The sequence below is a fragment of the Onychomys torridus genome, chromosome 13, assembly GCF_903995425.1.
Source record: "Onychomys torridus chromosome 13, mOncTor1.1, whole genome shotgun sequence".
In the NCBI taxonomy this organism is placed as follows: Eukaryota; Metazoa; Chordata; class Mammalia; order Rodentia; family Cricetidae; genus Onychomys; species Onychomys torridus.
In genome coordinates, this window is record NC_050455.1 from 43316214 (window position 1) to 43604571 (window position 288358).

General features: G+C 42.7%; 1 protein-coding gene, 1 long non-coding RNA gene and 1 other non-coding gene across 6 annotated transcripts; 1 reads left to right on the forward strand and 2 right to left on the reverse strand.

Moving 5' to 3' along the window:
- Window positions 1-23813: 23813 nt before the first annotated feature.
- On the reverse strand, window positions 23814-136133 carry Znf608 (zinc finger protein 608). Of its 3 annotated transcripts, none has more exons than XM_036204459.1 (10): window positions 135822-136130; window positions 131145-132245; window positions 85689-85944; window positions 35935-36022; window positions 33021-35475; window positions 31051-31468; window positions 30308-30480; window positions 27724-27877; window positions 25802-25883; window positions 23814-24831 (listed from the first exon to the last, which is right to left on the reverse strand). In XM_036204459.1, the coding sequence occupies exons 2-10, from the start codon at window positions 132057-132059 to the stop codon at window positions 24825-24827; spliced, it is 4548 nt and encodes a 1515-aa protein (XP_036060352.1). In that variant the 5' UTR covers window positions 132060-132245; window positions 135822-136130; the 3' UTR covers window positions 23814-24824. The 3 variants fall into 3 exon arrangements, with proteins under 3 accessions (XP_036060352.1, XP_036060353.1, XP_036060354.1); XM_036204460.1 differs by lacking the exon at window positions 135822-136130 and adding an exon at window positions 133282-133659; XM_036204461.1 differs by lacking the exon at window positions 85689-85944 and having other exon boundaries at window positions 135822-136133.
- LOC118595075 lies at window positions 117690-117792 on the reverse strand. Its single transcript, XR_004946450.1, has one exon. It is a non-coding gene; the product is annotated as a U6 spliceosomal RNA (small nuclear RNA).
- LOC118594513 lies at window positions 133729-149321 on the forward strand. 2 transcript variants are annotated; one of them, XR_004946388.1, is made up of 6 exons: window positions 133729-133825; window positions 142520-142616; window positions 142700-142743; window positions 143644-143694; window positions 148138-148213; window positions 149296-149321. It is a non-coding gene; the product is annotated as an uncharacterized LOC118594513 (long non-coding RNA). The 2 variants fall into 2 exon arrangements; XR_004946387.1 differs by having other exon boundaries at window positions 148138-149302.
- The last annotated feature ends 139037 nt before the right edge of the window (window positions 149322-288358 follow it).

Below are 288358 nucleotides of genomic sequence, written 5' to 3' on the forward strand. Positions count from 1 at the left end.
AAGACAGACAGGCATACAAAGAAGTAAATTGCGTCCCTCGGATCCTCTCGGTGTATTGCAATGCACATCAAAATGTGCAGAGGCCATTCTCTGTTCCCACAGATGAGGAAAGTCACATGTGTCCACAGAACAGAAATATCTGGAGAGATTATGCCATTCAAATGACAAGTTCAATTTATGCTCATTTACGCAAACAAAAAAGTGTAGGGCAGGTGTGGTTCCTGTCACTGGAAAACAGCAGGAAGACGCTGTGTTCACTGGGCAACACCACATTCAGAGGCTCAAGAGTAGTGGGTCTTGCCCAGACTCCTCCATTTCTTACTTCTGTTTATTCTTTTTACCTTTACTTTCTCCCCCCCCCCCCCCCCACAATAAAACCTTCAACCACGGAAGTACCCATCAACCCACATTTCTATCAGGTCTGTCCAACAACTGCTCTGAGAAGACAGAGCTTCTTTCCCAAGGTTCCAGCAAATTCTAGACACTAACATGGAAGACCCACAGTGAGTAACTTGCATACTCCTGAACCAGCCACTGAGGTCAGGAGTGCAGAGTGCATTTATTAGCCACATCTGAGTCTGTGCCCCTCCAGGAACACATATAGAGCCCCTTCCCTATCTGATCTGCACTAACCTTGAATGATGGGAGCCCACTCCCCCTTAGGAACACTGTGAAGGAGGGAAGCCTTCATAGCAATACTAGGGTAGACACCAAACGGAGAAATGGGTACCAGGCAGAGGCAATAGCAAATGACTGCCACATTAAAGCTAAGTAGTAAACTATTAAAGTTTTTTAATCTTTTATATTCAATGGGAACTTTGGGATCCAATTGAGTCTAAAGAGCATTTCTTCTAGAATATTGCCCACATGACCACAGCATGGAAAAGACTGCCCACTGTTTCAGAAGGCACCACCCACCCCTAGAGCTCACTCGCTAACACAGAGAGTAGAAAGTCTTTCTGAAGTGAAAGACCATTCTGTGGGGCTGAGGAAATGACTCAGTAGGGGAAGGTGCTGAGGGTAAGCAAGAGGACAAGAGTTCAAATCCCAGGCACCCCAGAACTGAGGGGATCTAGACAGGCAGATCCCAGAGGCTCCCCGAACAGTCAGCCTACCTGAAACCTTAAGCTCTAGGCTCAATGAGAGATCCTGCCTCAAAATACGAGATGGAGAAATAGAGGCAGACACCTGAACTTGCTCTGTGGGTCACACACACGCTTACTCAATCTCATTCTAAGTGCAAAAATTTTAGGTTTACTTTTCATTCCGCCTCCCCCCCTTCTAAGTAATTCTTTTTTTCTTAAATGGAGTTAAGTTGAGGCTTAGTAAATATATTTAATATAAGCGTTAGCATAAGGCTGAAGGGAAAGACAGGCATCCAGAAGAAAGTAAGACACACCCACCTGAAAGCATGGGTGTAGGCTTCTCAAAGAAGCATTCTCTCTCCAAGTAATTCTAAGGATGGGGACGACTTCTTATGTGGTTCTTTGTCATCACTGAGCTCTACAAGCACAAACTGTGCCAATTCCCATTTTGTCCCAATGATAGATGGTCCAGAACCAACTTTTCTACCAAAGGACTAAACAGAGGCCACAAGAGTTCTTTTTTTGGCACGAGAAAATGAGTATTCTGAGCCACATCTTTTTGCGGGGTGTAATTTAAGCCCTCAGATTGAAGATACAGCCAGCAAATATCCAATTTGCTTTGATCTTCTGACTTTATATAGGACTATATGTGATCACCAAGGAGGAAAATTGATGTATAATAAAGCAACTTCTTTTATGGTTAGGATCAGAGGACAAGCTTAGACATTAAAGGGACTGCTCAAGAAAAAGTATTTCGGAACATTTACCTTGGAAATGCTCATTTGAATGTATTTAAATTAAAATTATTCTTGTGATTTGAAAGAAGCTCACTGTGTAAAAAGATAAAAATGCTTTTATAACTCATCTGGTGAGAGGTAAGGGTGCTTGCCAGCAAGACTGGGTATCTGAGTTTGAACCCTAGAACTCAGTGAAAGGAGAGAATTGACTCCTCCTGAAACTGGTCCTCTGACCTCCACATGGCACAGACATTCTGGGATATCTGTATGCATGCATATACAGACACACACACACACACACACACACACACACACACACACACACACACACACTTACACACACACACACATACTTACCATACAATAAGTTAATAAATGCAAAACTTAACTTTTATAAGAGATAGAGAAAGGAAGAAAGAAAAGGTGGAGAGAGAGAGAAAAGACATAACCTTGAATATTAAAAAAAGACAAGATCAAAGGCATGAATTTACATACAGTACAGCTTATACATACATACATAGAGAAATATTTTGCTGTATACCATATATTTTCAATTAAAAAAGTCAGAAAGAAGAGGAGAAAGACATTGCTTCTATTTCAATTAAGTTATACATGACTTCTGCAATGTAAACAAGCTGTGTAATTGAAACAAGATAAGGTATGAGCATAAGGATTTCTGGAAGAAACAAAAGGACAATCTGGTTTGAAATATCACTTGTCTTTTTCTTTTCTTTTTCTTTTTCTTTCTTTCTTTCTTTCTTTCTTTCTTTCTTTCTTTCTTTCTTTCTTTTTTTTTTTTGAGCTGAGGATCGAACCCAGGGCCTTGCACTTGCTAGGCAAGCACTCTACCACTGAGCTAAATCCCTAACCCCCACTTTCCTTTTTATCACAGACTGGGTGACAAAATATGGCCAACCAGTTAGGACTATGAGAAAATAGCCATAAAATTTATATATTAAGAAGTGCTAAGCACCAGTATCTACCCAGGAAGGTCACTCAGCATGGACCCAAATCAGTGCTATTCCTGTGTCTGAGGAAACTATGTCTGTCCCCCACCACAGAAGTAGTTTTCAGAAAACTGGTAACTGATGAAAACATTTCAGAAACCTGGAGGCTGGGCAGTTTGGCTACAGCCACATATGCAGTGGGGGATTCCCCTGACCATCAGTGTCAGGGCTGTGGAAAGGAGAATGGTACTCAGATGAGTCAAGCTGCCTGGCGGGTTTCCAAAGACTTTGTCACGTCTCTTTATATACCATGCCCTGTTGAAAGCAACCTGGGATATCTAAATAGAAAAGTCAATCAAGCTAAAAACTGCAAAGCTAAAATGGAGCTACTCAGGAGCTGTGAGCTACAGAAACAACTCGTTGAAGATTTCTGTTCCAGTGATGACTCCAACTTTGACCTGATGCCGCAGGTGTTGCAAAGCCTCCCTAGGGAAGAAACACTCATTGACCCTGTGGGTCACCACCATCCAGCTACTCCTAAATGCCTCCAAGGTAGCACCGGAAGGACCTTTGAGTGACTTACTAAGCCTACGATTTTACCTTGCCTACTTCCCATTCCTAGCCAAAAGTGGTAATGATTCTTAGTCTTAAGCCCCACCTGTCTTCAGCTGAATTACCATTTATCTTAAAAATGATTGTAGGTGGAAATTAGTTGTGTATGGGAGAGAATAGAAATGTTTGAATCAGACAGCTTGAGGCAGATAAACGTTCTTGGGCTAATTGACCCACTCACTTTGCCCTAATTACATAATAGTGCAATAAGCAAATATGGAACAAAATAAGCATGATAAAGAATGACCTGTGAGCCAAGGTAAGTCTCAGAGCCCAGCAAGACCTGGATAGTTTGGTCTACCTGGAGCAGGCCTCACGAGCACCCAGTGGAGCTCTCTGCATCTTCCCTGTATGTTCTCTGTCCTGGGCTTCATAGTCACAATAACCCTGTCCAGATCAGCCCTCTGCTTTATCCAAGACGACTTTTAGTTCAGACACACTCAGGGTGTACACTTGCATATTTAAAAGATAGGAAAGGCTGAATGTGGTAGTACATGCCTTCAGTCCAAGCACTGGGGAGGGTGAGACAGGAGGATCGTGAGTTCCAGACCAGCCTGGGCTACTAAGGAAGAATCTACCTTAAAAAAAAAAAAAAAAAAAAAAAAAGTAATAAAAGATAGGAGCCACCAATTAAAGAAATTAATATTTCTGCTCTTCATTTTTTTTTCCAGTTTTCTTAGTTTATTTATACTTGAGATACATCAATTCTAAAAGTGTGTTGATCTCAGCCAGGTGGTGGTGGCACACACCTTTAATCCCAGCACTTGGGAGGCAGAGTCAGGCAGATCTCTGTGAGTTCAAGGCCAGCCTAGTCTACAGAGTGAGTTCCAGGGAAGGTGCAAAGCTACACAGAGAAACCCTGTCTCAAAAACCAAACCAAACAAACAAACAAATAAATAACAAAATAAAATAAAAATGTGTTGATCTCCAGAAAGGACACTTGCATGTAGTCTAACTGTGATCAGTAGAGGAATGTTTGTTTACATGGACATGTCTTAAATTGGCTTTGGAATAAAAAGGGGTAGAACCACAAAGGAATGCTGTTGGCTGCCTTGCTCCCCAAGGCTCATTCAGCCTACTTTCTGATACAACTTCAGGCCTGTCTCCCCAGGGATGTCACTGTCCTCAGTAGGATGGGGCCTCCCACATCCATCACTAATCAAGAAAACACCCAGCAGACACACCCAGAGGTCAGAACCTTTGATGGAGTCAGTCCCTCAGCTGAGGTTTTCTCTTCAAGCCAGGTGACTTTAGTTTGCATCAAGTAGACAAAAAATAACTAACCAGCACAGAACAAGGTATCTCAAATGGCCAGTCATAAACTTTCCTGAGGTGAAGGAGACTTGTCAGCAGCATATGCAAGGGCTGGGCTTGTGGCTCAATCAGAGAGGTCTTGCCTAGCCTGTGGGGGAGTGGGACATTCTGGGTTACCTTCTCTGCCAACACATACACCCAACTGGATCAAGGTGCCAGGGAAAATTAAGTAGAACAATCTTCACTAAAACATACTCTAATAAGTTTATGGAGATTACCTTAGGAAGTAATTAAGTAAAGACCAAAGTGTGGGGGCTGTATTCATTTCCTGATTTATCCTGTTTGGCTTGGCTTTGTGAAATCAGTTCTCACTATGTAGCTCTGCCCGGCCTTGCGCTTACTACATAGAGCAGGCTGGCTTCGAACTCACAGAGACTCATCTGCCTCTGGCTCCTGAGGGCTGGGATTGAAAGCATGTATGTTACTACACCTGGGAGGGCCTGAATTTGGACTCCAGCATTCATGTAAAAGCTAGATATGCCGGGCATGATGCTGCAGACCCAGGCAGATCTCTATTGCTTTGAGGCTATGCTAGTCCATGTACTAAGTTTCAAGACAGCCAGGGCTACATAGAGAGACTGTCTCGACTAAACAAAACAGAAGAGCTAGGTGTGGCCACATGCACTGGTGATCCCATCTCCAGCGGGGCCAAGGGAGGCAGTGACAGGAGAGTCACTGCAGCTTGCTGGCCACCAGCCTACCAGAAATATGTTCTGAACACTGGGTCAAGGGGGACCCTGTCTAATGACAATAAGGCATTAGATGGATGAAGGAGATACCCGATGGCCCAGTCCCTCCTAAGTCTGCATACAGAAATGGGCACATGCAATACACACAGACACACATTGTATGCACATATATATTTAGTTTAATTTGTATCTAGATGTTATGTATATGTACATAATTTTTAAAAATTGTAATAAGAAAGAAAATAGAAGATAAATGCATGTTCTTTACACTGATAAAGCAAGTAGGTGATAAAAGTGTAATTGGCACCATAAAGGTGACAAGAAAGAGCTGACATTAAGCATGGAGGAAGGAACAAACACAGAGAAGGAAGATCATATAAAGTCATTTATCCCGGCAAACAGCATGGGACAGAGAAGACTGGCAGCCTTTCTGTGACGTGACCTTTGTAGGAAGTAGATTTGGCTTGAAGTCATTCTGTTTTTCTTTTGTAGTGCCGGGTGTTGAGCCAGGGTCTCGTATGTGCTAAGCATTCTCTCTACCGCTGAACAGAAGCCCCTCTTGAAGTAATGTATCTTCAGCACAAGCAAAAGAATCATGTAAAACATCTACCTAAAAATATGAAGTGTTTGTACAAAGTAGGAGTCATTGCAACTATCAGAGGATTATGTTTCTGAAGACAAGTAAAAAAAAATCACAACAAAACAGTAAAACAGAAATAAACTATCTTTCAGAGCCAGAAACAAAAATGGACTAAATTTTATTCAGAGAAATCAATGTGCAGATAGGAGTTCTAAGAAACTTAACTCTCTAGCCTGCATAAAGGCAACATTCAGACAAAGATGGACAAAGGTACTCCAGGCCAACACAAAATGTCAGAAATCCACCTAGCTTCCATTGCCACAGAAAAATGGATGAGTGTCTAAGATGGGAAAATCGAGCATTTTTTTTTGCAAGAGCTTGCTTAAGAATGCTTCTGACTCCTGTTCTAGTCAGTTACTATAGGCTTGGAGAGACAAAGCAGGAAGAAGGGAAGAAAACCCTGTGTACCACTGTGGACTCTACAGAACTCCCTCTTCCATGTGTTACTAAACATCTGAGGCAGCCCTGCGTGTTTTCTGACCCCAGAGCACCCGAGTTATCCTTTTGCATCATACCCCATGATGCTGATGGGGACACTGGGTCCCACTGGGTCCTAGTCCCCAGTGTAAGTGAGGCTTTCTCTCCATCATTTCAAAGTCAAATAAGACACATATTAAAAGAGCTTGACGTAGACATCTCCACAGCACGCTGTTTTTAATTGTTGGATATTAAGTACTATATGAAAGAACTTACTCTGTTATTAATGAAGTCATCTGTTCCTTTGTGCCCCTCCAACACTTGATTACTTTTGATTGGAGTCATTTGCTCATAAAGTTTGTAAAATCATGCACATCATGTTATCCCCTCCCCCAAATAAAATGCCATCCATTAATGGGAAGGAAGGAACTTTGTAGAGTGTATTTTGAATTGATATCACTGTGAAAAGTTCTTGAACCAATAGACATTCTCCCTTCATTGAAGACATGCTAGATTAATTAAGTGAAGATTAATTAGGTAGATAGAATTCAAGAGAAAGAAGATGAAGTTACAACATGCCACATATTATTGGTGGGGAAAATGTCAGTTTATTTTTAAAGTGATTCATACCTATCAAATTAAAAGAACCAAATGGTTCACAATTATATTCATTAACAAGAGAAAGTTTATTCCCTTTCTGAGCACTTTCCCCACTTTTTTACTCATCATAAATAGTTATCATGAATAATCTGAGACATTTACCTTCTAGATTTTTCTATCAAATACAAATATACTGCATGAAATATGGTGATATTTTATTTGTGCTGAAATGTGATTTTTTTTGTATGTTAATAAATAAAGTTGCCTGGGGGTCAGAGCTAAGAGCAAGCCATTTAGCTGAAGTCTGGTGGTGGTAGCATACGTCTTTAATATGATCACATGACAAGCAGAGTCTCTGAGTTCAAGGACACAGCCAGCTTGTTGACCACGCCTTTAATCCAAGTGCCAACCATAGAGACCTGGAGGTTGGTATAGACAGGCAGTGACAAAGAAGTCATATGGTTGAGTTTAGAACTAATGAGAAAGCAGAACAGAAAGTCAATAAAAAATACAGACACACAGGAAGTAGGTCTCTTTTCTCAGGGGAAGGATGGCAGCGGCTAGTAAGCTAAAGGCTATTCACTAGTGCTCTGACCTCTTGGGCTTTTAACTCTTTATTTGGCTCTGTGTTTCTTATTTAATGAGACTGTTTAGAATTACATCTACCATGAAACATGTGTCCACTTATAAATTCAAATATGTGACACTTTGACAAACATATAAGTATGCATTTATCTATTTAGAGAATGAGATTTTATTCTTGTACCCTAGACACAGAATCCAGAAGACTCAGTTAGTGACAATATATTGTGACTGTCATGGCGTGTGAATTCATGGAGACTCCTTTTATTTTTTTCAACACAACATATTGTGCTATACGTAGCTAGGCCACACTGCTGAATATTTGAGTAGCTTTCCACTGTTTAAAATGAGTATTTCTGTACAATGTCATTATGCATTGAGAATCGTTGTCCAAAAAGGAAATTACTATGTGCACTTATATTTCCAAGGATTTGTTTTATTTTTAACTACACACACACACACACACACACACACACACACACACACACACACACATAGTTATTATAATTCCTTTTCTGTTTGCTAATCATTCATATATATATATATGTGTGTATATATATACATAAATATATGTGTACACACACACACACACACACACACACACACACACACACACATATATATATATATATATATCAGTTCATTTTTATATATTGGTATGTGTGTGTGAATGCAGGTACCCAAAGAAGCCAGAAAGGGTGTTGGAGTTCCTGAACCTGGAGTTACAGGCAGTTGTGAGCCATCTGACCTGGGTGTTGAACTCAGTACCCTGCAAAATGCTCTTGACAGATGAGCCATTTTTCTAGCCACTACACTTACTTTTTTTTTGACATGGTACAAAATGTGTCTCTAAAATATTTCTCACTAACAGTATAAGAATCTTGACCCACGTGGTCACCAACACTTAGCCTTTGTCATATTGCTGTATGAGAAATAACCTATTGTCCTCTTGACTACTCTCTGGCCACCACTGTCTTTTATATTTTCTTCAGTTATTATAGTTCCTTTTCTGTTTGCTAATTATCATACCTTTAGACTGTGAGGGTTTTGGTTTAGTACTTTTATTCTTTTTAGACAGTCATTGTAGCCTTGTCTGGTCTGGAACTTGTTATACACACAAAGCTGGTCTGGAACTCACAGAGATCCATCTGCCTCTGTCTCCAGAGTGCTGGATTAAAGCCATGAACCACCACTCTTAGCGAGTTTACAACTTTTAACAAATAACTTGAGTATAAAATTTGGTTCTTTACCTAAGAAACAACTTACAAATATTTTCTTCATTTTTTTGTTTGCTTGTTTGCTATTGGATTTTCTTTATGACATTATTTCCCAATTGCAACTTAAATTTCTTTTAACAATGTGATTAAATCATCCATTTTTAACGGCTTCCGAATCTCATGCCTTGCATGGAAGTACCACTTCAATAGAAACATAAACAAACACACCCATGTTTGCTTCTATTACTTTGATATTTCACTAAAAGCTTGGTCCATCTGGAACTCGTTTTGTTGTAGAAAATTAAATAGAATTCTAGACTAGTTTACTTGGTATAGCTCCCCAGTGTGTGAAGACATACTTAATAACATAACAAATTTGCTGGTCCAACACTTTGTTTAATGATTTATATATATATATATATATATATATATATATATATATATATATATATATATATATATATATAGTGTGTGTGTGTGTGTGTGTGTGTATGTGTGTGTTTGTGTGTTTGTGTGTGTTATAAGGATCAACTCCTTAACCCACTGAGCCATCTTGCTGGCCCCACAAAAACATTTTGAAATTAATTTTTTCAGAAGCATGTAAACAAGCTTTCAGAGTTGTCCTGCTTCATAAATGAAACTGCAGTACTTTTACAAAGTAGAAAATACTGCAGTATTCTGTCCTCGCTCACTGAAATTGTAGGAAAGTATTTGTTTGCATGCCATTCAAAATCTACTCAAATGGGTCCAAAAACACTTACAAGCAATAACTAGACAGAGGGATAGGTCAGGCTAATTGCAAAGATTGGTAAGTTAATAAAATCAATATTGTCTCTTGATCTTAAAGGTATTAATTTATCTCCTGCACCTCCAACTTCCTTGTTACAATTTCCAGGCTGGATGTCTCTGTTTCTGAAATTGGTGGATGATGCTTTTGCCCACACAGTCTCTAGCCCCGTTCTTCCCGTCTTGGGAAGGCCACTTTATCTCATACTTGTTGGTTGTTGCTATTCTTTTACCAGCTTGGCAAAATAACAATGGCTGGTAGACAGACAAGTAAAATTTAATAGCCATCAACCACACTCTGCTGCACCTAGGCCAAGCCACATTCCGGTCACCTTTCCACGGGACACCACTCTACAAAGGCCCTTCCTTCTGTCCTGGGTCCTGCTTCCTGCCTTTCCTCAGCTCTTGCACAGGTGTGAAGAAGACTCGTCCACAGAGACAGCAGAAGCAACATTCAGAGCAAACATGGAGCCCTTCTATGAAATTAGGAGATTCTAGTTAATATATCACCCTCCTACCCACCTCTCCACCCAATTCTTGGGCGTCAGACGATGGATGTTTCTGAATGGAGAATATTCCATTCTTCTGTGAAAGACAACAAAATTAAATGGGATTGATGGCTGTACATTGAATGTATTAAGCAGAGATAATTAAATTATTCATTTGGGAAATATGTCAGAGGCACAAAATATGTAGAGCATAGGTAAATAAACCTAGATGGAAAGGGATAGAAAAAAGTCCAAGCCAACACTAAATATTCATGATACACTAAATATACATGACATGCATGAAGGACTGAATATTCATCAATCCTAAATATACATGAGGGCATAAAATACTCCGTATCCATGAGGTCTTACTTTAACCGCTCACTGGTGACAGCTGTGTGCACATACATCTGCCTCCTACCCTGAAGATGTAAATAAACCCGAACTGCTCATCGGTCCAACACTCCAGCCCTTGACCAGGCGGTTCAGTAGAGCAAGAGGGTGCCGATTGAGGGTTCTTGAGCCTTCCTCACACTCCATCTGGCCCTGGTAACTCCACTGTCAGTAAGAACGACTGTGCTACACAAAAGAACACTGTGCACTGCAGAACTTGTGCTAATCTGCTCCATTTCTTTGCACTCTGTGTCAGCCAAAATCACTTCAGTAAACTGGATAAGCCCCTCATTTGATCTATGAGTCCTCTGATTATGGGATGGCTTGCCTAGCTGTATGCATGAAAGGCACCAGCAAGTCAGTTCTGTGCCACACAGCATCTCATCCATCTCTGTCTTCTCCCTGGAGCCCAGCCATGCTGGTCTCTTTGCTTTCTTTGAAACACTTCCTGCACATTCTTCCCTCAGGGTCTCTATACTTACTCTTTCCTCCACTGGAGATATTTTCTCCTCGCATCTACATGCATATTCTCTTCTTTCCTCCCAGTATCACCTCCCTAAAGCCCTCTGTAAAATTCCATGATGTTGTGAAGATTATTTATTTATGATTTTTATGTGCATGTGTGTGTGCACCTGTGTGAATTTATGTACAGCACATGAGAGCAGGAGCCTACAAAGACCAGAGGAGAGCATGGCTCCCTGGAAATAGACTTACAAACAGATTTGGGCTGCCATGTAGATGGTTGGAAAATGAACCCATGGCCTCTGTAAGAGCAATAAGTGCTCTTCACTGATGAACCATCTCTCCAGTCCCTAAATTTCATCATTTTCTAACAATTCTGTAATAATCCATTGCCAAGTCATGCCTTAAAATATAGCTCTGACACTTCTCCGCTGCTAAGACAGGCCCACCAGGCTAAGCATTCAGTCCTACAAGACTGAGCCACTTTCAGAAGTCAACCACAGATGAGGTCCTCAAACTACTTCTGTACTTGCCCCAACACCTGCAAGTCTGGGTTTCCATAATGCTTCACTCTCAGGCTTGCCTCTGGCTCAATAATTTGCTAAAATGACTCACAGAATTCAAGAACATGACACTTATAACTATGATTTTATCATAAACGATACATCCCAGGAACAGAGAAAGAGATATATAAGCAGCATGGGCGTTGGGAAACAGGAGACAGAGCTTCCAGGCCAATGGTATGGAACCAACCTTCAAGTTCGTTGAAGTCTGTCATTGAAGTTTATATTGGAATCCCATTCTTCAGACAGAACTGAAAATCATCAGCCATTGGTAACTCAAGTCAATACCCAGTCTTCCTCCTCAAATTGCTAACCCATCGATCATGTGACTGATTCCTCTACTGACTAATCTCCAGTCTGAGGCTCAATTCTTTAGCATGAGTCCAAGTATGGCTAGAAGTATGGTTCATTACAAACGACAAATTTGAGTCAGGAGGTTGAGAGAAGCATATTCCAAAAACAGGAGTTGAGGGGGAGCTCCCATTTTTCACTCATCTGAATTCATTCATGAAGTGAGCACCCAATATAGAAGAACAATGTTGTAGGCCCTAGAGATAAGAACAGTAAAGTGATTGAGTCCATGCCTTCCTTCATAGAGTCTTATTTGAATGGGAGGAGAAAACCATAAACAACTCTATGAACAAATATAGACCATGTCAAGTCATGGGAAATAACAGACCAGTAAAGTAGGGCAGAGTAGTGCAGGAGAACCGGGACGTTTCTAGTCTGGATCTGTCATTTAAAAACCGACATAGTTGGCTCTCTTCCCTACACCACTCCCTTCCTGTCACAGGACTCCCGAAGCCCTTGGAATGTCCTAAATCACAGGCATGCTGACTGGGCTTGGCTAGACAATGCTGCCAACATTTCTCATGCCTGTTCCAGCCACGTTTGGTTATTCCAATGACAGAAACCCATTACACCTGGCATGGGATTTTTGGAGTGCGCACAGAAAGCCGGGCCAGTTAGATGATGGTGAGAAGTGAGCCAAAGTGAGCTTCAGAGCTACCCCAAGGCTCTTCCAATCACAGAAGCAGGGAAGCTGAAAGCCTGAAGCAGGAGCTGTGGGAAGGCCAGTGTCTCCAGAGAATCAGAAGTTTGTGAGAGTGTGACACTCCAAGATTTAAGGGTTTTGAGACGCCATAATTGGCCTGCCAATTCCCTTCTTGCCCTTTAATACTATGAGATCCTCTTGTGGCCTTTCAGTAAGCCTGATTTGTAAGTAAGCCAGTTTGAAAGGGCTTCTGCTTCTGGCCATGAATGTTGTTTGGACAAAGGACTTAGACCCCAGGACTATATAGGTCTGATCCAAAGAAGCCCCAACCAGGAGCTGACCAAGCAGCCTAATGATGTTTCTTGTCATTCACTGTGCCCCTCCAGCAAGCAGGCTCATCCCATCCTATCGGCCTGGAAGACTCATCAGATCCCAGCAGGCTATGGTCCTGCCCACTTTGAACTTGAACACACTTTCTACTCCTGATCGCTCGACAACCCCTCTGCCCTTGGGAGAAATCTATTTTGCGTGTGTTCCTAAGGCTCTGCTACTTACACCTGCAAAGACTTGCCTAAGGTGTGGAGGCAGTGGGGAGCCAGAAATAAACAAGGAGCCCTGCCAAGCATGCAGAAGGAACAACTGTTCCCATTGAGTCCGATGAGATTCGATACTTAGCTTTCCAGGAGAATGCCACATTCATACTTGCTACCAATCCATCCATGTCCACCCCTGCATGATACAAAGTAAGTTCTTCTAGTCAGCCTTGGTGTGTAGCTTCACATTCTCCAGAACACCCCACTCACTGGAGTCAGAGGACTGTCCTTTGCTCCATTGGTTGCCAGCTTATTGCTGCAGTCGGGAGGCTGGAGCTGAAACCATATTGGTTTCTGGGGAGGATGTGGATGACTTGCCTCTGAGCCTAAGCCTCATTCAGAAGGAAACAAGAATGGATAACAGACTCCACCAAGGTATAAGAATCAGCCTCCATATCTTTGTACCTCTGGGCACATCTGCCACTCCCCTGTGGCCAGTAACAACTGAGCTCATAGTGACATCAGGTCAGGGGCCTGGTGTATTCCATTTTAGCCTGACCAGAAAACAAGACAGCTTGTCACAAATCAGTTGCCAAAATCCATCTTTTATTTGCATACTCTATATCATCCTCTCTCCTTCCTTTCCCAGGGTGTCCTATAGCCCATGCTGGCCTTGAACTCAATATGTATCCGAAGATGTCTCTGATCCTCCTGTAGCTACCTCTTCAGGGTTATAGCTCCAGGCATGCACTGCCATACTCAGTTTATATGGTGGTAGGGACTAAACCTAGGGCTTTAAGCATGCTAGGCAAGCCCTCTACCAACGAGGCTCCATTTCCAGATCCTTATTTGACATCTGTGTGTCTTATCATTGAAAGAACTGTACAGGTTTGAGAATATCTGGTGCACAGGCATTTGAGAATTTCTGAGGCTCCAGAGTTAAGTTTCCACTAGAGTTACAAAGTAGATACTTGTCTACACAGTAGGTCTTCAGATTTGGCTTTGCTTGACTCTTCAGAAACATCCAGATTCCCCCAGAGGCGAGGGCTGCCTATGGCTGTCTATGAAAGTCAATAGGATAATGTCTAGACTTTCTGTCTCTAGAACTCCATGGACCATAGGAAACATGTCCTGGATAGAATCTGTCTCATGTCATGGACCATTTCCAAAGTTCCACGTTAGGTCATTGTCAACTTTGATACAAGTTGGAGTGATTTAAGAAGAGGGAACCTCAGTTGAGAAAATGCCTCCATCTGATTGGTCTGTAGCAAAGCATATCCTTGATTACTGATGGTGTGGGAGGGCCCAGCTGTCGTAGAATAATATTTTAAGGTATGTTACTTTTGTTTATGTTACATTTGTTTAACTCTGTGAAGCTGTGTCACTGTGCCTATCTAAAACATCTGATGGTCTAATAAAGAACTGAATGGCCAATAGCAAGGCAGGAGAAAGGTTAGGCAGGGCTGGTAGGCAGAGAGAATAGATAGAAGGAGAAATCTGAAAGGAGAAAAGGGAGAAATATGGGAGGAGAAAAAGGAGTAGTCAGAGAAGGAGGAGGACTCCAGGGGCCAGCCACCTGGCTACACAGTAAGCCCTAGAGTAAGAGTAAGATTTGCAGAAGTAAGAGAACAGGAATTTTTTAAGTTAAGGAAAGCTGGCAAGAAACAAGCCAAGCTCAGACTGGACAATCATAACTAAGAACAAGCCTCTGTATGTGATTTATTTGGGAGCTGGGTGGCCAGTCCCTAAAAAGTGCAAAACCAATCAACACCAAGCTCAGTGTGGATAGTGCCATCCCTGGGCAGGTGGTCCTAGGCTGTATATGAAAACACACTGAGAAAATGGAGCAAACCAGTTTTGTGGCCTCTGCCTCAGCTCCTGCCTCCAGGCTCATACCTTGAGTTCTTGCCCTGGCTTCCCTTAATGGACTGTGATATATAACCCAAGTAAACTCTTTCTCCCCACCCCCTTTTGGATTGGGGCCTTTATCACATCAGAGAAAGCAAGCTAGGCCATCCTTCTTATAAGTTTTTCCCACCCAAAGATTCTGAGTACTGGATGTGCTAGGTGGGCCCTAGACCATCAGTCCAGGTAAGAGACCCTCCAATTGGTGATCATTCAGTCTTCCTTCCTCTTGTAAGAGTGTTAGTCCGTTGTGTAGGAACTCCAGACAAGATTAGAGAAAGGTAGGAAACAGTAGCTGCTTCTCAGTCTTCTCTACTTGAGAGGCTCCACTATGCTGTCTATAAGCTGACTGGACCCAGTGTGAAGGCAGAGGTGACAGGTCCCTTTTGCAACTCAACCTCCCTAGGACTTCCTCTTCACAGGTCATTGCTTTCTGAGATCTAGGCAAGGATCTTCCTTCGCCTAAAGCCTTCAGTTGCTCCAAGTCTATGACTCTAAATCTAAAGCTCGTCCTCTCAAGGAATCTTCCTCCTTCCTGATAAAGTGTGATTCTTTCCCTGCTAGTGACTAATGTGTCCTCGCTCTTCTCATTTGTGGTGTGCTCCAACACATGCCTTGTCTAACATCCATCCAACTCCTCCCCTCCTGTCTTTGTTTTTGTAGTTCTTTTTTAAAAAGTCTCTGGAGTGAAGCCTGATTGATTTGGAGAGAAGGGATGTCCCTCTTCTTTCCTATAGACTATAGTTCTGAGGCATCTCTATATGCAGGAGGTAGGTCTATGTGTAGAATCCTGTGTGTATGTGTGTGAGCACATGTGTGTGTGGGGGGGGGCTGTGTGTGGTGTGTGTGTGTATGAGAGAGAGAGAGGAGAGAGAGAAAGAGAGAGGTGGTAGTGAGTGGTGGTAGGGAACAGGCTATCATCTCTGTTGTCACAAATAGAGCCCTAATTAACTTTGTCATGAAATAAAATGAAAACCAAATGTAGCAGGTTTGTGAATTACTCCTTCCTTTCCATTTGGGAGCTCAGCTCCTGTATATAAAGGCAAACCAACTACAACTGAGGCTCTCTGTGATCTCACTTGAGCACTATCAACTGTCTGCTAACCTGCCCCATCCCCCACAGATTCATACCTGTGGGAACTGGGTTGCAGCAGAATCAGTTAATCCCTTTGGTCTCCAGGCAAGATGTAGGTAAAGCAGCAAAACATTGACTACTACTTTCTCCCATTCTAACGTAACCTTAGTTATGGGCTAAAAAACCATCCTACAAGTATCCAGGGCAACGTCACTTCCTCCTTAGCCAAGCAGGCCTTAACAGTCATTCTCATTAGTGATGGTTTAGCGATGGGCATGTGACCTTGTTGGAGTTAAGGAATGATCAGGAAAAGTTTCTTCTTCATTCCTAAGAGACAGACAGGATGTTGATGCTTCAGAGGGTGTGTTCCCAAACTTCTTTCAGTATAAACCAGAGTCTTTCAGAGGAGTAGAGTTAGTGTATGAAGAACATGCTGGAGCTCACCAAGCTTCTGACTTCACACTTGGAGAGAAGAGCTTTTGTAGAAGAAGGTAGGTTGTTATAGTGTCTGCTACGTGCAGCCCAAAGCATCCAATTGTCCAGCCGCTTTGCCAGACTCAAGCTCCATCTCCATGATGGTCAGGGTGAACACCATCCTTGTTACAAGGGTGACCCTAGTCACCCCCTCTGTGGAGAGTTGTGGAAGGGACCACCTTTTGCTTCTGACCTACAGTCTGTAGTGACTGAATGGAGACAGGACAAATCCAGTCCCTGACACCATTATTAGAAAGAATTTAAAAAAGAAATCAATTAGCATATTGTGGCTCCAGAACATTTCATTTGAAACAGGGACTTTTCATTGATCAAGAAAGTGGTTAGAGAGATCACTCAGTTGTTAAAGGGCCAGTCAAACAAGAATTTAGATATCCAGGACCCACAAAAATGCCAGGTGGACCTGGTGACCTGCATACAAATCCAGCCTTCAGAGACAGAGACAGGGAATTCCCAGAACAAACTGGTCATCCAGACAGCGCTTGGAGACCTGTCTTAAGAGAACATGTGAGGAAAATTAAAGTGGGAGATTCCAGATGTCCACCTCGGGCCTCACATGCATGTGCACACATGTGCACATAAACTGTCACATGCACGTAGAACCATGCACTTACAGAGATGCAGGGAAAGAGAGAGGGATAGGGAGCCAGAGAGAAGAAAAAGGGAAAAGAGGAGGAGAAACGTCTTTGGCCAGTTTTTGTTGATTTTTTTTTTTTCCTTTGAGGCTTTTGTCTTAATAAAAGCAGTTCTAATTCAAGGTTAGGAAATTCCAGTTTAAACATTTACATTGTACAAATCAGTGTTTCACATTGCTTACTTCCCTCGGTACATACAGAATGTACTGGAGGAGAGATCCAGTTACAGGAAATAAGTTTAAAGTTGTGGTTTAAATCTCCTCCTCTTCTAACTTACTCATAAGTCCCCTGGGACCAGAAGAATGACATCATTTGGAAATCATTAAGCACAAGGTTGAGATCCTCTGTCAACACATAGCAATGACCTGGCTTGGACCCTGGGGCAGTCTACTAGAATCAAACCTTTCAGCTTCCCCTCTCAGCCTCTGAGCCCTAAGCCCAACTTTGGCATTATAGGCTTTTAGTTACCAGGGGCACATCACAGAATACCCAACGCCATGAAAATGAGGACAGACACAAATCTCCCAATACCAACCGCAGCAATGCCTCGAGCACTCTCCTGTCCCCAAGCTCCCGAGGAGGCCTGGGCCTGAGTTTAGAGTTTAACAGGGGTCAAGGCTTGGCTCTGACAGACGTTGCCACATTTTCTCCTGACTGGAGAAACAGATTGAGCTTCCTCCATTGTACTCTCTGAAAGAAAAGCGTGAGCAAAAGCAAGCTGGTTTGCCCCTAATTCCCTAGGGAGTTTATGATGTGTTTTCTGAAGCACCACAGTGCAAATGTTATGAGCTCTGTCCGTTACATAGCAAGGACCTGAACAAATGACCTTTGTGTTGTGGCTTGAATGTATCCAAAAGTTAAATCCCATCAAAGTGTTGAGAGGTGGACCTTAAATGGATTGTGGCCTAGAGGATGTGGTTAATGGCCATGGCGATGGGTTTCTTCAGGGATGGATTCATGATATAAGGATGAGTCTGGTCCCTTTCCTCTCTCTCACCAGGGGATGTTTGCCATCATGTAACAATGCAGCAGGAAGGTTCTCACATGATACACTCCTACTGTGGGGGACTTCCCCCAACTCAATAAGAATAAGCCAACTAATCTTGTTTAGAAACTACCTTAGCTTATGACATTACGTTAGCAATATAAAACAGACAAAGGTACTTTTGGGGTTTTACTTTAATCTATAATGGAAACATTTCATAATCTAAAATGCTTATGAGGTTTAAAAAAGCAGTTATATCTGAAAGGCTTAGAATGGTATCCAGTGCATAGTAAACACTATCTACATATTATAATGTTATCTACCAATTAGGGCATTCTATAAGACATGTAGTTTTACTGCTAAGCAAAAGGAAAATCCTGTCAGGTATTGTGGTAGACACAACAATGGCCTATCAATGTCTGAGCCCTGGAATCTATTGGCATGTCAGGTAACATGGTAAAGGGGAATTGAGCTTGTAGATGAGAGCCAGCAAGATGGCTCAGCCAGTAAGGGATTTATTGTCAAGACAGTCAACCTCAGTTTGTTCCCAGAGACCCATGGTGGAAGCAGAAAACTGACTCCCCAAAAGTTGTCCTCTGACCTCCACACATGGCACTGTGACATGATTCTGGTTCCTTCACTTTTCTGACTGGAAGAATTATTGGGCAACGCTGGTGGCAGGGTTGGAGGGGGGTGTCCTTGAAAACTAGAGGGTGGCGAAGCCATCTGTTCTTCCAGAGCACAGTCTCTTGCAGAGGCAGCAGGCAGGCTCCAAGTTGCATGTCAAGTTCAGCTCCGAGTTGCATGTCAAGTTCAGTCTGTTCCCAGGGGCTGTCTACAGGGCTGCACTGAGGGCTCCCTAACCCTTATGTAAACAGACAGTGTTGCCTGGATTGGCCATGTCTGCTGTGAACTCAGGTGACAACTTCTGCACCACCTTACAACATGCCGTCCCATGTGAAAAGTGTTCCCGCTTCAGTCCATAGTCAGAGTGGACCTCCTCCTAGGCCTGGCACTGGCATAGGTATGGGTGGTACCCACGCCTTGTGCTCAGCACCATCTGGAAGACCTCAACTTCCCCCTTTCTCAGTTAGCATCTAAGCCAGGGGAGCCTCACCAAAATGTAGGCTGTGTTTGAAAAATCTCTTAAAGCTTGTTTCTGTAGATGAAATGAATGTCTCCATGGGAAGGAAATTCAAGTTCAAATCCAGCAAATCACTTAAGAATTGCCCATTTTCCCAACTTATCAACTTCATGCTAGGATACAATGTATTGGAGGGCCAACACAAAATAATATTGCAAGTTGATGGGGTGCAAACTGAATTCAGCCTCAGGCATGTTTTTAAAATTGCACTGATTTTCAACCTGTAAGAACAGTACTAACGGTTGTGTACAAGTGTAGAACAGGGTCTTCAGGATGGCTCAGTGAGTAAAGACACTTGCCACCAAGCCTGACAACCTGAGTTCAATCCCTGAGACTCACATGGTAAAGGAGAAAACCAACTTCCATGCAAGCTGTTCTCTGATCTCCACATGTACTGTGCTCTGTGTGTGTGTGTGTGTGTCTGTAAACAATAAATAAATAAAAAATAATCTCCACACATGTACTGTGTGTCTGCACATAATAAACAAATAAATAAAATGTAAAGTGCTTTAACCAAATCTGAAGTGTCTAATTCTCTTAAAAAAATACAGCCAGGACAAAAACCTTTACAGTATGGGCTACAGAGTAAACTCTCTAAAGAGCAAAACAAGCCATAGATTTGACACAATTTTATACACCAGCACAATGACAATTGTGTTTCTACGGTGTTACCCGGAGCCATAGACAGTTTTCTTATTTCTGTGTCCATGTACGCTCATATGTACATGTGTCTGAGTGTGGGTGTGCATGTGCCACAGTTCACGTGAGGAGCCAAGAGAATCGTCTCAGGTATTGGTCCACCCCTTTGACTTGGAGAGGTTTCTTTCTTATTCGAAGCAGTTGTGTCTGTGGCTAGCTGGTCCATGAGCTCCTGTGGGTTCTCCTTTCTTTGTTTCTGACTTTGCAGTTAAGAATTCTAGGATTACAAGTCAGTGCCACTGAGTGCCCGGTTTTGCGTGGACTCTGGGGGTCCTCACCATTGTGAACCAAACACTTTACTCACTGACCCTCCTTCACACACACACACACACACACACACACACACACACACACACACAGAGAGAGAGAGAGAGAGAGAGAGAGAGAGAGAGAGAGAGAGAGAAGGAAGAGAAGGAAGAAAAGAAAGAAAGAAAGAAAAAAGAAAGAAAGAAAGAAGAAAGAAAGAAAGAAAGAAAGAAAGAAAGAAAGAAAGAAAGAAAGAAAGAAAGAAAGAAAGAAAGAAAGAAGAAAGAAAGAAAGAGTTTTCTTGTTTTCTGGAGTAACAACGGACAAAGAACTTGGGACTCTCCTGCGCAGCTGGGCCTGGGCAGGAATTTGAAATCCCCTGTGCCAGTTGGTGATGATAGCATGTTGGGGAGGTTGTTTCTGCCTCATCCTGGGCGGTGTTGAACACCCCAGAGCACGCAGGCCAGTTTCCCAAACAAAGCTCTACCTAGTCTGAAATGTCCGCAGTGCTGAGGCTGAGAACCATTTCCAGATTTGCATATGATTTGTTTACAAAGCTGAAAGAGGCCCTAGGGTGGAGGCCTGGCTAATGGTCAGCTTGCAGGGGTAGGGGTGGGGGGGGGGGGTGGTGGAGGCTTCACTTCGTTTTCTCTCCCCTAAGTTAACTGAAAGAAAACAGCCTTTATGACTCAAAGGGCTGCAGGAAGGAGGGATAAAATGACTGTGGTTAGTGGCACAAACAATCATAAATGGCTTTGCCTGTCCTGTTTCTTTTTCAGAGTCGGAGAGGGACTGGACTGACCAGCAATTATCATTAAACGGCTGTTTCATCCTGTCTCAATCAGCTCTATTCATTCAGGTCATTCAGGGAGCCTTTGGGCTGCAACCACGTTAAGTCAGGGTCAGAGCCAGTGTGAATGGAAAAGGCCAGCCTTTCACTCTGCATGTGTTAATGACCTGGGCTGAACATCAATGGCAACTTTCCATGAAAAAGCCATCTGAGAATCTAACCTAGAAATAAATGGTTCCATATAGAGCCCATTTGCCTTGTTTTTAATATTCAGCATTCAATGGGACCGCAGCTGTAAACAGCTCTTCATTCGCCTTTCTCCCCGAAGTTAATTTGCACTCTGCCAGCACTGAGGGCTTTTTGCATATGTTCAGGACAAGCTGATATGAGCAGGCCTGGAATGACTAATGTTTAGTAAAATCAATAAACCCTATTATTAGTCACTAAGGGGACTGATTTTATGTCTATAAAAGTAAAACAATTAGAAGCGTATTAATGGCAGATTCATCATAGTAATATAATGGAGCCAAGTATGCTTGTCTTTGGGGAATCTTTAATTTACCATTCGGTGCTGAAGATAGACTCAGCCAGAGAAATGGCACACCATGTCAAGGAGCTCTGGCCTTTGGCAATTCATGACTTAAGTAAAGACACCAAGGGTAGCCATAAGGAGGGACAGAACAATTTCATTTTGTGGTCATTGTAAACTGGTCATGAATAACATTCCAGTAAAAGCTCAGGGCAGAGGAAGGCTATTCAAATGGCCTTGTGCTTTGGGCCATGTATCTCTCCATATTTGTCAGCATTCCCGTGCACTGCAAAAGTTGACTTAAGCATGGTCTAATGCACCCGTTTATAATGCATTCAGCCACCTGGACAGGAGTGATCAGAAGCCTGATAAATGTACAGGCAGGATTTTACAACTGAAAGAGAAGACTGGCTTCATGCACAGCATTTGAAAAATGCAGAGCACTGGACGCTGGAACTCTTCAGGAATACACAGTATCTCCCAGCCCTCTACAGGAATATGCTGCTTTAGCTGGGGAGGATGAAAGCCGACCTGTGTTTTGTTCCAGCGTTTTGGCAGTTACAAGGTTGGTCAGGAACTGGAGTCACAGGAAAGCCACCAACAGACAGACTAGAAAGCAACTGTTTGAACAGAGGAGACATCCGTGCTTTCAACTGAAGAAGCTGGCACCAAGTCTTTAAGGAATTAAAAAAAAGATCTGGTGGCTTGGAGACGCGACAAAAAACCATGTGAATGAAAGTCCAAAGAAAAATAATCTGAAAATGAAGTGAATGATCTCTTTCTCAACATGTGTTAGACCTGAGAATGACACACCTGGTCGCTTTGCCAAAGCAGTGACAGAAATCGATGTGTGAAAAAGGCTTGTTCTGCAGTGACAAAAATCCATTTGTGGAGCAAATGGTAGTCAAGCTACACAAATAGACCCAGACAAGTTCTGTCCATTCAAGCTCGTCTTAGAGAACCAGTTGGTAGAACTGTTATTAGTGATTAGAAGAAAGTCATAGAAACTGGGGATGGCAACCAGCCAGGCCACGCTCAAGGGCTGGGGTACATAGCTCACTGACAGAGTGCTTGCCTAGCGTGCATGGTGTCCTGGGTTTGAGCCCCAGCACCAGAAAAAAACCCCAAGCAGTCCAAAGACAAAGGAAATCCCCAATGGCAGACTTCTGCACTGGATTTTCCATCTCACCCAGTGCCTCTTGCCCACAAGTTTACATGAACTGCCTTCTCATTGATTTCATGACATCTTCCCAGACTAATCAGCCTTGCAAACTCCCACACATACGCAGCATCCTTCACTTTCTCATAGTGTTTATCAGACAACCTATTATGTACATATATTTTATTGTATGTTTGCGCCATTTTCTAGGAAATGCAAGCTCTAGGGGTAGAGGTCTTGTCTGTTTTGTTCACTGCAATCTATCCCAGCTTTGGATGGTGTAGGTGGCTCAGCAGATGAACCAAAGAGGTGAGGAGGGAAGGTAAAAATTTGATATGAAATACCTCGTATGTCACTGCAGTGACAACTGGTTGACTTCTTATATGTTCTACTGTCCACATGTCATAACACTGACATGTTTAGGGTGGGCATGGTGGTACATGCCTTTAACATGAGCATTTGGGAGGAGGCAGAGACAGGACATGCCTTTTAATCCCATTACTCGGGAGGCAGGGGCAGGCAGATGGATCTCTGTAAGTTTGAAGCCAGCCTGGTCTACAGAGCGAGTTCCACGACAGCCAAGGCTATGCAGAGAAACTCTGTCTCACAAAACAAAAACAACCAGGCGGTGGTGGCGCACGCCTTTAATCCCAGCACTTGGGAGGCAGAGGCAGGCGGATCTTTGTGAGTTCGAGGCCAGCCTGGTCTACAGAGCAAGATCAGGAAAGATGCAAAGCTGCACAGAGAAACCCTGCTTCGAAAAACCAAAACAAACAAACAAACAAACAAAAAACAGAGAAAACAAAAACAAACAAACACATACACACACAAAAAGATTTACATATTTAGCATACTATTCCACCTGTGTCTACCAATTTGGGGTGCTATGTGTCCATGTCTAGACTAAATGCCCCGCAAGTATGAACATATTCATAGAATTAAACATGGTGTTGGATTGTTATACTTGTGTATTATGTATGAAGAATTGGTGTCTGTGTACTGTTTCCTTACATATTCATAGTATAAAGAGCATCTTCTCTGAAAGGTAGACTCGCTCCCACCAACGAGAAGTAACATCAGACACACAAGAAACCATTATTTAAAAAAAAAAACCAAAACAAAACCTTTTTAATTCTGATTGCCAAATTATTTAAGGCAGGTATAAAAAAGGAAAGCATTCAATATACATTTTACATAAAATAAACTAGATTACAGCATAAAACAAGTAACCAGGCAATGGCGTTAAAGTCCTTCTCTTCTAAAACTGGATAATTGTAAACATTAAAGAAAAGAAAAGAAAAAAAAAAAAAAGACTGCAGGGCTATTCAAGTAATAGAGCGATCACAGATGTCTCTGGTATGCAGGCTATTGGGTTATCTGCCATTCAAGATTATCAAAAAGTGACTCCTCATTATTCACAGATGCTCACTATTTCCCCATCTCAATTTTTACATTATATATACAACACAGTTTTTGTGGTTCTGGCAACCCCATGCCTTCCAAAAGTATTTATTTCCACAATAAACAAACAGTGACTACGGGAACATTTTACACTGATGCTTCTTGAACAGGAGCCACCAATTGGACATCTACATTGTACCAAGTGTTATCATCACAGTTTGCCTTTCTGAGGGGCTTTATGGGAGAGAGATGAAGGAGATGCAAGGTTCAGGCACACTGATACAGAACATTATTTATTTACAATTTAAAAGGAAAAGAATGTAAGCAGCCTGCTGTGGCTAACACTTTCAACATGACAAACACATTTTTGTAGTTCCTTTACTGAGTGGTTTGCAACTTGGCAGCAGACCCTGCGGGTGCGAGCCTGGTTACTGTTACAAAAAAGTAAAGAATATATATATATATATATATGTATATATATATATATGTATATATACAGATATGTATACGTATATATATATATAAAACAGAAGTTTAATTACAGCAACATTTGTTACTCTGTGATAAAATCTGTAATTTACAAAATGAAATGACTGGTTTTTGCCTGCCATTAAGGCATTTCAAATTAACACCATGGAACTGATGTCTATATAAAGCGCTTCCCCATGTGATCCAGTCACATGGCACCGGACACTTCCGATTCTGTTATTCTCTGCAAAAGAAGAGCACACCTTAGCATCAAGTTCTGTCAACATCAGACAGGAAAACCTAAAGACAGTAAGACTGAAAGGCTTCCTGTATATTTAGCTCTATTTCGTTTCTGGAACTCCCAGGGGAACGAAGAAACACAAAGTAGTGAGCTACATTTTGAGAGAGTGTTCATTTATATCGATAATCTTCTTTCAAATTTATTTTTCCATCTTAGGAGAACTTGTAGGGTAACTTAAAACACGGGGGGGGGGGGGGGGGAATGGATGTCACCTTCAGCATTATAACAACTCATTTCTCCATTTGCAACTTAATTAATTAATTAATTAATTAATTTATTTATTTATTTTTGGTTTTTCGAGACAGGGTTTCTCTGTGTAGTTTTGTGCCTTTCCTGGAACTCACTTGGTAGCCCAGGCTGGCCTCGAACTCACAGAGATCTGCCTGGCTCTGCCTCCTGAGTGCTGGGATTAAAGGCGTGAGCCACCACCGCACAGCTGCAACTTTATTTTTAAGTACAATGAAATGAAAGGATTTGTGTCTTGGTATTTTATCATATAATGCTGAGGCTAGAACCTAGGACTTTGGGCATGCTAGTCAAGCACTAACACACTGAGCTACAACACTAGCCCCATGAATACTGTTAGCAAAATTGTAGGGATAACCTTTCCTTAACCTAAAGGTGTCACTCTCATCTTAAGATTTAAAATAATAATAATAATAATAATAATAATAGTGATAATAATAATAATAATAATAGTGTAATTTCCTTACTGATGTACATCACATATATAGAATGAGGCTCATGGAACCTAAGTCCCATGTGAAGCATATTGTCATAATATGTTCATTCATGACAATAAAATCAACCCAAGGCATCAAGTGTTTCATTTTCAAAGCCCGTCTCCCCTCTTTCTTGCAAGTATTAGCACATGTTTGCCAGAACATTAATTTCAGGTGTTGAGGATATTTACCTTCTCTGTGCAGGAAACATTCCTGATGCAGATGCCTGGGCAGCAACCTGCTGAGAGGCAACAAGGGCGGCAGAAGTCAAGCCTAGTGGGAAGAAAGCACAGGGTTTCCATGACGTCGGAAAAGGGCGATCAAGGCACAGAACCAGTAGTGGTGATTTGTCCTTTCCTAAACGTTCACTTGAAATGTTTCACGTGGCTAGGGCAGACTACAAACTACTCAGTGTAGCCAATATCTGTGCCTTTACTGAATACTTGGTGATTTTCTTAATAGCTGTTGAGAGGATGTAGCCATCCATCCCACTGGCTCTGCATGGTGCTAAGTGGTTTTGCATGTATTCCTGAATAAGAAACTCAAGACAAATAATAGGTGCAAACTAACAACAGGAAGCAGAGGCCAGTGAACTACAGAAGCAACACGCTAGTTTGCTTAGAAAACTTTTAGAACAACTGCTGTCACTGTTACACTTTCCCCAATGACTTAAACGTGATGCATCCCATAAAGTACATGGGTGAGTCAAACAAATTCAGAAAGAGCTGCACTTTCCTGAGTCTAAAGCAACTTAAGAAAAAACTAGTCCTAATGTATATGATGAAGGAAGCAGAGATCTGACCAGCTGCAAACAAAGGAACATTTGAATTTCTTAGAAAATGCTCCCCGGGGAAATAGGCATGGTAGAGCATGCCGCTAATTCCCAAAGCCAAGTTCAAGGCTAGCCTCAGGCCTTCCTGGACTAATGCTACACAAGGAAAAACAAAATCCTGAGGAAAACACAGTAAACAAAGCAAACAGGACGATTTTTCTCTCCTTCTATTGTTTTTATTTGGATATGTTTTCTTTTCCCAAGGACAATTTGAGACATTACAACAACATACAAAAATGATGAGATACTTATTCTGCTCACATGTACGGCTCTCCATCTGTGTAGTGTTATAGAATTCATTTCCCTTCCGAGTTCTCCTTACACTTGGTGATTTGGGAGATCGACCTATCTGTCTGTCAGTCTGTCAGTCTATCTATCATATCATCTATCTATGCACTTTCTTTTAACCCCAAGTAACAACCCCAAGGTAGAATAAAGAAGCCCAATTCCTTTACACTCCCTGCATTTTGGAACCATATTCCAATATCATCTTGCTAAGTATTTGGCCTTTGCTATCACTGAATTGCCCCCTGTCCTGCAAAGATCCCATGTTGAGGCCCAGATTCCCAGTTTGATTGCATTTGGACTCAATATTTACACGGAAGTAATTAAAATGGGGTCCTAAGGGCCACATACTGATCTGATGGCTTAAATGGTCTTGTAGGAACAGACATCAAGAGCCTTGCATCCCTGCAAGCCCTGTGAAAAAAGAGTAGGAAGCTCCTCCCCCACACTACTAAGAAAGGCCTCGCCAGGCTCTCCCGCTACAACTTCCAGAACTGTGGCAAAATAGAGACAGCGATGACACCTAATGAGGTGACAGAGATAGGGCAGGTAAGATGTGATCACCTCACGGATCATGAATGTGCTCTCTCTCTTTCATGTTAGTCCCATCAGTGAAGGGACATGAAGCACCCTTCAGTTGGGTAATGAAATGTTAGTCCTGGTCACGCTGGTTGCTTGTATGGGAAATGGGCAATTTAAAAGGACTGGAGATATCAGAAGAAACCGATTTCACCAAAGCCACCTACCGTGGCCCTGTTTTCTCTACAATGTCCCCGAAGGAACTATCTGATTTTTTTTTTTATTGTTTTATTTGGTGCCCCAACACTGGCTTGCCACCCTCAGTCGGCGAGATAACATCTTTCAGCGACAATTATGAAGCGGTAGCCACTTCAAGTCTCAATAGAATATAAACAGCCTGAGGTGTGTCTCTTACGAATACTCAGAAATAAGTGTTAGGAATCGTCCCCACAGCTAGCGTTAGTATGAGCTGCTGACCTTGGAAAGGGTCATATTGACCCGGGATGAGAGGGTAGCCCATGCCAACATGGGTGTGGTGGTGAGTGTGCAGGTGCCGCTGGCCAAAGGGAGAGTGGCGATCCCGGTCCCGCTCTGCCTCTCGTTCCCGCTCCGTGGAAGCTTTTTCTACAGGCTGAGAAGAGAAACGCCCTCCTTTAATTCCTGTACATAGAGACTCATCAGAAGCACGGAAGCACCTCTCCCCCTACAACCCTGACACTTCATTCAGGTCATTGAGTCGCTACAGACTTAAAGCCCTATACCAGTGGAAGACAGCTTCAAAGGATACGTGTTTGTTTTTAATAGAACTGAGTTAGCAATAGAGAACCAACCAAAGTAAGCTAAATGGCACCAGTGTTTTCTGCAAATATTTCCTAAAAGTAATCTCAAGATTAACTTCTCAAAACTGCTCTTTAGAATCCACTTGGTGTCTTTCAGGAACAATTTTTATACATAAATTTTTTTAAAGGAGTTTTTGAGACCATTCTTAATGGTTAAGTTTTCTAATGATATTTTTATTTATATTTTCTGGAGGGAATTTATCTGATAATTTTTTTTAAAAAAGATAATTAAAAAAAAAATTATAGTTGGGCATGGTGGCACACACCTCCACAACTCTGGAGGCAGAGGCAGGTGCATCTCTGAGTTCGAGGCCAGCATGATGTACAAAGTGAATTCCAGGACAGTTAGGCTACACAGAGAAATCCTGTCTCAAAAAAAAAGTATCCATTGTGTTCCTACAAAAATACATACCCAAATTCAAGTTCACACAATAATACACACTACTTGTTCACACAGCACACAAAATTTAATCATTTTATACTTCTCCTTTCTGACTGTATTCATGAACTCCACTTCTGTGATTTGGCTAGCTTGGATCAAAAATGTAGTGAAGGAAATTGGCAAACTAAAAATATTAAGATTTGTTTAGTCAGCATTATTCCCTAAACAGTGCAGTAAGAGAACTCTAATGTAGCGCTTTCCTTGTATTAGACACTTGGAGGGAATCGGTAAATAACTGAAAATACAAGGATGATGGTAGGTTTATAGTCAAATACTGTGTCATTGTTTTAGAAAGGAGAATGGGGTATCTCCAGATTTGGTACTTCCAGAGAGGCTCAGGAACCATTCCCCTGCACATTCCGGGTCAGGCAGACTGGACAGGAAACCCCTGTCCCGCCCACATTCCAGATTCTTCATTTCTGAGAAGGCATCAGAAATGTCAGCTCTGGCACATGAGAGCAGGCTAAGGACTGCGTCTCCGACACATTCCTCCCTTTAGACCCTGCTCTAGGCCCTCTCACCAGAACAAAGTCTGTAGATACCAAAAGGGGGAATTGCAAAAACAGGACCATGCATGGATCACCTTTTTTAGTTTCTGTGTAGTGGTTGTGTTCAAATTGTAAACACTATTTTAACCATTCCATCCCTTGGCTTTCCTAACTAGGAACCATCGCTTTTCTCTGGTCTCTTTATGCATAGTATTTAGGACCAGCAGTCGTCATTTGGCTGGGGAAGCCTCTTTCACAAAGACAGGTTTTGTATTCCTTCTGTGGAATGACAAGGACTGGAGAATGCATCAAGGCCAATAGGCAGCAGATGCAGCCTCGTTCCCCAGCCAAGTGACTCAGGCTTGCACAAGACTCCAATTAATGACTGAATAAAACTAATTGTCATTGTGTGTCATGGACCCTCAGTGTTGCTCCACATGAGCAGAATTCTGACTATGAGTATGGACCATGTGAATACCCAGGTCCACAGAAGGATCTGAAACTTCAGGTCTACTGAGGTTAGGCTAGCCCAGGGGACATGGGTGACGTCTGTCTGGTCACCTTTATTTATGTACATACTTACACACATGAGGAGCTAGACAGACTGTCTAGATTGGCTTTCTTTTCCCATCAGTCATTGTCATGTAAGCTACGTTTGCTACTGTCTTAACAGGAAGCAAGTCTTTTAAGTTTTACAGAAAACTATTGATTTTTGAAAGTTGTTTCTGAGAAAAGCATTTGTTTGTTTGTTTTTACTTTGTATTTTTGTTGTTGTTTGTTGTTCAGGCTAGGGATGTCACCCAGGCACATGATAGGTAAGTAAGTGCTCGACCACTGAGCTGCAAGCCCCATCCTTAAGAAAACATTTTGCAAAAGCTCAAGTGGTCTAATAGGTCAACAGTTAGTAGCTTCTGAACCACTTTGTTAACAGGGATGGTATAAAATAGTCCTCTGGTACTTCCTTTCCTAATGTTTTAACAACAAACATTTTACACAAGAAGTCACTATAAATTTAAATTTCCCCCTTGTACACCTCCTCCCGGGTAAGCAAAGAACAGCATCCTTTTGCAACAGAAAGGCTCCCCACTCCCACAAAGGCTTCAATGACATTTTTCCCTCCTGTGTGACCACATCTGATATTTCAACATTCCATTCTTTGTGTATCGGAATAGAAGAGCATCCTGAAATCCCAGCTGGGTTCCTAAACCATTTCTCTTTCAAGACAGTTCTGTTGCTTGTCCCCCTGTCCCCCCCAAACATGGCCTTTTAACTACTAACAAAAGGAGGCTTACAGCAGGGGACTTGCTGCGGTATTGGTTGGCGTGATGTTGGAGCAGGTCCAGGGCTTTGGCTTCACTGACTGTTTTTGTGTTGATGCTGGGGCTGGTATTGACTTTCTCTGCCTCTTCTCTCCCAGACATCTTCCCATAAACAGGATAATGAAATCCTGGAGAGAGATAGGCCCCTGCAGATAAACAAGAAATGTCACATCGTGTTGCAGGCTACATCTTAAAAACAAAAATCAGCTGGATTACGTGAGTTTTGGGTATGAGTCAGACATCTTAAAATAAGGGGTTACATTAAGAACGGGATACATCATTGTTTATCTGTGTCTAGATGCCCTGATCTTCTTCTCTGGTTAATTCATCCTGATGAACGGAGGATATAAACAGAATTGAGCTTACAGCTACTTCATCCATTTATGTGTCCGCTTAAGTGAAAGAAACAGTAACTATAATGATTATGACAGTAAGTGCTTAGAATATTTCCACAGGCAATAAAGTATCTGTCAGTCTAAACGTCTACAGTAAGCCATCAGGAACTATGGAAGCTAGAGCCTGAGGACTCTTGACATTTCATTACAAAATATAAAAATCTCACATTAAATCAGTTTCGTCTTTGGGACTTTAAGTAGCATTAAAAACAAGCAAAACAAATGTCATTCCCGAAGCTTCTAATTTATCTTCAGTTGTTAATAGCTATCATTTGCACACAGCCTCTTCCCTCCAATGTAGTTAGAACCCATGACACGTACCAGGGTAACTGTGCATTAAGACAGGAGAGACAGCCCGGTATGCAGGGTGGCTGGGGTCATACATCTGTGGGTAAGGATAAGCATGCAAGTACTGTATGTACGATTGATGCTGACTCATGGGTGAGGACACAGCCACTCTTGTTCCCCGAGAGTCCTTCCAGTTCACCGGAGTTTTTCGATCGTCATTCTTCAGCTTGCTCTCCTCCACTGACTGAGGATCAGGGCGCTTGGCCTCTTTGGGCTCTTCTTTGATGTTTGTTAAGGACACAGGAAGGCTGGCCACACTGCTCTCTTTGTTAGGCGTCTTTCTTGGACTGTCCTCTTTTAATTTCTTCTCTCTGTCAAGTTCTTCTGGCTTTTGTTGATCTAGATACTTGGGCTGGTATACATAATGATGCCATGTCCTTGAATCTGGATCCTGATTTCAAAATAAAGATCGGTCTTAAAATTTCGTTGCTTACAAAGCAAACCCATTCATTTACACGACAGCACAGCTGACTATGATTTCTTACTGGGTTAACACGTGCTGCTCCTCCTACTCCAATAAAGTGATAATGCCTGAGGTAGGCTTCATCATCAATCCTGGTACCACAGGCTAAACCAAATGCTTTTAAAGTTCAGCCAACATCAAGGTCACATGGCAGCTGGGTTAAAGAGTTGGGACCTTAAATAATATCAGACCTTAAATACCAGACATATTTAATTCAGTTTTCATTTTCCTTTTACTATCTCACACAGCTAAAGGGAATTACAAAACTGTATCTCAAGATAATAAAAGAAAATTTAAGTAATTACTACAGTTATTAATATCAGTCAGAGGAAAAACAAAAAACGTGTGGTATCCTAACACATTTTCTTCATTGACTACAGTTGAAGCTTGCTATGATTTCATTAATATACTTTCATTAATATGCTAACATCTTAAAGCCAAAAATATAAAATTAATGGCACGTATTATGATTTATTTATTAGAAGACAAACCCAATGATAAGCCCTCCCAAATTGTCTTGTTCTACTAGAACCCTGGGAAACAAGAGCCTGATTTAGAGCTAAGGAGGGCACGGAACTGAAGAGCCAAAGGGCCTTGACGACTCTGCACACTCATGGTGTAAACCCCCTCGGGGTTCAAGTCTTGAATGAGAATTTGAAGTTGGTCCTTGGTCCCAACTTTGGCCGGAAATGTGCATAGTAGTAAGAGCTCTTGTTCTGACTCTCTAGGGGGCAAGCACAGGGAGTTAAGTTGGGGTGTTGGTGCTGGGGAATACCAGAATTAATGCTCACAGGGCAGCAGTGAGTCACGGGAACAGCACTGCACATATATGGTTTCATGGTGACTGCACTTCACGTGTTCTTAGGCTGGCTGGAGGACCTGCTGAGACCTACCACCTGCAGCCCCGGACCCCTTGAAAACCCACAGCCCAAGAGTTCTAATTTGGGTACTAAACCGAACATAAAACAAAAATCTTGGCCTCTGAGACCCTTTGTGAGAGATACCTGCTGCACAAACTTTATTAAATGATGAATGGGAAGTGGGAACTCAGTGACCCTAGTTTAAAAATCTTTGAAGACACTGACAGAAATGTGGTATATAAAAAGAATGAGTGCTTTAGAGGAAGGATATGAAATCTCAGAGTTCCAGAGATTTCAGAGGCCCATTAGTGAAATGCCTTCACCTTGAGCTCATGAAGAAATCAAGAATCCTCATCGGAGTTACCAACTTAGGAACCCCCTCGCAGGGCACATGCCCAGAGTTCCTTCACGCACTAAGACAGGTAAACAGTGGGGGGAATGGACATTTTAGAGTCGTGCAGGAACTCCCAGGGATCTTTGAGGATATTTTTCAACAGCAGAGGAAGAGCCCCTGATGATGGTTTCCTCCCAATGTAAGATGTCTAGCAAGATCAAGCCCAAGACATGTGCACAGCTCAGACTGCTCCCTGGGCTGGTGGGGCCACACTCCACAATCTTACTTGTTTAAATCTCGAGGTTGGGTCTACACCTGTCTGCTTCATAGAGTCCATGACAGACTTCATTTCTACAGCCTCCTTAATAAGCTGGTGGTTTTCCATCTGCTTAGCTTTGAAGCTGTCGGCCTGAAGCTGCTGCTGGTGACTGGAGAGAAGCTGTGATTTACCTGTCTCCTCAGGCTTATTAGGCACTGATGGCCCTAGTTTAGAATGGTTTTTGTTAGGCTCCGGAGTAGAGGGAGCTTTTGAGATTGTGGCTGATGGCACGCTTTTCTGTTTAGGGTCTTCCTTGCCCAGTTCTTTCATGGGGAGTTCGGCCTTTCTTTCACAGTCCCCTCTCCCACTCTGGGCCAGTTTCTGCTCGGCCAGCCTCTGGTCCTCATAGTACTTCTCATACTGCTGTCTGTAGGCGGGGCTGGTGGCCATCAGCGATTTCTGGTCCATATAGAGCCCGTAGGCATACTGGCCGTAATAAAGTGACTGAGCCAGGGCGGGGTGTCTTTGTGTGATGACAGACTGGTGTTGAGGTTGCAGGGAGAGAGAATTGTGGTCCACTTTCTTAGAATCTAACTGCTCGGCCTTGTCTTTCTTCTCTGCATCTTCCTCTGACTCCTTCTTGACCTTCATGCCCTGCGAGCTCCCGCCATTCCCAGCCATGGGGGCACCAACAGGTCCAGGGTGCATGTAACTTGGGGAATAGTAAGGCTCGTAGCCATGGTAATAGGGAGAATGGGACTCTTTCAGCTGAGATGATTGTGCTGGAGTTGAAGAATGCCCTTTCACGACACCGTCTTTATTAGAAATGATATCTGATGGGGAACTGGCCTTTGACCTCATGCCCTCTGACCTGCTGTCAGAACCACCATCCTCGGCAGCATCCGATATGTCCGAGTAGGCTGGGCTGCTGGTCTTGGCCGCTGAACTCTCAGCCCCGTTCTGTGTCAACACATGCAGGGGGACCATGGGTGCCTGCCCGTTCACCAGGGTGTTGCATTCCATCCTCGAGGCACTCCCAATGGAAGGGCTGGGCGCATTGTCCGTGAATGTGTAAACCTTATCAGCCTCGGCTTTGATACTGGCCATGCGGCTCTCCTGAGACTCTGACAATCCATTCGCCAGCCCTTCACTCTTACTGAGATGGTCCTTTAAAAAATGCCCAGACAAATCCTTGCCGGCCGCCTTGGGGTCGTCCAGCTTCCCCAGTTTGGCATCCATTTTGGGACCTGCAGCTTCTTTCCCGTCTTTGTCTTTCAGCTTTCGCTTCTCCTTTTTCTTTTTGTCCTTGAGTGACACCAGAGCGGGGTTCACGGTGATGGGCTCCCCCATAATTGTGGGCTTTGGTTGAATAGGTTTCAATGGAGGGCTCTTTGGTGTAGCCTGGACTACAGTGGTGGTGAGGGAGGGCAGTCCAGGGATGGTCCCCGTGGTGGTGGATGTGAAGGCTGCAGTCGGGATGGCAATCAGTTGCGGGGGCGTCGGGGCTGGGGCAGGGGCGATGGGCCGGGCACTTTTCAGTTTAGAGAGGTTCTTGTCCATTTTGCAATTGTGTGCTTTTTTGCCCTTTTCTTTATCCCCCAAACCTTTTTTGTCAATCAGTCCTTCGGCTTCCAGTTTGGGCATCTCGGCAGCTAAACTGCCATCTGCGGCCGAACAACTGTCTAAGGTGGCTGTCATGTTGGAGATGACCGGCAGGTTGTTCAGTTCATTGTGAAGGCCCTTCTTTTTACCAGAATTCTTCCCAGTTTTCGAACCTATCATAGAACCGGGGCCATTGCTCACGAGCTCTCTCTTCCCCTTGGGTGTCCCAGGGGGGTTCCCAGCCCCAGGGGATGCAGGCGCCTTCACCTGGTCATATGCTGACACGCCTGTGCCTGCCTCAGCGCATTCGAGGGCCACGTTACTCAAGGCTTCCTCGCAGTCCGAGATCTTATCCTCACTATCGGGTTCGAACTCTAGCTTGTTTTCTGGGTCTAAGTGTGCATGCGCCTGGTGGTACCTCAGGCCGTTTATGTGCTTGTACTTTTTGTTGCAGTTTGGGTGGGGGCAATCGATTAACACTGGAGAGGAGCAGCCCTGATCCAAAAATGTAGTCTCTGGTTTCCCTTGAGGGGTGGTAGGGGTGCTTCTGGAATTGGTGCGGACCCGTTTCCCGGGTTTACTGTCCTCAGAGCTGGAGTTCAGATCCAGCTCCATCGGGGGCTTGTTCTTCCTTTTGTTGGTAGCGCAAGGGCTGGCTTTGACGTCTTCTGCAGCACAGTTTGGGGGTGTCCTTCGTCCACTGGCGTTGAGGCTGCCGCGCCTCCCTTTCCCATTGGCCCCCCCTCTGTTCTTGCTCTGCAGCCCTCTGGACTCTGTGAAGCTGACCTCGGAGCCGGGGGCGGCGGCGGCAGACCTCGCTCTCTTCCCTCTGCCCCGGCCCCCTCGCATCTCCAGGTCACTCGTCGGTGATTCGCAAAACCTAGGGAAGCAAGCAATGGGTGTCATAATGAGCATCTCCAAAGGAGCCAGGTGAGATCCCAGGGACCCCGGGTAGCACAAAGAGCAGAGGCCACCTTGGCAGCTTGAGGGCGGGGTGCAGCCAAGGGAAGGACATTCTATTTTTTGCACTGGTACATGGGCTCAAGATCAGGCTACCGAATGGATTATATTTGCCCACGGAGAATCAAAGAGTGGGCTTTCAATCGGTTCAAATTCCCATTTTGAAAAAGAGAAGAAGAAAACAAAGGAGAGAGTAGATTGAGATGACCAGAGCTCAGATAGAAAAGAAAGCCGCCATCCGCACGTCACTGGCTCATCTCTCCTTTGCCTGGTTTTAATTACAGGAAGAGTTTTCTATATTATTCATTTCTTCCTGTAGTTTCTTTGCAGACACGGGAAGGGGGGAGAGCAGAGGAAGGAGGGGGGGAGAGGCACCCACCTAGGAGGGGCCCAGTCGTGCTTCGTGCAGTCTAGTAGGGTCCCCACATACGTTTTGTTCCTCCACGTGACATTGACCACTAGGACACCTGTAGGGGAGAGGGGCGGGGTTACAGGGGAGCACATTTAACACCTATTACTTTATTTCCACTTCATTTATTGTTATTATTTTTACCAGCAGAGTTCTATTCTCACATGGCTTTCAAAAGCTGTGGTTTGCATCCTTCCCCTTTCTGGTTTCAGTGACCTCAAGTTAAAACCCACAGGAAATGTGTGTGTGTGTGTGTGTGTGTGTGTGTGTGTGTGTGTGTGTGTGTGTGTGTGTGTTCGTTCGAGCGCATGCGCATTCACGAATGTGGTGCAAAAGGGTGAGCGTGTGCGAGGGTGTGATCAAGATATTGCTGACAGAAGGAAGTGGTTTTTGCCATGTCCTGCTGTAAAACAGTAACATTCACCTCTTAATTTTTCTATTATTACACATAATTGCTTTCGTTTGGCAGGCTGCCAACGTAAACCAAGCCCGAGTTACCAGTGCTTACGCCAGAGGATGACTGAAAGGAATCTGCTTTCCAATTCAACACTATAAAACAATGGTAACTTTTTTTATTATTATTAAGAAAAAAATCATTTGCAGATATGTAAAAATAGGCACGGCGGAAAAGGCAGGGCCTTGGGGCAGCTGTGATTCCTTCTTTTTGACTCTCCCCAGGTTAACTGTGGGAGACAGCAATCAGCCTCAGAAAGGGCTCTGTTTCACTGTTCTGTCTTGTCTCCGAGGCTCTTAAAATAGCTCTCTTAAGAAAATAAGTGTGCACAACACATTTGCTCTTGGGGTTATCGTCAGTCAACTTTTGGTAAGCATTTGCTACAGAGGATTAGAAGAGAACACTCAAAACCAACACACGTGGTTCCCTCCAACCAGCCTGCTTTTCCTCCGCCGCCCTGCAGACACTTTAATCCAGCACTGCATCTGTCAATTACTAAACTTAAGTGTGCTTAGTATGCCAAATATCACTGAGGAACAACACGTAACACCCTGCTTGTTTCTCTGGAGGACAAGTGTCTCTTTAAAAAAGAAAAAACAAAATCACGTCCTTAAAGCACATGAGTAAAGAAGCTGGATTTTGAGACATCCCCAAGAGTAAGGTAAATAAATGAAACATTTAAGTGAGCCTTTGTTTCTTTTAGTGCCTACCCTTCCACCCCAGACAGAGCCCATTCCTCCAAGTCTTTGCTGGCTGACTTGCTCACTTACACTAGCGACCATCTTGAGAAGCTCACAAAGCAAGACTCTTTTTTACGGGGGAGCCCTTAAACAGCAGGTAAAATATCTGAACTGTTGGGACTGAAGTACTGGGTAAAGGAGGTTTTTCTCTCAAAAGTCTCAAAAGGAGATTTTAAATTTGTTTCCCAGATGGTCCCCCCCCCCCATTAGTTACGTAATAGCTGAATTTACTCACTATAAATTCCACCTCCTATTGTAGAAGTAGTCTAGCTGAGGGGAAGAAAGCTAAAAGGAACTGCAAGCATTGCCTAAAATCAGGCTTGATTCCTTTGGCTCCCCCTCCCCTGACCCCGGGGTAGTTTTTAACCATGGAGTATGAAAAATCCCATTGTGATGAGAATCAATAGTAATTAGGCATTCGGTCAAAAATTGCACAAGACAGAACAATCGGAAAGGCTTCTTTACGAGCACATCCCTTCAGGAAAGAGGGGTGGGTGGGGCGTGGAGGAGAGGGGCAAACTGAGATGGCTTTCTCATCATCTGCTCTCTGGGGCACCGTGTGTGGTGTCAGAGGCCCCTGCAGCTGCTTAAAATTCTTTAGCATGTCAGCTATATTTACAGTGCAGGAATGTATCTGTATTGCCAGAAGGTTACTGCATTTTAGCTTCAGAGGCAATAGGCTGAAATCACTGCGTTCCAGAGTCCCTGATGTAGCACAAATGTATAATTAAAATTGCTTGAAAGGAAACATGAAAGAAACAACAAACCCTCCATTCTTGCAGTAATAAAATTAAAAACAGGAAAAGTCTGCACAGACACTTAACATTTGTCTGCAGTGAAAGGCTTTTGTTACTGCTTCTCCCCTAAGGGTTTCGCGTTTCCAGCAAACGCGGGCCGCCGATTGGCCAGGGCCTGCGGCGAACGCTCGCGTCTGATTGGCTGGCCCGATGCAGAAGGCCAGAGCACACGACGACAAAGCAAGGAGAAAGGCTGGGCAGGAGGAAGGATGCTCCCTGCCGCGGGAGACCTGAAGCCTCGCCAGAGCCCCCACCAAGGCTCTGGAAATTGGAAGCAACCCCCCAAAGCCCCACGATACCCACCACAGGCAGGGCTGCACACAGCCAACAGGCCAGCCCTCACAGTACCCTCACAGCCAAATCTACCGCCTCAAGCCAGGCGAGGGTAACTGGGCCAAAAAGGAGGAAGGGACTCAACACAAGCCATCAATCAGTGGTTATCTTGGGCCACAGGTTGAAACGGTCACAAAGACCGAACTGCAACTTCGCAAGAAAAAACAGTTCGCATCTGCTACTGCTTAGAAGCCGCATACGCCACGTTGTTGTCTGAACTGGAAGGAGGAAAATTCTGTAAAGAAAAGCCCACTTTCAACTTAAGGGAACCTAAATAAGTCACCCTAATTTTTCTAGAAGCACTCTGAATTTAAAATGCTCAAAAGAAATGCTCCACTCCCAGGGAGGCTGTTTTTGGAGGTTTTTATTGTTTTTTTTTGTTTTTTTAAATTCTTTTTTTTTAACCAGTCTCCTCAAGCAGTGCTAATTAGATTCGTGGACCTGCAGTGGTCTATCTTGTGCAAGCCTCTTCTGAGGGCCACAGTAGTTAAATCTGCTTAGAATGGACAAGGAATATAGACATTCAGTTGAGGCTCTGCCTTGGAGGAGAGGTTAAGGCATCTTCCTCCATGAACTGCAACGTACGATTTTTTTGTAGGAGGTCCATGTTTAGAAAACATGCTGCTGTGAGGGGTCAAGTAGGAGTTTAGCTCTGCAGTGTAGATATTGCTGGGAGTGGCAGCACAGGCCTTTATTTCAAGCAGAGGCAGGTGAATCTCTGTGAACTGGAGGCCAGCCTGGTCTACATAGCTGAAGGCTAAACAGTGAGACCCTGTCTCAAGGGATAAACCAAGTCTATCATTTTTAAATTATTTTGATAAAATTATAAATTTCAAGTGTTTTGTACCCCAAGGCCATATAACGCATAACTTTCTACAGGCATAGTGAGTGATGTAAATCAGATGAAAGTTAGTCCTCAGAAAGTACAGATTTGAATTGTATAACCCCAGGCTTAAAGTTATGTTTCTCTCTAAATAAGTTAGACATACACATGCGTTAGTTCCCTGAAGATTTGTCTCTTCAAGCACACTTATTCTCCTGGATCCCTCGCCTGTGAGTTAGGAGCTGGGTCTCTCTCTGCAAGCCCTTTTGATGTTCGTAAGAACAAGGATCTCACTGGGCTTACTCCCTTCCCTTTCCAACAAGGCTAGTTGAGAAATACCTGAGGTCTATTACTGTCAATCCTAAGCAAATAGAAAATATTTACATGGAAGGACTGGGAAGCTCACCCACATGATTTTCTTCTTCATATTGCTGACACTTCACCCTGATATTGGAATACACACACACACACACACACACACACACACACACACACACACACACACGCTTCATAAAGAATCATGCATGATTTCCTACTCAAGCATTGGCTATGCACCTATTTGGCGCCACTGAATCATACTTTGTTGGAAATTCAGTTTTTTACGTAAAGGGTCTACAGTCTTACCACCAGGAAAGACATGAATCACAATCTGGAAGTAGAATTTGCATATTACCAGTACTTACAGAGTGGGCTCTTTGTTACACTAGACCAGTCTCACATTAGATGAGAGACTGGATGTGCTGCTCTTGGTTCCTGCTCTGTCCTCACGCCCTGCTCCTAAACCTGACCCCATATCACTAGATCAGTGATGGTACCTGACCAAGAGGCAACCAGACACATTCATGCTAGAAATCTGGGTTAGTAATGTGGAAACTTAGAAATGATGATACAAAGGCAAGTCTAAAAATCTACGTGTTAACTACGTTAAAGAGGACAAGGATGGGCAAGAGTCTCAAAAATATAATAGCTAAAAGATGAGATAAAGATGCCAAATGCTGGCACAATACCTCAACATGTGTGTGTGTGTGGGGGGTGCGTGTGCATGCACAAGCACATGAGAGAGAGCACGTGAGCATGAACACATGCACAAACATGTGTCCCCTTTTCTTCTAGTCTTATTACAAGCAGAGGACTCTAGCAGGACCCACTCAAGGGCTACCTGGCTACTATCCAGGCATCTTGTTATAAAATCTGTCTATGAGTGCCTGGTTCATGTTTCCGCCTTCTGAAACCCTGAAGAATCATCCTCCCATTCTCCCCCCATCCTCCACCCAAACGCCTTGTTTCCTGGCAGAGCAATACCAAATTGTCACTGTTTCTCCTCCAGCCTACATCCTCTTTTGTCCTTTCAGCCCCAAACAAGTTCCTTCAGCTGTTCTTCATGTCACGCGCTAAAGCAAACATTAATGGCATTTTCTTTGTTTGTGTGTGTGTGTGTGTGTGTGTGTGTGTTTGCGCATGCATGTTCACGTGCTTCCACACCATGACACACATTTGGGGGTCAGGGAAAGACTTCTGAGAGTCAGTTCTCTCCCATGTGGGTCTGGAAGATCAAACTCAAGTCATCAGGTTTGGCTGCAGGCTCCTTAACCCACTAAGCCATCTTGCTGGCCCTCACACCACACTTTTAACTCCCCCAAAGAAGGCTTGAGCGCCTAGGTAGAAATCCTCAGGACAATAACCTGTGGTAGCACCTGTCCGTCCTCAGACACATATCATGTTACCCTCCAAATCCATTCTCTCTGGGGTCACTGACCGGACTCAAAACAGTTTCCCCCGTGATGGTGTTCACCAGCATCTGAGGAATTCCCTCTTTTTCTAGTTGATAGGTGGATTCTCTCTGCCTCCCTCTCTGTCATTGAGATTACATTCTACATTCTATAAAAGGGCACAGCCTGTATGAACTGCTAGGACACATTCTTCTAGTCTGTTCTCCTTTCTGTTGGCTGGAATAGAAAAGTTGAAAGTGGCCTTAAAAGCTATGAGCTTGCCGGGCGGTGGTGGCGCATGCCTTTAATCCCAGCACTTGGGAAACAGAGGCAGACGGATCTCTGTGAGTTCGAGGCTAGCCTGGGCTACCCAGTGAGTTCCAGGAAAGGCACAAAGCTACACAGAGAAACCCTGTCTCGAAAAACAAAAACAAAAACAAACAAACAAAAAGCTACAAGCTCAAGGAGGCAAAGTTTTCCTCATGTGGGACCTTGAGTCACAGGCAGCTTTCTGCTCACTAGGAATGCTCAGTCCAAAGGGGAGAAATGAGTGCCATGTTTGAACATGGCTGAGGATGTGCATCCTATCCTGACAGGATGTTCCTTTAACATTCCCTCCAATCATGTGCAAGTTGAGCTGGTCTTTTCCATCAGTCCCTTGTGTTTGGTACAGTGTCTGCATACACAGTCCCGAGAGGCACTGCACCTCAAGTCAAGTACAAGTTCACTTACCACGTTGGAACCTACACAACTCTCAACTCAGAGCCCTCGCCTTTTCTGGAGGTCTCACAGTTACCATATTTTTTTTTTTTCACTAAGTGTGATCTCCTACTAGCTTATAGATGATAGACTTCCTCTGTAGAGAGACTCTACCCCCAAAGAGACTATACATGTGGCTTATAAGTTACTATTTCTTGTATTTGTGAAGCTGCTTCCTCAAGAACTGGGCAAATGCTGATTCCCAGTGGCTCTGCATAAATCTGTTTATATTACAGTTTAAAGACTGTCTGAGTCTTAAAAGAGCCTCATCCTTGGGACCAAGAGCTTTGCCAAGCATTGCAAGTGCCGAATTTGGAATCATATGGTTTTTCTGAACTCTTCAGACTGCCACATCTGGATGGACTTGGTGTGCACTGGGGCAGAAAACACAAACCTCATTCTAATAAGACCAAACTGTAACCCATTTCTGCTATAATCCCTCCCCTATGTTACACTTTCTTTCCTTTATTGTTTCTTTCTAGAGAAACACCAATGATAATAGAAATGCCACTATTTCAGATACCTCGTTACCCTAGTTGTCCCATGGTGACTTCTGCATGGGGTAGGGTTTATCAGCATTCCTTTGTGTGGAATTCCTCACCAAACAGTTCCCTATTCTTTGGAGTACCATCCTGGTGCTCTTTCCAAAGCTGAGGCTGATCTAGTGTCTTTATTCAAGGGTCTGGCTTCAGACCGCTTTACCTTCAACTGGATTCTCTCTCAGAAGACAAAGTTTATAATTATTTGAGAAATTTTTAAATTTACAACGAAGTTTGTCCATAAAAAAACTGCCAGCCAAAGAGCAAAATGGCTTTCCTATTGTCTACACCAAGGATGTATGGTGTACCAGGGCAAGAAAAGTCAATGTTGTCACATGACCATGAAGCAGAGTTTTGTTTTGTTTTGTTTTGTTTTTTTTAAAGGGAGCCCTGCTGCTGGGCTGAATGTTTGAAGAGTCACTTTAACCACATCCTGTAATCAAACCATCTGGAACACAGTTCTGCGATTAGTCACCCTGAACATTGGGCTTTATCTGAACAAATAATGTATGGCAATGGTGCTTGCGAGATAGGGTAGGGCCGACAAAAGGAAGTATAATGAAATACTTTATGCCCTAGTGTGCTGCCACCCCAGTCGTAAACCCCAGAGACACGCTGGTCTGGCGTTAATGTACTACCTTGTGAAAGCAGAAGGAGCTTAACGATGAAATGACAGAAGGGCTAGCGTTTGCTGGTCTCCATGGATCTCTGTTGGTGGCTGGAATATGTTGGCATCATTGTCCCTTTGTTAATTATAAGCTCTATATGACAATCCAGCATTCCGTTTTGGTGCTATTTCTAGGGCATTAGAAGCAGGGTTCATTCATGGCAGAGTCATTAGGGCTGTTTGCCAGGGGTTAATGTGGCTATCCAGACATTTGTTTGAGCTCCTTCCTCTAAACACCACCATATGTAACAACAACAACAACAACAACAACAACCCAGTCAATACCAAAAAGCAAAGACTGGGCCTTGCTCTGATCTACTTTTTAAAAGATGAAGTAGCACCCTCTGCCTTTCCCCCCCCCCCCCAAATATTTGAGCATCTATATTCAGTCTGTGTAGTTCTTTTTTGTTTTACTTTGGATTTCCCTTCTGCAAATATACCTAATAAGTCTTTAAGACTGCACACACGGGCAGGCACACACACACACACACACACACACACACACACACACACACACACACACACCTTGTTTCCCTGTGGGCCTTATGGTTTAATACACAAAAGAACACAGAAGCACTTCCATCCCTGTCACCTCCCAGCAGCCTTTGTTCTGAGGCCTGATGAGCTGTATTGATCTGGGAAAATCATTGCGCTTCTTGGAAAACTTGACTCGCGCTTATTCACTGCCATCTATTTCTTTCCCGTGAAGACAGGTGGTCAATATCCAGCTGGCTGGTCAGCTAAAGAAAGCCCTGGCTGGTTTTCTTTTCCTCGCTTCCCTGGTAACGGTATCCTCTCTCAGGTCTCTGCAATACAACAGCCTGTTAGGAAGTCTACTGGTGAAGCACAGGGAACAGCCATGAGGCTTTTGTCCGGCCTCCCCAGAAACACTGAAAGGCTGCCCTGCGCATGTGCTGTATGTACGGCACATGAAGAAAGAGACAGAAAACCACCCGTGTGGAGAAGCATGAATGAATATCACAACAACCTAAGATCACACCTTCTCAGAAACAGCATGCCAAGGGTGGCACGTGACTGCAATCCCAGTACCCAGGAGATAGCAGCAGGAGAATCAAGAGTACAAGGCCAGCCTAGGACACAAGACAGTGTCTGAAAACAAAATCATTTCATAACAGGTCGTTACAGATCAATTCCTGTTGATTGCAGAAAGAGATGCTTTACTTCTTTTCAGTGGCCAGGAGGACCTATGTTTGTGCAAGCAAGTTTCCTACTTACAAAATGCCATGGGTTTTCTAATATGCCTCAAATACAATGGAAAGCATCATGAAAGAAAATGTCACATGGAGAGCTTTAAAAAGCAGTTTCAAGCATGATCAGTAGCAAAAGCATTTGCTTTTACAGTAAGCAGACATAGCTAATCTAAAGCAGTACCAACAGCAACATTCACATCACCACACGTACCCTTATTGCTAGCAGGTTCCTCTAACAGTTTCTGCTAAACTGTCCAGAGTCCCTACTTGGGGACAATCTGGAAAACAGGTCTGAGATGCCAGTGCAGGAACAGGAAGGAGGGCATCTCTTGAGGTCACTTCTACAGGGCAGCAAGCCAGAGACACTTCAGTGGGCACGGTGCCAAGCCCTGCAGGCCACAGCCCACCAAGGCTCAGTCAACACCCAGTAGGAAGGAAAGGACAAAGAGGCACAGGGGACATGGGGGTGGAGGGGATCTCCGGAGACAAAAATGTAGAGTCAATGAAACACAAAAAAACAGAACAAGCAAATGCCATTCCATGCATCCAGTGTGTCTCTGTGTATTTGTGCAAAGAGCCTCCACTTCTGACTTTTGAGTGAGCTTTCTGGTAAGCAACTGCTTCCCTGGAGGCTTGACATCATGGAGCCTGATGCCACTCTGACTTCCCATGCCTGATTCTGCACCCCTTGGTTTCCGTGAAATCTGAGTTGCAATGATGACTTCCAATGAAGCCTTGCCTTTGAAGTGTCATTAGAGAAGGAGAGTGACTTCTCACCTCCTCCTCCCTCCCCCACCAGGAAAGCAGGAATCCACCCTCCCTCCTCCCCCTGCCCCCACAGACTTTAACTAGTTCCTTAGGAGATATTTTTCTCCCTTTAAATAAAGGCATTGAAGGGTGTGGGAAAGGCATTTTATAAATGTTTGTTGAATCAGGTTTACTAAGAGCTCTAGTACTGTTACCTCCTAAGAACCGTTCCTTTCTTAAGAGTGTTATTTCAGGACACGGCTATACAAGTGGCCCTGGGCATCCAGCACATGGCCAGGGCTCCCAGAGTGAGCAGTACAGAGCTCCCCTCTATTACTGTCACAACCACCGGAAGTCTGAGGATGCAGCCTATCCAGTCACTGCTCCCATAGCTCTCCACACTTCATCTGACCCCCTTAGCATCAACAGCTCCTCTTTACCCTAGCTCTCCAGGCTGTCCCGGCTGGCTTCGGCTGGCAAACAGGCAAAGCAAACCACCAATGGCGACTCAAGGCAAAAAGGCCCCCTCCAGGTCCTTCCCCATTAAAGGAGAGTCCTCAGCCCTCGAAACAGGAGAGTGCGCAATGCTATGAGTATGGATGGAGTCTTGGGTCAGACAACTTTCCCATTTTTCTGGATCAGGCACGGGGAGGGGAGGCTGTAAGGGAAGACAGCTGGACACAGGAATGAACACAGGAAGTGAGAGGGTAGAATGAAAACCTCATGGTCTGGGGGGGGGGGTAAGGAAAAAGGGAGAAAGAGGTGGTCTCTTAGACACCCATCCTCTCTCCTAAATCAGGACCACGTTAGGTTCTGGTTTTGCAGACTTTTGGGTTTAAATGTTATTGAATGGCTTGTCAAAGTATGTGTGCCACAATTCTACATTATGGGACTGTATTTGAAAGAAAATTTTTACCAGCCACGGTCCTGAGTTATAAGGAAACAGTGGGAACCAATTGACAATTATGCTCCACATCAAAAGGCTGCTACTGATCCGTATATCTCGCTGGGACTGAAGAGCTAGGCTTCCTATAAATGAGGCTGCTTTATTTAAAGTCAGTGCTCTTATTTGCTTTTGTGCCAGCCCTGGGTCCTTTTCATCTGTAGCTCACCAGGCCCAGGAGAGCAGAGATTCCTACAGCTCTGCTGCCCACCAGCTGTGTCCTCTGTAAATCATAAAACCTCCGAAGGAGCCATTCTTTACAAAGGCCAACAACATTTGCTGGAGACGATCACTCAGCTATTATTTCCACTTGCCAAAATTTAAAATAGCAATTTACAGCAACAGCTCAAACTGGGAACTGCCGCTTTGAACGGCGGTGTGTGTGTGTGTGTGTGTGTGTGTGTGTGTGTGTGTGTGTGTGTGTGTGAGTGAGAGAGAGAGAGAGAGAGAGAGAGATTCTGCAAGCATAAGGCATACAAAGAGGTAACTGGTCCACAGCAGAAAAAGCCACCATCTTGGCCAATCTAGATTGGGAGCAAAGGACAGTATATATCAGAAAAACTGGACTCAGCATCCTCTTGAAGGAATGCAGCATGATGGAGGGTTTTGCCCATTCCTGTTCCCTGCTGCAGTGGCCATATCCCACAGGCAGCATGAGAGTGGGTCACTCTGGTAATGGAGTCACACACTATGGCTCAGATTCAGGAAGTAGTCCCAGAAGCTGAAGGTGTGTGCCCCTAGGGTGATGTGCAGTGAACTCTGAAACCTGGGCAGGAAGAAAGAATGCTAACCAGGAGTACCTCGCCCCCACCCCCCAACAAATGCAGAAATACAGACAGCCCCTGCCCATTCTCAGTCCCCTCTGGAGCTCACCTATACTTCACTGAGCCCCAGTTTCATACTTTGTTAACAGACTCGGCAAATCACTGTCACGTGACCACCGTATCTTTTATACTCTCCCTTAACTCAGTCCACAGCTGAAGAACGGGAGATGATAATAAAATAGAAGAGTTTCCCGCTAAGAAGGTAAGTCTTCCTGCATTCCTTCCAGGTGAAGCAACTTTAGAGCCAGGCTTCTGTACCTACTAGCCTACATTCTCCTAACAGGCCACGGATGTGACTTATCTATGTTTCAGAATCTTAAGGGCTGCAAATTCCAACCTTGAGAGCCTTTTATTGCTTCTATATACACACTGCTAATCTTAAGCAATAGGAACTTATCTCTCCTCACAAACACAGCCATTGTTTAAAGCAAATGTTTCCTAGTCTAACTCTCAACTACAACCTGAAATCCCAGAAGCCACTCCTCTGAACTATTATTAAGGTAAGGAACAGCTCATTTCAAGGTCTCAGGAGCACCTCATTTTTTCGAGGTTACAGCAAGGCCAAATTCCCAGTTCAGTGAGAGGCAACAAAGAGACCCCAGGACCTGGTTTTGAGGGTGCAGCCCCTGTTTCTGAGCCAGCAGCACCTTGAATGCCAACTCATCTTTCCAATTCCCATCTGAACAAACCAGTTTTCTCGATAATGGTCTGAGGTCCCTTCGCACCCTCCCCCACCCCACATTCCAAAGTTCTTATCTTTCAGGGAGGGAAGTTTTTTTGTTTTGTTTTGTTTTGTTTTGTTTTTAAAGGCCCTATGGAGTTACAAGGATTTCAATAGCCTGCTTAGAGACCAGCTCTTTTCTGTAAACAAAACTAATGAAGTGTGACTAACTGTGCTCTCCCAGTGCAGGGCTGGAGGTAAAGGGGCCTTTGTTAGCACTTACTGGAGCAAACTGTCATTTTGCTGGAGGAGAACAGAACTTAACTGGTTACTGATTGACCAGCCCTGCTCCGAGTCATTGCCTTACCGTCAATTTCTAGGGGCTGTACGAATACACTCTTGTATGGACATTGAGATGCACCATGCATATGTGTGGCCATACACAACCATCGAGGCTAACTCCAGGTTCTGCTTCTCTGCAAACCAGACAGGACATTCAGGCATCGAGCTAAAGTCTAGTTCCCTTCTGGTACAAGGCTCTGTACCCATGCTTTGTATTGCCTGACTTTTCTCTGTGTTGCCAGTACCCTGAACCTTCAGAACCTGTACCATGAGGACTTTGCCCAGGTTCACTCAGAACTACTTCAAAGTCCTTCTAATTTTAACTGCCATGGTCATTACATTCTAGAGGGTGTCTGGTTTATAATATCTGTAAAATTGCTGACTCTTCCTTTACCCATTCCACTGATGGGTCAAAATCAGACCTTATTGCTGACTGCTAGCTAAACACACCACAATGACTTTTCAAGGTCTCCTTTTTAATTCGTAGTTGTCTTAAGTGTTACCAAACACACCCAACAACGCTGTTGGCAGGAAGACTTGAAGTTCTTTCTCATGTCAGCAGACAGAGGAAGGGATTCAAGTCAAAACCTGCTTTCCTTTCGAATCTAAGCACAAATTTCTGTATAAATTATTGACTGCACTTTGGCCCCATCAGAAACATTAGCCCCACAGGCTGATAAGTTCTGACCCCAGGTGGCACATCAAGCCCTCTCCGAAGAGGCAGAAACATTAGTCCTTTGCACAGAGGACTAGGGCATGTGAGCCAATCAATCAAGATCTCTGACAGTTTTTACAGCCTCTGAGCATTAGGCTCAAGTCAATCCCCAAGACTCCTACGGCTCGCATTTTTCTCGTCTTCTCTGGTCTGATGAAGTTAGGGTTAAGTCCAAGGCTTCAGCAAGAGAGAAAGGCTATTGTTAGTAACTCAGTCTTTATTGACTCTGACCTGCAGGGCAGCCAACTTGAAGCCTTTTCCAGAAAGTAATGCACTGTTAATTGGTGCTCATCACTGGGATGTGTTTTATACACCTCTTCACACTGAAAGACCTGACTAAACATTTCAAATGTCTTCCTAGGTTGTCTTGTATTTCTGTGATAACTGAGCACACACAGACACACACTATGGACACACAGATACATGCATGCATACACACACACACACACACACACACACACACACACACACACATACACACACACACAAATCTGAATTCTATCCCAGGTTGCAAACAGAGGCTGTCTGTCTAGGCAGAGCTAACACTGGATGCAATAGATAAGGTTTTTTTGTTTTGTTTTCATAACAAATAGCTGTGGGGTTAGTGCACAGGACAGGAAAATGCCTGCTGGAGGAATGAGGTGCAGACCTATTATTTCCTTCTGATGTCTTTTGCTTACAATAACTAAAGATGTTTTCAGTAGAAACTGGGAGCTGTATTTATGAGCAGCTAGCAGCAGAGAGATGGCCTCGGGGTGAAGAGAACAAGATGCCACTCGGCTTTGTTTGAAGAATCCAAGCTCTCTAAAGCTGTTGCAGAATTATTGGTCCAAAGGCTTCCTGGCTTTCTTTGGAAGAAAAGGCAAGCAAGCTATTATCTCTTCTGCTCTGGGAGAGGGTGGGAAAGCAAGTGGCTGATGGAAGGTAATCACCAGAGATTTCTCACGGCACCCTGGCCCTGCCAGGCCCTCTTCCTCCTGCATCCTGGCCAGGCCAGGCCTATTTCCCCCTGTTCTTAGGCCCTGCCAGGCTTTTTACAACCCTACCAAACACCTTTTGTTGTTGAAAGTGGTAGGTGACAGGGCAGAATTTGAGGGAAGAAATCATATATTGACATTTTGGAAATCAGTAGTTTTGAATCGGGGATGGCTAACACTTTTAATGGCTAAATCAAGTTTTTGATTGAGAAACTTTTTTTTGCCCAGGGTGGGGAGCGCAAAAGTGGTTGATATTTAGTCAAAAGAGTATTGTGTTTCAGGGTAGTGTATTCCAGGGTATGGATCGGTACACATGAATTCGCATACATTTTTTTCAAGGAAGGAAAGATTTTCCCAGAAAGCCGCTGCTGTGTTAAAGTTTGCCCTGCGTGTGTGCTGGTAACTCATGGACACATAACAGGTTCCTAAACTGAGCTTTCTGAAAAAGGGTTGGAGAACGCTGAGTGCTGGTTTTTTGTCCTGCTTTTCTGCAGGACCACTGAGTCCCACTCAGCTTGAACACTGGAGAGAATGAGATCAAGGAAAACTCAAATTTGCAACAGATCCTTGATCTTCAAATGGCAGTCTTGCACCTGTAGCTTCAATGTGTTTTTATAAATCCTTGTGTATGTTTAGCCACTATCATAGTGGATTAAACCCACAAACAAGGGACCCCCAAAGACCACAATATATTTTTCGAGGAGTTCAAAATAAGAATGCTTGTGGAATCTGTTTTCACACAGGAAGCTTTCCTTTTCTTGTTTGTTTTGTTTTGTTTTTATAGGCCACAAGTAAGTTAGGAAAAGAAGCAGAGAGACACCATGTAGCTGCCTGAAGAAAGCCAGAGTGGACAAGTCATCACTTGGGATCTGGGGGATCGCTTTTAGACAGACCCCTCTTCTACTACAGACATTAAAAGCTTTACATACGGGCTCACAGTAATTGCATAAGAGATTGTAACCCTCTCATATTCTTATAATGCCTAAACAACACACAAAAGGTACATAAGTAGACGTTGTATTATTTAGGTGATGTGATAGCTAATATCTTGGTTATCAAACTTAGCATACCTAAGAAGAGGAAACCTCACTTGAAGAATTACCTCCACCGGATTGGCCTTGTGATCATGTCAGTGGGGGCATTTTCTTGGGTGCTAATTGGCACAGTGGGGACCAGCCCACTGTGGGCGGCCCCATTCCTAGGCAGGTGGGCCTAGGCTGTGTAAGAAAGATAGCTGAATGTAAGCCTGGAGGCAAGCCAGGAAGACGTGTCCCCTCGTTCGTTGTCTCTGCTCCGGCTGCTGCCTCTAGTTTCCTGTGTGTGCCCCTCTCGGCCCCGACTTCCCTCGATGATGGACTGTCATGTAGAGGTAGAAGCAAAATAAGCCCTTTGTCCCGCCATGCTTCTTTGGATCTCGGTGTTTATCAGAGCGATGGAAGCAAAGTAGAAGAGGAGGGGCTAGTGACATTTTTTTATGTAGTTGGTTGGAGCAGAGGATCTGAAACCTGTGAGGCCAGCATTTTACAAAATGACCCATCTCCCCAGCCCCAAGGCCAGGGTCTTGATTTTAGACTTCTATGGACCCAGGATGGTGGGAAAGTAATTTTCTGTGCATTACACAGAATGCCCAATCCCAGGCATTCTGTTGTAGCCGCACACAGCATCCCAGGGTAGACCTAAACATGTCAGTAAAAATGGAAACCCACAGGAAAACTGAATGGGAGATTTTCTTCCTGAATCTTGATAGAGTTGAACCTGGGGTGGAGGTGACCACTGAAGCATCCAAAAGGCAACTTGAAATGAATAAAATGACATTATCTTATGTATTGGGTGGTTAACACCCATATCATAGTTGCCGTGAAGAAAGAGAGGAAACAAATACAAGGAACACTGACAGAGAACTGCCATGAGTGAGTCACAAGAGTCAGTATTTTTACACAGAGCATCTCATATATTTTCGCAGAGCTTATGTGTCAGGTTCCTTAATTATTATCTTACTAATGAGCAAATTAACTCTAAGGATGCTTAACTGGTTAGAAAGTCAGAGACATGAACACAATCTGACTTCTGTTGTCCTGCTCCCGTGGGTATCAGGTTATAGCAACATGGTTTTATAAATAGCACAGTTACGTGAGCATGGATAGAGATACCCAATGGGTAAGCAAGGATGTCTTTATGACGACCAGAGGTGTGCCAGAAACACATGCTGCAGGCACACAAGTCTCAGGTCTAGGTTCGGTGGCCTCACCTTAGAAGCTTGAAAGTGACCACAGTGGTGACATGCACACAGCCCTGAAAGCAACAAACGCAAGAGAGCCGGGCTTTCCCTCTGCAACTCCCATGACAGGGCCACATGGTTGATGCTGACTGTTGCATGCCAGCAGTTCCCACATTCGTCTCTAGCATCATAGTGTTCCTTGTCATAGAAAATGGTGTCTGGAAAAAGCACTGAACCTCACACCCCTTCTAAGTCTACGTTTAACTATGTGGGAGGTCATTTAAACCCTGAGGTATATGGTTAAAGAACTGACAGTGGGCTAGAGTTCTAACATTTTGCAACGTGGGTTGTCTTTCAAAAGAATCCAAATTCACAGTCCAGACATCTCTTCCTGCTGAAGCACTTACATCTCATTGGTCATTTGGGTGAGCTCTTCATCAACTTCTGATACCACTATACTTTATCCACACCGTTGACCACTTCCAGGCTTGGATTTGGTTTCTATGGTTATCTTCCACTGCCTCATACTTCAGGGTGCCTTTCAACTTTTCTGGGACCCAGTTCTTTCAAATTAACCCTTTGTTTCTAGCTTGGGCCTGAAGAACTATGGCCCACCTTGCCTGGCTGATCTTTAGGATTCAGTTTCAGGAGCACTAAGCCCCAGTAAGCTTTTTTCCCCAAATCCCTCACCATTCCTAGCGTACTCCTCCCCAAGCAGTTTCCCTGAGACCCAGGAACTGACACTCACCAGCCAGCGAGCTCCTTCTGGTGTTGACAAAGAGTGAGCACTCCCAAGCAGGTAAAGGGGAGGCTAGATATTAAAGTGAATGAAGGTATCAAAAGTGAAAGCTGTACACCCATAAAGTTCTCAGCCGCTGCTTCTCTGTGTCTCTTTGTAGAGCAGAATCCCACCCCAGGTAATGCTTCCCACTTGCCAAACAATCTTATAACAGACTGAAATCACTTGGCTTCCCCAATCTTTTTTTCTTCTTCTTCTTCTTTTTTTTTAATAGAACTTGTGTGAAATAAGCAATCTTGCAAGTTAAAGAAGTAGGAAACTTCCTCTGGGATTTCAAAAGGCGTTTGCTTTCATTTCTTTTTCTTTTTTAAATATTCCAAAAGCACGATGAGGTACATTTGTCACTCACCTGACATAGAGGCTCTCAATGCATCCCATAACCCATCCAGGCATGGAAGATGCACACTGTTGGCCTCCCAGACTACTTGCAATTTAATGAACAGTCATATCCAACAATTCTGATCCCAACAGCCCGCCAGTGGTTATTCTCCCAGACTCAGAGCCCCAAAGAGAGATCTGTCATTGCTTAAATAAATTTTACAGATGTAATAGATAAAGGCAATAAAGAAACCAGAGCTTTACCTAAAACAAAGTTGACAGAGCGGAAAGCTGTCTCCATAATGGGCATGCGAGTTCTGCCTACTAGGCTGCTTGTGTGTGCCAAAGAGAAAGACACAATGAAGGTTAGGAAGCATGAAATGGCAGCCTTCTTTGCCTTTCAGGGAACGTAAATTTTATTTGCTGGACGTAAATATTCAAAAGCCGTGGCTTCCACCTCCGTGTGTGATCAGCAGAAATTGATTTCAAGGAGACACAGAATTATTCAGCTTGTTGCTCGGCAATGCGAAGTTCAGAGATCACATGGTCACAAACAGCCACATCGAGCAACTCAGGAGGTGCTTTCCTATTGTGACCGATGTTGGCACAGATGGCATTGCGTGCCCTTGGTGAGCGTGCACCTGCCAGGCAGAGGTGAACCCAGCTATAGCTAGTCTGCAACAAGTGCCCGTGACCTGTAGTAGATGCTGCCATTCAGTCTGCTTCTGGGGAACCTTAAACCTTATGCTCCATATAATTCAAACACAGCGGTTTCGTTTTAAATGCCAGGTGGCCAGTCATGTACCTGGCCCCCAATATAAGGCACAGACATGGATATGAATTAGTGTTAATATTCTTCTTCACATGATATATAGTAAAGGAATATTGAGTTAGGTTTGCTCTTTATGTGTGTGAGTGCACTTGTTAGTGTGAGTGTGTTTAATTTGTTTAGCAAATTATGGCCTCTAATACTTAATCAACTAATTCATTAAACTAATCTAATTTTATGTGGATGCATATTGAAAACTAGAAATAGTATGTAGATAGAAACCTGGCCGTCCAGGTGTGTGTTACACAGGACAGAACAGAAAACACTAACAACAAGCGTTTGTTTTAAAAACAAAACCTGTCTTTCTAAAACAACATGGCCGTCCTAACAGCCCAGTGTGGGTGGTGATGTAAGTCTCATCAGTGCTATCCTCTTTCCAGAAGATTACAGAAATGTAAATTCCATTTCCATAGTACAATTCAAGCTCACAATGGACTGCCTGATCACCGGCTATGGGTGGATTTGGGGTCAACCATGTAAAAAAAAAAAATCACCTTTCCTTGGACTGTGTTCGGAACTCCAGGCCTCACATGAAAGGAATAAAGAACCCTTTCCCCGTGCAGTTGGAAGGTGTGACAGCAGGATAAACGGGAGGAGCTGAAGTAATTTTAACCAAGCAATTCACTGTCAAATGTGTCCTCAATCACAGTGTCTTGCAATTTACATTTTACCTTGATCCCGGGACAGTCAGAGGAACTGGGTCCCAGGCACAAGCACTGTTCCCCATATGTCTGCTACTGTCTCCCCCCCCCCCCCCCCCCCCCCGTCCCCCGGCCCCAAGACAGCTTCTCCTCCACATCACTTGTGTTGGATACATACATAGCATTACCACCACTGCTTGTCACTGTAACGAGACCTGAAAATTTGAGGAAATCTGAACATAGGAAATAACATGCTGGCTGTTCTAGAATAAACATTATTATATACAACACTGGTATGCACTTTCTTTTTTTTAAGCTGAGGATTGAACCCAGGGCCCTGTGCTTGCTAGGCAAGCGCTCTACCACTGAGCTAAATCCTCAACCCTGGTATGCACTTTTGCTCATTTAATTTAATGGCGGGCATAAGGTGCTGACTGTGTTAAGTACTTTTCAAAGAACCTCATAAATATTAATTTACTGAATCCTACTAACGATCTAAAAGGGAGAGTCCTCCCAAAATAAATTAACAAACAAAGACCCAACTGATTTTCAAGCACAAAGCATCTTGGGGATCTTTATTGAGAAGGAAACAATCTGAAGGGCCCAGAGAGATGAAACAGTTGGTCTTGGATCCCAAGAGACAGAGCTGAAACCAGGACACTGAGACCACTTGGGAGGGCATCATCTCCCACGTTCTTCCAGACCTTGGTCCTGACATGGCTGTGTGGGTGTAGACACCCATCTAGAGCTCTTGGTGCTTCTTTCTGAGCATGAGGTTTGCTTAAAGCCCAGACATGGCCCCACAGCTAGAGCCCTCAGGAATTCTGTTCTAGTGAGGCTAGAGCACAGTGATAGGAAATTGCTTTGGAGAACAGAAGAATCAAGAGGAGGTTTCTTGGACTGGGGAATGTAGCTCAGTCTGCAGAGTCTAGCATACATGAGGCATTAGACTCCATCTCCAATGGCACATGAGCCAGACAGAGTGGTGCATACCTACAGTCTTAGGTGGTGGAAGTAGGAAAATCAGGAGTTCAAAGTCATACTCAGGTATATATCAAGTTTGGAGTCAGCCAGGCTATACGAGAAACTCTCCTCTCTCTCTCTCTCTCTCTCTCTCTCTCTCTCTCTCTCTCTCTCTCTCTCAAAAAAAAAAAAATCTTTTCAGAAAGAAAGAAAGAGAAGACTGGACAAGGAAATGCACTGGATGGGACTGAAGCCCTATGGTAGGTGACACCACTTCACAAATCCCAAGTTTCTTAGCCCAATTAGTAGAGAAACTAAAACTAAAAAGGTTATGTCCAATGTATGGCATATAAAATGATTAAAAAGATGAGCACAGAGATTATTCATTGCAATGGACACACCACAAAACTCAACTTGTTTAAAGTCATGTTTAGAACTCCAAGAAAACAAGCAAACAAAAACAGAGAAAGCAACTCTGAGAGACGGGACTTCCTGAATGACTGTGACCACAGACACTTCAGGACAGGACTTGAAGAAGACAGCCTGAACCACAACTGTTCTGTCCCTCAAAACCACAGTAGAAAGCAGGGTTTATCTGACTCACACACCAGGAGACACCTGCTTACTTTTGCTTTATTTTATCACAACACCCAGAAAGTAGTTACTGATGGCTGAAAGGTAGGGGCCGCAGCCTCTGGGATGCACTTTGGATGTGTTCCCAAAATGGAAGCAGAGGTGTTCTCAGAATGGTGATAAACCAGCCTGCAACTACTCCAAAGGCCTGGAAGGACAGTGTGGAGCTCATGATGGCCAAGACAGATGAGAGTGTCAGTGCATGGGGACACTGGAGGCTTCAAGGCTCTAGCTTTCTCTACATGATGAGAATCAAAGGTCCAGTTCTATCCTGGACCACATGGACTACAAGGAATGTGAATCCCTTCCCTTGAATGGTGTCTTTGTAGTTTAGCTCTAGGCACATTGCATATTTCCCCCAAACTCTCCAGGTGCTAAACAATCCCCTTGGGTGCTTATTGAAGATGCTAATTGCTAGCTCTACCCACAAGGATCTAAGGTTAGATTCACCAGGCTAACATTCTTTAAAGAAAGATGTATATCACATAAAATAAGATAATCATACCGGACCTGAACATTTCTAGGGAAAATAAAAAATGGGGAGCCATGATTTTGGTGAGTTCCTTTCCCGTACTCAGGGTCGGGGGTGGGCACTTTGTTACTCCTTTGTGGAAAGTCACTAAGGCATTTTAACAGAAGCTAAGGACTGCACTGCCTGGGCCTTTTGACAGGAGCATTAGCAGAACAGCATTACTTGATTTAAGGCAAGAATTACTCCGTCATCAACACTAATCTCTTCTGGCGAGAGGAAGAATATCAACAATGGCTCCTCACAGAAGATGACTGAGCCCCGGCCATCCTTTCCTTCATGGGTGGGAATTTGGAACTCATCAAAATATTAATATAACCTCACTTACAAAAACAAAGTTGCAGAAAGTCTTACATCATAGGAGCTTCCTATTCTACTTCCAATACAATTCTACTCTATACACAATTTTGAATGGACTATAGATGCCTGTTTGCTTCAGACCCCTTACACATACACACACGTTCATGTCAGTGTGTGAGGTGTGGGCATGCGCACCAGCATATGCACAGACCATAGAAGGATGACAGATATCCTGCTCTGTCGCTCTCCACACACTTCCCACGAGAAAGGGTCTCTCACTGAATGTGGAGATAAGTTGGTAGCCAAACAAGCCCCTATGAGCCTTCTGTTTCTAGCCCCACACAGTGCTAGGGTTTCAGGTGAACATGCCCAAATGTAAACAGATTTTTTCCCCTCACTTATTGGTTGATTTGTTTATTGTGTATGAATGTGTATGGGTGGAGTCCTGCCCCAGCATGGGAAGCTCACAGGACAACTTGTGGCAAGAGTTTCTCTCTCTCTACCATGTTGGTTCTAAGGACTGAACTCAGGTCCTCAGCTTTCATGGTAAAGACCTTTATCCACTTGATGACCTCCCTGCCCCCACGCCCAACTTTCTTAGTAGTTGTTAAGGATTTGATCTTGGGCATTGTACTCGTTCAGTAAACATCTAAAGCTATACTCAACCATTTCCCAAGCCCCAACGCCTGAAATACTAATACCTTACCATGCTGTTGCAATTGCAGGCTAGTTTGGCAAAAGTCATACAACTGGACAGGTCCCAGTGTGTGATAAACTGGCCCTGAGATAAAATGAATACCACTGCTTGCTTTCCACATTCACACTGGGCATGACGCCTCTGCCAAATACCTGTGCGGGAAGGTGAATGTACGCCACGGGCACACCTACTCAACCTCCTGAGGACCTGTGAACCAGAACCTTTTCCAGTACATTTACCAAAGCCCTTTCCTTTGAAAAGGAGAGAAGAGAATAGACAAACTTGCCTTTTCTGCCTGGTCTCACCACGAAAACCTCTTGTGAGTGCTTTGGAAATAACGACTCACTCGGAGCAGCCACTGAGTGAGCCGTCCACGTGCTCTCCAGAAAGCAGCATTCAGTGAATGTATGCCCAAGGCTGCCATAGCTACTCTTAAATAGAAAACTTTCTGGCCCTCCCTTACCCCTCTGGAAATTTGGTAGCCATAGATTGTGTCTCCCGCTGAGGCTTGATATGTAGAGCTGTATTCTACCTGCTATTAAGCTGCTGATAGCAGTGTTTCTGTTGCAATTTATGAGCAATGGCAGCTGAAGGCAGAGAGTATTGTACACACTATATTTTCCCAGCTGGAGAGCTCCGTGAATGGAAAGCAAAAACATGAATACACATGCGCTGCAGGCTTGAGGGAATAAAAAGGCAGGGGAAAGCGTCTGCAGGCTAAAATCAGGTGGGTGGTCTTGATTATAAACCAAGTAGATAATAAAATATTCAAAGGAAGTGCCAGCTAAATGGTCAGGAAACACATACATAAAATGTGGGAAGGCCCAGAAAAGCCTTTCTCTATTTGTACCTTGCCAACCTAATTCCTAGATGTGCCAAGATTCACCTTCCTGCTTGGGGCTTTAAATAGCTTACCATAGCCAAAGGTCACTTGCAACCACAAAAACAAAACCCACTCTGTATCAGGTTTCCAAGAGCTACCTCAGCAGGCTGCAATGGCAGGCAGGGCAGCCAATCTCTGCACCTCCACCCACACTCTTCCTCAAAAGGCAAATTGTTTTTAACCAGAAATATTTCACATGGAATTCCATTTGTGGTTAGGACATGGATGCCTCATATTGTCCAACTGTCCATGGGCTCAAAAAAAAAAAAAAAAAAAAAAGAGAGAGAAAGAGAGAGAAAAGAGAAACCACCGGTTCTCAGAAACCTAATTCTACAGAGAAAGGCTCAAATCATGAGTCAAGAAACTGATGGGCAAAATCACTAGAAAGCCATTCTTTCCCTAAAAATTCTACTAAGAAATACAATAGAAAATATCCCCAGGGATCTAGTTAAATAAGCTTCATTTAACTTCTGGCTAAGAAAGTGTAGAATTGCTTTGTCTGTGTAGCTGGTTTCCAATCTGCTGTGTACCATACTTTTGTGGATCACCATACTGTAGCCTGGTCCCTAAATAATGTGGTTCAGTTTATCTGCATTCCAGGTCAGCTCTTAAAAGATGTGAGGCTAATGTGTGGGCAGGGCTCAAATTCACCTGCTTACATTCTTTCTGTGGGAATGATGGATCTCTAAAAAAAAAAAAAAACAACAACAACAAAAAAAAACAAAAACCCACAGAAGCAAATCTGTGTCCTCCAGCATTGCAGTAGGCTGTATTGTCTGTAAAAACTATCTTCCAACACATAATTAAAAAACTCAACGCATAATGAATAATAATAAAAAGCAAAAGTATTATTCACTTTTTCTCTATGGAATATAAATGTTCAACACTGAAACAGATCTTCAGCCGAAGTATTCATCTGTCTTTTAAACCTGAATTTAGGTGGTTTTGATTCAGAAAAATTCATCTCACAGTACCAACAAAATAAATTAAAAATACTGAGCCTAGAAAATTTATCAAGCTCAGAGCTAAACCAGGGAAAAGTAATTACCACTTAAATATAGCAATATGAAATTCTTTGAAGGAATATCCTTTTGATGTTAGGTCTCAAATGCCAAGGGGCACAAATCTCAGATCTTAACATTGTTCAGAGGAAGTCTAGAGAAAACAAATGTGTCTCCTGAAACCTCTCTCTACAAAGAAGTATGAATCCATCTGTAGTCAGTACATCATCTTAACAGTAAGATTTTACTCAATAACTGCAGGGTCTCGAAGAAATACTGGCAAGAAAGGGGTACACGATGGGTAGACGACAGTCAACCTGGAGGAAATGCATAAACTGAAAGACTGAGCACTTGGAATTATTTCTAGAGATCACCATCTACTAAAGGAAATGTTACTGTAATAACTATGACTCCCAGCATCCTCCAGGTTCAGAAGATTATTCATCCTTTTAGATTTAGCATAGAGCTAGGAATCTGAAAGGGTGGCTATTCAAGTTGGATTCTTTCTTCCTTTCCTTCTTGCTTCTTTGTACCCTTCCTTCCTTCCTTCCCTCCCTCCCTTCCTCCCTTCCTCTTTCCCTCTCCCCTCCCTCTCTTCATTTGTTTTTTTGATACAAGGTTTCTCTGTGTAGCTCTGGTTGTCCTGGAACTCTGCTATAGACCAGGCTGGCCTTGAACTCAGAGATCTACCTGCCTCTGCCTCCTGAGTGCTGGGATTAAAGGTGTGCACCACTACCTCCTAAACTTTATTTCTTAACACACACCAAGGGAACTGTCTTTGCAAATGATTGGAGATTTCGTATAAATAATCAGAACTGCAGGACAGCACCATACCTGTAGATGGAGAGAGACAGATTTCCCACTTTTCACATTATGTAACAGTTGGTGGGTTAAAAATGGATTTTCCATTGTACAGGCACTTTTACAGTTTGCCTTCAACCACAAGACATTGGCATACTTCTAATTCCTTTCATAGTTTGGTACACACTGTTACACACATAAAATAATTCAATAAATTCCATTGAATACTCTCAGGTTTTCACAATTGTTTTTTGTTTGCTTGTTTTGTTTCTCTGTGTGTGTGTGTGTGTGTGTGTGTGTGTGTGTGTGTGAGAGAGAGAGAGAGAGAGACAGAGACAGAGACAGAGACAGAGAGAGACAGAGACACACGGACACCCAAAGTTGACATCCAGTGTCTTCCTCAATCCTCCATCTCATTCTTTCAACTGTATTTATTGAGGCAGAGTTTCACCAAAACTGAATCTCACCAATTCTGAAGAGCTATCCAGCTTGACCTGAGGTTCCCTTTCTCTGCCTCCCAAGTGCTGGAATTACAGGGACCCTCTATGCCTGCTAGGGATGAAAGCCACAGGCCTCACACTGGCATGGCAAATACTCTATGCACTGACCCATCTCCTCACATGTGTGTCAAGAGCGCGCACGCACGCACACGCACACACAAAATATCTCTGAGTGTCTCTACAAAAGTCATGAAAAGGAAATAGAGCAAAATAGAAACCAGACAAAACCATTTAAAAAAAAAACAAAAACAAAAACAAAACAAAACAAAACAAAACAAAAAACAGCAGAGAGGAGGAGGGGGAGGGAGAACCCTCCAATATAAGGAGTGTTCTCATCAGTTCTGGCTTTAACTACCTATGATAGCTGCACTCCTTAGACTACAACTAAGACTTTGCCATATTCCTATGATCAAATACTTATCTCAAAACAGACTGTTTATTTCAAGGATTTACACCGCATGTAGTTTATGATCATTTGACTACAGGAAGAAAGCAATCATAATTGTTCCCTGAAATGGCATAATTGACACCTTTGGCTGCTTTTCTACATTTCCCCCTAAATATAAAAGTCTTTAATCTTAATTATTCAAAAGGTAGCATGTATCTGCAAAGCAGGATTTCATATTCAGAAGCAAAGCAGGTAAATTATGTGACAATTTGCTCATAATCACAATATAGTAAAGATGTCTTTAGATTCACATTACAAAGCACACACACACAGACAGAGAGAGAGAGAGAGAGAGAGAGAGAGAGAGAGAGAGAGAGAGAGAGAGAACCTGGAATTCCTGGCATTTCTCTGGATACAGAGCAGTGTCCAGGATACTCATAGATGAAAGCATTACCAATAAACTATACTGACAGGTGACGTCAGGGAAGGGGACACTATCTATGTCTGGCACTGAAACTTGTGTCTGAGTGTTAATGATTCAGGAACTGTTGTACATTAGGAGAGCACCTTGGGCTCTTTTAAATATTCTGATACCCACCCAACTTCAACCAGGGTGTGGGGAGGGTCTCCAAGCACTGGCATGTTTTAATCTCTAGGTGATTCGAGAAAACACTTAAGAAGTGACATCTTAGTCTAGATTAGTAGTTTTTGACCCTGACAGTTCGTCTGAGTGACATGCAGGGAGTTTAGGGGCTAACAGCAATAACTCAGGAAGGAAGGAAGGAAGGAAGGAAGGAAGGAAGGAAGGAAGGAAGGAAGGAAGGAAGGAGAAAAAGAAAAAGAATGTCATTCCATCTTAAACCAAATGAACACAAATATTTGGTCCAGAAATCTGAACCAAACTTACAAAAGCCTATTTTTTTAAGTTCCTAAAATGATCTGAATGTGAAATTCAGATTGAGAGGAACATAGTGGATTTAAAAGTTAATAATACAATACATTTAAAAAACAATAGTTTCTCCTGTGGTAGAAACTGAGCTCCTCTGGTCAGGTAAATAATATACTAAGGTCAAAGAACAAGAGAACATTACAAATACTCCATTAACAAAGGCGATTTTTATAGAACACAGTATACCTTAAATGCTCCTGTTGGCTAAGGGCATAAAGCATCTAAATGTGTCCAGATTCTACATGAAAATGTCTGAGACTCACTTGGAGGGAAGGGTTTGAAAGAAAACATCCTCCAGAGCCTTCAAACTTGTCCCTGTCTTTTCTCTTTGAAGAATGCCCCCCACCCCCCACCCCCCACCCCCGGCCGCGCAGATGAGGTCTGCAACATGTTCACCCTAAAAGCCTTCAGTGACATGAAGAGCTAGTGTACAGTTTGTACAGTTTACACATCTTTTCCATTTTGTTTAAAAGCTTTCTTTTTAATATGCTACCATTTACTACTTTCCAAATCCTTAACCCCATTTTGTAGATAAAGCAAGACCATGGGAGTATGTTGGTTTAGTTACTCATCTCTTGTCCCTACCAAGATTCATTTCCATGAGACTATAGCCATTTAGAAAAATCTTTAGTTTAAGTATTACTTAGGTACCAGTAATTTCCTAAGCTTATTTTTATGTCTTGCTGATGAAAATTAACCAGGCAGGGGTCTGCCAAGGGATAGGAGACAAGGCATTTGGGGGATGGCAGTTAAGGAATGCTTCATTGGGGAAGTAATAGCAGAGCCAAGAGCTGAAAGCTGTGAGACAGAAGGCCATGGAATGCTAAGGTCCACAGGCAGCAGAGGAGTGGGTGCCAAATCCAAGAGATGCCATCAAAATGCCTCTGGTGAGTGCCCATAGAGAGACCTGTGCAGAATTCCAAAGGGACAGATGAACAAAGGCTCTGTGGAACCTTGTAGAGGTGGTAGTAGCCTTGCCTTTTTTCCTATTTATTTTTTTCATCTTAAAATTCCACTTGATGCCCCAAGCTCTGGTCTGAGCAAACATTAATGCAACGCGTTTTGCAGCAACAATGACTTTTATCTGGATGGCTGCGAAAAGGAGGAAAGCCAAACTCTGGTGCCCTTCCACTGCTGTGTAAATGCATGCCTCTCTTTGAAGTAGGTAATAAGTGATTGTTTCATAATCTGTAATACCTGACATACTTGGTGACGTACCCTCTTAGCCAAACAAACCTTAAGGAAAACACAGTAGCGTACTGTTTAAAGGAGATTGGTTTGTTTAAACAGGAGTGTGGAAACCAAGGGACAGCATTTGAAACAGCCAAGAACTGGACACAATCCAAAAGTTCATGGGCACAAGAACGAAGAAATAATGAGGATGTGTTCAGACAGTCTGATGGAACCATTGTAATGGGCTCCAGCTTAGCGCTAAGTGAAAAGAGCAAGCCCAGAAAAGGCCCTGTGGGTGATTCTAAGGAGGAAAAGCTAAGCAGTATCTTGTGTAGCAGTTAGAGTTTATCTGTGATAAAATATGGGAAGAAACCCTCAAATTTCAGAATAGAGATTACATGATTACACGGAGAAAGAGGAAGACAAAGACTGAAGAAGGCTCACTCACAAGTTTCAGAAGTTGGAAAATTCCATTCTTATTCCTGTGTGGAAGGTGGGAATTTGTTTCCATGTTGTTCCTTATAAGTGATACATATCTTTAGTAATATTTTGCATATATGCAGCATTAACAAAACAAGATTTCAGATTCTTTCTTTAGCAAGAATTCAGATCTTGCCACGAAAGACACTCTTGCTTATTCCATGCACTGAAATTCCTCTTTTAAAGCTTACAAACATCCTTCTTGTATTTACTCTATATCTTAGTGAGCACGGTGTCAAGAAAAGTACTCCCACTCTCTGGAAGGAAAACAAAATGCAGAATCAACTGTGGAAGAAAAGGGAGAAACTCAACTGTGTATACCCGTCTTGTTTTGTTGTCAATTGTTTCATTTGGTTTTGGTTTTTATGAGACAGGGTCTCACTATGTAGCCCTGGCTGCCCTAGAATTCACTCTGTAGACCAGGCTGGCCTTGAACTCACAGCGATCCTCCTGTCTCTGCCTCCTAAGTGCTGCCATTAAAAGTGTGTACCACTACATCTGTGACTGAACAGTCTGTGGTGTCCTGAGCTAGTTGACATGTGACGTAACACTGGGTATTCGAGGAACATTGCAAGTATATTCACTTAGAATGGTGTGTTTACAGGAAGCTGAAGATTAATTTTCTCAAGACTCATATGCAAGTACTTTCAAAAAATAATAAAAGAATAATAAAAGCATTACATATCCAAGCAAATCAAAATTCACAGAACAGTGGCAGGCAGCCAACCCAACTATTTCAGGTCTGCTGTCCCATCTGCTTGGCCTGTTAACTGTCGGAAAATACAAGCAAATCACTTCTTCTGCAACTAATTCACAACAGGGTTCCTAAAATCCAGACTCCATGATGCAACGTTAATAAGACCAAATAGCTTATTATGATCAATAAAACGGAGCCTTCCAGCAGTTCAGAGGCAAAAGTTGGCTCAAATGCCTCTTTGGTGGACATGGGGCCCAAGTACCAGCATCCTTGCCTGGCACTGTGGAAGGCCCACAGCCAGGAAACCCTCAGACATCAGGAAGTAGCTCTCAGCCTTGATTCCTCTCTGCATATGAACCCAAAGGCATTCTCTTCCTGCTAGACTTTATTAGCCCCAATATGTGGTAATTAATTTACTGCAGACTCTTAATTCATAAATGGATCAAATAAAGTTTTCCATGGCTTTTGGCAGCCACCTCTTACTAAATGATGATGACTAGAAATTGGTTCAAATACTGCTTCTAAGTCAACCCCTTCAGCCTGCAAAGTTCAATTAAGGAGTTCTTTGCTTATTGTGCATGTTAAGCCTTCAAAGAAGGAATTATTCATGTATTTTCCTTCGCCAAAAAAGAAAGTAAAGCCAGCAATGAAGCAATTCCTAGAATGCTGATCCAGGCATTCCCAAGAAGTTAAAACCCTTCCTCCTCACTACCCAAAGGCCTGTACATAGTGGAGGGAAAAGCCAAGTATGGTGTAATACACTAAAATTAATAATGGAAATCTAACTACCAAGGAACGTTCTGGACAAGCAATACAAACAAAACCATATAGTTGAGTTTTGTCTTCTCTGTTCCCTTGCTCAATGCCACCAACAGGTAAATAGAGTCTAAGTTGGACTTGGGACTTAACTGGCAACCAGGGAAGGCAGATTAAAGATCACCACAGGAGGACTGCTACTTGAACCTTTAAAAAATAGATAGAAAGCAAGAGAGAGAGAGAGAGAGACAGAGACAGAGAGACAGAGAGAGACAGAGACAGAGAGACATGTTCTTGTGTATTCTTGGCTTTCCCTCATCTCGTTATGAAGCTGCAGATGACTCTGAAAGCCTACTACTCCTGCTTCTACCTCTAGAGACTGGGATTACCATTATGAGCTACCATGCCCAGTATATGGGTGGATGACCAGTATGCACTACCATGCCCCTATATGGGTGGATTACCATTATGTACTACCATGCCCCTATATGGGTGGATTACCATTATGCACTACCATGCAGTTCATAGGTGTTGGGGATTGAATTCAGGGCTCCATGCATGCTACTCAAGTACTTTATCAACCAGCCTCAGTTCTTATGTGTATACCTTGACTGTCTGACCAAGCCTAGCTAAGCTCAGCTACCAACCCACTCAAGGGCTGTAACTAACTAACATGCCAGCTGATGTGCATACTTGCTGTTTGCTATCTATTTCTACCAGGCTGTCGACAGCTCTGCTCAGGGCAGGGACCCAAAAATCTTTCCCTCTGACTCTTCCCTTCCCAGCAGGTTGGGGACTAGCCTCCAGTTCTCCTTTCTGTGGCCAGGCTGTGATTGCCTCAAGATATGAAAAAGATGAGTGCATTTCTCTTCCAAAACTCCATTAATTCAGAAATGTTCTGTGTCTATCAGTAAAAGAAGCATTGGGTCCTGCCATTCTGTAAACACACAGCCTTCCCAGAGCCCGGCAGCACACTTAGATGAAGGAAGAGGAAAAGAATTCCACTCCACACCCGCCTGCCAGAGAGGCCAAGGCTCTAAATCTCCTTGAAGCTGAAAACAAATTAGCAGCTTTGCCTGCACTGACTTGGCCATGTTAAAAGTGGCTTCTCTTCACTCCTGCATTCCAAGCCGTGCTCCTCCAAGATAACACTTTTAAGGACATAAAAGCATTTCCTTCAGCTTACTGACTGTCATCTCCATGACCTGACTGACAGAACAGCAAGAACCTATCACCCTCCCCCACCCCAACCCAATTACCCACTCCCGTGCCAGCACAGACTTGAACAGGGTGGAAGTGCGGTATGGGAAGAAGGAACAGATTTCAGCACTACCATCTAGGTTGGAGGATAAAGTCTTGGGATAATGTTCATCCACTCAGTATTGGGACGGAGACCTTCCCATATGCTCTACAATGGTGAAGAAGACCTCTGCTTCAGCAACATCAATGATGTCGTTCACAATCCCTACACTCAAGGAATATAAGGAAAGGTACCCTTTGTTACTCTACAGTGGGTAGACTAAACCTTTCTAGACAAATAACAATACTTGAAAATATGAGCGGTTGCACGTGCTGTGGTTAAGTGGGCAAAGATGATCAGAGACACTCCAAACACACCCCACCCAAATGTGGTTTTACTAGTGAATACAACAGTGGAACTTGGTTCTCTTCATCACAACTCTCCCTTGGAGAAAGAAAGTACTTAGGAAAGCCGTCTCAACTACAACTTCATGGACAGCCAGCAAAGAAGAGAGCTCTGGCCCAAATAATGACTGGCAAGGGTCCATAAAGAGGTAGGCAGGGTAAACGCTACAGAAAGCTCTTTCCAAAAGCCACTGTCTTGCTTTAGATAACCAATAACCAAACAACAGCAAAGTTTTAAGTTTTCAAACTTAGGGTCTGTACGAAAACCAAACACAACAGAAGCCACATTTGTGGGGAAAACTAGGTCTAATAATCCATAATAACAGACTGACCACAACCCCAAGATCGAGGTCATTCTAGGATACGTGGAAAGGCTTCAGCTTAAAACAAAACAAAACAAATAAACAAAAAATGAATAGCAATAATCTTGAAAAACGTTGATTGCTGTGATAATTATGGAGGCATATCCCATATCAACTAAAATGATCTCATGGTGGCTACCAGGAATTCTCAGCTAAGGAACTATAGTATGAAGATAACATTACAGTTTAAAAAAAAAAAAAAAAAAAAAGTCAGGAAGATTAAGCTAAATTTGCATAATGCAGAGAAAACCTTCAGCCTTTAGTTCCCTAAAATTGACAGCAAGCAAGATGGCAGTCAGGACTGTAGAGAAAGCTTTTCTTAAGAAATTGATAAAAGCAGACTAAAGTTAAAAAATGATCCACAGCCCAGGGGCACTCTGGAAACGAGCCCTCTAGATTCCTTTATTCCCTCATTGAGTCCCACCAAGGTATACTCCTTAGCAGTTAGCATCAGACAGCCCAGAACCCACAGACATTTGAGGAGCTTCACTGCTGAGAAATGGAAAGCCCAAATTAGATACAATCAAAAGAGAAAGAAATTAAAAATAATACTGAGAGATAAATAAGAAAGGAAAAAAAAGTATTTTTGGAGAAGCAAGAAGAGAGTTATTCATGAAACTAAAATGAAAGGCTTAAAGGGACAATTCTGGGTTGTGGTTGTTGTTGTTGTTTTGTTGTTTGGTTTTTTTTAAGGCTTTAGAAATGAAAGATACATGAGAACAGATTTGTCAGTGAAAAGACAATGATAAATTTGGGAAAAGTCTGCTGAAATCAGAAAACACATAAATACCTATAAACCAGGGTTTTGAGGAAGGAAGGAAAAAGAGGATGTAACAGGAGGTTCTAAATAAACGGTCTAAAAAGAGAATAGAATGTAAATCATAGCCACTCCATCACAGTCTGTCTACACAGTCTCTAAAAGGAAGCCGATTCCAGGCAGAGGCCCAAGCTTAGCACTACAGATTTTAAAAGGACTCATGACAAAGGATGTCAACAACATATGTCAGAATGCTCTAGACAAAAGATGAAGGCTTTGGGGACAAGACAAGGATCAGATACAAGACCTCAAATTGAGGTGGCATTATACATCTCCAACACAACACAGAGGATCTCAGAGCAGTGAGGTACCACTTTCAAAGGCCTGAAGTCAAGCAACTCCCAATCAGCTCTTCAGCTGCCACAGCATTAACTAAGTGTCAGGGCGGAAGGAACACATTTGTAGGCCTTCAGGATTTCATAACTTTTATTTCCCATGAACACGACTGGAAGACAATTAAGATTAAGGGCAGACCAAGAGAAGAGGACATGCAACGTAACAGGTGATGTCATCTTCAGCAAGCTGTAAAATAGCAACCTCAGATTTGTGTAGACATGAATAATGCTCTTGTAATCAGTCCAGACTGGAGCAGGTCAGAAGACTGGGAAAAACTAGTCCAGTATGTAAACTGTGTGGGATACTTGATGCCTTTCAATGTAATGAGAGGCAATTTAATTCTGGCAGGATAATGGATGGTAAATTAGTGATGGACTCAGAGAGCACTAAGCAAACAAAATAAAAATCAAATATTAACTCCAGGGAGAAAGGTAGATGAGAAAGAAAGGTAATCACTGTACACTGCTATGCTGTGGGTAGTATTCATAACCATAATAATGGAAACATTTCCAACAGAAAACTACTTGTGGTAGGCAGCCTCTTTAATGGTCCCTAATTCCACAACTTCTTAGTATTCATACTCTGCTTGAAGTGAGTACAGCTATCAGGTCTAACATTAAGTTATACAAAAGGATGGATTCTATTTGGAACTTTTTATCCATTTAGCTGTCGGTCTATCTATCTATCTACCCATCCACCTATATATCTATCTGTCCGTCCATCCATCCATCCATCCATCCATCCATCCATCCATCCATCCATCCATCCATCATCCATCTTCATGGAGAAACAAGCATATGAGTGGTTCTATGGAGAGGCTCATGTTAAGGCCTTTGGCCTAGTAGCCCACAACAGATTAAAGCTTGCCAACAACCACATAAGTGAGCTCAAAAGGGAGTCCTTCAGGTTCTGCCAAGTCTTCAGCTAACAGAAACACAGCTACAGCTTGACGGAAGGAAACCTCAGGAGATAGTTTGGTCAGGAGCACTCGGCTAAATTGCTCCCATATTCCACATTCCTGACCCAAGGAAACTGTGACATAATATATGTTTGTTATTCTAAGGCTCCATGTTTCAGAATAATTTGTCAAACAGCAATAGAGAGCTCATAACTCATAATTATATTGGGAGTATGGGTGGGGTAAAATATATTTGTGTTGGAGGGTAAAAGAGATTAGTCATTATGTTTCCAAATAAGAAGTTCTGTAAAACACCCAAATCAGAGGAAAATTCAAGAAATGTTTACAAAAAGAGAGAGAGAGGAAAATGTCACCTAAGAGTTCAGAGTAGTTGATTGCCTCTGAAGAGCAGAAATTGGGTGAAAGGAAAACTGGGATATGAAACCACTGCTTTTTTAATCGGCCTATAAAAAAAAAAAATCTGTGGCTTTTTGAACTAATGTGTGTATCTGTGTGCGTGTGTGCACATGTGCACATGTGTGCGTGTGTGTAACTTGGATAGGAGTTAGAAAGTAAATGAAGCTACACTCACATGCTCACTGTCCTGTTAACATAGCATCTCTGTTTCACAGTGGTGCTTGCACAGGTCCATTAAGCCAGCAGCTTCAGAACCTGCAAGGAAGCTCTCCTGGCCCAGGACAGCTTGGCGGATGGGCTCTTCCTCACAGGAAGTGAGCTACAGAATTCCCCTTTCCTGGAGGAGGGCTCATGGTTTGACATGTGGGTTGAGTAAATAAAGAGTCCTAGAAATACCATTTTATGAAGCCTCAAATCAAGCCCACCCATCCAGCAGGACTTGGCACTAGCCCAGCAAGTATTTAAGAGTAATGCCGTCAGAGTCACCTGCTAAGCATTCTCTGTAGAACCCTTCAAGTGTGTGATTGCTCTGGCATGAACACCTAAGATCATTACACTCCTTTGCTACCAGAACTTCATGTATCAACAGAAGAGCATGCACTCTAGCCCACTCCATGTCACACCTGGGGAAGCCAGGCCCAGGGCCAAAACAGCTAATGATGAAAGCTGAGACTGTAGCCTAGTGCACACATTTTTCTCTCCCTGTGTCCCTCTCTCTGTATCTCTGTTTCGGTCTCTTTCTCTTTTCTGTGTGCCTCAGCCTAGCCTTAAACTTGCCATCCTCCTGCCTCAACCTTCCACATGTTGGGACTGCAAGCATGTGCCACCAAACCCAGCCCTGGGTTCTTGACACCCAAGCCAGGGTTCCTTTTATTCCCTATGCCTTATTAACATTCCCAAGTCCCAAGACAGGTCTGACCCACATCCTGTCCTTTGAGTTATAGAAAATGCATTAGCTGTCAAAGTGAACGGGGCATCAGGTGTATAAAAGCAGGGTGGGCAAATGAATCCATTCAAAGTATTTCACCAGGCTATTATACACACGGGTATTTAGAGAACAAATGGGGTTGGGTGAAGAGATCAGCGCCCCAACCTGGTCTTCCAATCCCATGCCCTCCCCTTTTTCCGAGGCAGGCTATCACACTGTAGCTACCTTAAAACTCACTATGCCCTCAAGCTGGTGTCAAACTCATGGCAATCCTCTGCCTCCCAAATGCTGAGGTTATAGGTGTGAACCCCCACACCTTGGTTGGCCTCTCCTTTAAAACTTCTTATCCTGGCCTTAGAGATATGGCAATTCTGTCACCTTAGTTTCAGTTTATTGTTTTTTGTTTCTTTGTCATTTTTTTTTTCTCTTGGTTTAGCTACCCATCTTTTCTCCAAAAGTGTGCGTCTAATTGTCAGGACTGAATTACTAAGGACTGTTGAGGATTCTACCATAATGTATTGTCTTTCCTAAAAAAATGTGCGAGATGGAGAGACAGTAGAATATTGCAGATGATGAAAACAAAGATTTTTAAAACAAAAATGTTATAGATGCTTCCTAAGCTATGGAATCACGCCCCTTTGGATCTTCACAGGCTCCACATTTTATATGAAGTACAAAATGATTCTTCTGTATGATTATCACAGGAGATGAAGACCAAGGACTTGTAACCAGGTTATCCCTGCCTTCTTACTAGCCACACTTAAAAAAGAATGAACAAGAGAGAGGATTAAAGAAAGAGAAAAGGAGTCCATAGGTCGTGGGGGAAAGGCCTTGGAAGGATTTCCAGGTTTCCATTTTGCACTCTAATCAATGTGAGTATGCCTACCAGCAGACCAGGTGTGCCTATTACCCTTTCATCAGTTCTCATTAATGACCAGAAGGAAATACAAGAGAGAGTGACAGCCAACACCTAGCGGTAACACATTGGGCTGCCAGAATGCATAGTCAAAGAATACAAAATCAGGCTCCCTGACAATCTCTTCTGCAAAGTGGTCCTTCTACTTTGCAAAATCCACCCACGATTTTCCCCCAGTGTGCAAAGAGGACCACCTAACCCTTGCTGGACTATCTGCCTTCCCCCACAGATCAAGAACAATGTAAACAGTGATTCTACTGATCACTGTGGTCAGGAGAGGCAACCCCAGCAAACCCGAAACTGAGCTCCTGGGGAACGGGCTCAGCTGCCAGGCTGACTCATCCAGGGAATCCAGAGTGGTATAGCCCACCCTCTCCAGGAACTCTGAGGTGGCTTTAGTTGAGCAAGCAGGACAAATAGATACCCCTACCCCCACCCCAAGCCATCACTAAAGCTCTGGAACTTTGTGCCTTTCAGTTCTCTTTGGGATCCTGCCTTGACTGCACATCAGGCCATAAATTCCCCATACCACTTCATACTGCTTTATTTTCCTCAGTGTGGGAAAATAAAGATGGGGGCTCTAAGTCAGTCTCTAAGACTGAACAATTCCATCCGACACACGATATGCTTCATTGAAATTCCATACTTAGCAAACCTGCTGCTTGCAAGAAACTGCAGGCTCAGGGGGACTGGCCCAGCTCACGCTATTTATTTCAAGAAGATCCACAAGCTAGACATAAAATAAGGTCTCCTGGAAGTTATACACTTTGGGAATTCTCGAGTAACTAACTGGGGTTTTGAGGCAACCCTCTCCTAAAAGTTACTAAAGATTCATGTTAGTCTATATAATTTTAAGTAGCTCACAACATGCTATTTCTTTGAAAATGGACCCATTATTCTCCAAGTCCAACTAGGTTTATTTGTCCCATTATCAATTTGAAACTAAAACAAAACAAAACAAAACAAAACAAAAATAAGGGTTGGGGATTTAGCTCAGTAGAAGAGTGCTTGCCTAGCAAGCGCAAAGCCCTGGGTTCGGTCCTCAGCTCTGAAAACAAAACAAAACAAAAAATAAAAAACAAAAAAACCAAAAACCTCCCCAGTAAACGCATGACCTTCCAGTCTTCCTACCAAGCAGGGGTGCTACAGAGAGTTCACTGTGGCTCTGGGAAGAGGATCCTCAGTCTGTACTTGAGGGAAACATGTATTGAAAACATGACACCTCTCACACAGCCATATTGCTGCAGCCACCTTGGTGACAGGTTCACAGTGCTCCAAACCAAGATGACAGGTTCTGATTCTGTTTCCACCCAGCTTGAGTACCTACTCCCAAACATCTGTTAGGACAAGAAATCGTTCTGTTCATGTACAGCAGAGGTGCTGGTAAGAGGCGACTCAGTTCACGCGCTGTCTGGAGTGGGTTTGCTTTCCTATTCTGAAAAGTGACCGTGTCTCCTCAGGAAACTCAGAAGCGTGGGGGAAAGCCGCCTTTGTTGGGTCTCGTTAAACAAGCTGGCTTCCACTGCCACTCCGGTAAATAAGGTATGTTAAATGTTCTCAGCCAGCTCATTTGACCTGAGGGACTTCAAAAGTTGTCTGTCCATGTAGATGTCATATCTACAAGGCAAAACCCAGACTGTGAATGTACATGGGTGTCTTTGAGGAGCTGGCAGGATCCAAGCCTCCTGCTGGCCCAGGAGAACATGTGGTGCGCTCCCTCTCCAATGAAAGGAAAATGGATGGTTGTTTTGATTTTTCTTGTTATGAAGCACATAGCTGAAAACTACATTTGGGGTATTTTGTAAAAATATTTAGTGAGTATTAAATTTAAAAAACATTTCTCTCTATAAGCCAAACTGAGCTCCCATGTATCAGCCAAAACCTTAACAGACAGGGAAGTGTTTATTTGCTTTTTGGCAGTTTTTAAAAACTAGTTATATTCATCCACTCGCTCACAACCAGAGAAGACCAATTACTTTACTCAGGAACTAGAGATTCTGAAGAAAAAAAAAAATACTGCCAATAGTCCCATTATAGAGATGCCTTGCTGCTCTATAGAATAACTCTTATAACAGGGGCCTTCCCTCCAAGGCTTGGGGACCATCACTGAGGCCTGGAAAAATTATAAGATCCAGAGGTTGGGAAGAACTGGGGGGGAAAAAAAGTATCTTCTGGAAATGACAGGACTACTATTCTCATGAACTTCCAGCAACTGTGATTTCCTGAACCAGACCTCTACAAGATCAAACCAGTCAACAGTCAGCTAGGAGAGGGTAAGGGCACATGAACATCCAATCCCTACCTGAAGGGCTATTTATAGCTGAGGGAGAGAAGAGTCAGTATTCTTTAAGGGTGTGGACCCTGGTGGGTGATCATGCTCCAAGGGATGGTTGGTACCCACGAGTCTATGGGCAGTACAAAAATGGACTCAGTGGGTTTTAAGAAAGAAAGAGGAGCTGGGGAGAGAGAGAAAAAGAAGGAGACATGAAGTTGGAAGGGGTAATCTGGGGGCAGTGGGGGGTGAATATGCTCAAAAGACATTACATGCATGTATGAAACTGTCAAAGAATTAACTAAAATATTAGATATAAAAAGAATGGGTTTTATTATGGGAGCCTTCCACTTAAAGGACTTGAGACTAATTAGAAAAAGAGCTTCACGCATATGTGCTAGTTTTCTCATTGCTGTAGGAAAATTCCCAAAGGAAGCCACATAAACGAGACCGATTCGTTTTGACTCACAGATTCAGAGGAGTTCAGTCCATCACAGCCAGGAAGGCCTGATAGCATTCATAGCAGGGAGAGCACGTAGCCTTCTCACAGGAAGTAGAACATTAATAAAAACTGTGGGCAGGCATAGCTTTCAAAGTCTTGTGCCTAGCGGCTAACACCTACCAGCTACATCCTAAAGATTCTGTAACTTACCCAAATGGCACCACCATCTGGGAGCCACGTGCTCCAAGTGTGAGCCTGATAGAGGGGCATGGCAGATTCACACATGAACAATAAGGATCTCCAACACCGAGTGTGTCCTGTGTCATTTTTCCAACATCCAGGGAATGAAATGCCACCAAAGGGCCTCAGATACTTATTGAGTTGAGAGGTTTAATTATGATAGAAATAAATATGAGCGTGCATATGACGGCTCACTTTAGCAATCGGTTATAAGAAATTGCCAAATGAGCAATCAGGGTTTTGCTTACCTCACTGCACTTTTTATCTGCCCCTCTCTTGAGTCTCCTGAATGCATGATGTCAGACGCTGCTAGATATTCTGCAATTGTGCCCATGAGCCCAATTCCTGCAATTTTCTTTGCTGAGAACAGCTATCTGGAACCTATGATTTGCCTTCTCCCACATTACGGCTTATTTTCCCTTTGCCAAGGAAATACCAGCCACGCTTCTTTTTGAACAGGAAGGCTGGAGAAGGGCATATGGGAGTTTTTTGGTCGACATTACTGTTAAAAAGGAGGAGAGAGGAAGCACAGGAGGCATTCAGAGGACAAGGTAGGGCTTGGATGTGTCAGAGAGGAATCTGTAATGCTTGAATATGCCAAGTGACAACCTGTGTACTATAAACAGGTTATGAAATGCAAAGGGTTTTCTATGAAAATCCTGTCCTCACTTCTTCCTGTCTCCAAGGAAACAGAACTGAACAGAAAGACATGGGGAAGACAAGCCTAAGTGGCTGCGTGCGATTCAGAGGAACTAGGGATTGCACTAATATTACCCTGCTGTGGGTGTTTAAAAATCTCTTTTAGGGGTTGGGGATTTAGCTCAGTGGTAGAGCGCTTGCCTAGCAAGCGCAAAGCCCTGGGTTCAGTCCTCAGCTCTGAACAAAAAAAAAGTCTCTTTTAACTTCTTCACTTTTCTTGGGGGAACAGGACACTACAAATGCCATTCCAGACACAAGCGGAGGCCAAGGCCAAACATTTCTATGATGGAGAGGCCAGAGGCCAGAGAGCCTGGACATCAGCACTACACAAAGAACTTGGAGCTGGATTCCATCTGTTATTAAAATGAAGGTGGTTCCAAAGCTAGGTAGGATGAGAAAAGCACCCACATCCTTCCGTCTAGGATGTAAACACTGGTCCAGTCTCTTCCAGGAAGGCGTTAAATCATGTGTCCTGGTACATATAACAAGTGTTTGTTTTCACAGACTTAGCAATCAGTTTCTTGAAAATTGATACCAACACTGCAATTCCAAACATACAAACCAAACAAGCAATCCCTTTTTACATAAAGATATACCATCTTATGAACTTATGTTCATTCAAAACTTGAAAGTAATGTGAGTAAGCACTGAAGAAATTTTAATTAAACCAACTATATCCATTCCATAGAATATGCCATACCCACAAAAAAATGCTTCTTAGAAAGGTAAGTACCTTCCTTTTACAGTCAAACGCTGTGTTGATACAGTCATGCTCTACCATTGCCAGCATCAAAAGTGCTCTAATAACAGCAGAATATCTCACAAGCTCAAGAAAGTGTAAGAGCCAGAGGATCAGGAAGTCTGTTGTAAGATTATGTCTCCTAGAAAAGACGGAATCTACACTCAAGATACTGCAACAATATGACTACCTAAATAAGGCCTGTACAAGTATAACACCCAGCCCTACACTGAAACAAAGAACAGGGAGAATTAGTCTTTTATTTTATTTTATTTATTAACAAGGTTTCTCTGTGTAGCCTTGACTATCCTAGAACTTACTCTGTAGACAAGGCTACCCTCGAACTCACAGAGATATACCTGCCTCTGCCTCTAGTGCTAGGATTAAAGGTATGTGCTACCACCACTTGGCTGAGAATTAGTCTTTTTTTAAAAAATGTTTAAATAATTTGAAAAAGAAAATAATAAAAAAAGATTTTATAACACACACATATATACATATTTTGGGTTTTTCACAACAGGGTTTCTCTGTGTAGTTCAGGCTGGCCTTGAACTCAGAGATCTGCCTGTCTCTCTCTCCTGAGTGCTGGGATTCAAGGTGTCTGCCACCATGCCCAGCTGTATGTAATGAGAAAGAAAGAAAGTAGAAAAGGCAACATTTAATGTAACTTTGAGAACTAGTAAGTGATGGTGCCAAGACACAGGACACAGAGGCAGTCAGTCACTCCCATATCTCAGCAATAAACAAGTGGAATTTAACACTTAAAACGTATGGTTGTCAAGGTGGCTCAGCAGGTAAAGATGCTTGCCACCAAGCCCGACGACCTGAATTTCCTCCCTGAGTCCCACACTGTGGAAGAAGAGAACTGAATCCTACATGATGTCTTCTGAACTCCACACGTGCACCATGGCCCTCCTGTGAGCTCACTAAATGTGAGTGCATGTACATGCTCACTCAACAAATGTAAGAAACTCTTTAAAAAGATTACTCTTAAAACATGCCATTTCAATTAGTATCACAAAACATGAAATACTTCTAACTGAACATGTCCAATATCTACATAAGGGAAACTATAAAATTTGATTAAAGCAATCCAAGAATTAAGTAAATGAAGATATCACATTTGGAGAATGACTTGATATAGTCAAAATATTGATTCCTCCCACTTCATGTATAGATTCAGGGCAATCCAGGAAGTCATTTAATGGAGCCTGGTAAACTAAAGCTATTGTTAGCATGGAGAGGCAAAGAGCCAAAAAATAGCCAACATAAAGCTGTGGTGGTATTGTGTTCCCCAAAATATTGTGCACTCTAATAAATTTATCTGGGGTCAGAGACAGAACAGCCACAATATTAAACATAGAGGATAGGCAGTGGTAGCACATGCCTTTAATCCTAGCATTCCAGAGGCAGAAATCCCTCTGGATCTCTGAATTCAAGGACACATTGGAAACAGCCAGGCATGGTGACTCATGCCTTTAATCCCAGAGAATGATGGCAGAAAGCAGAAAGGTATATAAGGTGTGAGGACCAGAAACTAGAAGCATTTGGCTGGTTAAGTTTTTAGGCTTTGGAGCAGCACAGTTCAGCTGAGAGGCATCCAGTCTGAGGAAACAGGATCAGCTGAGGAACTGGCGAGGTGAGGTAGCTGTGGCTTGTTCTGCTTCTCTGATCATTCAGCATTGACCTCAATAACTGGCCTCAGGTTTGTTTTTATTAATAAGACCATTTAAGATTCCTGCTACACAAAGCTGATGAACAAAGCTGCGAACCACAACGGCGTGACCTCAAAGATCACTTTAGAACATTCAGAACAGTGGTTCTCAACCTTCCTCATGCTGCCAGTCTTTAACACAGTTCCTCACGTTGTGCTAATCCCCAACCCTAAAATTATTTTCCTTGCTACTTTATACCTGTAAGTTTGCTACTATTATGAATCATACTGTAAATGTCTGTGTTTTCCAATGGTCTTGGGCAACCACTGTGAAAGGGTCCTTCATCCTCATCGAGACTGTGTGTTTGGGCAGAAAAGAATCAAGGTATTCCAACAGAACAGCATCAAGGCATAAACACTTGTTAATAAAGTGAACTGATCTTCGACAAAGGTACAAAGGCAGCAGGTTTAGGAAGGGTCTACAACAGCTGTGTGTAAAAAACACCTAGACACAAACCTCACACCCTTCACAATGTTTATTCTTTATGGACTACAGACCTCAACATATGTGCAAAACTATAAAACTGAAAGATAGCACAGAAGAAAAACTAGACGAAGTTGAGGACAAGGGTTTGGGGAAGAGAGAGGGAGAAAACCATTGTAAGAAGAATAAAAGACAAGCTATGAACTGGCAGAAAGTATTTTTTTTTAATCTAAAATAGGCAAAGAGCTCTTCAAATTCAATCAACAATGAAGTATTTCTAGAGCTATATTTTATTGTCTAAACCAAACACAATTCAAAAATAGCATATTCCTGGCTGGAAGGCTCCACTCCTCCAACTTACACAGGTTTTTAGCCTGTATTACTTTGTTCCATGAATTTATCCAACAGTCAACAAATACGTCTGTTTGGGCTTGTTCTATGCCGGGCGTAGAGGACACTAAGGAAACAGATGACTCACACTTAAGCAGCTCTCGGGATAGCGGGGCTGCAAAGGACAGTGTGTCCACACCAACCCAGCTGAAGATTGAGGACAACCACCAAACCAGACCCGTGAACTACAAAGAAACTCTTCCTTCCCACTTCAAACAAAGCCTGCAGTTACCACACCACATCGGCTCCCTCTTTCCACCCAGCATCTTGGGGAATACAAGAGAACTCTGATGGAAGGAAAGCAGAAATCCAGAAGGCAGGGGTGTTGTGCAGAGTAAAGTCTCTACGTCCAGCTGCAGTGAGTTTGAATTTAGACTCCCACTTGCCAGGTGTGCTGCCTAACACAGGTGACCCAAGTCCCATGCCTCTATTAGAACAGAGATGGAGATAGTGAGCTTGCTTTGGTTGAAATGAAATCAGTACCTGATAAACACCCAGGCACAAAGTAAGTGCTTGCCAAATCAACCCTTTGTCTTAGCCCAAACCCCGCATGTTTACCCATAAACCAACTAAAAGAATCAAGAACAAACATGAGGAAGTCATTTCTGGAGAAGTAAAGTCCTGGGTTTCATTTGGAGTAATGAAAAACCCATTTGAAATTAATTGTAATGATGAGTGCCTGTAAATGCAGTGAAAAGCCAATGGATCATACATACACTTTCAATGGACAGACTGCATGTTAAGTACATTTCAATAAAGCTATGAAAAGTGTAAGAAAAAAAATCAATGAAATGCTTGAATCTATGTGTACAGATGGGTCAGTAGCTATTCTTTGCAAATAGTGAGATGGTTTCAATCTTGCGATTATAATTGTATCTTTAGTTTGAAGTCACTGTAACAAAGACTCTTGGAATTTCTTTATGAATTCCTCCATTCAGGGAAAAAAGTGTGTCAGTTACACACACACACACACACACACACACACACACACACACACATGCACACTTGCGTGCTTGCACATGCTTTCATCTTTTCTCACATCTAAGTCCTAAGAAAAATTGACTTTTGAATGCTTGAAGTCCTGTATTCAAATATACAAGTTTGTCTTTGAGATAAAGCAACAAAAAAGGTTTCTAAGTATCTTTTCTAAAGTGAGTTCAAGGCTTCTGCTCCATTACTAAACACCTGATGTCATCACCACAGGCTAGATACAGAGAACCAAAAATTAAACGTTTGTATGAACCCATGAAGCCAAGTCCTACTTGAAAGCAGCACGTTATTCCCATTGGTAAGAGGAAAGGTATTGGCTTCCCAACAAAACACACAGCCCTAATCCCTCATTGTGCCCAGTTTGTGCACGTTACTCTGTCAGAAAAGCACGTGTGAATGTCACAGGGTTCTGTCATTACAAATCTTTCTTTTTTCTTTTTTGAGCTGAGGATCGAACCCAGGGCTAAATCCCAACCTTACAAATCTTTTGTTTGTTTGTTTGTTTTCATTTTTTGAGTCAGGGTTTCTCTTTGTAACCCTGGCTATCCTGGAACTCACTCTGTAGCCCAGGCTCGCCTCCAATTTACAAAGATTCACCTGCCTCTGCTTCCTGAGAGCTGGGATGTAGGGCCCTGGCCCCCCATTTTGGGTAGCTGTTGCCAGTGTAGAGGGTGTTATTACCGCTACACTCGGATTAAAGGCGTGAGCCACCACCATTTGATTTACAAATCTTTTCTTAATTTAAAGAAGCTGGATCCACACTGCGGTTCACACCTGAAACTCCGGCTAAAGTCGGAGTTAAGGAGCTAAGTTGAAGCAGAAGGATGGCTTGTTCCTAGGACAACTTAGTAAAACTATCTCAAGTGCAAAACAAAACAACTCCGCTCTCAGAATAAGAAGAGGTAGCGTTTGGTGAACACCTGCATTGTTTTTTGACGTGGGTTTCCCTTCCGTGTGAATATGCACTCTGGAAGGTGCAACCTTTGCTCTGCTCTCCTGCCAGTGATGGTGGCCTTCAGGGACCATCTGCAATCTCATTGGCAGCCTTCCTTGTAAGCTGAGCAAGAAAGACTATGGAAAAGTTCAGACCCAGTGCGTGCAGTGGTACGAATTAATAATTCTTTCAGCCCCTCAACACCTCTGTGGGGTTCTGCAGCAGATCAAGGCTAGACACTTTTTTTTTTTTTTTTTTTTTTTTTGCCAACAGTAATTAAACCATTATTTCTTTCTGACAAACATATGAACGGATACACCTTAACTGAGCACTGGTCACTAGCTCCAGCCACCGTCCATCTCCACGTTCGCTGTGACTGGGTGGTTATTAGTGATGGGAGAGGATAATGAAGCATGTGAATCAACAAGGTCATTTCACGCCCCTGTGGACCCCAGTCAAATTTTTAACGACACAGCTCTCGATCAACAGTCTCTCACTCAGCAAAGCATGGCACAAACGCTGTGCTCAGTCACAGAAAACATAGCGTAAGCCTGGATTAGTGTGTAATCTCTTCTCAAATTAATCACAAGTTAAAAAGAAATGTTCTGTTTGAAGTAGTGGGACCAGGAAGGAAATACGGCAGAACGGGAATCATAAGGCTGTGTTTTAGGCTATCCTCAGTTATGCAGATCATTTGCCTTTTAGGGAGTGATCTTGAAACTCCCTACACTGCACATTTATGACTTTGGAGATGCAAGAGAAATGAAGTTTAAGAACATCTCTAGTGGTTTTAAAAAGAGTCATTTATTTCTCCAGTTAATTATCTTTTAAAACTATCATTTCCTAAGTCTGTATCTTGAGGTTTTTTTTTTTTTCCTTTTCTTCTTTTTTCTTTCTTTCTTTTTTTTTTTTTAACTTGGAAACCAAAGACACAGAACACCAGGTGAAGAAGAAGAATCCTATATGGCATTCTTCCCTTCAACATGATTCTGTCTCATTCCAATCATACTGACTGCACCACTGGTATTCCACTGTCTCCTAGGAAATCTCCCACTGATGATCTAAGCAAGGTTTGTCTGCTTGTTTGTAGACAGGGTCTCCCTGGAGCCCAAGCTGGCCTCAAGCTCAGATTTGTTCTGTCTCCTGAGTGCTGGAGCTACAAGTAAAATCTGTTTTCTCCAGGATATATGCAACATTAACGTTACTATTAGTTTCTGGACTATTTCGAAATTAATTCAGCAGAAACTACAAAGAAATAAACCTATTGTGCCTGGCTCGTTGGAAAACTCAACAGTAAGGTGCCTCCCACCATTTTAGGAAGAGTGGTGTCTATTGGCTGTTCCTGAAGGCTGTGGCTCAAATACTCTGTGGTTCATCTGGATGGATGCTCAAGGCTCTCACCTTCCATCACTAGTAACTGAACAATTATGCTCCCCTGCTATGCTTTAGCATCTTTGTAGGTCTTATCAGCTGTCAGGTAAAGAATGGTAAAGAATGGGAACTTGAGACAATAAATATATGTGACTCCCTTGGAGAGAAAAGATCAAGGAACTTACAAGGGACTTAGTGTTCCCCCTTTCCTCCCCATCCCTTGCTCTCCCCTACCCCTCCAATCACCTTTGGAATATTAAAACACCAGTAGCAGGTCATCAACCAAACCAGACCAATGCCCAAATCCACACCCACTCAGACTGGCTCAGTGCCTAGGGTGGCACCTGGGCATCTGACGGTTTTAAAAGCCATCCGTTCTTGGGTGAGTCAATGGCATAGAGCTGAGAACTCGGGCTCTGTTCTCCCATGGGTGTTCAAGAGGCCATCATTGGCAAATGCCAGTTTTCTTTCTTCTAAGGAGCTTTACTCTGTTAAGCATTAGGACACTGAAGGGGATGGTGGGTATACACGAACCAAGTCTTTACTCTCACATATGGCCACCCACCAAAAAAGGCCCAATAAGAAACATAATTGAGGGGATGGAGAGCTGGTTCAGCAGTCACGAATTCAATTCCCACCACACCCTGTGCCCTGCAGCTCACAACCACCTGTAACTCCAGCTCTAGGGATCCAAACCCTCTTCTGGCTTCCTCAGACACCTGTGTTCATGTGCACATACCCAGAGAGACACTCATATACATAAAACTAAAAAACAATAATTGTTGAAACCCCTCCCCCGCAACGTCAATAAAATGCAAAAGAAAACACGTTCAAGACTCCTAAAGCCAAGTTCAACACATGTATTTACACACAGTGCTGAATTCACAATTCCAACCTCCTCTTCTTAAGATCAAATTTTCAAACAAACTCCTGTTCTTCAGGCATGTGTGTCCCAAATGTCATGGGTGAAATGCTATGGAGATTCTTCTAGCATCTGTGAGTAATTTCGTACAATTCATCATTGTTCCTAAACATTCACCTTAAAGAAGAAAGACCAGAGTAGGGTAAGCAAACATGCACATGTAGTAATAGTTTTTCTCCGCTAATAAGCATATTCTGAAGCCGGCTAATTTTTTCCAGAAGCAACTTTACTATTATCACTGTATTCCTGAGCACAAGTGGGTTCTTGAACAACCAGAAATTCATGATGGGTGGTAACAAGAAGAGCAAAGACCAACTAAATAAAGGAAACTGACTCTAATGAGGGCTTCCTAGAACAAAGGCAACTAAGTCCTTAACCCAAGGTCAGTTCCAAGTCTCCTATTCCTTCCCTATTCCAAGAGGTTGCAAGAATATCCACTATCCCCTGGAGATGGTAACTATGAATCTGGAAATTCTAGGTTCAGAAAGCACAAGCATGTACAACCTCCACACGTGTGACTGCACTATCAAGTTAAATTTCAGAAAAAACATTACTCATTACAGTAGCAATCGAGAGATTTGACTCAACTCAGCTCACAGGCACCTGTCCATTTTCTAAGTGTGGGGACAAGCAGTTCTTTCTTTAGTGAAACCTCAGATGACAAATTATTGTATGTTGCTTTGCCCTCCCCTTCCCTCAAAACCATCTTTTTTTCCCCCTCTCTCTGCAAAAATAATTGGCTCCAAATGTCTTTGTTCTGTGGCTCTCTTTGTTTTTCCTGAAAAGGAGAAATTAATAGTCAATTGGGTTTAATTTTTAGATTGGTGCCAAGGCCTTAAGCACACAGTACCAAGAAAGAAATGAAAAAGTCAATGCTCTCTTCTTGAAAATGAGTGTGTATTAAATACGTGTCTTAGGACCCAGGCCTTCATAGAAATAAATTCTTTGATTCTACATAGGTCAGAAATTTAGCTTATTCAGCAAGAAGAACCCAATGAATGGTTCTGGCTCCTTATGTCACCACAGTGAACAGCTGCATGCCATGTCCTGGCACATGGGAAGCAGCAAGAGATGGGCCTTGGCCATGGTCGGCTACTATGCCTTGCTTCGACAGCTGTGAGTTGGGGCAGAGACACCCATGGACACGGCTGGGTGGAAACAAGAAGACCAGTTATATCAAAAATCTGTAAACCACCAGGCATAGAGGCATGTGCTTGGAATCCCAACAGTCAGAACACAGAGGCAAGTGGATCACGAGTTCAGTCCCAGCCTCCAGTACAGAGTGAAACTGTCTAAAAAAAAAAGATTATGTTTGTTTCAAATTAAAAAAAAAAAAAATTAGAGGCTAGGGTGGAAGTGGTAAGGCTTTATTTATATATTATCAAAACAATTATCTTCAAGCTCCTTTAAACATGGAGCCAGAGTATCAGAATTCTACTTCAATTCATGGACTGCTTTGGTTTTTAATCATAAGCTCTCAAACCCCCTGCTCTATATAATCCACTTTTATTAGAGGCCAAGGTTAAAAGTCAAAACTAAACAGACTTCTAGGCCATCTGAAAAATAACCCAAACTGTCCCAGAAAGCTTATGGCTAATTTTGTAACAGCTACCACCCAGTGAGATTACAGGGCAGGAAGCCTGTCCTACACCACACTTACATAAATAACATCATGACAGGCAATAAACCCATTAGGAACCAGGAAGACAACACCTCACTTTAATGAGTGAATTTTCCAGGAAATCTCCATTTCGAGTTTATGGAAGTCAACCCCTATTTTCCTAAATCTTTTACTTTTTTTCCCATGTTGCTGAAAATCTTTATGTAAGTAACTGTGATGTTGTTAATGTCTCGATTCTCTTTCTACAAAAAGAAGGGTCAGCCTGAACCCCTTCTCCATCATGTCTGCTCAACAGGAAGAACCCTAGGAAGGAAAGCTGTATAACCTGAGGAGTGTGGGAGCCAGACAGAGACTGGCATTGGCCTTGGAAATGGGTCCTGAACGAACAGGCAGGGTAAGAAACGTGTATATCTCACGTGTGATCTCAAGTTATGTTTCCAGCCCCCATATTGTCATGGTATTGTGCTAATCAGCTTTCCAGAGGGAAGACAAACCCAACAAACTAAAACTTCAAAGATGGTGAAGATTTAAAAAAAAAAAAAAAGAAAAGTCAATTTAAATTTTAGGTATCACTTCTACTTAAACAAACAAGAACTAACCCCATAGCTGCTATTTTTATTCCCCTTTACTGTCTAGTTAATTATTTTTCTTCATTATTGGCACCAGCTGCAATCTTTGTTTTTAATTATTAAGAAATGGGCCATACAAGAGTGTGCATAATAATCTTTGTTTTTCTTTCTTGAAACAGCCAGAAATAATTTTTTTTTTTTTTCTGCCCATCAATAAACCCCTTCTAGGGGCACACCCAACCCTCCCTGGCATATAATCTACCTTCTTCCTTTGAGATTTGTATCCTCAATCTTCTCCCATAACAAATCCAACTAATGATTGAGTCTCCACCCATTCTTGTCTCAGCCTTGTCTCGACTCTCCTCACAGATGCCATCCATGTCCCTTGCCCTTGACCAACCTAGCTTAAAGGGGAGAGAGCGGTTCCCATGCTCATTGCCTACTGCTCCTCTTGAAACAACTCACGTGTTCCCTCCTTCAACTCCTTGCCTGCTTTTCTCACTGTACTTGGAGCAAGCTGCTGTCAGTCTCTAGGACTTGCTTTTCAGGATCTCCTGGCTTGTTAATGATGCATGCCACTTGAAACACTCCACACATCATGTGCTCCAAACCTGGCAACCTGATCTGGACCAACTATCTGCATGGCTGGTACTCTGACTTATATTCCCAATGGCGGTGATCGATGGATCCCGTTTCCTTGGGCGGTGTTTCCCCGGTGACTAATGGGCTGCAATTGCCAAACGGCTTGCTGAGTTAAGGGGCAGGAAAGGTTCTGTCTGGAGATGGAGGAGAGATGACTGGTTCAACCAGGCCTTAAACCTTTAACCTTGGCTTCATTAGCTCTGAGCACCAACCAGCCTCAGCTACGTCACGACAATGGCCCTGGCTATGCCCAGGAGTACGGTTAGGTTCAGAAGGTGGGAGGTACATAGAAGACTCCGCAGAAAGAAGACAAATGGGCTGGCACACCACAAGTAAAATGAACTTGAACTCTGTCTCGTTGATACCTTTTAGGAGAAAGTTGCTTCTGACCCTGCTTCTCACAGATTCTCCGTGTTAGCCTTCTGTATGGAGAAGCACTTTAAGGCTCTGACATATGTTTAAGGTCAAAACAACCGGGAACACGCCAATAAAGTCTTGTTATTTAAACCAAGTCAGAGAGCCTACAAACCACTTTTTTGCCCTCTCAAATCACAAAGCAGATAAATCCCCCTCACAGGTGGACAGAGATACATCATGGAGAAGAGGGCAGAGGGAGATAAATAAAAATAAACGGTATTTACCTTCTTCTGTTTCATGCCACACGATCCCTTCCAAATTGACACTGGTCCCAGGTTCACAGGGCCCGAGACACTCTGGCTCTGTCACTACTCCAACTTCACAGGTATTGACACCCACGGACCGAGTCCGAACCAAAAGCTGCTCCACGGGTGCTGCAATATTGGATGAAGATGGGGGAAAGTAGGAGGGCAGAATCTGAGGCGCGAGACCGCTGGCAATCGGCGGCGGTGGTGCCGGCACTGTAAACAGGGGGTCAACCTGAAAGACAGACAGGCTTACTGCAGGGGTGATGCATTCTGGGAGAGTTCGCTGTAATGCAATCTGCTTACATGGCTTCTAGAACAGATCATTATTCTACATCCCATTTGCAATTATCATCGAGTGCTTTCGTGGTGTCAAAAAACATAAGCAGAACCGAAATGAGCAATTTGTGTTTTCAAGGCCAAGAAGGTGACAAGGGGAGCCCTAGCTTCGTGAAGGAGAAGCAGGCCTTCTAAATCCACCAATGGACAATCTTTCAGTCTCCGGAGACGTGAATAAAAATGCTCTGTAAAATTAACACTATTTCCCACCCATATAGAAACCTCATTTTCAAAATTATTACATTATCTAAAGGATAAACTGATAAATACTAATAAAAAACAATATCTGTGTTATTGGACATTTAAATAAAGGAGATGGACTACAATTGTTCTCAGAGTACTTTATAAACCATAATGAATTAAATCACTACTAAAATATATTAACTTACTCTGCTGAATCTATAAAATTTATAACTTGATTACACACACTGAAGCATGTAAGCTGAATATTAGCCTGTGTTAAGAACCAATTCCTAATTAAGTGTTCTAGCATGAAGTTTAGCAGGAATTCATAAAGAGGATAAATAAATGTGTGTGCCTGGCATCCACACAACCTGAGCCTCCCCACCTACAAGGCCTTTAGTAATTCACCTTACCAAGGAGGAGCTCAACCAAAGCTTGAGAGCCTCCCACCCCCCAATCCAAAGAAATGGATACTGCAGCCAAGTGCAAGGCTTTGAGGTACAGGAATGTCTCCTTTGTACCCCTAACCCCAGAAGGACAGCAAAGGTGTTCTTTCCAAGTTTAGACGCTGGACTGTGATGAAACCAAAGCCCAAGTAAGTCCTAGACAGACTGCCTGTCACTCATTGTCATTTGGCTCCCTTAACAAGTACAAGGGCTGCTATTGAGCAACTTCGATTTGACCTTGGAAACAGGTCATGGGTTATGGAAGACTCAGAGGAACACACCTGTGTGCTAGGACTCCAGATTACCTATGCACTGTGTGCAGACAGGGCCTCAATTCAAGGGACAGCATCTTGCATTCATTATCAGTTGGGGAGACAAACAGTGAATGTTAAGAAGGATTCACAGATGGTTGACCTAGTAAAACTTGATCTCATCTGCTGTGCATATATCCCTTGCTTCATAAAGTCTCTTTGCAGCCTTTTGGCTACAGATTGAATATTATTATATAGTCTTTGTTGCTTAAAGGGAAAAAAAAAAAAAAAAAAAACCTAATAGAACAAGTATTTCAATAGCATCAGATGAGGAACTGTGCTCCTTGAATGGGGAGGCAGTGGTCTGTGAGGGTTCCTGGATGAAATGACCAGGAGGGTTACAATTTGCATTCCACCTAAAATGATAAGCTGATATGCACTAGCCTGAGGATTCTAGATGCCATCTGCATGTTAAAGAAACTTAATTTCCTGCTCTCAAAGCTGCCATAAAACTTCTTTCGCACCATACTTTTTATTGTTCTGCCTTTCTGGTCCTGATCTCAAAGTCCCAGGAAAAAAGGCCCTCAGCAGTACTATATCCAGATAAAGTAATTCATGAGGAACCCCTTCTGAATTTGAATCCAAGTTCCCACTGAACCCTCCTGTTTTTTTGTTTTTTGTTTGTTTTTTGGTTTTTGGTTTTTCGAGACAGGGTTTCTCTGTGTAGCTTTGTGCCTTTCCGGGAACTCACTTGGTAGCCCAGGCTGGCCTCGAACTCACAGAGATCCACCTGGCTCTGCCTCCTGAGTGCTGGGATTAAAGGCGAGCGCCACGACTGCCCAGGGAACCCTCCTGTTTTAAAATGGAGGCTGACAAATGAGGAGAGAGGTTCTGAGGAAAGAAATTAAGGCAGAGGAGGGAAAAAAGAGCTCAATCCTAACTACAGTCTTTATTGCCGCTAAAACCCTGTGTGAGATTAGTGTTACTTACCCAAATTAAAAACTGTGGGATGATGTTTGGTGGTATGACGCTAAGGGGACAAAATGGAACAGTTTTCTGAAAATAGCCTCCTGTGGCCTGACCCACCGCCCACACTGATGCTGAGAACAGAGACAGCCTGAGTTTATGTGCCAGAACATGGACCAAAATAAAAGAAGTGAGGAGTCAAAAGAGCAGGGCTTCAGATTTGGGAGGTGAGGGCTGAATAAATGGACAAGGAATGACTTTTTTTTTGGGGGGGGGGTGGCTTTTTGAGACAGGGTTTCTCTGTAGCTTTGGAGGCTGTCCTGGAACTCGCTTTGTAGACCAGGCTGGCCTTGAACTCACAGAGATTCACCTGCCTCTGCCTCCTGAGTGCTGGGATTACAGGCATGTGCCACAACCACCCCGCAGAATGGGACCTTTCTGAATGCACCCAGGCTCCTGGCTCCAGGCCTGACACAGTCTATGACCTCTCCTAGACCTTTTAGCTCTGTGAGGCCCACATTCCTCAGCCTCCTAATATTGCTAACAAATCTTATTACACTTGTTTCAACACTGAATCCCCATTTCAACACAACCCCTCTTGGAGACAGAGCTATCTATGATGTGCCCCATAATATTTGTGATGCTTATGTAAATTCGAAAAAAGTCAAATTTCTTTTTAAAATGAATGTTGTGGGGGGTTGCTGCTGCTGCTGTTGCTGCTGAGGCCAGACCCAGGGCCTGGGGCAGGATCAACCCATGCACTATCACTGAAGGACATGCTCTGCCCAAAGTCCAAATTTCTGAAGAATTTGGGTGTCTTGAGAGTAAGGGCCTCCAAATAAGCTAGCCGTGATTTCCATGAACACATCTAAACATGGCATCAAAGCTGAGGTGGTGATAATGTAGAAACCCCATCCAACAAGTCTTCAGATAAGGAAGTGGGGGTTAGGAGACTGTGACTATATATAGGAGCTCATAAAATAATAACCATCTAAAGCTCTTAACACCTGGTGTCTCAAATATTCAGATCTTTGATGGACAAAGTGAAGTATTCTCTCACTTTTCCTGTTATCCTGGTTTTCCTCCTGGAGCTCAAATCTCTTGTTTCCAGAAGAACTAGATCTTGCCCTACCCTGCATTCTCCCCCTCTGCCATATGAGTCCTGCAGAAGTGGGGTGCAGAGACCACCCATGTGGCCTACAGAGCAGGCCTGCCTCCCTAGAGGACCCCAAATGGAAAGAGGGTTTTCAGGGTGGGAATTAGAGGCCCTCCCAGGGTGTTTTCCTTGGCAGCCATGCTGTTTTTAAAAGCATTCCTCTTATTTACCAATCCTTAAGAGCTCAGAGAAGAATCTGAATTTCCATTAGCTCAAATAATGATTGGAGACCATGCTTCACAGAGCCCACATTCCTCATATCACACACGCGCGCGGCTCTGTGTGTCTACCTTGAGCCTTTGCCTAAGACCATAAGAGAACGTTTCAGCAAGAAGGCCACTTCGACCAACCCACTCAGTTCTAGGGGAACTTGTGTCCCATGTTTTGTGCAAGAACAATAAGCCAGCACCAGTGTTAGGCAGGGGAGCAGAGAACATACTTCATTCAGTGGGAAATTCCCAAGCAAATCACCTACCCCAGGAGACTAGGGCCGAGATGGTGGCCAGTATTTTGTGCCAGGTAATGCCCTAGTGGAAATGTCCCACTGAAAAAGGTTCTCAGTGTGTCATGGTGTTCCACACAGAGCACATGTACCATACAGAAAGCAGGATTGAAGGATGTTCCATAGTTAATTTCATAGTTGTTGAGGCCAGAGTACCTTAAACAGAGTAGTCTGGCTTCAATTATGGGGCAACTCCTCTGCTTCCATCTCCCTAGTGCTGGGATTTCAAGACTTCCCCGCCACACCCTGCCTCAGTAGTTCTACAAAAGCTCAACTCCTCTATGCCCTGACTTCTCGGGTCACTGACCCACACTGAGGCCCTAATTTCTTCAGCCAATGCAGAGGTTTCCTCCACAAGCCTGCCTGCTGTGAGGCAGTGGCTTCTGAGCAGGGCAGCTGAGGTGGGTGGGGTCTAGGGTTTTTGTTAGCAGGGGGCCAGGGTTCAAGTCCTGGCTCGGCCAGTTTCGTGCTCCGGTGACCCTGAGCCAGTGATGGAACATCAGGATCAGAATCTAAGTGGGGGTGATAATGACCATCACCTCCACTTCGCTCAGGCAAAGGGAGTGCTCAGCACAGGGTACAGTTCAGTTAACACCGGCTTAAAGGGTTGGGGAACCACCAGTCTGATATTCCAGTTCTCTAAAGCATGCACACAACCTTACAAAGCTGCTTTTTATATGCTACTATATTTAACATAAACCTGTAATCCCTTCCAAAGGCATGGCTAAGTGCGGTTAAAATGTGTTAAAAGTATAAGAAAAGAGGGCTTAAGCCAGAGAAGCTCAGCCTGGGAAAATACGGCCTCTTTCAAACACTGACACCAGGCAGTAGCCTACGGCATGATGCACCCCCATTTTATACGTTCATAGCAGTGCCGAGAGCACCCCAAAGGTCCTGATGAGCCCTTAATTACTCCAAGATCTCTTCTTCTAATCTCCAGTTGCCCCCCCCTCTCTCTCACATGGTCTTCCCAAAAGTCTCCTTCTGCTCACCTCAAACCCCTCCACACCCACTGAAGAGCTAAACTCTGCTGGCTAAACTCTGCAACTGGCTACAGGAAGACGGGGCCCAAAGTCCCTGTGCCCCAAGGCTGCAAGCTGCATCATGGGGATCAACCAACACTTCAGCAGTAGAGCTGCGTCCAAGGGAAGAGTGTAAAAGGCTGGACGTGAATGACCGACAGTGTGAATGTCGATGACATTAGCAGACCACGGTCTTTAGAGTTGGAATCCTAGCGTGGCCATTCGCTATGGAATCTTCGGCCAGGCACTTGATCTCTGTGTGACCGTCTTCATCTGGGAAAACAGAAATAGCACCTAGCTAATGGGACACGGAGTCACGCCAGCAACCTTAGCTCAGGGTGCAGGACAGAGGAACACTCGCTTAAACAGGAGCTAGCCCTACCATCAATATTATTACCACCGTTGGCAAATCTATCGGAGACCTGAATGAAAGCAAACTAATGGGCGGGGTTTGGTCCTAGGAGACCCAAGGTTAGGCTTTACCGCACTCAAAAGCAAATTCACACGAGGCAATCCTGCACAGCGTCCTAGAGGAAGAAACCTATTCCTCATCAGATGATCCTCGTTTAAAACTCACTGGGGGTTATAGAGTACTAATAACGAGAATTCAAGTTCGGAACAAAAGTCCTGGCAGTTTTAGCAAGGGCTCCTTTGTCAAAGCTCTTGCCTGTTGTCTTGATGGGATAAGGATGCAACCTAGTAGAGGCCAAAATAGGAAAGCAGCCATCTCCAGTTGGGGGGGAAGGGGAAAAAAAAAAAAAAAAAGACTCGTAAGTCTAACAGCTGGTGGTGGCAGCCTGTCAAACTGAGGAAAGTTAATGTCAAGAACAGACGCGCCGCAGTCTCTCACTGTTATTTTTGCATGATTATTCCCAGGTGTTACTGCACGCTGTGCAGTAGCCGGGCTATTTATCACGCCAGAGAGCCTAAGAGCAAGGGGGCGGGGTGGGGTGAGGGGCTGAGAGGGCGGAGGGAGGCGGGGAAGAGAGGGTTATTTACACAGATAGCGGCGCTTAGTGTGTGTAATGGGGGGTTGGGGGGGGACGGGGACGGACGACAACTCTGCAGAGGTCCTGGCAATATTTTCTGTTCACCTTATTTCAAGGGCTTCCTGAGTGCTGATGAGCCAGGAAGGCTCCAAAAGCTGGAGTGCTGGTGGTGGCTGTTTTTCATCATCATCGAGCATTTGACTATGTCAGCTAGAGAGGGTCTACAGGACCAGGAAACCCAAAGCTAAAACAGAGGGGTCTCCCGGGCACGGCTGAGGGGCACTGCAGCAGGCACTCTAGACCAACAAAGACACATCCACGTGGCTCTGCTGCAGGAGACAGCCAGTGCTGCCAGGCGGAGTGAGAAAGGAAAAACCCAGGGCTGCAGACAGGGGAGCCTCCTCCCTGCAGAGACCACCGCCACCCCCACCCGGATTGGCCTGCAGCGAGTTCTGAACCCTGACGGGGCAAAGTGCCCTGGGTTTCCTCTATCGGTTCTCACAAATCTCCACCCGGGTCCTGTCGTTAACCCCTCAATCCTGGGATTGATTCTCCAGACTGCAAACCATCAGAGGCAGGAGGAGTGGTGTTTCATTTTGCACAGAGTCAATGTTTTGATTCTCTGAGCACGCTGGGGCATGGGTACTTAAGGCTCACGTTTTCTTCATATCCTGGTATTTGGCTGTTTCATTAGATTGCCCAGTCACCTCTTAATTTTAAAGGCATTAGGCAGAAGACTGCTCTGCCATTAGTGGTAATCCCGGACTTTCGGAGGTGACCAGTCCAGCGAATCTGTGCTAGGCATCTGCCTGACGTCACTGTTCCCCTAGCAGAGTAGGGTCGGCTTAAAAAACAGGTTCTCTGGACGCTAATCCTCCCGCCAAAACTAATCACGCTTGAATTTCCATTCCCGGTGGACAAACCAGAACAGCTCCAGCTTTGGTCATTATATTCTTCGTGTGGTCTCTCCTAAATGTGATAGACACTTCTGAGAGCCAGGATCACAGCAATTTATGCTTTGGAACTTGCAATGCAAAATAAATAAATAAATAAAGAGAGGTGGGGGAGCAAACTCATGCTGATAATTTAAGGGACCCACCAATACCCCTTTACAGAGGCAGAAACAAAATCCCAAAGCAGGGTCAAGTTATGCAAGGATCTGAAATTCAAGACCAAAGCCCTGCCTGCACAGCGCTTTTGACTTGTTTGTCCCGAGTTCACGTCCTGAGCTACTGTTTAACACACACAGTGTAAAGGGATTAGAATAGTTTTCAAATAGACATCCTGGGCAGGACTCTACTGGGCACCCCATTCTTTCCTCGGTTCATCTTCACAAAATTGTGAGGGGGCGATGAGAATAACTTCGAAGGGCCCCTTGGAGAGGGTGGCCAAGCCAGAATTTGAACCAACCTAGGTCAGCCCAAAGTAACCTAACGGTAAAACAGAGCAGGAGATGGAGAGAAGCCTCCTCCAAAGGGAATTTCTGAGCCCTTTGTGTACACAGGAAGCTACCCACCTGAAGTTCTTTTCGTGCCTAGAGTTTAAAGCTCTCCTTCAAATACTGTGATCCCTCCACCACCACCCCAGCGGTCCCCTCCCCCACCCCCGGAGGCGGAGGAGATGACTCAGCAGGTAAGGGCACTCTGTACTTGAGCACCCGAGTTCAAATCCCCCAAACCCATGAAAAACTGATGGGTGAGGCTGAGTACACACCTATAAATCCAGTGGTGGGGGAAGTGGGTGGTGGACAGAACAGAAAGACAGCTGGGGCTTTCTGAGTAGTATCCTAGTTCAGGTTCCGTAAGAGACCTTGTATCAAGGGAGACATGCCAAGAGTGACAAAGCCCCTCAGAGGGTATGAACACACACACACACACACACACACACACACACACACACACACACACAGCACAGCACAGCACACATGTACAGTAGGGAGTTAGCTCCATGGCAGAGTACTTGATATAGCATGTGTGAAACCCTGGGCTCAATTCCCAGCATTGAGGGACAGAAACAGCCACCTGAAACCATAGCAGAGATGCTGCCAAAGCCTGGCCATGACCATGACTCTGCTCCCCTGGGGCCAAGAAGACTGCTTCCATTTCCAGCCAAGACAAACAGAATGCTGGACACACAGAATGCCAACTATCTAGGCTCTCCATAAGGCTGTGTCAGGGGGAAAAGTGTCACTGCCCATCAGGAATCACCTCAGAGGTGGCCCTAGGTACGAGCACATGTAGAAAATGTGCTTGAACAACAGCATGCCTTTACATTTCCTTGTCTAGCCTTGGCTGTTTTCCAAGCACCATCAAAGGTATGAGTGTGCACAGACAGTGTAATTACCCCACTCAGCCCAATGCTTCACGTTCTGTTTTGTTTTGTTTTGAAGCTGAACTGAATCTACTCTCGAAGATGCTCAGTGTATAATTTCATAGGGGTCTGGAGCTCGAGAACTCCTCCACCACAGCGTATCAGCTGTCACATATTAGCCTCACTTGTGTTCTCTGAAAGACTCCTGCCCCACTGCTGAGCCACAGACACTTCCTCTATTTTGAAAGTGCCACTGACATTTTTCACTGCTCAGAGTGGGTGTGCTTTAAATAGTAGCCATAAATGGCCGGTGTTGTCATATCTGGTTCAAAGGGGTTCTCTGATTTCCTCTCATCCTATTTCCAAAGATGCTTAAAACATAAAAACAAGCCACAGGGAAGGGCAGTTGCAATCATAGAAGGTACTAGAAAAGCCTTCTTCATTCTGGGAAGAATCCTTTAACTGTCTCCTTGGTAAAAAGTCGAGTCCCTGAGGAAAGTTCCACCTAAATTCCGTTTCTACCTATCCAGGCTCATTTCCTTCCCTTTACAAAGACAGCTCAGGGGTGAACTCAGACGCTGTTCAGCAGAGGATGCCTATGGGAGCCAACTGGCCAATTTCAACTCAGCTGAACAAGGGATGTATTTTAGTAGCTAGGACTCACTGATATGCACACTGCCTGTAATTCCAGGGTTCCTAAATTCCTGTGAAGTCAGGCTGAAAAGGGGGATAAATGGCCATGTCTCATCCCACTCTGCCAGACGTGAACACAACTTCTTGAAGGTTGGAAAGATGGGGAGAAAGGACAAGGAATTCTATTTGGTGAAAATCCTCTATTTCCTATTCTTGACTAAAATCCTCTCTCTACCAGGTTAGGTAACCTTTTCTAACCACCTAGAGTCCTGGAAAAGTGTAGGTATTTGAATTACACCATATATGCTGCTGGTGATAAATAACAAGAACTGAGTCACATCAGGCCCTCAAGCAGTGTCTTACAAAGAGTCAGAACTTGTTTTCCCAAAGCATCATGGGCCAACCACAGGGGCTAGCAGTTTTGACTTTGTCAATGTTGTTATCAATGCCTACCTATTTTGAAGGCTACACTGCAGCACAATCACATTCCTACCATGCCTCTACTGGAAGGCAGATGGGAATCTTCTCATTTGATTTTGAGAAATGAGGAAACCAATCCAAAAGAGAAGCTGCCCATCCAGGTCAGAAGAATGAAGGAGGAGGAGGAAGGAGAGGAAGAGGAGGAGGAGGACGAGGAGGACGAAGAGGAGGAGGAGGAGGAGAAGAAGAAAAAGATAACCACAAACAAAGCAAACGCCATGAATTTCCCAGTAATGCCTATTAACACCCTCTACCTAGTTCACTATCACATAAATTCTACTATGTGTTTGGTATGGGGGATCAGACCCACCCAGGGCTTCAAGCAAATTAGGTAAGTTCTCCCCCAGCCCCATAACACAACCTTAAAAAAAAAAAAAAAAAAAAAAAAAGGAAGGAAGGAAGAAAGAAAGGAAAGAAAGAAAGAGAGAAAGAAAGAGAGAGAGAGAGAAAGAAAGAGAGAGAGAGAGAGAGAGAGGAAGGAAGGAAGGAAGGAAGGAAGGAAGGAAGGAAGGAAGGAAGGAAGGAAAGCATAAAGTCCTACATGAGTAAATTGCAGTTCCCAAGTTCAGGATTATTTTCCCTTCTGAGAACAGAACAGATTTTAAAACCCAATAGGTCTCTCTCTAGAGAGAACATTTTTTTAAACATTTTTCAAGTGTCCTCTGAGAAAATTTATCCATATGATAATACATAGGGCAGGAGGAGATTCATCAGCTAGTTTTCAATGTTAATGGCACTTGTGTCAATAAAAATTTTTTTCCCTCTCATTTGCTGTTGATAATGTCTTACACTGCCCCTGAACTCACAATGTAGCCCAGGCTAGCTTCAAACTCTCAGCTTCTGAAGGACAGGAATTACAGATGTGAGCTGATATGCTCAGTTAAAAATAAAAATTAAAAAAGTTTAAAAAAAAAAATGATGCTAAGCCATTTCACTTCATATAAAAGCAAACACCTGATTGTAGTGGTACATGTCTGTCGTCCCAGGACTTGGGAGGTGGAGGGAAGTATATCAGGAGTTCAAGGTCATCCTTAGTTCCATAGAGCCTGAGCTATATGTGAACCCATCTCAGAAAAGGAGAGAAAGGGGGGAATGGAGGAGCTAACCAAATCCAGTGCTGAGGGAGAAGGCTCCTAATGAAAGATTATTATTTAGCTCCCCATGCAAGAGGTATTGAGCCACAGAGTGAGTCAAAGTATAAGGGCCTAGTTTCTGTGACAGAGCACTGTGTATTGACCCATTCCCCCCCGCCCCTTTGTAAGAGTAGCTAATGAAAGCTGCCTCACTGTTAGGGAAGTCATCCTCTTATCCAGTATCTGTCTGTCAGGTGCCTCTATGTGGCAAGCATTGTTCCAGGAGAGATGAATAGTCACTGCAGAGGAGAGACTATGGTCAGGATTCAGATGGTCAGTTAAGCCCAAGGCATTATGGGAGCGTCGAGGGGGTGGGGCAGGGAGTGTGCTGAAGTGGATTTATCAGATTGTATAGGACTTGGCCTAGAGAAGAGGTTAGGATAAATCTAAGCCATCCTGAATACAGTAGTAGTTAAGGGACTGGCAGTTTAGAAAGTCAAACATAGCTAGAGGGAATTCAAGAGTCCAGGGAAGGATAAGAATCTAGGGGTTTCTAGGAGCATGGGGGTTTCTGAAGTAGGAGTAAGGGAACATCAACTGACTCATCACATTGGATGAGAGAGGGCAAGGGTGGGCAGGGAGAGGGAGAGAGAATATAAATGTGTGTTATGATGCCATGGCAGAAGTCTGAGGAAGAGACACAAGCCAAGACTCAAGAAGGTGGGAGATGAGGACAAGCTCAAAGATGAGTATAGTATCAAGTGTCCATTTCTGTTAGGAGAGAGAGTTGGTCTCAGGGAAGGGGAACCTGGGCAGAGGGCTATCTGTGGGGAAGTACTTGCCGGGTAGGCACAGGACCAGAGGGGAAATGAGCTACACTTGAGTAATCAGCACGCAGAATCTATGAAGCCAGCAGAAGGAGGAGATGCTCTCAGTGAAAACAGGAGGAGTGGAAGGCTTGAGGAAGGAATCCAGGAAACCCCAAGAGAGCTGATGAAAAAATGGGGAAAGCTCAGAATGGTGGTGAGGTCCCAGATGTCAGATCAGAAGGTGAGGACCTGATTTGAGAGGAAGCTGGTTTCAGAGGTCTGACATTCAATGCCAACAGGAACTGGCCTGAGGCCTCCTTCTGTCTCTCACCTCCCAGAAAAGCAGGGGTGCTAGCTTTTTAAAGTATTTTCCATAATTTCACCCTAATAGCCTCAGGCCACCCTTGGTGTGTGGTCCTTTCACCAACCAGGAGCCTTCTGTCTCAATGCAGGCTAAAGAGCATGACTCAGAATCCACACCTTTTCTTCCATCCATGACTCAGTCTTTGAGAAACTCTTAAAGGCCTCAACCTTTTTTGTATCACTGGCAGCCAGGAAAGAAGATAATGTGACCTTCACCTCAAGAGGAGTCACAGAACCTGTGGGTATCAAATTGTTTCAAGCTTCCCTACTAGCTCCTTCTGCTCCACCCAAGATCCCTAAAGGCACCAAGCTCAGAGTCTAATTTGTCCCAAGGCTAATGTGGATAGAGCAACATTGACAATCTGGCTACTCTGGTTTCTGAAAACCAGAGGTTGTTTTTCAACAATGAAGAAAAGCGAAGAGCTTTAAAATCTCTGGAAATGGATTTATAATTAAATATTTACAATTACTTTGAATCTGATATATGATTCGATTTGGACAAAGGGTGCTTTTGTTTCCTCCTCTAGAACCTGTATTCAGGCCAAGACCCTAACTGAAGACTGAGCTCAGGGTGTTCTGATGTCATCTATAAAATGGCACTTAGAAAGCTTGTGACAGTTATGCCACAGTAGCACTTTCAAATTTAAAAAGAAGAAGAAGAAGAAGAAGAAGAAGAAGAAGAAGAAGAAGAAGAAGAAGAAGAAGAAGAAAGGAAAGGAAAAAAAGATCTTTATGAATCTCAAATGCAAATAAAAAGCGCAGTTAGAAGCTATTTTTACTTTCACACTTACTATACCTTGTGTTTATAGAGACCCAAAAGAAGATGAAGGAGATGTTAACAGGATCACACTCTGGACATTCGTATTTCCACAATACTTTTAGATACGTTTTATTTCAGAAGAGAATTTAGATTGTCATGAAAAGGTACTAAAACTCATTCCTGGCGGGACAGATAGCTCAGTCGTTAAGAGTGCTTACTGCTCTTACAGAGGACCCTGGCTCAGTTCCCAGCACCCAATGAGGCAGCTCACAAATGCTTATAACCCCAGTTCCAGGGGATCAGATACCCTTTTCTGTCCTCCATGGATACCACTTGCACATGGTGCACACAAACTCATGCAGAGCTGGGTGTGATGGCATATGCCTTTAATCTCAGTAACGGAGAAACAGAAGTGGCAGGTAGATTTCCATGAATTTGAAGCCAGCCTTGTTTATATTGAGTTTCTTTTTTTTGTTGTTGTTGTTTTGCTTTTTTCAAGACAGGGTTTCTCTGTGTAGCTTTGCGCCTTTCCTGGAACTCGCTTTGGAGACCAGGCTGGCCTCGAACTCACAGAGATCTGCCTGTCTCTGCCTCCCGAGTACTGGAATTAATGGTGTACACCACCAACGCCCTGCTTACACTGAGTTTCAGGCCTGCCAGAGCTACATAGTAAGACCCTGTCTCAAAACCAGCAACAAAAACTCCTGCAAGCACAAATATAAACAAAAGTCAATCTTAAAAGGAAAAAAATATGAAATTAGGACTATCCCAGGGGCTGGGAAGGAAGCTCAGTCAGTAGGCAGAGCATAAGAACCTGAGTTCATGTCTCTTGTCCTACCAAGGTAAAAAGCTGAGCGTGGCAGCATGAACCTGTAATCCCACTGCTGGGAAGCAAACACAGGAGGATACCTGAGGCAGATTAGCCAGCCAGTCTAGCCAAATTGCTAAATTCCATGTTCAATTAAAGACCTGGATCAAATTATAAGGTAGAGAACTAAGAAAGACACTTGAAATTGACTGCTCAACACACACACACACACACACACACACACACACACACACACACACACACCACGTGGGTGACTTACTAATTCAGGGACCATTCACCTGACCTCATTCATACCTAACAAATAATGTCTGTTCTAAATCTTAGTCATATCAAGCAGAAGAGACAACTTCCCAGATGAGCATGCGGCTACACCTTTCACAGGTGTTCTAAATGTCCAGGATGTTTTAACCTGTGAGTCATATAGTTTCTAGAATGTGCCCTCCCAAAGATGACAGGATTTACTCCATACACTATTAGCAAACCCCTAGCACTCTGTGGCCACCAAAGTTACTCTTCTCTATCTTAAAATACATATTTCTATCCACTTTTCCAGTTAGTCAAGAAACACCTGCAGTTTTAGCAGTAGACTCAGCTAAATCTAAATCAAGCTGACTTGAATCATTTAAATCATCAGTCAGGAAAAACCGCTATCTTTTAAAATTAAAGAACTCATGCTCATTTTTGCCACAATGGCGATAAACTTCATAAAACTCACAGGTGGATTATTATTTAAAGATGGGGAGAGGAGATCTCTTCAAATATTCTCATTATTTTATTTTTAATATCATAATTCAGCCCTTCTACATACACATACTTTTATAATGAAAACTGCACTCCATACCTCCTAATGTATTTTTTCATAATCTTACAGCTATTAGAAAACTTCCATAGCTGATTCTATATCAAAATTAAATGAAGCATTTATTTAAATAGCCAAAGAACTATCTTCTCAAAGTTAATCATGGATATTTTTCCAGCATATTAAAATCTAATAGCCTTAACCCAAACAACCTACATTTAAATTGTTTTTGTTTAAATAAAAAAGCGGAATTACTCTGGATGGAATATCTCACCATCCATCGAGGTGAGATAAGCAGCTGAGATAAGTACCTTTGTTAATCAGCACTACCACTTATCAATAAACATTCAGTCTTTGATGGTAGTGCTAATTTTAATTACAGCATTAAAATTTACTAGGAAAAATGGATGCTCATGGCCAGCCACCGTCAGCAGATAAGGAATACACTGGCATCTAGGACTGAAATACAAAAACTGGGCCGGTGATGGCTGAGCAGTTGAGAGTTTGGACTATCAGGGGATTTGAGTTCAGTTCCCACAACCACCTGTAACCCCAGCTTCAGGGGATCTAACACCCTCCTTTAGCACCCAGGATCACATAGACACACATATAAATTCTTACTAAATCTCAAGAACGTAATAAAGAGCTAAAAACCTTAGCACTCTAAGATCCACATGGTTTGGGTTTGGTTTGATCTGGAATTGTATTTTGTTGAGTTAGGGTCAGGTGATCTCGATGCAGAGGGATGGATGGGCTGGTAAAATTTATTTCCGTAGCTTTGATATTAAGTACATTCTCATGCTTTGAGATAGTTGTTTTTTTTTTTTTTAATACCTCTTTAAATAATCACAATGAACAAATCCCTATTCCCAAGGCTTTACCCTGAATAAACCTATACATTTAAAAAAAAAACCATTTATTTGGATGGGAGGCATAAGCCATCTAAATGTGGAGTCATCCAAATGTGTACATGTAGAGGTCAGAGGACAACTTGAGAGAATACTTCTCTCCTTCTAGCATGTGAGTCCTGAGGATCAAACTCAGGTCTTCAAGCTTGGTAGCAAGCGCCTTTAAATGAGCCACCTCACTGGCCCAAAAGCTATACATTTCGGTAAAGCAATCAACTTCTAATACACCTTAAAATTACATAAGTTTCTCTTTCAAGGCACTACCTCAAAAAACAAGCAAACAAAATTCCATTCCTTATCCATGCACAGTGCCTCCTGTTCATAAACCCAGAACTCAGGAAGCTGAGGCAGGTGAATCACCAATAGTTCAAGGCCAATCTGGGCTACATAGTGAGTTCCAGACAAGCCTAGGTGACGGAATGAAATCCTATCTCAAACCCACAACAACAAGAAAATCCGTTCTGAAATACCACATTTTTGATTTAACGATTTTTTTTTTAAATTTACAAATTTGTGTTCTTAAGAATTTATGGGCACAAGCCAGGCGTGGTGGCGTAGGTGGGAAGCAGAAGCAGGATCTTGTTGAGGTCAAGGTCAGCCTGGTCTACATAGGGAACTCCAAGAAAGCTAGGACTACATAGGGAGACACTGTATCATGTGTGTGTGTGTGTGTGTGTGTGTGTGTGTGTGTGTGTGTGTGTGTGTGTATAAACTAACACTTTAGCAAAAAGGCTCTCAGAGGCTTTGTAACAACTCAACAGGATATGCAAAATTTACAGAAAAGCAACAAAATGAGCTAAGAAACTCAGCTCCTTTGTTTTGCATTCTTGTATTATGGTGGAAGTAAGCTCAGAGCCACAGGAGTTTGTGACCAAATAAACACCCATGACTTAGCGGAAGTTCTCAGTCATAGCCCACTGTGAACAAGCATCCTGCAACCTGGTTTCCTATCTCCAGAGCAGACGGGAAACTCTGGGTGTGTCTATGGCCTTAAGTGTCCCCAGTGGGTGGTGAAGGACAGCAGAGAGAAGTTCTGGAGCTGTTACCTCATCTTGTAAAATCTTCTGGCTTCTTCCTCTTGGCCTTCCATAGAAGGAAGTCATACCTGACAGGCGGGCTCAGCACACACTGTGACTGAATGGTTACTGTAACCTCACAGTTCTGGTTGTCCTGCCCTGGCCACATGTCACAATGTGCGCACAGGCCCACATTCTCAGAACTCCCTCCGCTCTTTGTCTTCCACTACGTCACGGGCCTAACTCCACTCACCTTGAAGGATGGCGGCAACGGCAGTGAAAATTCCATCTGCCACCCAATCTGTACATCCTTCCTGAGAGAACCGGTCATCTTTTACTGCGTATCATCCATCCTCCAACTGCCTCGTTAGAGAAACAAAACAAATTCTCTTTCACTTGTGTGAGGGAGTCTAATATTTTGTCAAACAGAAATGAAAAATAAACGTAATCTAAGCTGTCAGAGAATCATGAAATGCCCCTGGCAGTTCAGTACGGACTCTTTGAAGAAATGAAACTTCAGTTTATCAAGTGTGATTTATAAGCAACACTGATTTAGCTGGTAGATAACACTGCTGTCTAATCATTAGTAGTCAGACAACAGCCATGTGAACACATCAATTATGGGCCACTGCCAAAAGCCCTTGAGATCTTGGAGATTAACAGCCAATCCTCTGTTTTACAAGCTCACATCAAAAAGAATATTAATAAGAGGAGGGGCGATGTGAAAGCTTGTCAGAGTAATTCAGCCACTAACACAAGGATTTTTTTTTTTTTTCCTTTGCCTTCTCTTCTCTGTTGAATTGGGCCCAGGAAGAAGCTGGCAGTCAGCTACAAAGCACAGTCCTGCCAATTTCTTGGAAAATGTTTTTCACTAACATATGGGAGCTTGTAAGGGTCTGCAAACTGCTATTTGGTGAATAAAGACAAGCAAGACTTCTTCATGTCCCCTTGCAAATGCCAGGATGACACAAATTGAATCGTTATTGAATTATTTTTAAATTAGCATGCACAGTAGAAATAGCCACTGGCTTACCTCAATCAGAAATTCTGCAAAATCTCCTATGTATTCTGTTCCTAATACTTCTTCCGTCCACTGAAACTTAATTAAGAGGCGCTACTTACACATTAATGAGTTTCTCCAAATTAACACAGTGTTTCCCATTGTTGAAGAAATCACAATGTGTGTGCTAAGACTTCAATGTCGTTTCTCCAGCCCTCTCAGGAAAACAGATATAAATTCACTGATACCTCTAGAATTAGAATTACACCCGTTTTCACCACGCACACAGGTTCAGTTACCAAAGCCTGTATCAGAGGCACAGCCTTCATTTTGGTCCTCTCAGCCTTTTAACTTGCTACCAGTGAGGACTGCTGTATTTCTGTAAATGATCAGATTAAAGCAAACAGCTGGCAACTAATTATTTAGTGGGGTTCCAGCAGGCTCCCTAATATATGAACAGAAGCCACAGCAAAATGTGTGGCCTGGGTTTCCCTACCGTTTACAGATTTGTTTGCGCTTGGATCTGTAAAAGACTCTATATTTACAAAGTGTTTTCCTATTCTCTCATTTGTTGTTCTTCATTTGAAACTCAGCATGGGGTGGTGGGGAAAACATCAGGAAAGGGAAGCGAAGCAGGGGGTGCCTGTCACTTCTCCATAGCCTGTCTGGTCCCCAGTAAGCCACTTAATTCAAGGGCTTGTTGACGAGTATGTTAAATCAAGGAGTCTGCACTAGGTTCAAACACTTTGTGGAACCCAAGCAGCCCAGCAGTCTCCGAAGCTCTGGTTTCTACTTTTGTGTAGTATTTCCTTTCTCCTAATCCCGGGAGACAAGACCCCTAGATCTCAGTTAAAAGCATAACTTGTGAACCTAGAGGCAACTGAGCAGTCAGGAGGTAATTCCGGCAAGGGTTGTGCCAGTTTTTCACTACAGCAGACATCCTGAGACATGACTGCTTCCTGTCAGGTGTGGTGAGGCTCGCCTGTAATCCCAGCACTCAGGAGGCAGAGGCAGGTGGATCTCTGTGAGTTTGAGGCCAGCCTGGTCTACATGGTGAATTCCAGGACAGCCAAGAGTACATAGAGAAAACAAAACAAAAATAAACAAATAAAGGGATTTCTTTGTAGACCCAGGGTTCTGACATTCATTGAAAACCAGAGTTTCTTTGCCTGCAAACCAGAGATAACAGCATCTTACAATCATTAAAAGTTGTCATAAAAATGGACAAGATAACACTTTAAAAGTCTTTAAACATAATTGTAGGAGCTACTGTCAAGAATCATTCATTGGCCAGGCGGTGGTGGCGCGAGCCTTTAATCCCAGCACTCAGGAGGCAGAGGCAGGCAGATCTCCAGTTCCAGGCCAGCCAGGTCTACAGAGTGAGTTCCAAGAAAGACACAAAACTACACAGAGAAACCCTGTCTCAAAAACAAAACAAAACAAAAACAGAAACAAAAAAAAAGAATCATTCCTTGGGCAACAAGATTAAAACTTACTGTATCAGGATTAAAAGGAATTGACTGGTTCTTTTTCTTTCTTATCCTTCTAAGTAAATAATGTGTCTGGGGGGATGTAAGGGAGATTCAAGATGGCAGCTCTCCCCGGGTTTTGCTAATACCATCAGAAGGTTACACCAGTTTTGCTCAAACTATCTTTTTGTTGTGCCTGTAATTTTTGTTTTGTTTTTCAAAGCAGGGTACGACTGTATAGTCCAGGCTGGCCTCTAACTTACAAGGCTACTTCTACCTCTGCCTCCCCAGAGCTGGGATTTCAGGTGCGGGCCACTTTAAACAACTAAAACCGTTAAATGTTAAGAAAGACACAACCCAGTAGAGGCTTTCTAAGAGCCACAGCCATGTCTATGCAACACAGAAGCAGCAGAATTCATGCTGCTACAACTATACAAACATGCATAAATTTGATCAACAGTATCTATACTAGAAAGTTTATTTTACACTAGGTAGAGTGGCTCATGTCTTTAATCCCATCACTCGAGAGGCTGAAGCAGGAGGAGCTCTATGAGTTCAAGGTCAGCCTGTTCTACATAGTGAGTTCTGGGATAGCCAGAGCTATATATAGTGAGACTCATCTCAAAACAAAACAAAACAAAACAAAAAACCCAAATAATAATAATAGTAACAATAAATATAAATAGTAAAAAGTAAAATAATAATATAATGAATATGCTTAAATAGCATGTTGGGGTTAATGGGTAATTTAAAGGTTAAAAAATGAAACCATTGTTCTCCTTTTCAGGCAGAATCTCACTATGTAAATCCTTGGCTGACTCGTAACTTGCTATGAAGACCAGGCTGTCCTCAAACTCTGAGATCTGCCTGCCTCTGCCTCCCGAATGCCAGGATGAAAGGCATGCACTACCATGCATGACCCACCAAAACCACTGTTCTTTTCAACAACAGTTATGCCTAATGACTACACAGGGGTACAAACAATGGTGACGTATAGAAGCTGTCAGATAGGGTAATGTTTCAAATTCTTCCGTAAATTTTAGCACAGAGGAAAAAGGCTGAATTCATGCATGGTTTCCTAAGATCTCATCACACTCCACGCACAAGGGCTATTTTTATGCAGGTATGTATATGCACGTGTGTGTGTGTGTGTGTGTGTGTGTGTGTGTGTGTGTGTGTGTGGGCGTGCACACGTGCAAAGGCCTGAAACTAACTTTGAGTGTCCTCCATCAACTACTCTCCATCTTAGTTTTGAGATAATGCCTCTCACTAGACCCAGAGCCCTCCATTTCTGCTAGCCTGGCTGGCTAGTGCCCTAGAGAATACTGTCTGCAAGGCCCCAGGCCAGAATTATAGGTGAGTGTGGCCACACCTGGCTTTCTAACTGGGTGCCTCTGACATCTCAACTCAGGTCCTCACTCCTACATACCAAACTTTTTCTCCCCTGAGCCGTCTCCCCATCCCCGCCCCCCACTTTTTTCCTTTGCAAATCAGGTTTGCTTTGGTGTGAACTTCCCTATAGGCATCTCTCTCTTTCGTTTGAATACTGAGGGTATTTTCTTTTCATTTTTGGAAGAGTAGCTGTCCATTTTAGCTCTGGGGGTTTTGTGGCTAACAAAGAAACCCTGTCTCAAAAAACCAAAAAAAAAAAAAAAAAACCAAAATAAAAAAAAGAAACCATCAGACAAATCTCCCAACACACAGGACACTATTGCAATCTGTTATTCTGACACAGTGTAAACTTTCTGAGGAAATCATCTTTATCTTTGTTCTTTTAAAAGTCAACAGACAGGCCCTACCAGACTTGGGAAGCAGATGCAATCCAACCAATTACACAAATCATGGCACCTTTAAAGACTTTTTTTAAAAAATGCCTGTAAAAGCCAGACAGACAAAAACCCAGATCGTTTCTAACAGTGTCTTTGGTTGTGATCTCATAAGAGAAAAAAACAAAAAGATTTGGGCCCAGGGGAGCCACAGGGAAGACCCTCCTCTACCCTGTGACTGCAGTAAAGGAGTACTCTGCTCAAGTACTGACAGGGATAAAAAATAATCATGAGTGTCCTCAGCCACCCCCCACCACCACCACCCCCCACCCCCACCACCCCACCCCCCCCCCACCCCCCGCTCACAAGAGAAATGTGCACCAGCAGACCACAGAACAAAATGGCAAAGGTGGGTTGGGGATTTAGCTCAGTGGTAGACTGCTTGCCTAGCAAGCGCAAGGCCCTGGGTTTGATCCTCAGCTTAAAAAAAAGAAAAAACTTTCATCTGCGGTGTTGAAAGCAGGAACAGGGCTGGGGGATCACAGCTTTTGAGGAAATGGAAAGACATTCAGAAAATATGGCCCCCGAAAGAAAAACAAAAACAAACAAAAACAAAAAACAGAAACAGATAAGAGCCCATGACAATGGCTTTTGCCCGTTATCATAAAAGGTCAAAGCGCAGCTGACCAGAAGAGGTGACCTGCACAGGTAAGACTGCCTAGGAGGACATCCGTGCAACTGAGTGTTGGGACACTCCCCTAAACATCTCTTCAGTGGCCGGTGTCTGCTCTGCTCAGCCAAAGGGGCCAGCAAAGCACAGCCTGGCTCATCTTTACTACTTAAGCAGTTCATTTGTGCAGTGGAGTTTCCGCCCCAGGATTCCAGGAAGCAGGAATAAGTGTGTCCTGGCCAGAAAGCTACCTGGGGCTAGACGTGCAATCAGTGCTTCCGGCTCCCTCTCCCATGTGGCCACGCCTTGCCAACACCTTAATGAACTGGTATTTAAAGCATACTATGGTGATTTTTGGATAAGGAGCTCTCTATTCTAAAAGTAGATTCCAATAATCCTTCTTGGGAGGGAGGGAGAAAGGGAGATGGGGAGAAGGGAGGGAGGGAGGGAGAAGGGAGGGAGAGAGAGAGAGAGAGAGAGAGAGAGAGAGAGAGAGAATGAATGAATGAATGAATGAATGAATCTTCAGATAGTGGCTTGAATCTGTATCCAAATCCACACAAAGGAACATGGCAGGGCACCTGAGACTCAGTGTATGGGGAGGGGGAGGGGCTTTAAGCATTCCTTAAGTAACTGAGATATACAACTCCGATCAAAGCATAGTGGTCAAGCCAGGCACGGTGGTGGAGCAGGTCTGTAATTCCAGCACTCAAGAGGGAGAGGCAGGCAGATTCCGTGGGAGTTTAAGGCCAGTCCCGTCTACAGAGTTCCAGGACAGCCAGGACTACATAGTGAGACCACATCTCAATAAAAACACAAAAAGACTGAAAGAGTTACAGCGCCAGGAAAGCAGAAGAAAACAATCTGATGATCTTGGAATAAGAAAGGTCTCCCGCCGGGCGGCAGCAGCGGCGGCGTCAACATCGGCGCACGCCTTTAATCCCAGCACTCAGGAGGCAGAGGCAGGCGGATCTCTGTGAGTTGGAGGCCAGCCTGGTCTCCAAAGCAAGTTCCAGGAAAGGCGGAAAGCTGCACAAAGAAACCCTGTCTCGAAAAAAAAAAAAAAAAAAGAAAAGAAAAAGAAAAAGAAAGCTCTCCCTAAGCCATGCAGTGTCCAGCAGCCACGAAAGGAAACTAATTATTAACTTGATTACACAGTTTAGGATTTTGGCACAGGGGTAGTAGTTGGGAGTAGGTGGGGGACTTGCATAATTACAAACCAGAGCTAAGAAATGAGGAAAAAAATATTTGCAGGGGTGAAGAGATGGCTCAGCATCGAGAGCTCTGTCTGCTCTTCCAGAGGACCCGGGTTCAATTCGCAGCTCCTACCTGTCTGTAACTCCAGTTCCAGGGCTTCTGACACCCTCACACAGACATACATGCAGGCAAAACACCAATGAACATAAAATAAAAATAAATTATTTTTTAAAAAAAATTTGCAAACCATCTACCATGGAGGCTTGTTAGACCTCAAGGGAGAGTGAAAGGATTGGTATGAGCAAGAAATTTGCAAAATGTAAAAAATTAGTGTGTTTAATTAACATACATCTGAAGTACTTTCAAGTCAAGAAGTGGCTGGCTCACTATCAAACCAGGCAAAGATTACAAGTTCTCAATGCTTAAGAAAATACTGAGATACAACGGCTTGTACTAATGAAAAATACAAACTGACATGGTAAATTGCTATCAGATTAACATCCAAGCCAGAAAATCATAACCCAGGGTGGTAAACTGTAGTGAAACACACATTGTATGCTCTAGTGTTGAGTGATCCACCATGTACAATGGGGTTGGAGGAGAATTAAATGTTGAGATGTGTATATGAAAAGATGTTCACTAGGACACTTTTTTATAACTGAAAAACACTGCCAACAGCCTCCATGCAGACCAGATAAACTGGAATCCAAAGTAGAAAAGTGATTTCCACAACAGAGCTAAGTGAAAAGGGCCATGAACAGATCAGTTTCTTTAATGTGCTGTCATTTGTGCAGGAGATGAGAAGTACAGACCCATTGACAGATAGGAACCACTTCAAGGAAGACGTGGAGCTTAAAGGGGAGACTGGCTCTAGGGAGGTGGCTGGGGAGGATGAGGTACTGGGAAAAGAATGCCCAGTCTCCATTATGAGACAGATAATCACAACTTCAACTTTTCCAGACTCCTATACTGATTTTTAAAAAATTTTAAAGTTGTTTAAGAATTATTTTCAGTCTGAGGAAGGAGAATCTCCAGTTTGAGGCAAGCCTGGACCACACAGAGGATTCTGCATCACGAGCAACAAAACAAAGCAGCGGTGTACTGAACACAACAACTTCACTCAGGCTCCAAGCGGGAGACAGGCTCTTTGGCTTTAAGTCTGTTTGTGACAAGGCCCCACTGTACTGCTCAGGCTGGCCTCGAACTTGTGTGATCCTCCTGCCTCAACCTGTGCGACAACACCCAATCTGTAGATATGTTACACTCCCAAGGAATGAGAAAGTAGAGGTGGGTAAAACAAGAGACCCAACAGGTCGGTCTTTATAGCATCACCCCATCATTTTTTTTTTAATTCTGTTGTTTGCAAATGTAATAATAGTCAATTTTATTTATAATGTGGCAGCACATGTAGTATGTATGTGTGAGTGTGTGGGTGTGTGTAAGTGTATGTACTTATTGTGTGCTTGGGTGGTTATGTATGCGCATATATGTGTGTATAAAGAATGTATATGCATGTGTTGTTAGCTGTGAGAGTGTATGTGTGTATAAAGTATATGTGTGCATGTGTGAACACCTAAAACCTAGGAAACATTCCCTCAGGAAAGAATCTTTTTTCCATCAATATCTTCTAAGGAAAGTTCTAGATGGCCCATTTCCCATATCCCTCAGGACTGGCAGTGTTCCGTGCGGAATCAGTGGGCATAATTCACACAAGGTAATACTCCCATCTCCCTTCACCACTCAGAAATGAAAAATCAAAAGACCTCGGTAGGAATGGAGTCAGAAGTTTCTCGAAGACAGCTGAGATCACAGCCTGCCCCCACCACTGCATTCCTATACTCTTCTTTCCGTCATCCAGCTCAAGCCATGCTGGAGACTATATCTCCTCAGGCACACCAGCACGGCCCACCTCAGGGACTGCACTCTGGGATCTTCCCTCCATCCACGGCTCTCGACTGCACTCAGCGTCCTACTCAAGCACAGACATAGAAACTCTCCCTTGGACAAGTTCACTCTTCCATCCTCCCCTGATGGGTTTCTCCCTTACAACACCCACCACCGTGAAACAAAAAGGTTTCTCCATAAGAAACTAGAATATTTGCTTCAGAGGGCAGAGTCTTGCTCACTATGGTGGCTCAGAGACCCAGACACAGGCATTCAAAAACGACTTGTTCAATGAAGAAATGGATTAAAGGCATGACTAGAAATAAATTGAGATATGTGTAGGCATGTATATCCTGAATACAAAATAGTCAAAGATCCCTAAACCACAGGAGGAATGGGGGAAAAAAAATGGATACACAACTGTTGTCTACAACATCTCTATTAGTGAAATTTCTAAGTCCCTTAACACTGTAACAACTGGCACAGATGGTAAAATAAAATCTTCCTGGCCAGGGGCACCATTTCCCATCATGCTTAGCATGTGCAAGGCCCGTGCAGTCACCAGCAAAAAGTTGCTAGTTGTTGCTGCTGTTTTAATCAAAAGGGGTTTTGTTTTTTAGCCACAAATTCTACCAACTCTCTGTGTGTGACACTCTACTCCATTTCTCCATGCTACAGCCGAGGACTTGTTCAAATCCAAACGTCCAAGGCAGCCCCAGGTACCCAGTCTCTCTACCCTGATCCTCAATGCCTATTAAAGAGCATGTATTATTGCCTTCACCCTAGTATAATTATACTCCTCCTCCTTCCACAGCAGCATACAAACAGGCTAGTAAAAGTTCCTTACATTTTGAAAACGATAGATGTTAATTTTCCTGTCCCTTTTTAAGACAGGGTCGCATGTATCCTAGTCTGTCCTTGAACCTGCTTTACAGCTAAGGAGGACACTACGGATCAATCTTAGGGCTTGGTGCAAGCTAGGCAAGTATTCCACCTACATCCACAGCTAGAACCTCCCTCCCTGCCTTGGTAAATAACAAATATTTAGACCAATATTTCTGTCCTTATGTCAAGCCATTTAAAAAGTATTGACATATTCTGATTTTTCCCACCATCTAGAAAATAACCTAAGTCTTTCAGTGACATTTGAGTTCTCCTGTTCCTGTGTTTCAGTAAGGACTACAATTATTGAGCTTAGCAGCCATTGATTCTCAGTCTTCTTATCTTAACCTGAAATCTTGGCAGCATTTGGCACAGATGATCAGAGCCACCTGGATGGAATTTCTAAACTTGCTTTCCAGAAACACCAGATTGCCTGGGGTTTCCTGTTCCATCGCCCATGTGCCCCTGGCTCCTCTTAATACTCCATGGCTCAGCTCTGGTCTCTGTCTTTCCTAAGGACACTCACTTTCTGGGTGACTGCTCACAGCTTACCAACTTCCACCTCAACTTGTTCGAGTTCATCCGAGTCTGTGCCGACCCTAACCATCTAACTGAATGAAGGAAGGACACAAGCGTCAATGTGCCTAGTCTGTGTCAAAAGTGTATCATAGCTGGGTGTGATGGTGCATGCCTGTAAGGGCAATACTCAGAGGATGAGGGCAGGCTGATCAGAGGTTCAAGGTCACCCTCAGCTGTTTATTGAAGGAAGCCAGTCAGGAACACATGAGACCCTGTTTCACAAACCGAAACAAATAAAAAAAAGTGACTCGCTGGGCGGAGGTGATACATGCCTTTAATTCCAGCACTTGGGAGGCAGAGCCAGGCGGATCTCTGTGAGTTCGAGGCCAGCCTGGGCTACAGAGTGAGTTCCAAGAAAGGAGAAAAGCTACACAAAGAAACCCTGTTTCAAAAAACCAAAAAAAAAAAAAAAAAAAAAAATAGTGACTCATGACTCTTGATTTCCCTGACCCCACCCCCACCCCATTCACTTATTATCCTTAACTCTCACTATTTCATTCACAACTCCAGATTGCTTTAGTCCTAGTCTATTTTTACCTTTGGACAACATGACTACTTTCAACCAAACTCTATAGTTAATGAAGACACCTACCGTGTCTCATGGGAGCTTCTGAAAAAGTCCTGTAACCAATTTCACCGTGCCTCTGGCTGTCAGTTCCCCATACCGAAGAGCGGTCCAGAGGAAACTTTTTAGAACTCAAACTATATCAAGTTATTCCCTTGCTTAAAATTTGGAATCACATTTTCACTCCAACTAGCATGTGAACTCCTTAACCAGGGCCTACAAGGTCCTGCATGACCGGGCTAGGCCTGGGTCCCAATCCAATCTGGACACGGTCTGCGCAAAACACATGGCTCGTGTGTTATCTGAGGGGATTTAACAGCATGTGCAGTCAGCCAAGAAAAAGGCTAGGAAGCACATCCAAAAAAATAGTGCTTGCATCCAATCCAATCAATCCAGATTCCAAGCTCAGGCCCCCTCGAGCTCAGCATCACTTGCAGGATCTGCTGGCGCAGCTCTTTCAGCTCCAACTGGTCTTCCTCTTCCATCCCATGAGTACACTTGACAGAGCTCTTCACCCTCTAATGCAGCCTCAAACCATAGCCACCTCAGCCTCTGAGAGTCAGCCTCTTCCATCAGAGCAATGTCCTGTCATTGAAAGACTTAAAGAAACATCACCAAAAGCAGCTCACAAGCAGGGCAAATCTACAGTTTTTCCAGTGACCCTCTTTTTCCACTGTACAGCTGTTGGTTGTTGTTGTTGTTGTTTTTACTCTTTTGGCTCTTTGGTGGGCCCCCCACCCGGCTCCCAAATAATCACAGAGGCTTATTCTTTCTTGTGAATACCCGGCCTTAGCTTGGCTTGTTTCTTGCCAGCTTTTCTTAACTTCAATTAACCCATCTATCTTTTGCCTCCAGGCTTTTATCTTTCTCTATTCTATATACCCCCTCTTACAGCTTGCTGGCCCCCAATGTCCTCCTCCTTCTCCTCTCACTCCTTGATCTCCTCTTCCCAGATTTCTCCTTCTATTTATTCCTCTTTGCCTGGCAGCCCCACCTATCCCTCTCCTGCCTAGCTACTGGCCGTTCAGCTCTTTATTAGACCAATCAAATGTTTTAGACAGGCAAAGTAACAGTTTCACAGAGTTAAACAAAGGTAATACAAAAGAATGCAATAAATCTTTGCATCAGTATAGATGTAACCATCTTGTTAAATAAGAAACACGGAGCCAATTGCAGAGTTAAAAGCCAAGAGGTCAGAGCAATAGTTAAGAGCTGAAAACCTTACCCTTCACTGCTGCTGCTGTCTTTTCTCTCCACAAGATGTGGTGGTATTGTGTTCCCCCAAATATTGTGCACCCTAATAAACTTACCTGGGGTCAGAGACAGAACAGCCACTAGATATAGAGGCCAGAAAGTGATGGCACTTGGGAGGCAGAGCTAGGTGGATCTCTGTGTGTTCAAGGATACAGCCAAGCATGGTGACTCAAGCCTTTAATCCCAGGGAGTGATGGCAGAAAGCAAAAAGGTATATAAGGCATGAGGACCAGGAACTAAGTTAGTTAAGCATTTTGGCTGGTTAAGCTTTTAGGCTTTGGAGCAGCACAGTCCAGCTGAGATCCATTTGGATGAGGACTCAGAAGCATTCAGTCTGAGGAAAAAGGATCAGCTGAGGAACTGGTGAGGTAAGGAAGCTGTGGCTTGTTCTGCTTCTCTGATCTTCCAGCATTCACCCCAATAACTGGCCCCGGGTTTGTTTTCATTAATAAGAACTGTTAAGACTCCTGCTACACATCATTAACAAATACGCTACAGCATAAACAAATGAAACACATCTTCAACTAATATTCTACAACACCGTGTTTTAATATCCGGGTTGGGGATTTAGCTCAGTGGTAGAGTGTTTGCCTAGCAAGTGCAAGGCCCTGGGTTCAATCCCCAGCTTAAAAAAAAAAAAAGATAGTCCAGAATTTCTCCTTTTTTTCTTTCTAATATTCATTTATTTTTATGTGCATTGGTGTTTTGCCTGTGTGTATGTATGTCTGTGTAAGGGTGTCAGATTCACTGGAACTGGAGTTACAGACAGTTATGAGTTGCCATGTGGGTGCTGGGAATTGAACCTGGGTCCTCTAGAAGAACAAGCAGCCAGTGTTCTCAACCACTGAGCCATCTCTCCAGCCCCAGTGCAGAATTTCTAATGGGAAAAAAAAAATGCAACTGTGTGCTCTGTAGATTCTAACTCCCATTGCCCAAATCAAGGCTTGGGATGAAATAAAATATACTACTACTTGCATAAATCCTGTCTTCTTATAACCCACTGTGTCCTTGGGCCTCCTGTAGCCTGAACTGCATAAGGCAATCCTCACCTCATCAGTCATGTACAGTATTCTTATTTCCATTCTTGGAATTAATTTATCAGGTTCATGAGAAATCTACAACAAATTGTAGAAACCACAACATAACTGGACATACATATATGAAATTCATAACAAATACAAAATACAGAAATAAACAGCATGAGTGTTATTCTCAAGTTGTCTCACAGTACACTTGAGTGATGCCACCCATCCCCAGGATCTCACGTGCTTACTGGCTCTCTACACTAAGTTATAAAAGGTTTTAAAATTCAGGAGGGGGAAATGTCACATTCTGCATCAGTCTTAGCACTTTCATTTGTAATGCCATATTAAAAGAAATCTCTACAGAAAGGATAAGGGATACAGCTCAGTGATAGAGTGTTTCCTAGTATGAATGAGGCCCTCCGTTGGGAAGAAGGAGGGGAGGGAGGGAGAAAAAAAAAGAAAGAGAAGGGGGGCAGGAGAAAGAATAGAGCAAGCTGATTCTAAAAGCAGCCTGACGCACAGGAAGAAAAGATGGCTCCTCAAAGAGTGTCACAGAAGCCAGTAACCACACCCTCCTGACTATCTTCCTACCAGACAATCCCTACATTTGAGCCTCATTATCGCTGGTCTTTATCAGTCTATTCACGGAGCACTAGAGAGTGCTATCTCAAAATCACCATTAGGGGCCAACCAATGGATTGCTAACCCAGGGCAAAGCTCTTGACAAACAGAAGGAGAAAAACCAGACTATAAACAGATGGGAGTCTATCAGAAGATGGAGAAAGATAGTTTTGCAGGAAGTTAGCCAAGGGGAACAAGGCAAAGATCACTTCCGTGTTGGGGCAGAGAACCTTCAGCTAACCTTGCTCTTCAATGCCTTTTGTGTAACAGCCCCATAGACTTCAACTTACTCCCACACAGGAAGAATTCTCTCCATACTCTTTTATACATGTCCTTTCATAACCTGAAACTCACCACACCAACATGACTGTCCATTTTCTTCTTTTTCAAAATCTTCATTCCTTGCAAAACAACCTCTGTCTTAAACCTTAGGCTGATTTAAAGATCCCATCATCAACTATGAAAGCAACTGGTATATGGTTAAGTATGACACATTAATTTAGCTCTCTTAGCTCAATCACTACTCTACACTCTGATGTCTGGTGCATTTCCTTTCCCATGCAAGAAATGTACCTATGTTGCTTCCTCATAGATCATTTTCCATAGCTCATGTCCACTTTACTCAAACAAAACAAACATCATCAATAGCTGCACATCCTCCCCTTCTGTCTATTCCCTGAAGCCATTAGTACATCATTTCTTTCTCTCCCTATAAATCTAGGTAATACCCCCCCACACACACACACAAAAAAAAAATCAGCATAGAATCTATTAGCCTACCAACTTCAAAGAAAACTTACTAGGGGAAAAGAAAGGTAATTTATGAGTTCAAGAATTAGGTCATCAGTATCCTGACTACAAAGCATGAAAGAGCCAGGTCTACGCTTTCAGCACCCATCTGCATAAGAAGAGATGGGAAGGAGGAAGTCTTAAAAGTAGTTTTGAAAGCGTCCACACAGATTATTTTCACTCATTCTGGCATGGCTATCATAGGCAAGGATTGAGAAGAAGAAATAGAGGCTGAAACCAAACTTGCTGCTGTGTCTCTGGGCTCCACAGCATCAGTGTGAGAGGAACACGCTGGCCCAGGATTCCAAGCCAAGTCTAAGGCAGGAGCAGCACAAGCGACTTTAATGGCTAATGAGTTAGTAACCAATGACCTTAACCAAGAATCGCCAGTGATGAGGAAGTAGGAGCTGGCCACCCTTGTGAGGAAGGAGGTTCTGAGCTTGGGAATGACTAAACTCACAAGTGTCAGGAGCAGAATACAATACTCTTCTTCCACGTCCTTCCTGAGCTATAAGCAGTTCTTCAAGTGTTCCCTGCCTGTATATACATGTATGTGTGTGTTTAGGTCTATATGAATGTGTGTTTATAAATATAAACTATACATATATGCTATATTTAGTGATTTATGGTTACTTTTAATTCTTTTTTGTTGTTGTTGTTTACTCGTTTCCCACACTCCCCCAAAGGGTACTTTGAAATCTTTCCAGTTTTCACAATTAAACCTAACCATCTGGACAAAAATCTTCACATTCACTAAATGAGTCACAGATTTTGTGGGTAAGCTGAGAAACTAAATGCTATGCTCAGCGCTAGGATTTAAACCACATCTACCACAGCAAAACACTCTCTCTCCAATAATCTCTCCAATTATGCACGCACATTCAGACTCAAATGACATGGAGGCGACTACACCCCACTGCACAGAATTATTTATCCAGTTAGTTTCATTCTTTACGCCCTAAAACAAGCAACAACAAACTCCAAATGAGGGGGACTCCAGAAACCTTGTAGAATTCATGGAGATGAAAGAGAGATCGTTGCCTAGGTCTTTACCACCATTTAATTCTTGCCTTTTACTGGTGTATGGTGGCAAGCTGCTCACCACACTAACAAGCAACTTGAGGGGCTGGAAAAACAGCTCAGCAGTTAAAAACCTATACCTAGGGCTGGGCATTTAGCTCAGTGGTAGAGCGCTTGACTAGCAAGCGCAAGGCCCTGGGTTCGATCCTCAGCTCCACATACAAAAAAAAAAAACCAAAAAACCTATGCCTAGAGGACTTGAGTTCAACTCCGGCACCCATGCCAGGCTGCTCACAAGTGCTGTAACTCCAGCTTCAGGGAAGAAGATCCAACACCTCTGGCTTCCACAGGCAGATACACACACACACACACACACACACACACACACACACACACACACACACGAGCGCGCGCCTACAAGCATGCGCATACCTGTACACACATACACATAATTTTAATAAATAGAATAAATCATTAAAAGAAATCTACGTGAAAGAATCTGTATGTTGAGTGTTGTATTCTAGTAAAGATGTGGACTAAATAAACAGTTCAAGTATAAAAGTCTTCTGGTTTCTACGGTGTTTACAACAATTGTCAGAAACTCAAGGTGTTTAAGATTTACTATCCAGACAGCTGAGCTCTAACAAGGCAAGTCATTTCGTGTTGTCATCCAATCACTGGCACATAACAGCAGCTACTAAGAGTCCCCGTCACTCTAAAACCGGGCAGGATTAGCCCCTGGAAGTAACCGCAGCTACACTAGCTCCTGGCCATGGAAAAGATTGGTTGGTACCAGGAAATAATGTACGCGATCTTGCAGCAGGCTGGTGGATTCACGTGGTAGTCTTTCAAAGTGCACCTTAAGCCTTTAATATAAGCTAAGATAGAAAGAATTAGACTTGGTGTAAGCAGATTTATAGAAATCATTTTCAGAGCATCTTAGCTTAGCTCCCTCCCCCACACACATTGTATGCTGGTAACAAAAAGGATCCATCCAAACAGCTTATAAAACGGGCCAAACCGGACCAGCAGGACCCGAGAGGAACTCCTATGTTAAGTTATAGGGGCAGAAAACTCAGCACCTGCCCTCCCCCATTCTTTTGGTTGTTTGGTTTGGTTTGGTTTTTCTACCCCGAACTCTCAGAGATCCTCCTGCCTCTGCCTCCCGAGTGCTGGGATTAAAGGCGTGCGCCACCGCCGCCCCGCCCTCCTCCATTCTTCGTCCTCTTTGTGAATGGAAACGGAACACCTGAGTAGAAGGCATGTTGAGGTGATGACTTCTTAAAAGGCTGGCGAGTATTTCCATCATGGAGGCAGTGAGAACCGGCAAAAAAAAAAAAAAAAAAAAAAAAAAGGCTTTCTTTCCAGGAAAGGCTAAGGCTGTAGGGATATTCATGCTCACACCACTCCCATGTTTTCACACAGGTTAATGTGGAACGTTTCCCGAACTTGCCCGTCATCCTTTCACAGGGGCCATACAATGTCCCTGTATCTTTTCAGCTTAGGTATATGCTCTGCTGAAGAGAGAATCATGTTTTTCCAATTTTACATTTGCATTTTGGTTTGCTAAGCAAACATTAACATTTAAACAAAGAATGATCACCAAAGAATCAAATTTAGGTGAACATTTGAAGAAGTTCATATTTTCAGTAATTTTTTTTTTTTTTTTTGGACAGGTTCTCCTATGTAGCCCTGGCTGGCCGAGAACTCACAAAGATCCACCTGCCTCGGACACTCGAGTGCTGGGATTAAAACTTTGAGGCATCGGGTCCAGTTATTCTTTACATTTAAAAGCACATTTTCATTTGCTCTGCTTGCTGACAATGGTAGTTGTGGCCACGGTGAAGATTTGAAAGTCTACAGTGTCAAATAATTAAGCTGAATTCTCACAGAAGAAAAATCAGGTCTCTTTGCTCATTAGTACAGAACGTATTACCAGAAAAGCATCAAATATAAAGAATAGCACATTTAAAACGGCAGAAGTAGTTTGAGAATGAGGCCATTTAGACCTGATCTTTTATATCTTTTTTGTTCCTCAATTCCTGCATCGCCAGGAATTCTCTTCTAGGGACTAGTGACTAGTCCCAAATAAAGCTACCAGCCTGCCATTTGGAGGGGAAATCATGTCATTTCAAAGGGATTAGAATGATAGGACCAAACCTTGAGAGAGAAGACAACCCAGGTCACTTTGAGCAGACTGGGATCTTGTAAGCTCAGTTTATTAAGAATGTATCAAGTGGGGAATAGAGGGGTGGCTCAGTGGTGGAGAGCACCCAACTGGCCGGGCATGGTGACACATGCCTTTAATCCCAGTACTCAGAAGGCAGAGGCAGAGGCAGGCGGATCTCTGTGAGTTCAAGGCCAGCCTGGTCTACAGAGTGAGTTCCAGGACAGACAGAGATACACAGAGAAAGCATATCTCAAAAGAGCAGTTTGAAATAAGGGGTTTCACTCCTAAGACTGATGTAAAAATATAAGTAGTGAATGAGGAGGTGTTTAGACTTGACACTTCCAGAAAATAGTAGTTTACTGGAGACACCCCTAAATCTTTTTATCCAAAAGATTAGAATGGGAACAAAGGCTATTGTTTCGGGTATTCTATTGTACTAAGAAAAGTTCATCTGACATTGTCTAGAGAGAATCGCCCTGGCTTCAGACTTCCAAACAACAGCTCTTTGGCCCCGTGATTGCTATACGACCTGACTGCCTTCCTGGGGGAGTCCCTTTCTGTTCAGAACCATGCTACTACCCAATGAAATAGGGGGTATTTCTAAGAAATGTCCCAACAGTTCTGGAGAATGTGTTGGGTAGGATCTTGGGGCACCAAGGACCCTCCATTACCCATGCTCATGTCCAAACCTGTCTTCTGCTCCCCAGGTAGTACCCCTCCCTGCTTGACCCTCCCCACCACCATCCCAAGGAAACAGAAGAGAAACACAGCAAGAGTGCTCAGCAAGAGTGCTCAAGCCCTTCTCTCGACTACAAGAAGCTTAGGGTTTTAAAGTCGTGACTAGGCAAGGAACTGATAACCACCTGCCTTCCCACCTTCTGCCTCATTTCTCAATAGTTTAAGACATGTTCTTGGCCAAGCAGTCTTCCTGGTAAATACTTAAATAATCCATTTTTTTGCCTCCCTACACCCACGAAGCACAACCATGGGCATTTAGTCTCTGTCATTTACAGGCTCATTTTGTCACCCACCAGTCCATTGGATTTAGTGAGGAGTCAGTCTTAGTGTGTAAACAAAGGGTTTGCTCTACAATTAAACCATTCATTTGTCCTTTTTGTTGTTGTTGTTTAACAGCTTGGCTACAGACCAACCCAGAGACTCCTAGGTTCGTCCATTATTTTGCTCTCCCGACGGTTAAAAGCTCATTCGCAGTTTAGAACACTCTGCAACATCCACAAAGGCATGAAATGTTTCCAAGACGCACAGTGACTTCTAAATACACAATGAGTAGTTGTGTGCAGCAGCACCTCACCCACCTGCCACCCACCCCCAACACAAATGCCAGGCCCCAATTAAGCACCCTGGGGGCTTTCAAAGAAGTTCTGCTAAGTTGCAAGTACAGCAAGATCCACTTGAAATCCAACTGTCCAATGTGCTTTTCCTCCCAAGATAGGGGAAAAGATTGGGGCAGACTGACATTATTAAGGAGTAATTAGTGAATCCCAGGAGTGGAAGGGCCAGTCACGCTTATTATGAAGTTTCGGTACAGAAGTGCAATGCTTCTTAAACTAGAGGGTCTCCACAATCTAAGAGGCCCATGTCTAAAAATTGTAGGGATTTCAATCTGCCCGTTTTTTTTCTTTTAAGACATTAAGAGAGAAGAAAGGAAGTCACACAAAAAACTTGCTTATTGCTTTTAGAAAGTTTGTATATAGTTTAAATTAAGGACTTTTGTAGAAATCATTTGAGCCATTTATATTTAATAGATAATAAACATGAAGAATTTTGGTAAAAAGTCATCTAAGTTATTGATATTCAATATATAATAAATAAATTAAAATAAGACCTGTTTAAATGCAGTAAAATAAACACTCCTTCTTGATTACAGAGATTGAAAATAGCTCATAAAAAGGATAATGAAAAAAAAAGTCAATCAACTTGGGGCTTTTATTATTATATGACAATGACCTTGAAAAGACAATGGATGCATTCATTCACATGTGGAAGTGTTACTTAGAAACTGAGTGACGTGATCAACATAACCACTTTAGCATCAATAAAACCCTTCACACCTCTTTAAAGCCCATTACCGTTGTTGGTATCAATCTGCCAAGATGCTTGAGGAAGGAACTCTCCTATAAAATGTGCCAATAAATTCTGCTGTTTACATCCTTTAATGTCAAGAGTACCACCTCTCCACCAATGCTAAGCCACAGGTCCACTGTCATGTGTACTAAAATTCTCCAGGACAGTATTAGAGAAAGTGGTTTCTCAGGGATGTAATGAAAAGAGCATTCTTAGCTTTTCTTTCTTGGTCAAGATTTAAACACCTCCAATGTTCACACAAATCAGGTGGATCAACAACTTGGTGAAGATTCATTGAAAAGGAGAAAAGAGAGTAATGAACATTGTTGTATAAAAATTTCTCCCCGGCTGGGCAGTGGCGGCACATGCCTTTAATCCCAGCACTCAGGAGGCAGAGGCAGGCAGATTTCTGTGAGTTCGAGGCCAGCCTGGTCTCCAAATCGAGTTCCAGGAAAGGCTCAAAGCTACATAGAGAAACCTTGTCTCGAAAAACAAAAACAAAACAAACAAACAAACAAAAAATTCTTCTAAGGTAGAAGCAACCTGAAACCCAGAACCCAGTCCCTTCTCATAGTCTGTGCACTTCTGTATGGGGGGTGGGGTGGGGTAGGTCATGGGACTCCATAGGTAGCAACACAATGGCATCAACAACCCCAAGAGGTTGTGCTCCAAGGGGCTTGGACACAATTTAGGGTACTTGTTAGTGCTTACAATGACATCATTAATGCAATCTTATTTATCAAACCAAGCAATGACCCAATTACTCTATCTGGGGTTACAACTTTTGGCCATAAAAATGAAAGAACTTTAAAATGTAGCATGTAACTGTGTCTTGGCCAAATATAGCTGTGCTATATTTAGAAGTAAATTTGTATTTGTGTTCTATTAAAACACTCCTCAGGGGCCCCTCCTTAGCCAAATATCCTGTTTTGTTTATTTTAGAAATTCTTACAAAGTGTTTTTTGCAAAACTTAGACACATGCAATACGTTCTGGAGAATCTTTTTTTTTTTTTTTTTTTAAGCTGAGGATTGAACCCAGGGCCTTGCACTTGCTAGGCAAGCTCTCTATCACTGAGCTAAATCCCCAACCCCATGTTCTGGGAAATCTTGAAGGATGGCTGCTGAGGTGGGGGTAGGGTGGGGAGCGGGGACCCTAACCAAAGGACTAGCAACCCCTGGAAGTTCCTGATAATCGTGAATTTTCCCTTTTTGAGTAAATCCAAGGACTCAACAAATGATAGATAGATGATAGATAGATAGATAGATAGATAGATAGATAGGGAGATAGATAGGGAGATAGATAGGGAGATAGAGAGAGATAGAGAGATAGATATATATATATAGAGAGAGAGAGATAGATAAACAGACAAATAAATAGATGAATAAATAAATAAATAATTGTTGAAGGGCATTAATTTGTTTCTAGATGTGTGCATGTAAGTAAAACAGCAGTCATAATGTGGAAATTTCAGTCACATTTTACAACTAATTGGAAGCAGATTAGAATTCCGCCTCAGGGGAACGTTGTCAGACTAGAAGCTGGAGCAAATGAAGAAAGAGGTGAAGGCGTCCTGAAGAGCTGACAGATTTACTGCGCTCAGGGCCATAAACGGGTCCCCGCTGCAAGGAGGGTGCGTCCCCGTCCCCGCAGTCCAGGAGCGGGCAGCGAGGCCCCTAGGGATCCAGGCCGCTCGGTATCTGGTCCCCTCACACACAAAAAAGGGACCTGCACGGTGACACATGGGTGGATGCCCAAGTCCAAGGGGGAGGGCCTTTCTTTGCCAGGTGGGGGAGGGGAGGGGGCAGGGGAAGCAGCTTGTGAGGGCTCATAGAGCCATGAAGTAATGGAAACAGCTGCTGGCTTTCGACTTCAATGTCTGGCATCTGCCGCGCCATCTCGGGAAAGGCTGGGGAAGGGTTTGGGCAAGGAATGTAAATGGAGACAATTGCCCAAATGGAGCTGGATGCAGGGGGTAGAGGGAGACCAATTGCTCCCTTCTGAAATCACATTGCTCCCTGTGGGCAGCAGCAAGCACACATGAGGGACTTAAGTCAGACTGCACCTTGCAGCAGTTGACAGATCTGAGAATGCTCAGCGCTTCTCCATCGGTTACCAGGATGTCAGACAATGCAGGCTGCCTCGTTGACCCAGTGTCCACCATTCATCAATGCTCTGCCCAACTTCCACTCAGCTTCACATCGAGTTAAAACTCCCTATTTCACTGACTTGCGGTTTTTGTTGTTGTTGTTGTTTTTTTTTTTAAAATCACCACTTACTTTTGATCTAGGTCAAAGGTCAGGTTCTATTTGTTCTTGTCTATTTTCTCCTTCACTTCCTAGATGCAGTCCCTAATTTCATTCCCATCACAAAAGAGTTGGAACCTGGGGAACACAGCCCCAAGTGCCACTCTGCTAACCATGAACCCATAATAAAACCCAGATTTGATAGTGTTATCCATGTACTGTGGTGAGCCACATGTAAACAAACAGTTCTCCGTGAAGAACGAAATCCCAAGGTTTCCGTCTTTCCAAGTCAAACATTATTGTTTTGAATATGAGCTATCCATAAAGTCAGTGAAGGAAATGACAGGAAATTCAAAAGTAAGCTGGTCTGGCTGAGCACAGTTTGGAAAAGGAAAGGAGCGGGGAGGGGGTAAGAGGTGGGGAGGAGTAATGTTCTCCAAGTCCCCCTCTTCACTTTAAGTGAAGAATGAGCTAAACTGTAAAATCCATACAGGAACATAAACAGTGACTTTATGCTAGCGGAATCCAAAAGTGTGCTGAGGCTAGTACCTCACCCAAGCGCAGCCCTCCAACAACATAGGTCGCTGAACTAACTAGGAACAACTTGGACCTGACCTTTGAACCCTCAGTGACTAACATGAAGGACACAGAGGTGTAAGGAACTCAGCCAGTCAGAGAGCCAGACAAGCTTTCTTACCAAACCAGGAGTTTTCTTTAAACAAAAAGGCGAACAGCAACTTTCAGGAGTTTACCAAGTGTGACCAACTGCACCTTTGTCATCTGTTGCTAATTGAAGCCTATAAAAGAGCCCATTTCTTAAAACACATTACAAACACTTTATATATATATAATATATGTGTGTGTGTGTGTACACATATGTATAATTATACATATATATGTATAAATGTATACACACACACACACACACACACACACACACACACACACACACACTTACTGCCACATGAGAAAAGCCGGAATCAAGCTCACTGTTAGAAGATCAACACAACCAAAGACCAAGCTATTATTTCAAACTGTCAGGGGGAAGCAGTAAAATTGCTACCAGGTCTCCTTAAGTTACCCTTCAATAAAAAAGAAGCCATCAGGGAAATAAGAGGAAAAGAAAACACATCAAAACCTTCAAAGTCCCTTTAAGTAAAATTATACGTCTGTGGCACCATGCCATCTGCTCTCTGGTTAACATAATAAACCCATTCTCAACCCGAAATATGTGCTTTCTAAAATCGTTATGAACAGCACAAAACACAGCCAATATATTTTTATTTACCCCTAAACTGTGAAGCCTACAGTCCTATGGCATTATTAGGGTATGCCTAAATGTCCCCCCTCAGCTAGTAAGGTGCTAGCTGGCAATGAAGGGTCCCAGGAGGAAGAAAGCTAGGTGGCTGAGAGTCCCAGTGAATAATAATCAGACTGTGTTGGGGTGACAAGATGGGAACGAAGAGGGAGGGCTTTGAAAAAGTTCACAGAGATGTCTGTTCATCTTTTCAAACCCACTTGACATAACCAGAACAGCCTGATGGTTGGGTTCTCCATTACAGCTACATCACAGTCTTTACATTTTCATTTAGCTTTCCTGGGAGTCAAACCTCCTTCTGAATACAGAGCCCTGTAGTTTAAGGCCCATTGGCTGACCAAACACAAGTCCTTGCTTTGTGATCACTTCAGTTCTTGAAGCAAAACCCATCTCTTCTACTACTCCCCAAAGGTCAAAATTTAGCAAAATCTAACAGGCATTGCAACGTTCAGCTTTCAGAACAAAGCGCCTGTCCTACCATCTTGAATTCCCCTGCAGCTCTCAAAATGACATTACAAACAGCCCAACTGCTGGTCAACCAGCTAAGGGGAGTTTAACAACCTTTCATCCTGTGGCAATGGCTTTTGTTCCACTTGCCAAAACCTTTAGCAGAAAGCACTCGTAACAGGAAGCAAGCAGTCACTGGTGAAATTTCGCTGGGAAGACAGAACTGGACACAGAGGAAGGGGCCTCCTTTCTCTTGAGCAGGAGTGAAATGAAAATCAATGGTGCACTTTTTTTTTTTTAAAGTACATTGATTCATTCATTTACTCATGTATGTATTTATGGGTGCATCTGCCCTCACGTGAGGGGGTGTGCCCCTGCCACACGGCACATGAAGAGGGCCAGAGGACAAATCACAAGAGCCGGTTCTTGGGACCACAATGTGGGTCCCAAGGAATAAGCGCTAGGTTGGTGTGGCAAGTGCTTTTACCCTTTGAGTCATCTCAAAAACTTTGGGGTTTTTGGGGTTTTTTGTCTGTTTGTCTGCTTTGGTTTTGAGAATAAAGCTCATACTGTCTAAGACTACCACACCAACATCTCTATACGCAATGACATTTAGACACACAGACCTCTATGAAAGACCCCTTACAGGGCTCCGATGGGATCCTTACATTACTTACTGGGTGGCCACCTAAGCCTGTTTCCTGTCCCTGACCATATTCAATGACCCAGGCATCAGGCATGTGTTATTTGCTGGTAGCAATCCTAATAAAGAGGTGATGTTCTCACTGTGATGTTGCTGCCAAGGGTAACCCAGTGTTTCCTTTATACCGGCTTCTACGTGACAGGAGAATGCTATCCAGGTGACTTAGAAATAAACTGTTTATCATTCAAGCAAAACCCTTGATGTTCAGATTGCTGGCAAGTTGAGAGTGCTGGTAATCAAACCTATGTTGTGCTGTAGTAATTACTATGACAAACTTCCCAATGCTTAATATGAAAGAATAGAAGAGCTCCATCCCTCCACCTCTTCTACACCTCTAGAGTGTGTTCAACGTGGCAATTATCTTCGTTCAAGCTGCAGAGTTTAAATTGCATTGAAACTCAATTATACCCATGACTTTTTTAAACATAACACTTCAAAAGGCAGGTTTCATCACACTCAAATCACTGAGCAAAATCTCTTTCCCAGATTATAAAAAAGAAATTTTTATCCCCTCCCAAGAGACATCTTCAAATGCAAAACTGACTTTCCCTGAAGCTTTGGATCTACTTTTCTTTTCTTCTTTTTTTTTTTCTTCTGCCTGTGAATGCAGATGGAAGGCTGAGCATTGTTGAAAGACAAAGAGGGTGCCCACCTGATTTTAAAACAAATGGTTCAACCTGCAGGTCTCCCAAATGTCATTCATTACCAATAGCCCCGATTGCCATCACCTTCAAAGAGCAGAGCAGACACAAAAACACTTTCCTTTGCTACTCTTACAAAATACGAAGGAACGAGAAGTAGTAAATTTATGATTTAAGTGCTTGTGGCTAAAATAGCTTTCCAATTATCAAGGGCCTCTTAGACTGAGCAAGAATGCATTATGTGCTAATGACCACAACGAGGGGTCCCTTCTCCACTCCTTTGTCAGAACCCAAGCAGATAGTCCCCTGCAGCTTCACCATTAACATGTCTGTTTCCTGTCAGCCCACTCAGAGATAATGTCATTTATCTCAGGAAGGCACAAGCTCAGTCATTAGCTTCAATAAAAGACCTCAAACAAAGGCCGGATAATGTCTTACCCAGGGTTCCCACTAAACCCAGAACCAAAAATCCTGGCGTCTAAGAGCCAAGGACTCAAAAGTTACCCTTAACGGAATATGTTGTTGCTTATCGAGGATTCTAAAGTATGGCCTAAGTACAGTAAACACAAGTCCCCAGGACTATCACACAAAATTAGATTAATGAAGAGTGATGACCAGGGTTGGCCCTAGGGAGCCTTTCCCCCTGTAGCCTCCAGGAGGAAAATTGACAGAATCATTTAGATCTTTTGAAGAACTGACCTCCTCATTGTGAGGGCCGGTAGAAACGGAATAACCCATAGGAAGTGGTCAATGGCTGAACTTCTGGAAACCCTCCAAATAAAAGTGGAACTAGTTAAAAGAAATGTGGGAACATGTGTTTTCACAGTGGTGCTTGAATTACCACAATTTCAACTTCCTATGAAGTACCAGGTGAACTTTCTTTAAATTAAAAAAAAAAAAAAAAAAAAAAAAAAAAGCACAGCCATCATCAAAGTTGGGGCAAATCTCAGCCATTCATTCAATCCCCATGTTTCATGCTGGAAACGACGCCCAGATGGTGCTTTCCATGTTGTTTGAGTCTGGTTATTGAACACCTCTGTGGCTTGGGAGATTTCTGCTTAGCACTTTAAGCGTTCATTTCATTTGCTAACTATAAAATGCTGCTTAAGAAAAAAAATAAGTCTTTATAATACTCTAATTAAAACAATCTTGCACCCAAGCAATTCCACTTGAAGAACATACTCATTTTTTTTTTTTCTTGGTTTTTCGAGACAAGGTTTCTCTGTGTAGCTTTGCACCTTTCCTGGAACTCACTTGGTAGCCCAGGTTAGCCTCGAACTCACAGAGATCCACCTGGCTCTGCCTCCCTGAGTGCTGGGATTAAAGGTGTGCGCCACTACCGCCCGGCCAGAACATACTCTTAACCTTAGGACATTTGAACATCCAGCCCCTCCTCCTGCCTCCCCCCACCCCCTTTGGATTGCAGGCCATTTGACAAGGTATTACAGTAGCTGAACATTACCCTCTAAAGCTCAGTCTGGATCAATGGTGCCTATTTTTACTTTTTTTCCTCCAGCAAACCTAACAGATTTCAAATGCTAAACTCAGAATTCAATGATGGTTCTGATCATACACATACTCCACGATCCATGTGTTCTCACAGATACCACTGAACAGCCCCTCTGTCACCCTTCCAGGGTGTCTACTGGAAAAGTGGGGGAGGGGCGCCTACGCAGCGCTCACAGGAAGCCACCTTTAGCTAAATCCACATGTAACTTTCAAAACAGTGCACTGTCCAACTACAATGGCCTGGGTTGTTTCATTAAAGCCAGTGACCTTCCTGCCCTTTCATTCCGCCCTTAGATCAAATGCACTCCCTAATTCACAGGACATAGTGTATTATGGGGGTGGAGGGACAGCGCCACAAAAGTCATTAATCAAAATATGTTCTTAAACTGCTCTCACTCACTTAGAGAATGTGTCAGGATTCCCTAGTGAAGTGTAAAAAGGCTTCTACAGGAGAATAAAACAAAATGAGTGATGTCCTCTTATAGACAGATCCATTTATAGACACCATCTTTAGGAAGACAAGGTCCATGGAAATGAAACGTTTATGATATTACAGAAATAACCCTCCTTGGAACACCTACTGCATAGAACTCTAAGACAAAACTATATTACCTGTGCCTTTCATTTATTTCTGCTTCAGTATGGGCTATTTTTAGGGTGGCTTTCCTGTGTGTTCCCCAATATTCTAGTGATGGTACGACCCCACTGAGTGCAGCAGTACTCAATGTGACTGTTTAATCCAGCCCAGTGGCTCCTTGTCTGATAAGTCTAAACTATAAGACGATGAAGGGAGACAGCTTCAATGCAGGACCATTATGCTTTGAAAGGAAGAAGGAGGAAGGTGGAGAGGCAGGTTTTAACAACCAAAAGCCAACCCATCAAATCGACTTACTCAGACATGTCACTGGTGGTTTAACCACAAAATGGGCTAGAGAAATACAGCTCAAACATCTTGGAATTACGGCATGTTTTGATTTTTTTTTTTTTTTTCACGTACTAAGGGAGTGGCAACTTTTACAACATACTTGTGGTTTCCACATAAAGGATCCAGAACACTCACTGATTGAATTAGGTTTTTCCTAAGGTCCAATTTATCATGTTTTACATGACTCTGTGTAGTGAAGAAACAGAAGAAACGGACCAAAAATAGACAGTTAAGCATGCTGTGAAAATTAACCAGTGACAGCAAGTCTCATGAATCTCATCTAATCTTCCAAACAGGAAAAAAAAAAAAAAATATATATATATATATATACTAACAGCACACACATTGCCCTTAGGTTTTAAATGTGCTCCACCTACACACACTAGAGCCACACATAATTGCTGCAAGCTAATCATTTTTACTCTGGAGGCACTTGCTCTTCAATAACCTGGTTCTTCAAGCAATGTTGAAGTTTTAAAAACAAAAAACTTCAGATATGAAGCATTTTTTTTTTCAAGTCAAGTGGGCCTACTAAGTTTTTGCTTTCTAAATAGGCATCTTTCTGCCATGAGAAGTATTTTCTAAAGGAAAGCCTAATTTGACATAACCAGTAGTTATGATGAAAATAGATTTGCTTCCCTACATGGTATTTATTATTCATGTCCAAGAGTTGCCATCTCTGGGAGCAAAGGATGGACGTATTACTAAGTCGTTTGGGGGGTAGAGAGGATGATGCTTAAGGAGTGATGTTTGAGATCTCAAGCCAACACCCCAGCTTGACAAGAGTAGCCAACACTGGGTTCCAAGCCCCTGGAAAGCATCCTAAGAAGATCTCCGGGCCAACATTAGTGGCTGAGGTTGGTGCACTCTGCGGGGCAGTGTTCTCTCTTCCCTCCCCCACCTCGGCCCCCACCGTGACGTGTTTGCTCTTCATTTATGGAATTCATACGATTCCATTTATACTGCTCTGCCTGAAGATGCATTGCATGTGCGTGAATAATTTAGCCCTTCCCTTCCTCACCCACTTCCCTCTGTGACTGGGAATCGAAAAGAACACAAAAACCGGAGAACCGACACCACGCACTAATCTCGGTTGCCATGACAGCAGCCTTTGAGATCCTGAAATGTTCCGATCGCCAGCTAAACAAAATTGTTGAATGTGAACATTTGGCTGGAAGATTAAAAGGCTAAGGAGAATGCAAAAGGGCAGAACCTCCCACATTCCCAGCAGCCAGTGGATCCAATCAAACAGCGCTGACTCCTTAACCACAGCATTGTGAGCACTGGATTAGGGCAATTCATCCAGATAGTTAAGGCAGATTAGAGCTGCAATTTGAAGACTATTGGCAACAAAAGTAAATGCTCCACTGTACTAAGTAATAAGAAGATTTTAAAATGTCTTGTAGTAGAAATTATGTGAAATCACACATTTAAACTAAGAAGCAAAACCTGAGTATTTTTTTTTCTTAACTCCGTTTAGATTCATCAATGTAAAAGGCTAAGAGGATTTGGACTCAAAAAGTAATCAGTGGCCTTTTGCAAGTCTGACATTGTAGTCTACACCCTTCTCTACCTCCATCAATGTCTGCAATCAGAACTTTACTCCTGTGTTCTCATTTAAATCTTGAGCAATGAAGTAGAAAATAAAAAGGATCAGAGAACTGTGAATCATTGCATGCAGAAATAATTCCCAGGAGATTTCTTAGTATCACTCACAATTCTGATCAAGACCGAAAGGGGGAAAAATACCCCACATCATATAATAAGCATATATAGAAGAAATCCCATTGCTACAACCACTTGATAGAAATACTACATCTGCGTGCTACAACTTGTGGAATGAATCTAAAGATTAATTTCATAGAAACACCACTCTCACCTCCCCATCAATGTTCCCATCAGTGGCCAGACATTACCCCAAAGCAACTGCACCCCAGACGAACAAGACCCAGGCCTCCATGCCTAAGCAAGGTAACACTGGGGGCAGTTTTTCCAGTACAGCTTCTAACCACAGACTTTAAAACAATGACCGAGAGGTGCAAGGGACCAAATGGCCCAAGCCAAGCATTGTTAAATGCAGCACACATTTCTAATATTTCTCTACCCTGCTGCCACCATGCCCCCTTTGGTTAGAGCATCACATTTCAGGAACATGAGCCAAGTGTGCTTTCCAGTTCTTAGTTACTGAGCTTCCAGCTGCCCAGGCAACCTAAATACCCAAGTGATAGCAGTCTCCAGCTGCAAATAGGTGAGAGAGCCAAGGGAAAGTACTCATAGCCACCAAAACCATCACAGTTGGCTGCGGAGTTAGGAAATCAGTGACCAACACTCCAAGCTCGGAGTATATCCTTTGACAGACTGTTTTGGGATAAGTGACAGAACAATGAGTGTACATAACCCTTCACACTCCTTTCCACAGAGGGAACTAGAACCCTGTTCCTAAGGACACATTCTTAACAATAACACAGACGACAATTCTCCTTAGGGAAGAAACCAGGACGAAAGACAAGCTAGTTCAGCAGCAGGTTTCCTATTCAAAGCACACGGACAACTTGCTGGCTGGCCAGGAGCCCTTACAAGGCGAAAGGCACTTTAGGACACCCAGAGCCTCCCTTCACCCCATGACCTTTCAAACCTGGCACCACGAGCAGCCGAAGCAGCAGAAGCAAGAGCCAAGCACTGCACTCAGGATAGCACCCGTAAAGGATGACCGTCATAGAAATCTCACAGAGAACCCGAAAGCACTAGGAAGTGTAAGGCACCCAGAGGCACATCCCACATCCCCAAACAGATGCACACAGAGTGGGACACACAAGAAGGCGACCTTATTATCCTACCTTCTCGGTTTTCAGTTTCTTAATTCGCCTGTGGCTCTCCTCCTCCTCCTCTTCCTTCTTGACCAACATAGAGTTTCCCATGAGCGCTGAATCCGGAGCACTTTTGCTAACTTCCCCGGCAGCCGCGACGCTGCCACCCCCAGCGCCCCCGCAGTGGAAGGGGCTCGCACCGCTTCCATTGCTCTTGGACCCAAAGCCATAGAGGTGCCCACCACCGGAGGGGGCCTGGCCTCCGCTGCCATTCTGGTGGACCTGCAGCAGGTCGTGCTTGTCTTTCCGGGATCTCGCAGCATCCTTATCCCGCTTGGCGCCTCGGCTGCTGTGGCTTTTCCCTGGCTTCTCCTCCTTGCTTTTCCCACAGGAGCTTGCCCCCGCGGTGGCAGCCGAGGTCCCGGTGCTGGTACCGTTGCTGTTTGGGTTGCCGCCGCCGCCGCCGCCGCCGCTCACACTTTGACCCAGCGCTGAATTCATGCCAGTAGCCTCTCCAGGGCGCCCTTGGACTTCCTGCCTCTTGCCAGTGCTGCTGATCTCGGGAATTCCATACAAGGCAGCAGAAGGCAGAGATTTATTAGCATCCTTAGAAGTTTTAGCCCTTTTCACTTTTGATTTGCTGGTCTCTTTGTGTGAATTCCCCTGGGGAGCGGAGGGCTGAACAGAAGCAAATTTTAGGCCATCAGCTAAGGCTGAGGTAGCACAGGTCCCATTGGAGGCCGGACCTCCACAATCCTTAGTGTTGCTGTTGGTAGTGGTGTTAGTGGGATTATTCATCTCAAATTTCTGTCTGTCCTTCTCCAAATCGGCGTCCAAATCAATGATTAAATTTCCAACCCCGATTTCCCAATCATCGCCACTGTCGTAAGTATCAACTGTATTTGGATCCACACCTTTTCCTGCAGTCGAAACGTTCACGGACATCCTGAAGATGAGCTCTCTAGATTAAAAATCCGATGAACTTTCCTTGGAAGATGAGGGGACATTCGTTTAACTCCGCTGGGCTTTCTCTTAAAGGAAAAAAAAAAAAAATCTTCCAATCTTCTGCTTTTTCCTGCCCCAAGAATGTGTCCAGGGATCTCACACCCTTCACACGAGGTCCACCATCTCCTGTGGAGGGGGAAAAAGTCGAATGTTTCTTGTCTGGATGTTACCGGAATAGAAAACGATTAATACTGAGGAGTCAGTAAGGGGTACAGGGAAGGACAGAGAGTAAGGGGCTTATTATTGTCTCCACAGTCCAATACCAGGTTTAAAGGAAAACAGCCAGACTTGAAAAGCACCCGCTGACAAAAAAGCATCTTACAGAAGCTAAAATGAAAATCTCCCTCAACGACGGGGGATAGCCAGCTCTTTAAAAGCGTTAAAATATCTCCGAGGAGCTGATTCAAGTCCAGAAAGATTTTTGTGGCTTTTCTTTTCTTTCTTTATTTTTTTTTTAAGTTGAACATTTTTGTCTGGCACATGGGTTGTTTCAACCCCAGGAAAAGATCCCGGACACTCAGACAAGAAAAACACAGTGTTAAACATCTCTAAATATGCCCTGGCTCTTGCAGTGTAAAATAACCAGGCCCTGAAAGTTCTCTGGGACCCGTGTTCAGAATGATGTCACTAAACCTTCCTTCTTTCTAATGTTCATACTTCTGACAAACTGCCTGGGAAATCTAGGTTTTGTTTCCCATAAGAAACAGGAAGAAAACCACAAAACAGTAGTCCCCCTCACGCACACAAACATACCAACCCCCCTGGCCCCCACAGCCACACAATTCTTTCTGAAACAGACCTCTCTAAGAGTATTTCTCTCAGTAAAAAGACAGTGTGAGAGGAAAGGTTAAATATCTGCCTTTTGAGAGAGAGAGAAAAAAAAAAAAGGAAAATCCATCCAAACAATTCTGCCATACCCCTGGGTCACAGAGCTGCTCAGTCTGTGTTAAACATGGTGCTACTGACTGTAGAGAAACTGATTAAGACATACACTTTAAGTGATCTGCACCACGGTGGCCTCAGTGACCACAAATGTGTGTTTGACAAAGCAGTTAAAACAGTTTTTAAAGGGATCAGCCCCTTTTAACAGTTGATTGTCAAGAAAATAAACACACACACACACACACACACACACACACACACACACACACAGAATGCTTACCTTTTAATCCTTTATCATTTTTTTAAAATTAGGCCCGAAAATCAAAAGGTATTTCTCACTCCACTCGGCACACAAGCCTGTGCCTCATTTTACTTAAACACCAAATGATGAAAAAGGAAAAAAAAAAAAAAAACCCAAGTAACACATCTCAGCCAAAATAATCACTCAGTAACATTATTCCACTTCCCCATCCCCCTTTTGGCAAAAAGCTCTGGAGTCCTTTTCTCCTTAAAAAAAAAAAATGTGTCACTGTGCAGCTGGGAGATGCTTCACATTCACAATCCAAGCACCGAAGGGTGTTTTTCCTCTTAACAAGCATTCAGAATAATAGGGTGTTGAGAGAGGGGGAGGGGAAGGAAGGGAGAGAGGGAGGGAGGGAAAGAGAGAGGGGGGAGGGGAGGGAAGAGAGAGAGAGAGAGAGAGAGAGAGAGAGAGAGAGAGAGAGAGAGAGAGAGAGAGAGAGAGAGAGAGAGAGATTGGAGAAAAAACTTTTCCGAACTTCGAATTCCGCCTTCAGTTGCAGACTCGAGAGTCACCGTGATCAGTAAGTAATGATCTCATGTAGCAAACCTACAGGCGTCCTCTAGTAACGAGACAGAATGTGCTAACATCGGGATAAATTAGTGAAAGGGAAGAAAGAATAAGAAGAAAGGACTGAAAATCTGGGCTGGATTCCGCCTGTTAGTCGGGAAGTGGCATTTTTCCGCTCGTCCTGACATTTGATTTCTCCAACTAACTTAAGGAGGGGGTGAAAGGATGGGGGGGGGGGGGGGGAGGAGGAGGAAGGAGAAGGAGGAAGAAAGCCTGGGATGAGGAGCTGGATGGAGGAGAAAAAGAAAGGTGTGGAGGAGGAGGGAGTCGACGTTGCAGGGAGCCGATAAACCAGTTAGAGCAGCTTTCGCCCGGGGCGGGGGGCGGTGGAGCGGGGAAAATAACGGCGTCTAAAAGGGGCTGTCTTGGAAACCTGAAGGATGTGATGTTTTCCTGTTTTATGTTGTTTTTGAGAGAAAAAAAAAAAAAAAAAGAACCGAGTTCTTAGAATAGTCCCCGAGGAGGGGTTAAAATCCTCCGCCGCGCAAGCCGATCTGTCATGTGGTAATTCGATAATTAGAGTCAAAAAGATTTTTTTTTAAGGCGACCTTTTTTCCAGGACAATTTTTCCCTCTCTACACGCAGCAAACAGTGCGTCTCTATTTTTTTTCCTCCTCTCTCCACCTCTCGCCCACCCCCTCCTGTGTTTAGTCAGATGGCCTCAGAGCTTGGCTTAGTATTTTTAATTAGCTGGCGTTTGGAAGCTAAAAGCAGTAATGAATTGTTGATGGATTGGAAGTGGAGAGTCGCTTTGCTGGAAATGTCGGGGCTGGGAGAGGGGGATGGGCGCGTTAGCAACACCAACCATCTAAAAGGAGCGATTTTGTTACAGTGCAAGCCTTTCACATCACGTGAGGATCAAGGGCTCAATTGGTTGTCGTGAGAACAAAAATGGTGACAAGCGTATCAAGAAAATACTGATCTGGTCTTTAAAAAAAAAAAAAAAAAAAAGCTGAAGGTCTCTCCCTTCCCCCCGTACGTCCCCCCTCCCCCCGCACGCCCTGCAGTGGGCGAAGCTACAAGTTATGAATGTGAAACATTTCTCAGCCATCCAGGATCTCAGGAGTTCGGAAGGAGGGAAATGGCCACAAGAGCAAAGCAGATGTTTTAAAGAAACACCTTATAAACCTATCCTCAACTGATCTCCAATTTGTCGGCTTTCCCAAGGGGGCCAGGGCGGCGGACGCCTGAGGGAGGGGGCAGGGTACCTCGGAGCAGCTGGGATTTTAGGGACAACCCCCCCGCCCCCCACCCCGCGCGCGCCACTTCATGTATTAAACAAAGAAAAACATTTTGCTAGCTCCCAAACCCAGTCTTGTAATAAACACACCATTGTTACTATTTGTGGGTTTGTTTGGGTTGGGTGGGGCTCTCCCCCCCCCCTTCTCTTAATGGTGTCTTTTTTTGTTTTTCTTCCTGCTCTTTTTCTTTTTCTTTCTTTCTTTTTTTTTTAAGAAGGTGGAAAATGGTTGTTATAGCCATTACATGTAATGGATGAATATTCCCTAGTTTACTATTAAATTACTGAGCAGGAGGATGTGACAGGAGAGAAATCGGCTTGTTCTACCCGGGTTCCCATTTGCCTGCCTCGGTCTGGGCGGGGGTCTGCTCAGCTCCGGTAGGAAAACGGGAGGAGGGGGAAGGTGCGCTAGAGCTGACACTGCGGACCAGGGTGTGTAACTGAATCACTCTTAGTCTCCTTTGGGTTAGAGCCCAAAAGGTAATTTACTCTAAGTTAGCCCAAGTGCCCAGTCAAGCTTAATTTGTCTAAAGAAGTTACAAACGCTTCACCCTCCACTGAATAAAATTCACCCTTCTTGGGCTGTTCTAAATGCAAAGCCAAGCCCTGTAACTAGTTCCTCATTTCAATGCATAAAACTCGCACATTCCCCTGCATGAACACCCCACTAAAAGTGCTATATAGCGACACACCACGCAACCGTACTTACGGTCTGTATGGGAGCGAGTTGACCTTTTCCTTCTAACTGCATTGAGTGTGTTTGGTGGCAGCCGCTTTATTTTGGAAATTATAATTTCTTCAATTTTTTTTATTATTAAAGATGGACCAGCAAATGTCACAGACCGTCCCGTGTATTTTTTTTTTATAAAAATAAAAAATAACAAAATAAAGCAAAAACCAGAACACAGAAATCCCCCCGGTGCACACACACACACACCAAGCTTGTTCTGGAACAGTGGAATCAGAACTGAAACACAACACACGCACAGGGGGAGTGGAGCCAAAGGAGCTCTCAGCCTGTATACCTGAAAGGGACTTTTCTTTGTTCCCAATGCCCTTTCGCATCGGGCCAATCAGAGAGCAGCTTTTATGAAACTGGGCTCTCTCATTGGCTAGCTGCTTTCTCTTGGCTACTGTAGGGGGTTGAGATATACACACGTATAAAACACACACTGAGCGCGGGTGGGGGTGCGATGGGGGGTGGCGGTGGAGACAAAGCGTTTTATTTTCCAAGCAGATTGGGGTTGCGGAACCTCCCGCAGGACGAAGGGAGGGGGGAAATGGGGCTCCTGTTTCAATTACTACATCATTCACATAAAACACTTATTTATTAAAACACATCTCAAGCAGGCTGCGAAGAGAGGATGTCGGTAAATGCAAGTTTGATTGTGTTATCTTGGGGGAAATAATGTATGTGATCGTTCGGTGGCAGAGGGAAGCCAGCTGAGCCACCGGCGCAGAGCGGGGACGCCGCTCTGTGGAAACCCACGCGAGCGGTTTGCTCTTGTCCCTTCCGCGTCCCAAGGACTCGGCAGCCCAGTTCTGCAGCTGCCTCTCAGCCTTCCCCCACCACCTTGCCCTTCCTGCAAAATAAATCTCTCTCTCTCTCTCTCTCTCTCTCTCTCTCTCTCTCTCTCTCTCTCTCTCTCTCTCTCTCTCTCTCTCTCTCTCAGAAAAATCAACTGGGGGCGTCCAGGGATAGAGGAACAAGTAACCCTTTTGTTTCCATGCTTTGAGTCTGCAAGCACTAATGTGTGGACCCCGATGGCCATTGAGCCAACCTAATGAATGGCTCTCTTAAATTAGCAACAAATCTCTGCACCTGATCTTCTGCGACTGGAATAGATAAATAAATATAAAACAAGGCCCCAGACCAGCCTTTTTAAAAAATAAATCGATTTGTGAAAGATAAAATATACTAGGCACATTAACCCCTTAAACATGCTCTGCCCTTAATTTTTAACCATCTGGATTCTTTGTCAGATTCTTTTCTCAACTCTTTAATTCTGGAGTGGGCAAAGATCCTAAATTCTCTGAATGCTGTGTCCACAAACCACAAACATACAAAATGTTCTCACTTTTATGGTAAGACAAACGCAGCCAAGTTAATGGGTCTCATTTTCCAGGACAAGAGGCTATTGTAAAATAACAACTCGTTAATATATTTACGCTAATGTCGTCTTACATAGTAAGCCTTTAGAGCATGGTTTATTTTTAACTTTGTGTTGTTATTTTCAATTATTTTAGGAGCTAGAATATGGAGATTTTTAAAGTCACTTAGTCTATGAATTTTAAGTAAACCTATTAAAACCCCAAGTTTGAGGGAGTGGGTGTTATTGGGATTTTTCACCAGACAGTTGGAGTTTTAGATGTGCCTTAGCTTAGGCAAATAGGCACACAGAGGAAATTACCTTTGGCAGAAGACAGCTATGATGTAAATGTTTGGTGGCGACTTTGTGGATCAATAAAAACATTTATGCCACATGTTATAAGTAATGGCTATTGACTAATGTTTGTGTTTTTAATATATTTAGCCCATTAAAAAAAATGCCAATTTGTTGTTTCACTGCCCTAGATGAACTAGACTAGATGTTGCAAACATTAACAAACAGCAATTTCTGACCTTTATTAGAGTAAGACAGAAAGCGATCTATAGGAGGGCTTGGGTGGCTTTGACTCCTTTTCACTCAAATAATGAAGCTGTACATTAACAAGTAATCTGGGGCAAGTTAGATGTCTGGTGTCCATTCATCTTCCATTTTAGCTCTGAAGTTTGTGTACAGGGCTTGCATTTGTGTACGGCTCCTGGGTAACACAGCACTAGAGAGAGAGTCTTAACTTCCTTTAGAAGCCCAGTTCCGCAGAGTTGGGGATTTAGCTTAGTGGTAGAGCTCTTGCCTAGCAGACACAGGGCGCTGGGTTCGGTCCTCAGCTCTGACAAAAGAAGTGCAGCTATCTAAAGAGTGGCACAGGCTTGTGCACTTCCTGTCTCCCTGGGGTGATGTCCCTACTGCAGGGTATGGCTCCCCCCATATGTTATAATTGTTTGGAAAAATCAATGCTTATCTCTTAAAACAAAAATACTTCACAGGGTATTCAAACATATCATCTAGGGACAGTGGAGAGAGTAAGCTCTTTCAAAACCTCCCCTTACTAAAGAAGTCACCAACACAGGTTTAATATAACCAGATCCAAAACTTTAACCATCCAAGATGTGGAACTGAACCCAGCCCTGACTTCGACACCCAAACCTAAACCTTAAACATCATTGGCCAAAGACGAAGGTTTATGAACTTGACTACAGATTTAATTCAAATTATTTTGGCAAATTAAAGCATTTTTCTTTCCATTTTAGCCCTGTATTCCCCCACCCCCATCTCTCCCACCTCCCAAACGCTTCTGGGCAACTTTTGAACAGACTACTGTTTTGTTTTACTGGCTTTGCACAGGGTTTGTTTTTTTGTTTTCTTTGGTTTGACAAGGGATGGGGGACAATCAGGAGGCATCAAAGAACTCCCAGTCAATAGAAAACTGCAGGAAAGACAATTAGCTAGCAGTTTTGAGGAGTGGAGGTACTCTCCTCCCTCACAGAGTTGGAAAGCTTGGTCCTGTTTACAGAGCTGAAATGTTTCATCTTGATTTTTTTTATTCAATTTATCTTTTTGAGAATTTCATATATGAGTATTGCATTTGCATCATCTCCACCTTTGTGTTCTGCCCTTCCAACTCCTCCTGTGCCCTCTGTTCCCTTTTCAATTCTTGACCTTTTGTTTATTATTACCTATATTTCTTATCTAGGTAATGTACCAGGGAGTGTTGCTGTCTTCTGAACAGTATTTACTGCATTTCCTTGATTACACCAGTACACTCTTTCAACACGTGCACTTTGTAATTTTATGTTTCCCTGGGTGTCTACCCAGAGTGCAGATGTCTGGGGAAAAGGGCTGGGTTCAGAATTGAGGGGTGGGGAAAACATGAGGTTAGTGTAAGGAGGGAATTAAAGTGTGTCATCCTTCCTGCCATAGTAGCCACCATCACCCCTCTGTGGGCCCCCAAATCAGCTCAGCATTCCATGTGATACATCATTAGCAAAAAGGGAGACAGATCCTGACAGGAGAGACTTTGCTTCAGCTTTTTATTTTTTACCTACAAAGAGCCCAAGAGGAGGCCAAGGTCTTAAGTAGCACCACAGAAAATCAAGGCAGTCTTTGTGACTCTTTCTTCTGTTTGGGGGTGTATTATTAAGGGGCAGAAATCAGTTTTACCTCCTCCTTCTTTTTTTTTTTTTTTTAATAAGCATTTCACTAGGTAGTCCAGGCTAGCCTAGAACTTGATATCCTCTCCCTTCCAAATGGTAGGATTATAGAAATGTGCCATCATGCCTACCAGACATAATTTCTTGAGTTTTTATTTATTTGAAAACAAGAGGGTGCTTTTCTAAATCTACACACACCACACACTTGGGGGTTCTTGGGAGCTCTCAAGACCAAGAGAAGAACTAGAAAGGGATATCCTAAAACATGAATTCTGTGTAAAAGTGAACTTAACTTGTAGGAAGAGGAATTTAATTTAGATATAATGAAAAATGTATTGGCTACCCAATAAGACTGTTGGGAAAGATTCTTATCTGCCTGGAAACCCTTAAGCAGAGGTCTGCCTGAAGGCAGTGGGCAGGTGACCTGTTCTCTAGAGAACACAGGGTTGATTAATGAAACACACAAACATTAGAAGGTCTTCACTCTTTTCACCCACAGAGAATTGCTCCTAGTTGTTAAAGAGCTATTAAGGAAAAAAGAAAGCAAACAAAACAACAACAGCAAAAACACACAACACAACACAACACAACAACAACAACAAAAAAAACGCCGCCCTTTTACACCTGCATGCTAAATCCAGCTAAAGTTTCCTTGGAGTACTTTTAACAATATCTATCTCTGGATAATTTTCATCAAAAGGAGCCAAGCCGTGTTCTTTTGGTCAAACATATGATGTTTTACATTATTCTGAAGTAACCTTGGACCAAAATAAAGTGCCAAGAGGGGAAAAAGATTTTGTATACAGAACCATCTCAAGTCCTTGGTAGTGAGGGGTGAGGGGTAGAGAGAGGTGAGGGAAGAAAGACCTGATGATATTCCCTGCTGGAATATAGACATCCCTCATAGACATCCTGCAAATCCTCTCCCACATCTTCTAACATTGCTACATTAGCTTTTCAGGTGGCTTTATGTCCTGCTCACTCATTTTAGCCTAAGGTCTTATAAGTCAACTCACAAAAGACAGAGAGAATCGAGCAGTCTTGACAGCTCTTGGTAATATAGCTTAGCTTAAACAACGAGAGATAGTAGAAGGCAAATATATCAATTGATTTAACATTGCAATGAATTTTAATAGTAAAGAAATAAAAAGCTAGGAGTATAGTTCCATGGTGGAGTGCTTGCCTAGCTTGCTTGAGGGCATGGGTTCAATACCAAGACAGAAAGAGAAAGATGGGGTAGCGTCTCCCTGTATGCTTGAATAACTCCTGTCTTCTTGTGCAGTTTTAATGCCTTAATAGAGGAGAAAAGGCAGAAGCCTGAGCTGCCATGTTTCACTTTGAGAGAATCTAGCAAAACAGCACTTTTTTTTTTTTTTTTTTAAAGGAAAACACTCATACTGCTTGCATTGGGAGAACAGCAATGTAGGTCAATGTTAAGTGTCTGAAATCATAAGTCAGCTTGGCCCTAGGCACTGTCAGGGTGGTGTAGGCTGTGTCTGCACAGATGCCCTAGCAGGGTCTGGGATCAGCTAGCAAAGTCAGGCAATTTACATCCCATGCAATGAGACCATTTCTAGGAAAAGATTCTCTTTTATGCCTGTGAAGACCGGGTACTCGAAGAAGATCAAAACACAAGCTGCGTTTTTTAGAACTACTTATTGGAGATTGCTGTTGCTGGTTTTATTACAATATGTATTTTACAGATTTAGGTAATAGCCCTGATTTTTCAAATCGACCTCTGTTTAGACACGTTTCACTTTGGGCTGTTTCTTGTCTGCAAAATTACAGTCATTTGCACGTTATTACAGTGAGTAGGAGACAGATTGTATTTAGCGCTGGGTGGGGGAAGGGTTATTATGGGAAGTGATCTGCTACGGTCAGCACATAATTTCAGCCTGAAGAAAATTGCTTCTGAATGGCTGGTCTGTTAGCCAGCCAAGGAATGGTCACTGGGAAAGTCTGCAAAAATACTTCTGCTTAATCTGCATTGCTGTGTTAGTCTCATTGCCAGAAAAAGAGTCCATGGGGGGCAGGGGAGAATGTTTGTAAAATAAAATTTAAAAACTTGTAGGTGAGATGTCACTACTCAGTGTGAATTTAAAACAACAGAGCAGAAAGCCACCATGTTGGGAAAGGACAAAAGACTGTTGGATACAGTCATTATATTCCTTGTCCCCTTTCTCTGTGTCCTTCTGTTGAGAGACTCTCTCCATGATTTCCTGAGAGCAGATAGCTATAGGTATAAAAATTTGTGAGAGCATTATGAGACACACTGATAAACGTCTCTAAAATTGGATATATATGGCTACAGAAAAAAAAAAAAAAACGAAAAAGAAAAACAGGGCAGCTTTGTTATTGAGGGTGGTGTAACACCCTTAACTACAAAAATGCTCGGGATTTTTAAAAGGATTTTCACACTGTTCGGATTCCGGAAAGTTGACCCACATGTAATAAAGCAATAGTGTTCATCAAAAACCAGCAAGCCCTAATTATTGATGTATGATCCGTGTGCATCTCCCAGACAGTCTTCACGTATTTGGTTAGAAGAGTCAGGAGCCTCACCCTGATTTTAAAGAGAACTTCCATCCTGCTCAGCTTCTTGGCCGTTGAATGTTTCTGGCTGTTGGGAACAACTGTGTCTCCTCTGTTTTCCAAACAAGCCTTCCTACAGGATGAATCTCTACAATCATTTGGAGAATATGCAGTAAACAACAGAGAGTTATTCTGCTATTTTTCTCAGGAGAGCCTTTCTTCCCCCATCCTCCTGCAGCTCAGCCAGCCTCCAGACTACTAGCCAATCATCGTTATGGAAATGTGGCTTTCAGCCTTCTGATTGGCTGATTCCTGGGCCTGGGCCGTGCTGCTTTCTACAACTCAACAAGCGCTGGCAGGCTAGCCTGTTGGATGGATCCTTTTCTTCTAAAATTATTTTAATCATTTCTTCTTTTCTTCCTCATCCCCCATTCTCTACCCACATTTGTACGCACACACATGCACACACACTCGCATGTACATGCACACACACACACACAAACACACACCCACACCTGTAAGGCATAAAGCATAATAATCTTGTTGGGAAACATAGAATGTTAAGGTTTATCCTGATTTATGTGCATGTTTCTGTATGAATGTATGCTACATGTGTGCAGGTACAGAAAGGACTTTGGATTCGCTGTAACCGAAGTCACAGGCAGTTGTGAACTGTATGTACTACATGGGTACGAGGATCCTCTAGAAGAGCTTCAGGTACTCTTAACCATTGAGACACCCCTTTAGTCCCTAAAATGGATTTTAATGTACTTCTCATCTAATGTTTTCTGTTTGCTTAGGTTCTCACTGTGTGGCTCTGCTTCAAAGAGGACTCCCACAAAGGGTAATAGAACAAATGAACATTTGCTTTAATTTTAAACATTATGTACTCTGTTTTGAAACATTTTAGCCTAAAAATCTTGAATTTAGTCAAACAGTGGTGGTGCATTCCTTTAATTCCAGTAATTGGGAGGCAGAGGCAGGCCGATCTGCTGTTTGCCGCTAGCCTGGTCTATAGAGTAAATTTCAGGACAGCCAAAGCTACACAAAGAAACCCTGTCTTGAAAACAACAACAAAACCCAATAACAACAAACAAACAAACAAACAAACAAACAAACAAACAAAAACTGATTGTAACTCAAGAAAACAGCAACTGGAAACATGTCTGACTTACATGTTCCAAAAATTCTCCTTAATTCTTCAAACAAATGAACGTATTTCATTTCTACAGCAGAACAACAAGTAAAGTTTTCATTAAATGAATAAATTGAGATTTAACCCAAGAACTCTGTGTGCTTCACTGCTGATTGGGCCTGCCACAGAAGTGTGTACTGGCGTCCTAACCCTTTTAAGTCACATGCAGGAGCATTTGAGGGGATAAGTTCTTTTCCTGGATGAAAGAATGTAAACATTTTCATATCAAGGAAAAACAAAGTCGTAAAGTTTCCATTAAAGATCTAGACTGTGTCAGGTAGAAAGCATGACACTGACAGGTGACATGTTTTTTTTAGTGTTTCTCAGAAACATGGCCATACGTGGTGGTGGGGGGGGCGCTCGACTGTGTTACACAGAGAATGATGTGGAGTTGAGAGATGGCTCAGTGGATAAAGGATGAGGCTGAAGATCCAAGTTTGATCTTCAGATCCCACATAAAAAGCCAGATAGGATGGCACACATCTTTAGCCGCAACACTCATTCCTGGTGGCAAAGCGCAGAAACCTGAGCATCTATTTACATTTTCAGGCCTGGATGACGCAGCACAACAATGACAGGACCAGTGAGACCCAGTAGGAGGTGAGAACTGACTCCCTAAAGCCATCCTCTGCTCTTCACATGCATGCCTTGGCTTGCACACACCGCTAGGTGCTAACACTCCCACCCCCCCCCCCATACACATACAAACTCATGTGCAGATAAATAAATGTTTTCAATGAATAGGTCATAACTAACATTACTTACACAGTGTATGTATGAAATTCTTTGTATTAAAATGTGAAGGAAAATTTGAAGGAAGAAAGCTACCAGGATTCAGGAGAAAAAGCACAACTACAATTTGACCCTTGGCATTGTATCCCTTTTCACATAGAGTGAAATCATCTCAAATAACATTATAACATGTGCAAACAAGCAACAGATTGCAACTGAACCCTAACCCTGACACAGCTTGGTTGTGTGTGTGTGTGTGTGTGTGTGTGTGTGTGTGTGTGTGTGTGTACTTAATCAAACGTACATTTAAGCCCATAGATGGTAGAAATCTGTAATGTTCCATGTGTAGTCCCAGCATGCATCTCTGAGACTAGGTTGAACATTTCACAGCTTCCCTCCACAAAGTACATTTCAATCAAGAGGTAAAAATATCAGACCCATAGGGGAAATAGAGTCAGTAGAAATTAAGAAATAATGATTCAGTGTTTTATTACAGGTATATTATATTTCAGGATAGAGGGGGAGATGAACACTTAGATTTCCTCAGTGTATGCCTTCTTATTCCCTCAAAACACAGAATTGTAGAAATGAGGCCTGTGCAGTTCAGATGAAGAATTAAATTCTTCAAATAAAATAGCAACATACAGTGAAAGACACTTATATATGCAACATTGAACAGGACTTGACTAAAGGAAGAGAAGAAAAATGTTTAATCTTTTCACAAAGAGGGCTAAGACGTTGACACAGAAAAGAGCATTGAAGATAAAATCATGGTAACAGTTACTGTTCTTAACAAATAGGATATAATTTTGTAAAATAATGAGATTATAATACAAGGAGTCGCTGATAAAACTGTTACAGCAGAAAATGGATAAATCATTAAATATAATGAGATTTAACTATCACTGTGAGAGAAATGATATGTAATTAGAAAAAGGCACAGAATATAAAAAGAAAGCCGTGTTTCCATCCATGGTTCCACATTCGTAGGAGTCTGGTAATAAAGAGGAAATTATCTGAGTCTGTTAATAAATTATAGACACCATTTTCAGTAATTACAATAACAATAGTCCTTCTAAATCCAAGCTTATGTCCTATCAACCTTTCAGTTTATTTAACAAGCACCTGTGTATCACTCTGTGCACAGAATTGCACTAAACATTCGATAAATATTAACTCATTATCCATGATTAAGTTTGAGGCATTCATAGGGTAATTCTGCAAACCTCTCTGGTGCTTTAGAAGGTTCACAGAAGACATGGAAAGACAGAGGACATGGTCTCTGCCTTTGCAATGAATGATTCAAGTTTCCTATGTAAGATAAGGTGCTTGCCAAAGGAATTGATTTATGGTAATAAGTACAAAAAGTATGACTTGGAGGAAGAAGAAAGGCTAGCTTTATCTGAGGAACCAGTCGAGGCTCTGGGGAAGCAGCAGGTTAAATTGACTGCCATGCTCAAAGAGAGATGGAGAAAAGGTCTGCCGAGCAGATGAACACCGATGCAGAGGGAAGAAAGGATGGGGCTTCAGTGTCAGCCTGGGTTGGCTGAAGCTTAGAAGTCTTGAAGGAGAACAGCAGGGTATAGAGTGAAGTCATGTTGCAGGTATGACTATTAGGAGCTGATAGTAAAGTCTCCTTTGGGAACAATGGAAGGTGGCGTCTGGCTACTCTGTGCTTGCTAGTGAGCCCTTGGCTCTGTGCTGTGTCAACCAAAAGCATGGCTGCCTTATGGCACAAATCCTGAAAAGAGGAGTTTGAGTTAATCACAGGGTGGTGGCCTACCCTTAATAGTAACTATGAGAAACACCTCAGTATCTCCTCATTTTATAGGCTTTTATTGACATACATAAAAAGTATTCTGAAAAGGTCTAAGAGTTAGTAAACTAATCGTATAATATATGTCTGAACAAGTAGTTTTGAGAAATCAAGCTATTAAAAATGTTTGGTATTAATTTATAGATTTCCCAGAAGTGTGGGGAAAAGAGATGAATAGAGAGTAGGAAGAATGCACTGAGATGCTGTCTAAACTAATGAGTGCATTCAACGGACAGAAGATAATCAGGCTGGTGGGGGGGGGTGTGCCTCAGTGGGTAGAGTACTTGCCTAGCCTGCTGGGTTTCATCCCCAGTGCTGAGTAAACTCAGCTTGGTGGCACAAGTCTATAATTCCAGCTCTCAGGAGGTGGAGGCAGGAGGATCAGAAGCTCAAGGTCATCCTCGGCTATGCAGCATCTTTGAGGCAAGCTTGACCTACCATTCCCCGTCCCAAGACAGACAAAAAAAAAAACAAAACAAAACAACAAAAAACTAACAAACAAAAAAATCAGATAACTCTTTGTTGGACTAAGGGAATCCTGAATTTAGAATCTCTCAAGCCAGAAGGAACAAATTCTATAAGACTATTTCTTACTTTTAACTCTATAGGCTAAGTAAACTAACCAGAACAAGAAAGGGGATTTGTCAATGAAAACCTGAAGAGTGAGGACTCCCTGTAAATGAAAAATATGCTCATAAAAGTAAATGTTAAAGTCATTAAACAGGACATCAACATCAAAATCGACAATCAGAGAACACCAACATGTTGTAGTATATTATTTTAAGGTGTGTTACTTTTGTTTATGCTACATTTGTTTAACTCTGTGAAGCTGTGTTACTGTGCCTGGCTAGAACACCTGATGGTCTAATAAAGAGCTGACCAGGCCAATAGTAAGGTAGGAGAAAGGATAGGTGGAGCTGGCAGGCAGAGAAAATAAATAGAAGGAGAAATCTTGGAGGAGGAGAAGATCTAGGAGCAAGAGAAGGAGGAGGAGATCAGGGGTCAGCCACCCAGCTACATAACCAGCAATGGAGAGGCAAAAGACAGACAGGTTAATTTAAAGTTAAGAGAAGCTGGCAAGAAACAAGCCAAGCTAAGGCTGGACATTTATAATTAAGAATAAGTGTCAGTATGTGCTTTATTTAGGAGCTGAGTGGTGGACCCTCTAAAAGAGTTTTTAAAAAAACATATAAATATGGAACAGAAAATATAAATCTTTGAGCATCCCAGTATAGTGGTACATACCAATAGCTCCCATACTCAGGAGGCATATTCAAGAAGAGAGGCAGAGGCACAACCCAGTTGATCTATGTAGTATCTGCACAGAGTTCCAGCTTAGCCAGGGTTGCATATAAAATCTGTCTCAAAAGAAAAAAAAAAGAAGGAAATATAAGGACTTGAACAAATAAAAAGAAAGGTAAATTTAATCAAAACAAAAAGCAAAGAAGGACTTGGGAGTATGTCTAAGGAGCAAACCGTCAAAGGTTGCACACAATTCAATATAATCAAGTGATCTGCAGCCTGAAAAGCCTCCATTGGTTTTATTTCAGGGAAGTGTAAAATTAAATGAATTTTAACATTCAGCCTTGCAACCATTACCACAATGTAATTTTAGAACAGTATGATTACCCCAAAAGAAACTGCATGTCTATTTATAGTGGCACATGGGTTTCAAAAAGTAAAATTAGAAACCACATTTCCATGGTATTACACAGTAGTCACATAACAGTTATGATTAGAAAATAATGGGGCTGGTAAGATTGCTGAGCAAGCCTGATGACCTGAGTTCAATCCCCAGACACCACGGAAAAGTGGAAGAACAGAATCAACTCCACAACGTTGTCCTCTGACTTCCAAGTGAGTGTTATGGCTTGCACACACTCACTGCATGTACTTACACACACAATATTAATAATTGTATTTTAAGAAGACAAGAATAAGTTTCATCACAACAATTGACCATCGCTAGCAAAATATTCACCTCTGGAAAACATTGAGATGAGAAATTCAGACTATCAATATTAAGGTGAAATCCTTTGCTTAGCCTCTCTGGACTGAAGTGACCCATTCTATCTGCTAGGCAAGGTGGGTCTGAGACCTTAAGATGCTTTTCCTTGCTGGCAGGCACAAGGCTAAGCATTATGAGCTGAATGTGCTGAAGAAGAATTGCAGAGGGAAAGGACTGTGTGTTTTGATTTCTGCCTGTTCATCTGGTAGGTTCCTGAAGCATAGGGGGTCTCTCCAAGACCAGGGTTGAGCAATGAAAGCACCATGATCCTGAAGTGGAGAAGAACCAGCAACATTCAGTGGCCTACCGTTACATACTGTCCGCCTCAGGTGTGCAGCCAAGGCTACCTGTGAATATAGCCTAACACAAAATCGCAAACTTAAAATATTTTAAAATATTATGAGGTGTGTGTGTGTGTGTGTGTGTGTGTGTGTGTGTGTGTGTGTGTGTTTGGTTGCTTGGTTTATGTTAACTTTGTACACACCAGGGTTATGCTACAATATCTAAAGGTTGGCTCTAGCTGGGAGTTACTTCTGATTCCTGAATTCACTCTGTCTCCCAAGGTATGTATGTCTTCAAATATTGATTGGTAGCACCTAAATCTGGGCTTGAAGCTCAGGATGGGTGTGTCCCTGACTTATCCGCTGGCCAAGTTGTCTCCTTGTAGTATTTATAAATGCCTGGGTAAGTTGTTCAGTGACCACCATAAAAAAAATCTCTCACTTCAGAAATGTCAATTCAAGGTTTATCCTGGGCTGTCTCCAAAATGCTCTGGTGATTTGATTGAACACCTTCAAGCAGGAGGCAGTATATTAACCACAAACATCAAATAATACCCTGCATTGCAATAGAAGCTATTATTAGACCCCTACTAAATGTGGACAAAATGGAGAATATTCCAGGGAAACCTATTTAGTTGTCTCCCTTATGTTTAGGATTAACATTATTAGGTAAGAGAAAAACAAAACAAAACTATGTTACAGTGGCCACGGCTGAGCATAGAGAACAAATGCCACATCAAATATTTGCTTTCCATGGGTGGTGTGAAGTTCTGTTATCTCTGAACACACAGCCTTGAGCTGCTGAAGATCTAAATGGTGGTTCTCAACTTTTCCTAATGCTGCGACCCTTTAATACAGTTCCTCATGCTGTGGGGACCCCCAACCATAAAGTTACTTCATTGATACTTCAAAACTGCCATTTTGCTACTGTTATGAGTCATAATATAAATATCTGGTATGCAGGATATCTGATGTTCAACCCCCAAAGGGGTCGTGACCCACCGGTTGAGAACTGAGCATCTAAAAGGCGCTCTCTGCTCTTTGCCTTTGTTCCTTATTCATTGATATCAGTTTACCCCGTGAGGGTATTTGTTCTGATATTTACTGAAAAACTTTCTCCCTGTCAGGTACAAACCTCACACTCTTGTTTTACACCAACTCAGAGAAGTATTATCCTTATTTATCAAAGTTGTTATGTCTTCAGATTGTAGCTCTATTTTGATAGTGGTGGTGACGTCAGCCATGTTGTCATTGGCATGGAATAAGACATTTCTGACCCTCTATTTCCTTAGGGTCTGTACACTAGTATTCACCCACTTAAACAAATGTATTCAATGTTTGTTTGTTTGTTTTTGTTTTTACAGACGGGGTTCCTCTGTGTATGACCCTGGCTGTCCTGGAACTTGCTCTGTAGACCTGGCAATGATGCTTGAGGGGTGGTGGGGGGTGGTGGAGAGTAAAAGCCTAACTGTGATAGGACACAAAAGACCGTTCAGATGATAACAATTATGATAGGCTAGAGATAGCAAGCTTGAGCGTGAACCCAGACCTCCTTGTTAAATTCATGTGTATGTGTTATCTTTCTAAAATCAAGGCTGTGAATGGTGACTGTATTTTGGCTTGGCCATTCCCTTTGATAATTTCTGCAATCCAAGTCGTTATAGTCTGAGTTGTCCATAGATTGCCACTGTTTTTTTTTTTTTCTGTAAGTGCTGTATTAATAATCTTGGGCTGCCGAAATAGACTAAAAAGAAGTTGTTATTATTGTTACTATTATTATTATTATTATTATTATTATTATTATTTTGTAGTTATGAAGACTTAAACTCCCAGGTCAAGGTGTCTGTCTCATTTCTTTTCTTTTCTTCCTTCCTTCCTTCCTTCCTTCCTTCCTTCCTTCCTTCCTTTCTTTCTTTCTTTCTTTCTTTTGAAAGACTTTTTAAATTTGATTTTATATCTTTGAGTGTTTGCCTACATATAAGAGCACCTTGTGGATACCTGGTTCTTGTGGAACTCAGAAGACAGTGTCAGATCCCCTGGAACTGACTCACAGGCTATTGTGAAACATCACACATCACGTGGGTACAGGGACCCAAACCCAGGCCCTCTGTAAAAACAGTCAGTGCTCTTAACCTTGGAGCCTTCTTCCCAGTCCATGTGGCTCCCTTCTAATGAGGTCCTTTTTCTGAGTCTGCAAGTGGAGAAGGGAAAGAGAAGAGGAAGAGAAGGTCCCTGGCATTTCTTCATATAGGATACTGTTCTTATAGGATCAAGTTCCAGCTTATGAACTTATTTAACCTGTTTCCTTCCTTAGGGCCCCCTCTCCAGACATAGCTAACCTGGGGACTTGAATATTTGATTTTGGGGAGCTATTAACATTTAACACCCAAGTATATTTTTGTGTGTACTTGTTTGTTTATTTGACTTTGCTTGTTTGTTTTTTATTCTTGTCCTGAATCTACAATCCTTCTGTATCACCCAGAATGCTAGGATTACAGGTATGCTGGGCAGCAAGTACATTCTTGGATGTATGTGTCTTTCATGACTTCAAGTTCACAAATGTTACTTTCTACATCATCTATGTTTCTTCCAGAAGAATTAAGCTGCGGCTAGACATGTCAAAGACTTGGGAAATATATAAATAAAATTTGGTTTTACTCTTTAGTATACATTTAGTTTGTTTATTGCTTATTGAGTTGGTGCTCTAACTTTCTGAGTGCATTCTAGGTTAAGCGCTCTACCACAGAGTTACAGACTCGGCCCAGATTTTACAAATTTACAACTCAAAAAAACATAAAGTAAAACTGCTGTAACACATGAGAACGAAAGAGAACAATGATACAAGATTGAAAAGGTGATGAAACCTTTCAAACCTCCAGGCTTTTGTTGAAAGAGATTAATAGCGACTCCTCACATTGGAACGGTAATAAAATTGGAAAGGTATGTTTTAGTCAGCAAGAGTGAACATCTGACCTCATGGTTCATTCAAGGTCACAGCTAGAACTCCACAGTTCAAATAGTGACCATTTTTCACCTTTCCCCCCAAACAGCAATACTATCTGCTTCTTCATTAAATCCCAGTGCTTGGTATTGCTTAAAGTTGATTTTTTACATTATTTTCTGCACTAGAGGCTTCCAGAGGAGGCGAGTGCACACAAAAGCAGAGCATAGCCAAGGTCTTTATCTCTAGTAGGATGGGACATCTTCACCTGTCAGCCACATCTGTGCACCTCCACTAGCTTTTCATTTGTATGGAAGCGTGTGTGTGTGTGTGTGTGTGTGTGTGTGTGTGTGTGTGTGTGTGTTTATATGTAACTGATTCGAAGACCAGTTCTGTTTCTTGGAAGTCATGTAGCCAGTGGGTAGGAGAGATCTCTTACCACTGTGAAGATTTGGTGATGGGCATTTCATGTAGGTGAGTCAGCTGCTAAGAATGGGGGCAGACAACATAGAAATAACCCTGGACTGAGAGTTAGAGTCCTGGATTTCTGTGATTTCTGTGCTACTTGTTACTAATCAACCAGAGTGCCTAGGGCAAGCCACTTCTGTTTTCTGCTGTGCCCTAGTTTTTCCTGTAAAAATTGGGACAATAAGCTTGTCCTACTTACCTCATTAGTTTGTTGTGAGGGTCATAGGAGTCAGTGTGTCTAAATGTACTTTAAGTCTTAAAGCTCTAGAGATGGGCAGGAACAATGTTTCTCCTGGCCCTCAGGAGAGTTACAGCTGATACGTCTGTAGCCAAGTTCAAACTAACAAGAAAAGCACACCAGATTTAGTCACTCATAGCTCCATGCAACCTAGAAGCCTTCAGGAGGAAGACTCGAGGGAAGATGTTTATGTCATGCTTAGGTTTTGTGAAGCTGGGTCAGTTGTGCAGAAATGTGGTCGGATGGAAAGGTCTCGTCCACTGGTAACAGGCCTAGTGGACCAACTGGAAAGGCCTGTCTGTTCAGATTTTTCTTGGACTCCTTTTGGTAGAATGTCTTCCTCATTGGTGTGGAATGAGGTCTTAATCACTTACCATCAAACGAGGGTGGTGGTTGAAGAATTTCTTTATGATCAGGACTTATGGGAAGTTGGAAGTTAGAATCATGTTTTCAGGTTTTATGGCTGGTTTGAGGAGAAGGTTCTCGTTTTCTGTGAGGTGCTTTAGGGAAAGAGTAGAGGCTAGAACCTGAACACAGGAGGGCCTCACATAGACTTTGCTGCTGGGTCTTTCACTTGGGGATGTTTTTCTGAGTCCTAACAAATCTACCGACAGAGACAATGTATTGCTTTTTTCCCCTTTATATGTTGCCTAGTGGAGTTATCAAACCTATAATCTGATGGCATTCCATCTTGACTGCTGTGGACGAATACTGAGAACTGAATTTGTACTTCTGGTATGAATTGATAGAGGAGTCAGATTGTTATGGATATGTGTGTATACATATGCCAAACAGTTAGAAACTGTCAGCCATAAGAGATGCTGAGATACAGAACAGCTAGTATAAAACCTTGGTTAGATCATCTAACATTGGAGAAAACAGAGAAATTTCTACGGGAGAAATTCTTTGACTGTCTAACCTGGAAAGGTATGGAAGTCAAACATTGACTTGCATTATTAGAGTCAAACATTTTTTTATTGGAAATGACTTTAAAGAACACTCTGATTTATTCACTATTCCTCCCGGTCCATTTCCTCCTCCTGCTCTTCTTCCATGCTGAGAGGTGAACACCGGGCCTGAAGGAAAACCCTTCAACACTAAGCGACATTCACAACACTTAGAGGAGATCCGAAACCAACTCTTCTCACTTGAAAGAAGAAAACATGGAAACTAGGTTAGTGTGAGGCTGGTCCACAGCCTCACATCAAAGACAGTGACAAGATTATTCTGATATTTAGGCAACTCATAATTTTCTTTGGAAACCAGTTTTCAAGCCCCAAACTAGGGACTGAAGGAAGGTGGAAGTTAGATTTAGAATCTGATGCTGGGGCTAGACAAGATGCACAATGCTGGTGTGGACATGAAATGAAACTCGGGCACAGCCATGGTTGAGTGAATCATTCCAATAATAGACCAGATAGCACCCAAGCAAATTTCATAAAAGAAAGCCACCCAAGCTAGGGAGACCTTGAGTCATAGAAATGTAAGCAGAATGAATAGATTTCAGAAGTTCAGTCTGGCTAGCTAAAATGAGTTGGGAAATAACAGAACTAATGATGTTTCCAGTAATAGTAGTTTTTACTGAATGCTATCTACTAGTCACGATACTAAATATCTCACATAATTCTCAGCTTAAATTTTCAAAAAAAAGTAGGAATAATGATCTTATTTTTGCTGAAGGAGCAAACCAAGGCATTTTGGGACAGCAGGAGCTTGATCTGCAGAAGTTCAAATCTCATCACTGAGGGAGGGAGAGAGAATTCGAAGATAGCTAGTTCTAACATCAACAGCTGAAGAGCCAAGACTCATTGGTAGGTATACAGGGTGGGCCTCCCACAAACTGTCAATGAGTTTGAATACAATAAGTTACCCAGAACCTACATCTAAAATTGTCTTTAAGTCGTAAGTTAGCTGATAGTTAACAGCTCCTGTTGATTTGAGGTTATTTATTTCCATTTTATGTTTCCTTTTCATTGTAGATGAAAAAAAAAAAAAAGGTAGTAGTGATCAGATCTTGTCAAACAATTAGTTCTGGAGGGTTAAAGTTTATACAAAACAATAATCAAGTAATTTGAATAGTAGTTAAATATTTATTCTTTCAGTAAGTATTTATTGAGTGCCCATGGTATACCATTCTAGATGCCAGAGATACCACCATCTCTATTTTGATGAGACTTAGATTCTAACGAAGCTGAAATACAATATCTAAACAACTAACAAAATATGGTGATTTCAAATGGCAAAAAACACAATATGAAAAAATAAGAAAGGCTGACACGTGGGAGGCAGAAGAAAATAATCTCTTTATCTGCTTCCCTTTCTTTAAAATATGTATAAGGATCTTCTTATAATACAGAATACTCATCAGAACTGCGTTTACTATTATTTTTAATTAAAAAAACTTTATTATAGCCACTCAGTGGTGGTGCATGCCTTTGATCCCAGCATTCAGGAGGCAGAGGCATGCGGATCTTGAAGTTGAAGGCCAGCCTGGGCTACAGAGCTAGTTTCAGTACAACCAGAACTACACAGAGAAACCCTGTCTCAAGGAACAAAATAACAACAAAATGTTATTGTAAAAAATTATCCTGCAAATAAATCAAAACATCACTCACCAACATCAACCAGACCCAAAGTCTACACAACTCAACGAACATCTGCATAGTTAGAATGGGCATTTGACCCCGAAGCTGCGGATCTTCCTTCTGAAATCTTCACGTGCAGTGTAGGATACATTCCATGCACATATGCACTACCAAAGCCAAAAGCTCCAATGACAGAATTGGAACTAGAAAAAACCATTTAGCTTCATACTCTCTTTTATAACTGGTGTCTATTCCCTACATTCAGTCCTTCCTGGTCCTGTGATACTTAGCTTTTCTTGTTTTCTTTTCTTCAGTTATACTGTACTAAGTGTGTATTTATTTACATATATACAGATATTATTGCCTAGATTCTCCATATGAAAGAAAATGTGCATTTAAGATGCTTATGTTTTTCTTTTGACACTGTGTAACTTCGCTTGGTATTATCCATTCTAAGCCCATCCATTTTCTTGCAAATATTTTAACTTCATTTTCCTCTGGAGCTGAGTATATGTGTATAAAGATACCAAATAACCAACAAGAATTGATGTGGTGGTATTGTGTTCCCCAAACTATTGTGCACCCTAATAAATTTATCTGGGGTCAGAGAACAGCCACTAGATACAGAGGCCAGTACATGGTGGCACTCATGCCTTCAATCCTAGCATTTCAGAGACAGAAACCCATCTGGATCTCTGTGAGTTCAAGGCCACATTGGAAACAGCCAGGCTTGGTGACACATGCCTTTAATCCCAGGAAGTGATGGCAGGAAATAGAAAGATATATAAGGCGTGAAGACAAGAAACTAGAAGCATTTGACTGGTTAAACTTTTAGGCTTTGGAGCAGCACAGTTCAGCTGAGATTCATTTGGATGAGGACTCAGAAGTTTACAGTCTGGAAACAAGACCAGCTAAGGAACTGGCCAGGTGAGATAGCTGTGGCTTGTTCTGCTTCTCTGATCTTCCAGCATTCACCCCAATAACTGACCTCAGGTTTGTTTTTATTAATAAGACCCTCTAAGATTCCTACTACAAATTGGGCTTAATGCCTGGCAGTGGTGTGTAGTTAGAGTTTTCCGCCTGGCCCAGTCAGGACAAATCTCTATTACCCGCCAGTCCCACAGTTGCTCAGACCCAACCAAGAAAGCACACAGAAACTTATATTGCTTACAAACCGTGGCAGGCTGCTTGTTATCTACTTCTTCTATCTTAAATTAACCCATTTCTGTTAATCTATACTTTGCCACATGGCTTGTGGCTTACCAGTGTCTTTACATGTTGCTTTTCATGGCGGCGGCTGGTGGTGTCTCTCCCCAGCCTTCTACTTCCCAGAATTCTCTTTTCTCTTGTCCCACCTATACTTCCTGCCTGGCCACTGGCCAATCAGAACTTTATTTACACAGAGCGATATCCACAGCAGTGGTGGGCCATGCCTTTAATCCCAGCACTCAGGAGGCAGAGGTGGGCAGCTATCTGAGTTCGACGGAGGCCAGTCTGGTCTACAAAGCAAGTTCTAGGACAGCCAGAGCTGTTCCACAGAGAAACCCTGCCTCAAAAAATCAAAACGAAAACAAACAAAGAACTGGGTTGAAAATAAACTTCAAAATTATGCTTTAATTAGAGGGAATATTAATCAATAATTGCCTGTTTCATTAGGGCCAACCCCGGAGAAAGCACATTTGGGTGCTGTGTGCCTGAGGGATTCCACAAATAAGGTTCCCTGCACGGTTTCCGCTCCACCGTTGGCACTTTGCAGCATCTCCTTTCTGAGGAACTCAAAGCCTGGATCCCAATCAGCTGTTAAAGATTGATGAAGTAGCTGGCTGCTGTCGTCTGCTGAGCTCACACAGTAAAAGCACAGGACACATCCAGCCATCAAATCAGGCCAAGTTCCTCATACTGTATCTCCTCGCCCAGCCTAAATACAAGGGGAGGTCCTTAATCCTAGGGCAACTTTTTTCCGCCATGATTTGCTGATACCCATGGGAGGCCTGCCCCTTTCTGAACAGAAACAGAAACTTAGGAGGAGTGGATTAGAGGGGATGAGAGGGGTGCAGAGACAGGGGAGGGAATGGGAGGCAAAGAGGGAGGGAAAACTGCAGTCAGCATGTAAAATAAATAAATAAATATAATTTTTAAAAGGAAAAATATTTAGGCCAAGTTGAAAATCCAGACTGGTGTCCTGGAGTTACTGCTAGGAAACATCCAGTCTTGGCTATATTGTTTTCATAATGCTTCCATTTCGTTTTCATCACCAATCAATAATATTGATAAATACGGTATAATACTATACAATAAATAAATAGATACCAGAGATACGAAAGTCCCTATTTCTATGGAACTTCTAGTCTAATGAAGATGCAATATAATGTTTGGGAAATGTTGACTGCCATCCATCTGCATATAAATCCAAGCCTTTGCTGAAGTGCATACACACACTGCTATGAAGTGTGCAGACCTTGTTTCTGTAAACCCCTATTGCGTCACTGTGGTTAATACAGAATTTGGTTCAGGATGCTGCTGTGGCCATTCACTGTGTAGGGTGCATGCCTGTAATGCCAGCACCCAGGAAGCTGAGACGGGCAGACACTGAGTCTGAGGACAGCCTGAGATGCGTAACAAGAACCTGCCTCAAAGAAAATAATGAATTAAAAAAAAAAAAAGTAAAAGATAATGTTTTGTGAAAAAAATGTTAAAACTGCACAGTTTGGGGGTAAAGAATGGGGAATAGGGAAGATTGTGAGGTGGGAGCAGAGAGAAAAGGGACTGCCTATCTATATAGGAGGAAGAAGTGACTACCCCCCTGTGGGGCCTTGACCACAGATCCACCCTACTTCTGACAAGGAAGTCCTGGTATCCGATTTACATAGAGATCTGGGTGGCTGTCACAGGCTCTATGGAAACTATTCTTCGAACAACAACAACAACAAAAACGGTACCAGGGAAGATGGCACACAGTGAAAAGCACACTTGGCTTGATCCAAAATCCATCGACTTCCATTAGAGGGCCAGCCCCAGTGTTCCTCCTTGGAACCAGGGCAAGCAATGCAGTTTCTTTGAGTTGGTCCAGAATCCCTGTGGGATTCTGACTCCATCAAATGCAGATTGACATCTATTTGCAGTGAAGTAGAAATGGTAGTCTCACTCTGAATTATTTAACATGGCAACATTTTGCCCATATAAATCATGTCCAGCTTTATTAGATTAGGCCAATTGAGGAAATATATACACCTGCCTGTCATGTAAAGCCCTTCATCTTGGGGAGCGGACTCCCCAGGGGGACATCCCAGGAAGTAAATTGAATACTGAGTGGTTTACCCAGTGATAGGCCCGAGCTGAAAATTGAAATTCTTGTATGGACATTGAATTCACATCAAAAATGAAAACCTAAGTATCTCTCCTGGTTACCAGGATGCTAATCACCAGAGAAGTTTAGATTGGCAGGAATATGCTGGTTGGCTCTGTGCCTTTGTGTTGGAGCTGGGCCCTCAATGTGATAGTGCACCTAAGGTCCTTTCAGATCTTCCTTCTGAAGAAAGACAGTCTACAAACGGCAGACTGTCGCTTGCATAATTCAGCCAAGTAGCTTGATAGGATTCCTCTGCATTTGGGGGCTTGTCAGAAAGGGACAGGAGATGACAAGTGGTTTACAGCGAACTAAAGCACAGAGATTAGCCCGCAATGACTTTTTAATCAGACAAGGCGACATAGTGATGCTCCACTGATAGGCTTAATTTCTATTAGGAGAGGCGAGGGTGGGGTGGGGGCGGGGTTACATCCAGGCCTGTTCTCACTGTACTCATGAAATCTCAGAGGAGAATCTCTCATTAAAAAAAAAAAAAAAAAAAAAAAAAAAAGCTATCTCTCAAACATCCCCCACTCCCCATATTAAAGCTCTTCCTAATTTAAGACAGGGGCGGGGCGGGGTCACTTAGTGCCACATATGGGGACAGCACTGAAAAATGACATTGTGTCTCCAGTCTCCCCCCATTCCACCCCCCCCCTCCCCACCCTAGTTAAAGGGAGAAACTATCCCTCTGAAGGGAAAAGCACCATGAGGGGACCCAGCGCCATTACTCTGAGAGCTGATAGGCACAGAAAGAAAAGGCCACTGGTCTCAGTTTACTGCCACAATGGCCTTTTATGAGAAGGATTAGACATGCCAGGAGCTGGCGCAGCATTCAGTGGTGCCCCTGACGACAATCTGGAAAAAAGATGATAAAATCAGTTTGTCGTAAGGTTAAATCACCAAAGACTTCCTAGATTGGCTTTTTGGATTCCCCCCCCCCCCCCTTTGGAAAGAAGATAAAAAAAGAAAGAAAGAAATATGGGCTGAGAGCTGGGGTTTTTTGTTTTTTTTTTTTTTTTCCTTTCCCTTCCTTCCCCCAACTCCCTATGTGCAAGATGTAGCATTCAGAAAACACGTTGAGCGAGTTGAGGCATTAAAAAGATCAGTCTTTGGCTGCTGAATGAAAGGCTGGTGAGTGTGTGACTCACATACTAAACGGAACCTGCCTTCAAAGCCCATTTTACTGCCTAATTATATATACACAAAATGTAGCTGTCTGTTTCAATCAAATCATAGGAAAAGGAATAAAACTGCTCTAAAGATGCAATTTTCATGGTTTGTCATAACCTTAGAAACACGGCTAACGCCAGAGGAGGAAGCGCAGCTGCGTGGTCCAGATAAGGCTCCAGTAATTGTTTTTCTTTTAATTATTACTTTATAAAGACATTATACCTCCTCCTCCTCCCAAGGAAAGTCAGTGTCCTCTGTCTCCTCTCCCGCCCCTCCCTTCCCATTTCACAGGGAGCTTGTTGATATGCATTTCAGCTGGGGCTGGAAGCCAGCGTAGCTATGGAAATAATATTTAAGTAACCACATAACTACAGGCTTTCCAACAGTTCCAGGGAGGAAACCATTTTGAAATTTATGTTCTAAATTGAGTGGAGCTTTCCAGAACATAGATAGAGCAAGAAAATGCAGATAAAGTGCTCAGACCTAAACAACGTCAGCACTCAGGCTTCACAGGAGTCCTTTCCGCTCCTAATAACTAATATGCTTATTTTTTTTAATTATTAATCGCATGAATATTTTCATTCTTGTCAGCCTCGCTGAAGAATGATGTAATAAAACACACAAAAGGCTCCCCCTCCCCCACTCCCTAACATTTTCTATGTGGAGGTTTTTTTTTTAAACAATAACCCAAAACTGTAAGGTTTAATAAGCCATTACTAATTTACATATTTTCATAGATTCAAGTCATTAAAATGCAATGATATTTTAATGGCTTAATATATATCTAATTGCAGATTAAAAGTTTCTACCACTGAAGATGGCATTGAACATACCACTGAGGGCCGGCAAGTGTTTAATTCAGAGGATATTGGCTCCTCATAACATTTCTTGGAGAATCAGGGCTCATTGCTGGAGGAGTAAACTGGTTATCTCATAAAAGGCATATTCTTAAAAAGTCATAATCTTAGCTACCATTCCCCTTTCATTTTCGCCACCCCAGGATTAGTTCTAGCTCCAACCCTGGCAGGTTTAGGATCTGTTGTCCAAATCCACAGAGTAAATAACTTGATTTCTTATGTTGATTAGGCAGATCCTTCCGTAAAGCTACTCTCAACGACTCTGAGCACTTCTGGAGCAGAAGAGACAGGCCAGAAAATCAGAAAGACGATGAGTTAGAGGGACTTAACACTCTGGAAAGCATTGCTTGAACCCCAAATTCCAAAGTGGAGCTTGTGACCTATTAGAAAGAAGCGTGCATGATGTCCCAGGATCATTATTCTCAACAGCTGAAAGTGGAGCCAGTCCAAATGTCCATCAAATGAATGGTTAAACAAATTATAGTATGCACATACAATGAAATATTATTCAGCTGTAAGAAGCAGCAAAGTACTCATAGACGCTATAATGTAGATGAACCTTGACACTATTATACTAAATGAAAGAAGTCAGACATTAAGGGTCATGTGCTAAATGATTCCATTTATATGAAGTATGCAGAATAGTTAAATCCAGAGATCCTGAAAATGCAAAGGCAGTGGTTAGTGGCAAGGAGAAGGAGGGCATTGGGGATAACTGTTTTGCAGGTGTAGGGTTTTCCATGGGAATAATGGAATGTTTTAAAATCCGGCATGGTGGTTGCAAAACCATTGGAACACACTAATGTTTCCATGAAAACACAAGAACTGTTTTTCTTTTCAAATTATTTTGTTATGAACATTTTGCTTCAATGAAAGAAACAAACAAACAGAATCTTAGTACTCTCTCACACATTTACTCCCTCCCTCACTGACCTATGCATTTTTTTCTTTTTTTTCTTTTCTTTCTTTTTTTTAACATCAAAGGACATCTATTTCCCACCAACCATGGGTCATAGAGTGAGTTCCAAGACAGTCAGAGTTGTTACACAGGGAAACTCTGTCTTGAAAAACAAACAAATAAAAATACAAAAAAGCCAAGCTACTCCCGACTTGTAGGCATCAAATCCAGAGATGGTGTATGAGGCATGCACTTCCCAGTGAGCTACATTCCTTGTCTCTGTTTCCCTTTGTAAAAATAGGACGAGTTAAGTTGAAAGAAAAATTAGTGTTGTAAAAATACAATATGTTAACTACAAAAAGATCTAAAATAAATTAATTGCCAATGATATGCTAAGCAAGGGTGAGCCATGAAAGCTGTACAATAAGTGATTTGAATTGAGGTTTGACTGGTCAGCCCTTCAGAGAGATTTCTAGAGGTCTCTGAGTAGCAGGCATCAGTACTAAGGCCTTCTTGCCAATATTTTGTTATCTACTTTGCAAAAGCCAGGGGATAGGAGAGTGATTATTAAGTCTGACACACCATTAGGAAGACGATGTCTTTGTTGATATAATGTGGATTTAGACAAAGTAGGATGAGACTGACAGAGATGAGAAAATTGGACAAGGACAAAGATTATGTACAGTACTTGCAGACAATTTGGGAAAGGGACAGAATTAGAATTCGTTTTGGGACCAGTTTATGGGAGAAAACCATAAGAGATTTGATTTCCTGAGAGTTCCATATTAATTGTAAATCTGCTCTTAGACCACACCAAGGAACAGGAAGCGACTGGGAATTGCCTCTGCCCCTCTAGCTGTCCCCAATCCAGGAGGATTTCGAGAAGTCCTGAAGGACCGTGAAGACAAGTAGGCATTAAGTACCAAGCTACAAATGCCTGGAGCGAAAGATCCTGAAACCCTGCAACAGGGGAATTTTTGAAATGATTTGAACTGTATTTGATCAGGAGCTCATTAAACTAGCTGAAGCTCTAGATGCTAGAGACGAAGTGGAAAGCCAAAGTTTGATGCTGTCTAGTGATACTTAAAACTGAGAGGATGAAAGTAGATCATAAATATGAGAAAACCAGTGAAACGGATCATTTTATAGAGTGGTAATAATCAAGAGAAAAACGAAATAATAGAAGGACAGAGAGGGTTGGTTAAGGCAGCATCTGATAGAAGCCAGAGAACACCTTTCTAAGGATGGAGCATGGAAATCCCATTGAAGAGCAGGAGTGGTTAGAAGGCAACATTTGAAATGTAGGGCGAAGCTCTCTGTGCAGAGGGAGCAGTCCATGCAAAGTCACAAGGCAGGGATGGGCATGGTGTCTGGAGGCAGACAAAGAGGACAGAAGCAAGGTTAAGACTGAGGGGGAGGGGGGACTATGCTGTTGGAGATGTGGATAGGAATGGGGTCAGTCAGGCTCTTCCAGCCAAGTGCAGGAGTCTAGATTTCACTCTGAGTGAAGAGGGAAACCACCGGAAAGTAATAACAGCGAAGTGATAGGATCTGACTTGTGTTCTTCAAATACTGGCCCGGCTAGAGAGCAGATAGAAGGACCAGATAGAAGGAAGGCAAGATGGCATGAGGAAATGAGATGGGAGACAAGGTAGGATCAGAGTCCCAGTCCAAGGGTGGCTGGACGGTGGTATGGATGCTGGTGGGGCTGGTAAGGACCTTGAAGGAGAGCATTGTTCCTGGCCACGTGCTGGGCATCTCTAGTCCCTTATAAACAGAACCTGAAAACAACATAGATTGCTATCGTGGCAAAAAGCCATCAGATAAAATGGAGGGAAAAAAACCCAAATTCAGGCAAAAGCCCACAGAGGTGGGCAGATGTGATAAACAGTTGTCACTGTAACCAAGGCCCTTAAATTTACACGGAAGAAAATGAGCCGTTCACACTTGTTAGAAGCAAATACTGATGACATGTGCCTGTCATCCCCAGGGTCAAGAAATTCTTGAGTTCAAGGTCAGCCTTGGCTACCTAGCAAGAACTTGTCTCAACCATTCTTATTTCCAGTAAACCAAGAAACAAAATCAGAATCTGCTCTCATAAAAAAAGATCTGCGTGATAAGACATTATTTTCCTGGTAAGATGTCACTCTCATACATGATGTGAATCTGGACATTTGCTACAGCTCTCTAAACTCCTTTCAATGCCAACACTTTGGCCACTGTCTGAGTCACTGTTCTATTGCTCTCTAAGACACCGAGGAACTCTTATAAAAGAAAACATTTAAGATGGGTGTTGGTGGTGTACCCCTTTGATCCCAGCATTTGGGAGGCAGAAGCAGGTGGATATCTGTGAGTTCGAGACCACTCTGGTGTACAGAGTGAATTCCAGGACAGCTAGGGCTATGCAGAGAAACCCTATCTTAAAAGGAAAAAAAAAAAAAAAAGGAAAAGAAAGAAAGCATTTAATTAGGGACTTGCTTACAGTTTTACAGTTTCAGAGGTTAAGTCCATTATCATCACAGTGGGGAGCATGACGCTGGAACAGTAGCTGAGAGCTGAGTTCTGATCCACTGGCAGTTGGGGGGAGGTATCTAACATGGGCTTCTAAAAACTCAAAGCCCACACCCAGTGAAACACTCCCCCCAACAAGGCCATGTCTCTAATCCTTCTAATCCTATCAAAGAGTTCCACTCCCTGGTGACTAAGTATTCAGATCTATGAGCCTATGGGGAGCATTCTTGTTCAAACAACCACAGTTTCTTTTCCATAAAGGAACTACTCTGAGATGTCAGAGACTTCTAGACACCCCTAAAAGATGACCCATTTCTCTGTCAAATAGGCTGGCTTCTTTTCCTGTTTATGAGACCATTAAATCTCAGGTACTGAGCGTTACCTCTGACCCTCCTTGTCTCTTCACTTACCTGTCTGCTCAGTAGCCATGACTTTTGTTCTACTGCCTTGGGGTTTTAATTTTTCCCATTACCCTTCCCTTTTCTGTTTTCTTCCTTATAACCATGTCTATTACATTTGATCAACCTATCCCAGCAGTCGGGAGCCGAGGAATACCACAAAGTCCCTGTAAGCATCACAGCTTTCAGCCCTGCTCCAGGGAAAGGTTTCCCCAATGCAAGTGTAAGAACTCTGCTCCAGCAAGGGAAGGATTCCCAGGGAAGTTGGTACAGCTCTGCTCTGCTCCTGAGAAGTGTTACAGCTCTGCTCCACCAGGGGAAAGCTTCCACAATGTTAGTGTTACAGCTCTGCTCTGCTCTGCCTCTGGCGACAGCTGGCCTCCACTCTGGTGAAAATGTCAAACCACACAGCAAACCTCACCCAAGGTATTTATTAGGAAGGAAGAAGAATCCAGGAAGTGTGTGTGTGTGTGTGTGTGTGTGTGTGTGTGTGTGTGTGTGTGGTGCCTCTAGGGTGAGAAGCAACACCAAAGTGAACAATGCGCAGAGCTGATATAGGCTTTCTTGGGGGTGGGGTTAGGGGGGGGGGGGGAGCCTTTCAGGGTGGCTTGGGATTGGTGAATTTTTATGGCCTGATTCTGGGCTAAGCTTAGGGATTGGTGGGATTTGGTGCTCAGGGGCCTCCTGGAAGGGTGGGATTTTTTTTTTTTTTTTTTTTTTTTTTGCCCAGAGATGGTGGGATTCTGCAGTCTGACTCTGGGCAAGCTCAGGGATTGGTGAGATTTCAAGCCCTGATTCTGGGGGTCAAGTCAAGGTCAGGGTGTTTTACCTTGGCCCAGGTCTTGGTCTAGTCAGGGGCAAAGTGTTTCTACGTTGTCCCTTTTCACCTTACACTCTCCTTGCTCCATCTAGTGTGATCCCTTTCGTTCATTGGGGTACAATTTCCTTGTCCTTTACATCTAGGCTTGGCCACCAGCGGGGCCTTGGTCAATGGGATGTTAATGAAAGTACAAACTTTAAGTATTCATACATGGGCTTATACTCTTTTGTTTGTGACTATAACCTTGATATCATACTATGAGTGAATTTAAGCTGTCCTGCTGTTCATGGGGAGGAAAATGAGGAGCCTAGAGAGACATACTGAGATGTTTTAGTTGGAGCAACCTCAGCGAAGTTATTGTATGGCTCTGACCTAAATGTCTGACCCCAAGATAAATAAGAACCATGTGTGGAGTCTCCTCTAAATTGTCGGCCCTCGTCATTTTCAGCCATAAAATGGATGTTGTCTTAAGCTTGCTCAATTTGGGGCTGCTGCCTAACACAGCAACAAATAAATAATAGTTTGGGGGGCATGGCGGCAGGACTTGGAGAGTCGCTCACATTTCAGGGGAACCAAAGTGCTGGAGCTGAGATCCTTACCGAGGTCTCCTGACTGCACAGTCCATTCTCTGTTTCAAGTCAGAGTGTCAGCACTCTGACAAAATGCTGGAGAAAACAACTTCAGAAAGGACGAAGTTCTTTTGGCTGGAGAGTATTGGTGGTTTGGGTCTGTCAGGATGGGAGGGCAGTGGAAACAGCAGCACACATCATAGCCCCCTGGAAGTAGGTAGAGCTAACTAACTCTGTCGGTTTTGCTGTTTAATCCATGTGGACCTCTAGCCTATAGAACAGTGGTACTATTACATTGAGAGTAGAATAACCCTTAGTTAATTCTGTCTTAAAACCCCTTCGAAAAACTCACAAGTGTGCTTGACTAATCTCCTAGCCCCTTTTCAACCTCATTCAAGAATAAATAACACACTGAGATCCACCCCACCATACCTCCCAAAAACCACCCCCCTGAGCTTAAATTGTGTGAGTGAAGAAAGAATGTTCACACAAATACTGAATATCCTAAATCATGAGATAGTAGTTCGAGAGACCTCAGTGTATGGTGAGACTGTTTTCTTGTTAAAAAGAGCAATGCCTCCAGGTGCTGTGCTTTCTTTAATCCCAGCACTTGGGAGACAGAGGCTGGAGGATCTCTGAGTTCGGGATCAGCCTCGTCTACAGAGTGAGTTTCAGGACAGCCAGGGCTACACAAAGAAGCCTATGTCAAAAAAAAAAAAAAAAGCAATGCCTTTTAAAGTCCTTGTGGTGGTTTGAAAGAAAATGATGGCCCCCATAGGCTCATAGGGAAGGGCACTATTAGGAGGTGTGGTCTTGCTGGAGTAGACGTGGCTTTGTTGGAGGAACCACTCCACTAGCAGATAGCTTTTGAGATCTCAGAAGCTCAAGGCAGGCCTAGTGGCTCAGTCACTTCCTGCTGCCTGTGGATCAAGATGTAGAACTTCCAGATCCTTCTCTAGCACCATGTCTGCCTGCATGCCACCATGCTTCTCGCCGTGATGATAACAGACTAAACCTCTGAAACTGTAAGCCAGTCCCAAAGAAGTGTTTTCCTAATAAGAGTTGTCATCATCATGGTGTTTCTTCATGGCAATAGAAACCCTAAGACAGTCTTCAACCAAAGATATGTGATTTGTCCTATATTTGGAAAAAACTCTTGAACTCACTTTTATGTGTCTCTAGAACTCAAAACAAATCTGTTAACAGTCGTTGTTCTATTAAAAAATGTTTAAAAATCTTTTGAAGGCTCTAAGCATCTACATCAACTCTAATCTGAGAGGTGTCCCATCTCTTTACTACTGGGACTAATGGACAGATTTTTCTATGAAACTAGCATAGTCCAGTGCCAGAATGATGGGAAAGCCAATTGGCTGAAGTCAGAATGGCCTCTCCAGGAGTTGTACAGCACATAGCTTCCCCAACAAATCACAGAATAAACCTGACTGTGGAGACAGGAGATGAAGGGTGCCTGTTGTCAAGCCAGAATTCAATGTCCAGGGCCCCCATAATAGGAGAGAACTGATTTGTACAGGTTGTCCTTCCATCTATACACATGTTCTGTGGCTCACACAAGCATGCACACACACACACACACACACACACACACACACACACACATACACACACATCTTAAAAGCGTGTACTGAGTCTGGGACATCACAGTTCAGTGAATGCAGGTTGAATAAATGAATTGCCATATGAATGAATACATTACAATAAGACCACAAAATACTCATTGGAATGCATATACTCCCCGTCTGGGTTTTCACATACATTTCAGAAGTTTGTTTCTTTCCACCAGACAATAACCAACTCTTCAAATTTTAATACTAGTAAAGATATGGCCACTACTTGTCCTTCTACTTGTTCTTTCTAGGTCTGAAGGAAATCCAGCCATTGCGAAACTCCAGGAGCAAAAACTACCCCCTTCTCCTCAGACTCAACAAGAGACACAACCTCCCAACACTGGAGAATCCTGGGCGAGTTGTAGTTAAACTGTAAACACTTACTTTGAGTATAGTTTTATGACTCAATTTTCCCTTTTCATGAGAGCATAAAACGTATTTTAAAAAATAAATAAATCTTTAATGGAAGTGTATGATGGTTGACGTGGGAAGTGTCTGAATCTGTCATATACAATGTAAGTACATATTTAAATATGCATATTATGAACATTTAAAGCAGCCATGGCTCAAGATAATGTTAAGCTTCTTATTTGAAACATTACTCTCAAAATATGAACCCACTAGCATTTTAAATACAGATTACATTACACGTATAGGCAAACACTATAAAATATTTTAATCTAATGTTTATTCTTGAATTTTCCCTGTCTTTCAGGAAATATTGTCCTACATGCCCACTACACTAAGATAAAAACATAAAAATTCCTCATCTGTACTTTTTTTGGTGTTAATGTAAAAATCTATCACAAAAATAGAAAATAGTTTATCTCCCATAATTCCTTTCTTGGGCTCTCCTTACTTCCATTTTTACGGCGTTAACATTCTCCTCTTCTCTTATGAGATAACCAGATGTAAGTTGATGTCTGAATCACCATCTGTCATCGGTGCCCTAATACCCAGCCCTAATGCAAATCACCACTTAAACATTCTCCTGCCCCTGCCTTTGTGACATCGATGCCACCTGTACATTTAACTCAATGGACTAGCTTGCCATCACCTTGGCTCAGTTTTCCTTCATGCCCCTTACTCTGGCTCCACTTAGGAACTCAGGCAAGTGGTCCCTGGCCATTAGGTTCCTCTGTTCTCCCTCCATTCCGTAGTTCCAGTGAAGCTGTTCTAACAACTTCTTCTGGCATGACTGTCTCTTCCTCTTTAGAGACAGTGATTCCAGCTCCTTACTACCTGACCTGCCATCAATCTACCCAGACTTCAAACTACAGACAGTGTCTAACACAACCAGGCTATCCTTTTTTTGCACATAAAATTTTTATAGACATCTCATTGCTCTTCAAATATGGTACATGTTTGCAAACCTTTGTAAATTGGCTCCAGCCTCAATAATAATAATAATAATAATAATAATAATAATAATAATAATAACAATAATAATAATATTAATAATAATAATCCTATCTCAGGCCACTCTCTTCCACTTTTAAACAAGGACTTTCTGCCCTACCTGTCCTATGACAAAAGGAATGCGTAAGCAGCGTCATGCACCCTGTGAGCACTCTCTAGGTGTTGTCAATTTCCTTTGCCTGATTGTTTTCTCATTCCTCAGCTTCCAGTAAAGTGTTTTCTGACTTCCAGTCACATGAAATCATCCTCTTCTCTTTCCCCACTGAACCCTGTCCGAATTACATGTGCCTGGTGTCATCCTACCTGGGTGGGCCACTCAGTTCCTGGAGGAGATGAGGAAGAGGGCTGTGTCTCCATTTTTGCACAGACAATAGCTAGGTGGTGCCTGCTGCTGAGTATGTACTGAAAAAAATGTTTGGTGAGCGAACGTTCATTTCAAATCTTCCGAAAGGCTCGAGATTGACCTATGACCTTCCAGAAATAGGAAGAAGAGGGCCCACAGGTTCAGAGAGTTCTATTACCATGGATGGTAAAAGTAGGCCTGCTATGTCCCAGACAAACTGCAAGAAGTTAAACTCCTTTTTGCCTTTCTCTCCTCTGTGTTTTAGCAAATATCTAATTTTAGACCGTTTTCACTTTCTCTACTTCCAAGGTTTAATGTTCCTGATTAATCTGGGTTTGGCTTAGTACTGCTGAGAATGTGTCAATGACCTCAGCTGAACTGGCAAATATGTTACATGAACTGAACAAGGAATTAAAACCAAAACCAAAACCAAACCAACCAAACAAACAAACAAAACCCCCTCTAGATCCTCAATAAATACATTCACGGGAGATGCTGTTGTAGACCTTTGCTCATTGGAAAACCTGCCATGATTCCAAAGGGCTGAGGTTGGGCAGTAGTAAACAACAGGGAAGGAAAACAGTCCTTGTTCAAGAAAATGCTGTTTCAGTCTAAAGTCCCGGAGATCATAAAAGATACATGATGTGATAAACAAAACGAACCAGACAGGCCTGTTCCATGACTAACCACTGATTGAATTTTCCAACACGCCTGGACTGTCTGAGAGATAAAGCATTCACAAAAGGTCCATGTTAAATATTAGGCTGTCAGGTTTTTTTTTTTGTTTTTTTTTTTCTTTTTTATGTTTCTACTGAGGTCCAACAGTTGAACGTTCTTCTTTCCGCTTTCAATTTTCTTCCATTTCTCCCTCTTATTGGTTGTTTGTGTTTTTGAATTTTTTATGATGTGTGAAGACTGGCAAACAGTTGCTATGATTGTCAAATGCCTTAAATCAAGAAGAGAGAAATGCAATAAAACAGTTTCCATGGTAACCCGCTGCAACTTAGTACCTCTGGATTATGAGCCAGCTTACATCCATGATCATTACTTGTTGACAGGAATAAATGGAGCCTAAAAGCATTAATTTCAGAGATAAAGCTGAGATGCAGGGCTAAGTTATAATAGTGTTTCAATATTTTCAAGGCAGCAACAGCAAGCGGACACCAATTGTGTTCCCATTTAGATGACGTTAATAAAGTAAGCAGAACATTTTGGGGAAATTGACAAGCTTTCCTCTCTAGGTGGCATAACCTATGTGCACTCCCCTCATGAGGCTGCAAGTAGTGGCAGGCACATGCTACTGATGGAGTTATAAGAAACCTAATGCCCAAAACTGTATGGAACGGTAGCTGGGCATGTTAATGAAGGAATAGCTCCAATGTGGAAATGATTCTCAAACTGTGGACATTTAGAAACTCTTACCACATAAATATGCATATTTAGGAGGCACAATCCTTTAGTCTTTTTTTTTTTCTTTTAGAGATTTTTAACGTGTGTGTGTGTGTGTGTGTGTGTGTGTGTGTGTGTGTGTATCCAAAAGAGGCCAGGAGAACGCGTTGCAGTGGTTGGAACTTACAGGTAGTTGTGAGCTGCCCAACATGGGTTCTAGCACCCACACTCCCATTCTCTGTAAGAGCCTTAGCTGCTGAGCCATCTCTTCAGCCCCCTCTGCTTTCTTTCTTTCCTTTCTTCTTTCTTTAAAAAAATAATTTATTGAACTTTATTTTATGTGCATTGGTGTGAAGGTATCAGAAGCCCTGGAACTGGAGTTACAGACAGTTGTGAGCTTCCATGTGGTTGCTGGGAATTGAACCTGGGTCCTCTGGAAGAACAACCAGTGCTGTTAACTGCTGAGCCATCTCTCCAGCCCCCTTCTCTTCTTTCTTTTTAAAAGAATAGATGCAATTAAATGTGAACAACCATGTGTTTTTCTACACATTCACACCCATATTCCCATCAACAGCATTCATACTATCATCAGATATTTTAATGTTTTTTTTTTTTTAAGGTACACTGAATATAGCTGCTTCCAGCTGGCTTCTGCAGTTCCCACTAACCAATGTAATCAACAACTAAAAGACAACAATTTTCAAAGCTGTAATATTTCTAAATATATCTTCATGATAATCCATAAAATCTGAAAGGATTTAATACAATGTAATATAATAAAATTGGTCCGTTTTCTCAACATTTAGATTTTAGCCAAGAGATAACTTCATTTTCTGAAGACTTCTGAGTTCCCTTTTCCTCCAAACATTTTTAAAGTAAGAGACGGGATTCTGGGCCAGCAAAAGAACTCAGCAAACAGAGGCACTTGCCACCAAACCCGATGACCTAAAGTCTAGCTCTGGCATCTACATGGTGGAGGGAGAAAACTGATTCCCACAAGCTGTCCTCTGATGTCTACATTCATGCCATGTGCACACACACATATACCAAATAAAATGTAATAAATAGAAAAAAAAAAAAAGAGGCAGGCTATTACTGCTGAACATGGTGGCTCATGTACTCCAGAGGTGGAGGCAGGCTGATCAAAAAGTTCAAGACCAGCTTTGGCAATTTATCAACTTAGTAGCCTGGGGTACAAGAGACCTTGTCTTAAAACAAACTGTGTCAGATAGCTGGGTGGGGTGGTGGCACATGACTTTAATCCCACCACTTGGGAGGTAGAGGCAGGGGGATCTTTGTGAATTCAAGGCCAGCCCATTCTATAGAGTGAGTTCCAGGACAGCCAGAGCTACACAAAGAAACCTTGTCTCAGAAAACCAAACAAAAACAAAAACAAACCTACCAAAAAAACCACAATAACAACGAAAAGCCAGACTCTGTCAGATGCAGGAAAGTGGAGAAAGAGAAAGACAGAGTGGAAGGGATTGCTTTTCTTTAAAGCTTGGTTTTCATTATCTCATGTCTCCTATTCAGAGGCAGTATGCGTCAGTTTCCACTTCTCTGCTCTTGGGTTTAAAGCTCCCAAGAAGGCTGCTACAAGCCGTTACTGAGATGGAGGTATGCCAGGAGCTTTGAGCAATACTTGATGCAAATTAAGTCCTTCGAGCAATTTGTTAGCTGTCTTTACCGTCACCATTACCACCACCACCACCACCACCACCACCACCACCACCACCACCACCACCATCACCACCACCACCATCATTATATCTTGTGTTCTCCATTGCATTTCAAGTCTACACGTGCCTAGAAATGTTTGCTAATTTGAATGTCTATTTGTTAACTGGATGTCACTAGCTTTGTTAGACTATGAGATTTTCAGGAAGTTTGGTTTTGTGGTCTTTCTTCACTTGCTCTGTACCCTCAGAGATTCATAAAGCTCTCATTAAGGGAGCTCAAGTGTTTTGTGCAGGAATGCTATCTCCTAGTATTGCCAATTTGTAGAATTAAGCCCCTAGGAATACTGCAGGGCCTCTGAACCAATGCAGTGCAGGCTGTATTTAACCTACTGACCTGAGCGGGCACATATTTAAGAATTCCCTTTATTTTCAAGCAGTGATTTAGAAACTCACTAGCTACTTCAGTGTTTTCAATTATTTTTCTCTACTTAGCCATTAAAGAATATAACCATTTTCCAATACAAGTAATTTTCTTCCATTCTAAGACAGAGGATTATGTCAACACAGCATTTAGCTTGTCCGAACAACAACAACAACAAAACAGACACTGACCTGTTCCTACACTGTTTTCAGTACTCATTATTAGGAATCCTTCCCATGTATTTCTAGCCATTTCCCTTTGCCTAATTCAGGGCGTATATTCTCAAATGGAATCAGTCTCTGTCTCTCTCGGAGCCAATGTCCTTGTTCTATGAACACAGAGAAAATAAAGGCTGCCAGGGTCCAGCTTGTTTCCCCACTCTCCTTACATGAAAAAACTTGCTGGTACACAGTTGTTGCTGGCTTTTGAAGTTACTAAATAACGTTTGCCCTGTATCTGAAGGAAGAGGTTTCTTAGTTTAGAACAAAGGGTTTTTATTTTATTTTATTATTTATTTATTTATTCTTTTGTTTGGCTATTTTGAGACAGGGTTTCTCTGTGTAGCCCTGGCTGTCCTGGAACTTACTCTGTAGACCAGGCTGGTCTCAAACTCAGAGATCCTCCAGCCTCTGCTTCCTGAGTGCTGGGATTAAAGTCGTATGCCAGGGTTGCAAAGGGTTTTTTTGGTTTTTTTTTTTTTAAACTGTTATGGTTTGTCTTCTCTGCTGTGGATATCGATCTGTGTAAATAAAGTTCTGATTGGCCAGTGGCCAGGCAGAAAGTATAGGCGGGACAAGAGAGAAGAAAGAGAATTCTGGGAAGTAGAAGGCTGGAGGGAGACACCGCCAGCCGCCGCCATGAGAAGCAACATGTAAAGACACTGGTAAGCCACACGCCATGTGGCAAAGTATAGATTAACAGAAATGGGTTAATTTAAGATAGAAAAGGTAGATAACAAGCAGCCTGCCACGGCTATACAGTTTGTAAACAATGTAAGTTTCTATGTGCTTTCTTGGTTGGGTCTGAGCGACTGTGGGACTGGCGGGTAAGAGAGATTTGTCCTGACTCTGGGCCAGGCAGGAAAACTCTAACTACAAATGGTGCCCAACGTGGGGCAAGAGTTTCCACCTAAAACCTGAGAAAAAAGATTCTAAGACGAAGCTAAAAACAGCTTCCTAATTGTCTTTCTCAAGTTAGCGGCAGCCTGCCGGTTTCAGCTACTATGGCGGGTTCCTGGCGTTGTGCGTCTGACCTGCAATGTGGCGGGAATGAGGAGTCTACAAGCGGCACTATACTCTGCTGCGTGGTGGATTTAGCCTTTGCTAGTTAAAAAAAAGAAAAAAAAAAGAAAAAAAGATTTCTGGGCTATGCACTGCTTTGATAGAACTGCTTCTGATAGTTGATGGTACACATGGCTCCAGACCCAGAGCTGGCGGTAAACTGTACCACCGCCATGTTGGGAAGCTGAGGTGGGCGGAGCCAGCAGCCACAGCGGCATTTCAGGCTTACAAAGATGGATATTACACAGAGAATCTGGTTTATGTTGTCTTTGGGATTTTTAACTAAAAAAAAAGATTTGATCGTAAAAGCTGTTGAGTTAAATAAATATGTAAATTTTAAAGGTAACTTGACTTCAAAATTTGGATATAAGGATATGTTGCTTTGGAAAAGAGTCTCTGCTTTTGTTTCCACAGAAAACCAGAGGCTGTGGATTTGTTCCAGATTAAGATATATCAGGTTTGATCAGCCAAGACCACCTGAAAGGTCTCCGATGACACCATGGCCCAGATGATCCAACATCCAGAATGGTTTCAAGACAACTGGCTCAGAGGTTCACCCTAATGGACTACTCCATAATCCTAAAATTTTCTTTTTGTCCCCATAAGATACAGCGACCCTCTCCAGCAGGAAGTAGTAAGAAAAACTACGCCCACATTCCCAAAATTATCAAGCTGGCTTTGGAGATGGAATTGGCTCACTCCTTCTCTAAACCCAGACATATTGCTAAAAGAAAAGGTTAAGAGATTCTTGTGTCCCAAATCAGAAGAGCCCTATGGTGTGGGACAGAGAAAAACCAATATTTTTCTTTAAAGCAGTTTAATTATAAATGAGATCTCCTTCTAAAGAAGAAAAGGGGAAATGATACAGATATAAAGGATGAAAGGGTAGATTAAGGAACTTACTTCTAAAGAGCAACAACTTGTTTAAAATGTCTTACATTGGTATAGATTTTAGTCTATTGATACAAACTTAAAGTTAATTTTGTTATACTATGTATATATTTCTACTTGTGTTTAAGGTATTATGTTTGTATAGCTCATTTAAAATTGTAATGGATAATTAAAAATAGATTAATAATTAATCATCTGTGATAATCATACTCATAGCCATGTTAGTTAAGTCTTCTGGGTATACATAGAGATATTTCAGATAGATAGGTAATCTTCAAATACTTCAAAGACCTTCGGAATATGGCATTTAAAATATTTTTAAAATTTAGACTTTCTGGACAGTGAGACATGTCTGCTCCTGGCAGCACCGATTTACTTCAGAGACAAGGATGGGCATTGAAGACACTTCATATCTTATTTTCACCTTGGCAAAAATAGCCATTTGGGCAAGAAACTGTTCTTGCCTGGACTGCTCGATCAACTGGACATGCAGGACCCATAGGAAGGTGACCACTGAACTTTGCTTGACAAAATGGTCCTCAGGCTCCTGCTTCACAGAGGAAACTGACAGACATTCTACAGGACACTGAGAGAAGTGACTGAGAGACTCTAGCCCTATGGACTGAAGACAAATGCCCCAACTTTACAAAGGAACATTAGGTGACTGTTCAGGCTGCCAGCTGTCTCTGTCTACCCTGCAAGACTCCCGAAAGTTGCTTACATCCTTCTCCCGGTTCTCAGGTAATATTATATCCTTCTGAGGTCTTTGATGTGGTTGAAGACTAGATAGTTATAATTTCCTCAGTTATGATACAAGATAATTTAGATATAAAACCTTAGACTCACAAATATAAGGTAGATAGGATATCTTCTTTAATATTGTAACTGTAATTCTTGCTCGATAATTGTTTTATGTAATTGTACTATGTAAAAGTTAAAACCTTCCTTAAAAAAAAAAAGAAAAGGGGAAGTGCTGTGGATATTGCTCTGTGTAAATAAAGTTCTGATTGGCCAGTGGCCAGGCAGGAAGTATAGGCGGGACAAGAGAGAAGAAAGAGAATTCTGGGAAGTAGAAGACTGGAGGGAGACACCGCCAGCCGCCGCCATGAGAAGCAACATGTAAAGACACTGGTAAGCCACACGCCATGTGGCAAAGTATAGATTAACAGAAATGGGTTAATTTAAGATAGAAAAGGTAGATAACAAGCAGCCTGCCACGGCCATACAGTTTATAAGCAATATAAGTTTCTATGTGCTTTCTTGGTTGGGTCTGAGCGACTGTGGGACTGGCGGGTAAGAGAGATTTGTCCTGACTGTGGGCCAGGCAGGAAAACTCTAACTACACTTCTCCATATCTCTTGGTTGGCTTTTTAAGATAGGGTCCCACAGTGCAGCTCAGGCTGACTTCAAACTGGTGATCCTCCTGCCTCATCTTCCCAAGTGCTATCCTCTGAGTCATGTGCTGCCACAGGCCAGTGATAATGCCATACGGCATTTGTTTGTGGTCTTCATTTAGAATACTTTATGATGGTTTGCTTTTAAAAAAAGATGCATTTAGAACGTGTCTTGTGCGTTAGATGCCCTTTCATAATTGACTTTTCATGCGAAGGATTATTGTTAATGCAATTTTACCTAAGAGCAGACAGCCACAGGTGCTTTCTCACTGTAGACACAGACTTTCTATTGCAATGGTGTCTTCATAGCTGTCAATGCTCCATTTTATATATATATATATATATATATATATATATATATATATATATATATAAACTTACCATTATCCTTGGGGGTGGGGGCAATTTCACACCTGTATTTATTCATTTTTAATTAGCATACATGTTATTAGGCATCGTTTGGACAATTCGAACTTTGTCACCCTGTCACGGTTGACGCTCTTCCTCCTTCGTCTCCTGCCCCAACACCGTGGTCAGTTCTCATGTGGTCCGTTCTCATGTCATGTGTGCTCTTCTGCCCTCTGCCTTTGTTCAGCCTCTCTTTTTCATCCTCTTTTGGCTCCTTTTTTATAGGCTTTACACACACCCATATTTTTTACGTTACCAGGTAGGATCCACATATGAGAGAGAGTATGATTTTTCTTTTTTCTTTCTTCTGGGTTTGGCTCACCTTCCTTCTGGATATTCTTCAGCTTTTTTGCACATCCTTTGTGTTAATGTACCCCGTTTTCATTATCCGTTCATCTACCGATGGCATCTTGGCGTCACCCTATCTTTATAGAACTTTATTTCATAGTTACTTTGGCTGCCGGTGTAGGAAGACACCCAGCATTTCATTTCAGCCTGAGAGACTTCACTATCAGACACCACATGACGCTGGCATGTGCAGCAGAAGCATGGCCACAGTCAGCACAGAGTGATGGTGTTTCTGGATGACTCAGAGAACAGTGACCTCAGTTTTGGGGTGCCGCTGTTCTCTCTAGAGCCCACTGTCCTTCAGCCCAGTGAAGGGCGTGGCCTCGGGGCCAGCAGGAAGTTGAGAGAAGGATACTGAGCCTTCCCTGGTTTGGTCAACCAAAGGAGTGCTTCCTGTCCCCAAGATCTTCAAAATGTTTGCCTGGAGACAGTGTCTTTCTTACTCTGCATTCTCATTCTCTCTTTACTATATGAGGATGATTGTACTTAATAACTGTATTTCCCTTACGAGGGGATCATACTAACATTCCCTGCACTTTTGCTGTGCTCACAGTTTCCCTGTTACGGACACTTTGAAAGCTTCTAATGAAAGTAGGCGAAAAGAGTCAGTGGCCCAGTTTGCCTGTCAGAGACTCCTCCGCTGAGGCTCAGAAAAAACGATCTCTGAAAATTGACCTCTCTCAGTTTCAAAAGAAGAGCAGCAGAGGCTGGCAAGGAGTTGCTCTGAAGTATCCTCTTGGACCTCAGAGGACAGATCTTCCTGGAGATAGTCAATTGCTGGGACTCCGTTCCCAAGGTAGCTCATTAGCAGAGGAGGCCGATGCGTGTGGAGTTGATGCCGCACCCAGGGCCCAGAGAACTGTATCCCAGGTTACAACACCATCTTGCTCCGGGTCCATCCATCTCCTCTGAACTCACTCTTTCTCAAGCATCCCCTCCATCTGCTTTCACTCTCCCTCATCAGAAATAGGTCCTCATCATCCAAAGGTCACTTTTCACGCTGCCCAGGACTAAAATTGTACCCTTCCCTCCTGTCTGTCCGCTGCTATGTTATTTCAGCAGGTCCAATGATTGACACACCAGGAAAGAAAGGCCGGCCCTTTCACCTCTCCTTTCCTGAGCTCCTCATACACCCCTGCTCCGCGTGCTAGCTTCAGCTTCCAGAACTGGCTCCTACTCTTTGGTTCTATTTGTGAAATGGTTGCTGTAAGGATTCTGGATACGCCCAGCTCGTGTGTGTGTGTGTGTGTGTGTGTGTGTGTGTGTGTGTGTGTGTGTGTGTGTGTCTCATCTGGCACCTTATTACATCATCAGCGGGGGACTGCGTCCCAGCCCAAAAGCCAGACAAGCACCTCCATGCTCTTTCTCTGTCTCCGTCTCTCTTTCTCTCTCTGTGCCTCTCTGCGCCCCTCTCTTTCTGTTTCCTTTCTGCCAGGCCTGGCTTCTCCTTTCTAACCCCTCTTCTCTCTAATAAAGCTCATTTTAACTCTCGTAACCATGGCTCCTGTTTCTTCCACCCAACACCGACCAAACCGCGGCCATCCCCCGGTATTCAGTGTTAGCCACCAGTGCCATATACCCTTTCAGTTGCCCTATGAGGACTCTGGGTAGATCCCTTCATTTCTCTAAAGACTGTGTAAGACAGGAAGTCACCTCTAGTCTCTAACTTCAGTCTACAATTCTCTGTACTGTCTTCCCACGCCGCTACCAATCTCCCTTCATTATTCCTATTGTCAAGCTTGTCTTTAAATTACAGCTTTATCACTATCTGTTATTGTTTGGTTGATTTTTAAGAACTTATTTTGGTCAGGCGGTGGCGCACGCCTTTAATCCCAGCACTTGGGAGGCAGAGGCAGGTGGATCTCTGTGAGTTCAAGGCCGGCCTGGTCTACAAAGTGAGTTCCAGGACAGGCTCCAAAGCTACACAGAGAAACCCTGTCTCAAAAAACCAACCCCCCCCCCCAAAAAAAAGCAAACTTATTTTGTATGTATGAGTGTTTTGCCTGCCTACCTGTAAGCTCACCACTGCATGGAGCCCAGAAAAACACACTGGATCTCCTAGAACTGGAGATTCTGATGGTTATGAACCACAATGTGGGTTCTGGGAACCAAACATGGAGCTCCCAAGTACATTTAACTTCTGAGCCATCTCTCAAGGCCCTGTTTGGTTGATTTTTGAGACAGAGTCTCCCTGAACTGCCTAGGTTGTCCTTGAACTCTTCATCTCTCTTTCTCCTCCTGAGCTGGCTTGTGCCAGGAAGCCTAGATTAACTTTCTGCCTTTCTATTTAGAATTCGTTTTTAGAATGACAAGATATTTGTGTAGTTTACTATTTCCACACTATAGAGAAAATATCTAATATGTACTTAGTGATAGCTGAATTCAACTGCCTTGGATTTTTTTTTTTAATATGACAAGTACATTCAAATAATAGGTAGCATAGACTGTCCAGGCATCACCATGATGTCAAATTCCTTGTCTGAAGGTTACTTTAGAAAAAGAATTAATAGAACTCAATTTGTAATGTCTTTGTGCAAATTTGGAAAGAGATCCCCCATCATGATGAGAAGAAACAGAGAGGATTGAAATACAGATCCATGGACATTAGTGTAGAGAGAGAAGAAAGAACTGCCTCGCCTTCTTGCCCAAGAGATGGTCATTAGCAATTCCACCTTTATCTGATCCTGCAGGGAAACACAATCTCACTAGCATAGGAACACATCATAAACTTCCTCCATACAAAGAAAATGAAAGGGGGCATCCCCACCCCATGTCATGATGCAGAAATCATGGACATTCTGAAATCAGCCACCTCTTCACTTATCCCAGCTTTGTCAAGATAAGCCCTTTATTGCACTGTTCCAAGGCTTTATAGAGGAGGTAATTTATATGACAGTAATTAAGTTGCTATATTTAGAAGTGTGCTCTTTACTCATTCCTGCTAACTTGCATTTGCTTAAACATTCGATGGACTTTCGAAAACTCAGAAGGCATGTATATGTTACTATGTAAAATATGACATTTTGGTAAAACACAGTGTTGGTATATCTTTTGCACCTTAGAGGTTCTGGGAAAGACCAGAAGAATACTAACTCTAAAGTTCCTCTGTAAATAATGTAGTGTGGAGGAAGCAAAATGCCTGTGCTGACTAGTCTCTTGACACAAGCTAGAGTTATTTGAAAGGACCTCAACTGAGAAGATGCCTCCATAAGATCCAGCTGTAATGAATAGTGATTGATGAGAGAGGGCCCATCCCACGGTGGGTGGTGTCATCCCTGGGCTGGTGGTTCCAGGTTCTATAAGAAAGCAAGCTGGGCAAGGCATGTGGAGCAAATCAGTAAGCAGCACTCCTCCATGGCCTCTGCATCAGCTCCTGCCTCCATGTTCCTGCCCTGTTTGAGTTCCTGTCTTGACTTCCTTCGATGATGAACAGCAATATGGAAGTATAAGCCAAATAAATACTTTCCTCCCCAACTTGCTTCTTGGTCATAGTGTTACATCACAGCAATAGGTACTCTACCTAAGACAATGCCCTTTCCTCAAGTACTTATTTATTGTGGACAGGGTATCATGATGTAGCCTTGGCTGGCCTGGAACTCAATGGGTAGTCCAGGCTGGCCTTGAACTCACAAAGATCCACTTGCCTCTGCCTCCCTAGTGCTGGGATCAAAGGTATGTGCCACCACCACACCCCACAGACAACAGAAACTTTTAGAAGTTAAAAAGCAGAGCATACACCTTTATTGTTATGTGTTTAACACAATATGGATGCTTGTAAGAAAATGAAGATCCCAAGAAACAGATAGTGCTAAGCATTTTTAGCACTGGTTGATAAAGTGGGTAGCTGTGGAGAAGTATGGATAGGCCAAAGACTACGACTTAATGGGAACAAACTGGCGAAACGGAGTCACCATACTTGTTATTTGAGATTCTTCTCTAATTCTTTGGGACTCTGTGGGTGTCCCTCAGCTGATGTTCTGCAACCTGCTTCAGAAGGTCAGAAAATCTTCTCCAGGTTTTGTAGCTGGCTTCAGAGAAGGAAAGGAGAATGTCAGAGAGACTTCCCTGCTTCTGGAGTTTTCTCAACTCCCTTTACCTTAAAATAGTCAATATGCCACAGTGCCATGTTTTAGGGTAGCACATGCTGAGCCCTATCCATGTCTGACTAGAGGGACGCCTCTATGGGTTGATTGATCTTTCTCTTCAACTATTCTTATTAGTGTTTTTTGGATGTGGTACCTTCAAGCTATCACAGGTTTTTGCTTGGTTTTGGTTTGTTTGTTTATTTGTCTTTTTTTTTTTTAAATATGAGGTTGCGAGACACAGTGGTTTATAGTTACAATCCCAAAACTGGAGAACTTGAGGCAGGAAGATTATGAGTTTGAGGCCAGGTGGAACTACACAAATAGAGCCTGACTCAATAATAATAATAATAATAATAATAATAATAATAATAAAAAATAAAAACAACCTGATATTAGTGCATTTTTCTTTATCCCTGATGTTCAAACAACGAAAGTCAAGCAACTGTTTTGTGGGGCAATTTATCTGAAACTTTGACTTAATGCAGGCCCTGCTAACATTTATTTCATGGCGCGCGTTTGTTTAACCTTTGGACTTAGCAAACACAGTGAGTGAGGCCCACCGGAAGTTGACTGGCCATCTGTGCTGTGTCATATAGATGAAGCATGGGCCTTTCTTCCTCTTCTGGTGTCGCTGGTCTCAAGGATTTAGTCAAGATAACAGTGCCGGTCTTTTGTGTTGAGATACTTCAGTGTCAGGGTCAGTTCTAGAGGGGGAAATGCCCACAAGCGTAAACACATTTTCTTTGCTTGTCTCTCATTTACGTCACAGGCCAGGCTTCTATAACAAAGTAAGATCAAGAGAAAAAACCAAGACACTGATTTCCTACACCTTTTATGTGACTGACTGACGTGTCTTTCTAAGGAAAGGAAGAAATGGGATAAGTTGTGTAGTCTTGTGCTTGGGCTTAAGGAAGGGTGTGCTGTGTCAGTGAAGTGAGATTGGAGGATGACAGGGTAATATTTACAGGTAACTAACAGGCCTGCTGTTTTGGTTAGAATGTGAACCTTTCCCAAAAGCTAGTGTGCTCAAACATTTAGTCACCAGCTGGTGGCTCTGTTTGGGGTGCTTAGAACGGAAACCTCAGGAGTTGAAGCCTCATTGAGGAAGTGGGTCATGAGTCACTAGAGTGGGCCTTGGGGTCTTGCAGCCTGGCCCTCCTTTCCTGTTCACTGCGTTTCCTGAGTGTGGATGCCGCCTGCCAGCCGCTTACGCCTCCCACCATGCCTTTCTTAGCATGCTGCCCTGTCTTCTCAGGCATGGAAGACTGTATCCTTCTACATCGGAAGTCAAGATGAGACCCTTTCTCCCTGAAGTTGCTTTTGTCAATGTCTTTTAGGAGAGCAAGAGAAAAGCAACCAAGACACATGTTAGTCTGGATTTTTACAGGCCCATAGTGTCTTTAGAGAAAAGGGTGCACCTTTTACCAAAGGACAGTTCCTCTCATGTGAGGATCCTATGATCTTTAGAGGAATTCTTCCTATGTTTTATGACCTGGTTCAGGAAAGAGACCTCCCTCTTCTTTAGCTTAAAATGGTTAGTATGCCAAGGTGCCACATTTCCAGTTAGTAGTGTGCCATTGACCCCATAAGGCCTTTTCCACTGCAAAAGGAAGAAAACTCTACTTCACCAGCAAGCTATGTGGTCCTGGCTGGAGTGGGAAACCATGCATCGATGCGATGCGTTCCTTTCCCATTGTGTCAGGTGAACCTCATCTTCCATTTCATTGGAGCTATTTTACATCTCTGTGGGTAATTTATAGACATGCAAATCTTCCCTGTTTGGTAAAAATTTAATTGACTCCACTCCTCTACCACTGGGGGAATAAAAAGAAAAGAAACCCACTGATTTCTTCTATCCCATCCTCACTTCAATGTATCCCTTTCCATTTGCTGGAAGAGGTGACAGTATCTGCTGGTTCCTCTTTGATTAATGGCCAGGATCAAATCTTTTACATGTGCTCATTTTTATATCTGTAGGAAGGTCATGATTTTACCCTTCTTTGGAAAATCATCTTTTCATACCTTTATCCTTGGCCTTTAACTATCATGTCTACCACATATGGTAATTATGTTTTTAAGTAGGGATATTTTGTTTCCCAAATTTGAGAGTTGATAAGGATTACTATTTTTGTGTGCATGGTGACCTACAACACTATGGCCTGAATGTTCCAGAAAATCTGGAATTCACAATTACAAAATGGTGTTTTTCATAGAACTATAAAGACAAAAAATGCCTCAAGCTTATCTGTTCTCCAATGCAGGCCAACCAAAGATGAGAGAAATGGATAAAGTTTGCACAGATTCTGAATTGAGTGCAATGGCACATGTGTATGATCTCAACACAGTGGAGGTAGAGGGGGCTGGTTGGGGCAGGAGGCTCTGACATTAGTTCAAGGTTGTCCTTGACTACAAAGAGTTCAAGGCCAGTCTGGACGTGACACATCCATTGCATGCATCAATTCACTGAAGCTTTGGTTACCTCCACAGGAACTGTACAAGGTCAAGCTTGTCACCTCATCATGCAGGAGAAAGGAGCTCATGAGGTCCAGAGGCTCACTGAAGGAGGACCTTCAGGAATGGGTGCTGGGAGAGGCGGTATCTTCTTCAATGGTATAACCACTGACAAATTGTTCCTGTTTCTGTGAACAGTCTCCCCTCATGCTCATGTGAGCAGCCATCACTAAATTCATTGGAGACAAAAAAACTTAAAAGTAGGAGGTGTTGCATGAGTGCACATGCGCAGTTCAGGAGTTAAGCAAAGGGTCTTGTGTCTCACATCAGCAGTGTGAGCTGGTGATCAGGTACATGTGGCATGGTCACACAATCTGCCCCTTAAAGAGCCGTGACTCAGTTCTCTCTCTCTCTCTCTCTCTCTCTCTCTCTCTCTCTCTCTCTCTCTCTCTCTCGGCTCTGTTCTCTCTCCCCCAACCCCACTATCTTTCCCTCTGCTCTCCACACGTGCTCCTTTCCCAGGCCTGGTTCTCCTCCTCCTAATAACTAATACTGGGTTCTGTTGTGACCGTGACCAGCGCCGCTTATCATTCATTTCAGGAGGGACCTTGTGGGGAAGAAGGGTTACTCTGGGAAAAAGGAATAGGAGAGGGGAGTATAGACATGTATGAAATTATCAAAGAATTGAGGGGGGGGGGAAGCCTAGGGACTGGAGAGAGATGGCTCCGTGGTTAAGGTCACTTGCTGCTCTCCAGAAGACCCAAATTCAATTCTCCACACCCAAGTAAGGCATGTCAAAACCTCCTGTACCGCCAGACCCACGGGATCTAACCCCTATCTTCTGGCCTCTGTGGTCAACTACATGCTCATGTACAAACAATCACTCATGCACGTATACATAAAGAAACACACAAAATAAATAAATATATTTTTTTAATCAAGTGAAATTAAAACCAAAACAAGAGAAACAAAACAAAGTCAACAAGATCGCACAGGTTTGAGGAGTCACAGAGTTGATCATTCTGATTGGACAAAGCTTTTCTTTGCCCAAACCCATGTGAAAGCTCAGTTGCTAATGCACCATTATCAAGAGTGGATGGGATCTTTAAGAGGTATTAGTCATGGGGACAGGGTCCTCATGGGTGCCTTGGTGCTTTTCTCCTGTGACTGAATTCCCTTCTGAAGAAGTTTAATCAGCCCTCTCTGGACCATGTGCCTACTTGGCCATGGCAATGAGACTCTCAGCAGGAGCTGAGCAGAGGCAGATGCCCCATTATGGACTTTCTGTCTCTAGAACTGTGAGCAAAATATACATTTCCTTCTATATTACCTGCTCTTGACTAGTCTGTTATAGCAACAGAGCACAGACTAAGACAGATAAGAACTTAAGCAAGACTAATTCAGATGTCTAGAGTGCCACAATAAATTTACTCCTTTGAAAGTGGGAATTACAAGACATACTTAAAAATTGTCAGATGTACCCAATACTATGCAAGTCTCTGGTGCTCTCTTAGGTACAAAATGAGATGATAAAGAGAATGGCGCAATTTATACATTTGATTGGTCTCCTTAATCTGTAGGTACCCTTCATATTTCACTTATATATTTCCCACAATGCCTAAGCCCGTAATAAATGCTTGATAACATTTCATTGAATAGACTTGATTGGAGCCAAATTAGTTATGCAAACCAACCTCAGCTGATTTTAAACAAAGCTTCCTTTGACTGTAGCTCTTGAAAAAGGGGGCATGCTGCTTCCGTGACTAGTTCTAACCTAACCTTTATTCCAGCCACAGATTCTAAAAATAGTCCAAGCAGGTGAGTGGTGAATAATTTAGAATCTAGAGCAATTGTTGTAACTGAATACCTGGACCTACTTTCTGCCAGGAAAGTCACTCTATGTTCTGATTTGCATAGGGATATTTCCACAAGGGCTTCTGCATAAGCAACTGTTCATCTAAGCCAATGGTTCTCAACCTGTGAGTATTTACCCTTTCACAGGGGTTGCATGTCAGATATCCTGCATATCAGATACTTACATTACAATTCATAACAGTAGCAAAATTATGGCTATGAAGTAGCAATGAAAATAGCTTTATGGTTGGGGGGTCACTACAACATGAGGAACTGTATTAAAGGGTCACAGAATTAGGAAGGTTGAGAACCACTGCTTCTCAGCAAAACAGCCACTGTACTTTACACTTGATAGCTGTTCCTTCCCCAGCAAATATTCTCAGGTGAGAATTCAGCTCAGGGGCCTGAGGCAGGGCAGTCTTAGCACATGGAGAGCCCTTTAGGTGTGTGCTAACAATATTTTGATATACGCGGCTTCTCCTCCCCCCAAGCTGTTTCCTTCACTGCCTGAGCTGTTTGGTAATGTCTCAACTGCTGCTGCTGAAGCCTTTTCTGGCAGGCTGCCCAGGGCGCAGCTCGCTCTAGATTCTGCCTCTCTCCAGGAGTTGCCTGCTCCCCGCATAATGGGAGTACTGAAAGCAGCGAGGCATTCGGTCGACAAGGTCAGAGCGCCTTTCCTTCCTGCAATAATCAACCAGTGTAGCTCTTCCTCAGACCCGGAGGAAGAGAAGATAGGAGTCAAAAGAGCAATTACATTTCACATTGACTCCAGGAAAGGCTTGGATCACGAGACAGAAAGGAAAAAGTGGATCCTAGCCTCCTCATTCTTAGCTGGTCCCCTTCTGGTCATCTTTGTGTGATTGACACAGTTCTGAGGCTGTAGCGGGTTGCGGCTTGATGACGTGAGAAACGCATTTTCTGCCTGCAGATGAGACCCTTCTTAGACATTTAGCACTGTCAGCATATTGCAAAAGAATGCAAATGAGCTGCAGGATCTATAACCAGAGACAGTAAGCAAAGGCCATTAATTATGTTTTTAAAAAAATGTTAACCCTAGCAGACTGTATAACAAGCAATTGTGCTAATTTCAATCTGTAATCAGTCCCTACATTAGCATAACTTTATTTATTTATCATTAAGGCAACCATTTAGAGAATATAATTTGGTTGGAAATGTCAGTAATTTTGCAGTGGCAGATTGCTGTTACACAGCTACCTCTGTTTGACCTTACAGCTGCCAGGACTAATTACTGTAATTGCATTAATTGCACTGACCATTCTGGTGGTTAATGTAGTTGCTGTTACTCTTTCACCGTTGAGCAAATCAGCCTGGCTGCATTCTTAGCAACATGGGCCAATACACTCCTGTAAAGGTCTCTGCGGATTCCTTTTGTGTTTGAGAGCCCAGATGAGCCGCTTGTTATTTCATTGGTGCCCCCTCATCGACAGCGTGAATTCTGAAGAAAGCCTCAGAAAGCTGGAAAACAAACTCCCAAGCTCTCCCAAACCCAAACCCTAATAGCAGCAACAATAACACACACACACACACACACACACACACACACACACACACACACACACGACAGAGAGAGAGACAGAGAGAGACAGAGAGAGAGACAGAGAGAGAGACAGAGAGAGAGAGAAGAAACTGCTATGGTTCTAACAGATTCTCATGGCTTTATTGGAAGTTGAGTAATGTTTAAGAAATGTTTGGGGTCGGGCGGTGGTGGCTCATGCCTTTAATCCCAGCACTCAGGAGGCAGAGGCAGGTGGATCGTTGTGAGCCTCGTCTACAGAGCGAGATCCAGGAAAGGCTCAAAGCTACACAGAGAAACCCTGTCTCGAAAAACCCAGAAAAAAAAAAAATGTTTGGAGCAGTTTCGACAGTAAATTAAAACTCTTTCATCAAACGTTTTGGAATGAAGGCTTCTTGAGAACTCAAGGCTGTTGTTTGGACCTAATAATTGAACAGGTAGCTTTCCCGGGAACTAGACTCGACAGAGATTTAAATATTTGATTATGATGTGACTGAAGGCCCATGGTACTGGGAATCTATAAAACAGATACTCTATCCCTCTAGGAGGTGTTCCTCAGGACATTTGATAAATAATTTACTAGTAGGAACATATCTGTGAATCGAAATGAAGTCCGTGTGAAGTTAGTGAGTCTCCAAGTCAGATGGCTGGCTCGCCCAATGCATTAGCTTATCCACTGCAGGAAACAATTGCCTGTTTCTTCCAGGTGACCATCTAACCTCTGGCTAAACACCAAGTACTTCATTCTTATTTCAATTTTATTTTATCTTTACAGTACCCCGAGCCTTGTGCATGCAAGGCAACCAACCACTCTAGCGTTGAGCTATGTTCCCAAACTTCACCAGGTATTTTCAAGTTGTATCATTCAATAACTTGAACTGTAAAAACATAGTTTGATATGCCATGGCATGTGCTTATCTGTTTTATGACAACTCATTGGCTAATAACGAAAGTTGACATGTACTGAGTGAATGCTACGTTCTAGGCATTGTGGAGACACTGCCAACGCACCTCAGACTCACTAAGGAGCAGAGAATGACCTAGAACTTTTGATTCCCCCAGCCTTCACCTTCTGAAGGCTGGGATGACAGGTGTGTGCCACTATTCCTGGTTTATGAAGTGCTGGAGATTGAACCTGGGGCTTTGCACATATTAAGCAAACTTTATGCCAAGTAAGCTATACCGCCCCCCAGCCTTGTTTTTGAAGCTTGAACATGTTTGCTTAGCCCTCCCGACAACCTGTGCAAAACACACTATTCATAAATGTTGCTATACCTAGGAAGTTGTATAATTCATGGCAGGATCAGGCTTCCCCAACCCTTGGGAGAAATGTTTATTTAAGATTTAATTTTATATATTATTTGTGTGTAGGGGGGGGGCATGCCATGGTGTACATGTGAAGGATCAAGGACACTTGATGGGGTCATTTCTCTCCTTCTACCTCTCTGTGTGTTGGATGAAATCAAGGTTACTAGGCTTGCCCACTGTGCTCGATTGCCTTACAATTGAATGAATTCTTCCTATAAGGCCACGGAGAGCTGATGAAATGGCCCTTCTACTCTGCCAGGAACTCCTAGCTAGCTGTCTCTGGTTTCTCATATCACGGAGCTCCAGTTTGGCAATCTGTCTCCCTAAAGCGAGACAGCTGGATCTGAATGAATCTTAACTCGCAGAATGCCTGCACTGTTGCTTCAGGCTAAATTCCACTCATCTTCAAGTTTTCAGGCCATCTGTCACTTCCTTGAGAGAGCCTTCCTTACCTCCAGCCTATCTCCGGAAGCTTCATCATAAGCTCCAGCAGGAGTGTTCACAGCTTGCAATTGAATAATTAATAATTCCAATTCTTTGCCATTAATAGGGAAAAGAGGGATAGTGTTGCCCATTTCCAGTAGCTTTACTGTTAACTAGTAGATTAACTCGTTCACTAACTAGCTAAGTAACTGGTTAATCACTATAGAAGCTGAAAGAAATTCACAAATTCTTCTGGGTGTATTTTGTATTCCACCTACAATATTGCTACACTAGTTTGTTTCCTAATGCTAAGATAAAGGCCATACCCAAAGGCACCTTGGGGAGGAAACAGTTTCTGGGACTTACACATCCCACTCACAGTCCATCCTTGTGGGAAGTCAGGGCAGGAACTCCAGGTAGGAATCTGGAAGTATGAACTGAAGCAGAGACTGTGGAGGTTCTGCCACATCAATCATTTCTCAAGAAAATTCCCCACAGACTTGTCTCCAGGCCGAGCTGTTGGATTTCCTCAATTGAGGTTCCCTCTTCCCAGATGACCCAAGCTTGGGTCAAGTTGACAAAAACAAAAAGAAAAACAAAAACAAAGATTTAACCATCACATTTCTTTCATATGCATATGACAGGCTTTTTTGCTTGCTTGTTTCTGTTTTTGTTTCAAAACAGGGTCTCACTAGGTAGCCTTGCTTGGCCTAGAGTTCAATATGTAGACCAGGCTGGCCTGATATTCTCAGAGATCCCTGACTCTGTCTCCTGAGTGGCTAAAGGGCTTCTACGTACACATTTAGCTACACAAGGTGAAGATACACGACTGTGGGATTTTCGGAGACAGGGACTCATGTAGGTCAGGCTAGCCTGGAACTTGATCTCTTGCTGACATTGGCCTTTAACTACTAATCTTCTTGCTTCTACCTCCCAAGTGCTAGAAATACAGATGTGCTCCACCACACCTGGCTTATAAGTTGCTATAGGTGGGACCTAGGATTCTAAGTAAGTCAGACAAGTACCCTACCAACTGAGTTACATCTTCATCCCATGAATGGCTTTTTCTTAAAAAATCCACCTCACTGGGCATACTGATGGCTGCCTGTAACCCCAGTACTTGGTAGTTGAAGAAGGATGATTGTGAGTCCCAGATCAAACTGGGATATTGCAAAACCTTATTTTTTTATTTATTTAAAAAAAAAAAGCATGTCTAGAACTTGACTGGGTGGAGAGCCCTCAATATAGACTTTCAGAGAGGAGGTAAGTCCCTTTGACCCAGTCTTCCTAGTCTTTCATCTACTGCCCTTTTACACACAGCTAATTCCTTGGTGACAGCTTGTGGCTCTGTCAGGCCTGGTGTCAGGTCACTGTGCCTTAAACATCCCCTACACAGAATGGGGACAGAGGGCAGGAGAGCAGATGAAAGGGTACATACTCAGAGAACAACACGGCATGTGTAGAAATGCCACAATGGAACCCATTAATTTGAACAATTAATATGTTTTTTTAAAGAGTCACAATACAAAACTAAAACCAAATCAAAGTGGGAAGAAACAATCCAGTTTTCTGTCTCCATCATGGTGGCGTGTGGTTCCTCCGAGCTCTTATTTCCCACTCTTTCTGGCTTTCTCTTTCTGGACCCCTTCTCAAGACTCCCCTGGGACAGCACATCCTAAGTTTCTTTAGTCAACTCTACCTTCTCGGAGACTCCCTTCTCTCCCTCTCCCTATCCTGTAGCACGGCCTCCCTCAGTCTTTCATTGCCTGCTCTCTGGGCCATCATGCTAGCTGCTGTTTCTGCCTTTTGCTCTCCCACCTCTGTAAGCGTTCATAACTGCCACATTTCTTTCTCCCATGGAGGACCACTGGGATCCCCTAAGAGCCAGAAAACTTGTCCTGCCTGTAACAGGCAGGCACATCTCCCAGGTATCTACATCTGCAGTCTGAGGTCACTCTTTGCTAGAAGCAAGATCAGAGGTAATCAGATCATTCTATTTTTCTTTTTGTCTTAACATTCCATCTCGATTTCTTAGAAATGTTATTGGTGATTCCTCATTCTCAGCCTGAGCACAATGGTAAGAAATACAATAAACTCAACGCTTTTATCTTTATTTTTGTCAGCAGAATTGACTTTTTAAAAAAATCTAGTTTGCTTATATGTGTATGCACATTTGTGTATTTGTCACAAGGGTGTGGATATCAATGGAGTTCAGAAGAGAGTATCGGATCTCTGGAGCTACCTGACTTAGAGGCTGGGAACTGAACTCAGGTCCTCTGGAAGAGCAGCAAACACTCTTAACTGTGGAGCCATCTCTCTAGCCTCTGACTATATTTTTTACTTCATTATTTTTTAGTTTTTGTGTTTATGTGTTGGTTTTAGACTGGATCTCATGTAGCCCAGGCTGGATTTGAATTCACCTTATAGTCAAGAATGACCCTGAACTTCTACACCTCCTGTCTCCACTTCCCAAGTGCTAAGATTATAGGCAACCATCATCACATTTAGCTTTAAAAAATAAACACATAAACCAGCAAACCAAATGAAACCAAACTCCCCCAAAAAACTACATTTATTCTTTTTTGGGGGGTGGGGTGGGGAGGAAAGATTTATTTCAGCTTACATGTATCGATCACAAGCCATCATGAAAGGAAGTTGGGTTAGGAAGCCAAGACAGGAATCTAGAGGTAGGAACTGAAGTAGAAGCCGTGCGGGAACACTGCTTACGGGTTTGTTCTCTATGCCTTCCTCAGCACATATCACGTCTCCTTTCCTTTCCATCCTTCAAACTATCCCATGTACCCTGCCCTTCGCTTTCTTTCAAATTCATGGCCTTTTTTTTTTCTTAATTATTGTTGTATGCACGTGTGCCTGCGCATGTGTGTGAGTATGTGTCTTCTTAGATATAGACTATATCACCCGCTCAATCTGTACAAAGTTACTTGTATGTATGTTATTAGGGCTGATCATTTGGTATTGGATAGCCCATCGGTGTGCTATTCCCTGGGGAAGACTATTTCTCCTGCCCTTGGGACTCCTTAGTTGCCTGACATTCTTTGTCTAGGCCTGAAGCTTTGTCATGAGCTTTCTTCTTTCTACGTTGGCATATCTATTGGTGTCAGCCTTGTTCAGGTCATGCTTAGGCAGCCATGTTGGTGAGCAAAACTTTATTCTTTACAGCACCGTTCTTCTAGGGGTGTGCTATTGGATTGCTTTTGTTCTCGGCTGCAGGTTCTCTGAGCTCCTAGGCATGCTTTTGAAAGGCTGAGCTCAAAGGAGAGTTCTCTAAGCAACCGTATTGATTTCTTTGGTTTTCCTTCCATCTCTAATCATTTTTATTGTATCGCTAGATTTAATTTTCTCTTCCTTCTGGGCCTATCTGGATGCTTTAGGAAAAAAAAAAAATACCAAACAACTCTCTGGACCTGAGACCAAACATGTTTCCTTTGAACTTTCAAAAATTTGTTTTTCCATACTGTGGGATGTGTGGGCGATGAAGCTCAACACCTCTGTCTTCTTATTTGAATTTTATGATGCTCTTCCTTCTCCCAAGCTTAGCCCTTCTTTGTTCTATAGCTGTCCTTTCTTGAATAACAGAATCAAGTTCAGAATAAATGTGTCCAAAATGACAGGCTTCATTTCTTTATTTGTGCTGGTCCTTTGGTGTTAGAGATCATGGGCATCTGAAATCTTATATGCTGAGCAACAGGCACACAGGGCTTTGCTCTGATTGCATAGGCACTAGCAAGAAATGCCAGCAGACCAAGTGGCCTCAGGAGAGGTACCCACTCTCCTGACACTAGCCTCAAGGCGATGGGTCACTCTCCTCCCAGTGATTGACGTCAATATCCCTCTTCAGTGGTCTCTGTTACCTAGAAGCTCTCCTCCGATGGATGGGAAGAGACAAAGGACCAAGATTGGAAAACTTGTAAACAAGAGAAAAAAGGTGAGGATATGGTAGATGTTGTGTATGGTGACTGTGTTGTGAGTCAGGTCCCATTCTAAGCACTTACGCAAACTCACCATTTCTTAGTGCTAACACTGTCGGAGAAAACTGAGCGATACGTTAATCGGCTTCTCAAAGTCACAGAGCCGGGGGAGGGGAGTCTTAGGATAATAAAAACAGAACAAAAACACAGAAGAGCTGAAGAAATAGCTTAGCAGATAAGAGCACTTGCTTCTCTTGAGAGAACCTAGTTTTGTTCCTAGCTCACAACTCCAGTTCCAATGCCCTCTTCTGGCCTCTGTGGTCATCAGACATATGCATATGGTGTGCCTACATTTGTGCAGGCAGAACACTTACACACACGAAATAAAAATGAATAAATATAAAAAAGTGAAATACAGGCATCTCATTTATATGCATTACAGAAGTAATGGCCTTATGTCATGGTTAGTTTTCTCAATCTGAATAAACCTAGACATACTAGGGAAGAGGGAACCTCCACTGAGGCATTATCTCTATCAGATTGGTCTGTAAACATGTCTATGGGGCAAGGACTTGATTGCAATTGATGGAACACATCTTAGCCCACTGTGAGTGGTCCTGGGTTGGGTTAAGAAAAGGAGATAACGGGAACAGAACTCTGAAAGCAAGACAGTAAGCGGCATTCCTCCGTCTCTGTTTCAGCTTCCAGGTTCCTGCCTTCGCTTCCCTTGTTGAAGGAATGTAAGATAGAGGATGAAATAAACGCTCACCTCCCCGTCTTGCTTTTGGTCATGACATTTATCACAGCAACAGAAATGCCAACTGGAGCAACTTATAAATGAGATGTTCATGCCAGGCAGTGGTGGCGCACGCCTTTAATCCCAGCACTCGGGAGGCAGAGCCAGGCGGATCTCTGTGAGTTCGAGGCCAGCCTGGTCTACAAAGTGAGATCCAGGAAAGGCGCAAAGCTACACAGAGAAACCCTGTCTCTAAAAAAACCAAATATATATATGGTTTATACACATATATAAATATATATGGTTTACATACACAAAGTTTGTTACAGCAAACTTTGAGAGGTTAGCTTCTTGGTTTGGTTATATTACTAAAAATTTTGGCATTTTTCACAGGGCGGCTTTTATCATATTTTCTATCTTAGAAAATGTACCCTTTACATGAGTATATTTTTTCTAGGCAAGCTTTTGTTTTTGTTTTCAGCTTTGAGTTCTATTGATGAGATTTCTAAGCAAAATTTGAAGAGAAAGATACATGCCACCATCCTGGTAGTCATGGATTTTGTGGTTTTTAAAGGAACTGGTTTGCTTGGTACATTACTGTCAGCTAAACAAATAAATGTTCTTTGAAAAGTCTGCTTTTAAATGCTAATGGAAATATTGATTTTTTTACCTCTGTCTTTTTTTTTTTTTTTTAAACCAGAAAATTCCTATTTACCTCCCAATCTCCATTCTGAGTTCTGCTCTCTTAAGTGTTAGTGTCGCAGGTAAGTGCCAAGCCAAGGTGACTTAGTGGATGTCAGGCCAGTTGCAGAAACAGAGGGAAGAGTTAACTAATGGCACAGGTCTTCTGAGTCAATGGACCCTGTCTCTTCTGATTTCATTATCAATTCACCACAGGAACCTGACGGAGTCAGATGTTAAGTCAAATTTAAAAGCTGAAAGACAAAAGATGGGGGAAAGATCCAATTTCAGAGTCAGGTAAAAACATCATAATTCAGAGTAAATCTTTATTATTGATTTATAGCCATGGACTTTGTCCAAAGGTTTCCTCTTTAAATTAAGAATACTAATGATGTTGCATCCTGAAATAATCCAAGAGCTGTAGATATTAGAAAAAGGGATTGAATGTGTTCTTCAGCCAGAAAGTGCCAATAAATGGATATTGGGTCTGTTTCCTCAGCAACTGGCCAGCAACTTGAGAATCCCTGGTTTCAGGGAGCTGAGATTTGTGATGAAATAGCCTGTTTGTTGAGGCTGTATAACCTCCAACACCATGACTTTCTGATAAACAGATAGATTGAGAATACAGGTCTGCCTAATTAGCTTGGAGACTAGAAGAGACAACACAGACCCCGCCCCCCATGCAAGGCATTCTGGGAAAGCTGGACCTGGGCAAAGTGCTGATCCTTTCCAGAGAAAACCAGTAGTTGCCAGGAAACCAAGAAAATAGAAAGAGCACCCCCCACCCCCCACCCCGTCCTGGGAATACCAAATAAATGTTATTAGGAAATTGCTATAGAGTAGTTTTTTCTTTTTCTTTTTCTTTTTAAAGATTTATTTATTTATTATGTATACAGAAGAGGGCACCAAATCTCATTACAGATGGCTGTGAGCCACCATGTGGGTGCTGGGAATTGAACTCAGGACCTCTGGAAGAGCAGCCAGTGCTCTTAACCTGCTATAGAGTAGTTTTACTACTGAGTATTTTAAGTTACCTTGTGCTATTGTGTATGTGTGTATGCAGCTCACAAATCACTTCTGTGATATCATAGCATGGAAGGGGTTCTTTCCACCATTAAGCAAGTAGTTTGTTCTGTAGCTGCAGACCCCTGTTGGGTGTCCTCTAATGCAATTAAGTTCTGGCACTGTGTACCTGGAGACAGCCTCAGATCCCCATCTGCCAAACTGCCCCCTACCTTGAGGTACCAAGCACTGCTGCTTTTATGTGGATATCTGACTGGCTGTACATGGGCGTTCCCACAATTCCCTCAAAGAGTAGTTCAAAGAATGGAGCGAAAGACGCTTGCTAGTTTACTCTATGGAGCACAGGACATTTTTACAACGAGATACACAGGATGAGGAGTGGGGGGAGGGCTACAGAAAGTCTGTCTCCATTAGGACTACCCCACCCGAGTACAGCTTATACCAGAGTGCAGCTCCTCATAGGTGCTCAAGCTCTGGGCTTCAGCTGTGCCAGGCGAAAATGAAGCTGGACAAAAGGGTTGTGGTTCAGTGCAAACAGAGCTAACTAAAACCTCACAAAGGGCCTGTCCGTCCAGATTCTTGAAGGCCTTTTGTGTTGCGTTCCTTCCTTGTGGGCATGGGCCAAGGCCTGCTTCTGAGATAAAGCTCTTATCTTGGAGGACTGGTGGCCATCTCCTAGGCAGCCAGGCAAGAACTCCAAGATAGAAAGGCGAAGGAAGATTTGAGCTTTGATAACATGCCCTGGAGAAGAGAAGATTTATCCAGTATGGCCTGCTTTGCTAAGGGAGAGTAAGTCAGGAACTCTGGACAAAAAACAAGGACAGCAAAATAATGCACAGTGTAATCGGGGCTTGTAGGGAAAACTTTCCCTGCATATAGGGTTTATGGGAGGATTTGTTCGGTGACTTACGCAGAGTTTAAAATCCTACGTGAAGCATAGTAATACTGCTGTGCCGATACATTCTTGTGAAATGACTGTTAGGCGGACTGAATTTCCTTTGTGCTTCCTCCAGACCACAGCCAACTAGGAAAGACAGAGCCTGGGCTATTCCCTTGTGAAAGTAGTGTCTACCGTTTGAGTGGTGGATCCTTCCATCTTTCTCCATCGACTTCGTAATATCTTAACTTGCTGTTTCTTAGAGTTATAAAGCCAAGGAGGAACGAGGCCTCGGATGACTTCAAAGAGGCTTTTGGAAGCGCCCGGTTCCCCGCTGCCACACACACACACACACACACACACACACACTGAAGCATGAAGGTACATAGCACAGTCTTCCTCTGGTCTCTGTCCTTGAGACCTCTGTACCAGACCATGACAAGTAGTACACATCTGCCTCCAGGTACAAAGGATTTCACTGTCTCCTGTCTCTAAATGAAGCTGAGGATTTTCTGTGGAAGTCTTTAACCATTTATCAACAAGACCCTGGTAGAGGCCCAGGGAGTACATCTGTGTCTGCTGAGCTGGATGAGGCCTTGAGTTCAATTCTCAGTACCAAAAAAATGGTAACTATACACAAGCCAACCTAATGAAACCACTCTGCTCATGTACATTCTTTCATTTTGTATGTTAAAGTACAGTGTATCGGAGACCATGGTCCATACAGAAACTAGAGAGAGGAGGCCCAGAGTCTTCCTCAGGTGTTGGAGCTGGTGTTTGGGCACAGGGCTTTCATTCAGGAGACAGCTTGCTTCCCCATACTTAGAGTGACTCTAACCCAGTGCTTCTCATCCTTTCTAATGCTGTGATCCTTTCATCCAGTTTCTCATACTGTGGTGACCCTCCCAACCATAAAATTATTTTCTTTGCTACTTCTTAACTGTAATTTTGCTACTGTTGTGAACTGCAATGTAAATATCTGATATGAAGTTTATCTGATAATGTGAGGCCTGTGAAAAGGTTGGTTGACCTCTCAAATGGGGTCACGAGACCCCCCCACCCCCCCCCCGAGGTTGAGAACCACTGGTCTAAACACTGTTGGCCTCCAGTGTCCAGTTAAAGATGGGAAATTATAGATTAGTAGCTCTAGGCCCTGGCTATGCTCCAGACACATTGGGAGCGTTAAAGGGATGGCTGGGGAGATGCTCAGTGAAAAGGTGCTTGCTGCCAAACCCCAGGACCTGTGCTTGATCTCCAGGAGCCACACAGTAAGAGGAGAGAGCTGGCCTCCTCTCCAGCTGTCCTCTGACCTCTACACATGCACATTGGGGGTCTATGTATGAATGCACACACACATACACACACACAGAGAAAAAAGAAGTGTAGTTATAAAAATACTAAAAAAGAAAAGAGAGGGAAGAGTTGAGAATAAGGAAAATACATGATTTTTTTTAAAAAACAAACTAGACAAATTTGTAGTGGGCAAAGGCTTCCTCCCATCTCTGTCTTCAATTATCCGGTTTCCAAATTCTGCTCTACAACTGAACATTACTTAGATGGCCAACTTATGCCTCACAGCTTCTGTGAATTTTTGGTGTGTTTTCAGTGAGTTCCCAAGATGATCCTATTACCCTGGCAGATTATGAAAATGTGATTAAAAAAAGGGGGGGGGCAGGATGTCCCACTGCAGTGGATATACTTTGTGCCTTATAGGCTGGGGCTCTGGCTGAGTACCACTTCAGAGTCAGAACCCTTCCTGTGCTTGTGAGGGTGAGGGGAGGTTTCCCTTTGCAGGTGGTGTTTGACTTAACAAGGCCTGACTCACCATGGTTTGGCTCTATGAAGGTGCAAAACCAAGAGACAGTCAATAGACACCCAACCCCCTTTTTATTTCTTTCAATGCTGAAGACCAAGTCTGGGGCCCTTGCATATGCTAGGCTCATGTTCTACTACCAAACTGCATCCCACGGCCCATTCTTCTACCTTGGAATCTTTATTGTTGCGCAGGCTAGGATGTCCTGTGCAATATACCCTCGGGATGCTTAAGTATTGCAGTCATTGAGCGTTTGCGCCTAGTCTCAGCTCCCAGCAATTCAATCAGCAGGAGGAGGAACTAGCTAAATACCATATTCTACAGTATTTGGTCATCAGTAAATCACATGGAGCATTCAATACTTTCAAAGAAGGTAGAAGGTATGTGTTTGATGACTTGCACAACTGTAGGGTAATAGAAGGTTCTAGTGGCAAGGAGGTAAGTTGGGTTGAGCCATGACAGTAGATGCGTCATCAACACATTTTCAATGTGTGGGATTTTCAGTGGACAGTGGGTTTCCTGAGGTCATGCTGGATCTGCACATAAACCGTGAAGTGTAGCTAAGACAAAACAGTTCAAGGACAACCAAGTGAACTTACAGCCTTGAACTTAAGGGAACTATCTAAATCTGACTTCATTATTCTGTTGCTCATTGTGTACCATTGCCCCACATTTGAGAAAGCAGGGTTTTGGACACTATGAAATCTGTCAAGTTTTCTGTTCTAATACTCTGGGGTGTAAAAAAGATTGATAGCTTATTCTGGATCCATTCATACTTTTTTCTTACTAGGTTCTGCTTCTGTTTGGATAGGAGAGATTACCACAGCCTGACTACTTCAAGGGAGGCCGATTCCTCCATGTCTGGTAGATTCTCCCTCCCATCAAATATGGACTGAAAGCACCATGGTCACGAGGACCATGTGACTCGCCCATGACTGCAGTGAAATAAACCTTTGTCCTGAGCTAACACTGACCCCGGAGGGAAAGAATCAAGACTCATGTCAATGTTCTTACCCTCACTCTGTCTGAGCTTCCTGATATACGAGCCAATAAATCCACCGTGTGAGCAATTCGGAACTGACTTTTCTGTTACCTGAAACTGAAATCCACCTAGACAATCCATCTTCTTTCAGTCTAAGCTTCTCATTCAAGACCTTAATTCATCCCTCAATTTTAGGTATCTTTTATTAGTTTCTTGACCATTTACCTTGTCTTTCTTTATTCTGTTCTTTTAGCTTTATGACCCTCAGAGGACTTAGTACCCACTCATTTGCCTTTTTTTTTTTTTTTTTTTTTTAGGTTTTTTGAGATAGGGTTTCTCTGTGTAACTTTGGAGTCTGTCCTGGAACTCACTCTGTAGCCCAGGCCTCGAACTCACAGAGATCTGCCTGCCTCTACCTCCCGAGTGCTGGGATTAAAGGTGTGCACCGCCATCGCCTGGCTCATTTGCCATTTTTAAAAAGCATTTTCCTCTCTACTCTGGGTCTGGAGCAAACTGGCCTTCAGAAGCACTGAAGTGTGTGTGTAACATGTGTACCCCCACTCTTGTTCATACTCGAGAAATATTCCACCCAGTGACTAAAACAGGAAACTTCACAGTCACTCATTTTGAAAATCCAGTTGTCTGTAGGAGATACTGCCAAGGTTCCATTTCCAGAGGAGAGAAGGGCTGTTTGAATCTTGAGGCTAGTGGAGTGAGAAAATGTTTCAAGTGGCTTAGAGTGCTTCCTTCTCTACCCTGGGAAGTCAATTTTATAGGAGCTCACAGGAAGGAATTAATTTCTTCTGTCTTATGTCTCAGAGTTCTTTCATATGCAATGAGTTAAGTTTTACAAAAAGCTGTAATGGAGATTATTTTTTAAAAATCTCCTTATTACAGTTGGTACATCCAAAGCTTTTTCTTAAGGCCATTCAATCACATACAAGAGCCAAAGTCATCACAGCCATCCCTAACCTTTCATCTGCTCTCCTGGTAACTTGTTAAGACTTTTGCTGTCCTGTTGGTGGTAACCTTGGTGAGCAGCTGGTGGCCTTCATAGCTTCTGGCTTTGCGGGTTTATGGCTTCAATCTCTTCATAGCTCCCCTTGGGAGGGCAATGATAAAAGTCCAGCTGCCTCCCATCCCCAGGCCTGCAGTAAACATAAGATCATTGAATAAATGGCTGCTTCCTATCACTATTTCTCCCTTCCATGTTTGGGTGGTCTTTGTGGTCCCCATGTGTGGAATTATAGCTTCGGTTATAGCTGCCAACATCATAGATCTTTGAAATGTATTAGATTGTTCAGAGTTGCCCACAGCCTTGTTTCAGTGCTGAATATTTCCTTTTTTTTTTCCCTCCCAAGTAATCCATCCCCACTTTTACTGGAAAGTGACACTATGCCAAGAAAAAGACATCAGAAGTACTCTCTGATGGGTCAAGCTTGCTGTACAAAGAACGACCGTACTTTGGCTTCCCGTGGCCAACTCTATACTTCTGAAAATTATTTACAGGACAACAACTATATAAATTCCAAACGATCCAGTCCCCAAATACAACCTAGTTCTTTAGAGCTGGCATGTGCAACAGGTCCTTTTTGTTACAGAAGTAACTATGCTTGCAGGTGTAGCTAAACTGGTAGAGTGCTTGCCTAGTATACATGAGGCCCTGGCTTCTCTGACCAGTACTACATACACTGGGAGTGGTGCCATACCACATCCCAGCATTCAGAAGGTAAAGGTAGAAGGATAAATGTTCAAGGTCATCCCTGACTGCATAGTTTGAGGCCAGGCTGAACTACATAAGACCCTGTCTCCAGGGAAATAACTATTTCCATTATCATAATTCTCTTTCCCATAAATTGAAGGAAAGGAGGGGAGAAAATAGATACATGTATTGGATGTTGCTTATGTGCCAGAATTTTCATGCTTATAAATTTATTTGTCCATCACAGAGGCTCCACAGTGAAGAGCAGTGGAACCATCCCTGCCCCCTGCCTTTCACAAAAACAAGTGACATAGTGGCCTGCAGAATGGTTGAGCGGCACTTCCTCCCAGGAGTCACAAAGTAGAGACTTGAGCCTGGTCTATTACCAGTTCTTTCGCAAGCATTTCATCCACAAAATAACTAGGAGTCTGTCATCCTTCTGGGGGAGGCCAAAAATCCAAACTCAAAATGTCAAGAGGGCCAGGGTCCTTGCAAGGATGCGGGGGAGAAGCTAGCATGCACATCCTGCCTGGTGTTCCTACCTCGGCCTGTGGCAGTATAACTCAGAACCCGATCTTTTTCTTCACAAAGCCTTTCCCCAGGGATGGATCTCCAGATCCACTTCTGTTTCTCCAAGAGTATTCACTACATCACCATCAACTCTAATCTAGAAGGGTCTCACAGTCAGTTTCTTAAACATAACTGATGAGTCTTTCTCTGAATTATATAGCATTCCGAGGTTCAGGATAGACCCTGATTTCTACAGGATACTACCAGTCAAGCCTCTACAGGAGTCAGGAATATTCAGCAGATCCCATGGCTATGCGGGTTAAAGATCTAACTGGGAGTCATGGTAACCGATACCAATTCCTCTTTATCGCAATTTCGAAACAGAGGATTCAAAGTAGTGAGCTTTGAGCAGGGTGCTGGGACCTAAAATAGCCATGGAAAGCCGGGTGAGAGAAAGAGGTAATTAATGTGGCTCCATTTAGAACTTCCCGTTTAGCAAGTTTGGCAGTGAGGAAGAGAGAAAACGCACATGAGCATCTCCAGCGGGAATGGCAAACAGGAGAAGCGTGGCTCCATGGCTGGTGGAAAAGGTTAACTTATGAACGAGGCAATAGCTTAAGACTGAGGGATACCGATGACAGAGTGTGATAGGGGTCAATGAGGTGGGAGGCTTTCAAGACTTCAGAGACAGGACAAGACATCCGAGTTGAAGATTTTCAGTGGTGTAGTAAACACCAGATCCTTGGGTGCTCTGAAGCACGGAAGAAGGGCATAAATCAAGATTGGGAATTACTTTTTTGGCTGTTTGCCTTTACTTGAGATATACCTGCAAACCAGGTTTAAGTTTTATTGGTGAATTTAGAAATGTTAGACACACGTTACATAGGAGTCAGTGAAAATGTCTAGCTATTCTGGTGTTTTTGTTTCTGGTTTTTTTTTTTTTTTTTTTTTTTTTTTTTTTGTTTTGTTTTAAGTATTGCCCAGACACGGGAAGAAAACAACGATTCAAATATTTGAAGAAGAAGCAATCCAAGGAAGGTTAGAAATGGGAGAAGGGACAGGACATCCACTCTCCAGCTAATGGGGAGATCAGGTTTACAATTGTGAATTAAATTGAAATTTAGAAGTCCACCTTGGCATCGCTGAGAGATGTTTTCTTTGGCCTCCTCACAAACTCCTCCTTCTTGGGAAACTGTAGTCATTTACCACAGAATGCCAGGGTCCTACAGCTGGGACCATTGTTGAAATGGATGACATTTTTCAGTCTAAAATAATGAACACATGACAACATTGCTGACATCCATCACTCAGAAGTCTGGAGCAGAAGCATAATTATGGAGGCTGGACAAGGAGGGGAGAAATGGGGTGCTGTTGACCAAAGGGTGCAGCATTTCCATTAGATCAGTGAAGTAAGTTTGGGGCTCTGCCCAGAAACATGGCTATAGTCAATAGCAATACATCATGCATTTCAAAAGAAGACTGGATTTCAAAAGTCTAATCGAAAGGAAGGATAGGTCATTGAGCTTATGAGTATGTTAACTGACTTGATTTAACTATGTCATCTTGTATCCATAGATCAACTTCTACACTGTTGCTCATAAAATATACAATTGTGTCCTGTCAATCAAAAGTAATAGTATTGATATTTTTTAAGGTCTCTATTTAACTTAAAAAGTCCTTTCTAAAACAGTGTATGAGGAAACACACACACACACACACACACACACACACACACACAGAGAGAGAGAGAGAGAGAGAGAGAGAGAGAGAGAGAGAGAGAGAGAGAGAGATTTGTGAACTGAAAGGGAAGATATATTTGTATTTGTTCACTCTTTACCATTGCTTGCCAACAGAGAGAATAGAATATCAATTAAAAGTTTGATTTCATGGTAAGAAGTCTCCCCTGTCCCTGGCTTTCACATTTATAATCTAGCTCTGATCCCCCCCCCCCCCCATCAAGTTAGTAGGGAATTTTCAGAATCTTGGGAAGTCCTCAGTGTTTAGAGATTGACACTGAATTATGTCCCTTACAGCAGATTTAACAAGTGAAAAATGGGGAAGTTTTTTTTTTTTTCTTTTCTTCCCTTCCTTATACCTTTTCAAACATTATCTTGGCAGAGTGTTTAAGAGAAAGACAAACAAAATGTCAGGACCATTTACAACAGAGAGACCAAGGTGTCAGGAGAGGAAAGAGTGGCCATTGTCTGAGGGATGGTGGCTGCCTCTGGACTGGGGAGGTGGTGGTACTGAGTGTCCTTCATGGACACAGACCTCATTTCTGATAGCCTGAAGTGGAAAGGCAGCCTCTCTCCTTTTCTTCTAGGGCCCAGGAGGAAAGTCATGAAGTTGTTTTCTGTACCTCAAGGCTATTTACTTGCAGAGAAGCTGGGAGAATAAACGCCTAGCTTCCCAAATCACCTTCTTCCTTGGGAAGATTCATGAAAACCTAATAAGAGTGTGTGTGATGCTCCAGATCGGCGTGTTCTAAGCATCCACAGATGTTTTCTCTTGGCACAGATAATAAGGATCTAAGATTAAATGTTAACGTTTAATAATTAATACTGTTCAGGCTCTCGATCCCTTCTGTTGAAAGTTGGCACTGTGGTACAACCACTGGAGTGCTGGGATTCTGTAACACCCAGTGTGCTCATTCCCAGGCTCTTGTAATATCACATTCGGGAGATATGTTACGTTTAGCTTTTCAGGATGTCATAATTACATTCTTCAAAAGCTGGACCAGATGTTAGAATCTGCTCATATACATTTAGTGTCATATCTATACTTAAGAAATATTGATATATTTCAAAGAGATTAATAATGTGCTCTCCTTAATATTCTTTGGGATCATTATCATCTTTATTGTTATATGGAGTTGGGTTTGAACCTAGGGCTTTACACACAGTAGGAGAGATCTCTACCACTGTTCAATATGCTTCTGGCTCCTCTCCCAACTTAACTGTAACTGTGAAATTTTCATCTATGAAATGTTAACATCTGATGAATTTTGAACAAGGGATATCCAAAGAGTCTGTGTGTGAGTGTGACTTTTTCAGCTTCTCTGTAATTCTGAAATTAGGTCATGAAAAACACTCTTAGAAATTAGTCTATGTATCCAAACTTGTTCTAAACATTCTTTTAAAATATCCCAAGAGCCGAGGCTACAGCTCAGTGTTAGAGTGTGTGCATAAGGCTCTGGATTAAATCCCTGGCATTGTAAAAAAAAAAAAAACGTATCCCATACCACCTGCAGAAACATTAACTAAAGGAAATCCATCTTTCCATATGCAGAAGTAGAAAGTAGGTAGATTAAAGTCCCCCCCCCCCACCACCACCACCATCACAGGAACAGAATATCAGTTCTGTGTATTGTGTAGCTAACAAGGTCACAGGCTGTTCAGCTGCCGGAGCAAACCTGATTAAGACTGTGATAATCTTTTGAAAGACTGTAATTCATCTCCATTTGAGGGACATTATCTTAGCGTCTCAGCCATCTCAGGGAGCAAGGTTAACAAATATTCAGTGATGAATTTTTGAAGGCTGTAGTCAAGTCTTGTTCTCTTAAGTCCTTTGAAAGGGCTGTCAGAAAGCAGTGGAATAAAAATGGTCAAATTTGTACACAGAGCCACAGAAGGGCTGCTATCTGAGAAAGCGCTGCATGATTCATACAGTCACTGCGTTTACTTAAGTAATTTCTGGTTTGCTTTAGATTGAAGACAAGCTGTTCCCATTGCTCACGAGGGAGAATTTACCACAAGAGCTTTTGTTTACTTAAAATAAGGAACCATGAGACAGAAGATCCACAGCAAGGGGGCTGTACTTCCACATTGTTCAGCCACTCTAGTGAAGGGTAGCATAACTGATCATCTCACCAAACTCATTTGCGGTAAATGTGGATAGTAATATCTACAAACGACTTTGAAACTTATTTTTAGGTAAAGAGGGGTAGAATTGAAATGGTCAACATCTTCTGGGGGCTAGGGGACCTGTGTTTTTTTCTTTCTTTCTTTTTTTTTTTTTTTTTTTGTAAACAGGGTACCCACATTGAATTCTCCCAGCAACCCTCATGAAGTATGTTTGCTCTATACTTGTGTATTTATATATAGTATATGTCTGATGTATGCTTATGTGTACTCATCTCAGAGATGAGTACATAATCAAGGGAAAATGAAGTGTGAAGCACCAGTTCACAGACTCCACTGGGAATTCAGCTTGGGAAATACTCTTTGGATGGACATGCCTTCCACTGCTGCACACATCTTTTTTGAATGCTTTTGTGGGATCCTGCCTGGCCACTCATTCCAGTGACTGGTTTGTTCTCTCTGTTTGGGACCAGTTTCTTTAATATGGTCTACCACTGTAATGAAAACATCCAGTGGGCTGGAGAAGCCTCAGCACCTATCATTTTTCTAGCATCATAAAGTGGGAATGGAGCCAAGGAGGACTTGTTGATCAGCCTTTCCCATCGTTTTTTATATTTAGAATGTCCAGAGCTACCAGCATAGTACTTCATGAATTTAACTTCTTGCCATAGTAATTTGGGGGCATATTTAAGAAGGAGAGTGTGGTTAGCATAATGTAAGAGAAGTACAACTTAATTTTTAATAAAGAAAATGTATCATGCATACCCCTTTCCCTTCTTTCTTCCCTTTCTCCTTTCCTTCCTTCCTTCTTTCCTCCCTCCCTCTCTCCCTCTCTTCTTCCCCTCCCTCCCTTCTCCCTCCCTCCTCCTTCTTTCTTTCTTTCTTTCTTTCTTTCTTTCTTTCTTTCCTTTCTTTCTTTCTCTCTTCCTTTCTTTTAAATAAAGCTATGTATGAAACCTACTACTTAATTGTGATAAGATTTCTTCATATGAGAAAACAGGATGTTCTGGCTTGTTTGATGGGTGTGATATGGTTTTAGAGATGAAGTATGGCTAAGATAGGCATATAACCATTAACAAATATTTAGTGTCTTACACTGAGCAAATTTAAAACTTTTATTTGCAGGATAGTAAATGGTTACATGATTAACACGGCCACTCATAACGCAAGACAGTGTGATCAGAAATACAAGGCAAGCTTAAAGTCCTGTGATGGCAATAGTCACTCATCAGAATTCATTAGATGTTACACTTTGGGAGGGCAATGCAAATCATAGCTCAATGCACCTGACCTTTAGAAAAAAACAAATTGCAGTCTTTTCAATATATTCCTGTGATTCTATTACCTTATTTGAATACGTTACCAGAAACAAATGTAAGTCCCTTTTAGAATGTTAAGTTCCGGCCAGGTCTAATTATGTCCCTAGTCTTCGGGTGTGGACAAGGACTTTATCTTGTTTACCTAGTGGATTTGTTTGGTTTTGTCAACTTGACAGAAGCCAGAGCCATCTGAGAAGAGGTAAGCTCAAAAGAGAAAATTGTCCTGTGGGCAAGCTTGTGGAGCATTTCCTTGGTTGATGATTGGTTATGGCAGTGCCCTGCTAATTGGGTGGTGCCATTCTGGGAAGGTGAACTTGGGGTGAATAAGGAAGCACACTGAGCAAGCCAGGGGGAGCAGGCTTGGAGGACCTGGAGACCAGGTCCACTTTGACATGTTAAACAGGCACCTCAGCCCTTTGTCCTATTTTGGGATTTCACATGAAGCTCTATATCAGTCTTCAGCCAAAGGTGTCCTTCAAGGCCAGCTGTTCTGTAGGGCCCTAAAGGTCTTCATGGGTAGCGGTGGTTTTGTCATGGATTGGCCAGTCCCAGAGGAGGGTACACCCCAGATCTTCTGGACTTTTAGAGCCTCTTTCGTTTTGAAAGTAACAGAAGAGATTCCCTAGGAGTCCAATACTTTTGCGTAAGAACTGTGACATAATGACCTTCACAAAGTACAAGGACACTTCTACCTCTGCTTGGAAAAAAACAAAGGAGCAAAGCCAGCCCTCCTGGAAAAGCATGATTGTTCAAGCATTCTTTCTGTTGTGACGTGGATAATTGCTTTGGGGATTCCTTTCTGTTTCATTCAAACAGCTAATTTTGGAGTTAATTGTCTTTCAAAACAAGGCTCTAAAACAACAACAAATCCAGTGTGGTGGTACACACCTGGAATTCCAGCACTTGGAAGGTGTAGGCAGCACTATCAGAAGTTCAAGGCTAGCCACCTTGGACCCGGTTTCAAGCATCAACAAAACAGTAATAATATCTTAGCATCTTGGAAATCACGTTTTGATGAAGTGAGAGGCAGAGTCGTTCCTCAGTATCTATGAGGCTCCATTCAGTACTCACGCCCACCCTCCACCCCCGCCCCCGCATCTTCCTACCAGTACAGAGACTGATGGTTTCTTAAGGCCATTATATGAAATAACTCAGCATTTGCATATAACCTATACATAGCTTCCCATACACTTTAAATCACCTCTAGATTACTAACAATATCTAGTACAGTGTAGACCTTATATAAATTGTCAACACATTGTCTAGGGAATAATGACAAGAAAACAATTGTATGGGTTTGGTTTGAACTCGGTTTTGTAATTTGTGTGTTTGTGATTTTGTGTGCAGTTGAGGATTCCACATAGAACATATGGGTGCTGAGGGGCTGTCTACACATGCAGAAAAACTCATTTGAAGCAGAGAAGTCCATTTATAGTGTGTCACTCTACTAATTCCTCCTATTATTAATTTTGAATTCATCTTATTATATAAAATTCATTTAAGGAAATACTTCAGCTAACAGAAGATCATAAACATAATGGATGTTTTCAGCTATTTATAGTTCAATATGCAAATTTAATAATATTGAAACACAATCCTTATACCATAATCACAAATAGGTTAAATTATGCTGTCATGTTTTCCAGGAAATTGGCTGAAGTCTGTTTTCATCTGTCAATTAAAATAAATATGTACAAGTATGAGGGAAAACTACTGTCTTTTATGATTCTTTGCCAGTGCAGAAATATTTTCATAAATGTTAATTGCTCACCAAATTTCTAAAATCATCCAATCATCACTTGAATGATTTTGGTATTTTTTTTCTGGAGAATATGCCCTGCTCTTTTGAAGAGCAGAGGTAGAACTGTTTTGCTCGCTCTCTCTCTCTCTCTCTCTCTCTCTCTCTCTCTCTCTCTCACTCTCTTGCTCTCGCTCTAAACCTCAGAATGCTGATAATGTTGTCCTCATTCCTCTGGTGGGACAAATCTGGAGGGCCATTAAACAAGCCAGGAAAATCCCAACAAGCAGATGAATTGTTCCTAAGAACCAATTATTATGATTTTTAAGATTGTGGCAAGTTAGTAGTTAAATAGTAATTTTCTTAGAAATTAAATTATGCAAATTTATAATTAAATAAATTTTATTAAAACAAAGAGAATATATCTAAAATCCCCACTTTGGAATTATTTACTGTTGCCTACACTCTTGAGGTTATTTGTACTTATTGCATGAGAAAAATATTAATATAAATGGTGCAGTATATCAAATTTTCCCACCTCCATGTTCAGATTTCCCCTTAGGACCTTGGCATGGGTTCTTTTAGGTCTTGGTTATCTTGAGATATCAACAATACTGCAACTCAGAAATGCCTCCACCCAAACCCAAAGGTTTGAAAGCATTTACTGGTATATTTACTCACTTCTTGTTGAAAGTACCTGGATTTTTAAAATCCTGGAGTTATGTTTCTAACTCATCTGCTACAGTTTCAGTATGAAGTGCCCTCCCAGAAGGCTTGATTATTCGACTATGTAATAGTAACATTGCTCAGAGGTGGGGTTTTGGAGAGATATTGAATCATCTGACCTCATAAATGGACAAATCCCCGATGGATTCATATATTTAAGGACATTATTAAAAGGTGGTGGAAATACTAGCAGCTGAGGCTTTATAGGAGGAATTAGGTCACCAGGAAGTTCTCCTCTGAAGGATGGATGGATCTTGTGTTTGGTCTTTAATTTTCCTCTGATCACACTCTAAAAATAGGAGCCAAAATAAGTCCTTCATCCCTCATACTTGTCACACTGATGAAAATAAGACAAAAAAAGGAACATACCTTCATTGAATGAGTAAGTAGTTACAGTGTTCTATACAAACACCATGCAGAGGCAAATAGACACCGCACAGTTCAACAAAGAAATGGTGAGTGCTAGCTGGCACATGCGCTTTGGAGTCATGAGGACCTGCACATGAACTAATGAGGTAGGGGTGTGCTGTACCAGGAGTCATGCCCCAACTGTGAGCTTTGGGGAGTTAAAAACTTGAGTTCCTTCACGTTTCTGATCACCAGTTTCCCCAAGTGTGGAATGAGGGAAAGAAAGCTGATTTTTCCAGGGCTTTTATGACGATTAGAACTATATAGTCATTCTATTTAGGACAAATTTGATTTTACTGAAGAAAATAGATAAAGGACACTTTTCCAGGATGTGGGATGTTAATATAAACTCCTTTAAAAATGAATCAATTGGTCAATTAATTTAGCGTGTGTGAGAATATGAGTGTTTGTGAGTGTGTGTGTATATATATGAGAGTGTCTGTGATTATGTGTATATGTGAGAGAGTGTGTGTGTGTATGTGTAAGATTATGTAAGTGTGAGAGAAAGTGTACATGTGAGTGTGAGTTTGTGTGCGTGTGTTTGAGTGTATGTGTGTGTGTGTGTGTGTGTGTGTGTGTGTGTGTGAGAGAGAGAGAGAGAGAGAGAGAGAGAGAGAGAGAGAGAGAGTGTACGTGTGAGTGTGTGTGAGTTGTGCACCATGAGAGGCATGAGGAAGTCAGAGGAACACTGTGAGAGTTGCCCTTGAGACAGTTTTACTAATATCCTGTCTTTGTTTCTGTAAAATTTAAATTAACTGGGCCAACTGGATTATATTCTGCAACTCAACCTCTGATCTCTTGCTTCAGAAGTCATAGGGCATCACTTCACTGTGACCTACTCTGCCAAGTTCTGAGTTGATAAGGGAGATCTGAGATGGGCTTATTTTGGCTCACAGTTTCGATTTGTGGGTTGTCAGTCTCCCCCCACCTTGTGAGTCCCTGGGATTGAAGGCAGGTCATTGGCCTTGGTACCAAGCACCTTTATTCCTTCAGCCATCTCACCCAGCTGTCAAAATGTACATTCTAATTAGAGGTTTAGAATCGCCTGGTAGAGGCTGCAGCCTTTCCTTTTGACCTGTTACCCAATTGTCAAACTGCTAGGAAAATCAGTAATTATTGCCTGCCTCTGCTTTGACACCTCTTGCAACTGGACAGAATGACACAGGCATTTAAATCTCATTCTCCAAAATTCCTTAACCTAGTGATGTCTTCCGGTTGCACATTGGTGGGATAAACTTCAGTGCGAAGCAGGAAGCCATGTTAAAATACCTGCATGGCAGGTCTTCAGTGAGACTCAAAAGAGACGAGAAGTTTCCAAACATTAATTAAAATTTCTATTTCTACTTCTTGTCCATTGCTTTCCAAAGTCTAAACTACTGGCAAAATATTATGCATCAAGTATATTATTGATATTACAAAAAAATGTTAAAGTCTTTCATTTAATGATACTATTAGGCCAGAAGTTGAAGGCTCATGATGATTTAGGGGTCTGGAAGATGAAAGCAACATAAAATTTTGTGGTAGAAAGTGAGAAAGTCCATACAGAAGGTGATTAAAATACCCACATCAGCCATCAGTAAAATATAAAGGGGATACAGGGAAAGTATTGTGTAGCATGAATCTTAAAGAATCTTATTAATAAAACAAACCTGAGGCCAGGTATTGGGGTGAATGCTGGAAGATCAGAGAAGCAGAACAAGCCAAAGCTACCTCTCCTCACCAGTTCCTCAGCTGATCCTGTTTCCTCAGACTGGAAGCCTCTGAGTCCTTATCCAGAATGAATCACAGCTGAACTGCTGCTAGAAGCCTAAAAACTTAACCAACCAAATGCTTCTAGTTCCTGGTTTTCATGCCTTATATATCTTTCTGCTAGTTGCTGATGCTGGAAGGTATTGCAGATAAAGATGCAGATTTGAACTGATCAATAGCCAGCCAGATCCATCCACAAACATTGATCTTGTGGATAGTTGTGGGTTTTTTTTGTTGTTGTTTTTGTTTTTTTCCGAGACAGGGTTTCCCTGTGTAGTTTTGCGCCTTTCCTGGAACTCACTTTGGAGACCAGGCTGGCCTCGAACTCACAAAGATCCACCTGGCTCTGTCTCCCGAGTGCTGGGATTAAAGGCGTGTGCCATCACCGCCTGGCTATGGATAGTTTTTAAAAGCTCACAGTGCTTTCCTTTTGTTCTTTCTTTATGTTCTGATGCTATAATATTCTCATAATTGCTACTTACATTGTTAAGGATCATCCCCCTTCTTGGGAAGGCTGGGAGAAATTAAACGAATCCCCAGAAAGATGCTTGGGTGACAAGGTAGAGATCTGGGGTTTGAAACTCCAGTCAGGTTCGTGTCTTCCATGTGTTTGCACTCGTATGTGATCATCTCCCTTACCGAATCAGATTGTGGCAGAGTGGGTCATAAAAAACCATCATGCCCTTTGACTTCTGATGCAAGGGCTCAAGGGTTGAGCTGCAGAATGCAATCCAGTCTGCCCCATTAATTTAAAGTTTTTGGCAACAGACACAATATTTTAGTAAAACTCCTTTCATACTGTATGCACCATATTTACACTAAAATTGCCTACAATTTAGAATCAAGTGGGAATCCTATATTTTCACTTGCTAAATCTTAGAAGCCTGTGGAGGGCATCCGGCTTTGTCTACTTTCTTCCTGGGATTATTTACCATGTCTTAAGGATGGTCAGGAAGCTTGTGTGAAGGGAAGCTGAGACCTCCTCAGGGCCGCCGCAGCATCCAGATGTCTACATGAGAAAGCAGCCTTGCAGCGGTCTGGGTGGCTCACATATCTCTTTCCATATTCAAATGCACCTGTCTCATTGTTGTTTGTTCCACAGTGTTCTTAGCAGTGCCTTTCCACAGGTTTCAGGAGCAAGCCACCCACCATGGTGTCCAAGTGCCCGACACTGTACAATGCTAAGGCTTTCTTCCCATCCCACTCTCTAATGCTTTTTTCTCTTTTTGTTTTTAACACAGACTCTTATGGTGTAGCTCCAGCTGGAACTCACTCTGTAGACCAGGTTGGCCTCAGACTCAGAAATCCACCTGCCTCTGCCTCCCAAGTGCTGGAAATAAAGGTGTGCACCATGACATCTGGTTCTTTTCCCTTAAAATAAAAAGATGTGATGTGGTGTGTGTGTGTGTGTGTGTGTGTGTGTGTGTGTGTGTGTGTGTGTGTGTGTTGTATAAGTGCAGGAGCATGTGGAGGCCAGATGATTACTTGGAGAATTTGTTTACACCTTCTTACCTAGTTAAGGCAGAATTCTGTCTCTGTCCCTGAGTGCAACATACTCCAGGCTGTCTGGACCTTGCTCTTCTAAGTGACAGTTCTGTCTCAGCCTCCATGATTTGGAAGGGGTGCTAGAATTAGTGGTGAGTGTGACAAATCTGCCTTTTATGTGGATTCCTGGGACCAAACCCAGGTCTCCAGGCTTGTGTGGCAGGTGCTTTTACCTGCTGAACCATTATTTCCTCAGCCCCACCCCGAACCTTCCTTTGATAGTTTCTCATACTAGGAGCTAGTTTGGTCTCCATTCTTGATTCTCCTGCCTCAGCCTTCCAAGTGCTGGAATTACAGACCTGTGCCTCCTGTCTGGCTTTGTTCTGGCCTCTATCTGTAAAACAGCAGAAACTGTTTTCTACCTTGTAGGATTGGTGCGATTATTAAATCAGTTGAGAGGCTCAGACATGTGCCAGGTTCATGGGAGAAGCACAATGTTCAAAGGAAGAGCCTTCATTAGCTCAGTGATTAGCTTGCATGAGAATCAGCTGGAGGCATGGCTAACACTCTGATTACTGGGCCCCATTGCCCCCTAAGTTTCTGATTAAATAAGTCTGGATGTGGCCCAAGTGCTGCCACTGCTGCTGTTGCTAATTCCGGGGTTGAGCCCTGCCTTCACTAATGCTTTCAATGGCTGAGGCCTTGCTGGGAGAATGCTTTCTCATTTCTGTTTATAAATGATTGGTGTTGGCTGGGTACAGCTCTCAGCCCAGGCAGAGCTGTCAAGAGTGGGAAGTCTGATTTCTCTTAACTCAAGCAGGCACAGAAGTTTCTGATTTATTTCTGGCTATAATCAATACCTCGAGGCAAGGGGCTGCTCTTAGCCAGCAGGAAGTCTAGAAGAGTAGAAAGGCAGAGCTTCTGTTCTAAATTCAGAAGCAATCTCTCTTCAACGGCAGGCTGGTGTGCTCCAATATCCTGGGAGGTGGGGAGTGGGAGGGACTGCCCCCTATTTCTCTTGTACCCATGTCTGCTGGTAGTTCCTTCTACAAAACAACACTATGTGTATACAATGCATGTACATCCTCCCCAATACTTTAAATCATTTCTAGGTTTTTTGGAATACCTTGTATAATGTAAATGTGATATAAACACTTATCACACTCTATTTTTTTTTTTTTTAAACAAGAAGAGTGTGGGCATGTTCAACGAAGATGCAATTCTTTTCCTGCGTGTTTTCCATCTGTGCTGGCTTGACGCGTGGCCAACCATGGCTATGCAGAACTGAACACAAGGCCATTTTTGCGACCGCTGGGCCCTTGAGTGCAGCCCTCACGAAATGCTAAGAATTCAGTTCGAGAATGAAATGCTAACAACCAGTTAGAGATCTCACTGACTCTGACGTGGGGAGGTGGGTTTAGTGTAAATAATCCTCTTTGGGCCAGGAACAAACATTGTTGGTTCTCTTTGTCAGCCCACGCTTGTGTTAAATAAATAGCATCTAAAGGTGTTTTCTGTCCTTCAAATAAATCACAAACTCATCCTAAAGTAGCGTGAGAGAGGCAAAACTCTACTACCTCTCTCTCTTTGGTTTTTCAAGACAGAGTTTTTCTGTGTAATAACTCTGGTTGTCCTGGAACTTGCTTTGTAGGCTGGCCTCAAACTCCCAGAGATCTACCTGCCTCTGTCTCTGGAGTGCTGGGACTAATAGCGTGTGCCACTACACCCAGTTAAAACGTCTCTCTTTCCAGTTATCTGGAAATTAACTGACACAAGGAAAAGGACACATACTATATTAGCATGTGAACAAGGTCGGGCTGGAGAGATGGCTCAGCCGTTAAAGGCTAGGCTCACAACCAAAAATACATGAACAAGGTCTTCACAGAAAAGCTGTTAACACTGAAAGGTGTGTAGCGAGGGCTCACACATCAGCTCCACAAAGGCTGAAGAACTGTGAAGGATGAAGGATGGTGTTTGGAGCTCCTGATGGCAATAAGTGGGTGACTAGGAAATATACCCTAGGAAGGACTGTTCGGTCAAGTTTCCGACTCCTAGCTACCTCTGGTCCTAAGAGCTGTCCTCCTCCTGGCTAGGAGACAGGCTGTCTTTACAAAAGGGAAATTTATATTCCTTAGCTTAAAACAAAAACAAAAACAAAAACAAAACTGTTCCCGCTGCTTCTTAAATGCTGTCAGCTAAAAATAACCCTGCTGGAGTGGAGTTTGGGGGAGTACACCCTTATCATCTTCAGCAGGTTTTTATCAGACTTCAGTGTATATGTGAGACCACCTGGGGTTTTTGTCTTATTCTTGCTCTGACTCAGCAGGTCTAGACTGGAGGGTTGTCACCCTGTATTTCTAGCCAGTATCACATCTGGGAGGCTTTGGAGCCTCAGTCCTGAGTACCTGAGCAGGAATTTTTTTTTTTTTTCTTGAGACAGGGTTTCTCTGCATAGTTTTGGTGCCTATCCTGGATCTCACTTTGTAGACCAGGTGGCTTCGAACTCACAGAGATCCACCTGGCTCTGCTTCCTGAGTGCTGGAATTAAAGGCATGTGCCACCACCGCCTGGCCAGGAATTGGGGGAACTAATTGTTAGATCCTGCAGCCCAGAGCCTTGCTTCTTTCTCACCTTCCAGGTGGTCTAAACTTTTTCATTTCTATGAACTCTAAGACAAATAGGATTTGTGCTCACCAAAGCCCAATAGGTATCCATTTTAAATTCAAGCAAATGCTAATCTCAAGAGGAAAAAGTACTACAAATCTCTTGGAAAGAAAGGGGGATGCTTCCTGTTGATTCCGGTAAAGAAAAACATAGGACAAACCCTAGGAAATTGAAATGTACTGGTTCCCCACTGACAGCCCCACCCTGCCTCTCCTGCAGTTTTCCAGCAGGGACTGAGTGGCCTTTCCTCAAGCTCCATCTTGGCAGGAAGTGCCTTCAGCTATTCTAATTTCAGTTTGACCCTGATTCTTAGCAACATGTTCTAGCCCTTCCGGAAAGGATCCATCCTGACACATTCTAGGTTAGTATTTCTAACCTTGCAGCATGCAGTCAACAATTTGAAGAGAACTGTGATCACATTCAGGAGTATTTCCAAACTTTCCTCCTGTTTAACGTACTTGACTTGACATCCTATGTTTCGGCGGAATCATCTGTGCTGGGGATAGGGTGCCTCCATTTTCTATTTATTTATTTATTAATGTTTACAGGCTCTCATGTGTTCTAGACTGGTCTCCAGCTTGATATATAGCTGGGTTTAGACAGTGCTGGGGATGAGGCCCAGGGCTTTCGTCAGGTAGACCAGTACTCCACGAGCTGACTTGCATCCCCAGCTTCCACAATGATTTTTGAGGAAAGATCTGTTTGGTCATCGGTTCAGCTTGTTTAGGTACTTAGACATGTTATCCTTTCCTGGAATCCTTGTCTATTTTCCAAAACTAAACCTTGTCTCTGAAATATGGCACCTAATTCAGGAAACGACCAAGCAGAACCAAAACAATGCTTCCATCTCTTCTTCTGCTGCTGCGGCTGTCACTGGTTTCTTTGAGCATTTGCATCCTCTGAAGAGGGTTGCTGCTGCTGCGGCTGAATTAGTGACAAGGCTCATGCCCAAATGAATGAAATCTGACTCTCTGCAGAAGGGGGACAGCACGCTTTTCTCTGACCTTCCTCTTCTCCCTTCTCTTCCTACTTCTCTGATAAATGTTTTCATAGAAGGATTAGTGATAGTCTCTCCCTCCCCACCTCCATCTTTCTCTCTCCCCCTCACTCTCTATCTTTGAGACAAGGTCCTGGAACTAGCTCTGTAGACCAGGCTGGCCTTGAACTCAGAGATTAGCCTGCCTCTGCCTCCCGAATGCTGGGAGTAAAGGTGTGTGCCACCACTGCCCAGCTGGACTAGTAATTCTAAAATGTGCTTATGTATATTCCAGCCAAAGTTTACTTAAACTGGGGAGAGAATGCAAAGCCTGCAACTTGAAGCTGCACGGAGTAGAATATCAACTTCCATATCAGATTTCTAGTCAAAAATGTATCTTACAATTAAAGAGTCTTTATCATTGAAGGCAGTTTTTAAAAAATTGTGTGTGTATGAGCTAGGCATGTTGGCAGTGGTTTATGCTATTGATCCTAACACTCAGAATGAATGCAAAGGCAGGTGGATTTCTGTGAGTTTGAAACCAGTGTAGTAAAAACATAGCAAGTTCCAGGCCAAGCAAAGTTACACTGTGAGACGGTTTCAAAAAAAAATTTTTTTTTGTGGTATTTATTTGTGTTTCTGTGTAAGTGTGCCTGTGAGTATGTTGATAAGCACAAGTATGTGAGAGTGCATGTAAAGGCTGGAGCTTGACCTTAGGTGTGTTTTGTATTCATTCACCACATTAGTTTTAGAGGCAGGGTGTCTCACGGAAGATGTAGCTCACTCATTAACTAGAGTGACTGGCTTGCAATGCTGTGGATCTGCCTGTCTCCTGCCCGCAGCAGTAGGGTTAGAGGTGCGTGTCACCATGTCCTTCTGGGGATCCAGACTCAGTATCCCACGCTTGTGTGGCAGCCTCTTTAACAATGAAGCTCTTTAATATCTCCTCAGCTTTGAAGATAAATTTTTAAATATTCTATTTCATAAAATAAATTCATAAATTACAAATAATAATTAAAAAATGAAAATCACTTAGAAACTCACCACAGAGGATGGCCACTGACTGTATTGGGGATTTTGTTTTTCAGGCTTTGGTTTCAAATTTTTTATTTATTGGTTTATGTTTGTGGTGGCTGTGGTTGCATGCAGGACCTGGCACATGTTAGGTATGCACTCAGTGGTTGCATGCAGGACCTGGTGCATGTTAGGAATGCGCTCTACCACCCAGTTGTATCCCCAGGACCTCAGGCTGTATTCTTTATGTCTGTCTCTAGATACTGTTCCGATCATACATATATAGGAATATGGTAGTTATTTTTCTAAAAGTTGTATCTACAGAAAAATTCAATTTAAATGCATAGTGAATGGCCACCTCCCAATTATTAATGGATGCCTTTTTAATTGTGCTAATATAATCAACATTTTAAGATGGTCCTGTTTCATCCTTGATGATCTGTATGTCCATCTGTCATTCATTCAACTAGCATTTATGGAATAGTGTCTCTGCTTCAAGGACTGAGTAAGCAGCTATTATTTAATTTAAGTATTGAACTTCAGCTGTAATAGCTTTACTAAATACTCTTCCTGAAGCCTAGCTTGAAAAGCTTGTGTTTCTTAGCTTTAAAAATTGTATGCCTAATTTCTAATGTGCCAAATAATGTGAATTTCACTTTATTCCCATCATTTCTGTCCCCCAAGGAATGAGGGTTAGAAATGAACATTTTTGTTCATGGAAATTGCTGCTTGAAGGAAAACAATTAAGATCTTACACATGGGAAGCAAAAACGCATCTGATGAAAGTAAAGAGAAATTTAAATTATGATTTACTGCTTATGAAAATGACTTTGTTTATGAAATGGAGTTTGGCAATCTTGCTCAATGAATACAGTAATTTAAGCAAATTTTGCATTAAGAATGAATCATAATAAGAATTCTCTATTGTGACATTGTAAGAGTTTAATGGCCATTTGTTTTACAGCAAGTTTCTGAAAGAATTGGTCAAGTACCAGAAGCTCACTGTGATGACAAATGGCTTATAAGGAATTGCTTTGAAAGAAAACACTACTTTTTGTTTTTGAAGCAAATTTGTGTAAACACTAGACATATTCCAGTCTCCGTAAATCACATTCTTTGACCAGAAACTCCAAAGGGACAGCTTTGTCCTTTAGATCTTTCTTTCTTTTAAAAAATTTATTATTATTATTATTATTGTTACTATTATTATTATTATTATTATTTTATCTATTTGTAGTGTGTGTGCACACACACATCAAAAGAGCATGCTGAAGTCACTTCTGGAACTCAAGTTGTAGGGCTTGATGGCAGGCACTTTTACCCACTAAGCCACCTCCAGTCTCCTTTCTAAGCTTCATCCCTGTGTCTTCCAGGGCAGCAAAGAGTTAGACAGTTCGTTATTGCTGTTCTCTCTCCCTGTGTTTTTCTTAGGCAAACAATTGGTACCCTGTGGGTTGGCTCAGGCTTGTAGCTCTTCAATCTGGCCATGAAAACATGAGGTTTTTTCCCTTCTCTGAGTCCTTCTTTAATGATGTGAAATTGTCCAAATGTTTCTTATAGATTATCCTCAGAGTTTTACTATGGCTCTGCCAAAAAATGGAAGACCTTTGTCTCAAACAATCACAGATCTACATTGATTTACAAATGTAACTGCTACTATAATTGTAATGGCCTAGTTTCAAGTAATGTTATTTATAATACAAATCACATAAAATCAATGAGAATACAAACTAATGTTGTTCATTTCCAGAAATGAGTAAGATGGCTGCCAATTTTTCCAATTGCAAAGCATGTGTCTTCATTTGATTAAATAGTTCTAGAGTTACATTTGCAGATTAAAGAGAAGCAATGGCCTGGGGAAGAGTGTTCATTCATTTCTGAGTTTACCGTTCTTCTGACTTGGCTGCCTAACTCATTTAACATGGAATGAACATGGACCATCTCTAGGGCCAGGTCCAAGTCACACAGGATTGGATGCTGATATAATTTCTTAGGCTCTTTTAAAGAAAAACTTTTATAAGACTCATGAAAAGAAATAACCAGAGAAACTTGGCATTGGGGATACTCACTAGACCAGATGTAGATGAACATATGGCGTTTGGTGGAAAATATACCTCTGGACTTATAGATACATAGCAAAACTGAGGCAAGGAAGCCTGATTAAGCTGCCCATCAGAACGTGATAGACTTGTGTATGGCTCATGGAATTAATTGTGTTACTCGGAGCAAGCGCCATGGTGTGGAAAACTGTTTATCCCTCTGGATGCATTAGTAAAAGATCTTGTCTTAGTACTCAGCAGAGAATTCTGTGGACTCACCCACAACATGGCCAGTTTGATTCTCTCTGAAGGACTAACAACAATCTCTGACTACTTGAATGATCGTTCTTAGGGTTATCAATAAAATTTTAGAAGAGTTAATTTGCTTTTCATCTGTAAGCCTAGATGAAGATGTTCTTATACTCAGTTGCTTATACTTATGAATAATTAAGTAATAATAGAAGATAGTATATAAAACAGGCAAATGAATGGCAGATCGAAACCACGAGGTGGGAGAAATCCTGAGGGCCTGTAGAGGTGCTCCTCAAAGTGGAGAAAGGTGTATACAGTTTCAGCCGCAGATACCAGATGAGCCCATTCCTGGGAGAATCAATAAAAGACTTTCACCTTCAGAGTAGGTTCTAGGGAAGGAAGACTCAGAGAGGCTCACTCGGAGCACCAGGTGAAGGCCACAGCATTCAGAAGGGTCATCAACATCAGACCAAAAGTGTCAGTCTCTAGACGGTCTAGTCTCACCCGGAACTTAATAGGTTTGCCAATTTATCAGGCGCCACCTTAGCCTTCCACCTGAGGGGCTGTTCCCAGAAGCCTATACTAGAGCTCACCAAGAACTCCTGCTCTCAAATTACACAAAAACAGAGATTTCCTGCAAGAATGTGAATGGATGTTTCTGGAAGATTAAGACGGCAACTGTAGATTAGATATATTGCGTAGAGAAGAAGTCGGAAGCTGAGAAGTCTGTTTAAAACAGTATCTTAATCGGCATGGCATATACAAATTATAGCATTTGCTGCTGCATTTTAAAGCTGCTCTTGGTTAGGCATTTGGCATCTTCCTTTTTATGCTACAGCCTATTGAAGTGTACCAATATACTTTAGTGAGCCTACCTTGAATTATTTCATAATCAACTTAGTGCTTTTATTTTATTATAGTGAAAGCTAATTTAATGAATCCTAGCTAGTAAGTAGTCAGAGAAAATCCCATTTTACAATAATATGAAATCCAATACAAATCCAGCCACTTTATAGACACTCATGAGTTATAGGGAGACTCCTTTCATATTAGGAGATTTGGGTGTTGGTTGAGAGTCGTAAATGAGAATGTTCTTCCCTAGAAATAGTTTCCAGCAAACCCACCAATTTGCAGTAGAGTTAGTTAACAGAAAAGAAGAGATCGAGGTGAAGGAAAAGAACGGCTGTTGTCAAGAGTGGGTGACAGTGAGATGACAAATTGATGAGGAGAAAAGGAGAGACCAAAAGAAGAAATATGCAGCTGGGAAGGATAAAAAAAAAAAAAAAAAAAAAAAAAAACGCACCTCAAAAGTCAGTCAGCGAATGAGCAGGGGTGATCGAGCGGCTGCTACCAGGCTGCTGGGGCTGGGTAATGAGTGTCACCCAGCAGGTCCTGCTACGATCTGCTCTGTGCCTCTGGGCACAAGCTGACTGTAATGCCACTGGACGGCTGCCCTGTAAGTGTTTTCTTAAGTTTGAAATCTTGGCACTTTTTACACGCCCGTCCATAGGAAACCTGCAGAGTGAGAAACACACAGCAAATGTACTTATGGAACCCCATGTGTGAAGCGATAGTGTTTACATAAGTCTTACACAATTTGAGAATAACGCAATTTGACACAAGAGACAGGTTGATGAAATGTCTTGAGTCTTTTTTTTCTTTTTGGCATTTCTAGTTGAGTGGGTAGAACAGAACCATGGGAAAGCTGAGAGCTGGCTCTGGTTCCTGGCTCTGTGGCTGACATCCTGTGATTCAGGGCAAGAGACATGGCTTCAGCCCCGAATTATTACAGAACAGACTGGGAGGAGAGTCGTACGAGGGTTTGAACAGTCTCCAGTCTTCTGGGGTTTCAGAAGATTGGGAAGGTTATCCTACAGACAGCAGCCAAGCCACACGCGCCCCAGCCAGTCTCCTCGGGTCAGGTTGTAAAAGGAGAGCTTTTGAAGCCCAAACCTTAACCGGTGTTAGTGTTGGAGCCATGCTGGGCAGCTGGACACGGAAGCAGGACAGAGGCCTGGGAGAGTGTGATAAGAAAGGGCAGCGCTTGGTTTGGAAATCCATCAGACTGTGGAATGAGTGCCTGAATGCATTATACCAGCTTCAAGGGCCTTGAGCCAGAAAAAATGTTCAGAATTAGACGACATATGTGGGTTTTATTATCATCAGAGGTAGTAGGGTAAACCCTGGCAGAGGGTCAGGGTCATGAGCACACAGTACAGGATGGCGGTCATCACTAAGAGGTTCCCAGTGCTTCCTGGAAGCCACTTCCACAGCCAGCGCCATCACTGTCTTACAGAATGTGCATGGACACTGCCACTGGACTCTTTTGTTACTGATGAGGATACCCCCCAGGCCATGGCTCAAAGGCTGAGCATGCAGGCTCTCTATGGACATTTTGCAGGAATGGAATGGTGGGAGTCTTGTCACGCATGAGATCAGAAACATCGTTGTTGGCACATGGTTAACAGCCGCAATCAGAATGATTTCTCCATGCATCCCATCAGGCCTCACAGAGTGTAGAAGGCTAGAAGAGTTTGCCATTCACTTCCATCCTGGAGAAATGTAGTTGCATGCATGCTCTGTTTTGCTGTTCCTAGCTTGCTGTAGAGCCAGGATTCTTCTCCAGGCTCTGGAGAACTGACTTTGGTGCCTGAACAGGAGGTTAGCTTGGTAAAATTTATAGAACCACAGACTTAAATAAAATCTGTTTTCTTAACAGAAAAAAAAAAAAGAGGAAAGTCTATAATTACTAATTTACTTGAACCAAGTAGTCTTCCAAACTGGGTAAAATAAATCAACAAATGTCGGGGGGAAGTTGATATTTACTGCATAATTTAGAGACCAATGTAATCTCTCTCTTTCTTGCTCTCCCTCTGGAAAGCAAGGATTCAAAGAGGCATTTGTACACACTCACTCATAGGGGCATGATTTCCAAGAGTCAAAAAGAGAAGCCACTCAAGTACCTACAGGTAAACAGTGGATATACAAAGTGTCATAGGAACACATAGTGGGATGTTCAGCTTCTAAAAGAACATACACCACAACACAGGTGACCCTTGAAAGCAAGCTGAGTTCAATAAATCAATCATGAAAGGATAAATATCAGCCATATCATTCCACTTACAGACTAGTCAAAGTTAGAGAGACAGGAAGTAAAAGTGTATCCTGGGAGAGAGAGGGGATGGGAAGTCAGCATTTAGCAACTGGGGGATATGAAAACGTTCCAGAGGTTTGGATACAGGTGATGGTGATAATGTGTAATAGTTAAGAGGATGTATGTTATTTTGCTCATTGTTGCAATAAAAACACCATAAAAAGTGATTTAAGGAAAGGCTTGCTTGGGTTCACAGTTTGAAGACATTCTGACAGGGAAGGTGTGCAGGCAGATGTTTGTTCTGAACAGTTGCTTGTTCATACCTGCTTGGGCTAGAGGTAACAGCGATAAATGTCAGTTCAGCAAGCAATTTCTTTTCTCCTTTTTATTCAGCCTAGGACTCCACTGTGTCCACTTGCAGTGTGGGTTTCCTGCCCTTGGTTAAGCCATTTTGGAAACATGATTATATACATGCCCAGAGCTACGTCTCCTAGGTGGTTCCAAACCCCACCCACTTGACAACCAAGGCTTACCAGCAGAGATGGTGAATTGTGTGCTGTTTATTTTACCACTGTGCTATTTTGATTTGTTTTTGTACACGGGAAAAATTTTGTTTTCCCTGAAGATTGGAAGACTGTTCATGTCATTGCTTTATAGAATAAAGCTTTATATGCTTTGTAACAGGTTTTCATGAAAATGATGCTTTTAGCATATAAAATAAGCTAAAGTTCAAACACACACTTGCTCCATTAAGTAGTTTCACATTCCAGATTTATCAGTCTCCTTGATAAAGGAGAAAATATCAACAGTGTATTTACTTACTTCAGAAGACTGATGGTATGAGAGTTTAAGAACACGATATCTTGCTGGTGCTAGTTGCTTGCTCTAATTGTGTTTTGGACAAAGACACTTAAGATGTCTGTTAACAAAGACCCAAAGCAAGAATGGTGGATCCTGGTGTTTCCGGTGGAAAATTAGCAGTTAGGATCTGAGAATGAAAGCTGGAATCTAAGTTCCCAATCTTAAAACTACGTTCTGCCAACAGAGTTGTTATGATATACTGCCTTGACCTATCAATCTATAGACATGAGTGATTCATTTTCATATAGAAAAGCAAAAACAAACAAACAAACAAACACACACACAAAAAAAAAACAAAACAAAACAAAACAAAAAACTATTGAACCAGTTTTTCTATTTATCTTAAAAACTGGGCAGTTTTTGTCTGGGCTTACTGTGAGAATCATAGTAAATATTAATAAGTTAACGTTTTTATTTTGGATGGAATATAGTACTTTTGGAAAAGTTTCCTTTTTTAATTAAAAATTATATAAGTATATGAGTGTTTTGTCTGCATGTATATGTATGTCTGTGTGTCATGTATGTGTGCCTGGTGCCTGTGGAGGCCAGAAAAGGGCATCAGCTCCCCTGGAACTGGGGTTACAGATAGCAGTTATGTGGGTGCTGGGAATCAAATTTGGGTCCTCTGGAAGAGCAGTATTCTTAACCTTTGAGGCATCTCTCCAGTCCCTGGAAATTTTCTAATGATTAATAGTACTTTGAGAAATTTCTTATTAAGCAAATGTTTAAGTTTAGATTTTCACAATTTGGTATTATAAATTAAGACTCAATCAACTGTTTTCATAGAAGTTTGGAACTTATGATGTATCTGAAAGTCAAATCTGGTACTAAGCCAACACTACTGTTGCCAGCTCTCTGTTCCTAGAAGAGGAGGTTGTTCCTCTGCCTTAAACATAACCAACAAAACTGACAGCAAAGGTCTAACTCCAGGATGCTTGTCCTGGTTGTTGATGTGAGAGGCAGGACGGACTTTGCCTGATTGTCAGATGTCTAAGCATGTTTTGTGGAATAATCTTTTTATACACTATGAAGATGTGTGACTCCTTGGTTTAATAAAAAGCTAAACTGCCAATAGCTAGGCAGGATTTCATATGTAGGCAGATTTTTCTGACCTGTCTGCCAGGTCCCAAATAACCACATGGAGACTTCATATTAGTTATGAAAGCTCGGCCCATAGCTTAGGCTTATTTCTAACTAGCTCTTATCATTTAAACTAACCCATTTCTTTTCATCTACTTTCTGCCTTGTGGCTTTATTACCTCATATCCATATGGCCCATCCTGCTTCTTCTCCATCTAGCTGGTGACTCCTCTTCTTACTACTGTCTTCTGCACCTGGAAATCCTGCCTAACTATTGGCCATTCAGCTTTTTATTAAACCAATCTAAGTGACACATCTTCACAGTGTACAAAAAGATTATTCCCCAACAACTGTGTTGTTGCTATAGGCAAATAAACTAATATAATGGCCTTATAAAGAAAGGCCCAACTGGCCAGATCAGTGGAGTTCAAGGCAAGACTTGAGAAAAGCATAATCATTGTCAGAATCTTTTTTCTTTTTTTTTTTTTAATCACAAGATTTGGGCAAAACAGAAGGTTAGAAAAAATGAGCAAGAATGTTTTAGGGATAAATAAGAAACAAAGAATGATTTCAAACAGTAGAAGTGATCTTTCAGTCCTCTTTCATCTTTTACAGGACCCCCACCTCTACATCATTTGATTGCTCAGGGTGGTCGTCTGCTGCTCAGGTTCATCTGTCTGGCTTGCGCTTCCATACAGACATTGATTGGTACTTGTCTCTGTATTGGTCCACAGCTAGCCAAATGTACCAGGCTTTTTTTTTCTTTTTTGCCAGGGTGGGGGTGGAGGGGGGGGGGGAGGGGGAACCAACTCCCAAATCATGACAGAGACTTATTATTAGTTTTGAACGCTAAGCCTAGCTTAGCACATTTCTGGCTAACTCTTAACTTAAATTAACCTATTTCTCTTTATCTGCCTTTTGCCTTGTCATGTTCACATTGTTTTTCAAATAGAGTTTCAATGATGACCTTTGTTGGAGAATTGAACACAGACTTTTTAAAAGACCTTCCAGAATTTATCAGTTATAGTGTTTCTTTAACCTTCTGCATGCAGGGAGATACAAGATAGTGCTCATGGCTTGCCTGTCCTTTCATTTCCAACTCCTACCCATAGCTCTTTGCTCTCAAGACTCGCCAGTCTCTACAAGGTTTTGTAGCTGGAGGTGACCCCAGGACACTTGGAATCTCTGCTATGTAAGTGAAAGGTGTTGGTAGAGCTTGTTGACACTTTGGAAATTGTCTCAACTTGTTACTCTCTCTGCCCTCAGCCTTTCCCGTCTACTTCTTCAAGATGGGATTTGGGGGTGGCTATCTTGGGATCCTGAGGAGATGAGCCCACCCTAAGGACACACAGAGCCGAAAGGTAAAAAGCCTACCCAGTTCTCGGGATGTATATTATTAGCTCGGGTCAGCTTACCTCCAGACTCCTGGTTGTGACTAATATGCTAGAGTAATACTAGCCTAGAGTTGTTTGAGTTTTCCCTTTTTGACTTGTTACCTACCAGTTTACTTCCCATTCACAGGAATGTTTGAGAGCAGAAATTTCAGAAGCAAAGAAAACACTAGAGCCTTTAATGAATGGTATTTCCCTAGGCTAACTTGCTTAATTATGAGAATGTTTAGTTAATATACAAATTATGAAGCTTGAAATAATTGGCTCTGATCAGCATCCTCATTATTATCATTAAAGAGATTTTTATACGGTATTCATTTGCACAAGGAAATCTGCTCAGCTGTTTACCTGGTGAATTACTTTCTATGCGGGAGAAGGTTCTCTCAGGCTGGGAGATCATTGAGAAAATGAATGACTTTCTCCAAGCTGCTACTGCATGTTGGCACGATGTGCACCAGCGTTGTAGCAAATACTCCAAATAAGAACAGTTATTTATGAACATTCAATATGATTGAATACCTATGTAAAGCAAACTCAAAGCTGTCACCTCATTACATCCTTTATAATAATGTCATTTCACCCTAAGTCCTGAGTGATTTCTTGAGGGCGATAGGAAATGACAGAGTCATGGTTAGCAAGCTGGGGATTTCTTCTCACCGTGGGCAAGCCCATGGGTGGTTCACACTGTGGATATCATCTGTTCATCTGTTGAAGCAGAAAAAAAGAAGTTGACAGTGGCTTTAGATACAAAGAACAGAGCCCCTTGTGTGTACTTACAGCACCAAGCAGCTGATAAGAGTTCAGGTCTATCTATTCACAAGGGATATGGGATTGGGCAAATTGACTATCCACATGTCAGTAATATAGCCTTGTCTCAAGGGCAAGGTCTTGAAGCCTTTTCTGTGTTTATCAGAAGTGTACTGTAAATGTTCAAAAATATTTCCATTGAAACTTCATGGGGTAAGTCTCAGATTGCACTTGGTCCAAGGAACTGAGAGTGATGGGTGAATTTGCTTCAGTTTGAGGAGTTTTAGGCAGTTGTGTTTAGGCTCACCAGAGGGAAAGTGACATGATGGCTGCTGTGGCCTTTTGCGTGGCATACCTTGTTGCCTTCCTTGCTTTTTTGCTGATTTACACATTGAATATGGGGCACTATTTTCTGTTAGTTTGTGTAAACCTTGGCTGACCACTCCATCTTGGGCACTATATAAATCTGTCTTTGTTTTTAATCTGCGTTGGTTCAGATTAACTTCTCTGTAAACAGCTCTGTGCTCTCAGATAAGTTGTTTAAGTGATAAAAACGTTTAATTCTTCACTAAGTAAACTAGCCTCAGAGGTGATCAATAAGGGGCCAGCAGGAATCTCTCTCGTTCCGTGACCCAGCTCCCCTAAAAGAGGCTCTATGTTTTTAAGTTCAAAGTAGAAGGTAAGGGCTCATTTCTCGATTTGTAAGGAACTGTCTAAGTAAACACTACCAACGATGCTGTCTCATGCCATTAACCAGTTCTTCAAGGGATGACCACATTTAACTTCAAGGGAGGCTGCAGAATGATGTCCAGAGTCTGGATCCCTGGATGCCTCCTAAAACCAGACTCAAGGTTCTGATGCTAGGCAGGAAGAGAGTGACTCTGGAGAAGAAATGAATAGGCCTTGCTGCCATTTGCAGACAGCTGTAAATGAGGGTGTGGCTACTGGCGAATGTGCTGGTTACAGGCATATGGGCTATAACCTTTGTCCCAGTTAGCACTTCCAGTGCTCTCTCCACTTCCTGGGGGTTTATGGGAGCCAGATGGTGGCCAGTTAGCAGCCACAGCGGTTTATATTTTCTCTCCTTTGGTTTGTCTGACTCCATGGACAAAGAACGGACTCTGGTTGACCTTATTTTGCTTCTAGACCTCATGCTATGAAGTGAAGTTGTTTTCCAGTAGGATGCACCTCCCCTTTTTTTGCTTATTTTTGAAGAGTAGATAGATGTGTTACAAGTATACATCCCACTTCAGGAAGCAGACCTTGAATGTGGTGGTCATGCCACATATTAAAGAGCTCTGCTTTCTATATGAACATAGAATTTGAAAGTTTCACAGCTGTGAAAGTGGAAAGAATCCCCAGAAAAGTTCTTAAAGCTCTCATCTCTACAAAGAATGCTTATCATTGCAGTGAGCAGGCACAGGACCTCCTTTTGTGTGACTTAGGACAATGATAACCTTTTGGAGTTTCCCCCAAGAGCCAGGATGCCAAAAGATAACCCTGCCAGTGCTTCCCAATGACTCATTAGTGAGAGGTCATAAAGGCTGAACAATTACATGATTTTCATTGAAACTTCTTGAGGTCTCCTAACAGGAGGTTTTAATATCTAAAATACTTATCAGCCAAAGTTCTTTTCTCAGGAGGAAGGGGACTTCAGGGACAGGTTATGGTATGATTCTCAAAAGAAAAACAATCTATATGCCTACCCACTACATGAAAAAGGAGTTCTTTTCCTCTGACTTAAATTCCAAGAAAGCTGTGGAAGCGTAATTTGTTTACTTTGGACTTTTGGATGAAATAGCACCACTGCACACAGAGACCCGAGGAGCTCTGCTGTCTCAAAAGACCATGAGTCTTTCTCTTCTGTTGTTAGACCGTGGTGCTGAAGGCATGAAGTGCCACAGAATGAAGAGATGTTAACAACTGCTCAACGATTCCCATGTGACTCTCTTTAATTCACCTCAACTGCGCACACTGCAATAAATCAATGGAATTCAATTTAATTAAACCCTGATCAATTATATGGTGGAAGCATAAAAAGAAGCTGCGTTTACTGGGGAGACTATGTATGTATGCTCAGAAGGGAAGAGGATGAGTCAGGCTGTCTAAATGTCAAGGTGCTTGACGTGGGACTCAGTTGTGCCCGCATCATAGTGCTTGCTTGACTCTAATTGGATTTTCAGAAGAGCTTCCCAAAACACCCTCAGGAGATGATTCCTTGAGCCGGCCTATCACCTTCCACAAAGGTGAAATCTGAGGTGCTTATTTACAGAAAAATAGGCATGACATCAACATTTTATCTGTGCATGCCAAATATGAGATATAAATTAACATTTTTTGTCATTAGGTGGGAGATTTTGGTCCTTTTTGTGTGTGTGTGTGTGTGTGTGTGTGTGTGTGTGTGTGTGTGTGTGTCTCATGCTTTCCTGTGTCCCTGGAATAACGTGTAATGACCACGTATTATTTAATCTATTATAAAACTGTAAACATAGTGGATGACATTCAGTCTTTGATGAATCTAGGCATTGAATCACTGAGTTGTTCATGGCTACTTCTAAAATGTTTTATCTTGTTCTTTTTTTTTTCTCTTTATTCAATTTTCTTTGAATACTAAAAAGTCTCATTAAGTACAATGTACGTAATAAAAATTGGGTTTTAGAATGGTTGTGGCACACACCTGTAATCCCAGAAACTGGGAGGCAGAGGCAGGCAGATCTCTGTGAGTTCGAGGCTAGCCTGGTCTACAAAGTGAGTTCCAGGACAGCCAGAGCTCGAACACAGAGAAACCTTGTCTCAAAATAAACAAACAAACAAACAATACAAGTAAATTCGGGTTTTAGTCCCAAACAAAGAGTTGAATTCATTATGGCTTCCAAGCAAAATGTCCTTTGGTTACACCATGACACACTTGACCCCCCTCAAGACTGCTGAAGTGAGGAACTTACAACTTGTCCCTTACTTGGGATTCTAGAATGATGCCAAGTACTTGGTATGCCCTTGATCAACATCATCCTTCAGTCTTACTCGTTTTGGTGATTACTTTTTGTGGAGGGAGTGACTGAAGAAAACCTTTCTGCCACTGTAGTTAAAATATCAGAAGGGCTCTATAGGAGAGTAGGGGACGGAGCCAGGTGTAGATGAAGTTCTCTCCAGCTCCCACCAAGCCCCAGCAGCCCCGTCACCCACTTATAAAATAAAGACACAGACTCTTATATTATTTAAACTGTTTGGCCTAATAGCTCAGATCTCTAGCTATCTAGTTCTTACATCTTAAATTAACCCATTTCTATAAATCTATACCTTGCCACGTGGCTCGTGGCTTATCAGTATCTTACATGTTGGTACTCATGGCAGTGGCTGGCAGCGTCTCCTGACTCAGCCTTCCTGTTCCCAGAATTCTCTTCTCTGCTAGTCCAGCCTATACTTCCTGCCTGGCTACTGGCCAATCAGTGACAATAAATCATAGCAACATATATTCACAATATACAGGACATCCCACATCTGGTTTTTGCTTACAGTGCCTAAGTGGCTCTTCTTAGCCTCAGTTGACTTATCTGTAAATAATGGGACTGAAGACTGTCTCTCCCTCAAGGGAAAGAAACTGGCATTATGAGGCTGAATTGAGACAATGGGTGAAAGTGTGTTTGCATAATGCTGAGCTCCAAGTAGGCCACAGGAGATGCCAGCTAAGGACAATAATGACTATTTGGATAATAGCAATGGAGACCATTGTGTGTGTGTGGTGTACACGTGCATGTGTGTGCCTGTGCTCATGTGTACATGTGTGTGGAGGCTGGCAGTCAATACCAGGTGTGTGTGTGTGTGTGTGTGTGTGTGTCCACATGTGTGTGCCTGTGCTCATGTGTACATGTGTGTGAAGGCTGGCAGTCAACACGAGGTGCCTTTCTCTCTCACATTTTACCTTACTTTTTTGAAATGATTTCTTTCTCTGAACCAGAGACTTACCAGTTCTTCAAGCCCAGCTAGCCAGCAATCCTTCGAGATCTTCCCGTCACCATCTCCCCAGGGTTTACAGGCATCCAACACTGCTCCCTGAATTTAGAAGCTTAAGCTTGTTGAGCAAACACTATACCAACTGAGCCACCTCCCTGGGACCCAGGAGAGATCACTCAGGTCAATAACTTTCTTTGTTCCCTGTCACTTGCTTCACATTTCCTCTGGTTGAACTTGTGTAAGCCTTGAACATACCGGATGATAAAATGTTGGGATGGATGGAGACAACAGATGCAAGTGTTCTGTGTGTGCTGAGCTCCAATTAGACAGTCAGTGGATGGTGGCTAAGGACAGTGACTAGGAACAGCTATTTGTTCAATAGTTCAAGATCGGGCTTTGAGAGTGCATATTAACTTGTTTACATCTGTTGGGTAAGGCTGTCAACCTAGACCCAGGTCTTTGACCTCACAAATGGGGAGGAGGCACCACAAAGACATGGTTAACTAATGATGGAATACTGACTAGCTCCTCAACGACCCTCTTCCCACAGTTGTGCGCTTCATGCAGCTGGTTACATCTTTTCCTGAACCTGTTTATTACTCAAAGTATAATTGCTCTCACAATTATAAAATGTAATTAGCATTTATGTAACCAATAAAGTACCAAGTTGAAAATAAACTTGTTTCAATGAAAACTAAGCTTAAAGTGTTAGAAATATGGCATAGGCCGGCATTGCTACGGAGAAAGACATCTGACTGAGTACAGAGGACATTACTATGAATGGGAAAGAGCCTCTCCTGTAAATCTAGAAGGGTCTTGTTTTTAGATACCGAGATGTATTTTGAGTGTAATTTCTGTAAATAGTGTTCTGAGCTGGGCTGTAGCTCAGTGATAGAGTACATGTCTAGATTATGCCAGACTCTGGGTCCTATCCTCAAAACTACAAAGAAAAGAGACAGTGTGGAAGTCCATGATCTTAGCTCTACATAACCAAGGAAAAAAAAGAAAAGAAGTGTACAAATCTGTGGGATAATGTTAGATCCTAAATAAACCTATAAACCTCACCTGCCCAAAGACCAGGTAACTTCCTGGAATGCTGGGAGTTGTAGTTCTTGGAAAATAACAACAAAGCCTCATGGGAAAGTGTGGTGGTCTATGGGTTTTGTTCTTATAAGCCTGGCCAACAGGTATCTTGGGGCCACGCAGCTGGAAACTTTTCAGATGGTGGTCCTGACCTAATTCCATTTTGGTCAGTATTTAATATTTTAATAAAAGCTTGCTTTAACTCAGCCAAAATGGTGGAACTGGTGTTTCTCTAGTGAATTTCAGTGTTAACAATAAGTGTGCTGCATTTGGGCAATGTTTTTTCTGACCTGTTTTTTAAACCAACAACCGATCAATGGCTCTTCTACCTGAGACTTTATTGATAGAGCTTGGCTTCTTCCTTTTCAACCTCACAGTCCTCAGTCTTGCAGCTCTGTGCTCCTTGCTCTTGCTTCAAGACTTAGGAAGTGTTGACACTTTTAGGTTTGGTTCTACTTGTGGGTCAGGTGGTATCTACTTAGTGGAATCAAAGAACTCACCAATCTTACTGTCCATGGTTTGGCACACCTGAGCGAGTCCTGTTTCCAGAATTCCCCAGATGGTGTTCTCTCTGTTTAAACTTTCCATGGTGTCAGTTCAGCTAACTCCCAGGTTTTTTGTTTTAACGTGTAGAGATGTGAGCGGAGAAAAGTATGTGTGTTTCTGAAGCTTCGTCACCATGACTAAAATATCTCAAAGAAGCAAGGAAGGGAAAATTTATTTTGGTTCCTGATTTGGGAGGGTTTGATCCATGGTTGTTTGTTCCAATCTGCTGAGGCAAGTGTCCCGGGGTGGAGACAGCCACTCACTTCATGGCCAATGGAAACAAAGGTAAAAGAGAAAGCTGGCACATCATCGACTTTCTTGCTGACCCCAAGTCGTTGTTCTGTCCAGGCCACTAGCTCCTGAGACAGTGTTAGACACATTCATGCTGGATTTCTCTCTTGGTTAATCCTCTCCGGAATCCCTTCCACAGACACACCCAGAGGTGTGCCTCCTCCTTTCCTAAGCACTTCTAACTCTAATTGAGTTGACAATGAGGATTAGCTAGCACCAAAGACAACATGTAAATAAGTCTCCATATGTAGTGTAGAGGAGATAATCAACATCACAGAGAAGAGTGAAGCTCCCCGGTAGGAGAGTGCATTGACAATAACTTGTTAGGAGAAGTGGAGAGGAAAAGTGGCATTTCAGTGTAGAAGACACTGAGAATGAGACACTCCAGACATCTCAGGAGGAGCTCTCTAGAAAAACTCCCATAGACTAGGAAGCTTGGAGGGAGGTCATTCTTGGTCTCTGGAGTGCAGTTTGGGAGATGGGAATGACTGAAGTACCAGAGGGGGAGCAGGGGCTGGAACTCTTGAGAGGGCATGGGTTTTAGTCTTTCACCAGGACATCTGGAACTGTCCAGGGAAGCCGTGGTTTTGTTTCTGTTTTCGTTTTGTAGATATAGTTTTGCTATCCCAGGCTGACCACAAACTTCTGTCTCTACCTTTCTGGTGCTGGGATAATAACGCATCACTACACCTGGCTTATGACGAGCAGGGGATTGAACCCATTGTCTGGTGCAAGCATGATGTCAACTGAGACCCCCTTCACCCTCTTTGCTTGTATTTTGAACCACTTCTCCCATTTGTAGGAAGATTAGCTAGCAGGGGATCAGGATACAAATAAGGATGTTTACTTATTTTTTTAAACTTAAAATTTTAAGTGGCACATGGCTCGTATCTCTTACTCTTTCCCTACGAGTAAATACTAATAACATGAGGACAGAGATGATGTTTGCTTTGTAATCACTCTCTCCTCAGCACCTAGGCAGCACTGGACACAGGAGAGTGTTTTGTAAATATCTGTTAATGACAGGAAACAGAGGTACACCATGGTCCGGAGGGGGTTGAGTCTGAGTGTGAAGGGAGTGGGTGTCAGCAGACTGTCGCTTGGAGGAAAAGGAGAGGTGAGGAGCCTTCACCACCCACTGAGGATCCCTACTGTAGTGCCTGGCTCTTGGTGAATGTGAGACTTGCGCCAGGCCCTGGATTCAAATGACGGCTTGAAATAAATCGGAAAAGAGTTTTGATGTTTTTCCAGTGATTGTAAAAGTGCCAGGGCTGCATGGAAACTCTCTGTGTCTGGCATCATTTAAACATGGGCTGTTCCAGTGTTTTTGGCAGAGTGTAACTCTGGGGGGCTTCCCTAATTTCAACACTGCAAGCTCTTGGGGAAAAGAGAGCTGAAGTGTTAAGGGAAATGTTCTCTGGCAAAGGAAATGGATGCAGTAGCCTTTGCTCGGGCCTCATTGTATGGGTTGTTTTCCTGTTAACACAGAGTCTATGGACATTCTCATTTCTGATAAGAACACAATGAAATGTAGCTTGCAGAGCTGTTTCCCCTCCTTGCCGCAAAATCCCACCGTTTCACTTATCGTGAAACCTGGCAGCTGCTTCTTGATTGATCTCACATGGTGTGCATTGCTGGGCCTCTGTGTGTTGCTACCAGCCTTGTGGCTGAGGCAGCTATGCTCTTCCGAGGTCCCGAGTCCCAGCCCTGCGGCCGGCCTTCCCACTCACCTCTGCTGGGATCCTTGTGGGTCTGTGAGCTGATGGAAGCAGTTCGCATCTTGCTGTGCTATGCGGAAACCTCTCGAATCTGCATTATTTAACAGGAACACCCCCTCCCTGCTCCCCACCACGCTCAAGTCCAGGAGGCTCCAGCACACTGAACATTTCATGCTCGAAAGGAAAGAGAGGCACTCTCAGTTCAAAATCCATGGTCCATATGGGCTCTAGCTCTTCACTAGAATGAGTGTTGTGTTTCAGCTAACTATGAGCCCCAAAGGAAAGAGAAAACCAGCCGCATCGCTATTCATATCCACTTATGCTCACAGAAGTCCCAGCACTTAACATGTTCGATTATCAGAATTATGAGTTCAGGGAAACGGCACGCCATGTTTGCTTCAAGTCTCGTTCGATCATGTCCTGAGAAAGCTCCGACAGCATTTGCAAAACGGTGCCTTAAATGAATTTTCGGGATATGTTTGTGTGGCCTTCTCACTGCACACGAGGCCCAGCTTCATCACTCCGAGACTGAGAGGTTAACGGGATCTGACTGAAAAATGGATGTGACGACGCTAAGTTCCATGTGAAATGGGCTACGGTGCCTCACCAAGCAGCAGTGCTCTGTGTGAGTGAAACATTCCATGATCTAAAGTTAAGATGATTAAGATGATGATGATGATGACTTTCGGGATACTGGGCCAGAGTCCATCATTAACTGGAATTGGATAAAAATCTCAAAAATTTTAAGACAAAAAAAAAAAAAAAAAAATATATATATATATATATATCCAGAGGTGGATAAATAGAAGACTCACTGGAGATTGGTTTAAAACCCAGCATTTGCTGCCTCATAGTTAATGACTTGAGTCCTGCCCAGTACCCCTGAGGCTACCACCATCACCAGCATCACTGTAATTATCTTTGAATTTCTCTCAAGCTCCTGCTGCGCATGGTGGAGGCAGTCGCTACTTCGGTGCTTCGATTGCTCAAAATCCTGGCTTATTTAGGGCTTGTTAATGGTATCATCTAGTTTTTAATTGGTCAGCTGTCAAAAAGTTCAAAAATACGAATCATCTTCCTGAGCAAAATTGGAGCCTCTTCGGATCTGACTTGAGTGTACTGTGCAAAGGAGATAGAAGCCGTCCAGTGGGAAGCACCCGGGCTGTGTCGCCTCAAAGGCGTCCTCCATCTACTCAAGTTCTTTATCATCAGGGTGATCAGCCTGTCACTGTCCATATGCTGCCCGAGGCAAAGGGTTAGTGCTGCTGAGGGTGACATACCCTAGAGCTGCTACTATGATGGTTACCTGCGTGTCACATCACATTTGCACTGTGGAGGGACAGATGGAAGGGACTACAGTGACCATTAAGTTTCTTGGTGAGACTTGCCGAATACAGCCATGAAAATCAAACCAGAGAGGCCATTAAAATCTGAGCTGTTACGGTCTTCTGTCTCTGCACTCTTGACTATGTTCTTCTGCTTCTCAAGTTGTGTATAGAACTACTCAAGTGATTATGTTTCACATAGGCCTTCTTTTCCTCTCAGTGAGGCAGGCTTTGCTGCAGCTTAGGGGACATGGAGAAGGAGGAAGGCATTATGAAATGAACTTAACAAAAGCCACGAATGAAAAGGACTTAGGGCGATTTCATTTAAATGAACTCAACAGAAAGAAAGCAAACACCACTGGATGAGAGAAATGGAAAAGAATGCCAGGATGCCAGGAGCAATGCCAGCAGTGTGGTTCACACATGATACAGAGAAGGTAAGGAACATAAGAAGGGCAGGCATCTCCATACACTGTCTCCTCCTGTGTGACCCAGCAACTCATACCTTGGGTTTATCCCCAAGAGAACTAGAAATCTATTGAAGCAGGACTTGGCTCTCCACAAACAGTAAGTAGCACAAGGGTCCCTGCTAAATCACCAGCTAGTTATGTAGCCTGGAAACAAGAAAGACAAGTGATGCCACCAATACCCAAATCGCATATAAATGAGTTGAGAGAGCGCGGCCATGGCATGTGATCACCCCCTTGACTGGACAAACAGTACATGATCATCTTTCTGGTTGGGCTGAGGAGAAAAGCACAGAACATGGAGGCCACTCACTGGTTCCGTCTGTGATATGATGGTCAAGGAATGCTCAGTCTCAATGATACCTGGGTCTCCATCAAATTCCATCAAAAAATTCACAAAGGCTAGTGGGCAGGACACCAAGCAGAATCCCCTCTCTTGAGACGACTCTCCCTCAAGAACTTTTCTCACTTTTCCTCTTTTCCTGAATAAAACTATTTATTCTCCACTGCTTGCCTCTCACTCACTTTTCTTACTCTCTCTCTCTCTCTCTCTCTCTCTCTTTTTTTTTCTAGACAGGGTTTTTCTGTGTAGTTTTGGTGCCTGTCCTAGATCTCTCTCTTAGAGCAGGTTGGCCTCGAACTCACAGAGATCCGCCTGCCTCTGCCTCCCTAGTGCTGGCATTAAAGGCGTGAGTGGCCACCACCACCTGGCCTTTTCTTACTCTTGTTGATCCTGAGACAATGAACTGGGAAGCTAGTGACTTAGGGTGACTTTGGTGACATTTGATTATCTGATACCTTAAGCTCCTGAGTTGAGCTCACTAGAACCAACAGATTCTCCATCATTCTAAAAAAAAAAAAAAAAGCCCACATTCATGAAAAAAACCTCTACACAGGGCTGGAGAGATGGCTCAATCATTGAGTGCATACTGTTCTTCCAGGCACCCACATCAGGTGGTGCACAAATGTTCTGAGCATACCAATGTCTCTGACCTCTGTGGGCAGCTGTACCCTCTTCCCTAAAAGTGTGCATGCATACACGCATGCACGTGCACACATATCACACACACACACACACACACACACACACATACTTTAAAAAATAAATATTTGTAACAAAAGAACCTGTACACAAATGTTTAAGAAGGAGTGGTCATAATCTTCAAAACCTGAAACAACTAACTACCAAATGATGAACAAATTATGTCCAAACAATAGAATGCTAGTCGGTGGTAAGATAGAATATGTAATCAGGCCTGGCACAGTAAGGACATAGCCAGGGAATGATGTTAAGTGAAAGGAGGCAGTCTGTTCTGTTCTCATTGTATTTCTGCAAGTTGTACACATGTGAAAGATCTAGGTAGGCAGTGCTATAGAGACAGAAAATACATTAATGATTTACCTGGGCACAAGGGTAGGGAGGGAATGAAGAGTGAGTGCTCATGAGTGGATGGGCTCACTGGGGGATAATGAAAATGTTCCTAAAGTACATAGAGTGTTGTAATGACTGCATAGCTCTGTGAAGAAACACTGGACTAAGCACTTCAAATACAAAGGTGATGTATGTATCACATCTTGATAAAGCGGCTACTTAGATGTACTAGGTGTACTTCCATATGGATGGGCCCATCAGTATATCTGAGGCATAGGCCCAGGGAAAGGAAAAAAAGAAGAAGGACAGATGGAGGTATTAGAAGGAAGTAGATGTAGGAGAAAAGGCAACGGGAGGTACTCTCCATTATATTACAAAATCTTTGGGGAGCTGGAGAGTCAGTTTGGTGGTTGAGATCGCTTGCTCTTGCAGAGGATCTAGATTTGTTCCCAACACCAACATGATGACTCCAAAACCAGTTCCAGGGGATCTGACATCCTCTTCTGATCTCTGATGGCACTGGACACATATGTTATCCACATACATGCACTCATACAAAACACTCATACACCTAAAATAAATAAACAGATCTAAAATAATTAAAATCAAACAAAATCTTTAGGAACGGCTTGAGATGTAATCAAGGTAGTAGAGATCTGCCTCACATCCCATCACTGCATAAAGCTAGGAGAAAGGGCACATGCTTATTAGGTCAGCATTGGGGAGGTGGGGAGAAAGATTGGGAGTTCAAGGTCATCCTCAGCCATATAGCAAGTTCCAGGCCAGCTTGGCCAAGGTGGAGTTGGGGTGGGGTGCAGGGAATAAAACACCTCAGGGAACAGCTTCTTGCCTCTGGCAACCAAAGCTTGGTATTGGTATAGAAACTTGTAGAGAGACCTTGAAATGGTCCCAGGACCAAAGCTCTTACAACAGAACTCTAATTCACTCATGGGCTGTATGAATCCATACACCATGTCTTACCATCTTCTTTATTTTCTTGTCTGATTCCTTTCTCTTTTTCTTTAGCATCATGTGACTTTGAATTACATGTCCCCTCTAAACCTGATTCTACCTAATACCATTCTTAATAGAGTCATTGCCCTCTTTAGTGAGTTATTGTTAATTCTGTCTAAATTCTCATTTCTGGATCAGTGACATGGAGCAGTGTGTAAAACAACAAAAAACCAACAAACAAAACCAAAACAAAACAAAAACCCAACTTTCTACCAACCTTGATGACCTGAGATCAATCCCTGAATACACATGATTGAAGAAGTACCAACTCCTATAAGCTGTCCTCTGATCTCCACATGCTTTTTGGGACAGTATCTCCCATAGGCTTGGAACTTACCAAATAGGCTAGGCAGCTCGACAGTCAGACCCAGGGATTTATCTGGCTCTGGCTCTCTGTGTGGGATTTGGGACCAAACTCAAGAGTTTTACCAACTGGGCTATTTATTCAACCCTATAAAGCTCCTTTCTTAAGATGTCAGTTTATTCTGTTCCTATTTGCAGTCCCAAACCTGAACTGTAAGTTCATTGGTTAGCTAGCCAGCCACCAGTCATTCTTGGATTCTGTGTCCATCTGGAGAACCAGTAGCATTTGATGAGGGCAGAACAGTGGTTCTTGAAGGGCACTAGAGAGGAATAAGAAGATGAGGGAGAGATAGTAGGCCAAATGGAATAGTAGGTAGGCAGTAGAGAACATTCCTGGAACTGAAAAGGATGCTCAGAACTTGTCTTCGTCTTAATACCATTCTTAAGAAATATAAAAGGCTTTGCTGTCCGTCATTCAGAAGAAGTTGGTTATTACCTATTTTATTTCTTTTTTTGGATATAAATTCTGTATTTGTGTTACAAGAAAATAAAAAAGATGATGGGTTCAGTTTTGCTTCCCATTTTCCAAAAAGTGTTAAGATCTTAGCTGGCCATAATGGCACAAGCCTGTAATCCCTAAAGTAGGAGGATAGGGAATTTGAGAGCCTCCTTGGCTACATTAGCAAGATCCTGTTTAAAATAAGACAAAAATTTCCTCTAAATGACAATAAGAAAAATAATTAACAAAATTAATTCCCAGTATTTACTAAATAAAAAAAAAAATTTGACTCACATAATATAACACATGTGTGCTGTATTACCTATCACAATAAACTGTGCATAAAATGCTGTGGGATGTTCTGTATGTCAAATGTGTTGCTCTGATTGGTTAAAATAAATAAAGTGCTGATTGGCCAGTAGTCATGCAGGAAGGACAGGGTAGGTGGGACAAGGAGGAGGAGAATGCTGGGAAGTGAAGGCTGGGGAGGGAGACACTGCCAGCCACTGCCATGACAAGGAAGATGTAAGGTACAGGTAAGCCATGAGCCACGTGGCAAAGTATAGATTAATAGAAATGGGCTAAATATAAGAGTAAGAGCTAGACAATGATAGGCCTGAGCTAATGGCCAAGCAGTTTAAATAATATAAGCGTCTGTATGTTCATTTTATAAATGGGCTACCAGACTGCTGGGGCTTAGTAGGACCTGGAGAAAGGCTCTCCAAATACAATAAAAAGCAAGGGCTTGATAATTCTACTCCTAAGGACACACACCAAAGCCTTGAAAGCAGAGATTCAGACAGATGTTCACACACCCGTGGTCATAGTACCATTCTTCATAATAACCAAAGAATGGAAACAACTCAAATAGCCGGGAGCAGATGAGTGGGTAAACACCCAGTAAGGGGATAACCCATCTCAGAGAAGAACTGCAATTTCAACACTGGCTACCACACAGCTGAATCTTGAAAACAATGAGCTGAGTGAAACAAGGAAGACACGCCAGGACAAACATTGATTTCATTTCTAGGAGAGTCTAGATGGGAATTTGTAGAGGGAGGAAGCAGAATAGAGATTAATGGGGCCTGGAGAGCAGGGTTGACAGGGAGTTAGTGTTTAGCTGGGCTTTCTGCTTGGGCGGATGAAAACACACTGCACAGGACAAAGACTAAAGACACACAACCTTGTGACTGTGTCTCACACCACTGAAAGCACAGAGTTCTTGCTATGTTGTGTCATCAGCATTGTGTCCCATCTCTGTCCCCTGTAGGCAGAGTTTTTCTGTTCCAGCAGTTGTTCCCAAATAACCACACAGAGACTTAATGTTAATTATCAATGCTCAGCTGTTAACTTAGGCTTGTCTTCTCCAGCCAGCTCTTATAACTTAAATTAACCCATTTCTATTCATCTATGTGCTGCCCTGGGGCTTGTTTACCTCTTCTGTGGACTTCCCATGTTGCTTCTTCTGCATCCGGCTAATGACTCCCCAGACTCCACCCTTCTTCTTCCCAGCATTCTCTCTGCCCCGCAAACCTGCTTAGCTGTCAGCCAATCATTTTTTTTTTTTAATAAACAACAAGAGCAACACATTTTTGCATGTACCAAGATTGTCCCTGTACCACTGTCACACACAGACACCAGAAGAACAACAACAAAAAACAAAAACTATATACTTGAGCTGGGGAGGTGCTCAGTTGGTAGAGTGTATGAGCACTTACCTTCCATGGCAGAATCTAAGTAAAATCCCCATTTGGGACACTTTGCACTTGCCATCTGAAGCCTGGATAAGTAGACACAGGAGGAGCCCTGGTGCTCGTGGCCCAGCCAGTCTAGTTGAGTGAGTGACTCAGAGCTAGAAGGTGACTGTCAAAAGAGTACTGGAGAAGGACACCTACCATTGACCTGGGGGCTCTACATAAACTGACTATGTAAAGATATACATAGACAGGAAAAACAAAAACCATATACTTCACTCTGGTGTTTCTTGGTTTAAATTACTCCAGTTTTCTTGGAATAATGGGAAAGTTGTCCCTCCATGTCTTCTTTTGGTTATGTTGCTATAAAAGAAGGCATGCTGTTCCCTCTGCAGGACACACACACACACACACACACACTCTAAGTTTGGTCTAGCCCAGACATCAGGCTTCGAATGGTTATCTTGATAATCCCATCATCGTCAATCAAGCACCTGAGTTTCTGTATGCAGACACACATTTCCTTCAGGGGGAAAAATACACTGCTCATTCCGATTTTTCTTCTGTTTTCCTTCTCACATATAATACAGTCTGACTGGCTCATGTGAAATTGTACAAGTTATTAAAAAGAAACAAAAAAACAAGAAGCCTCGAATATCAGGCAGAAACAAGATTTCTCAGCCCTCCTCACCTGGCTGCCATTCTCTGCTATTACTTTCCTTTGAAAGATGAGGGTTCCTTCTAATAAAAATGAAATGTAACTCTCTGGCCCTCGCTTTTTAAGAAATGATTTCTGCTTATGACTAAAGAGGCTGCACATCACCACAAAATAGCAGCAGCTGGGAAGGTTTAAAGTGGGGGGAGGGGGAGGATATGGAGGGGAAGCTCAATGGCTAAGCTTTCCTGTACAAGATGCCACTGCCTAAACCATAAGCAATGACCTACAGGTGCCGTTATCTTCCGTGTACAGACAGGAAACTGCTTCCAACGCCATTGCATCAGCAAGGGTCTAATGCTCCTCAGGACCATAGAGTTTGAATAGTTTGTTTGCTTTTAATTTTTATGGCGATGATTCTTATTAATGACAGACACCCTAGCATTTTTTGTTTTGTTTTGTTTTATTGTTTCTAGGTGGAAACCTTTGAAGTGAAGCGGAGCTGTAGTCATCAAACACCCTTTAATCTTTTTCTTTCTCTCTTGCTCACTCGACCGCTTTCCTTTTCTTTCCATCATGCCCAGAGCCAGATAACACTTTCCTGCTGAGAAAATTTGAAAGTCACCACCCAGCTCCAGCAAATGAGGGCTGTCATGGTTTGGGGGATGAGAAAATCTACTGCACTGCTCACAGATCTTGAGTTGATAGTGGGTAATTGACAGCCGGAAGGACTTGGTCTCCTGGCAGCGTCAGAAGGAGGGTTAGCCCTGTGGGCTTCATTTGGGCAGAGATAAAACAGGTTTTCATTTGGTACTCACAGAGAGAGCATAATTAACCTTTTAGAAGTTTAAGGATGATCAAATTGTTATTCATTTTGCAAATGAGAAGAGAGAGTGTTCCCTTCCTGCCAACAAAATGCCAGTGCAGATTTCAAGGTCACTGGATGATGTCTTTGAGGAAAAGAAACACACACACACACACACACATACACACACACACACACACACACACACACAGAGAGAATGTCACCATTAAAACATTCAGGATGAAAAGGAACAAATGTTCCTTTTTGCTTTGCTCCATGCTAAAAGTCAGTGCTAATATTCAGCACATATCTACTTGGGTATCTTGGAGGACAATGGCATTAGTCTGTCAGAACACAGAATATACACCTCTGCCTGGTACTGGCCATGTGTTGATATGTCCTGATGTTTTTTAGAGGTTAGAAGGGATGGCTTTTTGAGATGTAAACACATTTTGACGATGGTAGGTATAACATTGCTACCATGTGAGAACTCTGCCTCATCAATGACAAAGGCTAGTGCTTTGAACCCTGTTCTGTTTTGCTTTAAGTGCTGAGCCAAGTCAGTGCTGGGAAGGATGAGGCTTTCAGTAGCCATGGTGCTGTAGAGATGGTTATGGTTGATGTGAGTAACCTTGTCTTGTAGCTGTGTGCTCTGCCACATCATAGACACTCCATCTACAGTTGTCCCTTAGGGAAGGAACATTCGGCTATTTTCATTACCCCCCCCCCTTTATCACACATACACACACTCACACACACACACACACACACACACACACACACAAATTTATGATAATTTCAAACATAAAGAAAACTGCATTAAAAGTACAGAGATGTATTAATTCACACAATTTCATCAATTCTTTTTAACACTGACTCATTGGCTTTACTATTCTATGTCCTCCTCTGTCAATTTATCGGTCCAACCACATATTCACCCACCCATCTATCCTTCATTTGTATCAGTGTTTCCTCTGGTGCACAGTGAGCATGGGATAAACACACACATCTATATTCCTACCTATATTAGATTATTATATATGTAGTTATAAAACAATTAAGAATAAAATGTGCACATATTCTCTTTCTAATTCCTGGGTGGGTGTGTCCTAAGATACTGATACCTGCTCATAACAATGAAACTACTGTAGATAAAATGAAAATGCTAAAGTTGAAGCAATTTACCATCCACATGGTAGACCATCATTCATATTTTGCCAGTGGTCCAAAATAATGTCCTTTTGAGTCAGCAGTGTATATTTCAGAGAGAATCTGAAAATTCACTTGACTTTCAGTCTCCTCAGGAAAACCAAAGGTTAAGATTCCAAACCTTAACGTTTGTCTTTCATGGTGTTGTGTTGAGAGGGATACACCATGTGTTCTGTAGAGTATGCCTCAGTTTGTGTTTCTCTGACATTTCACTATAACTGGATTCAAGATGCATATTTTCCCCTCAATATAAGTAACATCTGTGTCCTTGTCACTGTGTGCTACTAGAGGTCTTGTGTTGGGGAGGGTGGAGATATACATGAGTAAGCTACTGGCTGTCCTTTCATATTGAGTGACTGCATTTCAGAGCTTTTAGTTTTTTATTTTCCATCTAATGTTAGCATTTGGAAGGCTGGAAGGGTAATGTCAGAAGCTAGGCAACAATGAGGTCTTCCCTTTTCTATTTTGTTTTGATTTTTTTTTTTTTTTTTTTTGAGCTCGGGGTCCCACACATGCTAGGCAAGTGCTCTACCCCTGAGAAATATTCCCACACTCAAGATTTCTTAAATAGAAAAAAGAAAGGAAGCTGGGCGGTGGCGCATGCCTTTAATCCCAGCACTCGGGAGGCAGAGGCAGGCGGATCTCTGTGAGTTTCAGGCCAGCTTGGGCTACCATGTGAGTTCCAGGAAAGGCGCAAAGCTACACAGAGAAACCCTGTCTTGAAAAACAAAGAAACAAAAAAAAAAGGAAAGAAAGCAGAAAAGAATTTGACTCAACTGATCATAGCTGAGTTATAGTTTTTCCACAGTGTGTATTATTCAATCCTGGGCAGAATCAAGCAGAGGTTTTTCCTTCCACCATCCTACCCAAGGCCGGAGTAGTTCATACACACACACACACACACACACACACACACACACACCCTGATTATGAGAGAAGATGACAGGCAGGCAAAGGAATGTTAAAGGGGAAAGGAATGAAATAAGAGAAAAAATGTGACTAGAAAGAACACCGTAGGACACTGGACAAGGTCCTAGTCTGTTAGATTTGGATTCACCTTTTCAACCTATACTGGGTCCTCCAGAATTAGTTTCTTCTCACACAGTTATTACCTACTCTTGTCTATTGTTTTCCATCTTAGTGGAAATAGTGGTATTTTCCTGTAGGAAACACACTTAATTGAATTGGAACAGAATTTATTATCAGTTTCCTTAAATTGTCTAGTCATGTCATGACTGAGAACATGTGAAGAAGTCACTATAAATACAGATATCTACTGAGAGAAGACAAAAGACGGTAAGGCCAGGCCTAGATCACTAGCAGGGGTTGTGCTAAATATATGCATCCATAAAATGAACCCAGGGCTCAGGAAAAACATAATTTTCCTTGGCACTGAGACAGGAGAGAAGTTCTCCAGCACAGAGGAGACGCTTTGCAATGACGTAATAACATCGTTCTTGACCACATGCTTACAGGAAAGGAGCAAATGTATTGCAGGGTTGACTCTTTGTCACCATGGCCCATGGCCTCACACCAAAGCATGGGGGGGGGATGAAAAGAGCCCACCAGTTAGTGACAAATGCTTTTGAATAGTTTTGTTTATTCCAAGATTAATTTGGAGAGTACTGAAGGCGTTATTTTCAAATGCGCATTTCATCTCCCCCAGCCATGTCCTCAAATCTGTCAGAAAGGAATGGCAGAGCTTCCTCCCTGGTGTCAGGCAGGGCTGAATGAGGTGAACCCAGGGAAACCACAGAGCCGTGCTACAGGAAGAGATGTGCAGGTGGGAGCTCGTGGTTTTCATTTCAGGGGGAAATTATAATTGAATGTTTAATCAAAGCTCCAAATAGATCATGTTCACAATGATTTACTTGGGAAACATTTTAAGCAATTTTGCTAGGCTGCAACCAAACGTCACCTCAAAAATGCCTGGCTTTGGAGAATTCCTGTGTGTGTGTGTGTGTGTGTGTGTGTGTGTGTGTGTGTGTGTGTGTGTGAGAGAGAGAGAGAGAGAGAGAGAGAGAGAGAGATTTGTCTCTCTACTACACTAGGCAAAGGAAGGTGTGAAATGCACACCTGGGGACCTTAATGAGTGATCCTTTTAAGGTTAGCTCTAACCCAGTTAACTTTGGCATTGGTGATAGGAAGCAGACCTCCTCGGTGGTTGCCAAAGGCTGGGCAGTGAAGCCTCAATACCATTTGGGACCTTGCTAGAAAGGCAAACCCTTGGTACTACCCTAGATCTCTCCGGGCGGGAACTCTGGAGTGGAAGCCCTACACTCTGTGTCACTGGTGCTGCAGGTGACTGATACTTTCTGACAGTTGAGCGCCACTGCCCTGTTCCAGCTGAGTAAAGTGACTGCCCCCAAATGTGCTCATGGAGAGAAAGGAGGCACCAGTATCCACTAGGTCATGCTATTAAGTTATAAATTAAGAAGAACTAAGATCAGACTATCTGCATTCCTAATTTTTGCATTTCTATCTTTGCATTCCTATCTTTATCCCAACAGTAGATTTGGCCAGTAGTGCACCTCCCTAGTCTGCCTCTAATATCAGCGTGGCTAATCCTGGCTTCAGTGTGCAGGATTGAAGAAAACTACAAATGTTTCTATGAAAATCCCCTCTCTCTCTAGTGAGCCAACAGCACTCAACCCCTCCTCTTGTCTACTGCCCACAGTCAAAAACAGAAATCCAAACAATAATGATCGTGTGTGCCTGGATGGCTCCTTGGGTGTGTTTAAAACTTCTTCCTTATTTTTGAGAACTTTAAAGATACATACACTGAAATATAGTCTGATCTATTCCAATTTTCTCCTTTCAATTCCACCTGTGCTATACAAATATATCAACATATCACCCTCTCAACTTAATGACACACATATATATATATATATGTATTCACTATAATACCTAAATATACAGCAATACACACACACACACACACACACACACACACACACACACACACACTCCACTAAGTCCAAGTTAGTGATGCCCATATGTGCATGGATGTGGGACCATGCACTGGAGCAAAGGAAACATGCCAGTAGCCACATCTTTAATAAAGAATAATTCTCCCATCCCCAGCGGCTATCTACTACCAATAGCTCTTCAGTGTTGGGTGGGGCTGGATTTGGGCTGGCTTGACTTTGTATAGGTATTGTAGCATAGCTGCTGTGAGCTCATGGTTACATTAGCCATGGTATGTCCAGAGGCCAGCATTTTTGCCCATCTGTTGGCTCTTACATTCTTTCTGCCTCTTCTCCTTCAATGTTTTCTGAGCTTTGATCCCATTTAAGATGAATCTTCAGTCTCTTACTCTTGACCATTGACTAGTTCATCAGGTACATTTCATAGTCTTGTATGAAGTGGTAAGAAGCAGAGAACTGGGGGGAGCAGTGAATGTGTGCCGTTGACACGGGCAAAGTCATATCAAGGACCCCGATGTTTCAGACCCATGGGAATGGCCAGGCCTTCTCTAGGTGAAGTGCAAATGAAATTGGCAAGTGGTCTTCTGGTCTGAGTGCAGATGTTGACAGTGTGTGCAAACCCACCACAGCTTCCTCCTTCCAGATGATGGCAACCTGAGACAATTCCTCTACAGCAGTGGTTCCTAACCTTCCTAATGCTGCGGCCCATTCACACAGTTTCTCACGTTGTGGTGACCCCCAATGACTTTGTTGCTACTTCATAGCTATAATTCTGCTACTGTTTCGAATTATGATGTAAATATCTGATTTATAGGCCATCTGATATACAACCCCTATAAAAGGGTCATTTGACCCCGCCACCCCAAAAGGAGTTGTGACCCACAGGTTGAGAACAACTGCTCTGGAGAGATCTGCCAACACTATGAGACTCCTTCCTGGGCTGTATATTGTAGCATGAATCTTAAAAGTTCTTATTAATGTGGTGGGGATTTAGCTCAGTGGTAGAGCGCTTGCCTAGCAAGCGCAAGGCCCTGGGTTTGATCCTCAGCTCAAAAAAGTGTTCTTATTAATAAAATCAAACCTGAGGACAGTTATTGGGGTCAATGCTAGAAGATCAGAGAAGCAGAACAAGCCACAGCTATCTCACCTTGCCAGTTCCTCAGCTGATCCCGTTTCCTCAGACTGGAAGCCTCTGAGTCCTTATCCAGAATGAATCTCAGCTGAACTGTGCTGCTTAAAGCCTAAATGCTTAACTAGCCAAATGCTTCTAGTTTCTGGTCCTCACGCCTTGTATGTATTTCTGCTTTCTGCCATCACTCCCTGGGATTAAAGGTGTGAGTCACCATGCTTGGCTGTATCTTTGAACAGATGGATTTCTGCCTCTGGAATGCTAGGATTAAAGGTGTGTGCTACCATTGCCTATCCTCTATGTTTAATATTGTGGCTGTTCTGTCTCTGACCCTAGATAAGTTTTTTAGGGTGCACAATATTTCAGGGAACATAATACCACCACAGTATATCATAAATGTGAGGAGGTTCTGGGTTATTGCACAGTTGGTACAGCTCCAGCAGAGAGGGCACAGCCCACCTGACCTCACCTTTTCTCTATGTGTTTCAGTCCTGCCCAGCCCCAGTCAGGTTTCTAAGACCAAGCCTAATTGAACATGGCAGAGAACTCAGGAAATACAGTTTTTTCCTCAGTTAGAGATCAATGTTCAATAGTAAATTTTAGGAAAAACAGATTACTTTTAATTTTAAATTTGCCTCATTTAGTCAAATGTCATATCCATTTCAAGAAGGAAGAATGAATGCCCTGGTATCTTCCCGCCTGCAGCAGGCTTTTAGGTTTTTCCATTTTGAAAAACTTCGTTTTTACAATATGAAAATTATAGACAGAGTGACATTTAAACCTTTGCTTTTCATAGCATTTCACACTTACACCATTTTAAAAGACAGCTATTAACATTTACAAAAATCTTTCAGAAACCAAATGTTCTAACATGCAGAATTCCAATTATACTGTGTAAGAGGGTTATCAACCATTCTCCTACAAGAATACTTTGAAGTGTCTGGTATTAAACCAAAAGCTAAAATGTCAGTTGCACATAGACAATAAATTAGGGTTTATAAAATCTTGTAAGATTTATTTAATATTACAATTTTGACCTTTAGGCTGCCTTCACCATAGCTTACTTCTGTCTCCCTCCCAACCACCATCCTTTCTCTCTCCCCCCTTCCCTCCCCACCCTCCTGTTTCTTTCTGATCTTGTGTGTATGCTACACAAAATTTTGTGGCCTATTCATCCTGTAAGAATGCCACCCAGTCCCCCACTCCTCCTTGTTAGAGTCGCTAAACCCTGGGACATGGTGGCCGTTTCTGTGTAGAGCACACTAAGTGGAGTCATCGGTACAATGTCGCCCTTGACAACCTGTTTCTGGAGCAGAGAAGGGCCCTTTGGGAAGGAGCTTGAGGACAAACTTGAGGCTTAATGGACATCTTCTCAGAATTTATAGCTACTTAAGAGGAAGATGGGCAAGGAGGCATTCCAGACGTAGCATGATTGCAATTTCATATGACATTGACTAAAACCAGAGCAAAAACCGTACCAGATGGAATTGCATCATCCCCACTGAGGAAACAACAACCAGGAACTTCCCCTTAAAGAAGGGGCACCAACAAGGGTACCATTTCTCCCACATGTTGTAGGAGACGCCTGCAAACAAGGTGTGTTCATTACTAGGCACTTTTGAAGAAGTGTAATGATGTGGAAGGGAGAGAAGAGGTATTAGAATGGAGGGCTCAACAGCCAATCATCTTGGTCTTTTCTGGTTGTGGATAACTAGGAATTGTGTTCTGCCTTCCACATATTAGAAAGTAGCTAGGGCCTAAGTAGTTTGTAAGAATGCTGTTAGTTCAACCAAATTATCTCATATTTCCTCCCTCCCTCCCTCCCTCCCTCCCTCCCTCCCTCCCTCCCTCCCTCAATCCTTCTTTTCCTTTTTTTTTTTTTCATGGACATAGGTTCTCACATAGTCCAGGCCTTACACTTACCATGTGGTCAAAGCTGAAGCTGGTCTTGAACTCCTGATCCTCTGCCTTCACCTCCTGTGTGCCTGAGTGACATGATTACAATGTATACCACTATGGTCAGATTTAATTTTCTTTTTAAAAGAGTTGTTTTATTTTTAACCATGTGTCTGTGTCTGTGTGCAGTAAGTGCATGTGAGGGCTGGTGTCTGCAAATGTCCTGGAGCTGGAATTACAAACATTTTAGAGTTACCCTGTCATGGGTACTGGGAACTGAATTTGAATCCTTAAATCTTTGTATGTATGTATGTATGTATGTATGTATGTATGTATGTATTTGTTTGTTTTAGTGTAAGTAAATCTTAATAATGGTAGCAAATATCTATATAACCTAGACTCCATTTTAAAGGTTTTATGTATCCACTCCTCAGAAGGACTGAGATTTACTCTTGAGTAACTAAGATGTGGGAAAGCTTATGGAATCTGCCTACAGTCAAACAGTGGGAAACTACAGAGACATAATTTGTAGCCCAGCAGTGCGGCTCTGTGCAGTCCTTGTATTACTAATGTTTTCCTTCTGAGAAACACCCTAGTCAGGTAGATGGAGGAAACTAAGCAAGTCTATTAACTTGGCTAAACGTTTTTTAAAAAACAGAAAGCTGAAGGTACAAATGACCTGAAATAAGGCCACACATTTGAACCTTTTGAACAATCGTTCCATCACCTGCTTTTGAAGGCAGCTGTGTGCTGGAGCCAAGAGCAACAAGCCAAATCTAACAGTGAGGAACTGCTTCAGTAAGTGGTTTTCTTCAGCCAACTGCCAAGTCAGAAGTCTGTGAGTAACACGCAGCTAGCTGATGCACTCATGACATGTCTCATTTGTGGCAGATAGGACTTTTTTCTATAATTTTGCTAGATAACATGTTGTGGTGTATGGTAAGAGCACATTTCTGGGTGTTAGTCTGTTTTCTAAGACAAACATATACACATGTAGCATTGGTATTCACGAGCCCCCCAAAGGGTGACTTGTGCTGTTTAGAATATTGTTACGATTTTGGTACCAATCCATTTCTATGTCTGTGAGACAACTACAGGAAGAAAGACTTCTTACTTTCAGTGGGCAGCCTCCTGATTTTAAGCACTGTCCCATATAGTCAGATTCTAGTATACTAAAGAATCAGGTCATGTTCTTGGAGTTCATTGGAGGACACTCGGCATGCCACCATAAGATGCGCATGGCACACGTAGCTGCCACCTGTCTGCCGTACTCACTGAGATCTACACAGAGGATCTGCTGTCGCTATCATCTCTCAGAATGTCCACCTGGGTCTCCTATACATTTCACACACTGGTAACAAATACTTCATGCACAGCTTTGTGAAAGCCAGCCATTGTCTGCTGTCATGGCAGCTGAAGGGGGTCAGATACACTACTTTGAGATATGTCTCTTTAAACAGAGACTCTTTTGGACTAAAGGTGCTTCATAAATTGAAGCAAACACAGGAATTCTTGGTCCATGTAAAAGTGGGCCATAGGTTCCCCTTTTCTTAAAGGAAGTCCGATTTGCACAAGGAATGTTCATTTCTAAAAGTACCCTCCCATGCTATGAAGAATGACTCAGGAGATGTCACACCTCTTAAGAGAGTGCAATTCTGTAGAACAAGGCTTGTTAGGCAACTTGTTTACCGCACGCGACCTTGTCACCCTCCTACAACTTAGCCCTCCCAGAAGCCCAGTCCCCTTCCCTTCCTGTCTTTTCCCCACACGTTATTGCTCTTTGTTAACATTGCTATAGGACCTCCTTGGAGTTTTCCACTTTTCCCTCATACTGCCTCCTCCATGTGCTTATGAAATCAACCTTCTCATCAGCTAATCTGACACTTATCAATTTAAACCACAGTCTTCAGTCACTGAATCAAAGAGGACAGAAGAAAATTTTGCTTCTCTGAAGTCTCTGTAAGGATAAATTGCATCATGTTTGAGAAACTCACCTCTACAGCCAACTATCACCCATCTTGTGATTATAGGAACAGCAGGTAGTCATTTTATTCTGGAACTTTCCCCTTAAGAAACCATTTACAAAGAAATAAGAATGAAACATAAATATATATATATATCTCACAAATATATATATATTAACAAAAGTTAATTGAGTTAATTCCTTAATGAGAAAACTGAAGTGATGTTTTGTGGTGGTATTGTGTTCCCTGAAATATTGTACACGCTAATAAACTTATCTGGGGTCAGAGAATAGAACAGCCACAACATTAAACATAGAGGTTAGGCAGTGGTAGCATCGCCTTTATTCCTAGCTTTCTAGAGGCAGAGATCTACCTATATCTCTGTGTGTTCAAGGATACAGCCAAGGATAAACCCTGTCTCAAGGATACAGCCAAGCATGATGACTCACACCTTTAATCCCAGAAAGTGAGCCTTTAATCCCAGGAAGTGATGGCAGAAAGCAGAAATGTATATAAGGCATGAGGACCAGAAACTAGAAGCATTTGGTTGGTTAAGCTTTTAGGCTTTGAGCAGCACAGTTCAGCTGAGATTCATTCTGGATAAGGATTCAGAGGCTTCCAGTCTGAGGAAACAGGATTAGCTGAGGAACTGGCGAGGTGAGATAGCTGTGGCTTGTTCTGCTTCTCTGATCTTCTAGCATTCACCCCAATAACTGTCCTCAGGTTTGATTTTATTAATTAAGACCTTCTAAGATCCATGCTACAATGTTTCACCTGGTTTGAAGGACTTTTTTTGTTTGCTTCAAGACAGGGTTTCTCTGTATAGCTTTATGCCTTTCCTGGAACTAACTCTGTAGCCCAGGCTGGCCTCGAATTCACAGAGATCTGCCTGCCTCTGCCTCCTGAGTGCTGGGATTAAAAGTGTGCGCCACCACCGCCCAGCAAAGATTCTTTTAAAACTTTTGTTTTTATATTAGGAACACTTGAATGAGCACTGGAGGCAAAGCTGGCCTCTTTCACGATGGCAGATAAAGTCAGGGAACCTCTGCTGTACAGGAGCCACATGCCAATAGACAGAGTGGTTTTCCACTGTATCGCTCACAGGACCATCCTGAGTTATAAAACAGTACAAAGACATCTCGGGACTTTCCAATGGGAAAGCTATAGAGGAAGAGGATGGTGACTCCAATGACCCAGACCACCATCAGGCTGAAGCTAATATGTGCATACAATTTTTATGTGTACAAGTTTTGATGAATTACTTACACTTAAAAAATAAAAAAGCACAGAGACAACAAGAAATAAGAAACACATATCCCAGAGAGGCATTTCTGCAAACCTCCCACCCCAGGAGTTACCAGTCTCCTGCCTCACTTTACTATATTACTTCCACCTGTATAGGTACAAAAGCTGCCTCCCTGGTCCGTCTGCTTCTGGAACCATCTTCTTCCAGTTGGAGCCACATGCCTTTACCAGTTTAGTCTGTGCTCACTTCTGAGATGGTCACAATCCCTTTAGAAACCACTAATGGCTTCCTGATGCCTGTAGATAATATTGGAAAGCTCTTAATCTGGCCCTCTAGGATTTAGCCTCACCGCGTCCGGGTTTCCAGTTGCAAATTACAAAATACAAAACAAAACAAATATTAACAACAACAATAAAACCTCTTGTTGGTTTAAAAGGAAAAAATGGATTTGAGAAAATGATATTATTCAAATCATGGGCTTGCCAGGAGGACAACAGAACTAGGCTTGGAAGCTTGTCAATAGAACTGTACTCAAATGCAGGCCACCCAACTGGTTGGATGAGGACTGCCCTGCTCCTGTCACAGATGGCTAGCAAGTGCCATGGCTACTGCCTTCTGCTGCAGGCATGGTGCTCAGTTCTGCAACTGCTATCTGTACCACACATAGCTCAGGGGATGCCTTCTGCCCTTGCTTCTTGCATTGGAGGCTTCCTATTAAAAATCAAGGGATGGCCGGGCAGTGGTGGCGCACACCTTTAATTCCAGCACTCGGGAGGCAGAGGCAGGCAGATCTCTGTGAGTCTGAGGCCAGCCTGGGCTACAGAGAGAGTTCCAGGACAGGCTCTAAAGCTACACAAAGAAACCCTGTCTTGAAAAACAAAAACAAAACATAACAACAACCACAAAAAAAATCAAGAAATGATGTTTTTGGTCATTGCCTATGCCCTACTGCAGGAATGTTGGGAAAGTAGTTGACTACCTTTAATGCTTCAACTTGATATTTTCATATATGTATCATTATTCTTTGTTCTTATTTGACCCCCCATCACTACCTTCCCCTATCCCTATGCCCCTGTTGCTAGTACCTTTCTGCCACCAAGTAATCCTCCTTTTCCTTTCATGACACATATGCTTCACTTTCTCTTGTTCCTCCCTCTGACCTAAAGTGAAAGGACCCTGAGAATTCCTCAAGGAAAAAGGGAAGAGATTGAAGATGTAAGAGAAACGATAAATATTCATGAGAGTCTTCCCAACTTAATGTTCCACTGCTTACAACCCTCTGTCCTACATACCAAAAAAAAAAAAAAAAAAATCCAACAAGCCATTCAGTCTTTGTCTAATTTAGCAAACACGTCACAGCACCCATATGCTAAGTACTATAGTAAGCAATGAAAACAGAGCAAGAATTGGTATTTCTATGAGATTTTAGTCTGGGCAGGAGACATATGAAGACAGTGGGCAGTCTCAAAGCCTGTGTAACTTGGTTAGCTTTGGGAACACCTATAAAGGATGCTAATTGGCTGATGACAATGATTGCGCCATCATAAAGGAACAGGTTCCAATTCTGGCTGTACTTCCTATTCTGCTCATCCACAAAGTCATGCTGTGCATGCCTTCTATGCCCATCACATTATTTCCATCCTTTACTAGCATGTTCACTGGCTACCCTGATCATACTGATGAGCTAGAGCTATCTGGAGACTTTGCCTGGATCTTCCTTTGTGGCTTTGTGCAAGCAGAAGTTCTCTTCCTGGAAACCATCTCTGCTGCCAAGGTCTCTGCCGACTTACTGCTCTGCAGCAGTTCTGACTGGAGCTAGTTCAGCTGTCTGCACTGCCTAGCCTCATCTCCAAAGGCCAGCCTAAGCTACCTGTAGAGTGACATTGACTCGTCCCTGTCCTCTGCCCACCAGGGGATGATGGTCTTTCTGCTTGCTCCCTGCATATTTGGGTAGTTTTGTTTGACTGTATCAATGTATCAACGGACGATGACTTTCAGTGATTCCGGTTTACCTTAACTATTTTTTTTTTTCTGGACACAAGTGTGTGTGTGTGTGTGTGTGTGTGTGTGTGTGTGTCCATATGTTCAAGTGTACAACACTTCAAACTCTTAAAGCATGATCTGGATGAAAATTAAACTATGCATACTGTCATGGACTAGCAGAGTTGCTGAATACAGGCCCAGAAATAGATTTTTCTTTTCCTGTCCACTTCTGAACTTTGCTACCAACGGCGAATCTGGAAAGCACGAATGGGCTGTTGGAGCTCTGACATTGCAGAATTGGTGCTGCATGACACAGGCTATGCCAGCCTCTGTGTCTCTCTCCTGTAGCCTGTGGGTCCCCAGAGGCAAGTGTCTCTGATTCATTCATTACGGAAAGACTCAAAATCTCCATCAAACTGTCTCCAACTCGAGAAACAGATGTCGAATACATAAATAATTGAAATAAATGGTCTTCTTACTAATAAAGCAGTTGGCAGCCTGGATTTCACAGGACGACTTGACCTACTTAATATTTTCAAATGACATGCATTGTCTCAACAACCATCTGACTGTCTTCCAAGGGTGGAAGTGGATGGCAGGTGTGGGTTCTGGCCTGGGGGTTTGCTGGCTCTTTGGCTTTCTAGCAGGTGAGGGTAAAGAGTGTTGGTGCTGAGAAAGAGATTCAGGTAGAGCATGCTGTATTCTGAACTTTACATCTATGGCTTCCATGAAGCCAGATTACTCACTAGGAATAAAACTATGACTTCATAATGGCTGGTTCTTGAGACACTGCCACCATTGCCTCAATCCATAGAAAGATGGCGCCTTCAACCGACTGCATAAATATTAAGTAGTTAATACTTTTCACAGACTCATGTTCATAGAGCAAGCATGATAGTTGCAGTAGAGAGTTGATTTAGCTGATCGTCCTCAGTATCTGTAAGGGATTTGTTCCAAGAACCCATGCTGATACTGAAATCAGAGAATATCACAAGGCCTCGGATAAAATGGTATTGTATTTGTATGAACTTGGCCATACCTTTCATAAGCCATCTATAACCACTTAAAATATGATATGCAAGGTAAATGCTAAGCGAATGTATTGTTTGAGGAATGATGAGCAAGAAAATCCTTTGCTTGCTTAGCACAGATAATTTCTCCCCACCCAATATTTTTGATCTGTAGGTGGTGGAAGTAGAGACCAGGCAATAGAGACAGACTTAGCAAACGGGGCCAAAGGGGTGGAGGCAGTATGAGGAGAGTTGACTTACCAGCAGCTGGGGTAGTGGTGGGACACAAGTGTCCGATGTTTGAACAAATTGAACTTTGCTGTCTCAGCAGAGCTTGCCTGCCCTCCTTTGCCCAGTGTGGTGGTTTGAAGGAGACTAGCCCTCAGAGGTTAATGTGTTTGAATACTGGGTTCCCCGTTGGTGGACCCCTTTAGGAAAGGATTAGGAGGTGTGTCACCTGGAGCTGGCTTTGAGGTTTCCAAGCATGGCTGTCATTCCCAGTGTGCTCTCTGCCTCCTGCTTGTGGATGGAAGTGGGAGCTCTTAGCTGCTGCTCCAGCTGCCCTGCTCCAGACACCTGCTGTCTGTTATTTATGCCTCCCTGTCACGGACCCTAACCCTCTGGAACTGTAAGCCAAATTAAATGCTTTCTTTTAAAAGTCGCCTTGGTTTTGGTGTTTTGTAACGGCAACAGAAGAGGGAAAGACACACGTCTCACTTCATTCTGTGTAGAACTGGGCTACCTTAAACAGGTGTCTAAGACTGCCAGCAGCTTGGTTGTTAGAATCTTCTATTAGCCCTTAGCCTTTGGCACCAACATTGCTTGGGTCATAGGAAACATTCTGTAAACTTTTACTGAATCGGTTCAATGAAAAAAATCACCTATTTAGCTCAGTGGTAGAGTGCTTGCTTAGCAAGCGCAAGGCCCTGGGTTCGATCCTCAGCTCCAAAAAAAAAAAAAAAAAAAAAAAAAAATCACCATAAATTGGTGTCATAATAGAATCAGGAGGTCAAATGTCTCCCCAGGTTCTGTTCTCTCATCCCCTTTCCTTGATGACCCTGGCTGCTTTCTTCTTAATTACTATACAGGAGACGTCTAGAGCATGTGATTCATTTATTCTGACAGAGGTTCTCACGCTGTAGCCCAGGTTGGTCTCAAACTCACAGTCTTCCTGCTTTAACCCCCCAAGAACAGGGTTACAGGCGTGCACTGGTACAACGAGCCTCCAACTCCTCCTTTGCACAGTTTTAGCAGCTCCTCCACAAATCAGCTCCCTTATTACGTTAGGAACTTTTTTTTGCTCGGTTTTCCTTCTGTCCTCTTCGCACGTGGAGGCCTGTCTCCCCTGTGAGACTCCAAGCCCATTTCTTATCTCAGAGAGACATTGCCTCTTCCACTCTCCATTCCCTTGTATCTGCAGTGTCCAGCAGGCCCACATCCTCCCCAGCTCCAGCACCTTCTGCTTCTTCCTCTCACTGTCACGTTTGATGATGAATGTCTGCACTCTCTTGCCTTCTGCTCGTTTGCAACTTTCCATGCTAGGGACTGCATCTGTTTTTGCCCATGCAGCCCTGTGGCAGAACCTGGCAGACATCTCGAGCTTATGTCAATTCCCTTTTCTGACACATTTCAGCCTGCGTGGGACCCCTGGCTTATGTCTTCGGTTCTCAGCACCTCTTACCCTGTCACTTTTCCTGTCTCTCCAAATCTCTGTCTTCTTCGTCTCAATTCCTTTTCCTCCAACTGCATACCAGTTGATATCGTTCATCCTTGGGCCCCTTCTCCTTTCTTCCCCAGAACATACGCTCCCTGGAAAAATCACAGCTCTGCATCACTTAGCAAGATGTTGTCTGTGCTTATGAAGTTCTCACAGCTCATTTGAACTTTCTTTCCTGACTCAGTCCAAGAGCCATTTCTCTATGTGAATCCCACCTGCCAAAGCGGCAACTCACCCTTCGGTTCCCCAGTCCAGAGGAAACACTTTTTTTTTTGGTTCCCCAAGAATGTACTTCTTATTGTCTGCAACATCAACTTCTGTTTACTTACCCTTCCCCCACATGAAAGCTTTTGCAGTTCTGAGGCCATATCTCTGGCAAAGTGCCTGACACGGAGGAGATACTACAATGTTTGTTGAAAGAAGGGAAATATCAGATCTCTACTTTAACTAGTCTGGACGGCTGGTAGGTTCTGTTACGCCAGCTTTTGGGCTGTTTTGAGCTTCTGGTTTTTCTCCTCCACCCCACTGTCTCCACTCTGCCAGCTAAGGCTGTCCTCGTTCTCGTGAACACCAAGGCTGGCTTTCCAGCTGTTTGCCCTGATGCATCTTCTTCTTGCCATTCTTCACACACATGTTCAAATGCCACTAACTCTACCTTGTGGGGCATAAGACTTTCTTTACTTGTTCCTGTACTCTATTGCTCAAAGACTAGATGCAATTACAACATGAACTCCACACTCAGAGATACATGGCTCTCATGTGCACACATCTAAAGTGATAGTTGTTATAGTTAGACACCAAGATGGCCAAAATGTCCTCCACTCCTTTGTATGTCTCCACAGTGCGAGAGGATTGGTCTCTGAGACCAGAATATGGCAGAAGCAATGAAGTGCTGCGGCCAACACCATATTATAAAAACAAGACAGCTTCTCTCTCTCTCTCTCTCTCTCTCTCTCTCTCTCTCTATATATATATATATATATATATATATATATATATATATATATATATATATATATATATTCCTCAGCTGTAGGTGAAGCCACCTGCCATGAAGAGGCCCACATGGAAGTGAACTGAGGTCTTTGACTGACAGTCCCTTAAGTTTAGAAGTGGTTTCTCAGTCACAGACACATCTTAGACCCCTGCAGACAGGACTCAGGAAACCTTTATTGCTGCCTTATGAGAAACCTGAAACCCAACAAAACTGTACCAGGATAGTGGACCATCAGAGACTACTATGAAACTTTGATTGTTGTCTGAAGCTATCAGTCTATGGGTAACTTTTATACAACAGTAGGCAGCATATATTGTTAGTCTTGATACTCAGAGCCTTTGTGTTTGTCCATGTTCCCTCACATCCTGTTAATCTTTCCTCTCACAGGACCAGAGGACATGGACATTAACACCCATATCTTCCCTCAGGTTGTCCTTCCATCTTAACCACACTGTCCACCTGTGTCTGTTAGGGAATATTATTTTAAGGTGTGTTACTTTTGTTTATGTTGCATTTGTTTAACTCTGTGAAGCTGTGTTACTGTGCCTGTCTAAAACTCTTGATGGTCTAATAAAGAGTGAACAGCCAATAGCAAGGCAGGAGAAAGGATAGGCAGGGCTAGCAAACAGAGAAAGAATACACAGAAGGAGAAATCTGGGAAGAAGGAGTAGCCAGAGAAGGAGGAGGACATCAGGGGCCAGCCACCCAGCTACACAGAGAGCCACAGCATAAGAAATAATGAAAGATATACAGAAATAGAAAAGAAAAAGCCCAGATGTAAAAGCTAGATGGGGTAATTTAAGATAAGTGAAGCTGGCTAATAATAAGCCAAGCTAAGGCCAGACATTTATAATTAAAAATAAGCCTCTGTGTGTGATTTATTTGGGAGCTGGGTAGTGGTCCCCTTAAAAAAGTTAAGAGAAAAAAAAAAAAAAAACAGCCAACAGTACATGTCCACATGTCAGAATCTTTACTTCCATAAGGCCTGGCTGGCCACACCTACTAGTTCAGGAGGCTTTGTCCTCCAAAGAACTCATACAAATACTTTTGTTCTTTTCCTGCATGTAGCTGCTCTTATCTGTGATGTCTCTATCTGAGTGTTCTTCTTGCTATGTGAACTGATTCACCCAAGGTAGAGCGTGTATAAATGTCTGTTGAATAAGAACATTATTCTGAGAATCTGAAGTGCAAATTCTTAGCAGGCTGTCTTTCATCATTTTCATGTACATGGCATCCTCTGGCTCATGCTGAACAGGTGAAACATCTGGATTTCACCACCTGTGCCTAGTTGTTGGCCTTTTCATCTGTCTTCAGTGATGAGGCTTTCAAAGACAGCATTGTTTCCTGGACAATAATGGTTTCCTTAGTTCTTTGATTTCCTTGGACACCCTGAAGAGGCGGGAGACGTTGTAATTCCACGTGTCTCAGCACTTCTGCAGACACACCTGGCGAGCAGAGCGTCCCCCTGAGCCTCAAACTTAGGCTTCAGCTTTTCAAGCTATTTGAAAGTCTAAATAAATTTCCCCCTGCAAGCTTCCTTTTCATCAGCCTCCATGACTCTCCTCTTAGCACATAAGATGCTAATACTAGAAAATGATTATACGAATGAGCAAAGGAATTCGCTTTGCTGTTGGCGCTAGCACTGTAGTTGATGTGAAAGCAACCTGCATCCAATTCTTTTTCCACCTCCGTTGTGAAATTAAGGTACACATTTTATTTTATAGTTCTGCAGGGAATGGGGAAACTGCTGGAGCAAATGGGGAACGGGATCAAGAAAAGGACATTAAAAAGGAGCATATACATTGGGAAAAAGTGAGGAGATTTCTTTAGTGTTTGTATCACGCAGTCAAGGTTCAGAGGGTGGCAAATAACAGGCCTATTTTTCAAGAGAAATCTAGTTACCCAGACTTGTAAAGAGGTGAGTGTAAAATCACTCTTGGTACTTAGCAGGAATTAAATTTGAGGTGCCAGATGGTGACTGGGACTAGCATGGCTTCAATTAATATGTAGAGGATAAAGTGCATTTTATGGAGAAATAGTTAAATTCTCCCATTCATATGTCACATCAGTGAACTAATACCTCAAGCTTTGAAAAATGAGGAAGTACAAAGAGGATGAGAAGAGAAAACACAGATTGAGAAGACATGTTTACAAAAGACACATCCTCCAATAAAGGACATTGCAAACACACAGATGATCACAACCCTACAAAGACTGCTTAGAACTCAGCAACAAGAAACAAAACACATACAGCCAAATTGGCAACCAATCTGAATACATGGCATCCCATTATGCTTGGATTGAGAGCATAAATATGTTTATGAAATAGATGTCCCCTGTCATATATACTGAAGAATTACCCAGACCTAAATAGAAACATAGACTATTCAATATCAAGAATGAACTGATGAGGCTGTGGACTTCTGGTACGTTAAACTCATCAGTGATAACAAAAGTGCTACTTTGGGTGGGATATTGATAATACGGGAGGCTGCTGAGTGTTTGAATACAGGTGATATGCAGCAACCCTGTATTTTCTACTCAGTTTAGCTGTGAACCTAAAGGTGATTAAAAAAAAACAAAAAAAGACTGCTAAAAGGAAATGATTGGGCTGGTGAGATGTCTGAGCAGCTGTTGAGATGTCTCAGCAGGTAAAGGAGCTTTCCACCATGGCTGACAACCTGAGTTCAATCCCTTGGATTCTCACAGTGAACTGACTTCTTCAGGTTGACTAATAGAGGCATCCTGCAAGCTGGGGAGTGCATGTGCCCTACTCTGATTGCCATGAAGTAAATAAATAAGTATGTGAATAAAGACCTGAAAAAGGTTAAAGCAGAAAGGGAAATGTGGAGCTGGTGTGTATAGATTAATGGTAGACAGAATGCTTGCCTATCCTATAGAAGACTCTAAATTGGATCCCTAACATGGTCACCTGTTCCCTTCAGGAAAATAAACAAAAAGATGAACACACCAGAAAACAGATTAAAGAACTGGTTTATCATCAGGTTGAAAGTTGTCAGGATCTGGGACTGGAGAGATGGCTCAGCACTTAAGAGCATATACTGCTCTTGCAAGAGACTCCAGTTTGGTGTTCAGCACCCACATGATGGCTTACAACTGCCTGTAATTCTAATTCCAGCAGACCCAACATCCTCTTCTGGATGCTGTAGGCACCTATACTCACTTGCACACACACACACACACACACACACACACACACACACACACACACACACCATTTTAAAATTATGCCATTATAGTAGTGCATATCTTTAATCCCAGCACTCAAAAGGCAGAATCAGGAGGATTCCTGTGAGTTTGAGGCTAGCCTGGTCTTTATAGAAAGTTCCATGCCAGTCAGTCCTACATAGCGAGTTCCATCTCAAATAAAATAACAAATGTTTTTCCTTTTTATTTGCTTTTATTTTTTGATGAAAGGCTAATATAATCCATTCTTGTTTATTGTGATAACAAGTAGGTTGTGTTGAGTGATCTAGTTCATTATGACACCTGGGCTGTTTCTTTGGTTCAGATTCCGGAATGAGTGTGTTTATTAGTCTCATTGCTTCCCTTCCTGCCCACCTGTGACTTAGTCATGACACAGCAGGAGCTATGGTCCTTTTTGAATAGAAATCACAGCCTGAGATGTTTTGCTGTGGCACCTTTAACTAGCATCTCATCTCACTCCAGACAAAACAAAAAGTAACACCTGAGAGGTCTGGTGTCTCATGCCTCTTAATCCCAGACTTGAGAGGCAGATACAGGAAGATCAGGAGTTCAAAGCCAGCATCAGCTCCATAGTGAGATGAGGATCATCTAGGTCTACACAAGAGCCTGACCCAAGAAGAAAGAAGAGCAAAACAACAAAAACAAGAATATCCAATTATGACAGTCTCTACACCATATGATGGATTCAGTTCAGCTCTCTAGAAACCCTCTCACTGGTGGTATTTATGGAGCAGTATCCCACCGTAATCTCCCCTTGCTGCCTTCTTGCCTGTAGTTTCTTTACAACACCTATCTCTACCTGATATACTAACATCCCTTATAGAAGGTAAGCACTATGAGAACAGGAACTATGAGCTGCTATTTAAAAGAAAAAAAAAAAAACCCTTATGATGTAAATCATATGTCAGAACTCTGAGTTAAAATGTCCTGTGCAATGAATTATAGTATATTTACAGTGTGTAGCCGAGGCCACAATCTAACTTTACAACACTGTCATTGCCTGCAAGAGAAATCCTGCCAGCTAGACACACACACACACACACACACACACACACACACACACACACACACACACGAGAGAGAGAGAGAGAGAGAGAGAGAGAGAGAGAGAGAGAGAGAGAGAGAGAGAGAGAGAGAAGTGGATAGAAAAAGAAAGACACACAGAAAGAACCCCCTCTTCTTAGCCATCATCTCCCATCTGTCCGTGTTCTCTCTAGCCTTAGGCCACACTCACCTTTGTATCTGCTTATAAGTGCTTATCACTGCCATTTACATATTTACTGTAAATGGAATAATACAGTGTGTGGTCCTTTGTCACCTTCCATTGATTATTTTGTTTCAGGGTTCCTCTAAGCTGTGGTATGCCTTAGTATTTTGTCACATAGTAATATCCCCTACTAGCTTATGCCATACTTTGTTTATTAATCACTTTATAGACCTTGTATTGTTCTCCTTCCTTCTAACTATTATGAATAATATTGCTATGAACATTTATGTACAAGTCACCCTGTAGGTAGTTCTTTTCAATTCTCGTAGGTAAATACATAGAAGTTCAATTACTGGGTTATATAGTCATCATATTCTTTATTATTTGAGAAACCAGAAGATCATTTTCCACGGTGGCTTTAAGGATTTGTGTTCCCGGACTGGGGTATAGCTAAGTGGTAGACTGTTTTTTTTAACCATGTTTGTTTACCATGTATGAGGCCCTGAGGTAGCTCCCATGATAATGCACACATTTCTTTTCCCCAGTAGCAGGTTGAGGGTTCCAGTTTCTCTATATCCCTGCCAACAATTTAAAAAATTGTAGCAACCAGGCTGGAGAAGTGGCAGCAGTTAAGAGAGGTGACTGCTTTTCCAGAGGACCCAGGTTCAATTCCCAGCACCCACATGGCAGCTCACAACTGTCTGTAACCCCAGTTCCAGGGGCCCCGACACACTAACAAAGACACACATACAGGCAAAACACCAATGCACATAAAATAAAAATAAATAATTAAAAAAACTGTAGCAACCATAACACCCTACTGAAATAAAATGATGGTATATTTCTGTGGGCTTGGTTTTCATTGCCCTGTTGATCAAGCATGCAAAACATCTTTTCTTGTGTGTTGGCCATTTGTATTTCTTCTCTGGAGAAATATCTATTCTAATCTTCTTCTTGGTTTTAAGTTAGGTCATTTACCTGTTTATTATTGACTTATAAGAGTTCTTTATGCATTATTGACATGTTGCTTCTCAGATATGTGATGTAATTGTTTTCTCCCATTCTGCGGATCCTCTTTACTCTTCATTCTTTTTGTTTTTGAGGCAGGGTTTCACTGTGTGGTCCTGTTGCCCTAGAACGTGGTTTCCAGATCAGACGACTCTTCATCTCACAGAGATCCGCCTGCCTCCGCCTCCTGAGTCCTGGCACCAGCGGTCTTAACACCTCACCTATCATTCCTCTGTTGTATACAAGTTTTTAAGAATTTCAGCCGGGCGGTGGCGGCGCACGCCTTTAATCCCAGCACTCGGGAGGCAGAGCCAGGCGGATCTCTGTGAGTTCCAGGCCAGCCTGGGCTACCAAGTGAATTCCAGGAAAGGCGCAAAAACAAAAAACAAAAATCAAAAACAAAAACAAAAACAAATTGATGGTGTTTGATATTATCTATGTTTTCTTTTCCTTTTCTTATCTCTGACATGTATTTCATATATATGAAACCATCACCTAATCCAGGAACAGAAAGAGTCACACCTATGCTTTCTACTGTTTCATACAGTTGCCTTACATTTGGCTTTCTTTCTCCTTTTCATTTTGTTACAGACTTTGATACAGATGAGATGCCCCTGTACCCCAGGTTCATCCCACATTCCTGGGCTCAAGAGTTCCTTCCACTGAGGCTTCTGGAATAGCTGGAATTATAGGCACATACCACCCTGGCTAGCTCTCTGGTCTGCTTCGAATGGTTTCTATATGTGTTATGCATTGAGTTAGGATACAGCCTCGTTTTTCAAATGTGCATATCTAATTGTCCAGCACTCTTTGCTGGACAGATTTTTCTTCCATCACAGAATAGTTCAGTTGCTGTATTGGAAATAATTGGCTGTAGCCTCTGAGCACCTCCACCCATAGGCCCATGCAAGTCCCATTTTGGCCTTTTGAAAAATACTTATGTGTCTATGTGAGCCTCAGTGTGTGTTTGTATGTACCACCTGAGGACAGGTGCCTGTGGAGGCCTGAAGAAGGTATCAGTTTGCTTGGAACTGGAGTTGACAGACGCCCAGTGGGGGTGCTGGGATCCGAACCTGGGTACTCTGCTAGAGCCATTCCTGCTCTTAACTGCTGAGCCATCTCTCCAGCCTGCCCATTTGGTTTTGGTGACTGAAGCCTTGTCAGACCCTTTCCCTCCCTCGGGGCTGGAGTTCCACATCCATGTGATCACATCCACCTTTTTTCACATGTGTGTTGGAGATTCCCACTCAAGTGCTCATGCTTGGGCAGCAAGTGCTCTTACTCTTGAGCTGTCTCCCCGGTCACCAGATTTCTATTTTATCTGATAAATTGTAAGGAGAACTTTAAGTAAGTGAGTACCTACATACACCACATTTGGTCAAGCGTTTCCAGCTTCTTTGGAGGCTCCCCACTCAACACCCCTGAGGAAGGAGTAGGAGAGTGTTAATAGAGGGGGCAAGTGAGTAGACTACAAGATGACATCCTCTGGGGTCAAGGTTCAAATCTGTTTCCTGGCTGTGTAGGTTGTGTGATCACCTTGAGTACAGGGATAGGTAACTGTCTGTACATACTGTCTATAAAGTGCCTGGAACAACTATAGTACTCTACTTTTGTCTAAAGCAGAAGAAGAAAAATCCAATAAAACCCTGTCTTGTCATTACCCAAATGCTCAGTTATCTAACTCCATCTTCTTGTTCCATTTCTTCTAGTCTCGACCTGTGCCCCATTGTAACCACATCTCCAGCACAGATGCCAAAGAAATGCCACCTTCTCAAATACTCAATGGTAAACAAAACCTGAAGAAAGTTACGTGTACTTAGTTTCCAATATTAGACTGTGTGTCCAATATCGGGCTCTGGTGAGGGTCTCCTTGGCCGTACACCATGGCAGAAGCTCATGGAACCGAGAGACATATGCGGATAAGAACCCAGTAAGCAGGAATGGATTGGGGCCACTCTTTTACAACAACTTTATTCCCAGTGAACAACTGGGGTCCCATGAGAACTACATTAATCCCTTCCAAAGTAACACTTCCAGTACCTAATGATGTCCCACTAGATCCCACATCTTAAAGGTCTTAACGCATTGTTATATAACCACACTGGGGACCAATCTTCCATCTTCCAGTCCATGTAAGGGAGCTCCTTGGAGTCGGTACAGCAGACACCCAGACACCAAGTTCTCAGCACAAAGGAGATTTATTACCCTGGAGGGACAACTGGGCAGGGGTGGGGTAGGGTGGGGGGATGGCAGGGGTGGTGGTGGGGGGTGGGGATGTTGGACAAAGGCACACAGCAGATGTTTTTGCAGGAATGTGTTTTTAAGGACAAACATGGAGAAGTGTGTGTGTTAGGATGAGTTGGTAAGTCCTGATTGGACAGATTAACCGGTGGAGCCAAATACTGAATTTTGATTGCTGGATGTTGGTGTTTTGATAGTTGGACCTTGGTGATCAGTCTCAGGAATGAGTCAGTGGCCAACTAAGGGAATGGGCCTTGGGGGCTAGCTTTAGGAACGTAATGGTTTAGCAAGAGGGAAGGAAGGAGGAAGAGTAAAACCTGCGGGTGCCATGTCTGCCCTGCTTGGACTTGTTGGAGAGTCTTCACCCTCTACCGAAACAGTATCAGAAGTACTAAATAGGTCACTATAGGAAAACTGGCAGAACAGTGACAGTTTATGTTCCTTTCGACATGTCTACGCACAAGAAAGAGTCTAAAGAACCATACTTCAGTATGCCTCAGTCTGACGCCACCACCACCAATAACAAACAAATCAGGAGCTTGGGGCTCCAGCGTTAAGTAGTTAAGAACACTTGCTCCTCTTACAAAGGTCCCAGGTTCAATACCTAGCACCCACACGATGGCTTCTTCTATCGGTCTGTAGCTCCATTTCTCTCTCTCTCTCTCTCTCTCTCTCGACAGGGTTTCTCTGTGTAGCTTTGCATCTTTCCTGGAACTCACTTGGTAGACCAGGCTGGCCTCGAACTCACAGAGATCTACCTGTCTCTGCCTCCCGAGTGCTGGGATTAAAGGCGTGCGCCACCCACCACCTCCTGGCTCTGTAACTCCATTTCTAAGGGATCTGAAATCTTCTGGTCTCCCCGGGCACCAGGCATGTCCATGGTGCACCTACATGCATGCAGGCAAAGAACACACATACATTTAAAATAAATCTTAAGAGAATATCAGCAGCACTTTGCTTTGGCTGCAATTTATAGACCCTGGCGAATCTGCTGACTCAATGAGCTATAGCTGACAGCCAGTACTCAAGGAACATGAAGTGCTAAAAAGTTTGGAGAATTTGATTCTTTTCAGTCCAGTAACCAGAAGCATTTGATCTTTTATTGCTGAATATGGTTGCTGTAAAAAGAAATGACATGTCCTAAGCATTCAGGGTTGAGTGACCGCCAAAGCTTTCTAGTTTCCCTGTTCAGACAGCCTTAACTTTATGTTGTGTATAATAATATCTTAGCACGTTCCGGCTTTAGAAAGAAAACGCATATTTTTTTTTTCCTTGCTGTGTTAAAATGGTCCCTCTAAAGTGCATATTTCAACAGAATGAACTTCTCTTCACATCATAGCTCTTTTTTATTAACAATTATTTTTTCCAGATTGGTCTTCGGTGTTTGCCTAGCTAAAGCAAGTCAAGCGAAAGTAGCAGAGAGGGATGTTTCTTATTTGAAAGGACAGAAAATGTGGTTTTCTTCCAAACTCTGATTCCCACTGACAGATGCCCTGAAACCAGATACTGTGGGCTCTCTGGAGCACCCTTGGGATCAGTGCTTAGCCATGCCCTGGAAACAGTCCCACTGGGCTGGGACAGCAGCTCCATAATTCATCAGGGTGAGTCCACCCCCTCCTGATTAGCATAGTCTGGAGGTTAAACAGGGGTGTCTCCTCCTCCTCCTCCCCTTCATCAGATTACTTCAGGACGTTTCCTTAGACTATCACTGAATCAAGGGCACTAAGTTATAAAAACAAAACTTCCTCCAAAGTAAGATATGTTTAGAGTGAAGTTTCCAGGAGGAAAGCTGTCCATGTCAGGACACCATTGCTTTACAGTCAAGAAAAATTAGTTCCAGTTCAATTTTCAAATATCTTGGAATCCATTCACTTGGGAGAAAAGTCACTTTATCAAACATAAACTAATGCTTCCAAAAAATACTTCCATTTGCTATATCATGGTTAACTGGGTGTTAGTTAACCTTTTAGTTACCAGAGAGACCCAGGAAAATGTGCGTCTTCCATCTCTTGGGCTAGAAAGAGAAAAAGAAAAACAGAGTGTGTCAGGTGCTATATTGAGTAAGGCTGAATTGGTCTTGGAGTTCATAGTGGAAAATGATATTTCCTTAATTTTTAAAAATTTTAATGGCAGTGACTCAAAGGAAGAGAGAGGTCACTAGAGAAGTTTAGACTCAGCTGTTGATCTTCAGTCTCAGAGAAACGAATCCCAGCACAGCTGATCTTTCACAAGGAAAGTGGTCCCCTAGTAGGCGACTTGGCAACACGTTTACGTCTTAACTACCAGTGTAGATCCAGAAGACTAACCTACATGGTAAGCTTGGGACCTGGAAACAGATTAGCCTGGGTATAGATCTGCCCATGAGTCTTTGGTATAGAGTGGCTTCTCCTTGCATCTCAGACTTCATTACCCTGGACAGTGTTTAGAGATAGGAAAATGAAAGCCAATGCCCCAGTCCAGTATACCAGAGAGGGAGACAGAATGATATTCTCAATAGCGACAGGAGCAATATGACAAGCCTGGATTTGGAGAAAATTGTGTTGGAAAAGGCTTGCAGCTATGAGGTCATTTATCTAGTCTTGGTAGGAAATGGATAGCTTACTTTACATGATCTTTTAAAAATCTCTCCCCAGCACCAGATCAAGATCGATCCCAGAGACGCTGACCTGCCTGGCAAGTGTTCCCCCACTGGGATATGTTTCTGGCCTCTTGAGAATGAACCGAAAGTCCTGGTTATAATGCAATGTGATCTCCATCCTCACATGGGAGTGGAGGGAGAAACCTTTGGGGATAAGATGTGTTCCTTCCATCCTTCTCTAAGTGCCTTCATCACTGTTCTATTGCTGGGACGGAAACACCATGACTGAGGCATCTTATAAGAGTAAGCCTTCACTTAGGGGGACGCTTGCAGTTTCAAAAAGGCAGTCTGAGATCATCATGGCAGGGAGCCTGGTGCTGGAGTGGTAGCTGGGAGCTAACACCCCAAGCTGCAGGCAGGAGGCAGAAGGAAAGCCAGACAAGGCCTGCCTGGGCTTTTGATACCTCAGAGCTCCCTCCCAGTGAGACACCTCCTCCAACAAGGCCACGACTCTCAATCCTTCCCAAACAGTCCGTCACCTGGGAACAAGCCGTTTAAATACATGAGCCCATGGGGGTCATTCTCGCCCAAACCACCACAGTAACACTACAGAGAGACAGAGAGACACACATTAGAGTGCATGTCCATACACATGTGCATATAAAGACTGAACTACTGGAAAAGCCAAATTAAATCACAAGATGGCCCATGGAAGAGAAGATTCTGGGCTAACTTCACATCAAAACCACCTACCTTTAGGGCTCCTCAACTGTATATGTTATAACAAACCCTTGAATTTAGTTTTAATTTTTCTGTCATCAGATTCTTGATTTTTTTGGCCTTCCAACTACCCATTTTCTCCAGTGATGAATACTAAGACAGTTTCAAATCTATAAGGGTCAGAGTCAATCCCTGAATTTGGTCAAGGAACCATCTCCTTACTTGGCATTTAAAGTCAGCCAAGTGAAGCTCTGACTCATTCAGAAGTGTATTGGGAGCTCCACAAATGTATGCAAGGCATCTCTAATTCATCTTTGGCATCTCTGCCATCTATTTAGATGCGTCACACAAACAGAGTCTGTCTTATCTTGTGCAGCCCTTCCCCGGCACCGGGAATGTGCTACAGTGCTTGTGTTCAGCATTCAGGCTTAGTGGAAGTACAAATTGGATGCAGTTCGACTTCCCTAACCTCCAGCTTACAGTCGAACGCTGCCTTTTTAATGCTGACAAGGAAATCAGATTGAACGACCCTGGGCACACAGCTTCACAATGTGTGTAATCCTGGCTTTGCCGCTGAGGGAAGTCGATGAGAGGAGCGTTGATCTCCTTGCAAACACAGTTAGCTTAAAAACTCTCTGCCAGGGATTTGGGTATTCAAGTCACTTGGTGCTATGACATGTTTTCAAACCTGGCTCTTATAGAGTAGCAGCTTTCTAGATTCACCTGAACTCTGCTTACATATACATACAAACCGTGTCTTCTAGATAGAAAAAGCACTCTGTGCACCCACAGCTCAGCCCTTATGTTTGCTCAAGGCTGAGTGAAATAGCCTGCATGTCAATGACATTGCACTGTGTCAGTGGGTGAAGAAAACTCCTGCAGAAAGGTGGGAAAATGAGTCACTTCAAGAAAATATTGACCTCAGCTAGATGGTTTTGATGCTCATCAGAGCTCTTTGGGGCAATTTGTTCTTGAGTTTATTCTTTAATCAAGAAAGCAAACGTGATCAAGAAATTACCTGAAAGCCCCACAATAGATAAACACGTTAGTGCAGATACACACAAAAATGAAAAATATTACACCGCCAAATATAGTATGTATAAAAATATGTATTGCAATATTTCATGCTTGTTAGTGGAAATATTTTTACAACATGTCTCCCAAGTGCAGAAAATAAATCAAGCCTTTAAAAAGAGGCTGCAGATGATTCATTTAGTGCTGTCATAATATGGTGTTTTCTTTAATGAAAATTTATATCATTTTTCCCTGGACTCAGTGGAATAAATTTATACTGAAAGGTGGGAGAGAGTGATAAGTTCAGAATAAAACACAACCAGCACTTGACAATGAGCAGGAGTCAGTGAGGAATGGTCTGCTGCACGTTGTTTTTTTTTTCTCTAAATTTCATATTCCAGCCATCATTAATGAGGTAGAAACAGAGCTGACAGCATTTGGCAGAGATACAGCACTTTCCAATGGGCCTCGAGAACACCACAGCCACACCGAGTCACACCCAGATAATGGTCTGCTGCTGAGGCAAGCTCAGCCATGAGCATATGACTCGAGCACCTTAGTGCTTTTCGTTTATGTTGTTGTTTTTTGTTTTTTAATTTATTTTTGGTTTTTTGAGATAAGGTTTCTCTGTGTAACAGCCCTGGCTATTCTGAAACTTGCTTTGTAGACCAGACTGGTCTTGAACTCACAGAGATCCACCTGCCTCTGCCTCCCAAGTGTGCAGGAAAGGTGTGTGCAGAGGACTGGGGGTCACGGCTAACTGGTATAGTGCCTGTTCATCAAGCATGAGGATGTGAGGAAGGATCCCCAGAACCCATGTAAAAAGCCAAGGGTGGTAGCAGGCTCCTGTGACCCTGGCACTAGTGTGTGTGTGGACGGAGGCACAGGTAGAAAGGATCCCTCAGGTTCTTTGTCCAGTCAGCCTAGCAGATCCTATGTGCTTCTAGATCACATGAGAGATCTATGTCATAGGAAATAAAAGTGGAGGGGCTGAGAGGCGGCCCCACAGTTAAGAGCATGTACAACTCTTCAAGAGGACCTGGGTTCAATTCTTAGCACCCACATCAGGCAGCTCACAACCACCTGGAACTCTGGCTCCAGGGGAATCTGAGACCTCTGTCTTTTGCAGGTACTCACATGCACATGTGATTAAACACACACACACACACACAAACACACACACACTTAAAAGTGATAAAAATAAAATTTAAAAAAGTGGGAAGCTATTAAGGAAAGATGTAAACATAAGACAACAACTTTTGTCTCTGTACTCATCTACATGCATATACACAACACACAGACACACACGCCACACACACCACACACGCACCATGGACACACAGACAGACACACACATCACACACACTATGGATACACACACAGCACTCACACAGACACACAAGCATATCACATATACATACATATCATACACACAGACACACACCACACAAACAGACACACAAGCATATCACATATACACACAGACATATGCACAGACACACACATTTACATACATACACAACAGAAAAGAATGCATGTAGATATAAGAAGCATTACCAATTAAGAATGACCAGAACAGGGTAACTGAGAAAAGAGAGCAAATGGAAGAGACACACGTGCGCACCACATACCACACACATTACATACACCCCACACACACACACATACACACACACCACATACACCACACACACACACACACACACACACACACACACACACACACACACACACACCACATACACCACACACACACCGCATACACCACACACACACACATACACACACACTGCATACACCACACACCACACACACCGCATACACCACACACACACACATACACACACACTGCATATACCACACACCACACACACCACATACACCACATACACACCGCATACACCACATACCACACATACCACATACACCACACACACATACACCACACACACACACACACACACACACACACACACACACACCACACGGTAAATGCACAGCTCTGCATATGTGTACATGGTGTTTGTGTGATTTATAGTCCTAGAATATGAAGCAATAGCCCATGATAAACAAAGGATGGGGACCTAAGTTAGGTCTGAAGAGACGCTGGACCTGGAGGCACAAGCCTGAAACTTGGGAGACAGGAGAATCACAAGTTCAAGGCCTGCCTGGGCTACAGAGTGAACTCAGTGCCAGCCAGGGTGACTCAAGGAAAGCCCATCAGAAAACAAAAAGTAAAAATAGGGTTGCCATGTAGCTCAGCATCCGAGTGCTTGTTCAGTGTGCCCAGGACCCTGGGCACAAGTGCTGACACCATAGTGACACGTGACTAAACAAACAGACGGGAAAGGTTCTTTCTGCCAAGGCAAGCTAACAGAGCCACGAATACAGCTTCAGAGACAATCTTTTAAATGGTTAATGAGCAGCGGTGGTGGCGCACTTCTTTAGAACCAGCACTCAGGAGGCAGAGTCAGGCAGATCTCTGTGAGTTCAAGACCAGCCTGGTCTACAGTGTGAGATCCAGGACAGCCAAAGCTGTTATACAGAGAAACCCTGCCTCGAACCCTTCTCCCCCACACCCCCAAAAAAGACCAAATGGTTAACGGAAAGAAAAAGATCTAGTGTGAGGGTGGAGGAGGCCTGCGTGCATGAAGACATAAAGGTGTGCAGGTATGGAAGAAGTAGGATGAACCTTTAGAACTGGAGTCTCAAGTCAGTGTTTCAGGGCCATCAACATGGTGATTCATGTCATAGACTGTACTATGGAGTGTAGAAAACGGGGCTGGCAAGGTACTCAGCAGACAAAGGTGCTTGCTGCCAAGCCTCATGACCTGAGTTGGATTTCTAGGAGGACTCACATGGTGGGAGGAGAGAACTGACTCCTGTAAACAGATCTGTGACCTCCACCTGCAAGCTGTGGCACACTAAAACACACATACACACACACACACACACACACACACACACACACACACACACACATACACACACTCACCAATCAATAAACAAGTATTAAGAACACACAGTAAAGGAAAACAAGTCAGCTGAAGAGCCTATGATTCTGTGTTCCCATCCCTTAAAATGATAAGTATGGGCAGAAGGTGGCTTTTTAATGGGTTTGAAGTGAAAAGTGATGTCATAATACGATGTTTAACTTTACCGAAATCTAACTTGGAACATCAAACAAAATTGTCAATTATTCAATACTGTATCAGCCAGGGTCCAGTCGGGAGAAAAGAGGTACAGAAATTCAAACATAGAATATTTACTATAAAGAATCATCAATTACAGAAGAAGCAGAACTTACAAGGTGTGGGGAAACCCGGGCAGAAGGCTCATGAGTTTAAGGCCAGCCTTGGCTATATTATGAGACCCTGTTTTTTTGTTTGTTTGTTTGTTTAAATATACCCCCCCCCCCCGCCCCGTCTTTCTTTAAGAAGTAGGAATAGCACACATAAAAAAGTCTTGGTGTGTGACTTACTCAGAAAGTCTTGCCTACCATGCATTTGGCTTTCAGTTTGATCCCAGCATCATGTTAAAAAAAAAAAAAAAAAGGACTAGAAGAGGTCATACCTGATAGTCACTACTGCTAAGATTAATTGAAAAACCTAGATTGTTAGAGAAGTCAAAAGTCCCTAAACAACAGAAAAGCTGCCCTGGGAACTTCCTGGGAATCCACACTCTTGGGGTAAGCTGCCTTGCTGGGGACACTGGCATACGAAATCTCCAGAAATGAGTTCTGCAAAGTGGCAGGAGCCTTAGAGAATCTGTCATTACCAGGGCTGCAGAAGCTGCTCTTGCTGGAGTTGATAAAGACTGGAGAAACAGCATGCTCAGAAGAAGCAAGAACTCCTGAACTGGGACCAGGGACCCTTCTCCTGTCAAAGTTGTTCACCTTGTTTGCTGGCAGAGGGACAGTAGTTAGTTAAAGGACTCAGATCTGTTTTCAATGACCAGACAAACATGCTGAATTTGGAGTTGGAAGTCCAGTTCATTAACTGACCCAAATATAGATTTAAAGTCATTATAAATATTCTTGAGTTGAGCTTTGAACACTTGAGTTACGGTTTGTGTTCATACACATGTGTACATTCACTAGTGTGTGTGTGTGTGTGTGTGTGTGTGTGTGTGTGTGTGTGTGTGTGTGTGTTGGGGTGCATTTTAATTTCTGTAAGATCTTTGTGAAGAAACTACTTAGAACAATTTAAACAGCCCCTATGTGAGAAGCACACAAGTGATTTAAAAATGTCTAAATCGGTCCAAGATGGTAGTGCACACCTGTAAACCTGCCTTTTGGGGAGGTTGAGGCAAGATGAAATCATGGGCAGCCTGGTTACATGATGAGTTCCAGTTTCAAATCAGAACCAAAAACAATGACCATAAACTGTACCTCAAAATAAATAAATATCTATTTAGGGATGTAGAATTCAGCTTATAACCAATGGCTAATTGCCATTGGCTGCCAGAATGGCCAGGTTCAAATTCCAGGCCAGCCAGTTGCATCTTTTGGCTGTGAAATCCTGTGCAATTGAATTCCCACCTTGAACTTGGCTTTTCTCACCTACTCCATGCGACACCTGTGCACATTAAATCACCTAACATGGTAAAACATTTAGATTACTTCTGAGACATGTGCTAAGAGCAGAAGATGTGAGCTGTTAATGATGGTCTACAATTGTCATTTGTACACTTTATTATAAACACATAATTATTACTTCTTGAGTGACATGGTATCTTTCGGTGTAAGGGATACAGGGCATATAAAGAGACAATTACCAAATAAAACCAGGTTGTTTTCTCAAGATCTTTACTTGCACTGTTCTATGCCTTGAGGTCTACATTACTGCCTTCTGGAATCCACTGCTCACATGGTACCCTCTCAAGGGCCTTCCTTGGCTCCTCTGTGTAATGTTAATGCAAGTTTTTGTTCTGAACCCTATGGACTTACCTTTGTTTTCTTGTCCTAAGACATTCTGCAGCTCTGATTTATCTTCTGATTTGTTCTCTGTCTCCTCCATCATAACAGAAAATGTATTTCTCACCGCTACTGCCTGAGTTCCTAATATCTCAAAACCTGGCACATGGAAGATAGCTAACTGTAAATATTTGAGTGGCTCAAACACAAAACATTGCAGTACGCTATGTCGAGGACAGTGTGGGGTGCACAAAAATGTGTTGCCATGTACACAATGCAATATCATAAATAGAAGACCCTGAAATGGAGAGGGGAATATATTCACCCATTTTGGAATAATTTTATTTATATAATTCATGGACACATTTGTTGTTGTTTTTAATGAGTGGAAAGTTTTTTTTCAGGACATTGGTATCTATGTTACTAGAATAATAAGTGGACATCTAAAAATATTAGCATCTATGTCTACGAATGGAGAGTTGGAACTCCTTTGACCGTCATTGTGACTCACTGAAAATGGTCTGGAACTGAGCAGTTAATGACCTCTCTCTCCGTTCTTACCCAACCCACTCTGTCGCATTGGATCAGATCCAGGGTAATCACAGGCTTCAAACGAGGTTAGGGTCAGCTCTGCAGGGCACCGAGAAAGGAGAGAGAAAGCTCAGTGAGCACAAAGGCCGTCAAATCTGAATACACATCTCTCTGACTGAATCCACAAAGCACAAGAATTGCGACAGTGATTAGTTTTGGCTGAGGATTGTTCTGCCAGGCCTGGACGGTCAGGCAGGCATTTAAATGGCCAGATCCGGTTTTGCTTGTAGCAGGGAGCAGTCAAGTAAAAATACACATGCACCTTTTCCCCAGGAGTGTTTAAGTGCAATTGTTCAAAATCCTAGTTATCAGGCGATTTTGGTGAGCACCTTGCCTACTGTAGTTTGATGTTCAATCATTATTTAATCACACTGATGGGAATTTCAATTTAAACCCAAATTCAAAACCACACTTTTCAAACAGCGACTGAGATAATAGGCATACGCCAATACAGTAAATAAAACCCCTGCCCCTAAAGAATCAAATTTAAAGAAAGTAACACAAGTTATCTCCAATCTTGGTTCTAAGAAGTTGACCATCAAGCATGGAAGGGTACAGGATCTGGGCATGAATGGGAACCTCAAAGGGATCAGTGGACAGCCAGTGTGAGAGAGACTTTGTAATAACAGCCGAAGAACACCTGAGCTGCCCTTTCACCATTTCCAAATGAGGCTGCATTTAGTTTCCCAAAGTCATAACATTCCACTCCGTAAAGTCTATTTTTATAATACGGCAGAACATGGGAACATGGCGTCAGCCCTCCTAACAAAATTCCAAGTGTGAGATGTAGCATTTCTAACTAGACCCACAATGCAATGTTCAAGAGGTCTGTCTCTAGGACTTAGCTTGCACAACTGGCTGCTTTCACTAATTGTAATCCCTCCACTCTTTTGAGAGTGTAAGTGTTGGAAGGCATTGTTGGAAACCAGTGGCAGCCATGTTTGTCACGTGTGGTAGAACGACAACAGAATTTATGGGGAGGCTGGAAACGTCCCTTCATTGTTGGCTGTCTTCTGTCAAATGCTGACCAGTATGCTTCGAACATCAGTGGCTAGGGGTGCTTGGCTGAGTTTAAAGCTAACAAATTCCTCTGAAGTCTTGGACCCTGGTTTTCTCAGTTGCACATCTTATGAGAAAAATACTTCGATTCGACACGTTAAGTTTACGAGGGAGAAAAATTACTCAAGAGAAGAGCGGCAAAATGTTCATCTTGGTTTTCCCCTCACAAGCAATGTAAAAAGTCGACAACCAGAATGTAAGGCCATTCTTAAGGCAGGAAGATAAAATTTATCAGTAGGAAAACATACATATGTATAACCCTACCTCTTCCCATCTGCACCAGAGAGTGAACTCAGGGCCCGATACATGCCAGTCACACTCCATCACTGACTAACTCCCACAGCTGAATACATTTTTTTTTTTCATACAAACTGATAGCCATCTATAGTAAGAGCACTGCTCCCTGACCCCTGAGCACACACATACACAGGCACTAGACTGTGATCACGCAGAGTGATTTTGAGCAACTTACAAAGTATTGAGTTGGTACACAATCATTAGGAGCAGTGAATTGGTTTCTTTTATTTCTTCCTTTTAGTACACACCAGAGTGTGTTTTAACCTTTCATTATTGCTCAGTTAATTAGGAAAAATGACCCCGCATTTCTTTTACATACTGCACTATTCATCAGCAAATGTAAGAGGTCTTTGGCATACACGGGTTGGGTTTTGCTTTTCATGAATCTTGCCTGAACTGAGCTATATGAATCCCAATTATTTTATCCACTGAGAAGTTTACATTAGTGCTTTTCCACATAGAGCAACATGCAGGCTTTCGGATCCTTGAAAGAACCGAATGTGTTATTTAAATAACTGACCTTAGAGATGCAGCTGGACTATTACTGCTATCATTTCTACCAGCTACTGCTGTTTGCAATCTTTAAAATAACACAGCTTCTAATGAGGGAGAAAAGAGCCTTCCTAGACTTGAGTCAAGGTCCAGTTTCTAACTTTCTCTTCAGCTTCTTGTGTGGTCACCTATAATTGCTATCCAAAGGCCCACAGGGCAGATTTCCAAGACCTGAATGTATGTCTGCTACAGTTTGACCCTCCAAGGTACTATAAAAAAAAAAAAAATGTTGCTTTTTTTTTTTTTTTTTTTTTTTTTTTTTTCTGAGAAAGCACTCTGTTACAGCATGGTCCCTTGAAACCATCCAATTTGATCTGTGATTCCTGTTGAGATATGCATTGCATCACGTTCTATTTTTGGCTTCTCTCATTAATCACAATTTATCCCATGTATTAAATGGCTTCCTGGAGCTCAGGCATTTGGAATGCAGAGGGCCACCAAGCAGCTGAAGGTGGGCTACATGTGAGTCATTTTAAGAGGGATTTCAAGTGACTGAGTGGCCTCTTTATCTCTTGGTGACATAAGCAGGGAATGGAGTTGTCTCTTCTTAAGGCAATGAAACCTGCAGCAGTGGATCAGCCATAGGGAGGGTGCTGTGTCCCAGCCCGGCAGTCTTTCCGGAGTTGCTGATGAGTATGACCTTTGAAAGAAATGCACAGAGCCTTGATTTCTGCAGTTAACCTTTGCAACTCGGAACCCCTCTGTGAAACTTACCCACAGCCCAGGGAAGCTCAAATCCAGACACATACACATTTCATGAAAGCATGGCTTCAAGCGTGCGCATGCTCATACATTCTCAGAGGATGAAGACATCGAACCCACTTTCAATTATTCTCCCAACTGTTTTTGTTAAAGCATTTATATCCATCTTCTTCCCAAGCAGGAAAAGTGAGAGTCCTCAGCGCTCTGTCACCCTTGTATTTAAATGTATGAGCTACTACTCCGCAGTACTCCCTTTATAGAAACGGGTGGTAGGAATGGAAAAATGTATGTGTCCAGCATTTGCTAGGAGTCACTGAATTCTTACTGTTAAGTAATAAGTCTATGTGTTTTGGGATAGGGATGAATTGGACATTAATAGTCTCAATTTCTGCCAGCAATCAAAAAGGAAAGCCATTTTGATATGGCAGTGTCTTAAATGTGTCCTTTAGCCCAAACCTACTGAATATTATTCACTATAAATGTAGAGATCTTAGAATGTTATGAAGTGACTCTGGCGATATTCTTTTAATGTAATTTTTAATGTTATTGGCACATATTCACTGTACACAGTGATGAGTTTCCTTTTTAAAAAAATATTTATTTATTTATGTGTATGTGTGTGTGCCTGAATGTATATATGTGTACCACACGTGTACAGGAGCTTGGGGACATCAAAAGAGGGTGTCAAGTCCTCTGGAAGTGAAGCTAGAAGCAGTTTTGAGCTGCCAGGTGGGTGCTAGGAACCAAACCTGGATCCTCTGCAAGAGCAGCAAATGCTCTTGACCCCTGAGCCATCTTCCCGAACCAAGTTCTTTGCTTACCTCATCTCATGGACCTGCTTACCAAGCCTATATGCTATCGCTCAGGTAGGTTGAAGTGTTGTTATGGATAGAGAACTAAAGTCCAAAGAGGATAAAGAGGAGGTCGATGGTCATCACCAATAATCCTGGCCTATTAACCCCTCTTCTTTCTGTGATTACAGTGAGGGGAATGATAACCGGGATATGGGAGAAGCAGTGACTATCTTTACAGCCCCTCATCCTGCAGTTGCCTGTTCACTGTATTCATTGTGAATTCTTGTCAACATGCAAGAAAACCCTGATGAACAAAACCCACTTTAGAAATAATCCCACCATTGAGAAACGCTTTTGCCAGTCAACTGATTGCATATGGAGAGATGGAGAGAAGGAGGTAGGGGCCACTTCTAGGTATTCCCATTAGAGGTGGGAAATTGGGAAAGGAGGACACACTACAAAATATTAAACAAAAAACAGATGACAGCCGGGTGGTGGTGGTGCATGCCTTTAATCCCAGCACTTGGGAGGCAGAGGCAGGTGGATCTCTGTGAGTTCGAGGCCAGCCTGGGCTACAGAGTGAGTTCCAGGAAAGGCACAAGGCTACACAAAGAAACCTTGTCTCAAAACAACAACAAAAACAAACAAAAAAACCAAACAAACCAAAAACCAAACAAACAAACAAAAAAACCAAAACAGATGACTGTCAAGATAATTCATGAACTCATCTGCTCACCCCCTACAGATGGGGCACAGAAACTACGCAGAGTGGTTCATGAAATACACAAATCTGGTTCAGCACTTGCATTGGGGACATTGCAGCAAGTGCTGAGAATACAAATTCCAAATCTGGCGACAAATAACTCTGAGCGAAGACTGGGTGGGAAGAACTGTATGAGAAATGTACAAGGCAAATGAGAACTCAGGAATTAGAAGAGTTATTTCTGGCTGAGGCAACAGGGAAAGCTTTGTGTCCAGTGATGGGGCCATGATGGATGAGCAGGACTCAGGCAAAGTTCCAGTTCTCAGAAGTGAGGCTAATATATCATTGCCCCTTTGATTCCAGCTTTAGGATCACAAGGTTTTGGTGAGATGTGTAAGATTCCAGTCACGTTTATAAAATGATGTCCAGTGGACAAAGCTTTGCCATTGTGGTCGGCTGCCTCACACCAGTACGTCCTAAGTCTTTCCATCTCCAGATTTACATCATGGCTCATAAAACAAACAAACAAACAAAACAAAAAACAAAAAAACAAAAACAAAAAAAACAACCAAAACCTATTTGGGGTAACACATTCAGAAAGACGGTCTCTGGCTCTCACTAGCAAATGAGAAACCAATACAGTGCCTTTCAACAAACAACGTGTTAAAAAAGAATGCTCAACCCAGCAATAAAGTGCTTAGAGAACTCCATTGGTTAGTTAGTAGGGTAGACAAATGTGAAGACTCTTCCACAAGAAGCTATTTTGAGAATGGGAATGGGAACTAGTCGGTCAGTGTATTTGCCAACCACCACCACCACCAAACACAAACTAAAGCTTTCATATATAACAAAATACTTTGGGGGCCTAAGGGGACTCCCTCTTTTGTTTCAGCTAACTATGGCTTCTCCCGTTTTGTGTCCAAGTAAGGGGGCAGCTGTCGAAAAAGACAGAATGTAGCATAGCTTGAAAAACCAAAAAAAGAGGGCCTGGGGAGATACATGTAGATGCTGGGAACTGATCTTGCTGGAATGAGAGGTGACCCACCTCAGGAAGAGCAAGGGGATTGCCCTCTCTGTGTTTCCAGGTCAACCTTAGCCTAGCTCTTCAGAGATGTGTGGGTCCTCAGTGTGGTAACTGTTCAGATTTTTGATATTAGAAGAGGTTACTCCTTAAAGCCTGGCTATTGTCTTTGCTGTGTGGCCTTCAATGAGGACCTGGAAGAAATCAGGATGAGCAACTTTTCTTGAGCCTTCAAAGCCAAGCTAATGCTTGGTCCTCAGCGGGAAAGTGACTTTAATTAATTCGAGAAGACCTTGCCATTGAGAAGTAAATCACTGCCCTAGGCTATTTTGAAAGGTTAGCGAGCACCTTTCCCCTCTGCTGTTCTGAGGGAGGTGGAAGTCTCCAATTCTTACCAGTGAGTGTGGTTTTTTTTTTTTTTTTTTTTTTTTAAGCACAGAAGAACAAAATAAACAAGCAAGCAAAAAAAAAAAACCTTGTTGGTAGTCAATTAGCTTCTCTAGTCTAATGAGATCTAAGGCAGAATATGGAATCTTCCATCACAATAAAACATGACTAAAGACCTCATCAATACTCATTTAGCAAATGCTTTGGAGTAGAGCATCATTTTCTAATACTTAGGAATTTCATTACTTCTTATTTCAGTGACCATGTTACAAAAAAATATTAAGTGAAATGGGATTAGGTTTTCCATTTGTCATTTACTGGGAGTAGAATTCTGCTCTGACATGTGGGCACTCATACCCAGGGCTTAATGCTTTCAGTAATTATAAGGATCATGTAGGGTATGTTGATTGGTGGGAGAAAAAAAATTCTTTATTAACTGCTCAGAAATAGTTAATTCTTCATTAGTCAGAGCTCTACACTAGAGGCTGCTGCCGTGAACCATGGATTAGAGTTTATGATAGTAATAACCTTTCTGAAAAAACATTCGTTACTATACTTAATGACCAGATTTTAGTGCATTAACCTTCCTGGGGAGGTCAACTAACAAAATGGATGTTAACTGCTTGTAACAACCAATTCCTCTGAAATTAATATTTAGATGCCTTTGGTGTCACAAAACCTTCCTTCCATATCAGGGCATTAAAAACACTTCTGAATTATTAATAGCAAGCAGATTTCAATGCCTGAAAGATTTCTCTCCCAGCGTTCTTTTGCCTCGGCCTCCTCCTATTTAGAGTTCTTTGCTGCAGGGACAAGGAAGGCATTCAGGGAAATGAGGTCTCAAAAATGCATGTGGGTCAACAATGCAGGGCAGTTTGGAAAAGGTCACTCTTTAAGTTCAACAGAAATAAACATAATAGGAGTGTGAAAGGCAGCAGAGAGCACCCTGGGAGCCTGGCAGAGACAAACTCCCCGCCAGGCCCCAGGCTTCACAGCGATGGCCCCATCACCACCTGTCAGGGGCTCCTTAACGACATTTTTGCATCCCTTCTGCAGCTGACCTCCTGACTGGGCTCTCTGCCCCTCCCCCTCCTTCAATTGGAAACAAACCACATTTATGTCAAAACAACTTCTGAACTATTTCCTTCCCAAGCAACCCCAGAATATAAAACATGTTCTGAATGGCTGCCCCATTCCCTGGAGGAATTTTATGATTTCGTTACTGCCGCACAGCATGTTCGGCTGCTTGGCCGAGGTAGCCTTGAGTCTCTGCCAAACGATGAAGCCATGCTATTATTAGCCTTCCCATTCAACAGTAACAAAACAGCCCATGTTTCTATTTTCAGATGGCTTTCTTCTGTGGCAGTAGATATGCAGAAACCTGAACCTCAGGCCAGGACTGGACCAGCAGGGCTACACAGCTATCTATTGCCCAAACACAGTGGCCTGAAGGAGAAAATGTTTTAATGGTAGTATTTTTAGGCAGAGGTCAAATGCAGATAAGTTGCCAAGGTCCTGCCTGCCAAATCCTTGGCTGGTTTATCCCAACTCTGTTGGGGTTGGGTTAGCAACCTTGACATGTCTGCCCTGAGAAATCGGCAATGTTTGATAATTTTATCAGACGATGCAGTTGCATGTGTGACTTGATCATCAAACTAGACCCAACTTGGTGGAGAGTAGAGCGTGTAGAAATCATACAATGAGGGATTAGACAGATGGCTCAGCAGTTGAGAGCACTTGATGCTCTTTCGGGGGTTCAGATCCCAGCACCTTGTCCAGGACTCTAACTCCATAACTCCAGCTTCAAGGCATCCAACCCCTCCTTTGGCTTCTGTGAGTACCTACATGCTCATGTGCCCCGCCCTCTTCACACTTCATGAAATTTTATCAAAAAAATGCATACGTACACATGCTGCAGCATTCTGACATGCTCAGTGACAAGCCACCAGTGATGATTCCAGAAGGTCTAGGTGATAAATGGATGTTCTAGGTTGGCTTTCTCTAATGGGTACCTTAGAAATAGTAGTAATTCCATGGAGGCAGAGATCGTTACAATGTTGGGCGGGCTTTCATTTGTAAATAAGATTTTCCATCTGACCATTCATCCAGGGCAAATTCTGCAAAAGAATGATTTTGGTTTAAATAGGTTTTCATTACTTTGGGAATAATTACCACTACACCATGATGCGTCTATAATTATTCCTATTAGCTGTAATAATAATTGTGAGAGAGTTATAAAGAGAATTAATCGTCACATTGTTTACCCAAAGGTTCCTGCAATTTTCAACTCCCCTTGAAGGTATATGCGAATGTTCATCTTTTTTTTTTTTTCAGAAAATTTTTAAATAATTTATTTATTCTTATTTTTTGTACATTGATGTTTTTGCCTGCATGTACATTTGTATGAGGGTATCAGATCCCTTGGTACAGGAGTTATAGACAGTTGTAATCTGCCAGGTGAGTACTGGGAATTGAACCCAGGTCCCCTGGACCTAGTGCTCTTAACTGATTAGCCATTTCTCCAGCCTGAATGCTCCTTCTTCTTTGCCTCAATGACAGGCACAGATGTTTTGTTTTAATCACTGAATACCTAAAAGTAAATATGTTGTATTAGTTGGTCAGTTTTGATTAGTAATGGAATATTGTTTCTCTTGTTCACTGAACCCATAGAATTACTTGGCGAATAAATGAATTTAGCTAATTGTTTAAAATTTTAGAATATAGTGTTTAATTTCTGCAGTTATATTTTAAAAAAGAAGAAGAAAGGGAGGGAGGGAGGGAAGAAGGAAGGGAGGGAAGAAGGAAGGAAGGAAGGAAGGAAGAGCCAGGCTGGTATTCCTGTCATTACAGCCCTCATGGGGGCTGGCTAAGGCAGGAAGATGATTTTGAGTTTGAGGCCAACAACTTGGACTACAGAGTGAAACCCTATCTCAAAAAACCAAAAAAAAACCAACCAACCAAACAAACAAACAAAAAACAAAAACAAAAAACAAAAAAAACCCCAAAACCCTGAAAATAAAAAATAGGACAAATAGCAAAAATTCATAAATTGAAAGGAAAAAAAGGGGACACTACTTTTGCTTTTCAGATGTCTTTTATTTTTCTAGGAAAACGACTCAGACCAAGCACAGAGGGAAAGATCTCTTCCCAAATATAAAACTGAAATACGAACAGTTGACATTCCCACCCTTCCATCCCTATTCTTTACAGAAATATCAGTGATAGGCTGCTGGGAGCCAAGTTAAGGAATAAATAAAATACAGTTATTGCCTTGTCTGCGTTATCTCTGAAGCGATAAGCGCTCTGGAGGCTATTGAACTGTCCTGTGAATCATTAACTTCATTATGTTTGCAGAGACTATGTTTTTTCCTCTGCTTCTTGGGAATATGGGTCCTCCATCAGCAAGTGGACCGGTTGCTGAGAGTGACCCAGGTGTGGGACCCGAACCACGGATTAGTGGTGGGTAGAGTGTAAAGCAGGATTTGGGTTCAGCGCTGTGGACTTGATGAACTTTCACGCACCATTCCCTGAAAAGCCTTTTATGGTCTCTGTTGGCTCCATATGGCATTCTGATGAGCTTACACTCCTCTTTAAGTGCTTCTATATCAGAAAACAAGAGCAAAGCAGAAACAAAGTGAGTCATCTGGTTTTGTCTTTGCTTTCCCGGCATGAGATAATGTGGAGGTGTTAATTGCAAGACTTCACCGAGTCTTGGCTAATAACAGTGTGCAAACAAATGCATGTCAGGCTCAGCCACAGAAAAGCTTCCACTAATAAGGTAAAACTAGCAATTAGCGCTGACAATGAAGTAATACTTTCCGTTGAATATTCATTAATGGAGTTCTTGTTTAGGATAAGGGAGGCTTCGGATTGTCCAGATGGAAACCCAGACTAGGAAGCCTGGCCATTCCCTTTCAGTGAATTCAGCCCTATTTGGTAAGCAGGCATATTGAATTCATCCCCTTTTGTGCTAATGCACTGACCCTCTGCTTCAAAGGCAGAGCCTTGATGACCACTAAGACTCTTCAGTCCGTGACCATAGCATAATGGGGAGCAAATTGAATTCCCACAAAAAGAAAAACCATATAAGCGGATGATGTGCTCCAAACACTGTTTTTTGTTTTTTTGTTTTTGTTTTTGTTTTTGCTGTTGTTGTTGTTGTTTTTAATTGTTCACCGCAATCCTGGGGTTTCTAGAATAATGAATGAGATGAGCTTCACTAGCCTATTCTGTTCTCTCTCTTTTCTAGAAGGCAGCTTGACAAGTGTGAGAAAGCAGGCTTTGTCTTTGTCCCTGGTTCCTGTCACGGAGCACCTAAAGTCTCTTGGTTTCCTTAGTGTTAGAAATACCCATTGATGTGTCTAAGAAGCCCCTTTGATAACTCCTGAGTAGATGCTAACGAGTTGACCAAGAGTGGATCCCAAGGCCGTGTCAGGATGGGGCCAGTCAACAGCCTGAGCAAAGGACTGGGGCCCTGCACGCTGGAGCTTCCTTCCAGCACCGCCAAGATCTCTGGGAAGGGGAGAGCAGGATGGATTATATGACACTAAAACCTCCTCCTGAACAGCAAGATTTGACGATTTTCTAAACACATGGAGATGTGGAAAGGGTGGTCCTCCCAAAGAGGGCATGGAAGCCGCATCCACATCACATGCTGAGCCTCACTCTCCATCTCTTCAAGTGGCTTAATCTGTATCCAGTATAGCAGACTTAACTATAACCTGGTACATGGTCCCTCAGCTATGAGCATTCCTATCAGAAGCATGGTAGGAAGCCCCTCAAAATACACACACACACACACACACACACACACACACACACACACACACACACACACGGGGGAGGGGGGCGGGGGCAGAGAGCTCTGGGAACCTTGATTTCCCATTGGCGTGCAAGTAGGAACCATCCCTGACCTGTAGAGCCTGACTTTTCAGGGAAACAGAATTCATAGTGGTGAGAATCAGTGGGTCGTAGAATACATAGTTGGTGTTGCCGCAAGAATTCCTTGTTATAGGGGCTCTCTTCATATATCTGATGATGAAAGTATTCAAGGTTTGTTTTTTCCTTTTAAGCTTTTCTTGGAGCACAGTTCTCAGACTGTAGAGAAGCTCTCCTGATGGCAGCATTGGTTCTTGATGGCTCTGTTACACACATTATTATCTTTGAAACATGAGAGCAAATTACAATACCTGGATGATGTCTGCCTTTTTAGAATTCATTAGAAAGTATGCTCATGTGAAGAGCTTTACTACCAAGAACATTTCATTTAGGCAGTCTTTAATAGGTTTACCTGTGTGTAAGGGGATAGATAGATTTCTTTCTTTCTTACCTTCCTCCTTTCCTTCCTTCCTTCTTTCCTCCCTCCCTCCCTCCCTTCTTTCTTTCTTTCTTTCTTTCTTTCTTTCTTTCTTTCTTCCTTCCTTCCTTCCTTCCTTCCTTTCTTCCTGTCTTTCTGTCTTTCTGTCTTTCTGTGGAAGGATATAAAATCATTAAGTAGGCTAAATCCTCAATGTCAGAATTTTAGAATGGATCACAGCCTCTGTAAGATAAAACCATCTGCTGCATTTTATTCTCTCTCTCTCTCTCTCTCTCTCTCTCTCTCTCTCTCTCTCTCTCTGTGTGTGTGTGTGTGTGTGTGTGTGTGTGTGTGTGTGTGTGTGTGATATGTGCATGTGGATGTGGGTAATCACACAGAAGGCAGAGGAGGACATGGGGTGTCCTGTTTTGTCACTCTATGCTTATTCCCAGGAGATAGGCTCTTTCACTGCACCTGGAGCTAGGCACACAACCAATGAGCCCAGTAAGTCTCCTGGCTTTGCTCCCCATCAGTGCTGGTGTTACAGGGAATGGGCTCATGCAGCTTTTTGCATAGGTGCCCATGGTTGAAACTCAGGATCTTATTTGTGCAGGAAGCACTCTTACCCACTGAGCTGTCTCCTGGATATACCCTCACCCCACCCCATCTTTGGCTTTAACCGTTTTGACTTTCAAAAACATGGTTTGGTGGAAGTGGTTTGGGGTTCAGATTAAAAAACCACAGCCTCAGACTTCTTTGCCGTTAATATGTCACATAACACACTTCTGGCCAATGACACATAAGAGGAAGTTACTTAAAGCTACTAAAAATAGGAGAGATGTGGTTAGCGGCTCACTCACGTTACTCTCATATTTTGCTTGTCCTTATAGTCATTGGCATCATCTAGCCATTTCATAATGGACATATCCCAGCCACCACATATAATATTCACACCACTCATTTTTCTGTCTCTGTTTTGTACAGCCAAATATAATCCTTTTTTCTTTTCTTTTCTTTTCTTTTCTTTTCTCTTCTTTTCTTTTCTTTTCTCTTCTTTTCTCTCCTCTCCTTTCTTCCTTCCTTTCTTCCTTCCTTCCTTCCTTCCTTCCTTTCTTCCTTCCTTCCTTCCTTCCTTCCTTTCTTCCTTTCTTTCTTCCTTCCTTTCTTTCTTTCTTTCTTTCTTTCTTTCTTTCTTTCTTTCTTTCTTCCTGTTCTTTGGTTTTGAGACAGAGTCTCACTATGCAGCCCTGGTTGCCCTGGAACTCACTATATAGACCAGGCTTGCCTTGAACTCACAAAGATCTGCTTGCCTCTGCCTCCTGAGTGCTAGGATGAAAGGCATGTGCCACCATGCCCAGTGCCCAATGTAATTCTTAATAGAATGTATCAGAATGAAATAGAATGTATCGCCAGGTGGGGATAGCGCACACCTTTAATCCTAGCACTGGGGAAGCAGAGGCAGGCAGATCTCTGAGTTTGAGGTCAGCCTGGTCTACAGAGAGAGTTGTAGGACAGCCAGGGCTACACAGAGAAACCTTGTCTCAGAAAAAAACAGAAACAAAAACAAAAACAAAAACAGAGAGAGAGAGAGAGAGAGAGAGAGAGAGAGAGAGAGAGAGAGAGAATGTATCAGAATTGATATGCATCAGTGGGGGAGAGGCCTTCCAGTAAGGATAGTAAAAGTGAATTTGCTTAACAGAAGTGGTAGGGGAATAAAGGCAGAGATAATCCTGAGTGTACTAAACAGAGAAAATCTGTTGCATTCTAGGAAAGAAGTCCACTGATTTCCAGATATGTAGTATTGGTGCTTGCTAGAACTCCTTGCTATTTCTAAGAAGAAAGCTATAAAAAAGGGGATGAGCCTACTGAAGAAATGCACAGCTGACAAATGTGTGAAAGAAAACGTTGTACTGTGGAGCATTTATCTATATTCTTTATTACTCAGGAGTCAGATATCAGGGTAAGAACCTGACTGATCAGAGGAGAAGCAACCAGTGGCCCCTCTCTCTCTCCTTCCTCGATCCAAAAGGGCTGAGAATCTTTATAAGCCCACCCTACTATTTCTTGAGTCTCTCTAATGTCCTTGGTCCTCCAAAATCTCTATGGCTAATTCTGGTCAGCTAGTAGCTAGCTCTGCCCTCCAATTCAAAGCAAACTTTATTGGCAGTCTTGGGAGTGTCAGAGTGTGGTAAAAAAAAAAAAAAAAAAAAAAAATCCCACAATAGTACTACTACAAGAAAAACATTTGCCCACATCCTATGAGTCCTTTTATGAGCTCTTTATAAGCTGAGACATGTTTGGATCTGGAGCAATACTCAATAAAGCAGAAATTAAGGGCCGATATATTTTTCTATCTCTTAAGTAATATTCTAGCCCCAGATGTAGACTGGACAAGTCCAGCACAGTGCTTCATGTTGACCTTAGATCTTATTGCTTCTTGGTCTCCAAAGTGTTCTTCATGCTACTGTGATCCATGGTGACTTTTAGCCCTTGGACATTATAGCTAATAGGAGGATAAAGAGGAAGAGAGGGAATTTCCTGGTTTCTAGAAGGTGAATATATTATTTCTACATACATCTCATTGGGGTCACCATATTGTTAATGATGTCACAGCTTCTAGCATTGTGGCAGGTGGGGAGAAATGGACACTATGTCTTATGTGTTAAAAGCTGATTACTGTAGCAGAGATGAAAGAAGTCATTGTAAGTTTAGGAGTTTGGGGTCTACAGAAATGACATCATCAAGTACATCACTTTCACACATCAGTTCTCAACCTCCACTCAGCCCTCTGCCTTCCCTTACTGTATCCTTCCTAAAGCGCATTCTCTGAGGTCCCCTATCTTTTGCAGGTAACTGCTTCTAAATGGAGCCCCATTTCATCAAACAGGGAAGATTCACCTGTAGGAAAAAGAACTACAGTTGGTCCAGACCCAGAGCTCAGATGAGTTTTATTCTAAACTTCTGTCTTCCTCTACAACCGTCCCCCTTCCCTGTG

Coding starts and splice junctions, on each gene's coding strand:
- Znf608 (XM_036204459.1), bottom strand. CDS start 132,059: ATGTCCGTGAACGTTTCGACTGCAGGAAAAGGTGTGGATCCAAATACA. Junction 31,469..33,020: donor CAACCTCGAGATTTAAACAA/GTAAGATTGTGG, acceptor TTTTGAAATCAG/GATCCAGATTCAAGGACATG. Junction 25,884..27,723: donor TCAATATGACCCTTTCCAAG/GTCAGCAGCTCA, acceptor TCTTCCCACTAG/GCTTGACTTCTGCCGCCCTT.